Here is a 288358-nt window from a genome sequence, read left to right on the forward strand (position 1 = left end):
ACTACAATTTCGACACAACTCAACTCCATCCCATCCCTCCTGGTCCAACTCTTTGTCTCTTCAATGACTTCTGTTTTCCAGGCCCCCATTCCCTCATCTTTACCATGGATGTCCAGTCACTCTACACCTCCATCCCCCACCAGGAAGGTCTTAAAGCTCTCCGTTTCTTCCTCGACCGCAGAACAGGTCATTTTCCGTCCACCAATACTCTCCTCCGCCTAGCAGAGCCAGTCCTTATCCTCAACAACTTCTTCTTTGACTCCTCTCACCAAATCCAAGGCATAGCTATGGCCACTCGCATGGGCCCTAGCTATGCCTGCCTCTTTGTAGGGTACGTCAAACAATCACTGTTCCAGGCGTACACTGGCCCTATCCCAAACTCTACCTGCGCTACATTGACGACTGCCTTGGTGCCACCCCCTGCACCCATGCAGAATTCACTGACTTCATCAACTTCACCACCAATTTCCATCCTGCACTCAAATTCACTTGCACCTCCTCCGACATCTCCCTACCGTTTCTAGATCTCACTGTCTCCATCACAGGAAACAGACTATTGACGGACATTTACTACAAACCTACTGACTCCCATAGCTATCTAGACTAGACTGCTTCACACCCTGCTTCCTGTAAAGTATCACCTACTTCCAATTTATCCATCTACGCCGCATCTGCACCCAGGATGAGGCGTTTCATACTAGGGCATCGTAGATGTCCTCATTCTTGAGGAAATGGGGGTTCCCCTCTTCCATTATAGATGAGGCTGTCACTAGGGTCTTCTCGATATCCCGCAGCTCCGCTCTTGCTCCCCCTCCCCCCATTCGGTACAAGGACAGAGTCCCCCTTGTCCTCACCTTCCACCCCATCAGCCGTCACATACAACATATAATCTCCAACATATTCGCCACCTCCAACATGATCCCACTACCGGCCACATCTTCCCATCTCTTCCCCTTTCTGCTTTCCACAGAGACCGTTCCCTCGGAAACTCCCTGGTCAACTCGTCCCTTCCCACTCAAACCACCCCCTCCCCAGGTACTTTCCCCAGCAACCACAGGAGATGCAACACAAGTCCCTTTACCTCCCCCCTCAACTCCATCCAAGGACCCAAACAGTCTTTCCAGGTGAAAGCAGAGGTTCACTTGCACCTCCTCCAAACTCATATACTGTACCCACTGTTCCAGGTGTCAACTTTTCTACATTATCGAGACCAAGCGCAGACTTGGCGATCGTTTCGCTGAACACCTCCGCTCAGTCCATCTTAACTTACCTGTTCTCCCGATTGCTCAGCCCTCTAACAATCCCTCCCATTCCCACTCTGATAATTCTGTCCTGGGCCCCCTCCATTGTCAGAGTGAGGCCCAGCGCAAATTGGAGGAGCAGCAGCTCATATTCTGCTTGGGTAGTTTACACTCCAGCGGTATGAACATTGGCATCCAACTTCAGATAGCCCTTGCTTTCCCTCTCTCTCTACCCCTTCCCCTTCCCAGTCCTACAGTCTCTGACTACATTCTATCTTTGTCCCGCCCACTCCCCTGACATCAATCTGAAGAAGGGTTTCGACCCGAAACGTCGCCCATTCCTGCTCTCCAGAGATGCTGAGCGAGTAACTGCATTAACCCATAGTGGGCTGTGAATTAAATAATTACAAGATGGAGTACAGGACCGAGATTGAGAACCTCATAACCTGGTGCCAAGACAACAACATTTCCCTCTATTGCAACAAGACAAAGGAAATGGTGATCGTCTTCAGGAAGCGAAGTGGTACATATATCCTGGCATACATTGATGGGGCCGAAGTAGAGATGGTTGAAATCTTCAAATTCCTTGGAGTAAATATCACCCACAACTCGTCTTGGACCAGCCACAATGAAGAAATGGTCAAGAAAGCACACCAACGTCTCTACTTTATTAGAAGGCTTTAAGGGTCTGTCCCACTTAGGAGACCTAAACAGCAACCTCTGGTGACCTTCCCGCCACCTAAGGTTTCCATGAGGTCACAGGAGGTTTTGGTCACTCTACCTAATGGTCAAAAGTGGTTTCCGCATGGTGAAGGCTTCATCTAGGTTGCTGCTATTTTTCATCATGATTAAAACCGGCCTCGACTAAAAATAGGTTGCCGTTTTAAAAATCGATCATTTTTTAGTCACTGGTCCAGTCGAAGCCGGTTTTCTTCATAGGCGAGGAAAGTTTTCAACCAATGCGTGGGAGGTGGTAGGAGGTTGCAGGTCACCTCGACCTTGATATTTTTTTTTGGGTGGCGGGCAAGGTCACCAGAGGTTGCTGTTTAGGTCTCCTAAGTGGGACAGGCCCTTTTAAAATGTTTGGTAAGTTCCAAACAACTCTCACCAACTTCTACAGATGCGCCGTAGAAAGCATTTTATCGGGATACGACATTGTTTGGGAACAGCTCTATCCAAGACCGCAAGAAATTGCAGAGAATTTGGGACGCAGCCGAGATCACCACACAAACCAACCTCCCTGCCATTTACTCCATTTATATCTCACACTGCCTCGGCAAGGCAAGCAGCATAATCAAGAACGAGTCTCACCAATCTCCCATCAGGTAAGAGGGACAGAAGTGTGAAAACGCATGCTTTCAGACACAGGGACAGTTTCTTCCTAGCTGTTATCAGGCAACTGAATCATTCTATCACCAACGAGAGAGCTGTCATGAACCAAAAATCTACCTCATTCGAGACCTTTGCACTATGTTTAATCAGACTTTACTGGACATTATCTTGCAATAAATACCATTCCCTTTATGCTGTACCTGTACACTGTGGATGGCTTGAGTGCAATTATATGTAATCTTTCTGTTGACTGAATAGCACGCCACAAAAAGTTTCTTACTGTACCTCATGACACTTGATAATAAACTAAACTGAACTAAAACTAAACTAGACCAGACCAGACCAGAACAAACCAGACCAGACTAGACTAGACTAGACTACACTAGGTGATACTTTTTTTTCCCTTTTTCCTTTCACCCACAATATTTAATAGGGAAAAGAATATGTGATTCTGTTCCATTCTGTTTGTAGTTTGTTTGTTTGTTTGTCTGTTTGTTTTGTGCACAAAGTCCGCGAGCATTACCACTTTTCATTTCACTGCACATCTCGTATGTGTATGTGACGAATAAACTTGACTTGACTTGACTGACTAGACTAGACTAGACTAGACTAAACTAGACTAGACTAGACTAGACTAGACTAGACGAGACTAAAACAGGCTTGAGATTTCTCAGTCGATCTGCGGATTTCCGCGGATTTTGAAATTCGGTTTAAAAAAAAATCTGTCTAATTCTCCGCTATCAATGGCTCTCCACGCGACAGTGAGCCGCTGCGCCGATGGTTGATTGCATGGAAATCCGCGGGTGCGGGCCAACTGTCTTTGCATGCGCATCTCTACGGCTAGCGCTCAGCTCCGCACATGTAGAGTAGCGGTTTTCCTCTGTCCCCAAGGCCTACTGTACCGGGGTTGGGGCGGGGAGCTCAGAGTTATGTACATTTGAAAAACAAAAGCATTCAAGATGTTTAAGAAGGAACTGCAGATGCTGGAAAATCGAGGGTAGACGGAAATGCTGGAGAAACTCAGCGTTGCCTATTTCCTTCGCTCCATAGATGCTGCCTCCAGCTGAGTTTCTCCAGCATTTTTGTCTACCTCCAAAAACATTCAAGAGTCTGTATGTCATAGACATTACAATGATCTTTTTTTTTTTTACCTGATTCAATCAGGTAAAATGTGTTATTGTAAGGTATAATTAAAGGTATAATGTTTGGCAGATGCAGTATAATGTGGATAAATGTGAGGTTATCCATTTTGGTGGCAAAAACAGGAAAGCAGACTATTATCTAAATTGTGGCCGACTAGGAAAAGGGGAGATGCAACGAGACCTGGGTGTCATGGTACACCAGTCATTGAAAGTAGGCATGCAGGTGCAGCAGGCAGTGAAGAAAGCGAATGGTATGTTAGCTTTCATAGCAAAAGGATTTGAGTATAGGAGCAGGGAGGTTTGTGCTCTCTAGAATTTAGGAGATTGAGAGGGGATCTTATAGAAACTTACAAAATTCTTAAGGGGTTGGACAGGCTAGATGCAGGAAGATTGTTCCCGATGTTGGGGAAGTCCATGACAAGGGGGTCACAGCTTAAGGATAAGGGGGAAATCCTTTAAAACCGAGATGAGAAGAACTTTTTTCACACAGAGAGTGGTGAATCTCTGGAACTCTCTGCCGCAGAGGGTAGTCGAGGCCAATTCATTGGCTATATTTAAGAGGGAGTTAGATGTAGCCCTTGTGGCTAAGGGGATCAGAGGGTATGGAGAGAAGGCAGGTACGGGATACTGAGTTGGATGATCAGCCATGATCATATTGAATGGCGGTGCAGGCTCGAAGGGCCGAATAGCCTACTCCTGCACCTAATTTCTATGTTTCTATGTTTCTAAAACAAATTACAGTATAAATTAAGGGTAAACAAACAAGGAAGTGGTGTCATTTCAAGGTATAATTATCAAAAAATTATCAAAAATTTCCTGTGTATAGGATACTTCTCTCTAATTAGAGTAAACAAGCAAGGAACAGGTATCATGTTACACATAGCTGTAGGTGTAGATGTAACATAAAATAATTTCAATATGACAAGTGCAAACAAGCAAGGAGTTGGTGTCATTTTAATGTATGATTATTACAAATTTTCTCTGTAAATTAAGAAGTGACAAGCAAGTAAAATGTGTTGTTATAAGGTACAATAAAAAAAAGTACTATAAATTAAGGTAAACAGGCAAGAAAATGGTTTCATTTCAAGGTACAATTATCAAGCTTCCTGGACCCCCATATCTCATAGAAACATAGAAAATAGGTGCATGAGGAGGCCATTCAGCCCTTCGAGCCAACACCACCATTCATTGTGATCATGGCTGATCGTCCCCATCAATAACCCGTGCCTCTACCTAACTATCTCTTCCTCAAATGTTTCCTGTTTCATGCCTGCTAAACTAAACTCCATCCATTGAAAAATAAGCTCGGCCAAGATGCTCTGCAGAACAGCGGGCCAGTTAGTTTGGTGGTATGGTAGTATGGGCTGGTAATATTGTGATCTGCTCTTTTTCTACTAGAAGCATGATGGTAGGCAAAATTTCCCCGGAGCATTTCTGGACTATTATCTCTTCAACTGTATCTTCAGTATTCCTCTCCTGCTGCTTATTTGCCTCTACCCTTTGCAGAATGAATGTTGACCGTAAGAGGAGTGTCATCAATTTCAAATTTTGCAAAACAATGTAAACAATAAATAAATATCAACTCTGCCGTAGTTTTGAACACAACATTGCCATAAAAATGTGGGCTGTGGGCTGTGTGCTGAGCCCCCTCCTCTACTCCCTCTTCACCTATGACTGCACACCTGTACATGGTACTAACACCATCATCAAGTATGCAGATGATACAACGGTGATTGGCCTCATCAGCAACAACGATGAGCTGGCCTACAGGGAGGAGGTCCAGCACTTAGCAGCATGGTGCGCTGACAACAACCTGGCCCTTAACTCCAAGAAGACCAAGGAGCTCATTGTAGACTTCAGGAAGTCCAGAGGCGGCACGCACACCCCCATCCACATTAACGGGACGGAGGTGGAACGTGTTTCTAGCTTCAGGTTCCTGGGAGTCAACATCTCCGATGACCTCTCTTGGACCCACAATACCTCTACTCTGATCAAGAAGGCTCATCAGCGTCTCTTCTTCCTGAGGAGACTGAAGAAGGTCCATCTGTCTCCTCAGATCCTGGTGAACTTCTACCGCTGCACCATCGAGAGCATCCTTACCAACTGCATCACAGTATGGTATGGCAACTGCTCTGTCTCCGACCGGAAGGCATTGCAGAGGGTGGTGAAAATTGCCCAACGCATCACCGGTTCCACGCTCCCCTCCATTGAGTCTGTCCAAAGCAAGCGCTGTCTGCGGAGGGCGCTCAGCATCGCCAAGGACTGCTCTCACCCCAACCATGGACTGTTTACCCTCCTACCATCCAGGAGGCGCTACAGGTCTCTCCGTTGCCGAACCAGCAGGTCGAGGAACAGCTTCTTTCCGGCGGCTGTCACTCTACTAAACAACGTACCTCGGTGACTGCCAATCCACCCCCCCCCCCCCCCCCCCCCCCCCGGACACTTATTATTTTTTTTATTCAAATCGTTTGCTATGTCGCTCTTCAAGGGAGATGCTAAATGCATTTCGTTGTCTCTGTACTGTACACTGACAATGACAATTAAAATTGAATCTGAATCTGAATCTGAATCTGAAAATCAATGCTGGAGTAACTCAGCGGGACAGGCAGCATCTCTGGAGAGAATGAATGTGTGATGTTTCAGTCTGAAGAAGGGTCTCGACCCGAAATCCAGAAACATCACCCAGTTACTGTGGCATTTTGTGTCTATCTTCGAGGTAAACCACAATCTGCAAAATGAATGGCTCTGGGATAAATGAATACAACCAGACTTCTGGTTATGCAAGAACTTTGAGTGTTATCATTGGTATTGGGATTTAGTGCTTCACTTCACGAGGAAACATGACAACAATGAAATCCTTGTGCCTTCCGATAAACAACACAGGTTTGACATTAACATTTCACAATATGTGTGTGCAGCTTTGGTGAATAAATAATACTGTGACTGCTCTGATCTTGTTGTTTATCAGTGAAGTAAACGATTGAGATGATTTCAATGGAGTAAAGGGTTGAGAACAGCAAACATTAAGGGCAAAACATGTCATGTGCTTTGTTTTGAGATCTGTGTGAATATAACTTCCCACAATGTACTGTTTTATTCTAATGCTCTTCTTACCCTGAGGCTCACAATGCCCATAGTTGCGTGACTGAGCAGAGGACAGACTCGGACTATGTTCCGTTATGTATTCTGAAGGGCAGTGTGACAGAATAGATCACATTGTGCTGTAAAGGCTGCCGTTCAAGGGCACGCATATTAACAGACCACCTATCTATAAACAGGCTCTTGTCTTAAGTGACATTATTATTAATGGACTATAAATCTACCTCCCTAGTCACTCCACTTTCTTTATCTTCTCTAATTCAGAAATGGTTGTTGTTGTGCACTTATCTAATAAGCTGCTTCAAATGCAGTATGTCCATACAAATAAACGTGCGTGTTTATATCTGAGCAAATGGCCTGTCCTGCTTGTTAATGCCACATTCAATGTTCATCAAAGTACAATGGAAATGCAAGTCTGCTAAGTTTCAAATATCCACAGACTTTAATGCTCAAAAGAGATGGTGTTTTTTTTAGAGGCAATGCATTCCTCATTGTGGTGACATTAACATTTACAACCATTGACTTCATTATGTTAGCAATGCACTTGAGTGAAGGGTGAAGGGCGGTTAGGGTGGCGCACATCGCTGGCAGCGACTACGAGTGCTGTCCGTACGGAGTTTGTACGTTCTCCCCGTGACCGCGTAGGTTTTCTCCGAGATCTTTGGTTTCCTCCCACACTCCAAAGATGTACAGGTATGTAGTTGAATTGGCTTGGTAAATGTAAAAATTGTCTCTAGTGTGTGTAGGATAGTGTTAATATGCGGGGCTCGCTGTTCGCCGCGGACTCGGTGGGCCGAAGGGCCTGTTTCCGCGCTGTATTTCTAAACTAAACTAAACTAAATAGGAGAGACCATGAATGTAACAGGAGCTGATAAATGTGATCCTAACCATCAACTAAAACCAGCCTCCAAACACTGAAGAAGGGTCTCAACCAGAAAAGTCACCCATTCCTTCTCTCCAGAGATGCGCCCTGTCCCGCTGAGTTACTCCAGCATTTTGTGTCTATCTTTGGTTTAAACCAACACCTGCAGTTCCTTCCTACACAACAAAAACATCCCGTGCCTTATCTACCACCTGCAGCAAGATCCCAGCAAAAGTCATGATATCGCTTTGAGTTTTCCCGCTGGTTATCTTTAAGTCTGGCTACTGTACGTCCAATTTCTTCCTGCAAGTCATTAACGTATGTTGGAAAGGTCCATCCAGATTTTTGACACCACTGCACCACACTTCTGCACTGCGGTTTGGAGACTGACTGAAGACTCAATATGAATTTGAGCAGTCGATCTGATCTGAAGCCAGCAAGCTTCAGGTCAACATAAAGCTGAGACTGGATGACAAAGGAGCCATCAACCACCCCTTTGGTGTTTGCTATTGGAGGGAATAGAGGGTACATAGTGCATGCAGGATAGCCGAGGGTGTGATATAACTGCAACAAACCCGGACATGTTGGGGGCCAATGCCGCATAGTCATTCACAAGAACTACAAGCAAGAAGGTCACCAGTCCAAGATGTGCAAGGAAATCAAGTGTTGCAACCAGTGCAGGGAAGCAGACCATATCTACAGGGCTAGCCCTAAATGATTCGGCACCTAGGCGCAGGCAATAGATAGATAGATAGATATAGATATGCCATTTATTGTCACTATACATGTACAGTGAAACTGAAAGCTGCTCGTACTCAGTGCATACATACAATTTTACACAAAAAACAAGAAACAGAAAAACAAAACAGAAGGGAGATGGGGGGGGGGAATAGGTGTACAAATTCTACGGCGCTACATACATATATACATATATACAGATGGAAGTCCGTGTTGGGCGGTGTAGTCAGTGCATGTGTGGATTTGAATTTATGGTAGATATAATTCTCGGGAAGCAGCTATTCCTGAGTCTGTTTGTCCTGGATTTGATGCACCTATAGCGCCTTCCAGAGGGCAGCAGGTCGAACAGTCCAAACGCAGGATGGGAGCTGTCTTTGGTGATCTTCTTTGCCCTGCTAAGGCAGCGGGAGGTGTAGATGTCCATCAGGGAGGGGAGAGGGCAACAATAAAAGGTGCAGTCGGCAACAACAGCCCAAGGATTGTTGATACACCCCCTAGAGATGCCTGAAGACACTAAGTAAAGTAGGAGTGAGGATAGCATGACCACCCCAGCCACATACCTCCAGCCTGCTTGGGACTGTTGACAGTGCATGTTGGCAAACCATGAACTGGGCACATTCCTGGCTGGGCACATCTTAGGCTCTGACCCGCATTTCACCATTTTTATGTGTTGTTAGTTTACTTTCTACTTTCACTCATCAATCTATCAACCAGATGGATCCATGAAAAGCCTATCACCATGATAATTCCATCCCATCAGAAGTATGTCCTTAGGTACACAAAAATGCTGGAGAAATTCAGCGGGTGCAGCAGCATCTACAGGTATGGAGCGAAGGAAATAGGTAACGTTTCGGGCCGAACCCTTCTTCAGACAACCTCCTCTCTAACATACTTTGAAGAAGTATTTCCTTTGTCACCTACCTCACCCTCACTGAAACCTAAAACTAATTTTATAATTATTTTTTATATACATTCTCTTTTCTCGGTCCATTCCAACCTGAACTGTTTACTCTGTTCTCTTTCCACTGATGTTGCCTAAAGGCCCTGTCCCACTTTCCCGAGTTACTCGCGAACTTTCCTGTGTTTTCCCCTTGATTCGAACTTGGGGAAGGTCGGCAGCGAGCCCATAGGAGTCCGTAGATGTTTCCTAGCGGCTCGTAATGCCAGCCGTAGGAACTCGGGGCATCAGGTAAGTCGGGACACTTTTCCAACATGTTGAAAAATGTCCAGGAGTTAAAAAAAGAGCCCCGAGTACCTACGAACGGCTATTACTGTAATTCTTCGAGTTCGAATCATGAGGAAAACTCAGGAGAGTGCGTGAGTAACATAGGGAAAGTGGGACAGGGCCTTAAGTGTTTGCAGCATATTCTGTACTTTCTTCAGCTAGTTCAGAGCCATGTAATCTGTAGGAGAGTAGATTGCTAAAATGTTGCAACTTCCCCAAAGTCCTTGAGGACAGTGGGATCCCTCTGCATGCGGGCAAGGGCCTGAGCTTGATGCCCACCGATGCCCAAGCCCCCAGTGAGACACTGGAAGGTTAGATGGAATGGAAGGAGCAACACCAACTACTTCACAAGTTTTTAAATGGTACCAGCCAATGCCTCCATCTCAGAGAGGATGGGTTGCCAGTTCTGGTGGTGACACCTGGTGGTGCATGGCCAGTGCTGGGCTCATCCATGCTCCTGTCATTTCATGCAGGCTTCATTGCACACCTCACTCCCACAACCCATTCCTGATGGATATCCAATATATCCTCAGGTGTACATGATCTGCATTTATAGATCATACAGGAAGAAAAGGCGATGGGCTGTTAAACATAGAAACATAGAAAATAGGTGCAGGAGTAGGCCATTCGGCCCTTCGAGCCTGCAGCGCCATTCAATATGATCATGGCTGACCATCCAACTCAGTATCCCGTACCTGCCTCTCTCCATACCCCCTGATCCCTCTAGTCACAAGGGCCACCTTGTGACTAAGAAGTTACTGAGTCTATTAATAACCATCTACTCATGGTCTGCACTTTCTCTTACAAGGAGTTAACATTTGTGTCTATCTTCAGTTTAAACCAACACCTGCAGTTCCTTCCTACACAACAAAAACATCCCGTGCCTTATCTACCACTTTGGGGCGACATGGTGGCGCAGTGGCAGAGCTGCTGCCTTTCAGCGCCAGTGACCCGGGTTCGATCCCGACCGGGGGGTGCTTGTTGTACGGTGTTTGTAATGTTGTCCCCATGACCTGTGTGGGTTTTCTCCATGATTTCCCCCGGTTCCTGGTTTGTAGGTTAGTTTTCCTGGTAAAATTGTAAATTGTCCCTAGTATATGTAGGATAGTGTTAATGTGCGGAGAGAAGAAAGAGAAGAAAACGGAAAGAGAGGCAGCAACAACCAAAGCCCAACCTGCCATCTGGAGTTACCTGTCCTGAATGCCGAAGAACTTTCAAAGGCAGGATTGGACTCATAAGCCACCTGAGAGTCCATAAAAACAACAGAACGCAGGCCATCATCCTCGACATCGAGGGATAGCCACGACGACTGTGCGGGGATCGTTGGTCGGTGCAGACTCAGTGGGCCGAAGGGCCTGTTCTGCGGCGTATCTCAAACCAATCTTTCCCGTGTCTTTCAGTCAGAAGAAGGGGCTCAACCCGAAATGTCACCCATTCCTTCTCTCCAGAAATGTTGCCTGTCCCACTGAGTTACTTCAGCTTTTTGTGTCTATCTTAAATTAAACTAAACACTGGTTTGCTGTTGCCAACTTTGGCGTTGTGCCATGCTGTCCTACAAGGGAGAGAGAAGCATGTTTGCAAGTGCCATGCTATCCATCTGCATTAAGTAACTGTCATTGATAAATTGCTGGTTAGTTCTGTTCATGTTGGTGAGTTTGCCCATTGAGCAACATCTCAGGGTGGTGGCCTTTGATGGCTTTGACTATAGTTGGAACAAGGCAGCCAGATCCATGGGACTGCCCTAATTTCATTTGTGTTCTCAATATCCTCTCTTACTGCCACTTCAGCCTGTGCCAGGAGAACATCCTGGCTCTCCGAGGGGGATCTCTTCAGTTTTCCACCTCGTTGATCAAAGTCTCCAGGGCTGCACCAGTAAAGCATGTTACCAGCTTGCACCTGCCATCTTCCCCAGCAGTCCGCAAAGCTCTCTGGCATAACTCACATTGCTCATTGCAGTTAAGGGGCTGTCCCACTGCGGCAACCTAATTGGCGAGTTTAGAAGAGTTTAGGAGAGTTTGAAAAAGTGTCATGTTGAAGACCTCCTTCGACTGTAGAAGACCTCCTTGGACATCCTGCGACTATGTTGAAGACTAGCTTCGACTAGCGTCAGGAAAATTGGACACTGAATAGTGGAGAGTGAAAACGACCTCCTTCGATCTCCTTCGACCTCCCTTCGACTATGTTGAAGACTATATACGACTATCTTCGACCGCCTTTGATTACCTTCAACCACCCTCAATTACCTATGAATAACATGCCGACCTATTAAGACCTACTTCGACTAAACCTACGAGTAAAAAAGAATATCGATTTTTTTCCATGGCGACCTTTTATTACTCAGCTAGGTCGCGGCGTTAAAAAATACGCCGCGACCTAGCTGAGGCATCAAATACGCGGGGACTATTCTCGAGCATGAAGGAGAGTTACAAATACCTCCTAGGACCTTGTGTCGATCATGCTGCGAGTATGAGTCGAGAGCAAACTCTTCTAAACTCGCCATTTAGGTTGCTGCAGTGAGACAGGCCCCTTTACAATGCGCCTCTACTTTCACAGGAGTCAACAGGACTTAAATAGCACCAATGTACTTAATCTGGAGCAGGAGACTCACCAAACTGGAACAATGCAGATATTCGGAGGCAATAGGTGGCATGTTTGGTGCTTATTTATTATAATATCACGAGATTAAACATACAGCATGGATTTTGTTTGAAGTCTTCTATGGAGGAGAATGGGGTTGGACTCGTCAGATGTTCAATGTCGTGTGGAAATAACAGAGGCCTTTGCAGGACCACTGCAAAGACCAAAAAATAACTGTCTGGCAGAAACATTTATCTTTGCTACATTGCACCTTCAACCTGCACATACATTTCTTTGAACAGTAGAGAATCTCATACATTATTCTTTGCCAAGTGACACTGTATTCAATCTTAGTATTAACTCAGTATGAGACCATGTACATTAAAAACACATCTTTTTTCATACTGTGCTTCTCAAGTGGGATTGGGGTGTAAATCTGGTAGTGGAATGGGGGCAGTGTGGTCAGGTACTGATGGACATAGAAACATAGAAAATAGGTGCAGGAGTAGGCCATTCGGCCCTTCGAGCCTGCACCACCATTCAATACGATCATGGCTGATCATCCAACTCAGTATCCTGTACCTGCCTTCTCTCCATACCCCCTGATCCCTTTAGCCACAAGGGCCACATTTAACTCTCTCTTAAATACAGCCAATGAACTAGCCTCAACTACCTTCTGTGGCAGAGAATTCCACAGATTCACCACTCTCTGTGTGAAAAAAGTTTTTCTCATCCCGGTCCTAAAAGATTTCCCCCTTATCCTTAAACTGTGACCCCTTGTTCTGGACTTCCCCAACATCGGGAACAATCTTCCTGCATCTAGCCTGTCCAACCCCTTAAGAATTTTGTAAGTTTCTATAAGATCCCCCCTCAATCTTCTAAATTCTAGCGAGTGCAAGCCGAGTCTATCCAGTCTTTCTTCATATGAAAGTCCTGACATCCGAGGAATCAGTCTGGTGAACCTTCTCTGTACTCCCTCTATGGCAATAATGTCTTTCCTCAGATTAGGAGACCAAAACTGCACGCAATACTCCAGGTGTGGTACAACTGCAGTAGAACCTCCCTGCTCCTATACTCAAATCCTTTTGCTAAGCTTGAATTCTCCGAGGGCCCTGGACCCATTAGATTTCTTTGGGCTAGTTAAAATCAGCACAAATTTGGGCTACACTAAACGTATGACCCATTACGTTACATCCTTGTGAATGGGAACATTCATATGCTACAAAGAAAATTCTGAGAAGGAAACATAAATGTTCTGTGCAGTCAGCACTGGGCTCAACATGTGTGGATTATTGTAAGTGTGAAACCCAGTTTACATATTCTAATATATCCTAATTTATTCTCATGGTTCCAGTCACAGCCTCAAAACCTGCAACACGGCGGAGCAGACAGACGACAAGAAGGGTCTCGGCTCGAAACGTCACCCATTCCTTCTCTCCAGAGATGCTGCCTGTCCCGCTGAGTTACTCCAGCATTTTGTGTCTAACTTTGGAGCAGACAGGCAACTCGACACTCAATTGGCACAGTGGATCAGGTGTGGAGCACAAAAAAACAAAAAATGTTTTCAGTTTAATTTGGAAATGAAAAATCATTTGGCTTTACTGCTAAGGCCAAAAAGCCAAAGAACCGTCATCATTATGGGCCCAAAATCTTCACCTCAACCCTTAGGAAGGCTGATTGACCAGTTAGTCAGAATCAATGTCATACAGCATGAAAACAGGCCCATCTATCCTGCCCCACCACGCTGCCAATGTTGCCCCATCTACACTTGCTCCACATGCCTTTATTAGGTCCATATCCCTCTAAACCTTTCCTGTCCATGTACCTATCCAAATGTATTTTAAATGTTATTATAATACCTCCCACCTCTGGCAGCTCATTCCATATACCAACTCTGGCAGCCCAATTATCCAACTCATCAAGATCTTACTGTAATGTTTGAAAACTGGTAGAGTTGTTGCATAACAGCATCAGAGACCTGGGTTTGGTCCTGACTAAGGGTGCTGTCTGTACAGTTTGTACAATCTCCCTGTGACCATGTGGGTTTTCTCTAGGTGCTGCAGGTTCCTCCCACATTCCAAAGATGTGCAGGGTGGTAAATTAATTGGCTTCTGTAAATTGCCCCCAGTGTGTAGGATGCAATCTGGGATAACATAGAAGCTGTGTATGGGTGATCATTGGTTGGCATGGACGTGGTGGGCCGATGGGCCTGTTTCCATGCCGTATCTCTAAACTAAACTAAACTGAACAACACTGAGCCGTGAATTCAGGCAGCGCGGAAACAGACTCTGAGGTGCAAAGGAACTTGGGAGTGCTGGTGCAGGGTTAACCAAAAAGTTAATTCGCGTCAAATCGGTAGTAAGGAAGGCAAACGCAATGCTAGCAATTATTTTGAGAGGATTAAAATAGAGGAGGTTTACGAGAATAATCCCAGGAATGAGTGGGTTGACATATGATGAGCGTTTGAGGGCACTGGGTCTCTACTCACTGGAGTTTAGAATGACGAGGGGGGACCTCATTGAAACTTACCAAATAGTGAAAGGTATGGATAGAGTGGATGTGGAGACGATGTTTCTACTAGTGGGAGAGTCTAGGACCAAAGGTCATAGCCACAGGATTAAAGGACGTTCCTTTAGGAAGGAGATGAGGAGGGATTGTCTGTGAATCTGTGGTGAATCTGTGGATTTAATTTACACAGAAGGCCAAGTCAGTGGATATATATATATATATATAGATTCTTGATTAGTAACGGTGTCAGGGGTAATGAGGAGAAGGCAGGAAAATGGGGTTAAGAGGGAAAGATAGATCAGCCATGATTGAATGGTGTTGTAGACTTTATGGGCAGAATGGCCTAATTCTGCTCCTACCACTTATACCCTTATGAACTTGCCCACATCAACACACATGTTCCATCTACACTAGTCCCACCTGCCTGCATTTGGCCCATATCCTTCTAAACCTATCTGATCCATGTACCTGTCTAAATGTTTCTTAAACATTGTGATAGTACCTTCCTCAAGTACCTCCTCTGGCAGATGTTCATTACACCCACCACTCTTTGTGTGAAAAGGTTACCCCTCAGGATCCTATTAAATCTTTTTCACTTTGCAGAAATGTATAAGCTCTTGCAGTTTGCATTTATATCTTCTGGCAATGTTCACTCATATTCCTTTCATCCTTCATATCTATTTTTTGGCCATCCTTTGACATTCAAAGAAGAAAATATTGGAAGCTGGATAAAATATTCTGACGTGAAATGCACTATAAACTGGGGATGAATTTCTAAGCAGTAATGTTTAATAGTTCAGTATAGGTAGAAGCTGTATTGGAAAAATAAATCACTGCTCTCTCCGTTCAATAAAATATCACAAATAATTTCCTATTTTTCCACTCACCAATAAATGATGCTACGTATTATACTGGAGAACCGCAAACATTTTATATCAGAGGCAGATTAAACAAGGAATAAGTTAGAAGAGTTTAATATTCTTTGACACAATAACCAATCTAAATGCTACTTGTTTCTCCTATACTAACATAAAAAGCTACAGTGTTAAGATCTATACATTGATAGACTGAGCTACACCATTTAGGAAACAACAATCTTATTAAATATACAATAGTGCAAGTTGCACAACATGGAATCAACAGTTTGGTACCTTGAAATGCAGGTGAAGCAAGCAACAGAATATTTTAAAGTTGTGAGGATCTTCCTAGATATTCAAATAATAAGTGATTACAATCTGACTTTTTGTGCCATTAAATAAATCACATGACATTAAACATAGTTTTAATATCTTAGTTCAATTATTAATTTTCTTTCTGATGTGAAAAATATTAAAATGTTCCACCAGAATATCAGTAATAATTTTGTTTTCACACATATATATGTAGAAAGAATGCTTAAAATCACAAAATGAGCCTGGTGATCACTAATGTCTACAAAGAATGGAATGCAGCTCAGTTGGATATTGTTTTAATATAAAGGCAGTGGTTTTCTGTAAAATTTTGGTCCGCTCTTGATTCATTGTACTGGAACCATTGTAAACATACCAATCTTTGAAAAAAAAGTGATATTTTGTTTCCGTTGCATATCCATAAAAACTACCACTCCTTAAAAATATGAATCAACCTTCCACTTGCTTTCTTCTCCTTGATCCACTGCCTCTATTCCTCTTCCTTCTCCACACCCAACCCCCCCCTCCCCCCCCAAACCCCCCTCCCCCCCAAACCTCCGTCCCCTAACATCATTCAAGCCCAGGTTTCTCAGGCTTCCAGAATTGGCAATGGGCAAGTTTACAGAGAAAAATAATTCAGTCAAGGGCAGACATTGGAAGAAGACGTCTCGAAGGTTAATGCAGTACACTGCGCCCTTATTTTAGGATTTTAAAGTTTTGCATTCTATTGCTATCCCAACTGAATGCAAACATTAAGCGTTTCTTCATTCTGCGTTAGTCATTTTATTGAGAGACAGTGAACAATAAAGATTATTTAGCACAACTTGGTCACGCACAGTCCAGGCGAGGACAAGCCTTCTGCTAGGGCACGCTGCCTACTGCCTACTACTGATGGACATCTTCATGTCGTATAATTTTGTATGTAATCCAGTAAAAGATGTTAAAAATTAGGAATGCCAAAGGGAAGGCAGCACGGGATATCATGTCAATCCTTTTTGCTCTGTCAATGAACTTCTTCCTGACGGCTTCTGCATCCGTGGGCTGTGGCGGTGGAGGAGCTGGAGCGACCGTCGTGACAGTACTGCCATCCATGACTTGAAGGCAATGACCCACCCCGTATCCACTGAAGTTGAAGCGACTCTCCAGAACCAAATCATTATCCTGTGGGAGATAAGGGACGATGAGAAAGGACAGTCCAAGAATACATTGGCAGTTCTTGAATAAGGCACACAACAAACTTCTCAAACTCACTTCTCAAAGACAATTAGGAATTGTTGACCTTGCCAATGATGTGCACAATCTTGAGAATGTTAAAAAATCTGAAAAGTTACAACCTGATTTAGATAAATCCACCATTATTTTTGCCCTGCCAAAGTTACAGTATTTAGGCAAACCATCTCTTTATGGATAAAGTCAGGGTGTGCCGATGTTAAGATACTAAATTCAGGCAAGACCAATGTTTATGGTGTTACACAGGGACATGCTAAAGTTGATTGGAGTAGATTGTTTGCAGGTAAAAGACATCTGGAAAGTGTAATGCTTTTAAAAGAGTGATGTCAAGGGGCAAGGCAGGTGGGAAGAAGGAAGCCTGGATGACGAGAGAAATTGAGGTTCTGGTCAGGAAAAAAAAAGAAGGCATACAGGCAGCAGAGAGCAAGTGTATCGGTGGAGGAGTTTTTGGAACTTAGGAGCATATTCAGGAAGAAAATCAGCAGGGCAAAAAGAGGGCAGGAGGTAGTTCTGGCAGGTAAAATAAAGGAAATCACAAGAGATTTTATATATACATTAAGGGAAAGAGTTTAACTGGAGGGAGAGTAAGACTCCGAAGAATCCAAAGCGGTCATTTCCATGTGGAACCGCAGGAGGTTGAGCAAGGTCCTCCATGAGTGTTTTTACCATGGAGAAAGACACGAAGACTGAGGAACTTGGAACGGTTAAGGGAGATGTATAAAAGGCCGTCCGTATTACGGTCGAGGAGATGTTGGATGTCCTTAGGCATATGAAATTAAATATATCTCCTGGGCCTGATCAGATATATCCAAGGACACTGTGGGAAGCTACATAAAAAACTGCAAGAGCCCTGGCTGAGATTTATAAATTATTATTAGACCCTGGTGAGGTATCGGAAGACAGGAGGGTATCTAATGTTGTGCCTCTACTTAAGAAAGGCTGCATGCAGAAACCTGGGAACTATAACCCTATGTGGGAGATCATGTCATACAAACCTGATTGCTTTTTTTTGAAGAAATATCCAAAAATTATAGTGAATGTTGTGGTTTGACCTGGAAGCGAGGTTAATTCTCCTACCTTCGTCTAATTGAGATGCAGTAAGCACAAATTTAAAAATCTTAACATTAGTATTGCTGGTTGAACATTTCTTACCTCATTGAAATTTTATTCTTACAGAAAAAATATCATTTTGCAGTCTCGAGTATTTACTGGCAAATGCATCAAACTTGACTTGAGCTACAAGATTCAATAAGGCTATCATCCCAAGAGTGGCACGAGTAAGCCAGTGGTAGTTAAATTACTTGCTTGGAATTGTAATCTCCCGATGGCAAGAATTTTCCCCACTACATCACTTATCTCAGGAGATCATTTCCAGTACATTTCCCACCACCTACATACATTTTATTTTTTTATTGACCAATAAACCAATTAACAAATATGTTATGTATTCCAAGTATATCTCTTTGGGAGCATTACAGGCATATTAAAATATTTGAATAGTCGATGTGCATGCAAGCTACCAAGGAGCAGCAGATTACTGTGCAGATGTTGTCACAGCTGGCTGCCTGGGCTTCTACCCTGTGCTGAAACTACGAAAGTTCACCCAATATTTCAAATACACTTTGATATCCTCTAAAGTAACCATTCAGAAACCTAAGATAGACACAAAAAGCTGGAATAACTCAGCGCGACAAGCAGCATCTCTGGAGAGTAGGAATGGTTTCGCTCGAGACCCTTCTTCAGACTCTGTTTCAGAAACCTACTTGATATGGTATATATTTTCCCACACTTTTGGTGAATTGTCATTGGGATTGTTTCCAAGGCAAAAAGTCTGAGAGAAGCCAATTTAAAGCTTTGCTCAAAAAGAAACATTAATTTCCATTCATTTTAGAGTCATAGTCATGGAATAATACAATGTGGAAACAGGCCATTCGGCCCAACTCGCCCACACCCATCAACAATGTCCCAGCTACTCTAGTCCCACTTGTCTACGCTTGGTCCATAATCCTCCAAACCTGTCCTATCCATGTACCTGTCCAACTGTTTCTTAAACAATGGAATAGTACCAGCCTCAACTACCTCCTCTGGCAGCTTGTTCCATACCATCTTGAAAAAGTTACCCCTCTGATTCCTATAAAAAAATTCCCCTTCACCTTGAACCTATGTCCTCTGGTCCTCGATTCCCCTACTCTAAGCAAAAGACTCTGCCCGATCTATTTCTCTCATGATTGTGTATACTTCTATAAGATCTTCCCTCATCCTCCTACGCTCCATCGAATAGAGACCCAGCCTCACACACCCTCCAGTGCTAGCAACATCCTCGTAAATCTTTTCTGAACCCTTTCAAGCTTGACAATATCTTTCCTATAACACAATGCCTAGAACGGAACACAATATTCTAAATGCGGTCTCGCCAATGTCTTATACAACTGCAACATGACCTCCCAACTTCTATACTCAATACTTTGACTGATGAAGGCAAAGTGCCAAAAGCCTTTTTGACCACCTTATCTACCTGCGACTCCACCTTCATGGAACCATGTACCTGTACTCCTAGATCCCTCAGCTCCACAACATTACCCAGAGGCCTACAATTTAATGTATAGGTTCTACCCTTGATCGATGTCCCAAAATGCAACACCTCACACTTCTCTGTATTAAATTCCATCAACCATTCCACCGCCCACCTGGCCAATCGATCCAGATCCTGCTGCAATTGTTCACAACCATCTTCACTATCTGCAAAACCACTAACTTTTGTATCATCAGCAAACTTGCTAGCATTGCCCTGTATGTTCTCATCCAATGTTTTCTCCAAAATGTTATCTCCAAATGTTAACAAGATGTTATCTCCAAAGTGAAGAATCCCTAAAAGGGCAACAATCCTCCTGTTTCTGCAACATGGATAGCAACAACCAAAGATTACAACTTAGATTGAATTAATTACAGGCAAAGTACAATAAAAATATATAATTAAAAGTTGGAATTGAATGGAATGAGAATGCTTCACAGAGTGGCGGTTGGATACTTCTTAGGTAGACACAAAATGATGGAGTAACTCAGTGGACAGGCAGAACCTCTGGAGAGAAAGAATGGGCGACGTTTCAGGTCGAGACCCTTCTGCCCAACTCTTAAATAACAGCGGGTCAGTCAGCAACTCTGGAGGACAAATGGGTGATGTTTTGGGTTGAATCCATTCTGCAGACTGATTGTAGAAGGGGGTTGAAAGCTGCAAAGGACATGGGGATGTGACAGAGCCTGGCAAATGATAGGTGGATAACGGTGAGGAGGGAGAGATAGATCAGCCATGATTGAATGGCGGAGTAGACTTGATGGGCCAAATGGCCTAATTCTGCTCATATCCCTTATGAAAATGGTGACTGGGGTTTTGGTTGGCAGAGGTGAGGACAAAAAAACTAGAGGTGAAAAGAAAACAGAAGGGTAACAAAAGAAGACACAAAGGAGACAAGGAGACAAATCGGTGTCAAATGAGGAGAGAAGTAGAGTGTCTGAGAAGTACAATGTAAAGCCAGAGGGAGAGATATAAGTGGAAATGGATGGGGAGGAGAGAGGCCTGATAGTGGGAGAAATGGGTGCACACCAGGGTGGTGGTGAGGGGTGGGCAATAAATAGAAGGGGGAAGAAAAGACCTGTGTGAACTAAAATTGGAGAGTTAAATAATCATATCGTTAGGTTGTAAGCTACCAAGCGGAATATGAGGTAATGTTCCTCCAGTTTGTGTCTGGCCCCAGGACCTACCCAACTCAGTAGGCACACGTTCCTCCTAGAATCTCCCACATGCCCAGTCACCTTAGTCTTTCCCCTCCTTCCCACACTCATCACTAACCCCCGAGTCCCCATTTCCATTTTAAGTCTTCATTTCCATTTTATCCCCCACTTTTTCCCCCCTCCCAGCTATTCCCTTCCACTGATATTTTGGTTTTACATTTCACTCCTCCTCCTCTTCCTTTATCTTTTGTCTCCATTTCACCTCTAGTCTTTGTCACTTACTCCACCTACCTGCCAATCACCCCCCTCACATGCATCCACCTGTCATTCGCCAGTCTTTGTCCCACCCCCACCTCTCTTTTCAACTTTCTCCCAGCCCCCCCCGACTCAATTTAGTCTAAAGAAGCATCACAACCCTAATCGCTGTCTGTCAATTCCCTCCTTAGTTGCTGCTTGTCCCGCTGAGTTTCGCCATTGCTTTGCGTTTCCTTGTTTGGCCTAATGAATACATCTTGTACTTTCTACTTTAATTACAGATTTCTAGCTGCTGGAGTTTTCTTGCTTTTGTTTACATAGAAGTTTGTGGTGACCATGTCTGGAGAGTTATCTCAGAGTCTCAAGTTGATCAAACCAGGAAGAATATTCTTGCGTATGAAGGAACCACAGTTGTTGGTTTACACCGAAGATAGACACAAAATGCTGGAGTAACTCAGCGGAACGGGCAACATCTCTTGGAGAGAAGGAATGAGTGACGTTTCGGGTCGAGACCCTTCTTCAGACTGAGTGTCGGGGAGAGAGAGACACACAGAGATATCGAAGGGTAAGATGTCACAACGAGAGATCAAAGTGGATGCAGAAAATGGAAAATGTAGAAACGTTGTTAGCTAGGGAAAGGTGACAACGAAGCATACACAGATAAAATTTAATCAGGAGAGTAAGTAGAATAGAGGTCATTAGGGTTTTGCTAGATTTCAGGACTAATGAGGAGACATTCAGAAAAATAGGCCAATGTTGCCTAGTCTTTAGATTTTAGTAATACAGCGTGGAAACAGGCCTTTCAGCTCATCAACTAGCGATCAACCCATCCACTACCACATTCCGAAACTCTCTAAGGGCAATTTACAATTTTTATTTTTTATTTTTATTTTTTTCTTTCTTTCGTTATTTATTTTTAATATTTTAATATTAATTTTTAATATTTTAATATTTATTATTTAAAATATTTTAATATTAATATATATATATATTTTTTTTAACAATTTTACCCAAACCAATTAACCTACAAACCTGTACGTCCTTGGAATGTGGGAAGAAACCAGAGCACCCGGAGAAAACCCACCCGGTTGCGGGGAAAACGTACACATGTACGAGAGCCTTCTCCAGACTAGAGTCAGGGGAAAGGGAAACGAGAGAGATAGACGGTGATGGAGAGAGATATAGAACAAATGAATGAAAGATATGCAAACCAGTAACGATGATAAAGGAAACAGGTCATTATTAGCTTTGTTAGGTGAGACCGAGAAGCTGGTGTGACTTGGGTGGGGGAGGGATGAAGAGAGAGGGAATGCAGGGGTTTCTTGTAGTTAGAGAAATCAATATTCACACCACTGCTGCCCAAGGGAAATATGAGATGCTGTTCCTCCAATTTGCATTTGGCCTCACTCTGACAGTGGTGGAGGCCTAGGACAGATAGGTCAGTGTGGGAAAGGGAAGGGGAATTGAAGTGTTTGGCAACCGGGAGATCAGGTAGGTCCAGGCGGACTGAGCGAAGGTGTTGAGTGAAACGATCGCCCAATCCACATTTGGTCTTACTGTTGTATAAGAGCCCACATCTTCAGCAACGGATGGAATAGATAAGGTTTGAGGAGGAGCAAGTGAACCTCTGCCTAACCTGAAAGGACTGTTGGGGTACAAGTTCAGTCGTGTTTGTAGTCCCCACCATTATCCCAGAGGGAATCCCTATCAGCTCCTGAGCCAGGTCATACCTGCAGCAGTTTCTGCATCCCCACTGATTTCAAAGCAGGCAAAGGATCAGGAAGCAACAGAGAACTTGTCTATAATTACTTTAATGCTTTATTTATTTATGCTTTGGGATTTCTTTGTTAACTTCTAAGTTTTTAACTTTAAAAAACCCAATCCATTAAAAAATACCTTACTTCAGTATAAATAGTTTAAATAGTACTTGATGTCAGAAACATTTAAAACCTGTTACAGTTTTTGCAGCCAGGAAAGCCCCGTCCCCAGCTTAACCAGCTGTCAAAAATGAGCTCTCCGTAAGCTGTGGATTTTTCTGCAGATGAAGCCTCCTGATGCACTGCATATAGTCCATCCTCTGCTGAAACCATGTGCCTGGACTCTAAGGTACAAAAGGCCAGCATATAGACACTCATATTGAAATAAACAATTGTCCCCCTTTTTTGTGTGCTTCATTTGAGAACTGGAAGTAGGAACAAACTTACTCGATCTCCCGGTTGCCAAACATTTTAATTCCCCTACCCATTCCCACACTGACCTTTCAGTCCTAGATCTCCTCCATTGTCAGACTGAGGCCAAACACAAATTGGAGAAACAGCACCTCATATTTCGCTTGGGCAGCTTACAACCCAGTGGTATGAATTTCTCTAACTTCAATTAACCCTTGCTTCTTCTCTCTCTCCGTCCCTCCCCCACCCAAGTTGTTGTACTGACTGCAAAGTCATCTTGTTGAGTCTCATTGTCTGCAACTCGTTTTCACCTAGCTCACAGCTATCTTTATTATCGTTACTTTTTGCACCTTTCATTCATTTGTTCTATATCTATTTATCACCGTCTATATCTTTCAATTCCATCTCCCCTGACTCTCATCTGAAGACCTTCACCCCAAACATCACCCATCCCTTTTCTCCAGAGATGCTGTCTGACCCGCTGAGTTACTCCTGCGTTTTGTGTCTATCTTCAGTTTAATCCAGCATCTGCAGTTCCTTCCTACACATTCCTAAACAAACTTAGATTGTGTTTAAGAAGGAACTGCAGATGCTGGAAAATCAAAGGTAGACAAAAGTGCTGGAGAAACTCAGCATCTATGGAGCGAAGGAAATAGGTAACGATTCGGGCCGAAACCCTTCTTCAAACTTAGATTGTCTTCGCTGGAGCATTGGAGTTTGAGAAGAGACATGATAGAGGTATATAACGTATGTGAGGCATCGAGTAGAAAGTTAGAACCTTTTCCCAAGGTGAAACTGTCAAAGAATAGATGGCAGCTATATGATCTGACAGGGAAAATGTAAAGGAAACGTGTGAGGCAAGTATTTTTACCCAGAGAGTCGTGGGTGCCTGAAATGTTTTGTATGGGTGGTGGAAGCAGATACAACAGTGGCATTTAAGAGGTTCTGTGAGAGGCACATGGATATGCAGGGAGTGAAGGGATGGATCACATGCAGACAGAGGAGATTAGTTTACCTTGGCATCCTATTTGGGACAGACACTGTCAGCCAAAGGGCGGTTCTTGTGCTGTATGCTAAGTTCTATGTTGTCAGTCACTCAAGGGGACAGTTTTGGCCCTCTATTTCTGATAACACTCCACATGCAAGATCACCACAATTCCTCGACAAAGCACCTCACTGCTTTTGCTCGAAAGTCGAGTTGTAAATCAATATTCTGTGTTGATTCAGTCCTTCATGGAGCACCTTCTCATTTATAGATGCACTAGATGGCGTGCACATCTTGCTTCCTTCGTTCTGGCATCAACCGCCCTTTGCAGGCCGTTTATCCCTCACTCCAGACTTCATTGTTGCAAACACCAGAGCGCAGGCTTAACACAATGATGACTGGGGTTTACAAAGGCAAAATGTGTATTGTTAGGAGAACAGGTAACATAGACTAGGCTTGTATTTCCGTGCTAACCCTCTCAGGCACTGCAGAGTTTATGATGACTAGCACAGTTAACATAGGACATAGAACAATATAGCACAGGAACAGGCCATTCGGCCCTCAATGTCTGTGCCAAACATGATGCCAAGATCAACTCTTATCTGCCTGCATATAATCCATATTCCACTATTTCCTGCATATCCATATGCTTATCCAAACTCTCTTTAATGCCATTATTGTATCTGCCTCTACCATCGCCCCTGGCAGTGCGTTACAGGCACTCACAGCACTCACAGTGTAAAAAACCTGGCCCTGCTCATCTCCTTTAAACTTTGCCCCTCACACCTCAAAGCTATGCCCTTTAGTATTTGATATTTCCAACCTGGGAGAAAGATTTCTGACTATCTACCCTATCCATGTCCCTCATAATTTGATATATTTCTATCAGGTCACCCTGCAACCTACGCATTCCAGGGAAAACATTCCAAGTCTGCACAACCTCAGGCTAATTCTCCCTAATCCAGGCAACATTCCGATAAACCTGCAGACTTGCCAAAGCCTCCACATCCTTCCTATAATACGGCGACCAGAACTGCACGCAATGGTCCAAGAGCACGCTGGGCGGGACGGTGGCGCAGCGGTAGAGTTGCTGCCTTACACGACTACGGGTGCTGTCTGAACGGAGTTTGAACATTCTCCCTGTAACCACGTGGGTTTCCTCTGGGTGCTCCGGTTTCCTCCCGCATCCCAAAGATATGCAGGTTTGTAGGTCTGTAAATTGTAACGAGCGTGTATGATATACACTATTGTACAGGTGATTGTTGGTCAGCACAGACTCAGCGGGCCCCAAGGGCCTGTTTCCCTGCTGCTTAAGTCTAAAGAGAAGTTTCTCTGGGAAGTCTTGGAGCAAGGCCCTACAGAAGTGGTGTCAGATGGTAGGAGTCCAGGAAACTCCAAAAACCTAACCAGACTAAGACTCAATTGGAAATCTGAAAACGGACATTGATAAATTTCAACTGAGGAATGGTATTTGGGATCAAAGTGGCTATACAGCGTTAGCTACCAAACAGCTGTGATATTATTGCACAGTACAATGGGCTCAAGGAGTTGAATGGCCTGCACCTGTTGCTATTGTATATCCTTGTGCATTGCGAGTACTGAAGGCTTTCACCTTATGGCCTGGTCAAAGTTATTCAGGCAGGAGAAGGCCACGTTTACATGCTTCAATTAGAGAGCTGAAGTGGGTGGATTGCACCGCAGTCAATCTTTGCTGACAGAGTTATTGATTTAATCTAATCAGTGTAGTACTTAATGAACCAGATGCCCGCCACTGCGTAATCTTTCTTGAACTGAAGTTGTTGACGAGTTGCTGGTCTTTTGAATGGGGATATGTTTCTATTGCACACCTCACGCATTGCAAACCTGACGGAGGGGCATCTGTTAATCTCCGTGCCTGGACTTGGATGCTGGGCCACATTTCGAGTCGATGGACATCGAGGCAATGAGCAACTGTGGGGTGGATTCTGCAACAATGCAACTTCACGGAATAGAAACTGTTCCAGCCTCAGCAAATAACAAGACATGACGGCAAGTCATCCTCGGACAACATGGATTAATATGGCCGACGCCTGATCAACTATTTAGTCTGTAAGAAAAAAGCAATGTGCTGGCGTAACTCAGTGGGTTGGACAGCATATCTGCATGGGCGTAACTCAGTGGGTCGGACAGCATATCTGCATGGGCGTAACTCAGTGGGTCGGACGGCATATCTGCATGGGCGTAACTCAGTGGGTCGGACGGCATATCTGCACGGATGGTGATGCCTCCGGTCAGGACCCTTCTTTACACTTTCTAAAGTAGTCTGTAAATTATAATTGAGACGTGTTGCATTTTTGACAAGTCAAACCAGGGCAGCACCTTCACCAAGAATGGCAGGTCCCTGGTGAATATTATTGAACAGTGGCATCTTGAGAGTGGCGTCAGCTGTAAATAGGATGGTCAAGAAGGCGTTCGGTCTGATCAATCAAGCTTTTGAGTACAGGAGTTGGGATGATTGTAGAACATAGAATAGTACAACACAGGAACTGTCCCTCCGGCTAACAATGTTTGTGCCGAACATGATGCCAAGTTAAAATTATCTCATCTACCAGTAGAAGTGGCTTCATATCTATTCCCTATACTTCCATGTGCCTCTCCAAAAGCCTCTTTAATGCCACTATCATATCTGCCTCCACCACCATCTCTGGCAATGTGCTCCAGGTCCCAACCACTCTCTGTGTAAATAACTTACCTCACACATCTCCATTAAACTTCCCCCTCTCACCTTATAGATATACCCTCTAACGTTGGAGTTTGCATGTTCTCCCCGTGACCGCATGAATTTCCTTTGGGTGCTCCAGTTGTGTCTCACATCCCAAAGTCGTGGGGGTCTGTATGTTAATTGGCCTCTGGATATTGCCCCTAATATGTAGGAAGTGGTTTGTGAAACAAGGTCAACACAGAACAGTGTGATACTTGGCGTGAACTCGGTGAGCCGAAGGACCTTTTTCCAAGCTGCAACTTTCAATCAATTCAATCAAACAATCCATCAACAGTTCCTGGTCATCTGCGAAAGGCAAGCAATGATGTCGGTCTCACTTGAAAAGGCCAGGTTTTAGTCCCAGGAGTTTTCCAGCCCGTATTTCCATATTTTCACATTTCCAGCTCAACATCCAGGTTTGGCATGGGAATGGTTCCATTCTACTAAGAGATCAGCTGCAGGTTGACAAAATCAGTGGTGAAGGGGTCTTTCTATACAGAGGGAGAAAATCCCCATTTATTTTAATGTCAAGCCTCTGTGGGCAAGCTTTATTTCATTTTTTCGTTTATTTTAAAGATATACAGCATGGAAACAGGCCCTTTGGCTCACTGAGTTCGCGTCGACCATTGATCCAAGCACAATAACACTACTCTACATTTACATTTACACCACGCCAATTAAACTACAAACCTGTAGGTCTTTGTAGTGTCGGGGGAAACCAAAGGTCTCGGAGAAAACCCACACGGTCACCAGGGAGAACATACAAACTCCATACAGACAGCACCCGTAGTTGGCATCGAACCCAGGTCTCTGGCACTGTAAGTGCTGTTAATGGCCTGTCCCACTTTCACGAGGTAATTCACAAATTCTCCCGAGATTTCCCCTTGATTCAAACTCGCAGAATGTTTGTAACGAGTCCGTAGGAGGTCGTAGAAGTTCGTAGATATATCTTGGCGGCTCGTTATTCTAGCCGTAGGTACTCGTGGCATCAAGTAAGTCGGAACGTTTTTTCCAGCCCGATAAAAAATGTCCACGAGTAAAAAAATGTTCGGGATGAAAGAAATTGCAACTTTTTACTCATAAGGAGGGCATCGAAATAGTCGTGGGAATTCGTAGACATACTCGTAGGAGTTTGTGAACATAGTCGCGGAAGGTCGTACGAGTTCGTAGATTACCACGATCTTGAATTTTTTTTTAGGTCCTTTAAACTCGCGGAGGGTTTGAATTAAGTAGTGAAAATGGGACAGGCCCTTAAGTCAGCAACTCTACCGCTGTGCTCACCGTGACCGCCCCAGCTGAGCAGGTCTGGAACTATTCAGAGACATGTATATATATGACAGGAGACTTGCCTGAACACTGATAGTTTTTACCCTGTTCTTATTATCAGCACTGCATGGCTGCATTCAATTTAGATCATGATGAGTTCAACTGAAGCCAATCCCACACAAACTGAAGCCAGTCCCTCACACCTAACACCACAATCAGCTTCCAAATTTGTTCAGGCCAAAGAACGATTTTGAATTTGTTGCTACGAGTTGCTGTTTCCCTTCAAATCCAGATTAGTGTTCAATAGCCAAGCTAAATTTTCTGAAACTTGCTGATATATATTATTTTAATAAACTGCAGTGTAATATATGAAACCCGCTAATTTTTCTGCAATGATGTGTGCATTTTCGATGTGATTCTATGACAGAGGCGAATCAAGTGATTTGCTTGCTTCTCAACCATACAACAGTTTACAGGACGGCACAGTGCTGCAGTGGTACAGCTGCTGCCTCACAGCACCAGAAACCCATGTTCGATTCTAACCAGAGGTGCAGTCTGTGCACCATTTGTACCGTTTCCTTGTGACCTTGTGGCTTTCCTCCAGGTGCTCTGGATTCTTCCCACATTCCAAAGACATGCAGGGTTGTAGGTTAATTGGCTTATGTAAATTGCTCCTAGTGTGTAGGATGCGAAGGTGTTCTAACCTCTAACTAATGTACGGGTGATTGATGGTTGGTGTGCCGATGAGCCTGTTGCGTAAGTTCATTAGAAGGAGCAGAATTAGACCATTCGGCCCATCAAATCTATTCCGCCATTCAATCATGGTTGATTTACCTTCCCCTCTCAACCCTATTCTCCTGTCTTCTCCCCATAACCCATGACAACTGTACTATTCAAGAATCTATCAATCTCCACCTTTAAAAAACATCCATTGACCGCCTCCACATCCTTCAGAAGCAATGAATTCCATAGATTCATCACCCTCTGACTAATGAAATTTCTCCTCATCTTCCTAAAGGAACATCCTTTAATTCTGAGGCTATGACCTCTAGTCCTAGACTCTCCCACTGGTGGAAACATCCTCTTCCCATCCACTCTATCCAAGCCTTCTGTAAGCTTCAATGAGCACCCTTCACCCCCCTCACCCATTCAATCTCCAGTTAGTACAGGTCCAGTGCCTTCAAATGCTCATCATATGTTAAACCAATCATTCCTAGGATCATTTTCGTAAATCTCCTCTCCAGCACCAGCACATCCTTCCTCAGATATGGGGCACAAAATTATTCACAATACTCCAAATGCATTCTAGCCAGCGCTTTGTAGAGCCTTCGCCCTGTTTGTGTCGCCATCTTGTAATAAATGCTAGCATTGCATTTTCCTTCCTTGCTACTGATTGACTTTTAATGCAAATTAACTTTTTAGGAATCCTGCACTGGCACTCCCAAATCTCTTTGCACCTCCGATTTCTGAATTCACTCCCCATTTAGAAAATAGTCTATGCCTTTATTCCTACTATCAAAATGCATGACTCCCCACTTTGCCACGCTGTATTCCATCTGTCACTTCTTAGCCCACTCTCTCAACCTGTCCAGGTCATCCTGCAGAGTCCCTGCTTTCGCAACACTACCTGCCCCTCCACCTATCTTTGTATCATCTGCAAACTTAGCCACAATGCCTTCAATCCCCTCATCTAAATCATTGATATACACCATGAACAGTAGCAACCTCAGGACTGATCCCTGTGGAACTCCACTAGTCACTGGGAGCCAACCAGAAAAAGTTCCCTTTATTGCCACTCTTGTCCTACTGCCATCCAGCCAATCTGCTAACCATGCTAGAATCTTCCTTCTGATGGGCCTGTCCCACTTAGGAGATTTCTTTTGGCGACTGCCGGCGACTGTCATAGTCGTAGCAGGTCGCCGAGAAATCAGCGACTGGACCCCCCTACGACAATGTCCACGACAATGTCTACAACAACCTACCACCTAATAGACACCAAGCTACAGCAAGCTACCGACAACCGGTGACCATTAGGACGTCCACCTTCGACCACACCTCAACAAGCTACGACAAGGTAAGACAATTCAGTCACCGGTACCTGTCGCAGGTTGACGTAGGTTGAGGTAGGTAGTCGCCAATGGAATTCACCAAAGTCAGCACCGGCGACAACCTATGTCATCCTGGCGACAACCTACATTAACCTGGCGACAACCTACCATAGCACCTACGTCCGGAGAAGTCAATATACACTCATAGGCATCAAACCCACTGTCGTCGAAAATATTTAAAAGTTTTTATTTTGCAGTGACCAGAAAGACGCTATGACTCTGCGCGACTGAGGAGACTACTCACGACCATACAGGCCACACCCCGGCGACCATGTGGCGACTGCCTAGTCGCCTGTAGTCGCCTAAAAAAATGCCTGTTGGACATGCCCATGATGCCACATTTCCATGTGGCATCTCTAAAGATATATCATAAGGCTAGAATAGGAATGAGACTTCAATGAGCAAGAAATTATGTTGAGAAATTCTTTGTTGGAAATGAAATAATTCCCTCTGAAGACCCTCCGGAGAAGAACCACAATTATCAGATCCATGAAATCTGTAAATAACCATATAACCATATAACAATTACAGCACGGAAACAGGCCATCTCGGCCCTACAAGTCCATGCCGAACAAATTTTTTTTTTCCCCTTAGTCCCACCTGCCTGCACTCATACCATAACCCTCCATTCCCTTCTCATCCATATGCCTATCCAATTTATTTTTAAATGATACCAATGAACCTGCCTCCACCACTTCCACTGGGAGCTCATTCCACACCGCCACCACTCTCTGCGTAAAGAAGTTCCCCCTCATATTACCCCTAAACTTCTGTCCCTTAATTCTGAAGTCATGTCCTCTTGTTTGAATCTTCCCTATTCTCAAAGGGAAACGCTTGTCCACATCAACTCTGTCTATCCCTCTCATCCCACCAAATGCATCCATCAGAGCTAGTAGCATAGCTTTTTGTGTAGGAAAGAACTTCAGATGCTGGGTTAAATCTATCTATCTATCTATATATCTAAATCAAAGATAGACACAAAATGCTGGAGTAACTCAGCGGGACAGGCAGCATCTCTGTAGAGAAGGAATGGATGACGTATAAGGTCGAGACCTTTCTTCAGACTGATATATAGCTATTTCTTCAGCTTATTAAGAGAAGAAGAATGAACATACTCCATGAGGACAATAATATTTCCTATTCCTCTCCTGACAGGGGTGAAGATTGTTTCAACTGACTAACTAGTGTAGAAGTGAAAAACACTCTCCAGCTTCATGAAAACTGGAGACATGAGTTATAGAATGAGATGAGCTAATCATGTTCATAAGTGTTAGGAGCAGAATTAGGCCAATTGCCCCTCAAGTGTATTCCACCATTCAATCATGGCTGATCTATCTCTTCCTCCTAACCCCATTCTTCTGCCTTCTCCCCATAGCCCCTGACACCCGTACTAAATCTTTGGAGGCCTTAATCAAGGAAGTTAAACCAACAGAGCAGAATTATCAGAGCTGGGAAACTGTGAAAAGAATAAGTGTAATTAAGCAGAAGAAGCAAAAGCATATTTCATAAATCTGTTGAAATGTTGCAATCATTTGTTTTCCAAATGCTAGCAGGGATAATTTATTTTCATAATGGTAATGTAAACAAATGCAAATCATCCTGTTACACATAGCAACCAGAAGAAAACTTCAAAATCGCACATAGCAACAGGGAAATGTTCTTGATGTATGTGGGAATGGGGATACCTTTGTAATGCACAGTGTGACTGGGGGAATCGGCCTGACTAGGGTTGCCAACTGTCCCGTATTAGCCGGGACATTACGCATATTGGGCTAAAGTGGTTTATCCCATACGGGACTGCCCTTGTCCCGTATTTGACAGCTACTATTCAGGTCGAGGGGTCTGAGTCGTAGCAGTCCGGCCCCGCCTCGCCCGTCCTGATGTGGTGCAACCCATGGAGTGCAGCAGCAGCGCCTCGCCCGTGGCCCCATCAGTCGGCAGCCCGGCCAGTTGTCCGACCTTCGGACCTACGCTTACCGCTGACATCGGTTCATGAGTTGGATGGGGCTCCCGACTTGGCGAGCGACGTTACGCCCGGGCCAAAACTACTCAGCTGACCTGCCGGCTGGGCTTTGTGTGCAGTCCAGCACCCGGGCCAACTCATCATGCACCCAGCCACGGCAGAGTCGGTCAACGAATTGCCGTTGGGAATTTGTCCCTTATTTTGACCTTTTGTCTCTTATTTGGGAGTGAGAAAGTTGGTAACCCTGGTCCTGATGCACAGAGTGGCTGGAAAATGTTCCTGATGCACATAGTGACTCTGGTGATCTTCCGGATGCACATGGCAACTGGAAGAAATGTACAGGGAATTGGGGGATAATCTTTCTGATGCACACGGGATCCAGGGCAAATCTTCTTCATGCACTAACAAATTGGGGAAAACATCCCAATTCACATGGGTATCTGGAAACTCTACATGATGTACACTGTAACTGGGGAAATCTTCCTGATGGGCGGCACAATGGCGCAGTGGTAGAGTTGCTGCCTTACAGCACTTGCAGCGCCAGAGACCCTGGTTTGATCCCGACTACGGGTGCTGTCTGTACAGAGTTTGTACGTTTGTACGTTCTCCCCGTGACCACGTGGGTTTTCTCTGATATCTTTGGTTTCCTCCCACACTCTAAAGACATATAGGTTTGTATGTTCATTGGCTTGGTACAAGTGTAAATTGTCCCTAGTGTGTGTAGGGTGATGTTAGTGTGCAGGGATCGCTGGTCGGTGTGGAATCAGTGGGCCTAAGGGCCTGTTTCCACGCTGTATCTCTAAACTAAACTAAAATTGTACATGGGAATTGTGGAAAACCTTCCTCATACGCGTGGCTGTTCTGTGGCCTGCTCAGGCAACTCTCCTTTAAGTTTCACCAAAGCTGGCCTCATAACTTCATAAGTAATAAGATGGACCCATTCAGCCCATCAAGTCTACTCTGCCATTTAATCATGGCTGATCATCTCTCCCTCTTCACCCCATTCTCCTGCCTTCTCCCCACAACCCCTGACGCCCTTACTAATCAAGGTTCTATATATATCTCTGCCCCATAAATATCTATTGAATTGGCCTCCACAGCCTCATGTTCATTTTCAACATTTGCTCCTGTAGGAATGATGTCCTGCTTGCTAGCTATCCACACAAAAATAAATGTTGCAAAAGTCGTATCGAATTGTGTCTGTATTCTGTTGAACGAAACTGCACATATCCACGGTGGTCCTGGAAATAATTTGATGACCTTCATATACTATAAAGTCCCCAATTGGATCCAGTAATCAGTTTTCTATCTCACAGCATTGTCTAGGTATGTTACAAAATCTCGTGTCTGAGAATCTGCCCCACCCCTTGTACGTGATTTTGGCGCTGTTTAGAGGGGGCGGGTTTAAAACGCGATTTTTACTAGGCTGTTGCAATCGAAAATGTTCAGCCTAGTAAATCATTAACGGAAAATCGCTGAAAGACCCCGTCGCAAAAGGTATTATTAGTTTTTATGGCCTTGTAAAATAACTATAGTAGTTTAAAAATCACTCTCTCAACCCGCGACCTCTCGCAGCCCCAGGGTTTTATAAAGCAAACAATTAAAGGTATGTACCTTATTTTTACATTAAAAGGGGCTTCTTAAGAACCCTGTAATATAAAGTTTTCTATAGCGAATAGTTCATTTTGGGCTCTTTATATCCCGCAGTATTTTTCTGGGCTTTTGAGGGCACAAATCCACTGCAATGTGAACGTTCTAAACCAGCGCGTTCACAGGAACCCACTAGAAAGTCGATTTAAATTGACTTTAATTTACAGCAATTGAACACTAAATTCCTTCCATTTGGCCTATAAATTGATGTAAATGAGATTTAAAAATCATGTTTTATTGTGAATTATTTGTGAATATTATTTGGACACTTAGGCTATTTAAAAATGTTAATCATTTATTAAGAAATGGATAGATGTTTAGATCTAGTAATTGAAGTTTGAAATTAGCTACAATTGGGTAACTAACTAATTATATGCTTTAATTTCAGGTCATCCAAGTAAGATTATTTTATATTTGTTTCAGAATGGTTCAATCTATGATAACTGAAAACTCCATTCAGTTCTCTTAATTTTTAAGAAGGTTCTGGGCTTTTGACTGTCCTCGATCACAGATTTTTTGTTATGTCCATAGAAAATCAATAGGGAACAAGATGCTAATTTCCGAGTATGAAAATGGCCATAACTTTTTTATTACTTGAGATATGAAAGTGAATTACGTGTCAAATTAAACTTATTGTTATGCTTTATCTGATGGGATAAATTGCAGACTTGATTTTTTAAATCTCAAAATTTTGTAACATTGCTACATTGTCTCGGGCATGTAAACTTCATGTTATACGATATTAAGAAATTACTCATAATCATGAGGAAATGTAAATAAAATAATGTTTATAAACAGTCACACAGAACAAATTTAGATGATAATATAAAAGAAAGGAAGAAAGAAAGACATGTCTTATTTGTGCAGTAGTTCTAAAATTCATTGCTCCCTACATGATGAGAATGGGGTATAATAACTGTGTGGAGAGGCCTACACCTGATTCAGGGTTTCATTGTCCATTGGTACACAAAAAAACTGGAGAAACTCAGCGGCTGCAGCAGCATCTATGAGCGAAGGAAAAAGGCAACATTTCAGGCCGAAACCCTTCCAACCCTTCTTCAGAAACCCTTCTGTCTGCCTTTTTCCTTTGCTCCATAGATGCTGCTGCACCCGCTGAGTTTCTCCAGCTTTTTTGTGTACCTTCGATTTTCCAACATCTGCAGTTTCATTGTCCATTTCTGCGTTAGATTCTGAACCAGGAACCTGAAGAAAGATCTCGACATTACGTGCTGTATTGTTCTGTGTTCCAATAAGTGTTGTTATGTAGTTTATTGGGGGAATAAGCTATTTTAATATGTGGTATTAATAGTAAAGATGAAATATTCAAATATTAGTTAGTTTGCTAGAATGGTGGCACAACCATGAAAATACCAAACTAATTTGTTGGACAAAATGACAAAAATGCTGGAGAAGCTCAGCGGGTGAGGCAGCATCTATGGAGCGAAGGAAATAGGCAACGTTTCGTGTCAAAACCCTTCTTCAGACTGATGTGAGGGTGGGGGGGAGAAGAAGGGAAGAGGTGGAGCCAGAGGGCTGAGGGAGAGCTGAGAAGGGGAGGAGAAAGTAAGGACCACCTGAAATTAGAGAAGTCAATGTTCATACAACTGGGATGTAAACTGCCCAAGCGAAATATGAAGTCTGCTCCTCCAATTTACGGTGGGCCTCACTCTGGCCATGGAGGAGGTCCAGGACAGAAAGGTCGGATTCGGAATGGGAGGGGGAGTTGAAGTGCTGAGCCACCGGGAGATCAGGTTGGTTATTGCGAACCGAGCGAATGTGTTTGGCGAAGCGATCGCCAAGTCTACGCTTGGTCTCACCGATGTAGAGCAGCTGACATTGAGAGCAACGGATGCAATAGATGAGGTTGGAGGAGGTGCAGGTGAACCTCTGCCGCACCTGGAAAGACTGCTTGGGTTCTTGAATGGAGTCAAGGGGGTAGGTAAAGCGACAAGTGTTACAAGGGAAAGTGCCCGGAGAGGGGGTGGTTCGGGTGGAGGGGACGAATTGACCAGGGAGTTACGGAGTGAGCGGTCTCTACGGAAAGCAGACAGGGGAGGAGATGGTAGCAAGTGGTGAGATCACGTTGGAGGTGGCGAAAATGTCGGAACTAATTTGTTTAGTTTTTGTTTAGTTTAGAGATACAGCGCGCAAACAGGCCCTTCGGCCAATCGAGTCCGTAACAACCAGGGATCCCCGCTCATTAACACTGGTCCTACACACACTAGGGACAATTTCCAATTATACCAAGTCAATTAACCTGCAAATCTGTACGTTTTTGGAGTGTGGGAGGAAACTGGAGATTCCGGAGCAAACTCAAGCAGGTCATGGGGAGAACGTACAAACTCCGTACAGACAAGCACCCGCAGTCAGGATCGAACCCGGGTCTCTGACGATTTGAAGCAGCAACTGTATCACTGCGCCACTGTGCTGCCCCTACCCAGAATCCAAGACTAACAGAAGATAGGCACAAAAAGCTGGAGTAACTCAGCGGGTCAGACAGCATCTCTGGAGAAAAGGAATAGGTGATGTTTCGGGCTGACACCCTTCCAACATGTGGGTTCAGTTCTGGAATTTAAATAACAACACTGAATTGTTGCAAAATACACCAGGCTCATGAATGTCTTCCAGCAGAGGACTTCTCCCGTCCTTACCCAGTCCAGCCTACATGTAAATCTGGACCATCATGGTTGATACTTAAATCTTTTCTCCCCTAGAAATAGCCTTTCAAGCCACTCAGTGATACTTTAACAATTATATTATTGGTTGGTTCAGCGTCTCCTTAAAGATGGGCAATAAAAGCTGGCCTTGTGAGTTATGTGCATATTCTGCAAAAAATAAATAAAGGTAAAAATAAAACTCATCAGTTACTCCTCACTGACCTTATTTGGTCTTCTCTGTTTTCTCCTCAGGCGCAGAAACTCTTTGTGTTGGCGTGATACAAAGTTTACACCAGCATATTCCAACAAGGCAGAAAACACAAAGAGTAGACACACTGCCATCCATATATCTATGGCCTTGACATATGAGACCTAGACAAAAGATAATATTACTTTAGGATAAAATAATTTAATTATTATTAAAATTGACAATTAAAATTGACATTCCCTTATTCAAATCATCAAAAAATAAAATCAACTTATTTAAATCAGATATTGTCCTTACTTCTTCACTTTGAAGTACAAACTTGGACAACATACTTGCATATATTTGAAAGTAAAAGGCCAACAATGAATGCAGTTACAATCTATTATTATAGCACGTTTCCCTCTGTATCAGATTTAGAGTATAATTATATAAGAGAATAGAGTATAAGCCGCCCCGTTTGAAGAAGGGTCTCGACCCGAAATTTCACCCATTCCTTCTCTCCAGAGATGCTGCCTGTCCCGCTTAGTTACTCCTGCATTTTGTATCTATCTTCGGTTTAAACCGGCATCTGCAGTTCCTTCCTACTCAGACCACTGAAGTTAGGTTCCAATGCATGCCTCTGAACATGGTCAAATGAAGACAAAGTGAGGAGCAGTTTGACAACACTGATCCAAATTACAGCCGCCTTCACCAGCTGCTAAAAACCATCCGTGATCTTTGCAGTTAACACCCACCATGGCAACGAACCATTCCGAGATTCCCTGAGTGTCAGCTGGGCACAACAACAAGCATTGCTGCTCCACAGCTCCAGGGATCCAGGTCCAATTCTAACATTGCTTACTATCTACGCAGAGTTTTCATGTTCACGCTGTCATTGTGACCTTCCCGGATGCTGCTGCTTTGCTCCCACATCCCAGGGGTGGGACAGTTAGTGGAGCTGCTGCTTCAACATACAAAGGATCGTGGTTTGAGCCTGGACTCTTGTGCTATCTCTGTGAGGTTTACACAGTTTCCTCGTGACTGCATGGGTTTTGTCCGGATGCTCCCTTGCACATCACCGAAATGCGTAGTTGAAGGGTTAGACATCCGCTATAAATTGCCTCCAGCAAATGGGTGAGAGGAGTGTGCGGAGATTAAAATAGGATCAGTGTGGAATTGGTGTGATGGTTGGTTGGTTGGCATGGACTCGATGAGCTGAAAGGCCTGTTTCTGCCCTGTAGAACTATGGCTGTTTATGAACTCCGTGACAGCAGTGAAATGAGGATGGTTCTCTGTATCCACTGATGAGAAACCCAATGGAGATCAACACTGTGGGATGAGACAGGGTTGGATAAGCACAAACCAGCAATGGCCGTGGTATTAGCATGGAGAAGAAGATCATTCCTTTCTTCCATTCTTTCCGGCGTATGAAAGATAATTTAAAAAAAAATTATATTTATGATCCCTGAACCACAACAAACCTTTCAAAGAGTACTGGTTAAGCCATTCACAGTCTGGTTGTATTTCTGTTTATCAATTCTGGGAATAGGCCAGAAATGGAGCCTGTGGTCGCCGTGGCCATCCACAATAAACATACCCTTTGCCACCATGCCACATTTGTGGCATCTGTGCACCTTGTAAGTGGTGTCCCCATAGGAATATATATAATTTCTCACTGCTTATGGCAAACATTAAGAGAAAGAGATTAGACGAGAATGTAATATAAGTAGCCAAGGCCAAAGTGGAGATTATAGGACTGGTGCCTGGAGTGCTGAAGGGGGAATGGTTGCTGTTCATTCCTGAACAGGAGAAGGTAATCTGAGGTGATGCTCTACAAAAGCAACCCTATGCCTCATTACAGCAGGTAAGAAATGTAACCCTGGAACATAAGTGGAAGAACATGTGTCATCTCCAGCTGGGTTTTTGCTCAACAGATCCACCATTCTCTACTGAGCCTACTAAATCTTTAGCCAATTCCTGCAGGCTATGAAGAGAATTCTTTATCCCGAGGAGATTTAGCAATTTTAGAAAACTGGGCCACATAACACAGGATAATCAGAGAACCAGGTGCCGGTTTACAAAATAAAACACAAAGTGCTGGGGTAACAGGATGAAGGTACAGCAGCCTGAAATCTGTAACATCCAAGTTCAGGAACAGCTTCTTCCCTACAGCCATCATGGACATTGCCAGACCAAGGGTACAAGTTTTGTAAGCATCAGTGACCTCACGTCACATGTGCCGGCAGTGAACAACGCTATCTGGGGAGACTATGGATGGCGGGCTATCGGACGTCCAGCAGGATGACCTGGCGTTGATGTGCACTGCACACTTCGGAATGAACTGCTTTCAGAAGAACGCCATCAGACCTGTCTTAAAAATCCCAATTTTGCAGGCTTATGTAAGGCCAGCAATGTCCAGCTGCCGAATCTTCTCCTCGGAAAAGACCTAGCCAAACAGGTAAAAAACCTGGATGAGGAAGACCCCGATTCGGCGACAACACCTCTACGCCTCCATCGGCGGTAAGCGGTTCACTGTAGCTGGTGGCAGCTTGTAACATGACTCTCTGGGCAGAGGTCTTTTAGGCCAAGGCCCAAGCCAGGCCTCAGGGAAAATGTGCAATCCACATACCCCAGCAGTCCTATCCTCCACATCAAGGTCGGAAATGAAACGTGCATCAGGGGCCTTTGGGCTTACCATAAGACCACCGGTAATCATGGAGGTAGATGGGTCTTGTTCTTTCCGAAACATCAGGTGTGTGGACCAGTTACAAGTTGGCATAGATTACACTTGTTTTTGCACGAATGATGACAGATAACTTCAGATCCGTTTATAACTGACAAGATGACATCAGATCAGTTTATACTGCACGGGATACAAGGGTTCCAAATTGAATTTACCCATACAAAATGACCAAGTTGGGCATTTATTCATTCCAAACAAAAAGGTTTGGGTATACAAGAAGATCTGGTTGAAGAAGCAACACACCCACGACGGGCATAGCTTCACCGTTTCAACAACGACACCCTGCACTTTCATAAAAGAAAGATGGAGGATATCGGATCACCCTTGATTAACTCGCATTCACATGTGCAGTATAGACTTTTAGAATGGAAAACTTCCTTACTGTCTAACAACTGATTTCCATAGGATACTTTATGGCATGCATCAATCTCAAAGATGCATACTATTCAGTTCCCATTCACAGGGTTCACCAGAGATATTTGAAATGTATCTGGATGGGCAATGAGAGCAGTTAAAGCGTTGTGAAATGGGATAACTTCAGCTCCAAGGTTATTTACCAAATTACCAAGTAACGTTTGGTCATTAAACCTTCAGTTATATTACAAACTGATGCTAGTGCCCAAAGATAGGGAATTACTATACCATCTCTAGTCACAGAGGTAAATGGGATGTGCATGAGTTACCAATCCCTCAGTTATATGGTATCAACTACCTAAAGACACTAGGTACATTCTATGGGTTAAAGGCTCATTGTGCGAATATGCATATCTGCATGCTCGACTACAAGTTGACACACTACGGTGGTGGCATATATAAATCACATGGGTGCAATCAAGTCAATATCCTGTGATAGTTTACCTAACCTCATTTGATGCTGGTGTATCATCACGTAAATCAATGACAATACAGAATGGATGTTAAATCACAAAGTATTTAATGACATTGTGGCTCGATGGAACACCAAATATTGATTTGTTTGCATCTAGTCTCAATCACCAGTTGCAAAAAAATCTGGCATGGCGGCCATACTCAGGGGCAGTTGCGATGGATGCATTCTCGCTACACTGGGGAGGAATGTTCTTTATGTCTTTCCTCCATTTTGTCTCATCAGTCAGTGCTTGCTTAAGATCCAGCAAGACTCAGCCTCAGGCTTTTGATCGTGCCTGACTGACCTACACAGCCATGAGTCTACTCATACTGGGAATGACAACAGAGCCTTTTATGGCTGTTCGCAACGCAGAAATCTGCTGGTTTACCCCGTAACTGGGGAGAACCATCCACTGCATGAGCGAATCAAATTGCAGACTATGAGAAGACTTTTCCTGGGGTACGAACTGTCAGGTTGTACATTGGATGTAATCACGGCGGCCTGTAGAGACAGTACCAAGAAACAGTACATCTCCTATATCAAGGAATGGGAAGTGTTCTGTTTACAGTCCAATATATCGTATGACACGGTACGTATAACAGATGCCTTGGAATTCCTCTCAAAGCTATATTTCACGAGAGATGGAGTTATAGTGCTATAAATTGTGCCAGAAGTACCTTGTTGTCATACTTCCTGCTGGGGTCGGGACACCACGCTGTCGGGTCTCGACCTCTGATATCCAGATTTATGAAGGGTATCTTCAACTCAAATTCTCCCAGGCCCAGGTACTCGGAGATATGGGATGTTTATGTTCTGCTGATGCTGCGTCGCCGGTGGGCTCCAGCTACATCCCTGTCCTCGGTCAAAATCACTTACAAAGTGGTTTTCCTCATGGCGCTGGTTTTCAGCGCAACAGGTCCAGTCGTTTGCATAAGCTGCGACTGGACAGGATGGTTACATCTGCAAATAATATAACATTTTATGTTCATGACATAGTCTTTACAGAGTAGACTGTGGGCGTCAGCTCTCAAACTAGTTTCATGGCATACCCCATGGACCGTTGGCTGTGTGTGTGGTCGCACATCAACAACAATACATTAGGTCACCTAGAGCCTTAGAGGCTCTGAACTAGCAATGTTTATTAGTTACAAAAAAACTCATACGTAGGTATCAGTATAGACCATCCCCAGGTGATTAAAATGGGGTTTGGCTTGTGCTGGAGTGAACACTGATGTTTTCAAATCTCACTCCACCAGCGCTGCAACAACATCAGCAGCGAGGGTTATGGATGTTTCGCTGGACCGCATCCTAGCGGCTGCAGGATGGTCAAACAAGCGAATTTCCAAATGTTTATAACAAACCCATTGTCAGACCAGGGGTATTTGCCAACTCTATTTTAGGTTCTGTTTTATAATTCCTCCTGGATGAGTGGGACTACATAGAAACATAGAAACATAGAAACATAGAAAATAGGTGCAGGAGTAGGCCATTCGGCCCTTCGAGCCTGCACCGCCATTCAATATGACCATGGCTGATCATCCAACTCAGTATCCAACTCAGTAACTCATTACTATGATTATCATTTCATCATTAAAAAGCATCAGCATGTTTAAATCTATGTCATGCTTTATTAAATTTCACTCATCATGATGCAACTGATGCAATGTGTGATGCATGGACTCGTGTCCACGGCATGAAATCACAGAGCTTTGAAATCTTCACGTAGTCACTCACGTGACACCGAAGTAAAATAGTAAGATTAAACGAGAACTTACCATTTTGAAGATTGATCTTTATTTCATGAGGAGTTACGATGAGGGATTACGTGCCCTCCACTCCCAACCCTCTCTCATAAAGTTCTAGTCCTCTCCAAATTTACTATGTTCAGTTCAACAATTGTTATCTGTGATTTCACACCGCTGCTTTGAAGATTGACGCGCATGTGGGCTGACGGGCTCTTCACATAATCCCTCATCGTAACTCCTCATAAAATAAAGATCAAACTTCAAACTGGTAAGTTCTCATTTATTCTTACTATTAAACAATACAACCTCATATAGGCTCCGAACTACAATAGACTATTATTATTATTATTATTATTATTGTTTCAGTTTTGTTTGTTTTTTGAGTATATGTGTGTATTAATATATATATATATATATATATATATATATATATATGTGAGTATTGAGATGGCTTAGGAGGCCGATGTGGTAAGAGCAGACGTCCACAGATGTGTCATGAGGTGCCTGCTGGGGTGAGTGTGTGGGTAGTTTGTGAGGTAGTGTGCTGCCTATCCCTCGGATGTAATATACTTCCAATGCATGGACTGGAAGTCCTCCACATCATTCAAAATGATCGACGCGAGGCAGTGAATGTTGCCATTTTTTTCAAACAGTCTTTGAGCACATTCTTGAATCTGTCCATCTAGTAATTACAATCACGAGAGGAATATACAGGGTGAATGCAGAGTCTTTTACCCAGACTAGGGGAATCAAGAGCCAGCGTTCTGCAGGGATCTGTGCTGGAACCTCTGCTGATGGCGATATGACTTGAACGTAAGATGCAGATGAGTTGGTGAGTAAGTTTGTTGGCAAGATCGATATTGGAGGAATTGCTGGTTGTGTGCAAGGCGGTCAAAAGATTCTGTGGCATATTGACCATCTGCAGACATGGGCAGAGAATGGCAGATGGAGTTTAATCCGAGCAAGTGTGAGGTATTGCACTCTGAAACGTTGAATGTAAGGGTAGCATACACAGTTAATGGCAAGACCATTAACAGCATTAAGCCCCTGTCCCACTTTCCCGAGTGTCTCACGAATTCTCCCGAGTTTTCCCCTTGTTTCAAACTCGGAGAATGTCCGTAGCGAGTCCGTAGGAGTCGGTAGATATTTTGTAGTGGCTCGTAATGCCAGCCGTAGGTACTCGGGGCATCAGGTAAGTCGGAATGTTTTTTCAGCATGTTGAAAAATGTCCACGAGTAAAAAATATAGCCCAGAGTATATACGGCTGGCTATTACCGTAATTCTCCGAGTTCGAATCAAGGGGAAAACTCGGGAGAATTCGTGGTGGCTCGGGAAAGTGGGACAGGGGGTTTAATGTACAGAGGGACCTTGGAGTAAAAGTTCATAGCTCATTGAAGGTGGCAGCACATATAGATAGGGTGGTAAAGAATGCTTATGGTATGTTTGCCTTCATTGCTAGGGGCATTGAGTATAAGAGGAAGTCCTGATGCAGCTTCATAAGACTTTGGTTAGGTCGTATTTGAATTATTGCCTTCAGTTCTGGTCACCCCATTATAGAAAGATTTGGTGGCTTTGGAGAGGATGCAGAGGAGGTTTACCAGTAGAATGCCTGGATTAGATGCTGAGGGTTTCAGTTTCAAGGAGAGTTAGGATAAACTTGGATTGTTTTCTGTTGAATTTCGGAGGTTGAGCAGAGACTTGATCGAAGTATATGAACGGCAAAAATAGGGTGTACAGTCAGAACCTTTTACCCAGGATGGAACCGTCCAACACTAGAGAGAATAGCAATAGATTCAGATTCAACTTTAATTGGCATTGTCAGTGTACAGTACAGAGACAACGAAATGCAGTTAGTATCTCCCTGGAAGAGCAACATAGAATATGAGCAATAAATACATCTATTTACATGCATACAGTCATAGTGTTTTCCTGGTAGGAGGAGTGTCCGGGGGGGTGGGGGTGATTGGCAGGTGGGTGGGGGGGGGTGGGTGGGGGGGGGGGGGTGCACACGTCTGAACTGCAGTCACCGAGGTACATTGTTGAGTAGTGTGACAGCCGCAGGGAAGAAGCTGTTCCTGGACCTGCTGGTCCGGCAACGGAGAGACCTGTAGCGCCTCCCGGATGGTAGGAGGGTAAACAGTCTATGGTTGGGGTGAGAGCAGTCCTTGGCGATGCTGAGCGCCCTCCGCAGACAACGCTTGCTTTGGACAGACTCAATGGAGGGGAGTGAGGAACCGGTGATGCGTTGGGCAATTTTCACCACCCTCTGCTTTCCGTTCGGAGACAGAGCAGTTGCCATAACATACTGTGATGCAGTTGGTAAGGATGCTCTCGATGGTGCAGTGGTAGACGTTCACCAGAATCTGGGGAGACAGATGGACCTTCTTCAGTCTCCTCAGGAAGAAGAGACGCTGGTGAGCCTTCTTGACCAGAGTTGAGGTATTGTGGGTCCAAGAGAGGTCATCGGAGATGTTGACCCCCAGGAACCTGAAGCTGGAAACACATTCCACCTCCGTCCCGTTGATGTGGATGGGGGTGTGCGTGCCGCCCCTAGACTTCCTGAAATCTACAATGAGCTCCTTGGTCTTCTTGGAGTTAAGGGCCAGGTTGTTGTCAGCGCACCATGCTGCTAGGAGCTGGACCTCCTCCCTATAGGCCGACTCACCGTTGTTGCTGATGAGGCCAATCACCATTGGATCATCTGCATACTTGATGATGGTGTTAGTACCATGTACAGGTGTGCAGTCGTAGGTGAAGAGGGCGTAGAGGAGGGGGCTCAGCACACAGCCCTGTGGAACGCCGGTGTTCAGGGTGAGGGTTGAAGAGGTGTGCTTGTCTAACCTAACAGACTGGGGTCTGTTGGTTAGAAAGTCCAGTATCCAGTTGCAGAGGGAGGGGTCGATGCCCAGGTCACCGAGTTTGGTGATCAGTTTAGAGGGTATAATGGTATTGAATGCTGAGCTGTAATTGATGAACAGCATTCTTACGTAAGTGTCTCTGTTGTCGAGGTGGGAGAGGGCGGAGTGAAGTGCCGTTAAGATGGCATGCTCCGTACTCCTGTTCTTGCGGTAGGCAAACTGATAGGGATCCAGTGTAGGGGGTAGGCAGCCTTTGAGGTGTGCCAGGACCAGCCTCTCGAAGCATTTGGTGATGATGGGAGTAAGTGCAACTGGGCGGAAGTCGTTGAGGCTTGCCACAGTGGAATGTTTTGGCACCGGCACGATGGAGTTGGTTTTAAGGCACGTGGGCACAACTGCTTGGGCAAGTGACAGGTTGAAGATGTCAGTCCAGACGTCTGTCAGCTGCGCAGCACAGGCCCTGAGGACGCTCCCGGGGATGCCGTCTGGGCAAGCAGCCTTACGTGCATTAGTCCTACTCAGTGCCACGTACACGTCGTAGGGGGTGAGTGTGAGGGGTTGGTGATCGGCAGGTAGCACAGCCTTGATGGCCGTCTCTAGATTGTCCCTGTCGAAGCGGCCATAGAAGTGGTTAAGCTCCTCAAGGAAGGAGGCGTCGCTGGATGTGGGGGTGTTGTTGGTGGGTCTATAGTCCGTGATGGCCTGGATGCCTTGCCACATGCGTCGGGGGTCGGAGTTGTTGTTGAATAAGGTGAGAGGGGAAGGTAAATGGATCTTTTTTTAACACAGAGAGTGTTGGGGCCTGGATGGAGACAATAGTAAGAGTGGCGTTAATGAGACTATTAGATGGGCACATGGAAGTGCAAGGAATAGAAGGATATGGATCATGTGTGGGCTAATGAGATCAGTTTCACTCGGCATTATGTTCAGCACAACCATTGTGTTCCTATACTGTTCAGAATCTGAACTCAACCAAATTGATTGGTTGAATGTACAGAGTTTTTTGCCCAGGGTAGGGTAATCATAATCTAGAAGATATAGGTTGAAGGTGATGGGGGAAAGATTTGATACAAACCTGAGAGGCAGCTTTTTCATGCAGAGGGTGATGAGTAGCTGGAATGAACTGCCAGAAGAAGTAGTTGAGGCAGGCACACTATGCAACATATAAAAGGCATTTGGGCAGGTACATGGATCGGAGTACATACATATCAAGAGTATTCAAGAGTATCAAGAGTATATTTAATTGTCATTTGGACCCCTGGAGGTCCAAATGAAATGCCGTTTCTGCAGCCATACATTACATACAAATAGACCCCAGACACAACATAATTACATTTTACATAAACATCCATCACATAGCTGTGATGGAAGGCCAAATAAACTTATCTCTCCACTGCACTCTCTCCCCCCCGATGTCAGAGTCAAAGTCAAAGCCCCCGGCTGGCGATGGCGATTGTCCCGCGACCATTAAAGCCACGCCGGGTGGTGCGAGGTCGCACACCGGGTCTTGATGTTGGAGCCCCCGGCGTGCGCTCGCAAAGTCCCGCATTCCAAGCCGCGCGGGGCGGTGATGTCAGGCCCCGCTCCAGGAGCTCTTCGACCCCGCAACTCGGGCGGGAGAAGTCACCGTTGCAGGAGCCCCGAAAAGCGGTCTCCCTCCAGGGATCCGCGGGCTCCCGGTGCCGCCGTCCGCAGACCCGCAGCAGCAGCCTCCGACTCAGCAGCAGCAGCGGCGGCAGCAGCAGCAGCAGCGGCAGCGGCAACGCTCCTCCACCGCTCCACCCGCTCCGGTCTCGGCCAGCTCCGCGACGGTGAGGTGAGTCGGCACGTGAGTCCCCGGCTTCTTCCTGTTGGAGGCCGCTCCTCGTTGCGGCCCCAACGACAGCTGAGACCCGACGAGAAAAGGTCGGGTCTCCAGTGCAGGGAGAGATTCAAAAGTTTCCCCCACCCCCCCACACACACACCCCAACATAAAATAACAAAAACTACATAAAAACACAGACAAAAAATAATAAAAACGCGGACAGGCTGCAGAGGCCGCTGCTGACCAGAGTCGCGCCGCCTACCTATGGCCTAATGCGGGTTGGTGGGATTGGGTAGATAGGGCATCTTGGTCAGATTGGACAATTCGGGCTGAAGTGCCTGTTTACGTACTCTATTACTCTGTGATCCTGATCTTTTCGTGTGGCAGGTGGAATAGAGTGTCTGTTTTGTGAGTCTGATGTCAGGTGTGCACATAAAGTGGCCCTAGACAAAGTAGCTGACTGAGTGTAATTAGGAATTCAGTATCGGAAATGTTAGCCTGCGAGAGGATTTGCTTATATTTCTAGTGTATTCGATATCGCATTTTGGTTTAGTTTAGAGATGCAGCATGGAAACAGGCCCTTCGGCCCATCGAGTCCACACCGACCAGCGATACCCACACACTAACACTATCCTACACACACTTGGAATAATTTACACATACACCAAGCCAACTAACCTACAAACCTTTACATCTTTGGAGTATGGGAGGAAACCGAAGTTCTCAGAGAAAACCCACGCGGTCACGGGGAGAACGTGCAAACTCCGTACAGACAGCACCCGTAGTCGGGATCGAACCCGGGCCTTTGGCACTGCAAACGTTGTAATGCAGCAACTCTACCGCTGCGCCATTGTGGCCATGGTGACTGTGTTGGGGGTATCGTTCCTGTATTAACGAAATCCAATGCTTTGATAGACCTGCCAACACTGCCTCCCCACATGTTTGTCAATTCAAGCAGTTCTAACACTGTGACCAGATGGTTAATAGCAAGTGTTCCCAAAAAGTCACATCCTATCAGTATGGCAGAGCCCATCTCCATGGTAACAGCATGCAGCTTCAGAGATCAATTAAAAGTGGACAACATGGCTCAAAGGCTCCAGACATTTACTTGAAGTGCAGAACAGACAAAATTATTTTTAAAACAAGAAACGGCATGAAAAATTAAAGCAAAGCAGGATCCGTGGTGGAAAATAGTGAATGCAGGTTTAAGGACGCAAGGATTGAAAATAAGCAGGAACAAGACATAGGAGCAATATTCTGCAATGTTATGACTCTTCATTTTCTTGTCTATTATCTGTGCCTCCTGATTCTCTTGATATTCAAAAAATTATCAGATTCAGCCTTGACAATCTTCAGTAACTGGGCATCCATGGTTCTCACAGGTATATGATGGCATAGGGGGTTTGTGACCAAAACCCTTCTCAGCTCCATTTTCTTTATCCCAAGTCAATGCCCCCATTTCTAAATGTTCGGGCCTAAGGAAGCAGCCGTTTCCAGTAAGTCCTCAATTCTTTCCTTGTAGAAGAAACTCCTCATCACAGCAGTCAACGAAATGAACCTGCAATGCACTGACTCAAGACAGTGTACCACCTTCATGCGCAAAGAACAGAACGGCACACAGTTCACCAGAACTCTGATGAAGGGCCACAGACTTTAAACAGATGTTTTCCCCAAGGGTGCAAATGTCTAACACTAGAAGGGGAGAGGGGGGTTGTTTAATGGAGATGTGCGGGGCAAGTTTTTTTACACAGAGGGTGGTGGGGGACTGGAACGCATTGCCAGGGGTGGTGGTGGAGGCAGATCCGATAGTGGTGTTAAAGAGGCTTTTAGATAGGCACATGGTAGCGCAGGGAATAGAGGGATATCAATCATGTACAGATAGATGAGATCAATTTAAATTGGCATCATGTTCGGCACAAACATTGCTGGCCGAATGGCGCACATTCCTGTCCTTAACTAGTCAATGTTCCATCTTCTATGGTCACAGCATTTTCAGTTTTTATTAAAGTTTCACTAATGCCCACATAATCCTAGAAGGATTTGCTTGCATTCCCTTTCAGTGAAGACCAACACGCCATTTACCATTATGTGCCTGTTGATTAGAATCTAAGAAAACTAAGATGCCCAGTTACAGAGTTGACGTGGAAAAGCTTTTCCCACTGAGAGTAGGGAAGATTCAAACAAGGGGACATGACATGAGAATTAAGGGACTGAAGTTTAGGGGTAACATGAGGGGGAACTTCTTTACTCAGAGAGTGGTAGCTGTGTGGAATGAGCTTCCGGTGAAGGTGGTGGAGGCAGGTTCGTTTTTATCATTTAAAAATAAATTGGATAGTTATATGGATGGGAAGGGAATGGAGGGTTATGGTCTGAGCGCAGGTATATGGGACTAGGGGAGATTATGTGTTCGGCACGGACTAGAAGGGTCGAGATGGCCTGTTTCTGTGCTGTAATTGTTAAAAGCTTGCTTTCGCTTTCTATCCAAACAGGTCAGATATACCACAATTAACTCAATGATTGTAGACACCACTATTGAGTACAATAGTTTAGTTTAATTTAGAGATACAGCACGGAAACAGGCCCATCTGCCCACCGAGTCCGCACCGATCAGCGATCCCCGCACATTAACATCACCCCACACACACTAGGGACAATTTACATTTATACCAAGCCAATTAACCTACAAACCTGTACTTCTTTGGAGTGTGAGAAGAAACCGGAGATCCAGGAGAAAACCCACGCAGGTCACGGGAGAACATACAAAATCCGTACAGATAGCAGCCGTAGTCAGGATCTAACCCGGGTCCCTGGTGCTGTAAGGCAGTAGCTCTACCGCTGCGCCACCGTGCTTCCCTGATAGAGCAACAGGAAGGTACAGAGTGCAGAATATCTTTCTCAGTATTGTAGCACATCTGTTCCATAGACAAAGTGCAAGGTCCTCAATGGGATAGAGGCAAATTGGACAGTACCCTGGCCAATGGAAGGACTGATGGGAAGCCTGATAAGAGAGGGGAAGAAGCTGTTCCTGAGTCTGGTGGTGCACGCTTTCAAGCTTCTGTACCTTCTGATGGATGGGAGCAGGGGGAAGAAGGAATGACTGGGGTGGGACAAGTCTTTGATTATGTTCACTTCTTTTCTGAGTCAGTGTGACACGTGGGGAGGCCAGAACCCCGTGATGGACCGGGCAGTGTTCACAACTTTCTGCGGACTTCTTCGTTCCTGGGCATTCAAGTTGTCGAACCAGGCTGGGATGCAACCAGTCAACATGCTCTCCACTGTGTACCTGTAGAGGTTTAAGAGATTCCTCTCTGACATACCGAATCTCCACAATCTTCTCAGGAAGCAGAGCTGTTGATGGACTTTCTTTATAATTGCATCTGTGTGCTGGGTCCAGGAAAGATCTTCAGAGATATGCACGCCCAGGAATTTGTAGCATGTAACTCTCTCCACCATTGATATAGGTAGGTTTGTGGGTCCTCATCCTTCCTCTTCTAAAGTTCTAAAGTTCATAATTAGTTCCTTGGTCTTACTGATATTGTGAGCCAGGTTGTTGTGCTGGCACCATTTGGTCAGTCATACAGTCTTGAAGTCTTACAGCATGGAAACAGGCCCCTCAGCACAATCTGCTCATCTACACCTGCTTGGGTTTGGCCCATATCCCTTTAAACCTGTCCTATCCATGCACCTGACTCAATGTTTCTTAAAGGTTGCAATAGTACTTACCTCAACTACCTCTTCTAGCAGCATGTTCCATACACCTCCCACCCTTGGTGTGAAGAAGTTACCCTTCAGGTTTCTATTCAATCTTTCCTCCCTTCACCATCAATCTATATCGTCTGGTTTTGATTCCCCTACCTTTAGCAAGAGACTCTCTACCCGATCTATAGACTATAGCTCTGCCTTTAATACCATCCAAGCTCATCACCAAACCCGTGGGACTTGGAGTCAGCACTCATCTCTGCAACTGGATCCTCAACTTCCTGACCAACAGACCCCAATCAGTGAGGATAAGGGACAAATCATCCTCTACAATAATCCTCACCACTGGTGCTCCACAAGGATGTGTTCTCAGCCCCTTCTTTACTCCTTGTACACCCACCACAAATTTGCAGATGACATCACTATTGTGGGCTGGATATCAAATAACGATGAGACAGAATACAGGAAGGAGATTGAGACCTTGGGTCCTGGTGTCGTGACAACAACCTTTCTCTCAATGTCAGCAAGACAAAGGAGATAGTGATCAATTTCAGGAAGTGAAGCGGTTCACACACCCCAGTTTGCGTTGCCGGCACTGAAGTAGAGATGTTTGAAATCTTCAAATTCCTAGTAGTAAATATCACCAACAACTTCTCCTGGACCACCCATATTGAAGCAAAACCAATGCCTCTGTTCCATTAGAAGGCTGAGGAAGCTCTGCATGTCCCCCAACAACTCTCACCAACTTCTACAGATGCACCACAGAAAGCATTTTATCGGGATGCATCACAGCTTGGTTTGGGAACAGCTCCATCCAAGACCACAAGAAATGGCAGCAAATTGAGGACACAGCCCAGACCATCACGCAAACCAACCTCACTGTCATTGATTCCATTTATACCTCACGTTGCCTCGGCAAGGCCAGCAGTATAAGTAAGATCGAGCCGCATCCTGGCCACTCCCTCTTGTCCCCACTCCCATCGGGCAAAACACACACCTCCTGAATCAGGGACAGTTTCTTCCCAACTGTTATCAGGCAATTGAACCATCCTGTCACAACCAGAGAGCAGTGCTGAACTATTATCTACCTCATTGGTGACCCTTGGTCTATCTTTGACCAGACTTTACTGGGTTTACCTTGCACCAAACGGTATTCCCTTATCATGTATCTGTACTGTAAATGGCTTGATTATTATCTATATAAAACTTGCAACTTCAATGAACAAACAATTGCAGTTCACAAAAAGAGACATAATTACGTAAAATAGTTTAGGGGGATACGGGCTAAATGCAGGCAAAGGGGACTAGCTTAAATGGAAAATCTTGTTTTGCATGGATGAGTTGAGCCAAAGGGCCTGTTTCTGTGCCATATGACTCCATCTCCCAATATTCCAGCAGTTACAGAGAATGAAAGGCATAGATACAGTGGATGTAGAAAGGATGATTCCCCTGCTGGGAGAAACTAGGGCCAGAGGTCATAGCCTCAGAATTAAAGGATGCTCTTTTCGAAAGGAGGTGAGGAGGAACTTCTTTGGTCAGAGGGTAGTTAATCTGTGCAACTCATTTCCGCAGAGGGCTGTGGAGGACAAGTCAGTGGATATTTTTAAGGCAGGGGTAGACAAATCTTTGGATAGAACGGATGTCAAGGGGTATGGGGAGAAGGCAGGACAATGGGATTAGGAGCCCTTCTTCTGACCCATGTTCTCCAGAGATGCTTCCTGAGCCACTGAGTTGCCCCACAGCCTTGCATCTTTTTTTTGTAAATCAGCATCTGGAGTTCAACGCATCTCTATTCCAATGTTATTGTTTAATTGTCCACATTTGGATGTTTTTTGTTTAGTTTCATTTATTATCGTCACGTGTGCCGAGGTAGAGTGAAATGTCTGTGAATGCAGGCTATCCAGTGAAAGAAAACATGGTTACAATCAAGCTGTCCACAGTGCACAGTTAAAGGATAAAGAATGCAGCATTTTAGTACAAGATGTGTATGAAACGCTGCTGTTGAAATAAGGGTTGAAGAGTGAACTGATTGTAATGGATGTTAACAGATTTTCCTCTGGCCCCAGCTTCAGCACCATCTTTAGAGATTCGAATGGGGTGTCAAGCAGTATCTCCTGTTGGGATTGATGGTTTAGGGAGATGCAATCTCTCTCACATAAATACATTGCAAAGCTATTTCTATTGCTTGTGATGTACCCATACAATCAGCGATGCACAGGGGGCAACTTTCTCATCATCTTCTGCATAACCTGGTGCTCTGTACAATATTGAAAATTACAATGCATTTGTGAGTTGGATTTTTCATTAAAATCTGGATGGAACCATTAGGGGCTGTGAGGATTCATTTAAAACAGTGAAAACTATGAACTCTTTAGTCCGGGGGTGGTGACTGTGAAATTTTTTGGCACAGAAAGCTGTGAAGGCACAGCCAGTGGATATATTTAAGGCAGAGATAGATAGATTCTTAGGTACACAAAAATGCTGGAGAAACTCAGCGGGTGCAGCAGCATCTATGGAGCGAAGGAAATGGGTAACGTTTCGGGACGAAACCCTTCTTCAGACTGATAGGGGGTGGCAGGGAGAAGGAAGGGGAAAAAAAGGGAGGAGGAGGAGCCCGAGGGCTGGGGGATGGGAGGAGACAGCTCGAGGGCTAAGGAAGGGGAGGAGACAGCAAGGGCTAACAAAATTGGGAGAATTCAATGTTCATGCCCGCCAGATGCAGGCTCCCCAAACACAATATGAGGTGCTGTTCCTCCAATTTCCGGTGTTGCTCACTCTGGCAATGGAGGAGACCTAGGACAGAGAGGTCAGATTGGGAATGGGAGGGGGAGTTGAAGTGCTGAGGCACCGGGAGGTCAGGTAGGTTCTTGCGGACCGAGCGGAGGTGTTCGGCGAAACGATCGCCCAACCTCCGCTTAGTCTCACCGATGTAGATCAGCTGACATCTAGAGCAGCAGATGCAGTAGATGAGGTTGGAGGGGATACAGGTGAACCTCTGTCGCACCTGGAACGACTGCTTGGGTCCTTGAATGGAGTCGAGGGGGGAGGTGAAGGGACAGGTGTTGCATTTCTTGCGGTTGCAACGGAAAGTGCCCGGGGAGGGGGTGGTACGGGAGGGAAGGGAAGAATTGACAAGGGAGTTGCGGAAGGAGCGGTCTTTGCGGAAGGCAGACATTGGGGGAGATGGGAAGATGTGGCGAGTGGTGGGGTCACGTTGGAGGTGGCGAAACTGACGTAGGATTATTTGTTGTATGTGACGGCTGGTGGGGTGAAAGGCGAGGACTAGGCGAGGACTCTGCCCTTGTTGCCAGTGCGGGGATGGGGAGAGAGAGCAGTGTTGCGGGGTATGGAAGAGACCCTGATGCGAGCCTCATCTATGGTGGAGGAGAATCCCCGTCCCCTGAAGAATGAGGATATTTCAGTTGCCCTGGTGTGGAACGCCTCATCCTGGGAACAGATGCGGCGTAGGCAGAGGAATTGGGAGTGGGGGATGGAGTCCTTACAGGAGGCAGGTGGGAAGAAGTGTAGTCCAGATAGCCATGGGAGTCAGTGGGTTTGTAGTGGATGTCGGTCAGAAGTCTATCACCTGCGATGGAGATAGTGAGGTTAAGGAATGGTAGGGAAGTGTCGGAAATAGTCCAGGTGTATTTGAGTGCCGGATGGAAGTTGGTGGTGAAGTGGATGAAGTCAGTCAGTTGTGTGGGTGCAGGAGGTGGCACCAAAGCAGTCGTCGATGTAACGGAGGTAGAGGTTGGGGATGGGGCCCTGGTACGTATTGAACAAGGATTGTTCGACGTACCCGACAAAGAGGCAGGCATAGCTGGGGCCCATGCGTGTGCCCATAGCTACGCCTTGTGTTTGGAGGAAATGGGAGGAGTCAAACGTGAAGTTATTGAGGGTAAGGACCAACTCCGCTAGGCGGAGGAGAGTGTCAGTGGCTGGGTATAGGTTGCTTCTCTGGTCGAGGAAGAACCGGAGGGCTTTGAGGCCATCCTGGTGGGGGATGGAGGTGTAGAGTGACTGGACGTCCATGGTGAAGATGAGGGGGTGGGGGCCTAGAGAATGGAATGTGCGGAGGCGGCGGAGAGTGTCTGAGGTGTCTTGAACATAGGTATGAAGGGATTTGACCAAGGGGGATAGTATGGAGTCAAGGTATGTGGAGATGAATTCTTGATAGATTCTTGTTTAGTACGAGTATCAGGGGTTATGGGGGGTGGGGGGAGGGGAGAAGGCAGGAGAATGGGGTTAGGAGGGAGAAATAAATCAGCCATGATTGAGTTCTACTCCTCTCAATTATAAAGTTATGAACTTCCAACAGTTTAATTGTCAAGTTCCTCAAATGGCTCGATTATATCCAATATTTTCAAAATTTAAATCATTATAATATTTGGCAGTTAACGCCCTGACTCACAGTACGAGTTCATTCCAAGAGCTCTCCCAAGTTTGCCCTGATTCGAACTCAGAGATTACGGTAATGGCCATTCGTCGGTACTCAGGGCTCTCGTGGACATTTTTCAACATGTCGAAAAATCTTCAGGAGTCTTCCCGTGCTTACCTGCCGTTAGCGAGTCTTCCCGAGTACCTGCTGTTAGCGTTCCGAGCTGCTAAGAGACATCCCCGAGCTCCGACATACCTGCTACGTTCATTCTCCGTGCTTATCACGAGTTTGATTTTTTTTAAACTCGGGAGAGCTCTTGAATGAACTCGTACCGTGGGACAGGGCTATTACACAATGGGGATTGTTCATCAATAGGCTTCTGTCAGAATTTCATTCATTTATTTCACTAATGCAACCCAGAAATTATCTGGAGATAGTTAAAGTTGCGGGAAATGTTGGGGGGAAGTTTCATTAAACTGTTTAGAAATAGAGCCTATAAGCTGGCTATTTGTCTCAACTAATCCAAGTCATCATTTTTCACAAATGAAACTTTTTCCACTCTATCCATATGTACTAGTAAAACCATCTATTCTCTCCCCTGCTAAAATTAATTCAGCAAGAGCATGATTCCCCTTAGAGTAGGTGAATCGAGGACCAGAGGGCATAGGTGAAGGGGAAAACATTTAATCAGAATCCGAGGGGTAACGTTTTCACACAAAGGGCGTTGGGTGGATGGAACAAGCTGCCAGAGGAAGAAGCTGAGGCTGGGACTATCTCAATGTTGGAGAAACAGTTAGATAGGGACATGGATAGGATAAGTTTGGAGGGATATGGGCCAAATGCAAGCATGGGGGCTAGTGTAGCTGGGACATGTTGGCCGGTGTTGGCAAATTGGGCCAAAGGGCCTGTTTCCACGCTGTATGACTCTCTGACTCTATGACTCTACTCACTCAATGTGGTAGCAAGTACCACTATCTTAATGCAATCTGGTCAGAACTATTTCTTCTGAATTCCCAGTCTGATTTTATTGTGGTCATTTTATGTCGATGGTATTTGGTTTTGCTTTTCGTCACTAACTATTAACACTTTTCACATAACCTTCTCCATCTAAACCTTTCCTAAGTTTAAAGGAATAATTTAGGTTATCCTTCAACTTTCTCTTTACTAGAGAAATGAGGCTCAGTGCTCCTGCTCCACATTCTCTTTTTAAAATAAGACCACCAAATCCTCACAGACGGTCACAGTTACGGTGAATATTGTGCCAGGAAACACCGGGGAGGTCTCCATTGTGTCCATGGTCGACAATGAGGCTTGCAAGGAATGTTGATGCTGGTTTAAAGCAAAGGTAAACACACAAGGCTGGAGTAACTCAGCGTCTGCAGCATCTCTGGAGAATAGGCATATGGGGATATGGGGAGAAGACAGGAACGGGTTACTGATTGTGGATGATCAGTCATGATCACGATGCTGGCTCAGAGGGCCGAATGGCCTACTGCTGTGCCTATTATCTATTGTCTATTGTCTATAACAGTCGGGGACTTCGTCAAGGCCAGCTTGAAGAAATCACTTCCAAACTACCAGCAGCATGTCTGCAACACCAGAGGATCAAACACCCCTCGGCCACTGCTATTCCACCATCAAAGATGCTTATCAGTCCATTCCTCATCCTCACTATGGGAGATCAGACCACCTGGCTGTGGCCCTATCAGCCTGCAAATTAGATATAGCTCTTGGGGCTAACGAAATAGGTACATGTGGAAAAAGCAGGAATGGGGTACTGATTTTGGATGATCAGCCATCATCATATTGAATGGCGGTGCTGGCTCGAAGGGCTGAATGGCCTACTCCTGCACCTATTGTCTATGTTTCTAATTGAAGAGCACAGTCCCAGCAATGAGGACTGCACAGAGCTGGTCAGAAGGTCACCCAGGGACTGTTCAGAGTCAGTAGGCACCACCCTTTGTGTGAAAAAGTTTCCCCTCAGATTCATATTAAATCTTTTCCCCTTCACCTTAAACCTATGTCCTCGATTCACCTACTCTGGGCAAGAGACTCTGTGCATCTACCCAATCAAATCCTCTCATGAATTTATACACATCTAAAAGATCACCCCTCATCCAACGGATAGAGTTCCAGCCTACTCAACCTCTGCCTATATCTCAGATTCTCTAGTCCTGGCAACATCATCGTAAATGTGCCTTTTCACATTACAATCTCAGTCACTGAGGCCGACACCAGAAGATCCTTTAAAGGGATGAACGGAAAGCATCTGGTCCTGATGGTGAGCACCTGGCCGCGTTCTCAAAACCTGCATGGACCAACTGGCTGGAGTATTTGCGGACATCTTCAACTTCTCATTATTGAAGTCTGAGGTTCCTACTACTTTAAAAGGACATCGATAACATTGGTGTCCAATATTAAGAGTATCCAATATAAGAGTAAGGTAGTCAAGAAGGAACTGCAGATGCTGGAAAATCGAAGGTACACAAAAATGCTGGAGAAACTCAGCGGGTGCATCAGCATCTATGGAGCAAAGGAGATAGGTAACGTTTCGGGCCGAAACTCTTCTTCAGTCTGTGTACCTAAGAGTAAGGTGGCATGCCTCAAAGATTATCGACCAGTGACACTGATGTCAGTAGTGATGAAGTGCTTTGAGAAGATGGTTATAATGTACATCAACTCCTATATTCGCAAGAAACTGGACCCGGTACAATTTGCCTACCACCACAATAGATCCACATGGAATGCAACCCTGCAGGCTCTTCACTCTGTAATGGACCACTCGGACAATAAAAACATATACATCAGTCTGTTGTTTATTGACTACACCTCGATATTCAACACTCCATCATCTGCCAGTCAAACCCCCTCACCTATATGCACCTATCACCAGCCAACCTTTGCTTCACCCCCACCAGTCTTTTCCCGCTATCTCCCCCTACTCCTTCAGTGTGAATGAATGAATAAATAAGTTTATTGGCCAAGTATTCACATACAAGGAATTTGCTTTGATGCTCTGCCCACAAGTGACAACATGACATACAATGACAGTTATGAATGACACATAAAACATTAAACATTAATAATAAAACACCATTGATCAAACATGTGAATCAAACAAAATACCAGATCAAATGGAAGCTACAGATTTTTGGTTGTTGAGTACAGTTATTACTCGTGCAAAAAAGTTGTTTTTATGTCTGGCTGTGGCAGCTTTGACAGTCTGGAGTCGCCTTCCAGAGGGAAGTACTTCAAAGAGTTTGTGGCCAGGGTGAGAGAGGTCAGAGATGATCTTACCCGCTCGCTTCCTGGCCCTTGCAGTGTACAGTTTGTCAATAGAGGGAAGGTTGTAGTCAAGCTCAGCTGATCGGACGATTCGCTGCAGCCTCCAGGTGTCGTGCTTGGTGGCTGAGCCAAACCAGACCATGATGGAGAAGGTGAGAACAGACTCTATGATGGCCATATAGAATTGGACCATCATTGCCTGTGGCAGATTGTGCTTCCTCAGCTGCCGGAGGAAGTACATCCTCTGTTGTGCCTTTTTGACCGTGGAGTCGATGATAGCCCACTTAAGGTCCTTGGAGATGATGGTTCCCAGGAAATTAAGACTCCACAGACGTGACTGTGGTGTTGTTGATGGTGAGTGGGGCGAGGGGAGGGGGAGCTCTCCTGAAGTCTACAATCAATTCCACTGTCTTAAGGGCATTGAGCTCCAGGTTGTTACGGAGGCACCAGGATGCCAGCTGTGTCACTTCCTGTCTGTTGGCAGATTCCTCCCTATCTTGGATCAGTCCAATCAAGGTTGTGTCGGCCACAAACTTGAGAAGCTTGACAGAGGAATCAGTGGAGGTGCAGTCGTTGGTGTAGAGATAGTAGAGGAGAGGGGAGAGTAAACAGCTTTGCGGTGCTCATATGCTGAGGGTTTGTGGGTCTGAGATGTGCTTTCCCAGCCTCACATGCTGCTTCCTGTCTGTCAGGAAGCTGGTGATCCACCGACAGAGGGGTTCAGGCACAGTCAACTCAGAAAGTTTGGAATGTAGTAGCTCTGGCACAATGGTGTTGAATGCAGAGATAAAATCGACAAACAAAATCCTCGCATAGGTCCCCCGGCGGTCTAGGTGCTGGAGGATGAAGTGCAGGCCCAGGTTGACGGCTTCATCCACTGATCTATAACTGCAGAGGGTCCAGCAGGAGGTTCGTGATATTTTTCAGCTTGGCCAGCACAAGCCTTTCAAGGGTCTTTATGACTAAAGAGGTCAGTGCGACAAGCCTGTAGTCACTAAGACCAGTAATCCTTGCCTTTTTGGGTATAGGGACAATAGTGGAGACTTTGAAGCAGGCAGGGTCAGTACATTTTGCAGGGACTGGTCAAAAGTGTCTGTGTAGACCGGTGCCAGTTGTTTGACACAGAGCTTGAGAGTAGAGGGGGAAACATTGTCCGGTCCTGGAGATTTACGGCTTTTCTGTCTTCTGAAAAGCCTCTCCACCTCCTTATAGGACAGACAGGTCCTATAAGGAGAGATTGGATCCAAAATGTCACCCATTCCTTCTCTACAGAGATGCTGCCTGTCCTGCTGTTACTCCACCATTTTATGTCTATCGTTGGATAGACTTGGATTGTTTTCTATGTGGAAGTTTGAGTGGGACCTGATTGAAGTATATCCAATTATGAGAGGCAAAGATAGGGGAGGCAGTTAGAACCCTTTCCCCTGGTTGGAAATATCAAATGATAAATAGCATATCTTTAAGGTGAGAGGGGCAAATTTTTAAGGAGACATGCGGGAGATGTTTTGTTCCAGAGGGTTGTGGGTGCCAGGAGTGGTGGTGGAGGCAGATATGATAGTGCGATTAAAGAGGCTTCTAGATAGGTACATGAATATGCTGGGAATGGAGAGATATGGCTGATGTGCAGGCAGATGAGTTTAGATTATCTTGGCATCATGTTTGGCAAAGACATTGTGGGCCGAAGGACCTGCTCTATGCTGTGCTATGTTTATTTTTGAGTACAGGTGGAAATATGCTTCATGCAAATAATATCGCCCTTTGCTGCATGCTTCACACTAAGAAGTCATCGGATTGCTAATGTTGAATAACGAACAGTGAATGCCTGGTCATATATTTTAATTGGAAGTGGGTTGCAGCGTGTAGAATCGAATCCAGATGAAGCATAAATTAGACTGAGTTGCGATGAGAAGCATGAGATATACACCAAAATCCAAAATCTATTAATTGAAATCCAATCGGAATCTCATTCCAGACGTCTGACATGAAACTAGTCGATAAAAGAAAGTGCTTCTCCATGAATAGGAAATGTTTTCTTTGCTGTACATCAGGGTCATTCAATAGAAGAACATCTCATCAATAACCTATCCAGCCAAATGAAGTCTGAAGAAGGGTCACGACCCAAAACGTCACCGATTCCTTTACTCCGGAGATGCTGCCTGACTCGCTGAGTTGCTCCAGCTTTCTGTGTCTATCTTCCATAGTGAAGGTATAACTTAAAAATAATATCCCAAGCAATAAATCTTCAAAATTTGACAAGCTATTGCCATTCATTACAATCGTAAGTCTTTTGCAGGAATTGGAAAAATTAAATAATTAATATTCATTTATAAATCCCGAAACTGATCCACACTTGAAATATAATCATTGTTATTCTGTAGGGAACCCAACAACCAATGAGGCAAGGTCCTATAAAATGAAAATTATCAATTAATCGATTCTATTGAGAAGTCTTGAGGTATTATGATCAGCCAAGGTGAACACCTGAATTCATCCTGAAATATCATTTGATCTGTAATATCTGGCAAGGGCCTTCAGCCCAACTTGCCCAAGCTGACCAACATGCCCTTTCTACACTAGTCCCACATGCCTGCGTTTGGCCCTTATCCTTCTTGGTTGCACCAACATGCCATCTGAAGGTGCGGCATTCCCTCGATGTGGCACTGAAGTCTTAGACTAAAAGATTGTATCTGTTCTGTAGGAGTACACTTGCCACCCACAATCTACTGACTCAGAGTGAGAGGAATACTAAGTGGTTTATTTGACGTGGTGAAATAGGCTTGTCATGTATTATGGCACTCAAGCTCAGCAGTGTGGCTCAGAATGAGCAATTATCTGAACGCAGGTTTCTACCAGAGAGCTACTGTATGCCACCATAGCCATCCATCAATCATACACGACCCATGATTTATCATTCATTAACTAATTGTTTTCCCTGTCAGCAAACTGTACTCATCAAATCAGTGTTTTCTCTTGTAGTTAGCGTGGGTTGCGGAATTATACTATATGGGACCTTCCTGCCTTAGCAGTTTCTTTACAGAGGGTTTTCAGCAGCTCAGCCAAGGTCGGCACGGTGGCGCAGTGGTAGAGCTTCTGCCTTGCCGCGCCAGGGGTCCAGGTTCGATCCTGACTTATGCTGCACGTCTGTACGGAGTTTGCACGTTCTCCCCGTGACCTGCATGGGTTTTCTCTGAGCTCTTTTTTCCCCCCACACTCAAAAGACGTACAGGTTTGTAGGTTAATTGGCTTGGTATAATTGTAAAAATTGTCCCTGGTGTGTGTAGGGTAATGTGTTAATGTGCGGGGATCGTTGATCAGTGCAGACTCGGTGGGCTGAAGGGTGCAGGCTGTATCTCTAAACTAAACAAAACAAAAAAGTTGCAACTTACACAATGGTGCAATAGTGCCACTCACTCCACTATTTCATCAGATTCACATTTGAAAGTGAGGCTTGCTCATGCTTGGAGAGGCATGACATTGTTACAAATGAAATCCCTTGCAGCTCTGCATTGCAAGCCTTTAATAGTATGGTTGAGGCCATATGATGTCCACTTACCCACAATTTTGCAAGTCCTGTGTTGTAAACTCTTGCTTTGGAAGTTAAAGAGTAGGGAGTCAAGAGTCAAGAGAGTTTATTGTCATGTGTCCCTGATAGGACAATGAAATTCTTGCTTTGCTTCAGCACAACAGAACATAGAAACATAGAAAATAGGTGCAGGAGTAGGCCATTCGGCCCTTCGAGCCTGCATCGCCATTCAATATGATCGTGGCTGATCATCCAACTCAGTATCCTGTACCTGCTTTCTCTCCATACCCCCTGATCCCTTTAACCACAAGGGCCAAAGGGCCACATAGTAGACAAGACTACAGAACAGATCAGTGTGTCCATATACCATTATATAAATATATACACACATGAATAAATAAACTGATAAAGTGCAAATAAACAGATAATGGGCTATTAATTTTCAGAGTTTTGTCCGAGCAAAGTTTAATAGCCTGATGGCTGTGGGGAAGTAGCTATTCCTGAACCTGGTTGTTGCAGTCTTCAGGCCCCTGTACCTTCTACCTGAAGGTAGCGGGGAGATGAGTGTGTGGCCAGGATGGTGTGGGTCCTTGATGATACTGCCAGCCTTTTTGAGGCAGCGACTGCGATAGATCCCCTCGATAGAAGGGAGGTCAGAGACGATGATGGACTGGGCAGTGTTTACTACTTTTTGTAGTCTTTTTTGCTCCTGGGCGCTCAAGTTGCCGAACCAAGCCACGATGCAACCGGTCAGCATGCTCTCTACTGTGCACCTGTAGAAGTTAGAGAGAGTCCTCCTTGACAAACCGACTCCGTAATCTTCTCAGAAATAATTGCATCAGTGTTCACGGACCAGGAAAGATCTTCAGAGATGTGCACACTCAGGAATTTGAAGCTCTTGACCCTTTCAATCATCGACCCGTTGATCTGGGTGCCTCATGAATAAGTTAACATTTTGCCAGTCAGAAGGATGAGACTTAAAATTCAAAAGTCTAATCTAGAGTGTCCAAGGCACTTAGAAATAGTAACTCTGAAAAACGTGTTAAACCATTGATTGGAGAGAGAAATCCACATTGTAGCAATTATTTCTTTCCATTGTACATACAGTCTAGTCAATGAGTCATAGTCGTAAAGCACAGAAACAGGCCATTTGGCTCAAGCCATGATAAGCCATGACCTCAATGAATGGCGATGCTGGCTCGAAGGGCCGAATGGCCTACTCCTGCATCTATTGTCTATTGTCTATTGTCCATGCTGACCAAGATAATCAGTCTGCCCACATTTGGCCTATATCTCTCTAATCTTTCCAATCCATGTACCTGTCCAATTGTCTTTCAAATGTTGCAATTGTACCTGTCTCTTTTATTCTTCTCCGTGGATTGTCACCTTGTCGTGGTGGGGAAGCTAGTGTGGTCCTGAGATCCTGAGAGCGATGCCGTCTGGAGCTATGCTCCTGGTAGGGCCACCCATGGCGGTAAGGTCGAGGGGGAGGTCTTTGACAAAGAGCAATCCAACCAAGACCTCAACAGTGGAACGGGTGGAGGACGATGGCTGACCTTAGTTGAGCGTCACCACAGCTGGGAAGGCGGATGAAGGCTGCAGCAGAAAAGGATCTCCGGTCGCCTTGGACTCCTGACCCAGACCTGTCAAGGACAGTGTGGTGGCTGTCTGTGCACCAGTCTCCTCACGTTAAACAAGTCACGCACAGGCATCCTCCAACCCTCGAAACATCCATGGTCAGCCATGACCGAGGGGAGCGTAAGAAGACCTGCCTCTGGCAGCTCATTCCATATGCCCATCACCCTTTCTGTGAATAAGATTGCCCCCAAAGATCCTATAAAATCTTTCTCCTCTCACTTTAAACCTATATCATTTGGTTCTTGATTCCCCTAACTGGATAAAAATACTTATGGCACAGTTGCAGAGCAGCACCTCACAAAGCCTAAGAAAATGACACCATCCACTTCAAAGGACGATGACCCAATTTCACTTCCTTTGTGTCAGCCACACTGAGGAGATCAGATTGTTCTGCCAGCTCTATGTTTAGAGTCAGAGACTCAAGAGTCATACAGCGGGGAAACAGGCCCTTCGGCCCAACTTACCCACGCCGACCAACATGCCCATCTACACTCATCCCACATGCCTGCATTTGGTCCATAATCCTCTAAATCTAGCCTATCCATGTACCTGTCCAAATATTTCTTAAATGTTACAATAGTCCATGCGTCAACTAATTCATCCAGCAGATCGTTTCATACACCCACCACCTTTTGTGCAAAAAACTTACCCCTCAGGTTCCAATTAAATCTTGCCCCCCTCACCGTAAACCTATTTCAATTTGTTCTTGATTGCCCTACCCTGGGCAAATGACTTTGTGCATTCACCCGATCAATTCCTCTCATGATTTTGGACACCTCTACTAGATTACAATTATTACAGAACCAATAAATCTACAAGCCTGTGTGTCTTTGGAGTGTGGGATGAAACCAGCGATCCCGGAGAAAACCCGCGCAGTCACGGGGAGAACGCATAAAATCATCCCTCATCCTCCGGCATTCCAAGTAATAAAGTAATCAAGTCCTAGACTGCTCAACCTTTCCCTATAGCTCAGTCCCCTCGAGCCCTGGCAACATTCTTGTAAATCTCTGCACCCTTGATAGACACAAAAAGCTGGAAAAACTCAGCAGGTCAGACAGCATCTCAGGAGAAAATAAATAGGTGTATGAATGAGTTGAATGAGAAAGCAGTCTGTAGAATGTACATTATTGGGTTCCATGAAGTGGTACCTGTCAATTTAGCACTATCTATTAATCAGGATTATTAGAGACAGAAGTTCTACATGAGGAAAAAAGACAACAAATCTCTGGTGGTCAAGTCAAGTCAAGTTTATTCGTCACATACACATACGAGATGTGCTTAACGTTAAATTAGATTATTTTACTTCGGAGTCACGTGAGTGACTACGTGAAGAACCCCGCCAGGACGCATGCGTGTCATATCGCTACACGCATTGCAACGAGTCACAGCAGGGGGAACGACGTTCCCCTTAGCGGCAGAATTTGAAAGCCGGGAACAGCAGGTAAGGAGACTCTGCGTTCTTTCCACTTACCTTACAGGTGGAGACATGGACCAGATCCACGAAGGCTACGAAAAAGTTGGCGGGGGAGAACCGCGGAGTTGCGGGCAGCCAGCAGCAGCAGCCAACGGCACGCCAATCTCCCGAAATGGGAACAGCTGTGCCCAACTTCGCTCCCACACCGGCCACGGCCAGGCGGTAGAGCGAAGCAAAAAACTAACAGAGTCGTTGACTCCAATGAGTCCGACTCTGAATAGCCGCGAGCGGCCAGTGCCCGTGAGCATTGGGGCCGGTTGGAGCGGCTGCAGGAACTGAAGCAGGAGCGATTTCAGGAGCAGCCGCGACGGCCAGTGCCCGTGAGCATTGGAGCCAGTTGGAGCGGCAGCAGGAACTGGAGCAGCCGTGAGTGGCCAGTGCCCAAGAGCATTGGAGCCAGTTGGAGCGGCTGTTGGAGCAAGTACTCCAAAGTGACAGGCTCCGGGAGATGGAGACTAGTCACAGTGGGCAGCTAGTAAGTCCTACAGCAGTACCTCTTGAAGGGCTGCACAGTGTTTCTCCCTCATCATAGGGGAGTATGGGGGGGGGGGGGGTGGTCAAATCTGGGCTGACCCTGAAGAGGGGTGCAGAACATACCCCTAGTGCACATGGGGTGCAAGAAAACCTATTGGATTGGACACCACAGCAAGACACTTACCACCAGGGAACTGCAAAACACTGAATGTTCCCAGTGTCAACTAGTGTATTTGAAAACATGTCGGAGCCTCAATCAGAGCCAGGGACTTGAAACTACAGAAAGTTCTGGAAGTCCTAACAGCGGGAATTATGGTTTTCGACCGCACAATAAACAAAAAATACATGACACAAGATCACCAGGATGTACTGGCTTTATTTTGCAACTACCAATACGACTAAACAGCATTAGGAAGAAGTGCCATCCAACCGGCTTTAGACCTTAATTTGCAGGCCTATGCAAACCTGGAATCTCCAAACCATCAATATTACTATTTGGAGGCAACTTATCAAAACAGGTAAAAGAACTTGACGAAGAGGGTAAACCCCTGGGGCTCATTAAAGCAACGTCTAAAAACTACTTCGGCCAGGAAAAAGCACCTCAGTCGGCCAAGACAAACTGGTGAAAGCTCAAAGGCCAGGAACACTCAACATCGGTCTTTTTAGGCCATGGCCCAGACCGGCCTTCCTAAGGAATGCGCTAACCCTCAATACCGACCCAACTACAGATCCAGACACCGGCGCCTCAACGTCCACGGAGGATGCCGAAAAAGTAACAAACCTACCAATAGTAACCATGGAGGTAGGTGGGTCTGGTTCATTACGAGGTTGGTGGGAGATTACAATTCTATCTGGATGCATGGAATAAATTAACTACCGACACTTATATTTTCAGAAGTATAGGGTTATACCATAGAATTTATACAAAAACACAATCCTCCAGATCAGCATGTACCGAACCGAATGTTCATGCTTACAGGCAAAGAAAAATCAAAAGCGCATGCTGAACTACAGTGGCCTTATAAAAAAGGAGTAATGGAGGAAACCCAACACGAATCACAGGAATTCGAGTCCAAAATCTTTATCATAAACAAGATGGTAGTTGCCGCATCATCATAGATATGACTAATTTGAATACTTTCGTACTATATATTCATTACTAGATGGAAACCTTTGTTACTGCTAAGCAATTGATTTCCTAGGTTACTACATGGCAAGCATCGATTTAAAAGATGCTTACTATATAGTACCCATTAGAGGTGACCACAGATGTTATTTAACACAATGGATCATCTGGGGTTCACCCTTAACTCAGTTCACATGTCAGTGACTTTGCCGAAAGAAAAGGTTTCAGCCTTCATGGAGGCTTGCAGTAAAATCATTGACATCACAAAACCATCCATCAGACTGGTAGCAAGAATAATTGGCATTATAGTGGCTGCGTTTCCAGCCACACAAATCGGACCTTTACATTATCAAAAATTACAGAGAGCTAAAATACGAGCACTCAAAAATTATGGTGGTCATTTTGACAGACCAATGAAGCTACCATCAGAGGTCATAAGGGAACTAAAATGGTGGAAAGATATCATTAAGCATTGTTCCAATCCAAACATTATCAGCTACCCGTCTATGGAACTACAAACTGATGCCAGTGCACTTGGATGGGGTGCTACCAATTCCATCTCCAACTGTGGGTGAGATGGAATGCACAGGAGGCATCATTATTACAAACACTGTGCATAAACTACCTGGGAATGTTAAGTGCATTCCATGGCCTTAAGTCATACTGTTCTGGGTTATATCACCAGCATGTTAGACTACAAATTGACAACACCACCGTGGTAGCATATATCACCCATATGGGTGGAAAGAAATCAACATCATGTGACAATCTGGCCAACACAATTTGGCAATAGTGTATCCAGAGAGATATTTGGATATCAGCTACCTACTTACCAGGTAAACTAAATTTAGTGGCAGACAACAGTTAACGCAAATTCAATGAAAACACTGAATGGATGTTGGATAAAAATGTATTTGCTGAAATTACAGCACGGTATGGAACACCAGATATCGACCTATTCGCATCCAGCCTCACACCAGCTATCGAATTATGTTCATGGGAACCAGAACCTGGGGCAATGGCAACAGATGCATTTTTGCTGCATTGGGGGATTGCTTATTTATGCATTCCCTCCTTTCTGCCTCATCAGTCGGGTATTTTGGAATATACAGCAAAACTCCGCGTTTGGTATTTTGATAGTACCCGATTGGCCTACTCAACCATGGGTCCCGGTGATACTCGACATGGTATTAGAACCATGCATCATAGACCTAATTTACTGGTTCATCCCGGAACAAGGGGAAGTTACCCATGCCATAATTACATAAACCTATTAATTTGTAGAGTTTGAAAGCACCTCTACTACACCTGGGACTGACGGACCGAACAGTGGATATTATTTCAGCGGCCCACAGACAGTCCACCAAAAAACAGTACTTGGTGTACATCAAGAAATGGGAAGTACTGTCACAACAATAAACATCACCCACAGATCTATGAACATCCCGTCTGTTCTGGAATTCCTGGCAAGCCTCCATTACGATAAGAGGCTCAGTCATAGTGCCATCAACTGTGCCAGAAGTGCTCTGTCAACATACCTGTGGCAAGGAACAGAGCGGCATTCTGTTGGAACACACCCTGGTAACCAAACTCATGAGGGGCATTTTTAATGTTAATCCCCCAAGAACCAGGTACTCCCAAATATGGGATGTGAGCATTGTACTGACCATGTTAACAAACTGGTCTCCAGCTACAGCTCTGTCCCTACAGAAACTGACTATGAAAACAGTCATGCTGATGGCCTTGGCCACGGCACATAGGGTCCAGTCACTACAGAAACTAAGGCTGGACAACATGACTATTTCATCTGGAAATTTAACTTTTCACATCAATGAATTAGTCAAACAAAACAGACAGGGGTCAGCAGGCTGACACAACAGAATTCAGGGCCTACCCGACAGATGATCGTCTCTGTATTATAACACACTTACTATTATATATGGAGTATACTAAGATCATCAGAGGGAAAGAATTGTCACTTTTAATCAGCTACAAACAGCCACTCAAAACAGTGACAGTCCAGACCATCTCTAGATGGCTAAAACAGATCCTAATAAAGGCTGGAGTAGACACTAGCATTTTTAAATCTCACTCCACCAGGGATGCAGCTACATCGGCAGCTATGAAGTTGGCTGTTCCGATGGACCAAATCCTCAAGACAGCAGGATGGTCAACGGAGAAAACTTTCCAACGATTTTATAACAAACCAGTCATTGAACCTGGAACATTTGCAGGAACAATTTTAAGTTCTGTAATATAATTTACCCCATAAATAGGGGCTATAATTTGGTGTTAATATATTTATCGTTGTTTTTTCAATATCGTATTGATGTCTAATGATGTTAACACTATTCTCCCCATAATCAAGGCAGATGTGATGCATGGACTCGTTTCCACGGCATGAAATCACAGAGCTTTAAAATCTTCGCGTAGTCATTCACGTGACTCCGAAGTAAAATAGTAAGATTAAACGAGAACTTACCAGTTTGAAGTTTGATCGTTATTTTATGAGGAGTAACGTTGAGGGATTACGTGCCCTCCGCTCCCACCCTTGATCATATACTCAAATGGTATCTCTTCTCTAATCTTACTATGTTTAGTCATTACAGTTATCTGTGATTTCACACCGCTGCTTTGAAGATTGACACGCATGCGTCCTGGCAGGGTTCTTCACGTAATCCCTCAACGTTACTCCTCATAAAATAACGATCAAACTTCAAACTGGTAAGTTCTCGTTTAATCTTAGTATTCTATAAAGGAGCTTATATTAAGAATCCATTTGATCAAATATCGTCCTGATATTCCTCAACAAGACACAGGACTTTATGCAACAATAGGTTGAGTTGATAAAGTGCTGCATGTGAGGCTGCTAAACAAGATGTGAGCCCATGCTATTAGATGGAAGCTACTAACATGGATAGAAGATTGTCTGGATGGTAGATGGCAAAGAGCGGGAATAAAGGAGGATTTGTGTGCTTGGCTGCTGGTGACTACTGGAGATCTGCAGGGGTCGGTGATGGTTCTGCTACTTTTCACATTGTTCATTAATGCTTTGGATGTTGGAATTGATGGCATTGTGGCCAAGATTGTGAATGATATGAAGGCCGATAGTGTAGACAAAGCAGAAGTCTGCAGAAGGACTTGGAAAGGCTGGGAGAGTGGGCAAAGAAGTGGCAGTTGGATTACAGCATAGTGAAGTGTGCAGCCATGTGGTTTGGTAGTAGGAATAAAGGCATAGACTATTTTCTAAACGGGGAAAGGATTCAGAAATCAGAGGTGTAAAGGGACTTGGGAGTGCTGGTACAGGATTCCCAAAAGGTGTGAAGAAGGGTCTCGACCCGAAACGTCACCCATTCCTTCTCTCCAAAGATGCTGCCTGTCCCGCTGAGTTACTCCAACATTTTGTGTCGACCTTTGATTTAATCCAGCATCTGCAGTTCTTTCCTACACAGGTTAATTTGCAAGTTGTTGGTAGTCAGGAAGGTAAATGCAATGTTAGCATTAATTTTGAGAGGGCGAGTGCATAATAGCAGGGATCTAATGCTGTGGCTTTATAAGGCACTGGCCAGACTGCATTTGAAGTATTGTGTGCAGTTTTGGGCCCTGTATCTGAGGAAGGATGTGCTGGCATTGGAGAGGGCCCAGAGGAGGTTTACGGAGATGATCCCAGGGATAATTGGGTTAACATATATTGAGCGTTTGACAGCTCTGGGCCTTTGACTCCTCACTGGAGTTTAGAAGGATAATGGTACCTCATTGGAACTTACCGAATAATGAAAGGCCTGGATAGAGTGGATATGCAGAGGATGTTTCCACTAGTGGAAGAGTCTAGGACCAGAGGGGGCAGCATTAAAATAAAAGGACATACCTTTAGAAAGGAGATGAGGAGGAATTTCTTTAGCCAGAGGGTCGTGAATCTGTGGAATGTATTGCCAAAGACGGCTGTGGAGGCCAAACCTTTGGTATTTTTAAAATGGAGATTAACAGGTTCTTGATTAATAAAGATGTCAACAGTCACAGGGAGAAGGATTGAGAGGGAAAGGTAAATCAGCCATGATTGAATGGCGGAGTAGACACGATGGGCCTAATAATTCTGCTCCTATGACTTATTAACTTATGACTTTATGAACATGCCTGATTTTTGTCAGTGCTGCACAACTGGAACATCTGTCTTGAGAACGATTTTCTACGCACTCCGCAAATAGCAATATCATCCTCACTGGAAATGAAACAATAATAATTCTGGCTCACAGTAATGCTCAGATCCATAATGTGTTTAGTGGTATGTTAACTGCTTCAAAATTGTTGATCTGGTTTTAATTAAGAAAAATCTTCCCGAACCATGTTTGATTAATGTTTTTAATATGTGTTGAATATTGCTAGCGTGGGGAAAGGATATTATTGCAATGCTAAGAATAGCATTGGAAGTTTCGGAATGACATTTCTCCTGTTGCCTTTATTACATGCCTCACATTTGATGTCCTATTCTGTGGTTTTAATTGCCTTATGTTCTTGGGTTTTTATATAAGCAACACATTTCGCTTTGTCCTTTGCTCCTCAATGAATCTGAAGGATGTTGATGAGGTCTAAATTACAACCAATGGTTGGAGAACAAGCTGATTGGTATCTAAAACTGTGCTGTCGGTAGCAACAATTTAAAGGTTTCGTTAAAACACTAGATTCAAAAGAAGCAACGCTTTGACTATGAAAGGCTTCTGAACGATCCTGACGTGAACTATGAGACCATTTTTGATCCAGGGGAAAATTTTCAATGAGTGTGTCACACATTAATTGTGCATGTGAAATTTAAGAATAGTGGGCCTGTCCCACTTAGGCGATTTTTCAGGCAACTGCCGGCGACTATCATGTCCCTGGCAGTCGCCTGAAAAACTGGCGACTGGAACGGCGACTGTCAGAGTGGAACACACACACACACACACACATTGTTTCCTTCACCAGCCCGTTATGCAGGCGGGGGACAGGGCAAGCGGGGGGAGCGCTGTCCTAGTGAAATTCACACGGTGCAAAGCCAATGTGATACAGACACACACATGTGATGAACAGGAAGGTTGGCGCTGTAATTAAGACGGTGAGAGCACAGTGTATGGGAAGGGTCATGTAAGTCCTTTAAAAGAGGGGGCGGGGAGAGGGGGGAGGGGGGAGAAGTGGGGAGAAGGGTGGAGACAATTTTTAAGAAGGCTAGAGGTACACGGCTGTGAAGCTCGGCGAACATTAACATTACCGGTCGGTTATCCTTGGTTCTGAAAACTACTGCTTATGTTTTTTTTTCCCAAGGAGGCAATGAAATTCACCGGTCAACACTGGCTACAACCTACGAGAACCTACAACAACCTTCGACCTCCTGGCAACCCACTACCACTGGACCTACGGCACGAGAATTCTCGCTACTCTTCAGGGCGGCTTCATTCTGGATGCCGCTAATTTTTCAACAAGCAGCACAAATATTAAACCCTAGTTCAATTACGTTCTGGTATGGTGTAGCACGAAACAATGAAACAAGTCAAAAGTGGATGATTAATTGTTTTTTTCTCTAACATTGCTAAAGCCTGATCTAATTCCTGGGAAAAATAAAGTGGTTTCATTACGTGTAGGAAAGAACTGCAGATGCTGGTTTACACTGGAAGATAGACACCAAATGCTGGAGTAACTCAGCGAGACAGGCAGTGTCTCAGGAGAGAAGAAATGGGTGATGTTTCAGGACGAGACTGAAGAACACCAACCATTCCTTTTCTCCAGAGATGCTGCCTGTCCCATTGTGTTACTCCAGCATTTTGTGTCTATTTGTGGATTTATTATTACAGATTTTAAGGCAAGTGAAAAATCAATGTAACTCCTCCCCAAAATAAACTTGTTCACATAATTTGACAACATTTGACAATTTACATAGAGCATCTGATCCAAAATCCAAGACCAATTGTTATCTATTCGAAACATTGAACACTAATGAATAGCACAGTCCTCCACAGGTTATGATGCCAAATTTGTGAACAAGCATTCTGATGACTGGCTGGATGGATGTGGTTGCAGCCAGCTTCTAATGTGGGGAATTTTCAGTCTGATAACAAACAATTCAGAACAGAACTCTGTTGTGACCCGGGGAGAAACTTTATACCACGTCCAAATTGTCATATTTAACTAACAGTGCACCTGATCTAAATAATAAGTAAAATAATCTATAATCAGGCACGTGATTTTTGTGTAGCATGGACGAACGCATGTATTTTTTTTTTTTTACAATATTTGCTCTGGTATTTTACTTAATTAACATGTGTAATCAATAATGTTTTATTATTAATGTTTAATGTTTTATGTGCCATTCCTGCGGGCGTAGCAGCAAGGCAAATTCCTTGTATGTGAATACTTGGCCAATAAACTTATTCACTCATTCATTCATTCGTTCATTCAAATATTCTGAAAATTGGTTAGATTGTAATGCCTGAATTTAATCTAGTTTGAACATAGAATGTAGAACAGAACAGGACGCACAGCGCAGGACAATGTTTGCCAACATGATGCAATGTTAAACCAATCTCATCTCCCTGTACATGATTCATATGAATTAATCAGCATATTCCTTCCACCTCTATGTGCCTATCTAAAAGGCTCCAAAATGCCACTATTGTATTGCCACCGCCATCACCGGCAATGTGTTTCAGTCCCCTTCTACTCTCTGCATAGAAAACTTGCCCCTCACATCTTCATTAAACTTTCCCCTCTCACCTTCTCGCTATGCCCTCTAACGCTGGACATTTTCACCCGAGGGAAAAGGTGCCGACTTGCCTCTTATCATTTTATATATTTCTATCGAGTCTCCATTCAACCCTCTGATGTTCCAGAGAAAACAATCCAAGTCTATCCAACTCCTCCTTGCAGCTGAAACCTTCTAATCTGGGCAGCAGACCCCGCAGTCTTCTCTCTCTTGCCTCCCTCAATAACCTGGGATAGATCCCATCAGGTCCTGGAGACTTATCCACCTTGATGCTTTTCAAGAGCTTCAGCACCACCTCCGTCTTGACCTCAAACTGGACAAACTTCTCTACGCTGATCTTGCTGTCCTCCAAGTACTACTCCTTGGGAAATACAGACAAGAAGTATTCAATTAGCACCGACCTTAGATCCGAGGATAGATATCCTCCTTTATCCATGAGTAGTCCTACCTTCTCTGTGGTTACCAGCTTGGTTGTAACACACGTATAAAAAGCCTTGAGATTTTCCTTACTCCATCTTGCCAAATGACAAGATGGATTAGGGCAGTCTGGCCGATCTAATCGCCTGCTTGAGTTCTTTCCTACTTACTTTATACTACTCACAAGCCCTGTCTGGTGTCACCTTCTTAAACCTAACATATGCTTCCTATTTCTTTCAGACCAAGTTTACAACCCCTTTGGTCATCCATGGTCCCCTTAGCTTGCCATCCTTATTTATCACATTTTCAGGTTTATAGAATAACAATGAATAACCATGCAATGTGGCATTTTCATGCACACTGCTGAAATTTGTTCAAATTCTTTTGTGTTGCATTTTCAAATCGAAGGGCATTGCATTCTGATAAATCATCCTATTGCATTGTGAGAAAGCATGGCATTGCATTCTGATAAAGGAGGTTAATTGGCTTCTGTAAAATTGTAAATGGTCCCCAGTGTGTAGGACAGAACGAGTGTATGGGCGATCACTGGTCGGCTCGGACTCGATGGGTCGAAGGGCCTGTTTCCATCTGCATATCTAAAGTCTAAGTCAGGGTTGCATTCTGATGTAGCAAGAGTTCTTCAATGAGCCATCACAGAAACCAACCTCCTTCCATTGACAACATGTATACCTCACGCTGCCTCGGCAAGGCCAGCAGCATAATCATGGACGAGTCGCACACTGGCCACTCCCTCTTCTCCCCTCTCCCATCAGGCAAAAGGTACAGAAGTGTGAAAACGCACACCTCTGGATACAGGGACAGTTTCTTCCCAGCTGTTATCAGGCAACTGAATCATCCTACCCTAACCAGAGAGCAGTGCTGAACTACTATTTATCTCTTTGATGTCGCTTGGACTATCCTTGATTTTGCTGACATTACCTTGCACCAAACGTTATTCCCTAATCATGTATCTATACACGGTAAATGGATTGATTGTAATCATGCATTGTCTTTCTGCTGACTGGTTATCACGCAAACAAAAAGCTTTTCCCTATACTTTGGTACACGTGACTATAAACTAAACTAAGAATACAATTGCAAATTGGTTAAAGAGGAGAAGGTTTGAATTTCCAGGAGGGCCCTGGAAATTCTGATCTAGATCTTGAATTTACTGATCTATGAGATGTTGGGCTCATGAAAATGCAAGAGGGCAGTATCTCACCTTTGGAAGTGAAGCTCGTGAGCCGGAACTCTGGGTAGTCATCGTCAGTACTGTGGTGATGCCCAGGGCAACTCTTGCTGGTGCTGCATCCATGTTAATCCAGAATGAGACCCAGGACAGTATGACGATCAGCAGACTTGGAATGTACATCTGGATTAGGTAATAACCCATCTGTCTTTCCAAATGGAACTTAACTTCGATGCAGGTAAATCTTCCTGTTAAAGAAGAATTTAGCGTTAGACAGCAGTTGTATATTTTCTTCAAGACTTAATAATCAAATAAAAGAAAGAAAGCATGTACACTCTGTAAGTCAGTAATTGAGAGAGAATTGAGATCATGTTTTTGTTATGACACATTTTCATCAGTACAACTGATGTATAGAATATCTAATGTATAGAATATTTTTCAGATTTACAATTCCACAATAATGTCGATGTTCCAAATGCATTACGGTTTTCAAATCATGTTTTTAATTGGAATTCAATGCAGATGCTTCGTCATTGAGTCATTGAGAGGAACAGTGTGGAAACAGGCCCTTCAGTCCCCCCAAGTCCTTGTTGATTATCAACCACTCATTTATATTAATCTGCATTGATCCCATTATATTTATTTTTCATACTTTTTCATCCACACACCCCAGATTCTACTACTTCCCTGCATGCCAGGAACAACTTGCTGCAGCCATTTAACCTACCTTGAGAGAAGTATCTAAAATGTTGATAGGCATAGATGGGGTAGACATATCCTACACTAGAAGGCATAGCTATAAGGTGAGAGAGGGATATTTTAATGGAGATGTGCAGAGCAAGGTTTAATTTACACACAGTAATGGGGGCATGGAACAAATTGGCAAGGTTGGTGTTGGAGGCAAATACAATAGAGGCTTTTAAGAGTCTTTTAGATAGCCACGTGGAAGTGCTGGGAGTAGATGGAGATGGATCATGTACAGTTAGATAACATCAGTTTAACCAGGCATCACGCTCAGCACAGACATTGTGGGCCGAAGGGCCCGTTCCCGTGCTGTACTGTTCATCGTTCTATGTTCTTAGTTTTAGTTTTGTTTAGTTTAGAGCTACAGCGTGGAAACAGGCCCTTCGAAGCACCAAGTCCATGCCGACCAGTGTTAATCCTGTACACTGGCATTATCCTACACACTAAGGACAATTTACAATTTTACCAAAACCAATTAACCTACAAACCTGCGCGTCTTTGTGGGAGGAAACCAGAGTCCCCAGAGAAAACCCATACAATCATAGGGAGAACGTACAAACTCAATACAGACAGCATCCATAGTCAGGATCGAACCCGAGTCTCTGGCGTTGTAAGCTCTACCGCTGCGCTATTGTGCTGCCCTGGTACCAACCTGCATGTCTTTGGGATGTGGGCGGAAAACAGAGAACCTGGAGAAATTTAACGTGATCTCAGGTAGAAAGTGCAATCATAGAAACATATTAAATAGGTGCAGGAGTTGGCCATTCGGCCCTTCGAGCCTGCACCGCCATTCAATATGATCATGGCAATTTCTACACATCCAGCACCTGAGGTCAGGATTAAATCTGGATCTCTGCTGTTATGAGGCAGCATTTCTACTAGCTATGCCACTGAGCTATGGAACTCTATGATAAATGAATTGAAGTTATCCTCGCAAATGTTGCAGTGCACCATATTTTCAGGCAAAGTATAAGACATTATTTGATATTCAATTGCACATTATATTTCAGAAGGTAGAAATAAGAACAAAAAATACTGGAAATGCTCAGCAGGTCAAGCAGTCTCTGGGGAGGGAGAAACCGAGTTAATGTTTCGGCTCAATGACCAAAAAGGACATTGACCCGAAACGTCAACACACACACACACACACACACACACACACGCACGCACGCACGCATGCACGCACGCACGCACACACGCACACACACACACACACACATTCCTTTGCATTTCATGGTAATTATCTTCACAGTGCATATACCTATTTAAGTGTCATCAGCAAACTTGCTAATCATGCCTTATAGCTTGCACCCATACAGCAGATGACAAACAGCAATGGGTCCAGCATTGTTTCCTGAGGCACACCACTAGTCTCAGGCCACAAATCTGAAAAATGACCGTGCACCACCACCCGCTGCTTCCGATCATGAAGCTAAATCTCTATCCAGTTAGTCAGTTCTCTGGATCCTATGCGTCCTAAACTTCCAAAGCAGCCTACTATGCGGAGCCTTATCAATGCATTGCTGAAGTGCATGCAGAGTACATCTATGCTCCGTCTGCCATCAATCTTATTGATTACTTCTTCAAAAAAAACTAATTCAAGTTTCAGTCATGATCTCGCATGCACAAAACAATGCTAATTATTCCGAATGAAATCCTATGTTTCCAAATACATGTATATCTTATCCCTCAGGATTCTATCCAATACCTTTTCTACCACAGATGTAGAAACATATAATTGTGGATGCTGGTTAAAAGGACACAAATTGCTGGAATAACTCTGCAGGTCAGACAACACATCTGGCCAACATAAGTAGGTGATGTTTCAGGTCTGAAGAAGGGTCCCAACCTGAAACTTCACATGCACATGTTCTCCAGAGATGTTGCCTGTCCTGCTGAGTTACTCCAGGATTTTGTGTCCTTTTTCCTACCGAACATGTTGGACTTATTTCAAGCTTCCTTGAATAAAGCCACAATATTAGCAACCCACCAATGACTTCTGACACCTCACCTATGTCTAATGATGCTTCCTGCAATTTCTTCTCTGGCTTCCCACAGTGACCTTAGATATATCTGAAGCAGCCCAAAAAATGCATCTGCCTTCAGTCTTGGAACATCCAGCACCTTCTCTACAGTAATTTGGATGGTCCTCAAGACATCTCAATTAATTATCTTAAATTCTCTGGTCTTCATGGATGTGTCAACTGGGCTTATATTCACTGGAATTTATTAGGATGAGAGGATATCTTATAGAAACATATAAAATTCTTAAGGGATTGGGCAGGCTAGATGCAGGAAAAATCTTCCCGATGTTGGGGGAGTCCAGAACCAGGGGTCACAGTTTAAGAATCAGGGGTAGGCCTTTTAGGACTGAGATGAGGAAAATCTTTTTCAGCCAGTGAGTTGTGAATCTGTGGAATTCTCTGCCACAGAAAGCAGTGGAAGCCAATCACTGGATGTTTTCAAAAGAGAGTTCAATACAGCTCTTAGGGCTAATGGAATCAAAGGATATGGGGAGAAAGCAGGAGCATGGTACTGATTTTGGATGTTCAGTCATGATTATATTGAATGGCGGCGCTGGCTCGAAGGGTTGAATGGCCTACTCCTACACCTATTTTCTATGTTTATATGTTTCATGTCTTACTCCAAGGTACAAAATGAGAAGAAATATTCTTTGCAGATATTGTCCATCTTCTGTAGCATCTTGAGGCATTTTAGAGGCAGCTCACTTTCACATTGTGAAGAAAAGTGCCCAAAGCCAGGAAAAATAAGTTTCAGTCACTGCTGAATAGAAAAGACTTGTCAATCAGCTGCCAGAGGAGGTCGTTGAGGCAGGGACTATCCCAACATTTAATAAACAGTTAGACAGGTTTGGAGGGATAGGGACCAAAAGCAGGCAGGACGTAGAGGTGGGACTAGTGTAGCTGGGACATGTTGGCCAGTATGGACAAGTTGGGCCAAAGGGCCTGTTTCCACACTGTATCACTCTATGATTCTAACCGTTACCCAATAATGGTGTATACAGTGTGGTATCCAAACACATGATCATTAAACCAGACAACAACCAAGCCTATTCTTCATAAAAGTGCAACCTGATGAAAACCCATGAAAGAGATAAACAAGACTTGAAATTGCAGATGGAGAGTACGATGGTGAATCAGAGGCTTGTGGAGTGAGTTCCAGAAATTATGATCCAAAAATAGTTGTAGCCATGGTTGTGGATTGAGAGGCACAATATGTGCATGAGGTCATAAACTGGAAAGTTGGTCTCTGGAGAACTACATGATGTTGCTGAGGTATAGAATTATAGTCATGCATCACAGAAACAGGCCCTTCGGCCCAATTTCTACCTGCTGACCAAGATGCCCCATCTTAGCTAGTCTAATTTGCCCTAATTTGGTCTATGTCCCTCTAAACCTTTCCTGTCCTTCTAAATGTAGAGTGATTTTAACATGAGCTTTAAATTATTGTATTGTATTGTATTGTATATCTTTATTGTCATTTCCTGAGTATTCGCATACCCAGAGGAAACAAAAAAACGTTGCTCAACCAGTGTCCATTCAGTGTACATGAAAAAATAAATAGAAATAAAAATAAAAAATACATGTCATGAACAAATTTAACACTCTACTAAACATTCAACAGCCGTTCCGACCGGCAGCGGCACAACAGTGGCTCTGCTGCAGTGTGGGGGTTTGTGCGCGATACTTGGCAGGGGGCAAAGTCCATTTAACAGTCTTATAGCCTGTGGGAAGAAGCTGAGGAGCATCCTGCTGGTTTTGCAGCTAATGCTCCTGTACCTCTTCCCCGATGGGAGGATGGAGAAAATGTCATGCGATGGGTGGTAAGGGTCTTTGATGATGGAGATGGCTCTGTTGATACATCTCTTCCTGTATATGTCCAGCAGGAAGGGGAGTGGAGCACCAATAATCCTGCTTGCGGTCTTCACTATCCTGTCCAGTTGGTGCCGTTCGTACGCCTTGCAGCTCCCGAACCAGGAAGTGATGCCGTATGTCAGTGTGCTCTCGACAGTCCCCCTATAAAAAGTCCGTAAGTGTGTGGTGGGGAGGCCTGCTTTACGTAGTCTTCGGAGAGGGTGAAGTCGCTGCTGGGCTCTCTTGACCAGAGCTGTGGTGTTGGCCGTGGACGTCAGGTCATCAGACAGATGTAGTCCTAAGAACTTCATGCTGCTGACCCTTTCCACATCAGCTCCGTCGATGTGCAGAGGTGTATGGTGTTGTTTCCCCGCCCTCCTGAAGTCAACCACCATCTCCTTAGTTTTTCCCACGTTAAGAATGAGGTTGTGGGATTTGCACCAACCTGTGAGCAGCTCCACCTCCATCCTGTACGCCGATTCATCATTGTCACTGATGAGACCCACCACTGTTGTGTCATCAGCGAACTTGTTGATGAAGTTGTTATTGAGTCTGGCAGTACAGTCGTGTGTCAGCAGACTAAACAGAAGGGGGCTTAGGACACAGCCTTGCGGTGAGCCCGTGCTCACGGCTATGATTTTTGATGTCCTACTGCCCACCCTGACTGTCTGCTGCCGTTGCGACAGAAAGTTCAGGACCCAGTTGCATGTGCCAGCATCAACCCCCAATAGCTCCAACTTCTCCACCAGCTGCTGCGGAATGATTGTATTGAAAGCAGAGCTGAAGTCTATGAAGAGGATCCTGGCATAGGTATTTTTCCGATCGAGATGTGACAATACGAGGTTCAGTGTTGTTGAGACTGCGTCCTCTGTGGATCGGTTGGCTCTGTAGGCGAACTGCAGTGGGTCTAGGTCGGCAGGTAGACTATTTTTGATGTGCTGCATAACTAGTCGCTCAAAACACTATTAACTTTACAAAGCAATTAACTTTACAACTGAGATGTTGATGGAATGGGCATTGACCCAAGATAGACACAAAATGCTGGAGTAACTCAGCGGGACAGGCAACATCTCTGGATAGAAGGAATGGGTGACATTTCGGGTCTAGACCTTTCGTCAGACTGGACACAAGTTGGTACAAACATACGTAAATGGTTTGCAGGTCCTCTTGAGGGCTATGATGTCTGCTAGGAAACAGCCTCGGATATAGGCCACAAAGTTTGTTAACAGTAGGTGGGGGATGAGAAATTGGAGCAGTATACAAGACTTACTGGAGGGAAGTAATGGGTGATGTTTTGGGTCAAGACCATTCTTCAGACAGGAAGGCATACAATCAATATTACTGTTTGTGTGCCTCGTTGTCACCTTCCCCTCTGGCAATAATGAACCATTCTACATTTCCTTACCATCGGCTGCTTTGATCTGTCGTTTTCACACCTTTCCCTTGTGTAACTTTCCAACTTGTGTAAAGCTGATTACCAACATTACAGGATCAGCTTGTGGGTGATGCAGAAGGTCACGATTAAATTCGGGAAGGTTTATTGCAGAGGCGTTACTTCCATCGTGGATAAATGAAATTGTAATTCAGTTATCTCTGAAATGCGATTGGACTGATTGCCAAATAAAGTGTGAAAGATGATTTAAAATAATGTGGTAGATGCATGGGCATCTACAGCACCTTCCCACTGGGCAGTGGGCAGGTGCTATAGACCTGCACGTGAAGGTAAACGCTCCCACCCCCACGAGTCTCGGGCAGATGGGGCTCGTCAGCCTGGGAAGGCGGTCCATCTAGGAGAGGGAAAACTCTGATTTAAAACCTCCATATCTAGTCATGGAAAAAGCTCCAGGAGTAAATCTCAAGAAAATCCGGAGTCGGAGCCCCCAAGGCAGTTTGTCGTTGTCTACAACCTCGCTCTGGCAGCTCCTGCGACGGCGCTGGTGCCAAACTGTAACGGCCCTGCTGTTCCTTTGGATCGATTAGCGACGTGGAGAGGGGCAACAGCCTGTCCTCCATATGACATCGCCCAGGCTTGCATCCGACCAGGATGCATCACCCATGGTCAGTTATGACCGAGGGGGGGCTACTAAAGATGGATGATTTAGCACTTAACAGTAGAAATTTTTGGATATAAAGATATTTGGTCAGTTTTAAGGATTTAAGTAGCAACATCAATGACTGAAGGTCAAATGTAATTCGTAGCATATAAAAGAAATCTTTATAAAAAAAAAGTTTAAATCAAAAACCATCTTCAAAGCTATGCTACCTCAGTAATATTCATTGTCAAAGTGAAATTGTAAATTAAATCAGAGTACACAGACTAGGACATTTAAGGGGGCTGACTGTGATTGTTTTTGGTGTTCTGTTTGTGCATCGTAAAATATATTGTATAATGAGTTCAGAAGTCCCAAATCATAACCAATTGATGTCATTAGACATGTTTGAAATGTTTCAAAAAATGAGAGTGGTTTGTTTGTTATTACATAAGCTATGTAATAGAAGGCAGGAACGGGGTACTAATTGTGGATGATCAACCATGATCACAGTGAATGGTGGTGCTGGCTCGAAGGGCCGAATGGCCTACTCCTGCACCTATTATCTATTGTCTTCCTCTCCTCGACTCTCAGACTGAAGAAGGGTCTCGACCCAAAACGTCACGCTTTCCATCTCTCCAGAGATGCTGCTTGTCCCGCTGAGTTACACCAGCATTTTGTGATTACAGTAAGTATAAAATAATAATGTCTCAAAAAATCAGTTATGATTTTATTAAATGCCAATTAAAAAGTTCACATTTGCACATTTCATATCAAACTTCTTGATGGGTGGCACGGTGGAGCAGCAGTAAAGCTGCTACCTTTCCTTACTGCCCTTGCAGCGCCAGTGACCCGGGTTCGATCCCAACTACAGGTGCTGTCTGTGCGGAGTTTGTAGGTTCTCCCCGTAACCACGTGGGTTTTCTCTGAGATCTTCGGTTTCCTCCCACATTCCAAAGACGTACAGGTTTGTAGGTTAATTGGCTTGGTATAAGTTTAAATTGGCCCTAGTGTGTGTAGGATCGTGTGAATGTGCAGGGATCGCTGGTTGGTGCGGACTTGGTGGGCTGAGATGCCTGTTTCCGCGCTGTATCTCAAAACAAAACTAAACTAAGCACTTCACTGTATTGAAATGTGATCTTTTAGTAATACAATATAACAAGCTCAACCAATTATATATCTGAACACAGAATAATTCAAAAGTTAATTCTCAGTTACAGATGGTTAATTATTCAGGTGCAAGACCAATCATTTTGATTTTTTACATGATTGCACAATCCATCCAGTAGACTTAGAAATTACTTATCATAACCACAGAACACAATTGTATTCTTTACACAGGTCTTGGAGGTCTCTGGAGATTGGGCTGAATGACTCACAGCTGCTTTTGTAAACTGGATAGCCTGCAGTTTTAATCTGTAATTAAACTGCAAATACATGATATTGAATCATTGCAACAGTTCAGACTATTAGTTGAGAAATTGCTTTTGGGTTCAAAGGCTGATTGTTGATTGCCAGAAATTACAGGTCTACTTGTAAAGCCTGGAGCTAGTTTGATTCAGAAACAGTGGCAAAATGCACTCGAAAAGGGCAACATAGTGGGTCAAGCATTGGAGCAACATTAACAAAGCCCAGGTGGTGTTGTCTGTATTCAAGAACCACTGAACTTGTCATAATAGTCAACATAATAACTAAGGTGTAACATGTTGTGTTCAAATCGGTTGCTAGATTCAGCAGATGAAGTGAGTAAGGTATAGACAAGTGGGATGTTTGATGATGAATGAATGGACGATCAGTTTAAGACTGATGATTAATATCGAAACAATGCAAAGTATAAAATGGCCTACTTCAAAAGCAAATATGGTGTAGGTGTCTATTACCTGTTACATCTTTGCTAAAGACAATAGACAATAGACAATAGGTACAGCAGTAGGCCATTCGGCCCTTCGAGCCAGCACCGCCATTCAATGTGATCATGTCTGATCATCCCCAATCAGTACCCCGTTCCTGCCTTCTCCCCATATCCCCTGACTCCGCTATCTTTAAGAGCCCTATCTAGCTCTCTCTTGAAAGTATCCAGAGAACTGGCCTCCACCGTCCTCTGAGGCAGCGAATTCCACAGACTCACAACTCTCTGTGAGAAAAAGTGTTTTCTCATCTCCGTTCTAAATGGCTTACCCCTTATTCTTAAACTGTGGCCCCTGTGGCTGATCAGCCACAATCAGTACCCCGTTCCCGCCTTCTCCCCATATCCCTTGACTCCGCCATCTTTAAGAGTTCTATCTAACTCTATCGGAATCTGAACACCAGGTAAACTCTATGTTACAGCTATGCAAAACATTGGCGAGGCCACACCCGGGGTATTGTGTTCAGTCTAGATCAGCCTGTCATAAGCTGGACAGAGTGCAGAGAAGATTTACATGGATGTTGCTAGGAATTGAGGGGCTGAGTTATAGGGGGGGGGGGGGGGGGGGGGCAGGCTAGGACTCTATTCCTTGGAGTGCAGGAGGATGAGGGTGATCTTCAAGAGATGTATAAGATCATGAGGGGAATAGATAGATTCACAGAGTATTTTAACCAGAGTATGGGGTATCAAGTATAACAGGACATAAGTATAAGGTGAACGGTAAAAGATTTAAAAAGAACCTGAGGGACAACTTCTTGGCATAGAGTATTGGGTATATGAAATGAGATGCTGGAGGAGGTGGTTGAGGCAGGTACTATAACAACAATTAAAATACATTAGTACATGGATAGAAAATATTTAGAGGGGTATTGGCCAAACGTGGGTAGGTGGGTCTAGTGTAGACTGGGCATCTTGGTACAAGGGCCTGTTTCTATGCTGTATGCCTATGTGACTCACAGTGGTCTGGGTGCACTGTGGTGACCATCTAGGACTTTAACCATGACATCTGCTGCTATTCAGACCACAGTACCATTCATTGATTTAATCTCCGGAACTAAAGTTGTGCTGGTTGTAAGACCTCGAATCATGGGTGAACAATCTCAGCTGCCTTTCCTCTTCCCCTCAGTCTGCTCCCTGCCAACTTTGAGCAGGGCCTCTCATGTGCAAAGCCGCACTGTTTACACAGAACAGCCAGTTGGTCGCAACCAACACCCCATTTGTAGAAAGTTGCATCCCTTTAGTGTTGGAGAGCAGCATAGGTGGCAACCCTGTGCCCATTGAAAGCAGCAACCAGCTCATGAGAGGCATCTCACTGCCTATTGAGGGTATCAAGCTACACACTGGGTTTTGCTGTTCCTTTAGGACAGTAAATGTGTCAAGCAGGATGGTTATGGATCCCATGAAATAATTAATTCCCAATAGCGGCATAACGGTAGAGTTGTGCCTTACAGCGCAAGAGACCCGGGTTCGATCCTGACTACAGGCGCTGTCTGTACAGAGTTTGTACATTCTCCCCGTGACCTGCGTGTGTTTTCTCCATGTGCTCAGATTTCCTCTCACACTCCAAAGGCGTGCAGGTTTGTAGGTTAATTGGCTTGGTTTGAGTGTAAATTGTCCCTAGTGTGTGTAGGGTCGTGTTAGTGTGCGGGGATCGCTGGTCGGCATGGATTCGGTGGGCCGAGGGGCCTGTTTAATGGGCAGTATCGCTAAACTACGCTATACTAAACCAAATGATGACCAAATCAAGGGTATAATTGCCCTGCATCCATTACTAAAACATTGAACTAAGGCTGGCTGGCGAAAATGTTACAAGCAGGGAGATAGGGAGCCTGAATTTCAAGTTAAAATCAAACTGCTGGAGGAAATAAATGGATCAGGCAGCATCGACGAAAGGAAATGGACAGATGATGTTTCAGGTTGGGACCCTTCATCAGACTCCTTTCAAGTTGGATAGCCATCTGCCTTTGGCCACCAGAATCAATTTCTCTGTGCGCAGAGAGATCTCAATAAGGTTTTTAGTCGCATGAGATGGACAGTCAGTGTCAGAGAGGGATCTCCAGAGGCATTACAGCAGAACCAGTGAGGAATCTTAAAGAAGCAAGCACCTCAAAACTGATGAAGCTCTCTGGTGGAAGGTTGTTTTTCGGATGGGCGGCCCATGACTAGTGGTATGCCTCAGGGTACGGTACCAGGCCCGTTGCTGTTTGTCATTGATATCAATGTTTTGGATGAGAATACTCGGCATGGTTAATACGTTTGCAGATGACACTAAAGTATTGTAGACAGCGAAGAGGGTTGTCAAAAATAGCAGCAAGGGTCTCGTTTGGTTTGGCAGGTGGGCTAAGGAATGGTTAATGGTGTTTAATACAAATAAGTGTGAGGAGATGCATTTTGCGATGTCTGACCACGGGAGAACCTACACAATGAATGGTAGGGCTTGGTGAGTGTTGTAGAGCAGAGGGATCTAGGAGTGCAGGTGCATAGTTCATTGAAAGTCACAGGTAGATAGGGTGGTCAAGAAGGCTTTCGGCAAATCGGCCTTCATCAGTTAGAGTATTAAGTATAGACAATAGACAATACACAATAGGTGCAGGAGTAGGGCATTTGGCCCTTTGAGCCAGCACCGCCATTCAATGCGATTGTGGCTGATCATCCCCAATCAGTACCCCGTTCCTGCCTTCTTCCCATTTCCCCTGACTCCACTATTTTTAAGAGCCCTAACTAGCTCTCTCTTGAAAGCATCCAGAGAAACTGCCTCCACCGCCCTCTGAGGCAGAGAATTCCACAGACTCATCACTCTCTGTGAGAAAAAGTGTTTCCTCGTCTCCGTTCTAAATGGCTTACTCCTTATTCTTAAACTGTGGCCCCTGGTTCTGGACTCCCCCAACATCGGGAACATGTTTCCTGCCTCTAGTGTGTCCAAGCCCTTAACAATCTTATATGTTTCAATAAGATATCCTCTCATCCTTCTAAACTCCAGAGTGTACAAGCCCAGCTGCTCCATTCTCTCAGCATATGACAGTCTCGCCATCCCGGAAATTAACCTTGTAAACCTACGCTGCACTCCCTCAATAGAAAGAATGTCCTTCCTCAAATTAGGGGACAAAAACTGCACACAATACTCCAGGTGTGGTCTCACTAGGGCTCTGTACAACTGCAGAAGAACCTCGTTGCTCGTATATTCGATTCCTCTTGTTATAAAGGCCAACATGCCAGTCGCTTTCTTTATAAAAGTTGGGTGATTATGTTACAGTGGTATAAGGCATCGGTGGGGCCTCATTTGAAGTATTCTGTTCTGTTTTGATCATCTTGTTAAAGGAAAGATGCTGTAAAGCTGGAAAAGAACTAGAGACGGTTTATGAGGATGTTGACAGGACTCAAGGGCCTGGGCTACAGGGTGAGGTTGAGCAGGCTAGGACTTCGGTCCTTGAAGCACAGGGGGATGCGAAGTTATCATATAGAGCTGTCTAAGATCATGAGAGGAATAGATGGAGTAAATGTATAAATAAATAAATAAATAAATAAATCATACATAAACAACTGGATAAATAAATATACAGATAAATAGATAAATAAATAAATAGATAAATAAATACGGAGATGAGTATTTAACCCAGAGAGGTGAATCAAGAACTTGAGGACATAGGTTTAATGTGAGGGGAGACAAATTTAATAGGAATCTGAGGAGCAGCTTTTTTACCCAAAGGATGATATGTATATGGAATGAGTTATCAGAGGAGGTAGTAGAGGCCAGTACTATTTCTTAATGTGTATTCTATACTATTCTTAAATGTGTATATTTTAATGCTAGGAGCATTGTAAGAAAGGTGGATGAACTTAGAGCCTGGATTGACACCTGGAAGTATGATGTTGTGGCGATCAGTGAAACATGGTTGCAGGAGGGCTGTGATTGGAAACTAAATATTCCAGGATTTCATTGCTTCAGGTGTGATAGAATTGGAGGGGCAAGAGGTGGAGGTGTTGCATTGCTTATCAGGGAAGATTACAGCAGTGCTTTGGCAGGATAGATTAGAGGGCTCGTCTAGGGAGGCTATTTGGGTGGAACTGAGAAATGGGAAAGGGGTAGCAACACTTATAGGGGCGTATTATAGACCGCCAAATGGGGAGCGAGAATTGGAAGAGCAAATATGTAAGGAGATTGCAGATATTAGTAGTAAGCACAAGGTAGTGATTGTGGGAGATTTCAATTTTCCACACATAGACTGGGAAACTGGAACTGAATTGGCCAAGATTGACTGGCAATTAATTCTAAAAGGGTTGACGGTGGATATGCAATGGAAGGCATTTAAAGACTGCATGGATGAACTACAAAAATTGTTCATCCCAGTTTGGCAAAAGAATAAATCAGGGAAGGTAGTGCATCCATGGATAACAAGGGAAATCAGGGATAGTATCAAAGCAAAGGATGATGCGTACAAACAAGCCAGAAAAAGCAGCATACCGGAGGACTGGGAGAAATTCAGAGACCAGCAGAGGAGGACAAAGGGCTTAATTAGAAAAGGAAAAATGGATTATGAAAGAAAACTGGCAGTGAACATAAAAACTGACTGCAAATGTTTTTATAGATATGTGAAAAGAAAGAGATTAGTTAAAACAAATGTAGGTCGCTTGCAATCAGAAACAGGTGAGTTGATCATGGGGAACCAGGATATGGCGGACCAATTGAATAACTACTTTGGTTCCGTCTTCACTAAGGAAGACATAAATGACCTGCCGGAAATAGCAGGGGCCCGCGGGTCAAAGGAGGTGGAGGAATTGAGTGAAATCCAGGTTAGTCGGGAAGTGGTGTTGGGTAAATTGAATGGATTAAAGGCCGATAAATCCCCAGGGCCAGATAGGCTGCATCCCAGAGTACTTAAGGAAGTAGCTCCAGAAATAGTGGATGCATTAGTAATAATCTTTCAAAAATCTTTAGATTCTGGAGTAGTTCCAGAGGATTGGCGGGTAGCAAACGTAACCCCACTTTTTAAGAAGGGAGGGAGAGAGAAAACGGGGAATTACAGACCAGTTTGCCTAACATTGGTAGTGGGGAAACTGCTAGAGTCAGTTATTAAAGATGGGATAGCATCACATTTGGAAAGTGGTGAAATCATTGGACAAAGTCAGCATGGATTTACGAAAGGTAAATCATGTCTGACGAATCTTATAGAATTTTTCGAGGATGTAACTAGTAGCGTCGATAGGGGAGAACCAGTGGATGTGGTGTATCTGGACTTCCAGAAGGCTTTCGACAAGGTCCCACATAAGAGATTAGTATACAAACTTAAAGCACATGGCATTGGGGGTTCAGTATTGATGTGGATAGAGAAGTGGCTGGCAAACAGGAAGCAAAGAGTAGGAGTAAACGGGTCCTTTTCACAATGGCAGGCAGTGACTAGTGGGGTACCGCAAGGCTCAGTACTGGGACCCCAGCTATTTACAATATATATTAATGATCTGGATGAGGGAATTGCAGGCAATATCTCCAAGTTTGCGGATGACACTAAGCTGGGGGGCAGTGTTAGGTGTGAGGAGGATGCTAGGAGACTGCAAGGTGACTTGGATAGGCTGGGTGAGTGGGCAAATGTTTGGCAGATGCAGTTTAATGTGGATAAATGTGAGGTTATCCAATTTGGTGGCAAAAACGGGAAAGCAGATTATTATCTAAACAGTGGCCGATTGGGAAAGGGGGAGATGCAGCGAGACCTGGGTGTCATGGTACACCAGTCATTGAAGGTAGGCATGCAGGTGCAGCAGGCAGTAAAGAAAGCGAATGGCATGTTGGCTTTCATAGCAAGATGATTTGAGTATAGGAGCAGGGAGGTTCTACTGCAGTTGTATAGGGTCTTGGTGAGACCACACCTGGAGTATTGCGTGCAGTTTTGGTCTCCAAATCTGAGGAAGGACATTATTGCCATAGAGGGAGTGCAGAGAAGGTTCACCAGACTGATTCCTGGGATGTCAGGACTGTCTTATGAAGAAAGACTGGATAGACTTGGTTTATACTCTCTAGAATTTAGGAGATTGAGAGGGGATCTTATAGAAACTTACAAAATTCTTAAGGGGTTGGACAGGCTAGATGCAGGATGATTGTTCCCGATGTTGGGGAAGTCCAGGACAAGGGGTCACAGCTTAAGGATAAGGGGGAAATCCTTTAAAACCGAGATGAGGAGAACTTTTTTCACACAGAGAGTGGTGAATCTCTGGAACTCTCTGCCACAGAGGGTAGTTGAGGCCACTTCATTGGCTATATTTAAGAGGGAGTTAGATGTGGCCTTTGTGGCCAAGGGGATCAGAGGGTATGGAGAGAAGGCAGGTACGGGATACTGAGTTGGATGATCAGCCATGATCATATTAAATGGCGGTGCAGGCTCGAAGGGCCAAATGGCCTACTCCTGCACCTAATTTCTATGTTTCTATGTTTCTAAACACATTCTGTAAATGGGCTGGATGGGTTGGAGTTTGTAAAATGTGTGCAGGATAGTTTTTTGCAGCAATACATAGAAGTACCTACTAGAGAAGGGGCGGTGCTGGACCTCCTGTTAGGAAATGAGACGGGTCAGGTGGCAGAGGTATGCGTTGGGGAACAGTTCGGGACCAGTGATCACAATACCATTAGTTTCAATATAATTATGGAGAGGTTCAGAACTGGACCTAGGGTTGAGATTTTTGATTGGAGAAAGGCTAACTTTGAGGAGATGCGAAAGGATTTAAAAGGAGTAAATTGGGACAGTTTGTTTTATGGGAAAGATGTGGAAGAGAAATGGAGGACATTTAAAGGTGAAATTTTAAGAGTATAGAATCTTTATGTCCCTGTTCGGTTGAAAGGAAATAGTAAAAATTGGAAAGAGCCATGGTTTTCAAGGGAAATTGGACACGGTTCGGAAAAAGAGAGAGATCTACAATAATTATAGGCAGCATGGAGTAAATGAGGTGCTTGAGGAGTATAAAGAATGTAAAAAGAATCTTAAGAAATAAATTAGAAAAGCTAAAAGCTTTGGCAAGTAAGGTGAAAGTAAATCCAAAGGGATTCTACAGATATATTAATAGCAAAAGGATAACGAGGGATAAAATTGATCCATTAGAGAGTCAGAGTGGACAGCTATCTGCAGAGCCAAAAGAGATGGGGGAGATATTGAACAATTTATTTTCTTTGGTATTCACCAAGGAGAAGGATATTGAATTATGTGAGGTAAGGGAAACAAGTAGAGTAGCTATGGAAACTATGAGATTCAAAGAAGAGGAAGTACTGACACTTTTGAGAAATATAAAAGTGTATAAGTCTCCAGGTCCGGACAGGATATTCCCTAGGATATTGAGGGAAGTTAGTGTAGAAATAGCAGGGGCTATGACAGAAATATTTCAAATGTCATTAGAAACGGGAATAGTGCCGGAGGATTGGCATACTGCGCATATTGTTCCATTGTTTAAAAAGGGGTCTAAGAATAAACCTAGCAATTATAGACCTGTTAGTTTGACGTCAGTGGTGGGCAAATTAATGCAAAGGATACTTAGAGATAATATATATAAGCATCTGGATAAACAGGGTCTGATTAGGAACAGTCAACATGGATTTGTGCCTGGAAGGTCATGTTTGACTAATCTTCTTGAATTTTTTGAAGAGGTTACTCGGTTAAATTGATGAGGGTAAAGCAGTGGATGTTGTATATATGGACTTCAGTAAGGCCTTTGACAAGGTTCCTCATGGAAGCTTGGTTAAGAAGGTTCAATTGTTGGGTATTAATGGTGGAGTAGCAAGATGGATTCAACAGTGGCTGAATGGGAGATGCCAGAGAGTAATGGTGGATGGTTGTTTGTCAGGTTGGAGGCCAGTGACTAGTGGGGTGCCACAGGGATCTGTGTTGGGTCCACTGTTGTTTGTCATGTACATCAATGGTCTGGATGATGGTGTGGTAAATTGGATTAGTAAGTATGCAGTTGATACGAAGATAGGTGGGGTTGTGGATAATGAAGTAGATTTTCAAAGTCTACAGAGAGATTAAGCCAGTTGGAAGAGTGGGCTGAAAGATGGCAGATGGAGTTTAATGCTGAGGTGCTACATCTTGGCAGGACAAATCAAAATAGGACGTACATGGTAAATGGTAGGGAATTGAAGAATGCAGGTGAACAAATGGATCTGAGAATAACTGTGCACAGTTCCCTGAAAGTGGAATCTCATGTAGATAGGGTGGTAAAGAAAGCTTTTGGTGTGCTGGCCTTTATAAATCAGAGCATTGAGTATAGAAGTTGGGATGTAATGTTAAAATTGTACAAGGCATTGGTGAGGCCAATTCTGGAGTATGGTGTACAATTTTGGTCGCCTAATTATAGGAAGGATGTCAACAAAATAGAGAGAGTACAGAGGAGATTTACTAGAATGTTGCCTGGGTTACAGCAACTAAGTTACAGAGAAAGGTTGAACAAGTTAGGGCTTTATTCTTTGGAGCGCAGAAGGTTAAGGGGGGACTTGATAGAGGTCTTTAAAATGATGAGAGGGATAGACAGAGTTGACGTGGATAAGCTTTTCCCACTGAGAGTAGGGAAGATTCAAACAACTTGAGAATTAAGAGATATAGAGATATAAGAGATATGCCATTTATTGTCACTATACATGTACAGTGAAACTGAAAGCTGCTCGTACTCAGTGCATACATACAATTTAGCACAAAAAACAAGAAACAGAAAAAAAAAAAAAAAAAAAACAGAAGGGAGATGGGGGGGGGGGGACATATATACATATATCATATATACATATATACAGATGGAAGTCCGTGTTGGGCGGTGTAGTCAGTGCATGTGTGAATTTGAATTTATGGTAGATATAATTCTCGGAAAGCAACTATTCCTGAGTCTGTTTGTCCTGGATTTGATGCACCTATAGCGCCTTCCAGAGGGCAGCAGGTCGAACAGTCCAAACGCAGGATGGGAGCTGTCTTTGATGATCTTCTTTGCCCTGCTAAGGCAGCGGGAGGTGTAGATGTCCATCAGGGAGGGGAGAGGGCAGCCAATGATCCTCTGCGCTGTCCTGGTTACCCTCTGAAGCCTCTCCCTGTCTGCCATGGTGCAGCTGCCATACCATGCTGTAATGCAGTATGTCAGCAGGCTCTCGATGGACGAGCGGTAGAAGGTCAGCAGCAGGTTAGAGTCCAGGTTGTGCTTCCTGAGGACCCTCAGGAAGTGCAGCCGCTGCTGAGCCTTCTTGATGACCGCTGTCGTGTTGTCCGTCCAGGAGATGTCGGCAGCGATATGGACACCGAGAAACCGGAAGGTGTTGACCCTCTCCACACACTCGCCGTTGATGTGTAGGGGGGCTAAGTCGGTGCTGTGCCTCCTGAAGTCGACAATGAGCTCTTTTGTTTTCCTGATGTTCAGAGCCAGATTGTTTTCTGAGCACCAGGTTGTCAACTTCAGGACTTCCTCTCTGTAGGCTGCCTCATCTCCCTTCGAAATAAGTCCGACCACAGTAGTGTCGTCAGCAAATTTGACGATGCGGTTGTTGTTGTGGGCCGGACTACAGTCGTAGGTGTAGAGACAGTATAAGAGGGGGCTTAGCACACAGCCCTGTGGGGAACCGGTACTCAACCTGCGAGTGGAGGAGAGGTGGGGGCCGAGTCTCACAGTCTGGGGCCGGTTGGTGAGGAAATCCTTTATCCAGGCACATGTGACAGTGGGGAGGCCGAGAGTGACCAGTTTACCTATGAGAATGTCCGGAATGATTGTATTAAAGGCTGAACTAAAATCCACAAAGAGCATCCGGACGTAGCTCTGCCCCTGCTCCAGATGGCTCAGCACAGAGTGGAGAGCTACGGTGATGGCGTCTTCTGTGGATCTGTTTTGGCGATAGGCGAATTGGTGGGGGTCGAGGTCTGGTGGTAGATAGTCCTTGATGTGCTGGAGGACCAACCTCTCGAAGCACTTCGTGATTACCGGAGTGAGGGCCACAGGACGGTAGTCATTAAGGCTGGTGATGGTAGACTTCTTCGGCACAGGGACGATTGTGGCTGATTTTAGGCAGGACGGAATAACTGCCTGGGCCAGGGAGAGGTTGAAAATTCTGGTGAAGATGGCAGTGAGCTGGTGGGCGCACGCTTTGAGCACCTTACCAGGTACTCCATCTGGGCCGGTAGCCTTCTTGGGGTTCACTGCCAGGAGCACCCGTCTGACATCGTGCTCCATTACAGTGAGTGGAGTAGTACAGGAGCTAGGTGAGGGTCGAAACAGGGCTGTAGCAGGTGAGTGCTGCTGTTGTGATGTTTCAAAGCGGGAGAAGAAGCAATTTAGCTTTTCTGCCAGCGGCGCACTCAGGTCTTCTGACTTTGTGGCACAGCCTCTGTAGTTGGTAATGTCTTGTATGCCCCGCCATACCTCCCGTGTATTATTGCTGGACAAGTGGGACTCTATGCTCCTCTTATGGTCCGCCTTGGCTTTTTTTATACCACTTTTCAGATCGGCTCGAGCAGCCCTGTACAGAGCTCTGTCACCTGACCTGAAGGCAGCATCGCGGGCTCTGAGGAGTGTGCGGACCTGGCTGGACATCCAGGGTTTCCAAGGGACAGAAGTTTAGGGGTAACATGAGGGGGAACTTCTTTACTCAGAGAGTGGTGGCTGTGTGGAATGAGCTTCCAGTGAAGGTGGTGGAGGCAGGTTAGTTTTTATCATTTAAAAATAAATTGGATAGTTATATGGACGGGAAGGGAATGGAGGGTTATTGTCTGAACGCAGGTATATGGGACTAGGGGAGAATACGTGTTCGGCACGGACTTGTAGGGTCGAGATGGCCTGTTTCTGTGCTGTAATTGTTATATGGTTATATGGTTATTTCAACATTTAAATATAATTCGGACATATTTATGGATAGGACACATCTAGAAGGATATGGGCCAAATGCAGGGACATGGGACTAGTGTAGATGGAGCATGTCGGTCAACATGGCCTGTTTCCACGCTGTATGACTATGACTCTCTTTCACCACGCTTCAGGTGGAGAAAGAGAGTCATAAAACCATTAAATCCATTACCCAAGATCAGCAGTCCAAGAAAACGACATTAGCAGTAGCTGATAGGAAGTAAAGTGGATGGAGATCAAGCTTGCAGCTCCAACCAACCATCTCTAAACCTAGTGTGCATTACCGACAACTAGCTGGTGACTTCGGGTGAATACCAATATACCCATTGGCTGGGATGAAGGGTTGTGAATTGGTAGAAAGACTCATCTCTCATTTTCATGTCATTTCAGCTGACACCACACAAAGAATATTAGCGTCAGCATACTAAATGAGCAATTGTATTATTCAACTTATCAAATGAGAAAAACCTTTTCCATGGTTTTTTTGTGATTAAATTATGCAACTAGGTTAATTCTCGCCCTTGCAAGACAATTTCCAATTGGGGAATTCAAAGGCGCCAATAATGAACTTAACCTACCCGTATTATAGTGCTTCGTGCAGTATCCCAGGTCCTTCTCATCCTTCAGAAGAAACTGTGGCAGGGTCAGTCCATCTGCAACCTGTACTGCCCCCAATGCCAGCCACTCAAATATCAGATCGTTCATTGTGTACCCAACTGCAGGACATGACCAAAAGTGTCAATCAGTGATCTTAAAAGATTAATTTACAGTGATTAAAAAAATGTTAAGAACCTGACGGACAAAGCTAGTCATATGATCCGATAGGAATCGTTGACGATAAAGATTCACTAACTGAATATTTACCTTTGATGTTCAATCATGACTTGTTCTCAAGAATCTGAAGCATGAAAGGCACTCAGGATGTTGGGAATGGTCAAAGATGCAGTGGAAATGGTTGGAGACAGATGTGGACCACACTCTAATGGAGATGAAACGAAGCAGAATGTAGAGATAATGAATTAAATTGTAATTTTAATAGTGCCATTGAGATCAAGATCAAAGAGATTGACCGTAGCGCGTTTGAATGGTGTAAGATTATAAAGGCATCGCGTGAAACAACATGTTTCTCTAGTTTAGAAACTTTGATCTTTCATTTGACATACGCATGTGATAACAATCACTGCAGGATCTGCCAAACTCAACATGACAACAAAGCACAGTAAATGGATTTGATGTAAAATAGTAGTTAAAAGCTGGAATGGAATAGATAAAATAAAGTCAGCAATGCCAATGGAGAGATGTATTATTCATGTGATGTCATTAGACAAGGGATAACACAGACCACAATAATTCGTGTAAATGTAATCTAGTTACTTACAGCTCTCCAACTGCATCGCGCATGTTTGCACATCCATTGGAAAGTTTTTCAGGTCCATTGGGCAAGATAATGTTAATGTCAGCCTTGGGAAAAATAGGCAAATTGTTAGTGAATGCTTTTTACTGAGAGAATAAACAATGTCGCTGTTTAGACCTGGATGCGTCAATTGTTTTTCAATGGAAGGACAAGAAATTAAATATTCAAGTCAGAACTAAATGGTTCACTCTAAAACGATTTCCACCAGAGTGGAACCTGAAGAAAACTGACTACATGTCTGCGATAGGCCTGTAATGCTGCTGATTGCAGCTGCCTTCTGTGCTGGCAAGAGTCTCATTGTATGCAAGCATTTATTATTTGTGTCTAAGACAAATTTCATCAACACCATACACCAATGAAAAGATCAGCATTTTAATTCTACATCTAGTTTTGTGGCAAAATAACTAATATTACTATTTCACCTTCACGGCTTAGATCCAAATCCCCATCATGATGAGGAAGGGGAAGGTGGTGTGTAGAGGATGGATGAAGAAAATGTGTATTTCAATTCAGTTTAGTTTATTGTCACGTGTACTGAGGTACAGTGAAACGTTTTTGTTACGTGCTATCCAGTCAGCATAAGGGCAATACATGATTACAATCAATCCATTCACAGTGTATAGATATATGATGAGGGAGTAACATTTAGTGCAAGGTAAAGCCAGCAAAGTCCAATCAGGAAAGTCCAAGGGTCACCAATGAGGTAGATAGTAGTTCAGCACTGCTCTCTAGTTGTGGTGGGATGATTCAGTTGCCTAACATCACCCTACTACTCTCACCCTCTTCTTCCTTCCATGAAGCCAACTTTTTATCCAGTTGGCTAGCTCTCCTTGGATCCCATGCGATCTAACCTTCCAGAGCAGCCTACCATGCAGAATCTTGTCAAATGCCTTGTCGAAATCCATATAGGCATCTACAGCTCTGCCCTCATCAACCTTTTTGGTCACATCTTCACAAATCCCAATCAGAATCGTGAAACACGACCACCCACGTACAAAACCATGCTGACTATCCCTAATCAGCCCTTGTCCATCTAAATGCATGTCTATCTTTATCTTATCCCATAAAATACTCTCTCAGAACTTTCCGACCATAGATATTAGACTTATTGGCCTCTTGTTTGCAGGCTTTTCACTGCAGCCCTTCTTAAATAGAGGTACAAAATTTGCCACCCTCATGTCTTCCATAGAATAGATACATAGAAAATAGGTGCAGGAGTAGGCCATTCGGCACTTCGAGCCTGCACTGCCATTCAATATTATCATGGCTGATCATCCAAATCAGTATCCCGTACCTGCCTTCTCTCCATACCCCCTGATCCCTTTAGCCACAAGGGCCACATCTAACTCCCTCTTAAATATAGCCAATGAACTGGCCTCAACTACATTCTGTGGCAGAGAGTTCCAGAGATTCACCACTCTCTGTGTGAAAAATGTTTTTCTCATCTCGGTCTTAAAGGATTTCCCCCTTATCCTTAAGCTGTGACCCCTTGTCCTGGACTTCCCCAACATCGGGAACAATCTTCCTGCATCTAGCCTGTCCAACCCCTTAAGAATTTTGTAAGTTTCTATAAGATCCCCCCTCAATCTCCTAAATTCTAGCGAGTACAAACCGAGTCTATCCAGTCTTTCTTCATATGAAAGTCCTGACATCCCAGGAATCAGTCTGGTGAACCTTCTCTGCACTCCATCTATGGCAATAATGTCCTTCCTCAGATTTGGAGACCAAAACTGTACGCAATACTCCAGGGTTGGTCTCACCAAGACCCTGTACAACTGCAGTAGAACCTCCCTGCTCCTATATTCAAATCCTTTTGCTATGAAAGCTAACATACCATTCACTTTCTTCACTATCTGATGCACCTGCATGCCTACTTTCAATGACTGGTGTACCATGACACCCACGTCTCGCTGCATCTCCCCTTTTCCTAATCAGCCACCATTTAGATAATAGTCTGCTTTCCTGTTTTTTGCCACCAAAGTGGATAAACTCACATTTATCCACATTATACTGCATCTGCCAAACATTTGCCCACTTCCCAACCTATCCAAGTCACCTTGCAGTCTCCTAGCATCCTCCTCACAGCTAACACTGCCCCCCAGCTTGGTGTCATCCGCAAACTTGGAGATGTTGCCTTCAATTCCCTCATCCAGATCATTAATATATATTGTAAATAGCTGGGGTCCCAGCACTGAGCCTTGCAGTACCCCACTAGTCACTGCCTGCCATTGTGAAAAGGACCTGTTTACTCCTACTCTTTGCTTCCTGTTTGCCAGCCAGTTCTCTATCCACATCAATGCTGAACCCCCAATACCGTGTGCTTTAAGTTTGTATACTAATCTCCAATGTGGGACCTTGTCGAAAGCCTTCTGGAAGTCCAGATACAACACATCCACTGGTTCTCCCCTATCCACTCTACTAGTTACATCCTCGAATAATTCTATAAGATTCGTCAGACATGATTTACCTTTCGTAAATCCATGCTGACTTTGTCCAATGATTTCACCACTTTCCAAATGTGATGCTATCCCATCTTTAATAACTGATTCTAGCAGTTTCCCCACTACTGATGTTAGACTAACTGGTCTGTAATTCCCTGTTTTCTCTCTCCCTCCCTTCTTAAAAAGTGGGGTTACGTTAGCTACCCTCCAATCCTCAGGAACTACTCCAGAATCTAAAGAGTTTTGAAAAATTATCACTAATGCATCCACTATTTCTGGAGCTACTTCCTTAAGTACTCTGGGAGGTACTTCCAGCACCTCACCTTTATTTACATAACTCATAGATCTCACCCAGGGCACCTGCAATTTTCTCCAGCTTTGTACAGTGTTCTTGGATATATCTGATTCAGCACCTCCTCGACTATAATACTGACTGCCCTCAAGACATTTCCATTGACTGCCCCAAGTTCCCCAGTCCTCATGTCTTTCTCCATGGGTAAAAACAGAGGAGAAATAATCCACACGCTATGTGGAAATATCTCCACACAAAGTTGACCACTTTTATTCCTGACGGGCCCCATCCATTCTCTGGTTACCCTTTTTCCCTGAAGGAAGGAATTGTGAGGAAAGGAATTGGTGTATTGGTAAACATATCCTGGGTGCACAGTGGCGCAGAGGAAGAGTTGCTGCCTTAAAGTGCCAGAGACCCAGTTTTGATCGTGACCACAGGTGTTCTCTGTACAAAGTTTGTCATTTCTCCCTGCGACCGCATGCGTTTACTCTGGGTGCTCGGATTTCTTCACACCTGTGGGTTCGTAGGTTAGTTCTCTTCTGTAAATTGTCCCTAGTGTGTTGGATAGATCGAGTATAGGGGTGATTGTTGGTCGGCACGGACTCAGTGAGCCAAACAGGCCTGCTTCCACGCTGTATCTCTAAACTAAACAAAGTAACATGGTCCCTTTTAGTTGCCAATGAAGAAAGGCTTACCATGATTCAAGGTTGACAGCCTGATCTTAACAATAGGAGTGCCAAGTAATACAAGACTTTGCCATTCTACCATTCTGATTCACATCACAACCATTTGGAGAGATCTGTAAGCCCCAAAGGAACTGGGGTGATGGGGTGGGAGGTGTGGTCGATAGATTATGAGCACGATGATAGGAAGACTGGTGAGCTTAAGTTGGAAGGATCCTCTTGTGAACTTGAAGAAAATATATTTTATCCGAGTTTCCCAAAGGCATGGCACCAAAAGAAAATTCTGGGATTTTTTTTAGAATACCACCAGGGTCAGATTAGGAAAAGGGGAGGTGCAACGAGACCTGGATGTGCTTGTACATCAGTCACTGAAAGTAAGCATGCTGGTACATCAGGCAGTGAAGAAAGCAAATGGCATGTTGTCCTTCATAGCAAGGGAATTTGAGTGTAGGAGCAAGAAGGTCATGCTGCCCTAGTACAGGGCCCTGGTGAGACCACACCTGGAGTATTGTGTGCTGTTTTGGTCTCCTAATTTGAGGAAGGAAATTCATCCTATTAAGGGAGTGCAGCGTAGGTTCACCAGGTTAATTCCTGGGATGGCGGGACTGACATATGATGAAAGAATGGATCAACAGGGCTTGTATTCACTGAAATTTAGGAGGATGAGAGTGGATCTTATAGAAAAACACGTACAATTCTTAAGGGACCGGACAGGCTAGGTACAGGAAAAATGTTCCACATGTTGGGGAAGTCCAGAACTAGGGTTCACAGTTTAAGAATAAGGGGTAGGCCATATAGGACTGATATGAAAAATATTTTCACCCAGAGAGTTGTGAATCTGTGGACTTCTCTGCCATAGAACTGGGTGTTTTCAAGAGAGAGTTAGATACAGCTCCGAGGGCTAACGGAATCAAGGGATATGGGGAGAAAGCAGGAACGGGGTACTGATTTTGGATGATCAGCCATGATCATATTGAATGGTGGTGGTGACTCGAAGGGCCGAAAGGCCCACTCCTGCACTTATTTTCTATGTTTGTATGTTTCTATGCTGCCTTTAGTGGAAGATGATTCACCTTTCCTCTGCCTGGTAAGCTGACAAAAAAACACTTGGCAGATGTTCTTTTCAAGTACCGGGTCAAATTTACATTAAGCTCCCAACAAACACCAGAGTAAACTAAAATAAAGACGCAAAGCGCTGGAGTAACGCAATGGGTCGGGAATGTTCTCTGGAGAAGATGGATAGGTGAAGGTTGGGAACCTTCTTCAGCGACAACTTTATACCAGTTACCAAGCAACTCATTGGAGTGCAAGGGTATCCAAATCAATGAGCTTTCATGGAGTTACTTGGTCAATGACATAAAGGCCCTTCGCATTGATATGAAAAGAGCAGAAACAAATGCATCATGCTAATTTTAGGGACACCATCAACTAATTTAAAATTAGCCCGCATATATTCTCTTGAGGCCATGTCAGTTGGCATTTGTGAGAAAGCTCTAATCCACTGTGTTCCACTTCATTGCTGCATAAATCAGATGAATGCGTTTACACTGAACGAATTCAAGAGAAAAAGCCTCGTTTTCCCCCAGTTTATCAGAGCAAAGCTTCAACAATCACTGATGGACCAACTGCTGAGATCTGGCATGTTTTTGATTTTAATTGGTATTTACTTGTCCCATTCTCAGTGCTATTGGGCGGTAAATATTCCGGAAAAAAATATTTAAAAAAATAGTTTAATGTTTTTTATTCACACTTGGTGGGACTTACGAGAAAGCATAGCAAACTGGAAACAAACCAAAACACATTCAAAGGTGGTAATTATTCAATGAACACATTGGCTGTTTTTCTTGTACTTTATTAGCAGATTCTGTTATGTTTTACCGTGGCCTAAAATGTCTGAAAAAAGCCTGGTGATTTTCTGTTTCACTGCGACTGCCTCCCTCATGTTGACGGGGCAAAGATTTATTAGGAACCTGAGGGGTAACGTGTTTGCACAAAGGGTGGTGGGTGTATGGAACACGCTGTCGGGAGAGGTGGTTGAGGCAGGAACTATCGCAACGTTTAAGAGGAATTTAGACAGGTTAGCCTTAAGGGGGGATATGGCCCAAATACTGGCAGGTGGGACTAGTGTAGATTGGGGCATGTTAGTCAATGTGGGCAAGTTGGGCCGAAGGGTCTGTTTCCGCACTGCATGAATCTATAACTATGTTGTTCCCTGTTGTAAGCATTTTGCATTAATATTCATTGAACATGAAGTACCATTAATTTATACAAAGTTCAATTGACCGTATCTTAACTGATGCCATCTCATGATCCAAGTCTCCAGTGCTAATCTTTTACATCAGTTCTCATCTATGGTTTCACTCTGACTATACCTGTTACCTCCTTCACATTCACTCCTTGAGCAATCTATATACCTCCACCTTGGGCAATCTTCCACTTGCCTCAACTCCCATTACACAACATACAAGTTCGAAGCACTCATGTTCTCAAGCCACGTGGCACCATGGCTGATCCATCTGTAACCTCAAGTCCACATTTATGTCAACCTCAGTAACCTCTCACTCCGTTGCTTATCAAGCAGGTATCCAATTCTGCTTCAGAAATCTCCAAGGATGCTGCTTCCACCCTTTGAGGAAGAGAATTGCACAAATTCAGAACACTGAAACGAAAAAACACACCTCACATTTACCTTAGACGGATGAACTCATATTTGTATAGTAACTCTTTGTTTTAGATTCATTCACAAGAGAAAACATCCTCTCCGCATTCAGTATATTACATGTTTCTACCACAACCAGAAAGCAGTCCTGAACTACCATCAACCGCATTAGTGACCCTAGGACTATCCTTGATCGGACTTTGCTGGCCTTACCTTGCACTAAACGTTACTCCCTTATCATGTATCTGTACACTGTAAATGGCTCGATTGTTATCATTTATTCTCTTTTCGCTGACTGGATAGCACGCAACAAAAGCTTTTCACTGTACATCGGGCCACGTGACAATAAATTGTAAGACTGTAAGTTTCAAACAAGTTGCTTCTCACTGTTGTAAATTTCAGCAGATGTAAGTTAATCAAATTCAATCTTTCCTCATAAAAAAACAGCCCTTCAGAGATATTAGAACCTGCAGCTTAGATCAAGATTCAAGATTCAAGAATTTATTGTCATGTGTCCCAGATAGGACAATGAAATTCTTGCTTGCTGCAGCACAACAGAATATTGCAGGCATAAATAATACAGACAGATCAGTGTGTCCATATACCATTGAATATATATACACACACACATAAATAAGCATATAAGGTGCAGTAGGCTAATTAAAGTTCAGATTTTGTTTGAATTGAGTTTAATTCAGATTCAGATTCAATTTTAATTGTCATTGTCAGTGTACAGTACAGAGACAATGAAATGCATTTAGCATCTCCCTTGAAGAGCGACATAGCAAACGATTTGAATAAAAAAATAAATACAAGACCGTCTGTGCCAAACATGGGGTTACATTAAAACAAATCTCTTCTGCTTGGCAGTGACCCATATTTCCCCTCTCCCGAGTGACAACAGAGACACCGCCGTAAGAAGCTGTTCCTCGACCTGCTGGTTCGGCAACGGAGCCTGTAGCGCCTCCATGGTAGGAGGGTAAACATCAAAACTGGGGTGAGAGCAGTCCTTGGCGATGCTGAGCGCCCTCCGCAGACAGCGCTTGCTTTGGACAGACTCAACGGAGGGGAGCGTGGAACCGGTGATGCGTTGGGCAATTTTCACCACCCTCTGCAGTGCCTTCCGGTCGGAGACAGAGCAGTTGCCATACCATACTGTGATGCAGTTGGTAAGGATGCTCTCGATGGTGCAGCGGTAGAAGTTCACCAGTATCTGAGGAGACAGATGGACCTTCTTCAGTCTCCTCAGGAAGAAGAGACGCTGATGAGCCTTCTTGATCAGAGTAGAGGTATTGTGGGTCCAAGAGAGGTCATCAGAGATGTTGACTCCCAGGAACCTGAAGCTAGAAACACGTTCCACCTCCGTCCCGTTAATGTGGATGGGGGTGTGCGTGCCACCTCTGGACTTCCTGAAGTCTACAATGAGCTCCTTGGTCTTCTTGGAGTTAAGGGCCAGGTTGTTGTCAGCGCACCATGCTGCTAAGTGCTGGACCTCCTCCCTGTAGGCCAGCTCATCGTTGTTGCTGATGAGGCCAATCACCGTTGTATCATCTGCATACTTGATGATGGTGTTAGTACCATGTACAGGTGTGTGCAGTCATAGGTGAAGAGGGAGTGAAGAGGGGGGGCTCAGCACACAGCCCTGAGGAACGCCGTGTGTTTCAGGGTGAGGGTTGAAGACGTGTGCTTGTCTAACCTCACAGACTGGGGTCTGTTGGTTAGAAAGTCCAGTATCCAGTTGCAGAGGGAGGGGTCGATGCCCAGGTTACCGAGTTTGGTGATCAGTTTTGGTGGAATAATGGTGTTGAATGCTGAGCTGTAATCGATGAACAGCATTCTTACATAAGTGTCTCTGTTGTCAAGGTGGGAGAGGGCGGAGTGAAGTGCCGTTGAGATGGCATCCTCCGTACTCCTGTTCTTGCGGTAGGCAAACTGATAGGGATCCAGTGTGGGGGGTAGGCAGCTTTTGAGGTGTGCCAGGACCAGCCTCTCGAAGCACTTAATAGTCCGATGGCTGTGGGGAAGAGCTATTCCTGAACCTGGTTGTTGCAGATTTCAGGAAAACCGAATAGCACCACATGTGAACTGGTACTTTGGCACAGGAAGTCTGTGCCAAACATGATGTTACATTAAACAAATCTCTTCTGCTTACCAATGACCCATATTTCCCCATTACCTGCATATTTATGTGCCTTTCTAAAACCCACTTATCACCACTATCATATCTGCTTCCACCACCATAATTGGCAATGCAATCTACTTTTCTCTGCATAAAAAAACATTGCCTTGCATATCTCACTTCACCTTTCCCCTCTCACAGACAGCACCCGTAGTCAGGATTGAACCTGGGTCTCTGGTACTGTAAGGCAAATGTCAAAAGCATTTCCACCACGGGAAGATGATTCCGACTGTCTCTCTTACGTATATCTCTCATAATTACATAAACTTCTATCAGGTCTCCTCCCCCTTTGTCTCCACCACACCCGAGAAGACAATCCATGAAAGCCCAACCTCTCCAAAAAGCCAATACTCACAAATCCAGGCAAACATTGGGCAAACGGAACAGCGTACAATACTGAAAATACTGAAAATGCAGCCTGACCAAAGTTTTATAAACTTAATTAGCCCGTTAAAACTCTGAACTACTTAATTAACATATTTATTTACATTATTAGACCCATATTGTACACAGCTCTTCAGATGTGGTCTCACTTCTTGAAGTTGCATTCAATTTTCCTTGCAGTAATTGCTAGTATTCTGTTATCTTTCCTAATTACTTCCTGTACCTGAACGCTGGCCTCTTGCAAATCATGCGTTTGGCTGGCCAATTGCCTCTGCAACTCAGAGGTCTGTGATCTCCTGCCATTCGATAAAATATTTTATTTTTTTACTTTTCCTGAACAAACTGGATGATTTTACATAGTGCCACATGGAACTGATGCTTTACAATGCTGATAACTATATTTTGCACTATATTTTCCCCTTCTCTCTATCTTCATGTTCACCAGTTCATGTGATAGGAGCAGAATGAGGCTATTCAGCCCATCAAGTCTATTCCGCCATTTATGGCTGATCTATCCCTCCCTACTAACTCCATTCTCCTGCCTTTTTTTTGGTTTAGTTTAGAAGCAGCACGGAAACAGGCCCTTCGGCCCACCGGCTCCGCGCCGACCAGCGGCCCCCGCATATTAACACTATCCTACACCCACTTTTTTTTTACATTTACCAAGTCAATTAACTTGTACATCTTTAGAGTGTGGGAGGAAATTGAAGATCTCGGAGAAAACCCACGCGGTTATGGGAAGAACGTACAAACTCCATACAGACAGCACCCGTAGTCAGGATCGAACCAGGGTCTCCGGTGCTGCATTCACAGTAAGGCTGCGCCACCGTGACCGCCTTCTACCCATAACCCCCGTTACCCGTACTTATCAAGAATCTATCTATTGTACTTGAGTTTGAACTGATTGCATCTCTGTCTGGTATATCTGATCTGTTTGCATAGCAAGCAAAGCCAAGGTTTTCACTGCTCCTCAATTATACGTGACAATGAGAAACCTAAATTTAAACCATTATACGCCATTTGCCAGATCTGTGCTTGAATTATCCCAATGTTTTTGCAGACTCCTTGTGTCTTCTTCACAATTGAGGTTCCTACTTGATTCATCAGAAAATGTAAGGTTTCAAAGATTTTAAAGGTATTTTATTGTCACGTTTACCAATTAAGGTACTGTGATATGCAAATTACCATACAGCCATGCGCAAAAAAAACACCAACTACATAAAAGTTAACATAAACATCCACCACAGCAGATTCCACATTCCTCCCTGTGATGGAAGGCAAAGCAGTCCCAATCTTCTTCCTCTTTATTCTCCAGCGCTTAGGGCAGTAGAACCATCCATTGGGGCAATTGAAGCTCCCGCATCGTGCAGTCGAAGCCCCCGCATTGGGGGGATAGAAACTCCCACGATGGGGTGTTCAAAACTCCTGCGGCTTGGAGTTTCCGAAGTCGGTCTCTGGCCAGAGACTGCGGGCTCCGTGATGTAAAGTCTGCAAGCACCCACGGTAGGAGCTTCGAGGTCGATCCCTGGCAAAGGGATTGCGGGCTCCACGATGTTAAAGTCCCACAACCTCCCGTGGTGGAGCTCTCAAAGTTGGTCTCCAGCAAAGGCCGCCAACTCCTCGATGTTGGGCCGCAGTGCAGATGGAGATACAATACGGAAAGAAATCGCATCTCCGTCGAGGTAAGAGATTAGAAAAAGTTTCCCCCAACCCCTCCCCCCACATAAAACAAGATAAGGACACTAAAAACTTGCATTTTACACATACAATTAAAACACAAAGAAGGAAAGAATAAACAGACTGCTGGTGAGGCCGCCATTCCAGGCACCACACCTTAATCTAAAGCAAATTGTAGATTGTAAAAAGCTAATGCCCCAACAATGATTCCTGTGACACACCCAGTCATTGCATCGTGCCAACCAGAATAGTCTTCCTTATGTGTAGGAAGGAAATGCAGATGCTGGTTTAAACCAAAGATAGACAGCGGGTCAGGCAGCACCTCAGCGGGTCAGGCAGCATCTCTAGAGAAAAGGAATAGGTGACGTTTCAGGTCAAGACCCTTCTTCAGACCTTATGTTCAGCCTTCAGGTGGCCAGCCCCTAAAATATTTATTTGCCTTCATAAATCTTTCTCTGTGAAAGCCAGTCTCAACTCTCCCTGAATTTTCTTAAGAGCTCCAAAGCCAAAGGTGTGCACTATGTTACTGTGCTAAACACTATTTCAGAAGTCCTTGATATACTGTCCTGCTATGTTGCTATTGGAGGCTTATAAAATTCAAATGAAAAAAATTATTTATGAAAGACCTTTAATAAAAATAACTTTATTTTTCTTCTTTCTTCCCATCCAACTTCAACTAATAGCCAAATAAAATGTCACGAGTATCAAGGGGCTTGTGGCATCTCACCCACAACCATTTCTTAAATATAAAGTTAGAATGAGTGTTGGTCACAAAATATATTGTCCAATTTCTATCTTGAAGTCACTTTCTTGCAATGTTTTTTTCAGTAGCTGTTAATTTTAGTAGCTGTTAATGTCCATTTGGAATTGAAATCAATGGGATGAAGTCTCTGGCCACAGATCAAAGGAAGAGGCTGATCTGCATTGATCTGCACTGCCACATAATCCTCCAACATTTCTGCCACCTCCAACCGGATCCCACCACTAGCCACATCTTCCCGTCGCCACCCCTTTCCGCTTTCCGCAGAGACTGTTCCCTCCGCAACTACCTGGTTAACACATCCCTTACAACTCAAACCACCTCTTCCGCAGGTACCTTCCCCAGCAACTGCAGGAGATGCAACACCTGTCCCTATACCTCCTCCCTCGACTCCGTCCAAAGATCCAGACAGTCTTTTCAGGTGAGGCAGAGGTTCACTTGCACCTCCTCCAACCTCATCTACTCCACTAAAGTGGTGAATTTGTAGAATTATTTGCCACAGAAGGCTGTGGAGGCAAAGTCAGTGAATATATTTAAGGCAGAGATAGATAGATTCTTGATTAGTACGGGTGTCAGAGGTTATGGGGAGAAGGCAGGAGAATGGGGTTAGGAGGGAGAGATGTATCAGCCATGATTGAATGGCGGAGTAGACTTGAAGAGCGGAATGGCCTAATTCTTCTCGTATCACTTTTGATCTTATGATATTACTCAATCCACTGTTTCAGATGTTGACTGCTATAAATCGGCGAGACCAAGCGTAGACTGGGAGATTGTTTTGTTGAACACCTCCGCTCAGTCCTCCTAAACTAACGTGATCTCCCGGTTGCTAAACACTTTAATTCCCCATCCCATTCCCACACTGGCCTTTCTGTCCTGGACCTCCTCCATTGTCAGAGTGAGGCCCAGCACAAATTGGAGGAACAGCATCTCATATTTCCCTTGGGTAGCTTACAACCTCTATTGACTTCTCTAACTTCAAGTAACCCTTGCTTTCCCTCTCCCTCCATCCCTCCCCCTTCCGATTTCTCTGACCAGTCTGTCTGACCCCCTGTTTAAATTTTATCTCTGTATGCTTTGTTGTCACCTTCCCCTAGTTAGCAATGATCTATTCGATTTGTTCCTGGGTCTCCATCCCCTTTGATGTCTCATTTTCACACCTTATCCTTCCTTATCTCTGTGTCTCCCTTTCCCCTGAGTCTGAGTCTGAAGAAGGGTCACAACCTGAAACGTCACCCATTCTTTCTCTCCAGAGATACTGCCTGTCCCGCTGAGTTACTCCAGCATTGTGTGACTATCTGCCACATTCAGATTCAGATTCAATGTTATTGTCATTGCACTTTTCAATGCAACAAAATGGTTTAGCCTGCAGTCATAACATGGAATAAATAACAAAACACACACTCAACACAGTTTAACATCCACCACAGTGAGTCCACCAGGCACCTCCTCACTGTGATGGAAGCCAAAAAGTCCCAAAGTCGTTGTCTCTTCCCTCCTTGCTCTCCCTCTGCGCTGAGGCGATCCAGGCCTCAGATGTTGTGACCCCGCCGGGTGATGGTAAGCAAGTCCTGCGGCTGAATCCGAGCTCCGCGAACGGGCCGGTTCAAACTCCATGGCCCGAAGCTGCCGAAGCTGCCGCCCTCCAGTCCAGTGGACGAAGCTGTAGTTGTGGGAGCTCCGGAAAAACAGGTCACCAACCTGTGACCTGCGAGCTCCTGACGATGTCGTCCACTGGGCCCGCGGACGAGCCTCCGAGTGTCCGAAATCGGGTTGGAAGTCGGGTCGCAACGCCATCACAGCCCCGAAGTCGGCCAGCCTCGCATTGGTAAGTCCTGGCTGGTTCTGCCTCCGGAGCCTTGAGGTCGGCCCCAGTTGGAGGTCGCCAGCTCCGCGATAGGCCTCAGCGCAGACGGAGACGGAGACGGGGATTACAGCAAGAAAGGTCGCATCCCCCCCGAAGGAAGGATCAAAAAACATGTTTCTCTTACCCCCCCCACACGTATACAAGTAAATAAACCAAAATATACTGTAACAACGGGACAAAAAAAAAAACAAAATAAGAAAAGACAAACGGACCGCAGGCGAGCCGCAGCTGCAAGGCAGCGCCGCCACTTCCGGTGAAAACACATTCCATGCAATGTGCTTTCACATTGTACACTCTTCATGGAAGCTGTACATGAAAATCAATCTGAGAGATATCTACATGTAAAACAGCACAACGTAGACTATTTTGAATGCATTTAGACTCAATATTTGCTGGGCATCATTCAAAAGTCAATTCCCTTCGACCATTCTCTGTTCATTGACATTTGACAATGCATATATCGAATAAAAAACCGCACTGTAAGCGGCTTGCCCTGCTCCGAGACAGAGGACTTTGTTCCAAATTAGACTGCCAAGAAAAACAAACATTTTTGCATCCCAATACGTTAAATGTTAATATTTATTGTTGGATAATGTTAAATGATGGAATATTTAAGGCTAAATTTGATCCTGAGGGTCTTTCCTAAATTTAACCCAGAGAACTACTCACTCCAGTGTTAACATACATTTTTTTATTAATGTGAATTGAAAACGTTAACATGGACACACAAAATGTACCATAACTGAAACAAATGGAAAGGGTGGCTGAATTAAAGTGAACTTACTGAAAATGCATACCATGCAGATATTTATAAGTTCACGTTCATAAGTGATAGGAGAAGAGTTCGGCCATTTGGTCCATCAAGCCTATTCTGCCAAGCAATCATGGCTGATCTATCTTTCCCTCTCAACCACATTCTCCTGCCTTCTCCCCATAACTCCTGACACCCGCATTATAACTCAGGTTTAACAATACATGATGTAAAAGAATTCACAAAGGCTGTAGAATATTTCACAACTCCAAGAACAAGGATTTGGTTTTTGCTCTGATGGTTCTCAGTGAAATGAGGAGCAGGTAGCACTGAACTGAACTGAATATCAATGAATGCAAAAACTACGTTGAATGTCTTTGAGACTTGGTTAGACCTTAATCAACAGAACACTCTCCCCTTCAGCACTTCACAATTTGATGCAAGCAATCCTTTAAAAATGGAAAGTGTCTCATAATAAGCATTGATTTGTAGTTTAACGCAGTAATCTAGATATCAACGTGCTTTACGATCGTGGGCAGGTATGACACTGGGAAATGTTATGCTTGAGATTTGTAGCTGTGTTTTTTATCTTGGTCACTGACTTTGAAATAAAATCCAAGCCCATAAAGAAATGAATATGCACGGATGTGTAATCTGGCAACAATCCAAAATGTAGGAATGCCTGCTACAAGTGAGATATTTAGTGCCATGCAGATGCCTCTATTATACATTAACTAAGTAAGAGCAAATGTCAATGACAACTACCTATGATATTAATTGATTATAAATGATAACAGCCTTCAATTTTGAAAGTCACTTGACATTCAGAGACCCAGATGCAATGACCATGGGGGACAATGGGCCTCATGCAATACTTTTTGTAAATACACAGGCTTGTTAATGTCTCTATTATTAATTTAACGTGAATGGTGGCACACTGCAGACAACCAAATTGTTTTTATTAAGATAATCTTTCTCAATTCTGGGACCTATTTAGCATAGTGACATTCAGAAACTTGATAGTGAGAGGCGTTTCATAGAAAAGTAAGATCAGTTTAGTTTATTGTCACGTGTACCAAGGTACAGTGAAAAGCTTTTGTTGTGTGCTGACCAGTCAGCAGGAAGACAATACATGATTACGGTACATGAAGCAAGCATATAAAGTCATCGTGACATATGGTGCCATCAAGAATAAATATAGTTTTGTAATAATTTGGGAAATAATTAATAAACTTAACGAGATATACTAATCTGGCAAGAATGTGATTTTGGAACTAGCGATAATGAAATGATCCAGTAATATTAATCCAGTATTGAAGGTTAATTATGCCTTCAATTAATTTACAAAAAGCATGCCAATAATGTATTAATCACTCATAGGTATATTTCTATGTCTACCATTGATAATTCAAACTTTGTCATTAGATTATGCTTTTGAACACTCGATGAAGCAGCAAATATTGTTGCCCTGATGAGAAACATTTCTCATGCAGGATTGTGCCCCTGTTTTTATGCCCATTCTTTCAGATCTAATCACCATTAACTACTTTGCCATCCGTTGGTTTATTAGTCAAGCAAGAGCACCAGGCATTGTCAGTGGCACATCACTAATTTTAATTAATTATAAGTGGTTGCTGTGATAAATTGTATTCGATATCCACAGGTGTGAAGGTATTCACAGCGAGGGAGAATGTCCATTAGTGCTCTTGCGTTTCGGAAATTTCCTACAGCCTCTGAGAACTCCCTCATAACATTGAAACAAAAGAGCGCATCGGAGAGAGTGATGTGAAGACACACTGCTTTTAACTTCACTTTCCATCGTGATTTAAAACATGGTCAAGGTGATAATTACATACAAATGAATATTATCTCTAGATAGAAAGATGTACATAATATCTCTAGATAGAGTTGAAGAAGGGTCTTGACCCAAAATGTCACCTAGTCCTTCTACCCAGAGATGCTACCTATCCCACTGAGTTACTCCAGCATTTTGTGTCTATCTTTGGATTAAATCAGTATCTGCAGTTCCTTCCTACAGAATATTATCTCTCTATTCTGCTACAGGTCCAGCCATTTAGGTTTGTTAATTTGAGCAACAAGTGCTTCCACCAAAACAAACTGGTTGCAATTAAATTTCCAAAGTTCAGGCCTATACTGCATTCATAATGCCTGTCATTGTTTTACCGTTGCCCAATTTATGGTCAACACTTCCTCACGTAGCCTCCTGCCACAGGAAGCTACAGAAAGGCAATCAAAACTGTGTACAGTACAAATCTGGTACTGCATTTGTTATTCCTCAAATCTTCCTCGGGGATTCTCAACCAACCTCAGGGAAAGGTCGTAAGTGGAAGGAGCAGAATTTGGCCATTCGGCCCATCAAGTCCACTCCGCCATTCAATCACGGCTGATCTATCTCTCCCTCCTCACCCCATCCATCCTCCTGTCTTCTCCCCATAATTCCTGACACCTGTACAAATCCAGAAAGTAAAACTTTGGAGAGCTTTGGAAGACATTTTCCTTCTATTAACATCGTGATTTTTGGGGTGGGGTGGGGGGAAGTTGAAAGTAGTAGTTGATGGGGATATGTTGACATGGAAGCGAAAACAGCGAACATGCTTTAAAAAATCCTTTCTCACCGGGAGAGAGACAACAACAAACTTTCCCTTTCACAGAAAACAGTGCATGTGGAGACTGCCCAAACATGCTGCCATTCACCAGAGGCAGACTGCACAAACCATGTGCTAGCAATGGCATCAACTATGTCTCTTGCACCTTCCTGGTGACTACACGGAATGTCAGTAACTGGTTGCCTGCTTTTTGTGAAACTAAGACAGTTTTCTTTATAGTTTGCATAGATGTGTGAAACACTTAGGGTGGAGGTCTGAGGATTATTCAAATTTATAGTCTTCCCGTACACCCAGATATATATTTGATTTCTCACGTTATCTAACAGGTTCTAGAAGATTGAGGGACCAGTAGAAAGTCCCTTGTAGCCAAGGTCTGGAGGGCAAGGAGCACGGCCACTTCACTAGGGTCCATAGGGGAAGGAATGGCTCTGCTGTCAGCGACCGGAGGATTGGTGATGGGATCTAGGGAGTGGGTAGGGCTGAAGATGTCCTGGTTGGGTTGCTCCCAGGCCTGGCCAAGCTGGCCATCCACAAGTCACAGCGCCAGGCGGAAGAGGGCTTAGCCCGAGCCAGATGCTTGCCCCTTTTCCGGGGTTACGTCCGTCCACGCACGGGTGGTGTTAGAGAGGGACATAGTTGTATAGCAGTTATTTAGTATATTTGTAAGGATTGTAACATAGTTTGAAAATTTAGTGTCTAGATCAGTGGTTCTCAACCTTTTTTTGGCCATGCCCCACCTAATCACCTCTAAAATCCTGATGCTTTCCCTTGAGAGAAAACGGAGGAAATAGATATTATAAGGGTAACTTAGCAAAAGCTCTTTGAATCGCATTTCTAAATCCAATTCAATAAATAAGGTTCTCCCATGACCTCGCGCGCTTCGTGCGACGTGCATGAAGAGCGATGGCGCGGTGATTATGTAATAACTACACAATAAAGACCTTTTTTACCCCAAAAAAATTATTTACTCAAAATAACATCTGAAACATAAACTACATATGTTTACTTGATGGAAAATCCAAAAAAATAAATTTGAAAATTTGCACCCAGACCTCCTCAGTCGCGCTCAATTGCCCCCCTTAAATATCAAATTGCCCCCCTGTAGGGCGTACGCCCCACGTTGGGAACCACTGGTCTAGATAATTTGGTGATTTGGTATTATGTTGGTGGGTGCGTTACTGCGGTTTTGTTGTGTATCCTAATTTCGTGATCCTAATTAAAAATACATTTTTTTGATACAAAAATAAAACAGGTTCTAGAGGTGAGCCTATTGCGTTCTCTATTGTCACTTGGTTAATATGAAACCCATACAGAAGCATGTTCATGGGAGCAAGCACGGACAATGCACATGTAAAATAATTGGTATAGCTTGAATCTGTGGAAACAAACTTGCATAGTTTACCCTAAAACATTAAGAATGTTATTAAACATTAACATGATGACTGCCCCTTCACATGCCAATAAACGTAGATTTAAAAGCATATCCCCAGGACATGTTGGTGATGTGACAATGAGAGAGACCGAGAGAGATAGTGAAACGAGAGCACAAAAGTGAGAGAGTGTAATAGAGACTGAGAGAGAGAAAGCAAGATGCCCATCTGTTCTGCGGCAGCTGACTTGTTGCCCATTGTCCTTTCTTTAACAACTAGAGCAAAAGGAAACGGAGATAGAAAGAGAGATAGATACATTTATCTCTACTAACACATCACCTTTGACTCCTCCCACTTCCTCCAAGTCCAAGGCATAGCTACAGGCACCCGCATGGTCGCCAGCTATGCCTGTGTCTTTGTAGGGTACGTTGAACAATCCCTGTTCAAGACGTATACTGTAGCAATGTTACAAAATTTTGAGATTTAAAAAATCAAGTCTGCAATTTATCCCATCAGATAAAGCATAACAATAAGTTTAATTTGACACCAAATTCACTTTCATATCTCAAGTATTAAAAAAGTTATGACCATTTTCATACTCGGAAATTAGCATCTTGTTCCCTATTGATTTTCAATGGACATTACAAAAAAGCTGTGATCTTGGATAATCAAAAGCCCATTTCTTAAGGAAAGATTAACATTTTTAAATAGCCTGTGTCCAAAGATTATTCACAAATAATTCACAATATAACATGATTTTTATATCTAATTTACATTAATTTATAGGCCAAATGGAAGGAATTTAGTGTTCAATTGCTGTAAATAAATGCCCATTTAAATCGGCTTTCTAGTGGGTTCATGTGGAAACGCGCTGGTTTAGAACGTTGACATAGCGCTGGATTAGTGCCCTCAAATGCCGAGAAAAATACTGCGGGATATAAAAAGCCCAAAATGAACTATTCGTTATAGATAACTTGATATATAGGGTTATATATATGCCCCATTTAATGTAAAAATAAGGTACATACCTTTAATTGTTTGCTTTATAAAACCCTGGGGCTGCGAGAGGTTGCGGAATGAAACAGTAATTTTAAAACTATTAGAACTATATTATCGAGGCCTATAAAACTAATAATACCTTTTGCGACCGGGTCTTGCAGTGATTTTTCGTTAATGATTTACTAGGCTGAACATGTGCGATTAGTACAGCCTAGTAAAAATCGCGTTTTAAACCCGCCCCCTCCAAACAGCGCCAAAATCGCGGCCATGGCTGAGGGCAGATTCCCAATGACGATTCAGGTAGGTTTTGTAACATACCTATATACTGGCCCTATCTCAGAACTCCATCTCCATTACATTGATGACAGCATCAGTGCTACCTCGTGCACCCACGCAGAACTTACGGAATTCATTAATTTCACCGTCAATTTTCATCCTGCACTCAAATTTTCTTAGACCAACTCCGACACCACCCTCCCCTTTCTTGATGTCACAGTCTCCATCACAGGAAATAGACTATTGACTGACGTCTATTACAAACCCACTGACTCCCACAACTATCTCGACTACACTTCTTCCCACCCTGCTTCCTGCAAAGACTCTATCCCCAACTCTCACTTCCTCTGTCTACGCCACGCCCAAGATGAGGTGTTCCATACTATAACATCCGAGATGTCCTCATTCTTTAGGGAACAGCGATTTCCCTCTCCCATAGATGAGGCCCTCACTCGTGTCGCCTCGGTACCTCGCAGATCTGCCCTTGCTCCCCCTCCCCCTATTCGCAACAGAGACCGTATCCCCCAGTCGTTACCTTCCACCCCATCAGCCGTCACATAATCCACCGAAAATTCCGTCACCTCCAACGGGATCCCACGCCAGCACATTTTCCCATCTCCACCATTTTCCACTTTCCGCAGAGACCGTTCTTTCCGCAACTCCCTGGTTAACTCATCCCTTCCCACCCAAACCACCCCCTCCCCAGGTACCTTCCCCTGCAACCGCAGAAATTGCAACACCTGTCGCTTTACCTCCTCCCTCGACTCTGACCAGGGACAGTCCTTTCAGGTTAGGGAGAGATTCGCTTGCACCTCCTCCAACCTCATCTACTGTATCCATTGTTCAAGATGTGGACTCTTATGCATCGGCGAGACCAAACACAGACTGGGCGATCGTTTCGGGGAGCACCTTCGTTCAGCCCACGTGAACCTACCTGATCTCCCGGTTGCTGCACTTTAATTCCCCTCCCCATTCCTACACTGACCTCTCTGTCCTTGGTCACCTCCATTGTTAGAGTGAGGCCCAGGGCAAATTGGAGGAACAGCACATCATATTTTGCTTGGGTAGCTTACACCCCAGTGGTATGAACATTGACTTCTTTAACTTCAATTAGCCCTTGCTTTCCCTCTCTCTCCATCCCCTCCCCTTTCCCAGTCTTCCCAACATTTACTGTCTCCGACTACATTCCACCCAGTCCTCTGAAGAAGGGTCTCGACCCGAAACGTTGCTCATTCCTTCTCTCCAGAGATGCTGCCTGTCCCACTGAGTTACTACAGCATTTTGTGTTTGCCATTGATTTCTCTCACTTCAGGTAGCCCTGGCATTCCAGATAGCTAGATGGATGTATGTATGGATGGATAGATGGATGGATACATGGATGGATAGATGGATGTATAGATGGATAGATGGATGGATGGATGGATGGATGGATGGATGGATGGATGGATGGATGGATGGATGGATGGATGGATGGATGGATGGATGGATAGATGGATAGATGGATGGATGGATGGATGGATGGATGGATGGATGGATAGATGGATGGATGGATGGATAGATGGATGGATAGATGGATGGATAGATGGATGGATAGATGGATGGATAGATGGATGGATGGATAGATGGATAGATGGAAAGATGGATAGATGGATAGATGGATAGATCCAACAAATATGATGGAACCTTCTTCCACCTGTTCACATGCTCCATATCATATTCATAAAACCATCAGACAATAATAGGTCTTAAACAAAATAGTTTTGCTGGATGATACTAAAAATGAAACACCAGCAAATGTGCTGTAAAGCTGAATCTCCCCTTTCAAAGCTTAAACTTTCCTTCAATTATGGCATTTATGTGGGCTTTTCAATTGGTGAGCTACCTGGAAGGAGTGCAATTAACTTGATCAACCAGCAATTAATAAAGAAAGCATGCACAGTGCATTGCACATCACCAAGCAGATGGCATGGCTTTTACCCACCACCACATGAAGTGCTTTCCATGCCAAAGTATACCTCAGTATTCTTAAGATTCACACAAAATGGTGGAGTAACTCAGCGGGACAGGAATGGGTAACGTTTTGTACCGAGTTCTTCTTCAGCCACCAGCATGTGTAGTTCCTTCCTCCACACTTCTCTGTAATCTTGTTTAAATGGGTGAACTGGGAACCAGTTGAATGACTGTTTCATTGTGCATCAGGTCCTTCAAATTTAGAAACTTTTTTCTACAATTATATCATTTAAATCAACCTTGATTTTTACAATCATTAATTGTCTTCTTCACCTCTTTCCTCCGTTTCCTAAAGACCTCACCTGCAGCACTCATTTCCAAATGCTGTTGGGTCTAAATTTAACATACCTTCCTCATGATGTAGAAGGACTTCATTCAGCCCATCAAATCTATGCCACCGCTAAAGAGCGTTTCCATCCTCCCACTTAATTCCCTGAAAACAACTCATATGCTCATCAACTCTCTTCATGATTCTCCAATCACCCACCGACATCTTAGTTTTATTAGTTTAGTTTGGTGATACAGCACAGGTCCTTCGGTTCACCGAGTCCTCACCGACCAGCGATCCCCGCACATTAACACTACCCTACACACACTAGTGACAATTTCCACTTAATACAAGCCAATTAACCTACAAATCTGTAGGTCTTTGGAGTGTGGGAGGAAACCTAAGATCTCGGAGAAAACTCCCGCAGGTCACGGGGAGAACGTACAGACAGCACCCGTAGTTGGAATTGAACCCGGGTCTCTGGTGCTGTAAGCGCTGTAAGGCAGCAACTCTATCCCTATGTCCCCCATATCGGGAATCTCTGGAAGATTTTACAATACCCAATTAACTTAGCCACAGATCCTTGGAAAGTGGGAGGAATCCCGAGTGCCTGAGGGAAAACCCATGCCGTCACAGGGAGAACATGCAAACTGTACACAGACAAAGATTAGTGGGAATGTTGGATTTGCCCAGAAAGCAAAAATATTAGGGTCAAGCATGATCCACCCCAAATAACCTCGAGAAGTTCAATGGGCAAAATATAATGCACCAAGTAAAGAGAAACACCAAATCCCAAAGAATCCTGTTAAATTATGAAAATTTGATGTGTTTGGTCATTTACTCAAAAGCACTGCACTAATCAAAATTAGACAAATATTACTAGTTAAGTATACATTAAGCTCACATTTCAACAGGCCTGAGACCTTCTTCTGACCAAATGCTAATGGGTGCACCCTGCTACCATTCACTGGTTGGACACACAAAAAGAAACAAAATACTGTCGTAATTCAACAGGTCAGGCAGCATCCCCGGAGACCATGGATGAGTGGCATTTCAGGTTGTGACTCTTCTTCAGATGCTGGTCTCCTTGAGCAGTAGATCAGCTGACCAGGGACGGCATGGGAGCAGAGCAGTAAAGTTGCTGCCTTACAGCGCCAGAGACCCAGGGTCAATCCTGACTATGGGAGCTGTCTATACGGAGTTTGCACGTTCTCCCCATGAACTGCATGGATTTTCTCCGGGTTCTCCGGTTTCCTCCTACTATCCAAAGATGTAAAGGTTTGTAGGTTAATTGGCTTGGCATAATTGTAAATTGTGCCTAGTGTGTTTAGGGTAGTGTAAGTGCCCGGGGATCGCTGGCCAGCACGGACTCGGTGGGCTGAAGGGCCTGTTTATGCTAAACTAAACCAGCCATTAGAAGCAGGCAGCGTGTGGCTTGGTGAGAGTGAATGTACAGGGGGTGAACAAAAGAGGTGTAGGGTGAAAGGTGCTTGTGAGGGCCAGCTCATTCTACACTTCCTTCGTGAGAGACTCCTAATGAATCTTATTAGAGCTGTGATCAAATCTCACATCACTTGGACCAATGTGACTGGCTGATGCTATGCATAGTTTTCCCCATTTATCCTTGTTAGTTGTAACTAAAACCCTGCAAGGCTTTGAGGTTAATGCCCCCTTTCTTAATTCATAGACCTGTATTTGTGGTTCTTATGACCTCATTGAGGCTCTTTTAATTCTGCTGAAGGCTTTCACCTTCCTTTCAAGCAGTGAGTTCAAGACAACTATAATTCCTTGAGTCTTGTTTTTCTGGATACCCATCTAATCCTTCCATAAATTAATGGAAACATATGTTCCCTTGTGGTGTGTTGTATCTAGGGTTGCCAACTGTCCCATCCTTGTTCCGTATTTGACTGCTACTACTTGGGTCGAGGGGGACTGTCGGGTCGGAGTGCCGCATCCGGCCCCGCCTCACCCGTCCCGATGTAGTGCAGCCCATGGAGTGCAGCAGCAGCAAAGCCTTGCCCGTGGCCCCATCGGTCGGCAGCCCGGCCGGCTGTCTGACGTTCAAACCTTTGCTTACCGTTGACATGACCACCCCTCCTTCTCATGGTCCTTTGATGTTTTGTCCCTTATTTGGGAGTGAGAAAGTTGGCAACTCTAGTAGTATATTCACTGCCAGGTTGAAGGCTTTACTTGACAGTCAGCACAAATGATCCCCATAACCTTTAGCTTTTAGATTATACATACAGCGTGGAAGCAGGCCCTTCAGCCCACCAGGTCTGTGCTGACCAGCGACCCCCACACTTTGACACTATCCTATACACACTGGGGACATTTGTTTACAATATTATCAAGCCAATTAACCTATAAACCTGTACGTCTTTGGAGTGTGAGGGGAAACTGGAGCTCCCTGGGAAAACCCACGCAGGTCACGGGGAGAACCTACAAACCCCGTACCGACAGCACCCATAGTCAGGATTGAACCTGGGTCTCTGGCGCTGTGAGGCAGCAACTCTCCCGCTGTGCCACCGAGCCGCCCTAATTCACCTGTCGTTCAGCAATTTTCAGGATGGCAGCGGTCCCCATTGAACATCTTTTTCCAATACAATTAACGTCAGAAGCAGCTGGCGGCATCTGAGGCATAAGCTTCCCCAACACAGGGCAAAACATGAAAGGAACAGAAGCTTTTATGGACGAGCAACTCTTACCTTATACTATACAAAACCTTTCCGTTTTTGAAAATACGGAGCAGTTTGTTATCTGTTGTCACTTCGTGGAAGTTGGCCCCTTTTTCATTGGCAAAGAACAAATCAGGCTTCCAAATGGAGTCCAACATGGAAGGATCCAAATCTAAGGAGGAGTCAGGATATTCGCTGTAGGCTAATCGTGGATCATTCCATGTTTGTCGCAAGAATATATTCACCCTGTAGTCCTAAACAAATTCAAAATTACTTTAAAAATATGTTCACTCAACAGGCTTACATTTCCATTTGCTAAATAAACTTTACGGCAAGCTAAGTTTGATTCATGAATAAGCACAGTAACTAACAGGAATAATATTTTGGTTTCAGTGCTATTAGAGGTAACGTTAACTCTCAAGGACTAGGTGCTGTACGGTTACATGTTATACGATGGTTCTCAAGAATGGCAGGAATCTTGTGTGGTACATCAAGGGATGCCTAACAAGAGGCTTGTGGTGTACGTCAAAGGATGTCTAAACGTCCTTGTGCTGCACAGCTATCTTAACCCTATCTTAACAACAGAGGAGGATGAGTGAAAGTTGGTGCCTTCCCTCACAGTGGGAAACTTTGATTGGCGATGTTTGTGTTAAAGACTATCGTGTTCTGTGTTTATTTATTTATTTATTTTTATTTTTTATTCGTATGGGTGTATGGTGACCACAAATTTCATTGTACCAATTGGTGCATGTCACAATAAGTATCTCTTGTCTTGTCTTGTCTCTTGTCATACGGAAGCTGCCATGGCATGACATTTGCTGGAATAGGCCTGGCTGGGGTAGTACTCTGTTACAAGGAAATATCATTACAGCATCATAAAGTGTTACAGGAATAATGTAAGGACCCATACAAGGTGTATTCACTTTAGCAGCAGTCCAACTGCAAAATGTATGATGTTCTGTACAATGTCCAGATATTCATTTTACCGCTCTTTTCATCAAATCCCTTTATCTTTTTGTGGCAAACCACACTGAGAAATACTAAATCTGAGATATTTGGGCCTATTCGTGAAGCATTTGAGCTGATATAATGTCAAGGAGCAACTTCTAGTTCGGAACTACTACTTAAAACACACAACCCAATGTTTTGTTTAGTTTAGTTTCGAGATACAGCGTGGAACCAGGCCCTTCGGCCCATCGAGTCCGCACCGACCTGTGACCCCCGCTCACACACTAGGGACAATTTTACATTTTTATATTTATACCAAGCGAATTAACCTACGAACCGAAGATCTCGGAGAAATACTGTACGCTGACCTTGCATTTGGAAAAAATAAGTTTTGTCTTAACTGACAAACCAGAGTTATTTGTTAGAATATTGTCTCCATTTATTGAATTCTTAAAAAAGTGAATTGGTTTAACACAAGATCAGGGTTGAAACTTTGAGTTTGGGATTGGATGAATATCTCCACAATCTTGTTATTTGTAATTTCTTTTTTTCGTCTTTTTTTTCTCTTTATTAGTTTATATCTTATCTTTTTCTCTCTTTATCTTTATTCTTTAAAAAAATTTTAAAAATTGAAGCTATGTAAGAAATCTGTAATAAAATTGTCGCTTACTACTATTTGTATACATGCTTCTAATAAAAAATATGAAAGAAAATAAAATAAAAATACTGCAAGCTGATTAGAATCCCAGTGCTACTTTATGTTGCTGACATTTTAATAAACTCTAAACTGATATAATGATATGACAATGTCATACAAAATTTGGAGATGCTTCACTGTCTTTACGTTTTTAATTAGATTTGTTTAGGTTGGCCTATTCAAGACGTGATCATTTTAAGGTTCATTAAATAATGGTCTCAGTGGCATTTTGTAGACATATTGCTTGATTTCCTCTTCACTACTAAAGAACACGCACACTCGCTACATAATGTCATGCTAATTAGGATATAACTAAGGCAAAAGAAGCAGATGCATTACAGTATATGTTTCATCAAATCTTTAGGTGTCCTAGCAAATCAGCTGATTTATTTTCTAATCAGGTAATTCATTACCTCTAATTCTTTCCTATCCTTGGCTACCACCCATTCACTTCCTAAAGATGCCATCTCACTATTGGGTATGGATTCATGGTGGCATTGGGTCATTTGCCACCATTCACCTCACCACGTTGCAGAGAAAGAAACAAACTTAGTTTAGTTTGGAAATATACGGCACATGGAAACACTGGCCCATTGAGTCCACACCGACCAGCGATCACCCACACACTAGTTCTATCCTTACACACTAGGGACAATTTACAGAAGCCAATTAACTTACAAACCTGCACGTCTTTTGGGATGGGGGAGGAATCCGGAGCACCCGGAGAAAACACATGCAGTCATATGGAGAAGATACAAACTCTGTACAAACAGCACCCATAGTCGGGATTGAACCCGGGTCTCTGGCACTGTAAGGCAGCAACTCTACAGCTGCGCCACCGTGCAGCCAATATGATTAATGAATCAGATTAAGTCGCTGGGCTTTGTGCATGGCCTCCATTTAGTGATGGTGCTCATGGGATTATGTGCATGAACACATGTAAAAGAGTGGACCTGACTGTACACTATCATTTAATGGAGGCACTTTGTCTCTCATCAATTAACTTTCCAATGTTTTAGTAATGATCTGGTAAAGCAATTGAGCTGCTTCTGTTTGGAAAACTCTAAGCAATATGCATGTTTATATTGAAGGCAGAGGAAAGGGAATTATATTCAAACAATGCACCTCCTTTTCAAACGTACCAAATTCAGAAAACTTGCATCTTCATCATTGCCTGGTTTGTTATGTAATCTTTTGAATCAGACCTTCTCTGATTGTTATGTTCTTGTTGTTAACAGCGCACTTATGAAAATACCAACATCATGCTTGCAATTCATTGTTTAAATGCAATTTATTTCCATTATTTTTTAAAGTGATTTACAGCTTACCGCTATTTAACTGAAGTATTTAAGTGTTATTAATATATGGAGATTAATTACATGATATTTCTAAAATATAATGGGCTTGTGGCTTTGTGCCAGTTCTGTGAATATCCAGGCATAGACAATATTTTATATTTAATGATACTTTTCTGCTGGAATTGACTCCAGCAACGGTGTGTCACTTAATCACTCAGACTACTGTACCGATAAACGTAAGACCTTTGGGTAAGGAACATTATATATTATGCTTATTTGATGGCTGCCAGAGATTCAACATATTTAATCACAGCACAAAATGACATGAATAAAACTGGTGGCTTTTGAACAAGCAGCAGGTTTTGATGAAGGACAAAATATTCTGTTTGCTCTTTGTTAACAAGAATTCTGCTGAACATTACCAACTAAGGGTCTATTTTTGTGTGAACAGCTCTCTCAGCCTTCATTTATGGCGCATTGATTGGCAACAGGTCAACATGGTAATCGGCTGTCAGGGGTAATAGGGAGAAGGCAGGAGAATGGGGTTTAGAAGTAAAGATAGATCAGCCATGATTTAACGGCGTAGTTGACTTGATGGGCTGAATGGCCTAATCCTGCTCCTCTTACTTATGAACATATGAATTCATGTAATCCATGGAATTTAGTGAAACTATGAATATAGAATTTTTGCATCTTATTTTCAAACATTTATTGGTGCATATTGAATTAAAATAGCTATTTGACATTGTTAATGTAATATTTGTTTGAAGAGTTCATTGAAACACAAAGGCTTCTTGGAATAGTGTGTTTTGTATTGCACTGAATTATTTGTTTGTTCTTAGTTGAGGGTGACACAGTGATGCAGCAATAGAGTTGCTGCCTCACAGTGCTTGCAGTGCCTGAGACCCGGGTTCAATCCCGACCAAGGATGCTGTCTGTACGGAGATTGTACGTTCTCCTCGTGACCGTATGGGTTTTCTCCGAGATCTTCGGTTTCCTCCCACACTCTAAAGACGTACATGTATGTAGGTAAAATGGCTTGGGAAATGTAAAAATTGTTCCTTGAGTGTGTGGGGTAGTGTTAATGTTCGTGGATCGCTGATCGGCGTGGACTCGGTGGGCCGAAGGCCCTGTTTCTGTGCTGTATCTTGAAACTAAACTAAACCAGTTCCCTCGTGTCCAGAATTACCTTCAATCCATCATTCGAATGTTCGAATATACTGTACGCTAATTAGAGTCCCAGTGCTACTCTATGTTGCTGTTTAGATTTTAATAAACTGATATAATGATATGACAATGTCATGCAAAATTTGGAGATGCTTCACTGTTTTTATGTTTTTAATTAGATTTGTTTAGGTTGGACTATTCAAGACGTGATCATTTTAAGGTTCATTAAATAGTGGTCTCTGGCATTTTGTAGAAATATTGCATGATTTCCTCTACGCTACTAAAGAACACAAACACTCTCTACATAATGTCATGTTAATAAGAATATAACTAAGTCAAAAGAAGCAGATTCATTACAGCGCATCGTTAATCAAGTCTTTAGGTGTCCTATCAAATCAGCTGATGTATTTTCTTATCAGGTAATTCATTACCTCCAATGATTTCCTATCCTTGGCTACCATCCATTCACTTCCTAAAGACGCCATCTCACTATTGGGTATGGATTCATGGTAGCATTGTGGCATTTGCCACCATTCACCTCACCACGTTGCAGAGAAAGAAACAAATCTGGTTTAGTTTAGTGATATACGGCACATGGAAACACTGGCCCATTGAGTCCACACTGACCACTGATCACCCGCACACTAGTTCTATCCTACACACTGGGAACAATTTACAGAAGCAAATTAACCTGCAAACCTGCACGTCTTTTGGGATGTGGGAGGAAACCGGAGCACACGGAAAAAACCCATGCAGTCATACGCAGAATGTGCAAACTCCACATAGACAGCACCCATAGTCAGGATCGACCTCAGATCTCTGCCGCTGTAAGGCAACAACTCTACCACTGCGCCATTGTGCCACTCCGTTTAATATTTTTGTTTTAACACTGCAAGGGACTGGACACAAGCCAATTATTTTCACTCAAGTACTTTACTAATCTACAACTTTGCATGTGACAATCCACAATGGTAGTGTATGAACATGAACCAATTAGTTCTGAACTCATCTATATTAAAACCTAAGCTGTTCACTAGCTTCCACTGACTACAAGGTTATTAAGTTAAGTACATGTGTGCCATCTCAACACACAGGTCAGTGACCAAGTACTACAAACTAATTGACAGAAACAAGGAGCTGTAGATGCTGGTTTACAAATAGGACACAAAGTGCTGGAGTAACTCAGCAGATCAGGGAGCATTGCCGGAGATCATAGATAGGTGATGTTTCAGGACAGGACTGAAGGCATCAGTCTGAAGGAAGGTCTCAAACCAAAACGGCTCCCATTCCTTCTCTCCGGGGGATGAGAAACCTGAAGGAGAGGAGAGGCTGGACAAAGCATGACAGGTGATGGGTAGACAAGGGCAGATAGTTGGAACAAAGGTCAGAGATTAAAACCTAAGGCATGGGACAAAAGGACTGAAGAGTTGTGAATTGTGAAGCCAGAGGAAGGATTGTGGATGGAGGGAGGAGGGAGGGAGGGGGGTGGGGAAGGGAGTTAGTTTGTACTGAGTTAGCTCTCTCCTTCAGGAGAGCACTAATATGATAAATCAATAGAATAGCGGTGAATCAAAGAGGCAAACACTGAATCATTTTCCAGGGTGGAAATGCACAGCACTAGAGGACAAAAGGGTATAGTGGGGTATAATGGAGCTGAGCGGGGCATGTTTTTTTCATTGAGAGTGGTTGGCGCCAGGAACATGGTGTTGCTGTGGGTGGTAGTGGAGGCAGACACTGTAGTGGTGTTTAAAAGGCTTTTAGAGATGAACATGGAATTGCAGGGAATAGAGGGATATGGATCATGTGCAGGCAGATGAGATCAGTTTAACTGCATCAAGTTTGGCAAAACATAAGGGCCCGATCCAGTGCCGTACTGGTTTATATTCTATGGTTTTTATATAAATACATGTTATTACCGTTTTTAAATATAATGCTAGGATTTGGGTTAATTTCAGCTCTATTGTTTTGCTGTTGTATTTATCTTTTTAACATAATTACTAATTACCACATTTTTGACAAGGAAGGAGAAATTAATATTTTACTACGTGAATAAAGTCACCGTGATTAATAATACTTTTATCTTTGGAATCAAACTTTTGATCAGGTATTACATTGCATACGTGGCTGGCATTTCATTGTGGAGTCACAAATCATTTTTCTCACTTGACACTTGAGTTCAATTGAAACTCTTTAGGTAATTCCATCCTAATGTCCTTTGAGCATTAAATCACAACGTTAAATTCTCGTGGTTTGATATCAATTGGAAACTCAACTCACAAAGTCTCCCAATAAGTTGAAGATAGGTTATGCAGCCATTTAGAAAGTATTTAGGAAGGAACTGCTGGTTTACACTGAAGATAGACACAAAATACTGGAATAATTCAGCGGGACAGGCAGCGTCTCTGGAGAGAAGGACTGGGTGATTTTTCGGTTGAGACCGTTCTTCACACTGAGAGTCAGAGGTGAGGAAGACAGAGATTAGCATTGTCTGCTTTGATCTGGCATTTTCACACTTCACCCTTCCATATCTCTAGTCTCTCTATCCCCAGAATCTCAGTCTGAGGAAGGGTCTCAATCAGAAACGTGACCCATTCCTTCTCTCCAGAGATGCAGCCTGTCCAGCTGAGTTACTCCAGCAATTTGTGTCTATTTAGAAAATGTTCACAGTGATAGATTGCTGGGAGAGTATTGTGTTTTATGTGGGGTGTAGAGTTTTCTTGATGTTGCAACTGTAAGAAAAAACAAAAAATGTCTCTTTTTCAGTATTCAGTTAGCTGCAGAAGACACTACTGCTTTGCTGTATTAGCACAGCACAAAATAAAAAATCAAAGGAAAAAATTTAACAAAAAAAATCCCAAATATTTACTATGTAGGTGTTTAAGGTTTTCTTAAATATAAAATAAGTGTATTTTTAAAGTGAAGGTTACCTGTTAATAATTTTGCTGAGTTTCCTTTCAGTTCTCTCAAGGTCAATCAATTTGAAAAACAATTAAATGTAGTACAGGTATTAATCATTTTATTTTCTTCGTAATGATAGTGAGTGCAAAATGTAATTTGCAAGGCACAGAATACAACAAAACACAAAAACATGAGCTCCAATCATGCCGACTATCGATCACCCATTCACACTAGTCCTATGTTATCCCAGTTTCTCAATCATTCCCCACACACCAGAGGCAATTTACAGAGGCCAATTAACCTGCAAACCTGCACGTCTTTGGAGTGTGGGAGGAAACCGGAGCACCCTTGGAGAAAACGCACGCAGTCACAAGGAGAACATGCAAACTCTGTACAGACAGCACCCTTAGTCAGGATTGAACCTGGGTCTCTGGCGCTGTGAGGCAGCAACTCTACCGCTGTGTCACTGTGATGCTACTGCTGCACCATTCTGCTGCAAATGGCGCGTGATTTGACTTTTTGAAATTGCATTTTGAAGGCAAGTAGTTTGCTACACTAGGCACTTCACGTAGCATGCGTATCAATGTTAATGTTCCTGTCCAATGTAGGGCGGAGAGGTAATACCCCAATGAGTTGCTTCTTGATTATGATTGTGATTTTGGGATCTGTTAGACAGATTAAATGTAAGTAGTTAAAGCAATGAGAGGCAGGGAGTTAACTGAACGGCCGCTGGAATACTTCAGTGAAGCTTTTCTATCAGTAAATACAGGGGAATGAATAATTAAAGTAATTACATGTGAAGGAGTTTATTCAACAATAGGGTCTGCCTGAAAAAGCCAGAAAGCTTGTAACTAATTCCCCAGCAGTTGATCCACATAATTATTGAAAATGTATTAACATTAATTACCTGGCATTGACATTGGTCCTCAGTCAATATGAGCAACAGTCACTGTGATTAAACAAGTGTAGGAAGGAACTGCAGGTCCTGGTTTACACCGAAGGTAGACACAAAATGCTGGAGTAACTCAGCGGGACAGGCCACATCTCCGGAGAGAAGGAATGGGTGACGTTTTGGGTCTTCAGACTGAGAGTCAGTGGGAGAGGGAGACTAGAGATATAGAAGGGTAAGTTGATTGAGAGGAAAGGGTCTCGACCAAAAACGTCACCCATATCTTCTCTCTCGAGATGCTGCCTCTCATGCTGAGTTACTGCACCATTTTGTGCCTATCTTTGGTGATTATACAAGTTTTTAACTGTCTGCTTTGAAGGTATGATGTCAATTGGGAGGGATTATTGTCATTGAGCAAGTGTATGCTTTTAATGTAAATAACAGGGTGAGATTTGACTGATAATGTGATCTGAATTGATTTTTTTACTGATAATAATAATGCGTTATTTTACTATTTATTTCCGATAATCCATGGAGGGAATGTCATGGGAAAATAATACTTGGGTTTAGATTTACACAGATCTCCTAATGGTCATGTTCATGACAACCACAAGTGTGCCCCTTGCATACTTTAGATGGGCCACAGTGCTCATGCCTGAGGTAGGCATTTGATGTGCAAATGAGACTCGAGCACCTGTCTGATCTCCTTTGCAAGACGGATTTGCCCCTCTGGCTTTGAATTTTGCTGCCCAACAAATAATCGGAACATGAATGCTCCTGAATTTGTATAGGTTTTGTTAATGGAAGTGTAAGATTTCAATGCCGGTCTCCTTGTGAAAATCCAAGCTTGGCATATGTCTTGAGGGCCTAGAGGGGACTTAGTGTCTGCATTCCTAGCAGGAGGAAACGCAGCTAACGCCATATGTTCACAGTTCCTCAGGTATAAAGTTAAACATACTAGATGCTGCTCTGAGTGCAGCCTGCCCTCTCCATGATAAAAACGGAGCTTTGCACCTTTGTGCTAGCAACAGATGGTAAACTAAATCACACCACGGTGCTATCTTGGAGATGGTCAAACCCAACATTCAGATAAGGAAGATAGACACAAAATGCTGGAGAAACTCAGCAGGATAGGCAGCATCTCGGGAGAGAAGGAATGGGTGACATTTCTGGTGGAGGCCCTTCTTCAGACTGCAGAAGAAGGGTCTGAAGAAGGGTCTCGACCTGAAATGTCACCCATGCCTTCTTTCCAGAGATGCTGTCTTTCTTTGGTGTAAACCAGCATCTGCATAAGTTCATGCTCATAAGTGATAAGTTCATGCTCATTAGGCCATTCGGCCCATCATCTACTCTGCCATTCAATCATGGCTGATCTATCTTTCCCTCTCAACCCCATGCTCCACCTATAGCCCTGACACACTTGCAGTTCCTTCCTACACATTCAGAAAAGCAATGTTTGGAGAAAGAAAAGCTAAAACAATATTTTCTTTCAAACTTTTTTAATTGGTTCTGTTGCCTTTAATTTGTTTACATCTTGTGGTGTCAATGACAAGGCTGGTATTTATGGTATTTATTGCACATCTTTAATTGACTTGAATTAAGTGGCTTCTGGGACAATTTCAAGGGGCAGTTAAACCCAGCCTCATTCATGGATCTATAAATAGTCATGAGCAGGTTAAGATTCCTCCTTGAGGATCAAGTGAACCAAATATGTGCTGACAATAATCATGTAGTTTCATGTTCACTATCTCTGACACTTGATTTTAATTTATAATATTTTTAATTTCTTGAATTTTGATGATTTAGTTGCTATGGGTTGAACTCAGGCAAGTAGTCCAGACTTCTGCAGACTGATCCATAACTTGATCTCCGTTTTACTACATCAGGAAATAATTATAAACTCAATTCTGAAATTCTGTTCAAAGGGGCAACACAGTGGGGAAATGAGTAGAGCCACTGTCTCACAATGTTAGAGGCTAAGGCTTTGTTTGTATGATGTTTGCTCATTCTCCCTGCGACTGTGTGGGTTTCCTCCAGGTGCTCCAGTTCCTCCCATGTCCCGAATACATCCAGGTCTGTGGGTTTACAAGCTCAGAGTAATTTGCCCCCAGTGTGTAGGTGAGAGGAAAAATCTGGAGGTAGTTTAGTTTAGTGATACAGCGCGGAAATAGACCCTTCGGCCCACCGAGTTCCCACCGACCAGCGATCCCTGCACACTAGCACTATCCTACACACTAGGGACAATTTTTATCAAAGCAAATTAACCTACAAACCTGTACGTCTTTGGAATGGGGGAGGAAACCAGAGCACCCGGAAAAAACCCATGGGGAGAACGTACAAACTCCGTACAGACAGCACCCGTAGTCAGGATCGAACCCGGGTCTCTGGCGCTGTAAGGCAGAAGTTCAACTGCTGAGCCGCCCACACGTTGATGAGAATTTGGGGAGTAAAAGAAATGGGATGAAATGCAGGTCTGGTGTAAATGGGTTGACATGGAATAAGTTACCCGACGGGACTGTTTCCGTGTTGTATATCTCCTTGAGTTAATGTGAAACAAAGCCATTGATATTACACCAGGAAGCCTATTAATCTTAAAGGTAGACACAAAAAGCTGGAGTAACTTAGTGGGTCAGACAGCATCTCTGGAGAAAACGAATAGGTGACGTTTCGGTTCTAATCGTGTTTGAGTTAGTAAGTTTACAGAGCATAACAATTAAATCTAGGCTATTCAAGTCCATGTATCTACTTAAAAAAAAGAAGAGACTGCAGACGCTGGAATCATGAGCAAAAAGAGAGATGGTGGAAGAACTCAGCTGGTCAGGCCGCAGCTTTGGAGGGAAATGGACAGGTGAATGTTTTGGGTTGGAACTTTTCTTTGGACCTTCTTGTTCAGCATGTCTGGCACGGGTGTGTTGGCCCTTTGGCACAACCATGACCAAGATGCCCATCTCCGCTGGCCCCATGCGCGTGCATTTGACCCTTATCCATCTAAATCATTCCTGTCCATGTATTTGTTCAAATGGTCTATTAATGTTGTAATTGTATCTGCGTAAACACCTTCCTCTTCCAGTTTGTTCCATATACCCACCATGCTCTGCATGAAAAAGTTGTCCCCCAGTTTTATATTAAACTTTTTCCCTCTCTCACCTTTAACCAATGCCCTGTAGTTTGTGGTTCCCTAACCCGTGGTAAAAATACTATGTACATTCACCTGATCTATGCCCGACATAGAGTATACCTCTATGAGATCACCCCTCAGTCTTCTACACTTCTGACGAAGTCTACACTTGTGGCGAGACTCCTGACGGGCACCCGAAAAAGGGACCACATCACCCCCGATTCTGGCCTCTCTCCACTGGCTCCCTGTACGGTTCCGAATCCATTTCAAGATCCTTCTTTATGTTTACAAAGCCCTTAACGGGCTTGCCCCCACATACATCAAAAGTCTGCTTACCCACCACACCACCTCCAAGTCCCTCAGATCGGCCGACTTGGGGTTGCTGAACATCCCGCGGTCTAGGCATAAGCTCAGGGGCGACTGAGCCTTTGCGGTTGCAGCTCCTAGACTGTGGAACAGCATCCCTCTTCCCATCAGAACTGCCCCCTCCTTAAAGCTCATCTTTACTCTCAAGCCTCTCTTGACGTCCTCTGATGGAAGGCTATTTGTATGTATTTACAGTATGTATGTACTTAATCTATTAACCTCTGTTGTATAACGTTAGTACCTCTACCAATGTAAAGCACTTTGGTCAACGAGAGTTGTTTTTTAAATGTGCTATAGAAATAAAAGTGACTTGACCTGACTTCAAGGAATAAAGCCCTAGCCTGCCTAACCTGTCCCATACCTCAGCAACATCCTTGGAAATCTTTTCAGCGCTCTTTCCAGCTTAATGGCATCTTTCCAATAGCTGGGTGACTGAAACTGAACAAAGTACTCTAACTATAGCCTCACTAATGTCTGATACAACTGCAATATAATGTCGTTTCTTCTACAGGCAATGCTTTCACTGATGAAGGTCAGCCTGCCAAATGCCTTCGTCAACAACCTATCCGCATGTGATGCCACTTTGAAGGAATGATGTACTTATTATGCACTTATGTACCACAAGTCAAAATTCTAAATTGGGGCAATGCCAACTTTGAAGGTGTAAGGCAGGAACTCACTCAAGTTAATTGGAACAGGTTGTTTGAAGGGAAAGATACATCAGGAACGTGGGATGTTTTTAAAAGTGTGCCAACAAGAGTCAAGGGCATGCATGTTCCTATTAGGGTGAAGGGCAAGGCAGGGAATGAGGGCTCCCCAATTCTATCATAGATGAGGCCTTCACTAGGGTCTCCTCGATATCCCACAGCTACACAGAAAGTCCTCCTTGTCCTCACCTTTCACCCCATCAGCTGTCACATGCGGCACATAATCCTCCAACATTTTTGCCACCTCCAACGGGATCCCAACACCAGTCACATCCACTCATCTTCACTCCAATCCACCTTCCGCAGAGACCATTCTCTCCACCACTCCCTGGTTTACACTTCCCTTCCCACCCAAACCACCCCCTCAGCAGGTAACTTCCCCTCAGCACCTCATAATGCACGTGGGCAGCTTACAATCCAGCAATATGAATATTGATTTCTCTCATTTCAAGTAACGCTTACATTCCCTCTCTCTCCGTTCCTCCCCCACCCTAGTCGTCCTGCTAGTTTCAATGTTCGTATCCCTTCGTTATCACCTCTTCCACAGCCAACAATGGACCATTGTGGGCTCCACCTTTCCTGGGTCATCGGTGCCGGCTCTGATTTGTTCTGAATCTTTTCATACGTCTTGTTTCCCTCTCCCCTGAATCTCTGTCTGACGAAGGGTCTCGAACCGAAACATCACCTATACATTTTCTCCAGAGATACTATGCTGCCTGACCTACTGAGTTACTCCAGCATTTTGTGTATATCTTCGGTGTAAACTAGCATCTGCAGTTCCTTCCTACACCTGGGGGAAACCCGCACGGTCACAAGGAGAACGTGCAAACTCCACTCAGACAGCACCCGAGTTCAGGATCGACCCTATGTCTCGGTGCACCACTGTGCGGCCCTTCGAAGTATCTTCTAATTATTTAATCAGTTCACCTCAGTCTCTGTAGTCTCTAAATAAAGTAACCTACTTACATGGTCTGGAGTAAAAAAAGTTATTTTGGATTGAAACTTAACACTGGAATTTCTTCAAAATAACATGATTTTTTTTGACAATGCCTAAACCGCAAACGATGTTAGGCACAGCTGTGATAGGACACTTTTTTGTTCTTTTTCACATGGCTTGTGATGAGATGCGTCTTAGACTTCATGATCATTCCTTATATCTACATGCACATTTTCAGTGAGAATGCATGAGACTTTAATTTAATTGACTGAAAAAATGACTTTAGTTTAGTTTAGTTTATTGTCACGTGTACCGAGGTCCAGTGAAAAGCTTTTGTTGTGTGCTAACCAGTCAGCGGAAAGACAATACATGATTACAATCGAGCCATTCACAGTGTACAGATTCATGATAAGGGAATAACATTTAGTGCAAGGTAAAGCCAGTAAAGTTCAATCAAAGATAATTTGAGGGTCTCCAATGAGGTAGATAGTAGGTCAGGACTGCTCTCTAGTTGGGGTAGGATGGTTCAGTTGCCCGATAACAGCTGGGAAGAAACTGTCCCTGAATCTGGAATGTGGGCTTTCTCACTTCTGTACCTTTTGACCGAAGGGAGAGGGGAGAAGAGGGAGTGGCCAGGTGCGACTTGGCCTTGATGATGCTGCTGGCTTGGAGTCAATGGAGTCAATTTCCCACCAAAATGATTTCTACCTCCAACGGGATCCCAACACTAGTCATATCATCCCATCTCCGCTCCAATCCGCCTTCCGCAGAGACCATTCCCTCCACCACTCCCTGTTTAACACATCCCTTGCCACCCACTCCACCTCGACTCCATCCTATCCTCCTGGTCCAAATCCTCCCGATCTATGTCCAAGATACCTCACATGCCCTTGGTCTATTTTATGACTTCCGCTTTCCGAACCCCCACTCCCTCATCTTTACTATGGACATTCAATCACTCTGCACCTCCATCCACCACCAGGATGCCCTTAAAGCTTTCCATTCTCCATCGACCACAGGACCATCCAATTTCCCTCTACTAACACGCTACTCCGCCTAGCGGAGCTGGTCCTCACCTTCAACAACTTCTCCTTTGACTCCTCCCACTTCCTCCAAGGTGTGACTATGGGCAACCACGTGGACCCCAGCTATGCCAGCCTCCTTGTAGGGTACGTTGAACAATCCCTGTTCCAGGTGTACGCTGGTCCTATCTCCGAACTGTATCTCCGTTACATTGACGACTGCATTGGTGCTACCTCGTGCACCCATGCAGAACTCATGGACTTCATCAACTTCACCACCAATTTTCATCCTGCACTCAAATTTACTTGGACCATCTCCGACATATCCGGTAGGCGGCGCGGCTCTGGTCAGCAGCGGCCTCTGCAGCCTGTCCGCGTTTTTATTATTTTTTTGTCTGTGTTTTTATGTAGTTTTTTGTTATTTTATGTTGGGGTGTGTGTGTGGGGGGGGGGGCGGGGGGGGTGGGAGGGGGGGGGGGAAACTTTTTGAATCTCTCCCTGCACTGGAGACCCGACCTTTTCCAGGTGTCGTTGAGGCCGCAACGAGGAGCGGCCTCCAACAGGAAGAAGCCGGGGACTCAGGTGTCGACTCACCATTGCCGTCGCGGAGCTGGCCGAGTCCGGAGCGGGTGGAGCGGTGGAGGAGCGCTGCTGCTGCTGCTGTCGTTGCTGCTGCTGCTGCTGCTGCTGCTGCTGCTACCGGAGAGTCGGAGGCTCCAACGACGGGTCTGTGGACGACGGCACCGGGAGCCCACGGCTCCCTGGAGGGAGACCGCTTCTCAGGGCTCCTGCAACGGCGACTTCTCCCGCCCGAGTTGCGGGGTTGAAGAGCTCCTGGAGCGGGGCCTGACACCACTGCCCCGCGCGGCTGGAATGGCCGCGGACTCTGCGAGCGCACACCGGGGGCTCTAACACCAAGACCCGGTGTGCGACCTCGCACCACCCGGCGTGGCTTTAATGGCCGCGGGACAATCGCCATCGCCAGCCGGGGGCTATGACTTTGACTCTGACATCGGGGGGGGGGAGAGTGCAGTGGAGAGATAAGTTTATTTGGCCTTCCATCACAGCTATGTGATGGATGTTTATGTTAAATGTAATTATTGTTGTGTCTGGGGTCTATTTGTATGTAATGTATGGCTGCAGAAACGGCATTTCGTTTGGACCTCCAGGGGTCCAAATGACAATTAAATTGACTCTGACTCTGACTCTGACCTCCCTCCCCTTTTTTGATCTCACAGTCTCCATCGCAGGAAATAGACTATTGACTGACATCTATTACAAACCCACTGACTCCCACAACTATCTCGACTACACTTCTTCCCACCCTGCTTCCTGCAAAGACTCTATCACCTACTCCCAATTCCTCTGTCTACGCTGCATCTGCACCCAAGATGAGGCATTCCATACTAGAACATCCGAGATGTCCTCATTTTTTTAGGGAACGGGGGTTCCCATCTCCCATCATAGATGAGGCCCTCACTCGTGTCTCCTAGGAAACTCTTGCTCCCCCTCCCCCTAGATGCAACAGTGACAAGTCCCCCTAGCCCTTAAATTCCACTCCATCAGCCATCGCATACAACGCATGATCCTCCGAACTTTCCGCCACCTCCAACGGCAACGGGATCCCACCACGAGCCACATTTTCCCATCTCCACTCCTTTCTGCCGTCCACAGAGATCGTTCCCTCCGCAACTCCCTGGTTAACTGATCCCTTCCCACCCAAACCACCCCCTCCCCAGGTACCTTCCCCTGCAACTGCAGAAGATGCAACACCTGTCACTATACCTCCTCTTCCACTCTGTCCAGGGACCCTGACAGTCCTTTCAGGTTAGGCAGAGGTTCACTTGCACCTCCTCCAACCTCATCTACTGTATCCATTGTTCAAGACGTGGACTCTTATACATCGGCGAGACCAAACGCAGACTGGGCGATCGTTTCGCTGAACACCTTTGCTCAGCCCGCCTGAACCAACCTGATCTCCCGGTCGCTGGGCACTTTAATTCTCTGTCCCATTCCTACACAGACTTTTCTGTCCTTGGTCTCTTCCATTGTCAGAATGAGGCTACACAAAAATTGGGGGAACAGCATCTCACATTTCGCTTGGGCAGCTTACAGACCAGTTGTATGAATATTGATTTCCCTCACTTCAGGTAGCCCCAGCATTCCCTCTCTCTATCCCTCCCCACCCAAGTCGCACCAGCTTCTCATTTTCACCCTCCAAACAGCTAAGATTGGCCAGTTTCCTTTATCATTGTAACTTTTTTTGCAAATCTTTCATTCATTGTTCTTAATCTCTCCACATCACCGTCTATATCTCTCATTTCCCTTATCCCTAACCAGACTGAAGAAGGGTTTCGACCCGAAACGTCACCCATTCCTTCTCTCCAGAGATGCTGCCTGTCCCGCTGAGTTACTCCAGCATTTTGTGTCTATCAATGGAAGGGAGGTTGGTTTGTGTGATGGCCTGGGCTGCATCCCAAAAAACTAAGAAAGTGGCCATTTTGGAATTGATAATGAACGATACTGCTTTAAAACATAATGAAAAGAAAGTGAATTTGTGCAACAACGGATTATGTCTAATTGTAAATAGAGACTTTGTTTATTCATATAATTAGGATTTGGCAGTTCCTTTGATTCTGGAGACTGGTGGATCAGTGTTATGTATCGCATCAAATCTTTGCAATACATACATGGCTTATGAATTCACGAGGCTCACTGATATCTCTTCCTGCTGTTAATAGCAAGTTTATACTCTGTTTCTACCTAAGGATCCATGACATTAGTGGGCACTTCAACTTCATTATCACAAATTATTTCCTGCAGTTACAGTAGCTGTTATGAATATTGGTAATTTTATAAATTACTAGACGGAGTGCAGACCCGTTGGGTCTGTTCCCCCAATGTGCGGTTATGGGGGGGGAGGCAGCATGCAGTGTCACACACTAACTATCCCCCCTCCCTCCCCGCCCCCCCATAACCACCCTACCTATCTACTACTGACGCATAGCCCCCAACTTGCAGTCACATCTAGAGAGGGGGGGGGGGGGGGGGTTAGAGAGAGTGAGGGCAGAGAGAGAAGGGGCAGAGACAGAGAGATAGACAGAGACACAGAGAGGGGCAAGAGGGATGGGGGGATGGAGAGGAGGAGAAAAGGGAGGGTGGGTGAGGGGGGAAAGGTGAGGGAGAAGGGGAGGAGAGAGAGGGGGTGAGAGTGAGGGGGAGAGAGAGGGGGTGCTGAGAGGGGGGTGAGAGGGGGAGAGGGAGGGGGGAGGGGGAGGGGGAGGAGGGGGGGGGGGTGGAGGGAAGGGGGTAGGGGGGTGTGGAGGGGAGGGGCTTTAGGGGAGGGAGGGATGGGTGGGGGAGGGGATGGAGGGGGGGGGGGAGGGGGGGGGAGGGGAGGAGAGGGGGGGAGAGGAGAGGAGGGGGAGGAGAGAGGGGGAGAGAGAGGGGGGGGGGAGAGAGAGGGGGAGGAGAGAGGGGGGGGAGAGAGGGGGAGGAGAGTGGGGGGGAGAGGAGAGGAGAGGGGGGAGGAGGAGAGGGGAGGAGGGGAGGAGAGAGAGGGTGTGCTGAGAGGGGGGGCGAGGTGAGGGGAGGGCCGTAGGTGGCGGCGTTCTCACGGAAATCGCAGCACAGAAGGCCAATAACGGTCAAGAACAGAGATTTAGTAATATCGATTATTAACTCAACGTCATTATTGATTATTGGCAGTGTTCGATATTCCAAAAACATTTTTAAAGGCTCATAAGGTGGTAGGCTGCTGTGAAATATTATATTGCATGGGATCCAAGGAGAGCTGGCCAACTGGATAGAAAATTGTTTTCATGGAAGGAAGCAGAGGGCGATGGCGGAAGGTTGGTTTTCGGACTTTGGAGGCCTGTGACCAGTGGTGTGTCTGAGGGATTGGATGTGGGTTTTTTCCGATTCCGGTTTCCTCCCACATTCCAAAGAAGTGCGGGTTAGTAGGTTAATTAGCTTCTGTAAATTGTCCCAAGAGTGTAGGATAGAACTAGAGTGTAGGATAGGTCGGGTTAGACTCAGTGGGCAGAAGGGCCTCTTTCCTAGCTGTATCTCTAAACTCAAGTAAAATCAACTACACTTTCTATTCGATTTGATTACATTGGATTGTTTTACAATTAAAAAAAGGGAATTTACTTAAAAGGAATTCAACAATTGGTTAGTATCTATTTGCAGTTCCTTCCTACACAACTTCTGGGTCTTGTGGACAGGTGATATATTTATTCTTTGAAGTTGATTCCAATGCAAGAGATGAGTAAAACAGGACCTGACCCTCTCCCAGCTATTTATTCCATTAAGCAAGGTCAAGATCATGCACAAATGATATCATTCGTCCCATTACTGCTATACCAGATTTTTGAAGAACTGTCCAAATAGCCCCATTTTTTTTGATAGACTTTTTTCAAGTACATATTCTTTCTATTTCTTTCTGGTTGTTTAGTAACATAACAAACAATTCTTTGTGGTGCTACTTGTATGTTAAACTGGGAACATTTTAGATTGCAGTAACAGAATGGTGAACATAATCAGTGGATGACAATAATTGAATTTGTTTCCATTAGCTCCCTGCTATTCCGCCTTCGAATGTCTTACTCAAGTTGTCTGATGTGACTTCACATGGATAGTTTGATTTTCTGAAGATAATTACTTTGGAAACAAACTACAAATCTCCTACGGAATAACCTGCCATTTATTGTTATTCTTCATTCATTTCGAGCCCTCCTTATCATATCTGAAGAAGGGTCTCGACCTGAAACGTCACCCATTCCTTCACTCCAGAGTTGCTGCCAGTCCCGATGAGTTACTCCAGCAATTTGTGTCTATCCTCCATATCGTTTGTTAGGGAAACTAAAGGCAAAAGGACTAATTTAAGATACACAGGACATATTTTTTAAAACTGCAGGCCAAGATTAATTTAATTAAATTTTTTCATGAATTCGTAAGTGCGCAGAAAAACAGGAATGGATGGATTATCATCTTTGGATTTTCAATAAAAGTCAAATAACGATGTGTTGAGGATTCAGGGCAAGCAATAATTTTCTGTTTTGAAGATAACAGATTACAGGGCATAAGAAACACCAAAGCATGTCTGTGAGGCATTTAGACTTGTCAGTGAAAAGGTCTGGAAAGGACCCAATGCAATTTAGTTTAGTTTAGTTTTGTTTACTTTAGAGATATGGTGCGGAAACACGGACTTCGGCCCACCGAGTCCGCACCGACCAGCAATCCCCGCACATTAACACTACCCTACACAAGCTAGGGGCAATTTACATTTATACCAAGTCAATTAGCCTGAAAACTTAGTGGATCTTTGGAGTGTGGGAGGCAACCGGTGATCTCGGAGAAAACCCACGCAGGTCAAGGGGGAACGTACAAACTCCATACAGACAAGCACCCATAGTCAGGATCGAACCCGGGTCTCCGGCACTGTCAGGCAGCAACTCTACCGCTGCGCCACCATGTTCACAGGTGAAGACATTGAGTATGAGGGAAATGATGGAGAATTGAAGTATGCAGCAATTAGTAAGATTTTTAGTGAAGCAAAAGAACAGGGAAAGTCAACGGATAACAAATCGTTCAAAAAATGATTATATGTAGAAACTAAAATATGGCAGAGATTTCGGGGGGGGGGGGGGAGGGGGGGGGGTTAAGAGGGGCCTTTTTGACTGAAACAGGGAAAAATGAAGACATGGGAGTATTTGAAATTGCAAAGCTAAAGCATTGATTAACTGGGTGCAGTTATAGGACTACAAAATGAGGGGCAATAGATCCCTGTGATCTAATCAATATTATGTAGACTGGCCATTAATGTTAGATCTGATCGGACCAAATAAAGCACGTGGGCCAAGTGTAGTTTAGAGATACAGCATGGTGAGAGGCCCTTCGGTCCTCTGAGTCCATACTGACCAGGGATCACCTGTAAACTAGTTACATCCTACACACTAGGGCCAATTTACAGAAGCCATTTATCCTACAAACCTGCACGTCTTTGGAATGTGTGAGGAAACCAGAGCAGCCGGAGAAAACCCACGTGGTCACGGGGAGAATGTCCAAACTCCATACGGACAGCACCCGCGGTCAGGATCGAACCCGGGTCTCTGGCGCTGTAAGGCAGCAACTCCACCGCAGCGCCACTGTGCCGCCTCCTGTTCCCGCCTGCCAGAACTGTTCACTTGCCCAGAAGCGAAGTGGAATCTAAACTGAGCACCCGGTATCTTTTCTCTGCAGCCAATAGTGGGAAAACCCTCTCACCGTTCCCTTGCAACCTCACCTCCAATAACGGAAACTCCCAGCAAGGGTCCTCTTTCCCAGCGACAATGGGATCATCCAATGGGTGCTTCTTCTGATCCATTCTTTACTCAGCCCATATTTTTCTCATTGCTTGCTCATCTCCAGTCACACCCTCCTAAAGAAAACATCTTCCAGTGAGACCCTACAAGCTGCTCACTCAACCTTATTTTCTTGAAACCTGATCACCCAAATTATCTTCCTGTGAGTGCCCCTACCTAGTCAAGATACCTTATACTAACCTCCCTTCTCATGGGCTCTATCCCCCTCTCTTTCATATTGGTGGTAACACCATTCTCCTCAGAAATCCATACTTATTATTTTTGGAAGCGCTGTAGTTTTTCAAATTCCCCAGCATTCGTTGCCTTGTTACTCCAATCTGGTTTCCACCACTCCCACTGCATTGAAAACATGTATTTGCAGCAAAAGTCACCTGCCTAGAAACTGGATCACATCCCTGTGTATCATGTGGCCAATGTGAGTGAAACATAATGAAACATCAAGGATTTACTGTGTCCTCCATGCTTCTCAATTTTCCTTATGAGCCCTCAATGCATTTGACCTCAGTAGGTGGCTTTCCAACCTCGGAATCTCAAGGTCCTCCTTCAATAACCTTGAGGACCAACTCTGGGATTGGGTTTCCTGCACTGATAGAGGTACTAATTTTCAGATGAGACATTACACTAGGTCCCATCAGCTCAATGCAAAGGATTTCAGGCGAGTTATCCCTGGCTTCCTTGCCAAGTGAAAGGCTTGGATAGAGTGGACGTGGAGGATGGTTCCACTAGTGGGAGAGTCTAGGACGAGAGGTCATAGCTTCAGAATGAAAGGACATTCCCTTAGGATGGAGATGGGGAGGAATTTATTTAGTCAGAGGGTGGTATTCGGTGGAATGCATTGCCACAGAAGGGTGGGGAGGCCAAGTCAATGGATATTATTAAGGCGGAGATAGATAGATTTGCGATTAGTACAGATATCATGGGTTATGGGGAGAAGGCAGGGGAGTGGGGTTAGGAGGGAGAGATCAAGAGTCAAGAGTCAATTTAATTGTCATTTGGACCCCTTGAGGTCCAAACGAAATGCCGTTTAGATAGGGCAGCCATGATTGAATGGCGGAGTAGACTTGACGGGCCAAATGACCTAATTCTGCTTCTATCACATGACCTTATGACCAATATTTATCCCACATTAGCCTCAGTTTACAGATACAGGGGAGAAACAGGCCCTTTGGCCCACCGAGTCCGGACCGACCAGCAATCCCTGCACATTATCACTACCCTTCATACATTTGAGTCAACTTTACATTTATACCAAACCAATTAATCTACAAACTTGTAAGTCTTCAGAGTGTGGGAAGAAACGGAGAAAACCCACGCAGGTCATGGGGAGAAGGTACAAAGTCTATTACATTACCTTTTGTGGAAGCTGATTTTCATGCCAACATACTTTCTATTTGTGTACGTTACACTGGTATCTATACACCAAAAGTGTTATTGGCCGTAGGCCATGCTACGAAAATGCGTTTCTGGTGCTAGATAAATGCAAGCATTTCTTGGTTCCTTTAATATTCATGTGATAATTGTGTTTAATTTTGTCCACAAACTCTTGTTCTTCATAAAGGCATCTCCACCTCCTTTTATTCCTTGGGCGGGAGGAGAGCTGGTTTATATCAACCATGGTCCAAAAGATGCAGAGTGTCACCAGAGGCAGGAGACTCAAACTTCTACCTTCCTCTTAGGTTTTTGATTTAATGCAACCATAAGCTGTTGCACAATGAGTGGATGCTTCCAGTCAGTTGTGGGAGGGCATAGTGTAAATTCTCTTCCCCTTCATCCACCCACTCCAACCCCATCTTCTTAGTCTGTGAAAGTTCCAACTAGGCAGTGACTAGATTTCGTTGTCTCTGTATTGTACACTGACAATGACAATAAAATTGAATCTGAATCTGAATCTGAATTCTGATTTGCAAGTTTAAGCCATGCTACACCCTGAACAAATGAAACCACTGCTTGGCCATCTTCGCCCCACTCCCATCAAGCAAAAGGTATAGAAGTGTGAAAACGCACATCTCCAGATTCAGGGACAGTTTCTTCCCAGCTGTTATCAGGCAACTGAATCACCCTACTACAACCAGAGAGCAGTGCTGAATTACATGTCAAGAGTGTTTTATTGTCATATGTGCCAGATAGAACAATGAAATTCTTATTATCTATCTCACTGGTGACTCTCGGACTATCTTGATCAGACTTGTCGGCTCTCCCTTGCACTAAACATTATCCCCATATCATCCCATCATCATGTATCAATACGGTGTAAATAGCTCGATTGTAATTATGTATTGTCTTTCTGCTGACTCGTCACACGCAAAACCTCAGTACACAAGCCAATAAACTAAACTGAACGGATTTCATTTGGCATTAGAGCAGATCTACATCCCTTGGTAATCTTTGTTGACATCACAAGCAGGGCACAACAACAGACTCATAGAATGACAGGTCGTGAATTCTGGGTGGGATATTTTAGCAGGTCAAAGTTCTTTGTTTTTCACGGATGTGCTCTAACCTTAGACTCCCCATTGAGCCTGGCAACATTGCAGCAATTCTCCAGCAGTTATGACTGAGAGTCTGCTCAAACCACCTTAGATCCAGCTCTGGGGCAACATGTCCAATAGTTTCAATGGAGAAGAATGCATCTTGAGCTAATGCCTTAGATTTGTTTTATACTGTTTGAATGTGTTTGGAATATTTGTAATTGCTTTGGCTTTTTTTTTAAAACTTTTAACTAGTTTAAGATGTTTTTAATAGTTTAAATAGTTTCTAACTGTTTTAGTAGTTTTAGATGATTCTGAATATTGCCAGTCGATGGATTGGCTGATGTAATAATCTTTACTTATTCAGCAGACAATACATTTTCTGCTATTGTGCGATTGGGTCTGCACCCCACTACAAGTTTAAATTAGTTTAGAGGCACAGTGCGGAAACAGGCCCTTCGGCCCACCGGGTCCGTGCTGACCAGCTATCCCCGCACACTAACACTATCTTACACACACTAGGGACAATTTACATTTACACCAAACCAATTAACCTACAAAGCTGTAGGTCTTTGAAGTGAGGGAGTAAACCGAAGACGTCGGAGAAAACTCATGCGGTCATGGGGGGGATCTTACAAACTCCGTACAGACAGCATCCATGGTCGGGATCGAACCTGGATCTCTGGCGCTGCATCCGCTATTAAGCAGCAACTCTGCCGCTGCGCCACCGTGCCACCCTATGAGCCTCTATTTATTTTGGTGAAGTCCCTGAGTGATGTGTAAACCTTGTCGCGATGCTTGACACTGACTGCCCCCAACTGCACAGGATTATTCCTCCACAGTCAGGGCAGGGGCCTAACCACACGTATTGGGGCAGAACGGCATGCAATACAATAGGCCATTAGACCTGAATTTTGAAAGGCATTCTCTGTCCACTACTCTTACCGTATTGGCCATCAATATTATTTCCATAACTATGCATCCACTTCATGTTATTAATTCAATCTTGTATCATACTGGCAGGCCAGTTCCGGCTCAGAGCTCAGTGTTAAAATAAATTTCATCCCTCCTTTGCTTCTCTTTGGCATTTGCCTTCAATCTCTGCACTTTAGTGGCTGATTCACTTGCCAGCGGAAAGGGATTCTCCCTGATTAAAATTCTTCTGATGCTTTTTGCATGGACAAGCGGCGTTACAAGCTGCCACAAAACGTGGACACAACGTGCTGGAGTAACTCAGCAAATCAGGCAGCATCTCCGGAGAACATGACAGGCGATGTTTCGGGTCGAGACCCTTCTTCAGACCGATTGTAGGGGTGGGTGGGGGGGGGGGGAGAAGAAGGTAGGAAAAGGGAAAAAGATACAAGACAAAGCGTGGTAGGCTGACGTAGGCAAGGGAGTGTGTTGAAATTCAAGTGGTTGGAACAAAAGGCCAGAGATAAGAACAGTAGGGGTGAGACAGGTTTGAAGAGTTGAGGATTGTGAAGCCAGAAGGGGAAAGTAGCGTGAATCTGAATCAGAATTGTTTTTTATTGACCAAGTATGTACACACACAAGGAATTTGACTTGGTGCTTTGCTCGCTCATGGTAAAAACACAATACACAGCAGACAATTAAAAATAAAACATTATAAATTAAACATGTGAAAATTAAGTACCAGCGTGAAAAGAGATTACAGACGTTTGGCAGTTGGGTAGAGCTACTGCTTGTGGGAAGAAGCTGTTTAAATGTTTGGTGGGGAGATATAGGTGTGAGTATGGGTGGACACAAGAGAGGGATGGAGGGAGGGGGGTTAGAGAGGAGGGGGTAGGGGAGAAAGGGATGGGGTGATTTGGGGAATTCCAAGTTCATACCATTGAGTTGTAAGCTATCCAAGCGGAGACAGGATCTCCCGATTGGTAACTATTATAACTTCCCTTCCCATTCCCACACTGACCTTACTGTCCTGGGCCTCCTCCATTGTCAGAGTGAGCCTACACTGGGGTAACAGCACCTCGTGTTCCACTTGGGTAGCTTACAACCCAATGGTACGAACATTGAATTCTCCAATTTTAGGTAACTTCCAACTAACCCCACACCCTCAAACTCACTATCTCCCCTCCCTTCCCTCCCATGTGCCTCACCTCCTTATTTCTCCATTCCAACCCTCCCCTCTCCCCCTGTTGCCTCCCTCTGGCTTCATATTCCACAACACTTTCCATTTTCCAGCTTTCTTGTCACCCCCCCTACAATCAGTAGACGGGTCTCGACCCAAAACGTCGCCCATCCATGTTCTTCAAGGTTGCCATCTGACCTGCTGAGTTACTCCAGCACTTTGTGTCCTTTTGTGTATCAGCCAGCATCTGCAGTTCTTTGTTTCTGTACCAGGAGCTTGCATGTGTTAATGAGGAAACCAAACAGTTACACCACCAAACAATCTGGTCATCATTAATGAGGTTATAAGACAATTTTAAATCTCTCACTTATCTGGGAAATGTCACAAATCATGCCTTTTATTTAATTAAAAGCAGGTGGATGAAGCTGTCAGCCACTATAGTTTTTTTTTAAATTGAGAGTTAAAAATCTACCTGTTATACAGCTAGCTTCCGTGCACAGACATCCATTGAGAGCCATCTTGTAACTTAAGTGTCAAGGCAGAGTTTCTCGGGACAGGCAGTGTCTCTGGAGCGAAGGAATGGGTGACGTTTCGGGTCGAGACCCTTCTTCAGACTGACGTCAGGGGAGAGGGAGATACAGAGATAATGAAGTGTATGGATAAAGAAGTGTAAGGTGTGAAAACAGGACAAAGGGAATGGAGATCAAGTAAAACGCAGAATAGATCATTGTTAGCCGGGAGAAGGTAACAACAATGCAAACAGAGATAAAATGTAGTTGGAGACAGTAGGACTGGTTGGAGAACTGGGAAGGGGGAGGGATGGAGAGGGAAGGAAAGCAAGGGTTACGGAGAAGTCAATGTTCAGACCATGTTCATACAATGATCTAAGAATGTGAAATGGCTAAACTATTGTCTTTGCCCCAAATGCCAACTCTCCACATTTTGTGTAGCAATAAGCAATTCTGCTGTGCTGGTGAAACTCTACTTAATTTGCTGCCGACCATCACCAACCAACCACCCTAATGAAAGCGTTAGGAAAATAATAGACCACTATTACCTGCTCACTCTCCATGTTAAAAACGGAGGGAAAAAAAATCACTGTTCGGAATGGTGTTTGGTGAAAAAATAAAATAAAATCTGCACGGAAATGAGTCTTTCAGCTCCCTGTTGAAATTATCCACGATCCACCCGGAGGTATCACCTCTAGCCTTGAATCAGGCCTGGGACCCGTCCTCTTCCTATTCCTCCCCGCAGCTAATTTAGAGCAGGAATCGGTACGCAGCCCCAGTACCACAACATCTTAAAACATGAAACATCTGATTGTACAATTCACCCAGCTTTTCAAAGTCACTAAATTCATTATGGGATAGTTTAACTTTGTTAAAGGCTACATTCCTAGTCTGTTGTTCTATATTATGGGAGTAGAAATCACATCACATTAGGGTATTGATTTAGTACCTTTCAAGTTATTTAGTACAGGAATAGGTTTTTAACAAGTGGAAGCGCAGTATTCTGCTAATGTCAGCCAGAGGCTGAATATCAGGAAGAGTTAAGGGCGTGTCCCACTTTCACGACCTAATTCACGACCTCTGTCGAGTTCGCCCTTGACATACTCGCAGCATGGTCGTCACAAGGTCATAGGTAGGTCATAGCAGGCCGTGATGCTAGTCATAGAAACATAGAAACATAGAAAATAGGTGCAGGAGTAGGCCATTCGGCCCTTCGAGCCTGCACCGCCATTCAATATGATCATGGCTAATCATCCAACTCAGTATCCTGTACCTGCCTTCTCTCCATACCCCCTGATCCCTTTAGCCACAAGGACCACATCTAACCCCCTCTTAAATATAGTCAATTAGCTGGCCTCAACTACCTTCTGCGGGAGAGAATTCCAGAGATTCACCACTCTCTGTGTGAAAAATGTTTTCCTCATCTCGGTCCTAAAAGATTTCCCCCTTATCCTCAAACTGTGACCCCGTAGGTACTCGTGGCATCAAGTAGGTCGGGGCGTTTTTTCTAGCCTGATGAAAAATGTCCACGAGTAAAAAAGGTTGTGAATTAGGTCGTGGAAGTGGGACAGGCCCTTTAGGTTCCACTGACCAAAGGAAAGTGGGTATTTTGTTGCTATGTGGAATTCTGTTTATGCTGTGAAATTTACAGGGATGACACAATTGTTCCGTTTGAGAGCTGATGATTTATTGCTCCTGCAACTTTGGAACACAAGTTCAATCCTGACCCGCAGTTTGAAGTTTGCATGTTCTCTTTGTGGATGTCGCCCAAGTCATTTCCCACATCTCATAGATGGGCTGTGTAGGAAGGAACTGCAGACGCTGGTTTAAACTGAAGACAGAACCAAAATGCTGTAGTAACTCAGCGGGACTGGCAGCATCTCTGGAGAGAAGGAATGGGTGACGTTTTGGTTCAAGACCCTTCTCAGGGTACAGAGGTGGGGATAAAGGAGGAGAAGGTGTTGTTTTAAGATAACGTTACTGATGGTTCCTTCTGTGAGGCTATGTAGGTGCAGCAGAGAAATAATAAAGGAATGATCATCTTGTTGGAAGTGTACTACAGGCCTCCAAATAGTCAGGGGGAATTAAAAGAGCAAATATATTTCAGGAGATTGCAGGCAGCTGTAAGATTAATAACATTGTCATAGTAAGGGATTTTAACTTTCCCAACATACACTGGGACCGTCATAGTGTCAAGGGCTTAGATAGCGTGGGATTTGTAAAATGTTTACAGGACATTTCCCACAGGCACAGGAAAGGTTGTGGCTGTGTACACTATCAACCATATCATAATTTTATATCATTTAAAAATATATTTGGACAGGTACATGGATAGGAAGGGTTAGATGAATATGGGCAGGTAGGCCAAGTGTAGATGGGGCACCTTGGTTGACATGGACAAGTTGGATCAAAGGGCCTGTTTCTGGGCTGTATGACTCTAAGTAGCAGAGGGGGGCATGCACTTAAGAGGGACCAGAAGTGGCTACAGAGTGAGATGCATTTGATGGGGTTGACACTCCATAGTAAGTAGGAGTAGTTGGATAATTGATTACAGTTGACATAGAGAATACATTAAAGGATTAAATCGGGGGTTTGGGTATCATTACTAAATTTTAAGTTAGGGGGAACATAATGTGTCTCACAAGAATGAAACACGTCAGAAAACGACAAAGAAAGAGGGGGAGAAGGTATAAAGTAGTGAAGACTGAATGGTTTGAGAGATTAAAACAATTGCTCGCAGCGTAGAGACAGTACTTCTATTTCACTGCAATCTTTTTCAAACCTATTTGTTAACTTTTTTCTATTTTTGTAATTCAAGAATGTGTAAATGAGTATTCTGTCCTGTTCATGTGCAGTAGGTCAAACATTGGTTCAAAATAGCCTAATCATCACTATTCAATGGATGGGTCCAAATTCAACTTTGTATTCATTCAGATCTCATCAAAACAATTCAATCGCAGTCTGCTAATTATGAACAAATACATGTATGTAACTAAACAATTTCACCAAAAACTGAAAATCTTAAATCATTCAGGAAGTTGGAAAGGGTACAGAGAAGATCTACGAGGATGTTGCCAGGACTCGAGGGTCTGAGCGATAGGGAGAGGTTGAGTAGGCTGGGACTCTATTCCTTAGAGAGCAGGAGGATGAGGGGGTAAATCTTATAGGGTGTATAAAATCATGGGAGGAATAGGTTGGGTAGATGCACAGAGTCTCTTGCCCAGAATAATGAATCGAGGACCAGAGGACATAGATTTAAGATGAAGGGGAAAAGATTTAATAGGAATCTAAGGGGTAACTTTTTCCACACAAAGGGTGGTGGGAGTATGGAATAAGCTGCCAGAGGAGGTAGTTGAGGCTGGGACTATCCCAACATTTAAGAAACAATTCGACAGTTTCAAGGACAGGACAAGTTTGGAGGGATTTGAACCAAATGTTATACAATGATACAATTTATTTGTTGTCATTTGAACCTCATTGATGTTCAAAAAAAATTTGGTTTCTGCAGTCACACACACAAGAAAGAGTGAGACTAGTGTAGGATGGGCAGGTGAGACTAGTGTAGCTGGGACATGTCGGCCGGTGTGCGAAAGTTCGGCTGAAGGGTCTGTTTTCACGCTTTATTACTCTAAGATAGATTTAGTGGTTTTGAATTCACCCAATACTCCAAAGAACTTTTGTCATACAAACAATTCTTTACTCCAAATTGTTGTGGAAAACATTCTCCGTTTTGATACAGACATTGAACGTGGCTTTGAGATGGGAGTGTAATTGTAAACAATTATATTTATTTATTGCGTGCTTCTCTTTTGGTCATGGAAAGGTTTGCCCAAAGGAAGGTTTATTTTCCCCATCACCTCCCATACATTTTTCACTGTTTTGTGTTTCAAAATATGCTTCTCAGGAGGTAGACAAAAGCGCTGGAGAAACTCAGTGGGTGCCGCAGCATCTCTAGAGCGAAGGGAATAGGCAACGTTTCGGGCTGAAACCCTTCTTCAGACTGATGTAGTGTGTGGGGGAGGGGAGAGAAGAAAGGAGAAAGGAAGAGGAGGAGCCCGAGGCCTGAGGGAGAGCTGAGGAGGGGAGGAGACAGCAAGGGCTACCGGAAATTGGAGAAGTCAATGTTTATGCCGCTAGGGTGCAAACTGCCCAAGCGGAATAAACAGGAGTATGAGTTTTCAGTGCTGTCTTTGATCAGTGCAAAGTAATTATGTAGAAGACAGAAAACAAAAAGAAAAGGAATAGGTGATGCTTTGGATGTGAGACCCTTCTTCAGATTAAGAGTCAGGGGATAGGGAAACGATAGATATAGATGGTGAGATGGAGGGACATAGAACAAATGAATTAAAGATATGCAAAAAAATGTAACGATGATAAAGGAAACAGGCCATTGTTAGCTGTGTGTTAGATGAGAACAAGTGTAGGCAATGAGACTCAACAAGACGACTCTGAAGCTGGTACAACAACTTTGGTGGTGGTGGGGGGGGGGGGGGGGGGGAGGGGGGGGATGCAAGGGTTACATGAAGTTACAGAAATCAAGATTCATACCACTGGGTTGTAAGCTGCCCAAGCAAAATATGAGGTGCTGTTCCTCCAATTTGCATTTGGCCTCACTCTGACAATGGAGGAGGCCTAGGACAGAAAGGTCAGTGTGGGAATGGGAAGGGGATTTAAAGTGTATGGGAACCGGGAGATCAGGTAGGCCCAGGTGGGCTGAGCAAAGGTGTTCAGCGAAACAATCGCCCAACCTACGTTTGGTCTCACCGATGTATAAGAGTAATAAGGTGTATAAGGTAATTGTGCAGTTGAATTCCCATTGAAAGTTGAAAATGGTCGGCTGGTACTCCTGTGTGATTACCAGGCCATCATTTGGGATAAATTCTTGAAACAAGAATGGGCTAAACATGAGATTTAATGTCTGTGAAATTTATAGATATTTATCCGTTTCAACAACTGTAAACTGTTTCGTTATTTGAAGCAACAATTATTTGGCGTCCTAGAATTTATTTTCCTGCTGGGTTGAACTTCAGTTACAGGTATTGGACAAATTTGCTCTTCATTCCTTTAATATAATTTCCAGGCTAGTATTAAGTCAGAGGTTCCTTTAAAACAAATCGATTAATGTCACTGCATAAATAAGAGGTATGAGCCATTCATGTGTTTACATATAATCATTTTTTTCTGGTGAGATGGGTTTCAAGATACTGTTCAACACAAATGTAATTAATAATTTTAGAAGGTATTATTTTATTTAATCTTGGAATATAGTTGTAAGCAGCAAATAAGGTATTTAACATAGAAATCTAGAACATAGAAAATAGGTGAGATTTTCATTAGGCGAGAAATAGTATTGGGTAGGCTAATGGGACTGAAGGATGATAAATCTCCTGGACCTGATGGTCTGCATCCCAGGAAATAGTGGACGAATTGGTGTCATTTTCCAATGTTGTATAGATTCAGTGTTTAAGAAGGAACTGCAGATGCTGGAGAATCGAAGGTACACAAAAAAGCTGGAGAAACTCAGCGGGTGCAGCAGGATCTATGGAGCGAAGGAAATCGGCAACGTTTCTGGAGTTTCTCCAGCTTTTTTGTGTACCTTCTATAGATTCAGGATCAGTTCCTGTGGATTGGAGGATAGCTAATGTTATCCCACTTTTCAAGAAAGGAGCGAGAGAGAAACCGGGGAATTACAGACCAGCTAGCCTCACTTCGGTGGTGGGAAAGATGCTGGAGTCAATTAATACAGAGGTAATAATGGGGCATTTGGATAGCAGTAAAAGGATTAGTCCAAGTCAACATGGATTTATGAAAGGGTTGACTAATCTTCTTAAATTTTTTGAGGATGTGACAAGTAAAATGGATGATGGGGTGCTAGTAGATGTAGTGTATCTAGACTATGCCCAGATTATGCCCAGAAATTCCTGCCATTACTGTTCCACCGTCATTCCTGCTAGGATCCCTTTCCAGTCTACTTTGGCCAGCTCCCCTCTCATGCCTTCATAGTCCCCTTTGTCTGATTTAATGTTCTCCTTCTCAAATTGCAGATTAAAACTAATCATATTATGATCACTACCTCCAAGCAGTTCCTTTACCTCGAGTTCTCTTATCATATCTGGTTCATTGGACAACACTATTTGATGGTCATTCCATTGCTCTTGGTTAGTGATGAGAATTCTTCTTGTGCCAGTGCAATGTACAGAAGCCTAGTAGCTATAATTTGGAAACAACATCTTCTTCTTCCAAAATCCAATTAATGTAGGGCTTCCTAATATGTTACCATGGGAATCCCTCGGTCTGTTATTTTAACGGAGGTGTTAATCTATTGAAAATAAATTGCTGAACATCTTCATTGAAATATGGGAGAAAGGAAATTAATTAGCGAAATGGTGCTGACAGGTTGATTCATTAATCTTCAAAGAGCATGATTTCAAAGACATTCAGGAATGTCTGCCCCTTACAAAAAGATCCTGAAATGTTATAATGAAATAGGTGCATAACAACATTTCTTTAATCAACCATGAAAACTTGGATGTGAGTGAGCAACGCATGATTTTACTTAATAACTAAATCTGCACCAGTTTTACTCCAAATTTGCAAACTCCTCCAATACTAATTCTGCCCTTTAACACCAGATTGGGTGTTTCCTATAAATAGATGCAATTGAAGAAGAGGGGTGGGGCCCACTCCATATTTCTGGTGCTGTATATTCATAGACAATAGACAATAGGTGCAGGAATAGGCCATTCGGCCCTTTGAGCCAGCACCGCTATTCAATGTGATCATGGCTGATCATCCCCAATCACTACCCCGTTCCTGCCTTCTCCCCATATCTCCTGACTCCGCTATCTTTAAGAGCCCTATCTTGCTCTCTCTTGAAAGTATCCAGAGAACCTGCCTCCACCGCCCTCTGAGGCAGAGAATTCCACAGACTCACAACTCTCTGTGAGAAAAAGTGTTTCCTCGTCTCCATTCTAAATGGCTTACCCCTTATTCTTAAACTGTGGCCCCTGGTTCTGGACTTCCCCAACATTGGGAACATGTTTCCTGCCTCTAGCGTGTCCAAACCCTTAACAATATTATATGTTTCAATAAGATATCCTCTCATCCTTCTAAACTCCAGCGTGTACAAGCCCAGCCGCTCCATTCTCTCAGCATATGACAGTCCCGCCATCCCGGGAATTAATCTTGTGAACCTACTCCGCACTCCCTGCACGCCTGAAGTGATTTTAAAAAAATCTCTCCTCTGTGAGAGATACACTGTGTCACCAGATCGGAATGAGTAACTCAATTAAAAATAAAACATTAGTTTTTAATATTACTGCATCTATTGTACATAAAGTACGGTTTAATGGCTGCATACTTGAATTTTTATTCGTTAAGGGGGATTTTAAAAAGGAAGATTCAACAAGTTCTGGATTTTCCCTTGGGCTCCTAGCGCTAATGCTGATTGTTGCCACTTCACACGAGTCTTTCTACATTTTGTAAGCCACCTAGTGAGTTTTGGCAATGTGACTTTCTGGTTAAGTTTCAGGACTTTTCTTGCAGAAGTATGGAAAAGTCTGTGGGCAGATCATGCAGGCCAAGTGTTTGCCGACTGCGTGATTCAGAAACTAGGGCACTGCTCTTGATTCTGGAGCAGCCTGGAGTAAGATGGCTTGCTACTGAGCACTTGTTAATCAAAGCTCTGGTGGTAAGCTGACAAACTAAGCGATTCATTACAAGATGGCCTCAGGTTCAGTCCCACTCACCATCGTTGTTTCTGCTATTGAACCAAAGCTGTTGATAAATATGTTGCATGTAACATTAACAGGAGGACCTGCAATTTGAATGGTAAAACAAAAGAAAGAAAATTGACAAGCTGCTACCGGACAAGACATCAAGTTATTTGACAGTGGTCATCAGCACTTACCATTGTAGTTTCCGTGACAGAGCCAAAACTGTTGATAAAAATATTGCATGTAACGTTTACTGGAGGACCTGTGAAATGCAAGGACAATGTTGCAATACAAGTTGTAGCAGCGAAAGTACATGGGCAATGCCATGATGCAATATTTTCGATCAGTGATGAAACAAAATCAGACATTCCGTAACCCTGTAGGATAGAAATTTGTCTCGGGCACTTGTGAAGAAGGAATGGCATTGAAAAGGTTTTATTGACTTTGAGGGAACTGAACAAAGTATGAGTGGGAGTCCCACCCGACTGCCGGGGAGAATGGGTGAGGGGGAGGTAATAACACTTGAGTTAAATGCATCACCACTCGTTCATCACTATCTCCAGAGACAAATGACCAACCCTGAACCTGCTGCATCTTTTTCTTACTTCACTCCACATTGCTTCATAAGGCACACTTGTTTTTTTGTTGTTGTTTTTTCTTCACTCCCACTTCACCACTCTTCAATTTTCTCCCCGTTCATTCTTGAAACACAGTTTAGTTTAGAGACACAGTGCGGAGACAAGGCCCTTCAGCCCGCCGAGTCCGCGCCGACACATTAATCCTATCCTACATGCACTGGGGACAATTTGCACTTACAACAAGCCAATCAACCTACATACCTGTACGTCTTTGGAGCGTGGCAGGAAACCGAAGATCTCGGAGAAAATCCCACAGCACCCTCAGTCAGGATCGCACCCGGGTCTCCGCTGTTGCAAGTGCTGTAAGGCAGCAACTCTACCACTGCGCCACCGTGCCGCCCTGTTCCATGGTATTGGCCACAATCTATCACATCTGTGTGAGGTGAGGCCTCAAATGGGAAAGGAGTGTTGCCACACTGCTGTGGCCACTTATACTCTCCACTCAATGTGGTTAGTGAGATTACTCATTTTATTGACTTTGATTCAGCAATTGGGAGTGGAAGCACAGTGAACAGTGATTCTCGGCTCAAAATATATTGGAATATCCCCATTCCCGTGGCCAGTTCGGTGGAGATGGGAGAAGATTGTTGAAGGGAGAAGCAATTCGGAACAAATTAGTGACTAAACTCGAGGCATTCAGGCCTGTGCGATGCAGCTTTAAACAAGCAATTGGCTCATCAAGGGAAGCTCCCTCCTCTTGCTGTGTGTTTTAAACAATTTGTACTCTTCATGACATCATCAATGCAATTACTCAGTCTAAAGATCCAAATTGAATTAATACAATGTTCAAACCAGGCAGAACACCAAGCAAAGCCAGCAGAATGTGAAGACAAAGTAAGGCAAGATGGAACAAATACTTCATAAGATCGCCATAGCCTCCAGCAAGCCATGTTTGAAAAATGGGGCACAGAACTAATGAATGCAATTCTATGTCTCCTATTCCAGAGCAGCAACTGTTCTGTTTTAACTGAAGTATCGGTATCAGCAATGCATCAGTCTCATACTTCAGTAGCATTCATCAGGTAGCCTTTTATTAACATACACTTGGCACATTACTGGTGAGATAATTAGCCGATAAAACATGCACAAGCCTCTTACATTTTAACAATATTATCTCTGCACTCCCAATTATGTGTGCAAGTGCATTCAAATGTTCAAACAGTAGCATTGCAAATAATACTTTACTCCAAATCGTCTATGGATGGTGTGAACAGCACAAAACCCAGATCCAGCTTTCAGAATTAACAATTCTGAGCAATACATTTTGCAGGCTCCCCAAACCTCATTCATTACATACCACATGGTCACCTGTACAATGGCTTGCATCTGTCAACTACTGTATGCTTATCAGAGTGGGCATCCTGCTCATAAAGAAATGCTTCATGATATTCTTCTCCCTTTGAACCAACTAGACTCACTCGAGGGGGACCAAGGTTACGGGCAAAGTGTCTTTATTTAATATTTGAATGGTGTAAGCAATCTATTGTGAATATAAAAATGGAAAATGTTTGGAAATACTAAGCAGGGCCCTGCGGACAGAGAAAAAGAGTTCAACATTTCAAATCAATGAAAAGTTAGTGAAACATTAATTCTCTCACTACATATTCTGCCTGACCTGCTGAATCGTTCCAGCTTTTGCTAGTTTAGAATCACAGTACAGAAACAAACCCTTGACCCACTGCTTTTCAGCTACTCATTTACACTAACCCTTCATTAATCCAATTTGAAAAGATTTCTCCCCCATTTTATTGTCAACTCTTCCCAGTACTCACCTTTACATTGGGTGTAATCTACTGAGGTCAATGAAGCCAGCTACCTGCATGCGTTTGGGATGTGGGGAAAATCTGCAGCATCCAGAGGAAACCTGGATAACAGGAGGAATGTACACCTCCACACTGATGGAACCTGAATCTGAGTCTCTGGGGCTGTGAGGCTTTGGCTGCACCACCGTGCCACACTTATTTCAAATTTCCAGCTTCTGCAATACCTTAAATCAAAATTGTGCACATAACCTGACCAAGATACAAATGTTCCAATCATGAATATCCCAAAAGTGAACAGGATCATAAAATAGCTGCTGCAGGGATGATGACCCTTTAAATCTATACTACAGTTCCATGTTAGAGCAATCCATCTCCTTCCCAGTCCTCTACCCTCTCATAGAGTCATAGTCATACAGCTTTGAAACATGAAGCAGTCCCTTCAGCCCAACATGCACACACTAGCCAACATGTCCCAGCTACACTAGTCCCACTTGTCCACGTTTGACCCATATCCCTCTAAACATGTCCTATCCATGCACCTATCTAACTGTCTCTTAAACGTTGCGATAGTCCCTGCCTCAACTACCTACTCTGGCAGTTCGCTCCATACACCCACCACCCTTGGTGTGAAAAAGCTGCCTCTCAGATTCCTATTAAATATTTTCCCCTCCACCTTAAACCTATGTCCTCTGGTCCTTGATTCACCTACTCTGAGCAAGATACTCTGTGCATCTACCCAATCTCTCATGATTTTATACACTGAAAATAATACAGGAAAGATTTGCAAGGATGTTACCAGGGCTTGAGAGGAGAGGTTGGGAAGGCTATGATGTTATTCCTTCAAGAGCAGGAGGCTGTGGACCAATCCTATACAGAGGTATATAAAATGATGAGTGGAATGGATAGGGTGAATGCACTGAGCCTTTTTCCCAGGATAGAGGAATCAAGATGATGGAGGTATATAGGGTGTGAGGGAAAGATTTAATAAGAACCTAAGACTCAACATTTTCACACAGAGGGTGGTGAGTATATGCATGAGCTGGCAGAGGAAGTAGTTGAAACATGTACAATTGCAGTATTTAAAAGCTATTTGGACAGGGTCATGGATGGGAGGCGCTCAGAGGGACAATATGGACCAAACACAGGCAAATGGGACTCGCTTAGATGGGGCATCTTGGTTGGCATGGGCAAGTTGAGCTGAAGAGCCTGTTCCCATACTGTGTGACTCTATGAGTACAATATGTAGTCAAGACAGCAACCTCAGCCTCCATATTAGAAATATGAAGGAGATTGCCATTGATATCAGGAAGTTGAGTGGAATGCATGGACCAATCTGCATAAATATTTTTGAAGTAAAGAATGTTCAGAGCCCCAAATTCCAAGCTGTAAATATCTCAATCGTTATGTTCTTGTCCAACCTAGTTGACACCACAGCCAAGAAAGTACAAGAAAAAGTCTACTCCCTCAGAGAACTAAGGAAGTAGAATATATCTCTAATGACTTACGATTTTTCCCAGCCGCAGTAAAGAACTTATCAGGATGGATCACAGCTTGGTTGGGCAATCACTGCCCAAGACTGCAGAAATTGCAGAGAATTGTGAACACAGCCCAATCTGTCATGCAAACCAGTCTATTCCCCATTGATTCTACTGCACTTCACGCTGCCTCGAGAAAGCAGCCATCATAATGAAAGACCACTCACGCCCCAGTCATTCTCCCTTCTCCCCTCTCCTGTCAGGAAGAAGACACAAAAGCACGTACTGCCAGGTTCAAGAACAGCTTCTTCACTGCTGTTATCAGGCTCTTGAATAGACCTCTCATAAGCTAAGAAAAACAAAGACACAAAGTGTTGGCATAACTCAGCGGGTTCGGCAGCATCTCTGGAGAACATGGATAAGTGACTTTTGGGTCGGGAACCTTCTTCAGACTGATTGTGGGGGTGTGAGGGGTGGGTGGGATGAAACATGAAAGAGAAGAGAGGCATGACAGAGTCTGGTATGTAATATGTTGGAAGGAACTGCTGATGCTGGTTTAAACCGAAGATAGACATAAAAAGCTGGAGGAACTCTGCGGGTTAGGCAGCATCTCTGGAGAGAAGGAATGGGTGATGTTTTGGATCGAGACCCTTCTTCAGACTAGGTACGTAATAGGTTGATTTAGATGAGGGGGGTTTGGTTAGGGAGATGGTTGCACAAAGGCTAGAGATAAAAAGACAGCTGGTATTACTCCAAATGTTGTCTGACCAGTGCTTTATAAAGCCTCAGCATTACATCCTTGCTTTTATATTCTAGTCCTCTCAAAATGAATGTTAATATTACATATGTCCTCCTAATGCCCCTGTCCCCACTTAGGAAACCTGAATGGAAACCTCTGGTGACCTTGCGCCCCACCCAAGGTTTCCATGAGTCGCCAGAGGTTTTGGCCACTCGCCTGGAAAGCCTCGACCGAAGCGTGAGCTGCATCTACCGACCAAAGATCCAAAAGGATCTTTGCTACCGACCACACACACTCTCACACACACACACACACACACACGCACACACACACACACATCGCGAAGGTGGGGGCCAGGGACAGCGGAGGAGTGCTGTCTGCGCGATGAAGAGGAAAGTAAATGGCTGCCACAGAGCACGGTAAGTCCTTTAGAGAGCGCGGCGGGGGGTGGGGAGAGAAGGGGAGAGAGAAGGAGAGAGAGAAGGAGAGAGAGAGAGGGGAATGGGATGAAGGGGGGGAGAAGGGGAATGGGATGAAGGGGGGGGAGAAGGGGGGGGAAAGGGGGGGGGGGGGGGAAGGGGGGGGGAGGAGGTGGGGGGGAGAAAAAGGGGGAGGAGACAGTTTTAAGAAGTTTAATAAATTTAGCGGGCATTTTACCTTCCAGTGGGTCCTTCTAGGTCCTGAAAGCTCAAATGAGCCAATCAAAATGGCCGGTCAGTGAAGGAGATGGCCTTCGACTGCCTGGAAGTAAATAGCAACCCCACTCCACTGGCTTTGACCAAATGGCAACCTATTTTTAATCGAGGTCGGTTTTGATTTTGTTGAAATAATCGAAGTAAAATAGAAGAAGCCTCGACCACGCGGAAACCACTTACGACCATTAGGGAGAGTGACCAATACCTCCGGGAACCTCATGGAAACCTTGGGTGGGCGCAAGGTCACCAGAGGTTTCCGTTCAGGTTTCCTAAGTGGGACAGGGGCAGTCCTCCCGATTCAACCTGCAAATTTAACCTTTTGGGAATCCTGCACCAGCACCCCCAAGTCGCTTGGCACCCGTTGATTTCTGAATCCTCTCCCCATTTAGAAAATAGTCTTCATTCCTACGAACAAAGTGCATGACTCCGCACTTTGCTGCACTGTATTCCACCTGCCACATCTTTGCCCACTCTCCCAACCTGTCCAAGTGCTCTGCAGACTTTCTCCTGCCTCTACACTACCTCCTCCACCACCTGCCTTCATGTCATCCACAAACATGGCCGCAAAGCTGTCAATTCCATCATCCAAATCATTAATGTACAAAATGAACAATGGCGAAACACCACTAGTCATCGGCAGCCAACCATAAAAAGCCCCCATTTATTCCCACCCTTTGAGCTGCCATTCAGCCAACCTTCTATCCATGCTTTGCATCTTCCCTCTAATACAAAGGGCTGCGCTCTCTAAAGGACTTACTGTGCTCTGTGGCAGCCATTTATTTTTCTCTAATCTTGTTCAGCAGCCTCATGTGTGGCACCTTATCAAAGGCCTTTTGAAAATCCAAGTAAACAATATATTTTGTCTTTCCCACTATTTACTTCCCCAAAGAATTCCAACAGAATTGTCATGCCCCTTGGGAAAACCATGCTGACTTTCACCTTTTTTTATCATGTGTTTCCGTACTCGAAAACTTCATCCTCAATAATGGACAGTAAAATCTTAACTGGCCTATAGTTTCCCCTCTATTGTCTCGTTGTCTTCTTGAACAGCGGAGTAACATTTGCAATTTTCCAGTCCTCTAGAACCACTCGTGACTCTAGTGATCCTTGGAAGATCACGACTACTGCCTCCACAGTCTCTAAAGCTACCTCTTTCAAAACCCTGGGCTGTAGTCCATCTGATCCAGGTAATTTATCCACCTTCAGACCTTTCAGCTTCCCAAGCACCTTCTCCCTAATAATCGCAACTCCACCAACCTAGCCCCTGGCTATCTTGAATCTCTGGCACTTTGCTGATGTGAATCACTGTGAATACTGACACAAAAAATATTTAATTCATCTGCCATTTCTTTATTCCCCATTACTACTTCTCCAGCGACATTTTTAAGCTCTTGCCTCTCATTTACCTGTTTCATATCTGAAGGAACTTGTGGTATCCACTGTTGTGTTATTGCAAGGACTACCTTGTTATATCACAAGGACAACTTTGTTTGCCCACATAACAACATGTATATGTGGGAATGACGTAATATGGGCAGGGCACGCTGGTTCCAGATGGTCGTGAATAAACAGAGCCTTGATTTATGCTCAGCTTCAAGCCCCTAAATACATGTACTTGTGGTCATTCCAGATTCATAACAAAGGTATAACAAATACTGGACCATGAAGTACAACATGGTGGCAGCGGGGGGATTATTATTTTATATCGTTGGCTGGATTACCATTCATCTTTTCTCCCCTCAGTGCCTTTTTAGTTGCCTTCTGTTGGTTTTTAAAAGCTTCCCAATCTTGAAGATTCCCATTAATCTTTGCAACATTACATGCCATTTATTTTAGTTCTATGCTGTCTTTTATGCTGACTTCCTTCGTCAGCCACGATTGCCTCATTCTCCCCTTTGAATCTTCTTTCCTCTTTTGGATGAATAGACCCTACATCTTCCAAATTACTCCCAGGGACCTCTACCATTGCTGCTCCACCATTATTCCTGCTAGGGTCCCTTTCCAATCAACTTGGATTCAAATTCACCTCGAGTATTGCGTACAGTTTTGGTCTCCAAATCTGAGGAAGGACATTATTGCCATAGAGGGAGTGCAGAGACGGTTCACCAGACTGATTCCTGGGATGTCAGGACTGTCTTATGAAGAAAGACTGGATAGACTTGGTTTATACACTCTAGAATTTAGGAGATTGAGAGGGGATCTTATAGAAACTTACAAAATTCTTAAGGGGTTGGACAGGCTAGATGCAGGAAGATTGTTCCCGATGTTAGGGAAGTCCAGGACAAGGGGTCACAGCTTAAGGATAAGGGGGAAATCCTTTAAAACCGAGATGAGAAGAACTTTATTCACACAGAGAGTGGTGAATCTCTGGAACTCTCTGCCACAGAGGGTAGTTGAGGCCAGTTCATTGGCTATATTTAAGAGGGAGTTAGATGTGGCCCTTGTGGCTAAGGGGATCAGGGGGTATGGAGAGAAGGCAGGTACGGGATACTGAGTTGGATGATCAACCATGATCATATTGAATGGCGGTGCAGGCTCGAAGGGCCGAATGGCCTACTCCTGCACCTAATTTCTATGTTTCTATGTTTCTAACTTTAGTTACCTCCTCCCACCATGCCTGTGTTGTTACCTTCACTCAACAGTAATACTGCAACATAATGCTGGAGTAACTCAGCGAGGCAGGCAGCACTTCTGGAGAGAAGGCCCTTCTTTGCATCTGATTTCAACTTCTCCCTCTCAAACTGCAGGTTGCATTTTATCATGCTATCTTCACTACTTCCTTAACCTCAAGCTCCCTAATCAAATCCAGTTTATTACAAAATGCCAAATCTAGAATTGCCCTTTAAGTACTGCTAGTACTGCTTGGAGAGGGATTTCTCAGCAGACTATATATTTTAAAGAATTGATGTACCGTGCATGGTTAACATAAATGTCAGGGTGGGGATCATTAATAACTCCAAGGCTGAGTATCCACAAGTGGTATGGAGGCCGAAATGTGTAGGAAGGAACTACAGATGCCTGTTTACACTGAAGATAGACATACAATGCTGGGGAATTCTCCAGCAGAAAGAAAATTCTCTTTCTTCAGAGACGAAGGGTCTTGATCCGAAACATCACCCATTAAGAATAAGGGGTAGGTCATTTAGAACGGAGATGAGGAAAAGCTTTTTCACCCAGAGAGTTGTGAATCTGTGGAATTCTCTGCCTCAGAAGGCAGTGGAGGCCAATTCTCTGGAAGCTTTCTAGAGAGAGTTAGATAGAGCTCTTAAAGATAGCGGAGCCAAGGGAAATGGGGGGAAGGCAGGAACGGAGTACTGAATGTGGATGATCAGCCATGATCACAGTGAATGGCGGTGCTGGCTCGAAGAACCGAATGGCTTACTCCTGCATCTATTGTCTATTGTCCAGAGATGCCGCCTGTCCCGCTGAGTTACTCCAGCATTTTGTGTCTATCTTTAGTGGCAAGCAGGACTTTTGTATAAGCACAAGGTGTGATTGTCTATTCTCTTTACGCCTGTATTGCCATTTGTTCTTCTCCAGTGCTGAACACACGGTTTCACTTCTTTCCAGTTAGTTTACACAATTTCCTGCCTGAGAAATTCATGATTAAAAATTCCACAAACATCTTTAAATATTCATTACACATTTTACCCTAACCTGAAAAACCCTTTCAAAAATGTAGCATTCTAAATTGATTTGTGAGTGTTGTGAAGTCATCAAGCATTATCTGTGAAGAAAAAATAAAAAAACGAATACAAAAATAGCAACGCTCTTGACAAAAATCATGCCAATTATTGTCCGCAATATCATTTTTGTCATTTCAAAAATACAATTGTACAAATATTTTTCCTTTATTAGGAAATGTAGTTTAATTTGCAGATACAGAATGGAAACAGGCACCGCTGAACATCAATCACTCATTTACACTAGTAGCGTTTTACCCCACTGCTATATAACCAGAATGATCAGACTTAGTTTAGTTTAGTTTAGTTTAGAGATACAGCGTGGAAACAGACCCTTCAGCCCACCTAGTCTGTACCGACCAGCGATCCCTGCGCATTGACATTATCCTACACAAACTAAGAACAATTTTCACTTATACCAAGATAATTAACCTAAAAAACCTATACGTCTTTGGAGTGTGGAAGGAAACCGAAGATCTCGGAGAAAACCCACGCAGGTCACGGGGAGAACGTACGAACTCCGTACAGACAGCACCCGTACTCAGGTTCGAACTCGGGTCTCTGGCGTTACAAGTGCTGTAAGGCAGCAACTCTACCGCTGCGCCACCGCACCGCCCTCAGATCGGAAGAGTTAATGAGCTTTGTAGATGTTGAGACGTTGAAATAATGAAACGTACGTGAATTGACCTTTAATTGTGTAATATCTTCGCAAATATATTAAGACGTAATATGGTAAATCTCCAATAATTCGGCAACTTTGGAACTTCAGCATTGCCAGATGATCAGATTTTCTAGAAGCAATGTCTCGACCCGAAACCATTCCTTCTCTCCAGAGATGCTGCCTGTCAAGTCAAGTCAAGAGTCAAGAGAGTTTTATTGGCATGTGTCCCAGATAGGACAATGAAATTCTTGCTTGCTGCAGCACAACAGAATAAGTAAACACAATACAGAACAGGAGATAAAGGTTCAGTGTGTCTATATACCATAGACCATATACAGTATATACACAATAAATAAACAGATAAAGTGCAATAGGCTGTTATTGTTCAGAGTTTGTTTGATGGTGAGTTTAATAGCCTGATGACTGTGGGGAAGAAGCTGTTCTTGAACCTGGATGTGCCAGATTTCAAGCTCTTGTACCTTCTTCCCGATGGCAATGGAGAGATGAGTGGATGGCCAGGATGGTGTGGGTCTTTGATGATGTTGGCAGACTTTTTGAGGCAGCAACAGCGATAGATCCCTTCGATGGTGGGGAGGTCAGAGCCGATGATGGACTGGGCAGTGGTCACAACTTTCTGCATTCTTTTCTGCTCCTGGACGTTCAAGTTACCGAACCAAGCCACGATGCAGCCAGTCAACATGCTCTCTACTGTGCACCTGTAGAAGTTCGAGAGAGTCCTCCTTGACATACCTACTCTCCGTAATCTTCTCAGGAATTAGAGGCGCTGATGTGCCTTTTTTATGATGGCATCAGTGTGCTGGGACCAGGAAAGAACTTCAGAAAAATGCACGGCCAGGAATTAGAAGGTCTTGCCTCTTTCCGCCATCGTCCCGTTGATATAAATGGGATTGTGGGTCCCTATCCTACCTCTTCCAACGTCCACAATCAGTTCCTTGGTTTTGCTGTTGTTGAGAGCCAGGTTATTGTGCTGGCACCATTCGGTCAATCGATCGATCTCACTTCTATACTCTGACTCATCACCATCAGTGATTCGTCCCACAACAGTGGTATCATCGGTGGAATTGACGATGGAGTTCGCACTATGACCAGCTACGCAGTTATGCGTATAGTGTGAGTTCAGCAGGGAACTGAGCACACAGCCTTCAGATGCTCCCATGCTGATTGTTAACGAGGATGACACATTTCTACCAACACGGACAGACTGTGATCTATGGGTGACCTCTCAAATCACTTCATCAGCATCCCGCTGAGTTACTCCAACATTTTGTGATCTAACTTTGATTTAAACCAGCATCTGCAGTTCTTTCCTACAATTTTCCATAGTATTGGATATTATTCCAAATCATACCCCCCAAAAAATATTTCATCTCGTTTACTCTCTTTATTTACATCTAAAGGGACTGAAAAAGGTGAATTTATTATGGGGAACAAGGAAATGGCAGATGAGTTGAACAGGTACTTTGGATCCGTCTTCACTAAGGAGGACACAAACAATCTTCCTGATGTACTAACCAAGGGATCTGGGGTGAGGGAGGAACTGAAGGAAATCCACATTAGGCAGGAAATGGTGTTGGTTAGACTGATGGGACTGAAGGATGATAAATCCCCAGGACATGATGGTCTGCATCCCAGGGTACTTAAGGAGGTGGCTCTAGAAATCGTGGATGCATTGGTGATCATTTTCCAATGTTTTATAGATTCAGGATCAGTTCCTTCCTGTAGATTGGAGGGTAGCTAATATTATCCACTTTTTAAGAAAGGCTGGAGAGAGAAAACAGGGAATTATGGACCTGTTAGCCTGACATCAGTGGTGGGGAAAATACTGCAGTCAATAATAAAAGATGAAATATTGGCACATTTGGATAGCAGTAATAGAATCGGCCCAAGTCACCGTGGATTTATGAATTAGAAATCATGCTTGACTAATCTTCTGGAATTTTTTGAGGATATAACTAGGTAAATGGACAAGGAAGAGCCAGTGGATGCAGTGCACCTGGACTTTCAGAAAGCATTTGACAATGTCCCACATACGAGATTAGTGGGAAAATTAGGGCACATGATATTGGGGGTAGAGTGCTGACATGGATAGAAAATTGGTTGGCAGACAGGAAACAAAGACTAAGGATTAACTGGTCCCTTTCAGAATGGCAGGCAGTGACTAGTGGGGTACCGCAGGTCTCGGTGCTGGGACCGCAGCTATTTATAATATATATTAATGATTTAGATGAAAGGATTCAAAGTAACATTAGCAAATTTGCAGATGACACAAAGCTGGGTGGCAGTGTGAACTGTGAGGAGGATGCTATGAGAATGCCGGGTGATTTGGACAGGTTGGGTGAGTGGGAAGATGCATGGCAGATGCAATTTAATGTGGACAAATGTGAGGTTATCCACTTTGGTGGCAAAAACAGGAAGGCGGATTATTATCTAAATGGTGTCAAGTTGGGAAATGGGGAAGTATAACGGGATCTGGGGTTCTTGTTCATCCGTCAATGAAAGTAAGCATGCAGGTACAGCAGGCAGTGAAGAAAGCAAATGGCATATTGACCTTCGTAACAAGAGGAGTTGAGTATAAGAACAAAGAGGTCGTTCTGCAGTTGTATCGGGCCCTAGTGAGATCACACCTGGAGTATTGTGTGCAGTTTTGGTTCCCTAATTTCAGGAAGGACATTATTACTATTGAGGGAGTGCAGCGTAGGTTTACAAGGTTGATTCCCAGGATGGCGGGACTGTCATATGCTGAGAGAATGGAGCGGCTGGGCTTATACACTTTAGAAGGATGAGAGGGCATCTTATTGAAACATATAAGAATACTAGACTAAGTGGGTCCCAGCATCACACGGGAGGGCTGATTCCCCAATGCAATATTCCACCTATTCACCAATTCCAATATTGGTGGCCAGTGGGGGGGGGGGGGGGGGGGGGGGGGGGGGGGGGGCTTTCTGGAGCACTAGTATGGGTGTTGTGGGCTGAAGACTGGTTTCCAGAGGGCTAGTATGGACATTGTGGGCCGAATGGTTTCTTGGGCTGACGGCTCAGTCACTCAAGCCTGTTGTGCTGGCAGCTCACTCACTCACGATTGGTGGGCTGGCAGTTGACTCACAGCTATTCCTTAAAATTCCATTTCAAGCAGGGTGCAAGGCCACTAAATTCAAGTGCAGTTTCATACCATTTCAAGCAGGGTGCAAGGCCACTAAAGACAACGAGCCATAACCTCTCCCTTCTCCATCTTGCAGAGACTGAGCCACACCCACACTTCTGGGTTTTATAGTCTCTCCCCCCCCCCCCCTCCACCATGAAGGGGCGTAGCTTTCATGGCGTGAGTGACAGGAGAGTGAATCTCAACATTTTTAAAACACTAATAACTCATTTATTTTTCATCAATGGGAAAAATCCTCGGCACCTGATGAGTGGAGGGGGATTCTGAGTAAGATGGCCAAAAATCACAGCCGTACGTGATAGCGTTTGTTCTAAAATCAATATACAGAACCACAGGAAGTGGTCAAGATCAGACTTTTAGTAATATAGATTAATGGTTTTGACACACGAGAGGCAGTAAACATGTTCCCAATGTTGTGGAGGGTCCAGAACCAGGGGCCACTGTTTAAGATAAGGGGTAAGCCATTTAGAATGGAGATGAGGAAACACTTTTTCACACAGAGAGTTGTGAGTCTGTGGAATTCTCTGCCTCAGAGCTCAGTGGAGACCAGTTCTCTGGATACTTTCATGAGAAAATCTAAAATCTAAAATCAATATAAAGCACAAACAGGAAGTGGTCAAGATTAGACTTTTAATTATATAGAAGGCAAGGAAACATTAATTAGGCAAGGCAACTTTAATTAGGCAATGCAACTTTGATTAGGCAAGGCAAATTCGATTAGGAAAGGCAACTTTAATTAGGCAAGGCAACTTTAATTAGGCAAGGCAACTTAAATTAGGCAAGGCAACTTTAATTAGGCAACACAGCTTTAGCATTTCCAAACCAAAGGCAACACAGCTTTAGCATTTCCAAACCGAAGGCAACACAGATTTAGCAATTCCAAACTATATTTTCAAACCACATTAAGGGCACTGACATGAGGGTGAACTCCCGGGAAGAGTGCAGACCCAATGGTGTACCTGTCATATTCTTAATACCTACATGGTTTGCAGGTTAAAACCTGACCTTCTAGCTGGAGTTGTTGCGGACATCTTCAACCTCCTACTATTAAGGTCGGAGGTCTCCACCCGCTGTAGAATGACATGTTTCCTAGCTCTCCTAACTGCTACATTCAAATAGCTAGAGAGTTTCACGGACTCATTTGCTTGTATCTGCCTTTTTTGTGATTAGCGTCATGTTGACGTTTTATTTCAACTGTGTGCAACTGTAGAAGTCATTTGAGGCTCAACTAGGTTCAAGTGTGTTCTCAAGGACCTGTCCCACTTAGGTGATTTTTTATGTGACCACAGGCAACTAGGCTGTTGCCATATGGTCGCCAGGGTGTCGCCTGTTTGGTCGTGAGTAGTCTCCTCAGTTGCACAGTCGTAGTGTCTTTGTGATCGTTGCAAAATTTTCAAAACAGGTGCTGACTTCGCTTTTTTTTTTGTTAAAATAATGATTCTATTTCAAATTAAATGTCGAAGGGGAATCCAGTCGCCGATTTTTCAGCAACTTGCTATGATTTTGACAGTCGCCAGCAGTCACCTAAAAATAGCCTAAAAAAGGGATTGTCGCACTTGGGTAATTTTTCAGTGGAATGCCGGCGACTGTCAAGTTCGCAGCACTCGCTGGAAAACCGGGAATTGGAACGGCAAGTGTCAGATTGGAACACACACACACACACGCACACACACACACACACGCACACACACACACACATCGCAAAGGCGGGGGGCCAGGGAAAGAGGGGGAGCACTGTCTGAAATTCACATTTGATACAGGCACACACATGAACAGGAAGGTTAAGACGGTTAGCACAGTGTACGGTAAGTCCTTTTAAAGAGGGGGCGGGGGGAGGGGGTTGGGGAGCGCAGGGGAGAGAAAGAAATAGAAGGGGGGAGAAGTGGGGAGAAGAGGTGGAGAATGAGTGGAGACACTTTTAAGAAGCCAGACAACTTTAATAAGCCAGAGATACACAGCTGTGAAGTACGGTGGGCATTTAACATTACCAGTCGGTTTTCCTTGGTTCTGAAAACTCGTGCTTACGTTTTTCTCCCCCCAATGAGCCAATGAAAATGCCCGGTCAGCAAAGGCGATTAAGTAAACCTACCTACGACTATCTCGGCTACGTATAACTACATGGCGACCCCACTACAACTGCACCTACGACTACAGGATTATCGATTTTCTCCATGGCGACAAATTTTTGGTCGCAGAAAAATTTTCAACGTGTTGAAAAATCTGCGGCGACCATACTGAGGCCGCGACTAATTCCCAGAATGCGGGAACTCCTCGTGATCATGAAGGAGACTCACCAGAGACCACCAGCGACCATGTGGCGATCATGAGGCGAGCGCAGAGTTTCCTGCACTCGCCTAAAAAGCCGCCTAAGTGGGACAGGCTCTTCAGTCTTCTCTTCACAGAAGGCTTTGCAGGCATATACCCTGTGGTAATGTGTAGGTTTGTTCAGTACTTCAGCAAGAAATTGGTTAAGTGATGATTCACCCTGAGCTTTGAATATCCCTGCATCCTTCTCGAGGGTGGCTTCAACTATCATGACTAACCACATCACACTGTTTTGAAATGGAATAGTGTGAAGAAAACCATGTTTGCCACTGCTCTGTTTCATAAAGATCACAAACAAGTTAAATCGTAAATGATTGGCTATATCAGAAAGAAGGTTTTCAGATTATCTATGGCAAGTGGATAAAGACTTCAAATCATCCTTTGTGCACTGAGTGGTGGCACATGAAACCAAGTTTCACTTCATTCCTTGTTGAGGAACTGTTGATCAGTGCCTGTCGTTTCTCTTTTCACAAAAGGCAACATGTAGTCTTGGACAAGAAAGACACCAAATGCCAGAGTAACTCAGCGGGACAGGCAGCATCTCTGGAGAGAAGGAATGGGTGACGTTTCGGGTCGAGACCCTTCTTCAGACTGAGAGTCGAGGGAGAGGGAGACACTGAGCTAAGGAAGGGTAACGTTTTTGAAAACAAGACATGAAAAGAGATGACGGGTGGAGATCAAGGAAAGTGTAGAATCAATTATTGTTAGCTCGGAGAAGGTGACAACCAAGTAGACAGAGATGGAATCTAATCGGGGACAGTCAGACTGGTTGGAGAACTTGGAAGGGGGACCACATCCATGACATCAAAATGATTTTTAGCAGGTTGTACCTTCAACTTTGGCAAATACTACATTTGTTCAATCAATTTTGCTGCCAATTTGATTATTCCATTGTGCTTGGTATGTAGTTTAGCCAGTTTTCTTTTCTCTCAGAATATTAATGTTACGTGAAGATAGACACAAAATGCTGGAGCAGGTCAGGCAGCATCTAAAGAGAAAAGGAATAGGTGATGTTTCGGGTCGAGCACCTTCTTCAGACTGAGAGTCAGGGAGAAGGAGAGATAGACTCCTTCTGTTACGTGACTTATTTTTGCATCCACTCCATAACACGCTACGTGCCATCTCAGTCCATACAATATGACACACAGAACACGGAAAGCATAATTTGCTAAACCTTTCTTGCATTCATCGTAAGCACACTTGCTTTTAGCTCCGCACCCAAATCGTGTGCTTTTAAAGTTATGCAAAGCTATGATGCATCACTGCAAAATCTAGAGGAAGTTATATGTAATAATGTAATATCCCTAGGAACAATCTTGGCATTTCAGGCTTTGATCCACTGGTGATGACCTCTATTTTTACATTCAACGTAGACATAAAATGCTGGAGTAACAAAAGGATGGGAGATGGGTGGAAGGGCAGAGAAAGGGGAAAAGATATTTGGACTGGTGGGAGAAAGTGGGGGAGAGGTGGGGGGAGGGGGGAGATGTTATTAAAATTGAATTCAATGTTAATACTGTTCATGCTACAGGCAGTACAGGGTTGGGGTAATGCAAAGTTTGAGGCCATGGAGGGAGGAGTGGCTTAAGCTCTAGGACACATCCTCATACCTACCCTTTGACCATGACCCTGCAGATGTGCACCAGACCACAATCTCCCAGACCGTTACCCATCCCATTGCATCTGGCAGTCTCCCCATCTCATGCTTCAGTCTTATAGTCCCCCAATCCTGCATTGCCCATTTCTATCTCCTTCCCAAAATTCACAACAAGGACTGCCCTGACAGACCCATTGACTCTGCCTGCTCCTGCTCCACCAAACCCCATCTCCAAATACCTTGGTTCTACCTTGCTCCCCCTTGTCCTGTCCCTTCAGACCCTACATTTGAGACGCCTGGAATGCTCCTCGACACTAGAGGGAATTCCTTGTTGGGAAGCAAAGATTCAACCGAGTTTAAATCAGATACATGTGTTAAATTTGTGTACAGTTGCTGTGGAGTGTTGTAAAACAGCCGCTCCTACTGCTGTCCTCAAAGGGGGCAACTTGATGACCCTTTTTATTTTTATTTTTAGTCCTTACAGTCATAGGAGTTGGCATGAAATGTACTGTACAAGATTGGTCACATTTGGAGTACAGGTTCTGATTACTCATTTAACTTTACAAAAAAAAACCACTGAGTAATAAGAAGAGGTTGGATTTACTTGGACTTTTTACCTTGGACCATTGGATGTTGAGAGATGACCTTGTAGAGATTTATAAAATCATGAAAAGCATGGAAAGGATGAATAGCCATAGTTTATTCCACAAGGGTAAAAGCGGTCTGAAACTAGAGGACAGGTTTAAGGAGAAAGATTTAAAAGGGACCTGAGGGACAACCTTTTCACACAGAGAGTGGTACATTTAAGAAAGGAGCAGCCAGAGGAGGTGGTATAAATGAGTACAATTCAAGGTCCTCTCCCACCAGTGCGATTACATGCGTCTAGTCAAACGTGGAGCAGGCGCTGCCTCGCGCGGCCGTTTCCTGCGGGTGACGTTTGGAGTTGTGCGACGGCGGGGCTCCAAAAATCTTGTAAAATCCTGCTCGGCAATGGCCCTGTCGGAGACGCTACAAGGAGCGTGCGAGTGCCTCGACGGGTCGCGTTGCGGTCTTGACAATCGTACGCAGCATCTTGACATCGTACGCAACGTCGACGGCATACGCCTAGCACGTGGCGTTGTGCGATGGCGTCACCACCCAGCGTGCCATTGCGTGATGACGTCACCGCCCTACACCGTGCGATGTCCAAATTCAATCGGCCTGCCTCCTGCCCAGCTGATTGGTGAGTATGATGTTGGGACCAGCCCCGCACAACTCCATACGCCTCGGCGGTTCGAAGTGGGGCCGTACGCCTCAAGCAGCCACGTTTGGCCGCGCTAGACGCATGCAATCACGTGCGGGTGGGACAGGCCCTTAAGGTCTCAATTTTTTTTTGTTTACTATTGTCACGCACACCGAGGTACAATGAAAAGCTTCATTTTGCATGATATCTAATCAGATCAGATAATACTATATATGAAAACAATCAGGTCAAACGCAAGTACAGTAAGACATGTAGATGCACCTGTCCATGTACACTTGGACAGGTACAAGGATAGGAAGTATTTGAGGGAGTCGGGCCAAGTGTGGGGAAGTAGGATTAGCTGAGATAGGCAACTTGGCTGCGTTGGGCAGTTAGGCTAATAGGGTCTGTTTCTGTGCTTTACAGCTTTATGACAAACAATTTTGTGATAGTTTACTTTTTAGTTTAGAAATGGGGTCTAGGAAAGAGGGTTCACGTCGCGGTCCTGTTTTCACCAATCTTTCCACCACCACGCACAAGAAGCGACAAGGCAGACACCATTGTGTGCAGATGCCGAGACGTGTGTTCTGCTCTGGCTGAACAATTTCTAATCGTGCGTGTGGACTCGATAAGAAGAAGAAGTTTAGAGATACAGCGCAGAAACAGGCCCTTCATCCCATCGAGTCCGTGCGGTACAGCGGTCCCCGCACATTAACACTATCCTACATACACTAGGGCCAATTTACACTTATACCATGTCAATGAACCTATTCATTCGCTCGTGTGTCAGACGATGTTCTGCTATCGCTTTGCCACATCTGTGCCTCTGCGGAGATCGCCCGCAGTGCATGCCTCTCCGCCACAAGTCAGTAGGTGGGCCATTGTCTGTACCTCTCCACAATTGCACTTGTCAGAGTCCAAGAGGCCCCATTTCTTCAGGTTGAGTCTGCAGCATCCCACTTCAGTGCGGAGGCAGTTTAGGGCTTTCCAGGTAGTATATGGCAGGTGGTGTCCTGGTGCCATCTGTTGTTTGGTTCTAGTGCCTGGTACAGTTAGCTCCAGTTCCATGAAGCTGTTCCGACTCTTCAGGCGTTTCTTGGCACGTTGGTGATTGTCCAAGGGGTGACAGGGGGGGTCTGTGTCCGCATTGAAGCGTTCTACTGCAGCTGCCCAATCGCGTCTTCGAGATGGTTCGTCGATGCCTGCCAGCTCGTACAGGTGTTCAACCTTTGTCGGCTGTAAGCATCCTGTGGTTTTCCTGCAGACAGTGTTCAATGCAGAGTCCACCTTGCGTGCATGTTTAGAGCGGCTCCAGATCGGGCTTGCATATTCTGTGACGACGACGACAAATAAACCTATAAACCTGTACGCCTTTGGAGTGTGGGAGGAAACTGGGGATCCTGGAGAAAACCCACGCAGTTCACGGGGAGAACGTACAGACAGCACCCGTAGACAGGATTGAACCTGGGTCTCTGGTGCTGTAAGGCAGCAACTCTACCACTGTGCCACCGTGCCTCCCCAGCTGGGATGTTGCAGGAGATAGTCTGTCTTAAGGCTCTATTCTGATTTAAGTGCAGCACATTGCCACTGCATCTCCAGCAGAGCTAGAGGCTATTCATAGAGAGTTGAACTACAACAAGCTACAATCTGTTTTCAAATTCCACTTTAAGTGGGATCCTTGCTCAGCGCCACAAAGTATTAATTAGGCCTGAAAGATGGGAGACCTGCCCACAAGTAAAATTGTCTTTCCAAAGATGTACCTTTCCCCCCTCACTACCCTCCTGGCAGACTTTTCTGTGACCAGATCACCAGAGGCTTAGGGCAAATATAACAGTTTTCCGGTTCCTACCTTCCCTTCACCATTTACGGAACGGTGGCACAGCGGTAGAGTTGCTGCCTTACAGCACCAGAGACCAGGGTTTCGATTACGACTGTGGATGCTGTCTGTACGGAGTTTGTACGTTTTCCCCGTGACCTGTGTGGGTTTTCTCTGAGATTTTTGTTCCTCTCACACTCCAAAGATGTGCAGATTTGTAGGTTAATTGGCTTGGTATAAATGTAAATAGTCCCTATTGTGTGTAGGGTAGCATTAATGTGCGGGGATCGCTGGTCGGTGCAGGCTTGGTGGGCCAAAGGGCCTGTTTCTGTGCTGTATCTCTAAACTAAACAGCCTGTCCCACTGAGTTACTCCAGTGTTTTGTGTCCATGTTTGGTTTAAACCACCATCTACAGTTCCTTCCAACACAAGCTCTCGATTTAGCTAATAGTCTCCAACCCAGGAACCATTCTGGTAAACCTCCTCTGCATCTTCTCCAAAGCCTCCACATCCTTCTTCTATTGGAGTGACCAGAACTGTATGCAATACTCCAAAGGCATACTTAATAATCTGAATAATATTCCAAACACATACGCAATACTCCAAATTGTCATTTGTCAAGGAGTGTATATTTTTTTCGAAGTTGCAGTAACTCAACTAACAAATGGTAACATTGATTCATTATTATACTTATAATAATTATTTTGCAACTAACCTAGACTCAGTTAATAGCAATCCCACAGCTGAGCTGAAGTCTGAATTGCAGACCTAGTCCAGAGTCCAGAGTCGGAAGAAAGGTCTCGACCTGAAACGTCACCCACTCCTTCTCTCCGGGAATGCTGCCTGTCCCACTGAGTTACTCCTGCATTTTGTGTCTGGCCGGCATGTAATCTAGGTCAAGTCTAGCCCCGGTATGATCAGTATATCATGCGATGAAATGACACAGCCGACTCTTTTCCAGGTTATAATGTTGTGCATGAGCTGAGAAATACGTAGTTGATGTTTCTATGCCTTATGACTAATTTGAAGCAGAAACAACTCTTTGCACTCACGGTGTATAATGGGAAGCTCAGCCATGTGTGTGATGTGGCTACAGAGAGAGGCTGCTGCAGAGATATCAGTCGGCACGCAGCTCATGAATGAAATTGCTGGTACCTGTGCATTAGCAGACTTTGACAATCACAGAGCAACCAGAAAACAGCTAGGATAGACACAAAATGCTGGAATAATTCAGCGGGAAAGGCAGCATCTCTGGAGAGAAGGAATGGTTGGTTGACGTTTCGAGTCGGAACCCATCTATAAATCTGTAACGCAAAACATCACCTATTCCTTTTCTCCAGAGATGCTGCCCGGGGTGGGAGATTGCAACCTTCATGCAGTCCATCCTGTTTCAACGAATGCAATCAACCTGGCGTGCACAACCAGAAGATCAAACAGAACAAGTTGTCTTACAACTTTAGGCTGTGCACGCCATACGCAAGAAGAAGAAGAAGAGATGCTGCACAACCTGCTGAATTACTATAACAATTTGTGTCTATCTTTGGTATAAACCAGCATCTGCAGTTCTTTCCCACATGGCTACATTTCATCCCGTTGTTATCAACTGCCCCAAGATGAGTGACGTTCCTGTTCAAGACCCTTCTTCAGACTGAAAGTCAGGAGAGAGGGAGACACAGAGATATAGAAGGATAAGGTTTGAAAACGAGATCTCAAATGGGACGAAGATCAAGGAAAATGTAGAGTAGATCATAGTTAGCTCGGGGAAGGTGATAACGAAGCATACACAGATAAAAATGAATCAGGAGGAGAACTATAGCTAATTGGCTGCTGGAGCAGGTAAAAGATTCTTTACCTTCTGAACCTTCATCCATTGAGCAAATAAATCATGGCATGTTCAGGGTAAGGCAATTTAAGAGTTCCCAGCATGGCAGAAATAATAGCACTTTAACATTTGTGCTTACAACACAACAAGTAGTCATTATGTATAAACATACTGAAACAATGGGGAAAGAGCACAATTCCTTGCATAAAATCAAACCGCCACAATAAATTGGTGAGGCTTCAATGTTTAATCTAAGTGCTTTGTACAATTCCATTAAGGGCAATATAGAGCCAACTAACTCATTGTTAATTGAGAGGCAGTAAGAACATACCAGAATGTTATATGACAAAATGACTTGCTTTTCATGTCTAGTACCCTGTTGCAATGTGGTCATAGACGTCCAACCTGAAAATTATCCTTCTACCACAACCCTCTGTCTTCCATCAGTCAGCCAGTCTTGAATCCATACGATCAAGTCACTGTTAATCTCGTGCATCTTAATCTTCTTGATCAGCCTACCACAGAGGACTTTATCAAATATAGACCTTAGACATAATGCAAAACAGTACAGCACATGAACAAGATACATCACAATGTTCGTGCCAAACATGATGCTGAGCTGAACTGATCCCCACACAGGAGCTACACATCAAAAAGCCTCTTAAACATCACTATCATGACAGTTTTGGTTTCCAAGGGGCCTTATTTTCACTTTCATTGCCCTTTTTCTCTCAATATACTCTTTGGTTATATCTCTTTCAATCCCTTTGGATTCTTCTAAAGGACCTGTCCCACTTTCACAACCTAATCCAGGACCTCTGCCGAGTTTGCCCGTGACATACTCGCAGCATGGTTGTCACGAGGTCGTAGGTGGTCATAGGAGGGTATAGGTAGGTCGTAGTAGGCCAGGCCGTGATGTTAGTCGTAGGTACTCATGGCATCAAGTGGGTCGGGGCATTTTTCAAGCCTGATAAAAAATGTCCATGAGCAAAAAAGGTTGTGAATTAGGTTGTGAAAGTGGGACAGGCCCTTTAATCTCATTACTTATGCCCACTTTTGCCCTCTTTTTTCGCTTTAAAATTATGCTCCTCAATCCCCTGTGCTCCTGGATACACTTCATCCCAGCTTCCCATAACTATCCCATGCCTCCTTTTTCCTGACCAGAGCGTCAATTTCAAGTGATTCCTTAAGGGCCTGTCCCACTTGGGCGTCATTTGCGCATCAACGTGGCGTGCGAGGATTTTGAAAATCCCAAAATCCTGGGGACAGGCCCTTTACTTTTACTTGTCTTGCCCTTTACTTGAACTAGAGCCAGAGATAAGGAAGTGAAAGGAGAACAAGGCATCAGAGTGGGTGGGGATCAAGCAAACAGATAAAATGTAATCAGAGATAGTCAGACTGGTGGGAGAACTGGGAAGTGGGAGGGATGGAGGGAGAGGTAAAACAAGAGTTATTTGAAGTTAGAGAAGTCAATGTTCATACCAATGGGATGTAAGCTGCCCGTCAAGGGTGTCGAATGGGATAGTGGACGATGGAGTTAAAGGGAAAGGGTTTCTTAAATGTGTGAGCGTAGAGGCAGAGGGGTGTAAAATGAGGGTAGAAGCAATAGGTAGCAAGGTGAAAAGTAAAAGTGGCAGGCAGACAAAACCAGGGCAAAAATCAAAAAGGGCCACTTTTCAACATAATTGTATAAGGGATAAGAGTGTTGTAAAAACAAGCCTGAAGGCTTTGTGTCTCAATGCAAGGAGCATTCGTAATAAGGTGGATGAGTTGAATGTGCAGATAGCTATTAATGACTATGATATAGTTGGCATCACGGAGACATGGCTCCAGGGTGACCAAGGCTGGGAGCTGAACATCCAGGGATATTCAATATTCAGGAGGGATAGAGAGAAAGGAAAAGGAGGTGGGGTAGCGTTACTGATTAGAGAGGAGATTAATGCAATGGAAAGGAAGGACATTAGTTTGGAAGATGTGGAATCGGTATGGGTAGAGCTGCGAAACACTAAGGGGCAGAAAACGCTGGTGGGTGTTGTGTACAGGCCACCTAACAGTAGTAGTGAAGTTGGAGATGGTATCAAACAAGAAATTAGAAATGCGTGCGACAAAGGCAAAACAGTTATAATGGGTGACTTCAATCTACATATAGATTGGGTGAATCAAATTGGCAGGGGTGCTGAGGAAGAGGATTTCTTGGAATGTATGCGGGATAGTTATCTAAATCAACATGTAGAGGAACCAACGAGAGAGCAGGCTATTTTAGACTGGGTATTGAGTAATGAGGAAGGGTTAGTTAGCAATCTTGTTGTACGTGGCCCCTTGGGCAAGAATGACCATAATATGGTTGAGTTCTTCATTAGGATGGAGAGTGACATTGTTAATTCAGAAACAATGGTTCTGAACTGAAAGAAAGGTAACTTTGAGGGTATGAGACGTGAATTGGCCAAGATTGACTTGCAATTAATTCTAAAAGGGTTGACGGTGGATATGCAATGGAAGACATTTAAAGACTGCATGGATGAACTACAAAAATTGTACATCCCAGTTTGGCAAAAGAATAAATCAGGGAAGGTAGTACATCCGTGGATAACAAGGGAAATCAGGGATAGTATCAAAGCGAAGGATGATGCGGACAAATTAGCCTGAAAAAGCAGTATACCGGAGGACTGGGAAAAATTCAGAGGAGCAGCAGAGGAGGACAAAGGGCTTAATTAGGAAAGGAAAAATAGATTATGAAAGAAAACTGGCAGGGAACATAAAAACTGACTGCAAAAGTTTTTATAGATATGTGAAAAGAAAGAGATTAGTTAAAACAAATGTAGATCCCTTGCAGTCAGAAACAGGTGAGTTGATCATAGGGAACAAGGATATGGCGGACCAATTAAATAACTACTTTGGTTCCGTCTTCACTAAGGAAGACATAAATAATTTGCCGGAAAGAGCAGGGGACGCGGGTCAAAGGAGTTGGAGGAATTGAGTGAAATCCAGGTTAGCTGGGAAGTGGTGTTGGGTAAATTGAATGGATTAAAGGCCGATAAATCCCCAGGCCCAGATAGGCTGCATCCCAGAGTACTTAAGGAAGTAGCTCCAGAAATAGTGGATGCATTAGTAATAATCTTTCAAAACTCTTTAGATTCTGGAGTAGTTCCTGAGGATTGGCGGGTAGCAAACGTAACCCCACTTTTTAAGAAGGGAGGGAGAGAGAAAACGGGGAATTACAGACCAGTTAGTCTAACATCGGTAGTGGGGAAACTGCTAGTCAGTTATTAAAGATGGGATAGCAACACATTTGGAAAGTGGTGAAATCATTGGACAAAGTCAGCATGGATTTACGAAAGGTAAATCATGTCTGACGAATCTTATAGAAGTTTTCAAGGATGTAACTAGAAGCGTGGATAGGGGAGAACCAGTGGATGTGGTGTATCTGGACTTCCAGAAGGCTTTCGATAAGGTCCCACATAAGAGATTAGTATACAAACTTAAAGTACATGGCATTGGGGGTTCAGTATTGATGTGGATAGAGAACTGGCTGGCAAACAGGAAGCAAAGAGTAGGAGTAAACGGGTCTTTTTCATAATGGCAGGCAGTGACTAGTGGGGTACCGCAAGGCTCAGTGCAGGGACCCCAGCTATTTACAATATATATTAATCATCTGGATGAGGGAATTGAAGGCATATCTCCAAGTTTGCGGATGACACTAAGCTGGGGGGCAGTGTTAGCTGTGAGGAGGATGCTAGGAGACTGCAAGGTGACTTGGATAGGCTGGGTGAGTGGGCAAATGTTTGGCAGATGCAGTATAATGTGGATAAATGTGAGGTTATCCATTTTGGTAGCAAAAACAGGAAAGCAGACTATTATCTAAATGGTGGCCGACTAGGAAAAGGGGAGATGCAGCGAGACCTGGGTGTCATGGTACACCAGTCATTGAAAGTAGGCATGCAGGTGCAGCAGGCAGTGAAGAAAGCGACTGGTATGTTAGCTTTCATGGCAAAAGGATTTGAGTATAGGAGCAGGGAGGTTCTACTGCAGTTGTACAGGGTCTTGGTGAGACCACACCTGGAGTATTGCGTACAGTTTTGGTCTCCAAATCTGAGGAAGGACATTATTGCCATAGAGGGAGTGCAGAGAAGGTTCACCAGACTGATTCCTGGGGATGTCAGGACTGTCTTATGAAGAAAGACTGGATAGACTTGGTTTATACTCTCTAGAATTTAGGAGATTGAGAGGGGATCTTATAGAAACTTACAAAATTCTTAAGGGGTTGGACAGGCTAGATGCAGGAAGATTGTTCCCGATGTTGGGGAAGTCCAGGACAAGGGGTCACAGCTTAAGGATAAGGGGGAAATCCTTAAAAACCGAGATGAGAAGAACTTTTTTCACGCAGAGAGTGGTGAATCTCTGGAACTCTCTGCCGCAGAGGGTAGTCGAGGCCAGTTCATTGGCTATATTTAAGAGGGAGTTAGATGTGGCCCTTGTGGCTAAGGGGATCAGAGGGTATGGAGAGAAGGCAGGTACGGGATACTGAGTTGGATGATCAGCCATGATCATATTGAATGGCGGTGCAGGCTCGAAGAGCCGAATGGCCTACTCCTGCACCTAATTTCTATGTTTCTATGTTTCTATGTCAAATAGGAGGTGCTGTTCCTCTAATTTGCACTGGGCCTCACTCTGACAATGGAGGAGGCCCAGGACGGAAAGGTCAGTGTGAGAATGGGAGGATGGGTCTCGTTCTTACACCTTACACTTCCTTATCTCTATATCTCCCCCTCTGAAGAGGGGTCTCAACCCTAAACCACCCATTCCTTCTCTCCAGAGATGCTGCCTGTCCTGCTGAGTTACTCCGGCATTTTCTGTCTACCAACCAGTTGATCATCTTTTTATTTCTCATCTCCACCCATTTATCACTGGATGAACCTTCAGTGCAGTCATCTCAGACTACTGGTAATTTTGTGTCTCCTGAATCACAAACTAATTGCTTCTTTTACACCTACCTCTAGCCTATAGCATTTGTACTCTGGTATTTTAAGCTGCCAGCCCTGTTCCACCCTTGGCTGGGTTACCATAATGGCGACAATATCCCACTCGCACCTACTTTGTATCAATCTATACCCTGAGTTATTCCACTTTAACTGTCAGGTTTCTAACATTGAAATAAATGCAATTTTATCAACTGTCTTTCTCCACTCCCTGCTATGCTCCTGCATATCCTGTCTACTGAACTTGTTGTCATCGACTTCTGTACTGACATCCAGCCTCCCACCTACCTCCCACCTGCTGCACTGGAACCCATTGCCCTGCCAATCTAGTTTTAACTAGTTTCAACCAGAGACCCGGCTTTTCCGTACGAAGTTTGTACGTTCTCCCCATGTCCTGCGTGGGTTTTCTCCGAGATCTTCGGCTTCCCTCCCACGCTCCAATGATGTACAGGTTTGTACGTATATCGGCTTTCTATAAATGTAAATTGTCCCAGGTGGGGTAATGTTAATGTGCGGGGATCGCTGGTCGGCGCAGACCCGGTGGGTCGAAGGACCTGTTTCCGCGCTGTATCACTAAGCTAAACTAAACCAAACCATCCCTCTTGATCAGATCTACTCAGCCCCAGAAGAGATCCCAGTGGTGCTAAATCTGATTCCCTGCCCCCTGCATGAACTCCTCAGTCACTAATTCACATCCTATTTCCTATTCTCACCCTCATTAGTAGGTGGCATTACACATCATCACTACTGGTCCTGCTTTTTAACCTTTTACCTAACTGTATTCACTCTGCAGGACCTCATCTCTTTTTAGTTTAGTATAGAGATACAACATGGAAGCAGGCCCTTCAGCCCAATGAGTCTGTGCCGACAAATGATCACCCCCATACACTACCTACTATCCTACACACTAAGGCCAATTTACAGAGGGCCAATTAAACCTACAAACCTGCACGTCTTTGGAATGTGGGAGGAAACCCCCACAGGTCACAGGGAGAACATACAAACTCCGTAGAGACTGCATCGTAGTCAGGATTGAACCAGGGTCTCTGGAGCTGTAAGACAGCAGCTCCACCGCTGTGCTACAGTGCCGACCTACTCCCTGTCCTGGTGGTCACCTACTACTTTCTGCTTGTAAGTTATGCATGACCTTTTCACTATAGCTCCAATTTATTATGCTCTCCTCCTGCCAGACGATACTGAGGTCATCCAGCCACAATTCCCGGAATTTCATTAGACAATAGGTGCAGGAGTAGGCCATTCGGCCCTTTGAGTCAACACCGCCATTCAATGTGATCATGGCTGATCATCCCCGATCAGTACCCTGTTCCTGCCTTCTCCCCATATCCCATGACTCCGCTATCTTTAAGAGCACTATCTAGCTTTCTCTTGAAAGTATCCAGAGAACCGGCCTCCACCGCCCTCTGCGGCAGAGAATTCCACAGACTCACAACTCTCTGTGTGAAAAAGTGTTTCCTCATCTCCGTTCTAAATGGTTTACCCCTTAGTCTTAAACTGTGGCCCCTGGTTCTGGACTCCCCCAACATCGGGAACATGTTTCCTGCCTCTAGCGTGTTCAAACCCTTTATAATCTTATGTTTCAATAAGACTACCTCTCATCCTTCTAAATTCCAGTGTACAAGCCCAGCCTCTCCATTCTCTCAGCATATGACAGTCCTGCCATCCGAAAATTAACCTTGTGAACCTACGCTGCACTCCCTCAACTTCACATAGTCAGTCAGGAGTTACAGCCTGACACACTGGAAGTCTCCCTGACTTTGCACATTCTCCAGGAGGAGCATACCAGTGCCCCAAATGCCATCTCTAGTGCATTAAAACCAAAGAACATTCGCACAAAAAAAGCAGACCTCACCTTACCCTGTCATCTCCCTCTGCCCTGTCTCCTGCTCGAAGCTTCACTTACCATCAATGAAAAAACTTGCACCTCAAAAGACAGCCTCTCATGAAGCAGTCGCTCCCAATAGGCCCCTCCATTAGTGCCTGCCTTCCTTTCATAGGAGCAGTCACACCCAGACACTACCACTGTGTTTTGACTCTGCACTGCTGCCCTTCCTCTCAGCTGCTCAAGTGAAAGATAGAATTAAAACATGGAATTTAGAAAAGTGGTAAGTGCAATAAATCAAAGCAAAACCAAGGAGGTCATGGGATTTGTTTAGTTTAGAGAGACAGCATGGATACGGACCATTCGGCCCACTGAGTCCATGCCAACCATTCAACACCCGTTCTCATTAGTTCTAAGGTATCCCATTTTCTCATCCACTCCCCCCATGTTATGGACAATTTTACAGAGGCCAATTAACCTACATACCCACATGTTGTTGGAATGTAGGAGGAAACCAGAGCACCCAAAGGAAACCCATGCAGTCAGAGGACGAACGTGCAAACTCCACACAGACAGCACCCGAGGTGATGCTTGAACCCACTTCTCGGTCACTGTGAGGCAGTAGCTCTACCAGCCGCACCACTGAGCTCTCCTTTGAGAAATGAAACTACAAAAACCAAGACGATGACCAAATCAAAGGCATGGGATCCGAATGCTCGCAACATTCAAAACTAGATAAACAAACTTATGACACAAATAGAAGTAAACAGATATGAATTAATTGCCATTATGATCCCAGCTATTTCACGTTTTGTAAGAATGTGATTGCCTGACTGCAGTTTGGATGACTGCATCAGTCTACCCCATGTCTGAAGGGGGAGGAGTTGTACTGTTTGATAGCCACAGGGAAGAAGGAAAAAAGGTGAAGCTAGGTAACCATGAGAAAGAAACAAGTTGAACATTCTGGAAGAGTTCACAATGTGAGGCCAGTTGAAGTCAAGTGAAGGCAAGGCAATAGTGTAGCTGTTTGGGCTGTTACCTCATAGTCCGTAAACCCGAGTTCCATCTTGATCTCGAGTTCAGGGTCAGTTTCTTCCCAGCTGTCATCAGGGAAGTGAATCATCCTACCACATTCAGAGAGCAGTCCTGAACTACTATCTACCTCATTGGTGACCCTCGGACTATCCTAGTTCGAACTTTGCTGACTTTATCTTGCGCTAAACATTATTCCCTTATCATGTATCTGCACACTGTAAATGGCTCGATTGTAATCACGTATTGTGTTTTCGTGTTAGCATGCACCAAAAGCTGCATTCCCTGCAGCTCTTGATATGAACATGGATTGCATGGTAATAACATTTTCTGTGGCCTGACAGGCTAACAACGGCATCAGTAAAACTGCAAAAGTCTCACCTGACTGGTCTGGAAATTACATCTTCCCCAAATCTCTCTTTCTTGGAAGTCATTCTTGCCACTTTTGTCTTCTAGCTCACGGTTAATATCAGGAGACATTTCACGCTCTTCCAAAATACCCTCCAATAACTTACCCACCAGTAATGTGCCACTGATGCCAGGCTCACTGGTCTGTAGTTGCTAGGCTTGTACTTGCAGCATTTTGTAAACAGAGGCACAATAGCCACTCACCATCTCTGCCAATTTCCCACACTAGTCCAGAATACACTTGATCAGGTCCCAGCAATTTACCTACTTTTATTTGGCTTTAGACCTCACACATTGTGTGGACTCTTCAAGATTTCATTATTAGCTTGCCAGAGTTCCTTGGCATCCATGTCCTTTGCCACAGTCAATGCAGATGAGAAATATTCATTTAAACCCTCGCCCATCTCCTTTGGCTCTACACATGGACAAGCTACTTGATCTTTGAATGGTTCTACTCTAGTACATCCCTACACAAGGGTCCCATTTTCCCCTCTTGTTTTCTTTCTTTCTTTTCTTTTCTCTTTTTTTTTTCTTTCTTCCTTCTTTTTAAAAATAATTTAATGTTTTTTTTGTCTCTATTTTTCTACAGGTTATCACTTGTTCACCCCTGGACTGCCCATTGGGTACTCTAGGGGTTTACACATCACTACTTCCTTCACTCTTCACTCGCTCTCTCTCTCTTGCTAAATTTAAAAGATTAGATATAATTAGATATAATTTATTGCCACACAACCAGGGTTGGTGGAAATTTGGGTTGTCAGCAGCAGTACAATAATAAAGAACACACAACCACAATAAAACTGTAACACAAACATCCACCACAGCATTCATCACTGTGGTGGAAGGCACAACATTTGGCCAGTCCTCCTCCATTTTCCCCCCCGTGGACAGGACCAGAGTCCAAAGTCAGTCCAGGATCGGCTCTTCCTCACCGGAGACCGCGGCTTTAAGATGGTGTAGGCCGATCGGTCGAGATTTAAAGTCTCCGCTGCAGCCAGAAGCACCGCAGACCGCAGGGCCGGTGGTAGAAGCTCCCCTCCAGGGGTGATGGTAAGTCCATGCCGGACCCCCGGCAGTGATGGCTTCTTCTTCCCACGGGTCCCCCCACGAGGGATCCCGGGCTGTAGACGCCGCACCAGCTGGAGCTGTGCAGACCGCGACTTCAGGCTGCGGCTTCAGGCTGCCGGCTGCCCCAGGCCAGCGAAACGGAGCGCTCCCCTCCAGCGAGCCCCAGCGAGGGCTCACCCGCTCAACGCCGAGAGTCCACGCTGCGCCCGCCGCTGAAGCCCTGGGCGTGTCTCCGGGAAAGGCCGCACCGATCCTTGATGTTAGGCCACGGGGGAGGCGACCTGGAAAAGCTCGCCTCTCCGTGGAGGAGGCGGCTGAAGCGGATTCCCCCTTGCCCCCCCACACAACCCCCCACACAAAGAAACACAAAATACATACTTTAAAACATATTAAAAAATAAAAAAAGGTTGAAAAAAACTGACGCGCTGCTGACATGGCTGCTGCCAGAGCAGCGCCCCCTACAAAATGTACATTGCTTCTAATAAAAATACAAATTTAAAAAAAAAAATGGTTCTACTCTCTCCCAAGCTAGTCTTTTGCACTTAATATACTTGCAGAATCTTATGAGGCCCAAAGGAAATGCATGCTCTCAGAGGACGAACGACACGAATGCTCACAACATTCACTAAACAAACTAATGACACAAATAGAAGTAAACAGATATGAATTAATTGCCATCATGATCCCAGTTATTTCACATTTAGAAAGATTGGAGAAAATAAATAGAAATTGTGGCACTGGAGCACAAATAATAAGGGTGGAGATAAGTGTTGTGGTGAGAAATAATCTTGGTTTTGTCGGTCAAACAAACCTTTTCACTGCATCTCGGTATAATAAACCTACACTTAACCTAATGATGTAGAATTGGAGGTTACACAAAAAAGCTGGAGAAACTCAACGGGTGCAGCAGCATCTATGGAGCGAAGGAAATAGGCAACGTTTCGGGCCGAAACCCTTCTTCAGACTGATCGGGGGCGGGGGTGGGCGGGGACAAGGAAGGGAAAAGGAGGAGGAGCCCGAAGGCTGGGGGATGGGAGGAGACAGCAGGGGGGCTGAGGAAGGGGAGGAGACAGCAAAGACTAACAAAATTGGGAGAATTCGATGTTCATGCCCCCGGGATGCAGATTCCCCAAACGGAATATGAGGTGCTGTTCCTCCAATTTCCGGCGTGTAGAATGTAGAATTCCAATGTAGAATTGGAATTCGTTTGGGTCAAGTTAAGATTTAGAACAGTACATAACATATTGGTAGGAGTTGGTGAAAGGTCATCAAATAGGTCATTGGCATAATTCAGGAAATAATGAGACTCTGGCTCTGGTGAGACCACATCTGGAGTATTGTGTACAGTTTTGGTCTCCTAATTTGAGGAAGGACAACCTTGTGATTGAGGCAGTGCAGCGTAGGTTCACGAGATTGAACCCTGGGTTGGCGGGACTGTCATATGAGGAAAGATTGAAAAGTCTAGGCTGTATTCACTGGAGTTTAGGAGGATGAGGGGGTATCTTATAGAAACATATAAAATTATAAAAGGACTGGACAAGCCAGATGCAGGAAAAATGTTCCCAATGTGGGGCGAGTCCAGAACCAGTCTTAGAATAAAGGGGAGATCATTTAAGACTGAGGTGAGAAAAAACTTTTTCACCCAGAGAGTTGTGAATTTATGGAATTCCCTGCCACAGAGGGCAGTGGAGGCCAAGTCACTGGGTGGATTTAAGAGAGAGTTAGATAGAGCTATAGGGGCTAGTGGATTCAAGGGATATGGGGAGAAGGCAGGCACGGGTTATTGATTGGGGTCGATCAGCCATGATCACGATGAATGGCGGTGCTGGCTCGAAGGGCCGAATGGCCTCCTCCCGCATCTATTTTCTATGTTTCTATGAAATTAGAAGTACATTCGTTTGAGGCAATGCAGTATTAATGAATACTTTATCTTCACATGTGACAAGGCACAGTGAAATTCTTTGCTTGTTCACCCAAGGTATGCAAATAGTCACCACATAAAGGGCGCAAAGTTAAAAGTAATCGTGAGGAGAATGCAACCTGCGAAAGACAAACCAAATTTGCAGCAATAAGGAGAAAGACATATTCACAGTGTATATGAGATGATTTTCGAGATCAATACTTTGCCAAACTTCTGTGGAAAACACTACTCTGGATCTAATTTTGTGTTATGAGAAAGGATAATTGATAATCGTTGTAAAGGAGCCTTTGGGGGAAAAAGTAATTGTAATGTAATAGGATTTGATATTAGATTTGAAAGTGATGTCGTACAATGCAAATCTTACATCTAAATACTGTAAAAGTAATTATGAATGAGAGGAAAGTTGACATGGATGAAGATGGAAATTGAGGCTATGGTCAAGAGTAAGAAGGAGGCATGTGGCTAGTATAGGCAACTGGGATCGTGTATCCCTAAAGGAATTTCAGGAACTAAGGAGCAATCCAAAAAAGGAAACCAGAAGACCCAATCTGGTCCATTAACTGAGATTCAGTGGCTTGTTTCAATTTTATAACTGACATCTCCAGCTGCATCGCATAGTTCATCGCAAGATCAGAGGCAATGTTTGCTGGTAGATATAATGAATGAGGGACCCTGGATGTTGAGATAAATTGAAGCTAATCAGGAGTATAGATGATTGAGAAGCCTATGTATCAATGACATCAGGATGGCAGAAATCCTCTATACATCAGGATGGCAGAAAGCGGGCATGAGACAGTTCTAGCAGATAAGGTTAAGGAGAATCTAACCACATTTTACAAATATATTAAGGGGACAAAAGATAACTAGAGAGGGGAGAGGGTAAATCTGCAGTAAAAACAGAAAATATTGTAAATGCCCAACAGTTCAAGCGTCAGAGATTGACAAAGTCAACCTTTTAGGTTGACAGCCTGTGAACAAATGTGCATTTCCAGTTCCTGTATCTAAATTGGGATTATTATTGCTCTGCAAAACTCAAGCAACCTTCTCCAATTTCTCAATGCTGTATGGTAGAATTATTTCCAAGAATCGTCTCTTCATCTCGCACCTTTGCTGTGGGGTGAAGATCAGTGGAGATCCCAAATACGCTGTGTCAAAATTCCAGAGTGGCTGAGCTGGCACATCTGGAAAATATCCCAGAAAATTCCCAACAAACACAGAAAAAAGAAGAGGACTGCAGGCTGGGCAATCATCTCCTTATGATGTTAGAGGGTTTTGTCATTTGTTTGACAATCTGAACCTGCTTCCATTTTTATTGAGTCTCCCATTCCATCTCAAGCCCACTTTCTCGACAGAGTGTATTTTCTTAATAAAACATAAGATTGGAAAGGAATACTCCTTTTTCTGGTTCCCAAAATGGCGCCGTGCGGCAGCCTCGCCAGCAGCTTGTGTGTTTCTTTGGACTTTTTGTTGTTTTCAGCGTTCCTGAATGTTTGTCTCCCAGTGTGTCTTGTGTGCAGGGTGCTGGGGAGGAATAGGGGAAACCGTTCCCAGTCACTTACCTCGACGGAGATGCAAATTTTCTCCATGTCGCATTTTCGCCCCTATCGCGGCCTAACTACTGGATTGATGCAGCCTTTCTGACCAGAGACCGGCCCAGAGCCCAGAGCTTCAGCAGCGGGCACAGCGTGGAGTTTAACATCGTGGAGCTGCGATCCTTTGCCGGGCCTGCTGACTTTACCATCGTGGAGCTTGGTCTGTGGAGCTTCTAGCCGCGGGCATTGCGCAGACTCTAACATCGCGGAGCTGCCTGCGATCCTTTGCCGAGGAATGCCAGAAGAAGTACTCCGACCACGGGGTCTGCGGACTTGGCATCATGAAGTTGCGGTCTCCGGTAGGAAGCGGCCGATTCGGGAATTCCTCGCCGCGGATTGTTCCAGTCTCTCCCGATGTCGGAGTTTTGATCACCCCGGCGAGAGGGCCTGTACATCGGGCCATCCGTAGCAGCGACTGCAGAGAGCTCAGGACCCCGACCACGGGTGAACGGAGGAGAAAGACTGACTGAACTTTTGTGCCTTCCACCATAGCGGGAAGTGCTGGTTCCGCTGTGGTGGATGTTTATGTTCTATGTTGAATTCTGTTATGTATTGTGTTCTTTCTTTCTTGCTGGGAGAGGACTTCTCATCCCGCCTAGCTTACTTATGAGTGAAACTGCATCATGACAAACAGCTAACACAGCACCAGGACATCATGAAGCAGATGGCACCACTCAACCCCGAGTTGGAGTGAAGGCCATACATAAATAGACAGACTCCTTTTTCTATTGCACCTCAAAAGGAGCCATGTTCTGTGCTGCCAGACACTAGTTGCTTTGTAAAGAGGCCTATGTCTAGATTTGAGCTGCAGCCTTCAACCACTTTGCCTTTTAAATTTCTCTCCAACTTTCTTTGTTTGCCTCCCACGCTTTCTATGACTTCAGCTTCCACCTACTGTTTGATTGATCTGTTGTTGCTTTAGTTTAAATTCCATTTTCTAATTATCCCCATAATATCATACTTGCATCTGTCTCACACCCTCAGTTTAGTTTGAGTACTTGGTTTTAGACTCAATGGGAGATGAGTTTTACAGATTTTTTTTGCATTTGCATCAGAGGATGTTGAATTATTCAGGACTCATGATTGCCTTCAATTTGATGATTTGAGCTATGGCAAGCACACATTGGCAAGAGCACATTGTACCATTTGACATAAACTGGAGAGCACAAGTCATAAGGTTATGTTATGTGCCCAGCTCGGGCAGTAAATGTGAAGGAAAGAAACTAGAGTTAATGTTTCAGTTCAATGACACTTCAACAGAAATGGAAAATATTGTTTTAAACTATAGAGTGAGGGAAAGGTAGAGAGAAGAGAACAATTACATTCATAAGGTCATAAGGTCATAAGTGATAGGAGCAGAATTAGGCCATTCGGTCCCTCAAGTCTACTCTGATTCAAGATTCAAGATTCAAGATACATTTAATTGTCACATGTGCCAGATGGCACAGTGAAATGAAATTCCCATACAGCCATACAATAAAAAATATAAAGAACCACACACTATAGAATTTGACATAAAACATCCCCACACAGCAGAATCAAAGTTCCCCACTGTGTGGGAAGGCACCAAAGTCAGTCTCTTCCTCCACTGTTCCCCGTGGTCAGGGCCTCCCCAAGCCCTCCGCAGTTGCAGCTACGGGCGGCCCGATGTCCAGGACCGCTCGCCGGTTTGATACAAGTCCGACGTCGGGGCTGCGGGACGTCCTCAGCGGCGTGGACAGAGTCGGCCCCCTCCTACCGGAGTCTGCGGCTCCCAAAGTCCGTAGCCCGCGCCGGGTGGAGACTGCTGCTGGAGACCCTCTGCAAGGCGCCCCAGGACTCCACGATGACGGTCAGCGCCGCCCACGTTGGAAGCTCTCCGCACCAGAGTTCCACGATGTTGGAGCAGCGACCCAACGCTCCGGAGCTCCAAACGGCGACCCAGGTAGACATCGCCCGCTCCGTGGTGACTGCAGCGCTGCGCCACCGCTGTAGCAGCCCCGGTCCGGTTCCCGGTCCCCGGCAGGAAAGGCCGCTCCAATCCAGCTGGTTGGCCGCGAGGTGGGGGGCGAGGACGCGACTCGGAGAAATAGTCGCGTCCCCGCCAGGAAGAGACTGGGAAACGGTTTCCCCCTTACCCTGCCCCCCTCCCCCACATAGAAAAGTTAAAGTTTCCCCAAACACAAAACTTTAGACTAACTAAAAATAAAAAAAAGATTGAAATAACAGACAGGCTGTAGGTAGAGTCTGCTGCCAGTGCAGCGCCCCTAGAGGAAAATCAAGAGCAAAATCTAGAGCAAAACCCTGCCATTCAATCATGGCTGATCCATCTCTTCCTCCTAACCCCATTCTCCTGCCTTCCCCCCCCATATCCCCTGACACGCGTGCTAATCAAGAATCTATCTATCTGCCTTAAAAATATCCATTGAAGTGGCCTCCATAGCCTTCTGTAGCAAAGAATTCAACAGATTCACCACCCTCTGACTGGAGAAACTTCTCCTCATCTTCTTCCTAAAGGAACATCCTTTAATTCTGAGGCTATGACTAGTCCTGGATTCTTCCACGTGGAAACATTCTCTCCACATCCACTTCATCCAAGTCTTTCACTATTCGGTACAATGGGGACCACCCTCATTCTTTTAAACTACACCGGATACAGGCCCAGTGCTGACAAACACTCGTCTTTAGCTTAACCCACTGATTCCTGGGATCATTCTTGTAAACCCCCCCCCCCCCCGGACCTTCGCCAGAGCCGGCACATCCTTCCTCAGAAACGGTGCCCAAAATGTCTCACAATATTCCAAAAGCGGCCTTACCAGCGCCTTATAGAGCCTCAGCATAACATCCCATCATCTTCATTTGCCATCTTCCTTCATGCAAAGTATGATTCAACTCGTGCATGTTTATTTCTCTCTCAAATACTCATGGACAGCAATTTTACTTTGAACTCAATGAGTATTTTAATAGGAATCTGAGGGGTAACATTTTCACACAAAGGGTGGTGGGTGTATGGAACAAGCTGCCAGAGGAGGTAGTTGAGGCAGGGATTAACGTTTAAGAAACAGTTAGACAGGTACATGGATAGGACAGGTTTGGAGGGATATGATCCAAATGCAGGCAGGTTTGACTAGTGTAGAAGGGACATGTTGGCCGGTGCAGGCAAGTTGGGCTTAAGGGCCTGTTTCCACATTGTATCACTATAAATCTACGACTATTGATATAATTCTTCGCGAAAGGCTGTTTTCACATCAAGAACAGTCACTATCACCTCTCTAGTTTTTCTGATCTTCTTATTCATCGTTGGATCAGAATGGCAATGACACTGAAACGGAAATGGCAATGGAACTCGTGAACACCAGTCATACATTACTGGTGAATACAATGGTTAACAATGGTTCCTTCCATCACTGTGTTGAAGATTGAGGACAGATTGATGAGACAGTAACAGCCTGGATTGGATTTGGCCTACTTTTGGTGGTCAGGTCATGCACATTGTCAGATGATACCAGCCTTTCAGCTTGGTTAGAGGTACATAACCGGAAGGCAGTTTTTGATTAAACATTGCGCTGAAACTTTAGGAGATAATTGATATCAATAAGCAGGATATGTAGATGTGACATTCAGGAATCTATTATGGCTTGATTAAAGATTATCATCCTAAGAGATGCTTTTCTATTTATAGTATCCTCAAAACTCTACTTAATGATTCTGTCAAGCAGTAAGAAAGTACCTATTTTCCATAGCATGTTCAATAACGATTATGTTTAACCCATAACTCCCATTAAATATGTTCTTTTGTTTAGTTTAGTTTAGTTTAGTTCAGTTTAGTTTAGTTTACAGATACAGCATGGAAACCGTCCCTTCGGCCCACTGAGTCTGCACCGACCAGCGACCCCTGCACAATAGCGCTATCTGACACACAGTACAGGGAATTAAAAGTTATACCTAGCCAAATAACCTACAAACCTGTACGTCTTTTGAGTGAGGGAGGAAGCCGAAGATTTCAGAGAAAACCCACGTGGTCACGGGGAGGACGTACAAACTCCGTCCAGGCAGCACGCATAGTCAGCGCTGCACCACCCAATTATCGCATCTTTTAGGTAAGGTGTACAAAAATAATAGAAGATTGAAACCAGTCCTAGTTCCTAGAGTCACAAAGTTCTTTGATTCACCAGAGGAGTGTCTTACTTGGTTCCCAGAGATACATGTGCAAAGAAAACTCAGAGATGAGGAACCTGAACTTAAAAGCCTCCCCGAAACCTTAAACAAGGTAATAAATCATTCACACCTGCCCTGAACTTCACTTTGCAAGACAATGATGCACCTCTTCAGTTTGTGTAAATAGAAGCCTGCTTCTCTCATAATAGACATAAAAAGCTGGAGTAATTCAACGGGTCAGATAGCATCTGTGGAGAAAAGGAATTGGTGACGTTTCGGGTCAAGATCCGAGAAATCTCCCCTAAAGTCTTCACAGCACGGCACCCCAAAATCTTTTGATGGCTCTCACCTACTTCAGTAGGCACAATATTTTTATTGTTGTTTGTGAACCTCGTTGTCACCTTAACCCTCAGCCAACAATGAACCATTCCACATTTTCTTGATCATCGTCTGCTTTGATCTGTCATTTCTTGCCCTTCCAAATCTCTATGTCTCCCTCTCCCCAGGCTCTCAGTCTGAAGAAGGGTCCAGGCACGAAATGTCACCCATTCCTTCTCTCCAGAGATGCTGTCTGTCCCGTTGAGTTACTCCAACTTTTTGTGTCTATCTTCAACTATAAAATGTCAGGTGGACTCCCACTCCATCGTGAGCTTTGATCGTCATGAACAATGGTTGGTCGGTGGACCACAAGCACCCGTGGTCATTGGAACCCTCTCGTCAATGCGTTCTTCTTTTACGTTCAAACAACATCTTAAGTCTGTTCTTTCAGCCTTCTAATCATCATCTCCTGGTCCAACACCAAGTGAAGCTTTTCTTCAAATGCGGATGGGGATGACAGGCGTGAAAATGGCAGAGTTCGTCTTTTGTCACCTCAATTGTACTGACCATTGTATTCACCAGTAACCTTTTGACCTCATAGCAATAAGGCATTCTCAAATAATTAATGTTTTGTGAACACAGTTCTTGTACGGTAAGTAGTAAAGAAGGAATATGTGGTAAAGAAGATGTTGCCTTCATAGGTCGGGGCATTGAGCATAAGAATGTGGTAGCCCGTAGGTGGGGGTGGGGGGGGATAGGGAAAGGAAACGAGTGGAAGAAGCGAGTATGTAGAAGTTACCTAAAATTACAGAATTCAATTTTCGTACCGTTGTAGGCTACCCATGCAAAATGTGAGGTGCTGCTCCTCCAAATTGCGTGTGGCCTCACGCTGACAAAGGAGGACTCCCAGGACAGAAAGGTTAGTGTGGGAATGGGAAGAGGAGTTAAATTGGACAGCAACCAGGAGATCCAGTAGTCCTTGGCAGGCCGAGCGTAAGTGGTCAGCGAAATGCTTGCCGAGTCTACGCTTGAACTCGCCAATGTGCAGGAACCCACATTGGGAAACACCGGATGCCATAATGCATCATTTACCGGAATGATGTTTGGATTAGTGGGTATCAGCTGCAGGAAGAGGGACGGACAGACTTGAATTGTTTTCTCCAGAACTCTGGAGGTTGTGAAGAGACCTGGTAGAAGTGTGTAAAATTATGAGGGGCACATATAGAAAGACAGAATCTTTTTCCCAGGATGGAAAAGTCAAATGGTAGAGGGCATAGCTTGAAGGTAAGCAGGGGAAATTCCAATGGAGATGTGAAGGGTGGGTTTTTCACAAAGAGGGTGGTGAATGCTTGGAACACACTGCCAGGGTTGGTGGTTGAAGCACAAATATTAATGGCATTTAAAAGATTTTTGGATAGACATATGGATATGCAGGGAATGGAAAAATATGATTATGTGCAGGTAGATAAGTGAAGGTCTTGTAGAGTTGGTAAGCGAAGGTCCGAAGTTCGGACAGCCGAACCGATGGGGCAATGTGCGAGGCGCTGCTACTGCTGCACTCCATGGGCTGCACTACGTCAGGACGGGTGAGGCGGGGCCGGACACGGCGCTCCTATCGAACAGTCCCCTCGACCCGAGTAGCAGTATTCAAATAGGGAAAAGGGCCGTCCCGTATGGCACAAACCAATTTAGCCCAATATTCGGGATGTCCTGGCTAATATTGGACAGTTGGCAACCCAATGATCTTGGCACCATGTTCGGCACAGATATTGTGGGCAGTAGGGCCTGTTCTTGTGCTGTACTGTCTGTGTTCTATGTTCTGTGTTCTGTTGCCAATTGTCACTTGGCATCAACAGATACTTCCATTCAATCTGTACGTGTGTAAAATGATAAATAAAAGCAATTATGAATATGCTTAAAAAGTTGCATTTTACAAATCATTTATATTGCATTAATGAAGTGTAGATGGAAACATGTTAATAGTTTAATTTAGTTTAGTTTAGTTTACTGTCATGTGTACAGTGAAAAGCTTTTGTTGCGTGCTAACCAGTCCATTGAAAATCAAAATATGATTACAATCGAGCCATTTACAGTGTACTGATATATGATGAGGGAATAATGTTTAGTGCAAGGAAAAGCCAGCAAAGTCCGATCAAAGATAGTCTTAGGGTCACCAATGAGGTAGATAGTAGTTCAACATTGGTCATTGGTTGTGGTCGGATGATTCAGTTGCCTGATAACAGCTGGGAAGAAACTGCTCCTGAATCCTGTTCTTGCCTAATCTCACCCACCACAGCACCTGACTTCTGAACGTCAACACCTTCATAACCTCCATGTTAATGATTAGGGGCATGGAGCCAAGAGACTAAACTCAAACTTAAATACAGATAAGCATTGCTACAATGAGAATGCATTGGGCTCAAGATGCCATTCCCCTAATCAATGCCCAGCTATATCTGGCTTTAGTGGCATTATAATAATATTTTAAAGACATTTGGACAGGTACAGGGATAGGAAAGCTTTGGAGGGATATGGTCAAAATGGAGGCAGGTGGGACTATTGTAGATGGGGCATCTTGGTGGAGTGGGCAAGTTTGCACGTTCTACCTGTGACCAACTGGGGTTCCTGTGGATGCTCCTGTTCCTTCTATACCTCAAAGACTTGTGGGTTTCTAGATCGTTGATTACTCTTGCTGTGTAGGGAGTGGATGAGAAAGTGGGATAACATAGAACTAATGTGATGTGTGATCGATAGCTGATATGGACTCCGTGGGCCGAAGGTCCCAATCTGTACCTCTAAACTAAATTTTACTTCGGAGTCACGTGAGTGACTACGTGAAGAACCCACCCAGCGCGCAGGCGCGGCATTACGTCAGCAGTGCAACAGCGGCAGCAGCTGGAGCCAGGCTCTCCAGCTGCAGCATAAAGACGAGACCTCAGGTAAGTGCCTTTTTTGTTACAGAGTCGCGCTAGAGAGAATAATGGCCTCTCGCAAGCGACCAGCCAGGAGGACTGCCTGCCCTACTCCACCCGAGGACGGGTCCATAGCGGGACGGCAGCCTCTCGCAGCGGAGGAGCTTTTTCAACGCTCCCGCTCACCCGACACCGAGCCGCCCCCAGTGCTGCAGATCTCAACGCCCCGCACAGGGAGGAAGGCGACACAGAAAACCGACCGGCCGGTGTCCTCCGATGATTCGGAGGAACGGGAACACTCTCCCCCACCGAAAAGGGGAGACGCTCGGATAAGCTGCATGAGGCAGCTCCTCGAGCGTATGATTGATGAGGAGATGCGGCATCTCCCAGGAGGACGGGCTTGGGCCTCCTGCTTTCCACACCCTTCTGTACCCTCTATATTCGAGGGCAGTAAGGGAGGCCAGGACTGGGCTGGCCTATCCCAAGGGCAGGCGGAGGATATCGTCAGCATGCCGGGCGTGCCGGAAGAAGAGCTACTGGGTGTAGTGGGCCGATATGCGGCACCACCAACAACTGGGATGGTGTTGCCACCCAGAATGGCGGCAACTATAAAACAGGCTGTCCAACAACCCGCTGCAGGACAAGGCTGTCCAGCAGGCCCTTGACAACTACATCGCGCCCGAAAATTGCGAGGCGCTGAGGGTCAAGACGGTAAAATGGGCAGATCTGGAACCAGCTGGGGCAGCACATAAGGGCTCAGGAGGTCAAAATGCAGCGAGTCCTGAAGCTCCACTCAGCAGCCGTCACCGCCTTTGCTCGGTCCGTTGGGGATGAAGACTTGACCATACCCCAGCAGGATGCCCTCGCACTGATGTGCAGCACCACGTATGAGCTAAACAACCTACGGCGGGACAACATCAGGCCTGCCCTCAACACCCAACATATGCCGGCCTCTGTAAAGCTCCAGCGCCCGAACGACAGGCGCTGCTATTTGGTGCGGATCTGGCCAAAAGGCTCAAGGAGTTGGAAGAGGCGGCAAAACCAGTAGGCCTCATGAGGGCAGGGCCAGGACCGAGCAGGGCGAAGACACCCAGTTGGCCGCACGCCTCGGCATCCACCAGCAGGTACCGAGCTGGTGAAAGCCTGGTGACCGCCTCCCACTACCCCCAGTGCTCTTTTTTAGAGCGGGGCCCAGGGCGGAGCCGTGGGAAGATGCGCCGCCCCACCGCAGCACCAACACGGACAACCTTGGGCCACCCACCGGAAACGACCCCACACAAGTGAACATGGAGGTAGGTGGGTCTGGTTCCTGTCAACATACACAGACAAAGGGTGTAGTATTAACAGGGGGACGTTTGAGGTTCTTCAAGCATGTTTGGTGCTCCCTTACTAACAATCAGTTTATACTCAACAGTATTAGTGGATACAAGATTGAATTCAAACCAGGCGTAGAACCGCCAGTTCAGCACATGCCCCAAAGGGTGTTCCTTCCCTCGGCAGTTGAGAAGGTAGAAGGACAAGCTGAACTTGATCGGCTCGTGGCTAAAGGCATCATAGAAATGACCACACACGAGCCGCAAGAATTTGTATCAAATATTTTTCTCAAAACCAAAAAAGATGGTGGATGTCGCATTATTATTGATCTGACATCACTCAATCAGTCTGTTGAGTATCAACATTTCAAAATGGAGACATTTGTCACTGCCAGACAACTGATCTCCAAGGGATACTACATGGCAAGCATAGATATCAAAGATGCTTACTATTTGGTACCCATTCATAAAGATTACTTTAAATATCTGAAATTTATCTGGAGGGGCCAGCTATGGCAGTACCGAGCTTTGCCCAATGGTTTAACGACAGCTCCCAGACTATTTACGAAAATTCTTAAAGTGGCCATGAAGAAATTGAGAGAACTAAAACATTTAGTAGTGGCCTATCTGGACGATGTTCTCATATTAGGAAGAACACGGGAACAAGCTGTCGCAGGAGTGTTAGCCACTAAACAACTCCCTTGAAACTTTGGGTTTTATCCTCCACCCAGATAAATCAATATTGGAGCCTACTACTAACATGGATTACTTAGGCTTCACTATTGACACGATTCACATGACTGTCACTCTGCCCAGAAACAAAACAGTTTCACTCATTGAAGCTTGTAGCCATTTAATTGCCACACCGCAACCTAGAATACGGCATGTAGCCAGAGTTATTGGCTCTATAGTAGCAGCATTTCCGGCTGCCCAACATGGGCCCTTGCATTATCAAAATTTACAAAGAGCAAGGACTCATGCATTACGCCTTCATAGGGGGCATTATGATCGCAAAATGGATTTACCCGCTGAAGCCAAATCAGAACTTCAGTGGTGGGTTGACAATATTTTGCACAGTCACAGTCCTATCACCGTAACCAATCCTAACATAACCATTGCAACGGATGCCAGTGCTTTAGGCTGGGGAGCTACTAACTCCAAAGACAGCACAGGTGGCAGATGGACTAACTCAGAGGCATCGCTACTACAATCACTGGGCATTAACTTTTTGGAAATGCTCGCCGCCTTTTATGGGCTAAAAGCATATGCATCTGGTATGCGACACGTGCATGTTAGAATTATGATCAACAACACTACGGCAGTATCTTATATCCAGCACATGGGTGGCATTAAATCAGTATCATGCGACAAATTAACTGCTATAATCTGGCAATGGTGTGTCGAGAGACATATTTGGCTATCAGCTGCCTATTTACCAGGCAAACTAAATTTAGTGGCGGACACCAGGTCACGAAAATTCAACGACAACATCGAATGGATGTTGGACCCAAAATTATTTGCTAAAATTATCAAGCAATATGGTACGCCAGATAGAGATTTGTTTGCGTCTAGGTTAAATCACCAACTACCCATGTATGTGGCTTGGGAACCAGACCCAGAGGCAGCAGCGGTAGATGCCTTCACGCTGGACTGGGGAAATTTCTTTTTCTATGCTTTCCCTCCCTTCTGCCTCATCAGTCGGGTACTCCAGAAAATTCAGGCAGACTCAGCCTCTGGCATTCTGGTCGTGCCCGACTGGCCTACCCAACCATGGTTCCCAATGTTCCACGACATGGTGGTAGAGACACCAATGGTCCTTCAACACCACCCCCAATTATTGACTCACCCGGTAACTGGCATTAGCCATCCATGCCACCAAAAATTGAAACTCCTGGTTTCCAGATTTTGAACAGGCCTTACCGGGGATTGGGGTTATCAGACAGAACAATCACCACCATGTCGGCATCCCTGCGAGTTTCCACCAAGAAACAGTACCTGACCTTCATCAGGAAATGGGAACAGTACTGTCTGGACGCAGGGACATCCTACACGACGACTTCGATCTCGGATGTGCTGGAGTTCCTGGCCCACCTGCACCATGATCTCAAGATGAGCTACAGTGCCATCAATACGGCTCGGAGCGCACTGTCCGCATACCTCATGCCGATAGAACAGCATAGTGTGGGATCCCACCCTCTAGTCATCAGACTCCTTAAGGGGATCTTTAATACCAAAACCCCCTACACCTAGATACACTCACATGTGGGATGTGAGTGTAGTTCTCACACACCTTCGAGGTTGGCCTCCGGTGGGATCCCTGAGCCTGGAACAGGCCACTTACAAAACCCCCATGCTCATGGCGCTTGTCTCAGCTCAAAGGGTTCAGTCGCTCCATCAGCTTAATCTGAACTACATGGTGACCACCCCAGATACCATTACTTTCACCATGCCGGGGTTGGTAAAACAAAGTAGACCAGGTACATCAAACTCCCCGTTGATCTTCCGGGCTTACCCTCCAGAACCTAGGCTGTGTGTGGTGACCCACCTTCATCATTATCTAGACACAACCCAAACGCTAAGAGGGAGAGAGAAAGCCTTATGGGTTAGCCACAGAAAGCCTTTTGGACGGGTAACCAGCCAAACATTATCCAGATGGTTGAAACAGGTCCTCAGCATGGCAGGGATTAACACAAATGTTTTTAAATCCCATTCAACCAGGGCAGCGTCCACCTCAGCGGCGGATAGGATGCAGGTTCCCCTCGACCACATCCTCAGAGCAGCGGGATGGTCAAGGGAATCGACATTCCAACGATTTTACAACAAACCGCTGATGGAACAGGACGTCTTTGCGGATACCGTTTTAAAAACCGAAAAGTTATGATTTAAAGCCCATGGGAGCTATTTTATTTTGTTTTTTGTTATAGTTAATAAATATTTCTTTTATAACTAAACAAACTTGTTGGTCTCTAGCTACCACTTCCTCCCTCGATGATCTTTCGGCAGTGAGTGATATAACTGTTACACGGTTTGAAATCACAGACCTTTGAAGTCTTCACGTAGTCACTCACGTGACTCCGAAGTAAAATAGTAAGATTAAACGAGTACTTACCAGTACGAAGTTTGATCTGTATTTTATGAGGAGTTACGATGAGGGATTACGTGCCCTCCGCTCCCACCCTCATTATATAGATCAAATTCGGACTAATGTCTCGTTGGTCTTCACTATCTTTACTTCAACTAGTGTCTATCTGTGATTCCACACCGCTGCTTGGAAGTATGCCGCGCCTGCGCGCTGGGTGGGTTCTTCACGTAATCCCTCATCGTAACTCCTCATAAAATACAGATCAAACTTCGTACTGGTAAGTACTCGTTTAATCTTACTATTAATCTCTGTAAAGACTAGGAATTAAACCTGACATCAGTCTGGACTGTAAGGCTCAGGCATCACATGATTTTTCCACTAATAGAAGAGAAAATTGAGATTTGTCTTCAAGAACATATTACATTTTACAAAGAAAGCATTCAAAATCCATTTATTTTCAGCAAGATATTGAGATCATCCCATTCTACCTTCAACAAAATACCAGATCAAAGGGAGGCTACAGATTTTCGGATGTTGAGTAGAGCAACTACTTATGGATAAAAACTGTTTTTATGTCTGGCTGTGGCAGCTTTGACAGTCCGGAGTCGCCTTCCAGAGAAAAATGATTCAAAGAGTTTGTGGCCAGGGTGAGAGGAGTCAGAGATGATCTTGCCCGCCTGCTTCCTAGCCCTTGCAGTGTACAGTTCATCAATGGAGGGAAGGTTGCAGCCAATAACCTTGAAGGAGAAGTATACCCTTTTTGAAATGCAATGCCCACGCCTGAATCAATTAGACCACAAGCTATTTCAAAGGGCAAATTGGAATCACTGAGTCAAATACACAAAGAGATAGAGTATAGAAAGAAGCTTCTTGTTCCACCGAAGATCTTCATCCCACTGAGTCCATGTTGACCATCTAGCGTCCATGTTTACACCAGTCCTACTCAAACCCAATTTTTATTCCACTTCCATTCCAATCAACATCCTCCCAAATTCTACCTCTAATCTGTATACTGGGGACAATTTACAGAGATTAATTGGCCTAACAATCAACAAGACCTTGGATGTGGGAGGAGGCCACAGCATGTGGAATAAACCCACAAGGTCATAGGGAGAACATTCAAATTCTACACTGACACCACTAGAGATCAGGATTGAGCCTAGGCCATTGAAGCTTTGAGACAGCAGCTCTAGTCTCTGCACCACTCTGCCACCCATTAACCTAGATTCACATTCCTATAGGATATTAAGAGATATAAAGCTGGATGTTGGATCTTGGATTAGGAAGGAATCAAGTCTCTCTAAGATATTACTCAAAACTGAAGGACAATTCAATAGTTAATGTCAAACTTATATCAGAAAACTAGATCTAGGTCAGTATCTAACTCGTTGAAGTATACCTCAGCCAAACACCAACCCACAACCAAAAATGGGACACTTCTAAAATTGCCCCATGCACAAGAACAACAAGGTCATCAAATACATAGAAGTTGGAAATGAAAATCCAAAGTCTAAAAGTTGGATTTTACCTATTTTTGATGCACATAGATGTTGATACATTTACATAAGACATGGAAGATAGAATAGTATAGCACAATAAATGGCCGTTTGATCCACGAAATCTGCGCCGAACATGATGCCAAGATCACGGTGGCGCAGACAGTAGAGTTGAAGTGCCAGAGACCCGGGTTCGTTCCCAACAAATAATTTCCATGTACCTCAACCCCCCTGGTGCAAACTCTCCTGATCTGTGTCCAAGATACCACACACTACCTTTGTCTCTTTAATGACGTGTTTTACAGACCACATGACCTCATCTTTACTATGGATGTCCAGTCACTCCACACTTCAACCCCCACCATGAAGGTCTTAAAACCCTCAGTTTATTCCTCGACCGCAAAACCATCCAATTTCCCTCTTACAACACTCTCTTCCACCTACAGTTAACAACTTCTCCTTCAAGTCCCCTCACTTCCTCCAAATCAAAGGCCCCAGCTATGCCTGCCTTTTTGTAGGGCACGTCAAACAATCCTTGTTCCAGGCGTACACTGGCCCTATCCCCGAACTGTATCTCCACTACTTTGACAACTGCATCGGTGCTACCTCCTGCACCCATGCAGAACTCACTGACTTCATTAACTTCACGTCTAATTCCCTTCCTGCACTCAAATTAATTTGGACACCCCCGACACCTCCCTCCCCTTTCTTGATCTCACCATCTCCATCACAGGATGATCAACTGACGTCCATTATAAAGCTACTGACTCCCACAACTATCTAGACTACACTTCTTCCCACCCTGCCTACTGCAAAGGCTCTATCCTCTATTCCCAATTCCTCTGTCTACACTGCATTTGTGCACAAGATGAGGTGTTCCATACCAGGACATCTGAGGTCCTCATTCTTTGGTGAACGAGGTTCCCCTCTGCCGTCAGAGACGAGGCCCTCACTAATGTCTCCTCAGTATCCAACAGCTCCGCTCTTGCTCCCCCTCCCCCTGGTTGCAACAGGGACAGAGACCCCCAAGTCCTCACCTTTCACCCCATCAACCTTCGCATCATCCTCCGACATTTTTGCGACCTCCAACGGCATCCCTCCGCTAGCCACATCTTCCCATCTTCACAACTTTCTACTTTCCGCAAAGACCGTTCCTTCTGCAACGCATTGATTATCTCATCCCTTCCCACCCAAACCATCCCCCCCCCCAGGTACCTTCCTCTGTAACCACTAAAGGTGCAACACCTGTTCCTATACCTCCTGCATCGACTCTGTCCAAGGTCCCAGCCAGTCCTTTCAGGTAAGACAGAGGTTCACTTGCACCTCCTCTAATCTTATCTGCTGTATCCACTGTTCCTATATATCAGCGAGACCAAGCTCAGACTGGGCGATCGTTTATCTGAACACCTTCGCTCAGTCCGTCTTGGCCTATGCGATCTCCAAGTTGCTAACCACTCCCCTTCCCATTCCCATACTGACCTTTCTGTCCTAGGTCTCCGCCATTGTCAGAGTGAGGCCAAACGCAAACTGGAGGAACAGCATCTCATTTTCACTTAGGCAGTTTACAACCCAGCGGTATGAATATTGATTTCTCTAACTCAAGTAACCCTTGTATCAGTCTCTCCATCCCTTCCCCAACCTCGTCATCTTTCTAGTTCCACTATCATCCTGTTGGGTTTCACCATCTGTATCTCATTATCATCAACCCCACAGCCAACAATGGACCATTGTGGGCTCCACTGTTCCTTGATCATCGTTGCTTTTTACATATCTTTCACTCAATTATTATATGTACCTTCTATATCTCTTGTTTCCCTTTCTCCCGACTCCCAGTCAGAAGCAGAGTCTTGACACGAAAAACATCACCTATTCCTTTTCCCCAGAGATGCTGCCTGACCCGCTGAGTTACTCCAGCTTTCTGTGTCTATCTTCCAAGTTTCTACAACTTCTCCCTATAGCTAATATTCCCTAGTCCAGGTATCATTCTGGTAAACCTGGTCTGCATCCTTACTAAAGCCTTCACATCCTTCCTCTCATCCAGCGACCCAAACTGCACGCTATACTCCTAATGCAGCCTAATCAAAGTCCTATGAGACTCAAAGTGTTAAAGTGGAATGTGGTTCCTGGATAAAATGATGAAAATTGTCAAAAAAGCTTTTTTAAAATGCAGAAGTGGTTTAGACATAGAAATAGATTCGCTAAGTTCTTGATGGAACCAAGATGAATTCAATGCAACTGTTGCCACTTTGATGTGTAGTAGTCAGGAAAAACGTATCAGCCTGTCCCAGGGCCTGTCCCACTTGGGCGACCTAATCCGCGAGTTCTGGTGAGTTTGCCCTCGACTCATATTCGTAGCATGGTCGACATGTAGTCGTAGGAGGTCTTCGTAACTCTCCTTCATGCTCGAGAGTGGTCTCCGCGTACTCGAGGCCTCAGCTAGGTCGCGGCGTTCTTTTCAATATGTTAAAATATGCCTGCGAGTAAAAAAAGGTCACCAGTAAAAAAATTGATACTTTTTTTACTCGTAGGTTTCGTCGTAGTAGGTCGGCATGTTAGTCGTAGGTAATCGTGGGTAGTCGAAGGTAGTCGTTGATAGTCTTCATCATAGTCGAAGGAGATCGAAGGAGGTTGTCTTCACTCTCCACTATTCGGTGTCAACATGTCATGTTTTTAAACTCTTCTAAACTCACCAATTAGGTCGCCCAAGTGGGACAGCCCCTTTAAAGACAAATTTTATCCCCTTAAAATGATAATGGAATAGAATCCACAGAGTAAAAGAGAATGATTCTGCAGGCAACAATGAGAGAGATTGCCATAATGAGCTACAGTTTCAGTTTAAGTTTGAGTTTATTGTCACGTGTACCGAGGTACAGTGAAAAGCTTTTGCTGCGTGCTAACCAGCCAGCAGAAAGACAATATATAATTACAAACAAGCCAGTGTACAGACGCATGAGAAGGGAATAACGTTTAGTGCAAGGTGAAGCCAGCAAAGTCCGATCAAAGATAGTCCCGCTAGTAGTTCAGGACCACAGATAGATACAAAATTCTGCAGTAACTCAGCGGGACAGGCAGCATCTCGAGAGAGAAGGAATGTTTCTGGACCGCTCTCTGATTGCGGTAGGATGATTCAGCTGCCCAATAACTGCTGGGATGTCTGAAGAAGAAACATCACCCATTCCTTCTCTCCAGAGATGCTGCCTGCCCAGTTGAGTTACTCCAGCATTTTGTGTCTATCTTCAGTGTGAACCAGCATCTGCAGTTCTTTCCTGTACTGGGATGATCTTTTGGCTGGCTTGGATGCCTAGAACGAGGAGTCACGGTCTCAGTGTAAGGGGTCAGCTATTTTGACAGTAACATCATGGATGCCTCTACCCATCCTGGCCCATAAGAATCTTTAATGCCGTTCAATTAAATCACCGTCCATTCTTCGAAGCAAGTGAGTAGTGAACCAGTCATTTTTATCCCACTCCATTCCATCCCAGTAAATTTCCTTTGTATTCCTTCTTTCGCTGACCTAATCTTCCGTTGTCACAACTATACACAATATTACAGCAATGGTCTCTCTATTCTGATTCATTCATAATTTATATTTATTTTTAAAGGGCATCAAGACTTTTGTTCGCGCCTTAAAAAAAAAAATCAATTAGCTGGAGGTAATCTCTCAGTGCCAGTCCCACATCTGAAGCTGCCAAGGGCAATTTGCAAAAACACTTCACTGCCTCGGGACCCAGCTCCAAGGGGCCCGTCATGTTTTCACACAGGCACATTCTTCTCTGACCTCAGAGGTCTGCTCCCTTCATCTGTCCTCCCTCAAACAACCAGATATGCTTAGCTTTTCCTTCATTTCCAGCTGGTGCCCTTCGGATTGACCGCTTGGCTGGAGGTCGGGTCGGGTCGGGTTGGGTTGTTTTTCCATTTTACACCTGCTATCTCAATGGGATCTGCTGATGGGTTGAGATCTCCGCCTAATTAAAACTTTGTCTTCAAATAAACATCTCTCCAGGAGTGTACTATTCATGGACCTCATTCAAAAAGCAATTTCTGAGATGAATTTTCTGAACAGCAATTGTTTGATGTGCCTCAACATTGGCAACCGCATTGTAGAGATTGTGGAATGATTTCTCTAACTTCAGGTAATCCCTCCATTCCCTCTCTCTCCATCCCTCCCCCACCAAAGTCGTACCAGCTTCAGTCGTCTTGCTGCGTTTCATTGACTGAACTCGTTCTCACATAACAAACTGCTGACAATGGCCTGTTTCCTTTATCATCGTTAGTTTTTTGAATATCTTTAATTTCATTTGTTCTATATCTCTCTATATTACCGTCTGTATATCTCTTGTTTCCCTTTCCCCTGACACTGAGACTGAAGAAGGATCTCGACGCAAAACGTCACTTATTCCTTTTCTCCAGAGATGCTGTCTGGCCCGCTGAGTCACTCCAGCTTTTTGTGTCATAGAAACATAGAAACATAGAAATTAGGTGCAGGAGTAGGCCATTCGGCGCTTCGAGCCTGCACCGCCATTCAATATGATCACGGCTGATCATCCAACTCAGTATCCCGTACCTGCCTTCTCTCCAGACCCTCTGATCCCCTTGGCCACAAGGGCCACATCTAACTCCCTCTTAAATATAGCCAATGAACTGGCCTCAACTACCCTCTGTGGCAGAGAGTTCCAGAGATTCCCCACTCTCTGTGTGAAAAAAGTTCTTCTCATCTCGGTTTTAAAGGATTTCCCTTATCCTTAAGCTGTGACCCCTTGTCCTGGACTTCCCCAACATCAGAAACAATCTTCCTGCATCTAACCTGTCGAACCCCTTAAGAATTTTGTAAGTTTCTATAAGATCCCCTCTCAATCTCCTAAATTCTAGAGAGTATAAACCAAGTCTATCCAGTCTTTCTTCACAAGACAGTTCTGACATCCCAGGAATCAGTCTGGTGTCTATCTTTCATATTTACTAATCATGGTGATTCATTTTGGCAGAGGGGGAAATTCTGGCACATTTTGGAGGAATTGATTCATATTCCATCTCTACACATTTTGTAAAATACAATAGAACTTTATTTATCCCAGGAGGGAAATTGGTCTGCCAACAGTCATGAAACACAACCTGATACATGAAATATGAAATTGAAGTGAGGGATAGGGGATGTACAAAGATTCCAGGATAGGGGATGTACAAAGATTGGGGAAGGGGGGATGGGAGTGGTTGGTGAGTGGTGTAGTCTACCCCACAACAGAAGGGTGAGGAGTTGTCCAGTTGGATAGCCACAATGAAAAATGATTTCCTGTGGTGTTCTGTGCTGCATTTTGGTGGAACCAGTCTGTTGCTGAAGGTGCTCCTCAGGTTGACCAGTGCATCCTGGAGGTGATGAGCTGTATTGTCCAAGATGCTCCCCAGTTTCAGAAGCAGCCTCCTCTACAAGACCACCTCCCATGAATCCAACTCCGCCCCCAGGATGGAGCCAGCCTTCCTGATGAGCTTGTTAATTCTGTTGGTGTCCGCGGCCTTCGCCCTGCTGCCCCAGCACACGACAGCGAAGAAGATGGCACTGGCTTCCACCGATTGTTAGAACATCTGCAGCATCTTACTGCAGATGTTGAAAGAGCGTCAGAAAGTACAGCCGGCTTTGTCCTTCTTGTACAGGGTCTCAGCGTTCCTGGACCAGTTCAGTTTACTGTCCAGGTAAACTCCAAGGTATTTGTACTCCCTGGTAAACTGCACATCCACACCCTTGATGGAGACAGGAGTCGGGGTGATCCTCGCCTCCTAACGTTCCCTACTTAGGTCCAATAACGATCGTAATGATGACATCTCTGGTAATGTGTGCGAGGCACTTGGCCAGTTAATGCACTCATAATTCATACATTATAGTCAGAATGCATATGTAACAATTAACCAAAGCCTTAAGATAGCAGCAATGTAGAAGGTTGGTATTGCATTAACCTATTCCACCCTCGAGTATACTTGGCTCAGAGTATACAAGTGAATCTTGGCAGTGAACAGGTTCATGACACATTGCCACATTTACAATTGTTGATTTCTTTCCATTGTCATCAGGCAAAAATGGGAACCAAATACTTCCCTCTATCACAAAGCCTCTGGTTGTTCTCTTCCCACAGCCTTTTGCAGGATTAGCCCACATGGTCTCTAAACTCTCAGCTCACAAAACAGCCCAACTTGGAGTGCAGCAGTGTGGGGAATGCTGAGAGTGAATGAGAATGTGACAACAGGCGTCTGTTCTACTTTCATAACAGTTTTAAATCTACAAGTAAAAGTAAGAACTTTAAATTGTAGTACCTTTGTGAAAAGTAGGAAAAAATCCTGAGTGTAATTAGTGACTTTCAAAGCATGTAAGGTAATTCAAAGGTCATCCATGGCAGGAGAACTCATAGAAAGACACATAATGCTGGAGTAACTCAGTGGGTCAGGCAGCATCTCTAGAGAACATAGGTAGGTGACAGGTTCCGACAGGGCTGCTGCCTGACCCGCTGAGTTACACCAGCATTTTGTGTCTTTTGTTGGTAAACCAGCATCTGCAGTTCCTTGTTTCCACTCTATAGAACAGGAATTGGCCCCTCTCCCCATGGTGTTTGTGTCATTCACGATGCCACATTATATAAACCTCTTCTGCCTCCATAATCCATATTATCCATATTATTACTCCTACATAATCCATATGTCTCCATTTCCTGGTTATTCGTGGCAGTGCATTCCAGGCACCTACCCCTCCCCTCTCTAAGATCACATTACAGATGGCTCTTCCATTGAAGCTATATGGGTGGAACAGAGAAATAAAAAGGGAATAACTACTTCTGTTACCATAGGCCCCCTAATAGTCACAGGAATTAAAAGAACAAATATGCCGGCAGATTGCAGGCAACTTTAAGATTGTCATAGTAGAGGATAATAGTGGGGGCTGCATTGTTTTAGTTTTATTTAGATTTAGAGATACAGCGCGGACACTGGCCCTTCAACCCACCGAGCCGCGCCGACAAGCGATCCCCGCACATTAACGCTATCTGACACACACTAGGGACAATTTTGCATATATGCCAAGACAATTAACCAACAAACCTGTATGTCTTTGGAGTGTGGGAGCAAACCAAAGATCTCGTAGAAAACCCACAGGGTCACGGGGAGAACATACAAAATCCGTACAGACAGCACCTGTAGTCAGGATCGAACCCGGGCCTCTGGTGCTGTAAGTGCTGTAAGGCAGCAACTCTACCGCTGCACCACCGTGACTGCCGTAATGTCAAGTGTTTAGTCGGGGTAACATTTATCAAATGTTTTCAGGACATTTTCCTCAGCCAATACATGGAGGGCCCCACAAGGGATAGTGTGAAATTTGACCTCTTGTGAAATTAGGAAGGGCGGGTCACTGAAGTGTTGGTGTTTTAGGACCTGCGGCCATAGTTCTATTACCTTTAAAATATTTATGGATAACAACAGGCCTGGTCCACAAGTTAAATATTTGAATTGAAGCAAAGCCACCATTGATCATATTAGACAGGAACTCGGAAAAAGAAGATTGGAGCAAGTTGTTTGTGGGCAAAGGGACATCCACAAAGTGGGATGTTTTGAAGAGAGTGATGATGAGTGTTCAAAGAATGCATGTTCTTGTTAAGGGGCTGTCCCACTTGGGCGACCTAATCCGCGAGTCCACACATACACACGCACACACACACACGAGCACACACACACATGCGCAAGCACGAGCACACACAAACACACACTCACACACATGGACACACACACACACACACACGCACACGCGCACACACACACACACACACACACACACACACATGCACCCACACACACACACACACACACATTGCAAAGTTGGGGGCCAGGGAAAGCAGAGGAACGCTGCCTGCGCGATGAAGACGAAGGTAAAATGGCTGCCACAGGAACAGTAAGTCCTTTAGCGCGGAGGGGGAGGGAGAGAGAGAAGGGGGGGAGAAGGGAGGTGAAGGGGAGAGAAGGGGAGAGAAGGGGAGGAAAAAGGGAGAGAAGGGGGGAGAAGGAGTGGAGACACTTTTAAGAAGTTTAATAAAGTTTAGCGGACTTTTAATCTACCGATAGGTCTTCCTGGGTTTTGAAACTCCAATGAGCCAATCAAAATGGCCGGTCAGCGAAGGAGATTGCCTACGGCTGCCCTCGACTGCCTGTTACTAAATAGCGACCCCACTCCACTGCACTACGAGTGAAAAAGAACCATGCCGACCAAATTTTACTCCCGGAAAAAATTTCAATATCCTGAAATTTTTTCCGCAACCTAGCTGAGGCCACGAGTAGGCGGGAACCTCCCTCGAGCATGAAGGAGAGTTCCAGCCACCTCATACGACCTCCTAGGAACTCGTGCCGACCATGCCGCGTGTTTGAGTCCAGGCCAAACTCTTCTAAACTTGCAGCTTAGGCCGCCCAAGTGGGACAGCCCCTTTCGAATGGAGGACAAGGCAGGTGGAACCAAGGAAGCATGGATGACGAGAGAAATTGAGGCTCTGGTCAGGAAAAAATGAGGCATGGATCAGGTAGCTGGGATCAAGTGTGTCACTGGAGGAGTTTTGGGGGACTGTGGTGCATACTTAAGAAGGAAATAAGGAGGACAAAAATGGGGCAAGAGATAGTTCTAACAGATAAGATTAAGGAGAATCCAAAAGTATTTTATAAGTACTTTGAAGGAAAGAGGGTAACTAGTTAAAGTATATGGCCTCGTGGAAACCAAAGTGGTCTTCTACAGCTGTACAAGGTGTTGGTGAAGCACATTTGGAGTATTGCATGCAATTTTAATCACCCTCCTGTCGGAAGGATGTATTATGTTTATGTTGCCAGAACTGGAGGGCTCTGAGCTATAGGGATAGATTTGCCAGGCCAGGACTGTATTCCTGCAGTGCAGGTGAATGAGGTGTGATGTTATAGAGGTGTATAAGATCTTGAGGGAAATCGTGAGGATCATAGGGAGAATGCACAGAGTCTTTTACCCAGAATTGGGGAATCAAGAAATGGAGGACATACGTTTAATGTGATAGGGGATAGATTTAATATAAATCTGAGGGGCAACTTTTACACTCAGAGCATGGTGGACACATGGAACGAGCTGCCAGAGGAGCTAGTTGAGGCTGGTGTAATAAGAATATTTAAAAATACATGGACATGTGCACGGATAGGAAAAGTTTAAAGGGATGTGGATCAAATGCGGACAAATGGGATTAGCTTAGTTACGGCACTTTGGTTGGCATGGATGAGTTGAGCTAGTGTTGATGGGGAGGGTTAAAACTAATTTCCAGGCACAAAGTAGATGTACATTTAACCGACTAGTTCAGCCAAATATTGAAAGGGAATTAAGACAGTTCAGTTGGCAGTGTAAACACATCAGTGATGAGAGAAACAATAACATCAATGCCACATTACTTTAATTTTTATGGATCCAAAGCAAATGAACCTAGAGCATTGATTAGCACAAGGCAGAATGATATCTTTGCTATGACAGGGACATGGTTGAGCAAAGGCAGGACTGATAACTCAGCATTTGGTTTAGTTTAGAGATGCAGTGCGGAAACAGGCCCTTCAGCCCACTGAGGCTGCATCGACCAGCGATCCTCGCGCATTAACACTACCCTACACAAACTGGGGATAATTTCACATTTACACCAAGCCAATTAACCTACAAGCCTGTACGTCTTTGGAGTACGGGAGGAAACCGAAGATCTCGGAGAAAACCCATGCAGGTCACGTGGCGACCACACAAACTCCATAAAAACAAGCACCTGTAGTCAGGATCAAACCCAGGTGTCTCTGACACTGTAAGGCAATAGCTGTACTGCTGCACCGTGTCACCATAGGGTATAAAATCTTAAGGCATGAGAGGGAATGGGGACGGTGTGTAAAAGAGGAGGTGTTGTTGCAATTTAGATGAAGAAGCCAATATTACACTAATAACGAAGGAGAAGGCCCTTCAAATGAGCCTATGTGTATAGAACCAAGGAACAAATGGGAGTAATTACATTGTTGAGGTGATATTACAGTCCTCCTAGCAGTCAGCATGAAATGGTGGAGCAGACACATGGATAATTCACTGTGAAATATAAGAGTGATAGAATTATAGTGGCAAGAGATTTCTCCACTATTGATTGGGACCATTTTAGTGTGAAAGGCTCAGAAAGGATAAAATCTTTAAAGTGAATCGAGGAGAGATTTTTGGACTGCTGAGTGCCCCAGCTGCAGTTTGTTCAACAAGAGAAGGGGCAGTATTGGTCCCCCATCTCAGGGAATGTAGGCGGGCAAGTAGTTGGAGTGTGAGCGGGGGAACACTTTGGAGATAATGAAAATATTTGTCATTTTGAGTACTTAGTCATAGAGTGATACAGTGTGGAAACAGGCCCTTCGGCCCAACTTGCCCACACAGACCAACGTGTCTTAGGTACACTGGTCCCACCTGCCCATGTTTAGCCCATATCCCACCAAACCTGTCCTAATCCATGTATCTGTATAACTGTTTCTTAAATGTTGCAATAGTGCAACCTGCCTCAACTACCTCCTCTGGCAGCTCGTTCCATACACTCACCACCCACCCTTTGTGTAAGAAAGGTACCCTTCAGATTCCTTTTATGGAAAGTGATAATGGATAAGGACAGCCTATGAATTGGGGTGTTGGACACAGGAAAGGCTGGTTTCAATATCGTAAGGAAGTGTCTGCCACAAGTGAACACAGCACAGTTACTTGCATGTAAGACTACAATATTTACATTTGAAATAGTGAGTATTCAGAGTCAATGTGTTCACCTCTGGGTGAATGGAAATAACAGCAAGCTCAGGGAACCCCAGGTGACAAGGATTATGGCAGGGCTTTGCGGAGTGTTGTGGAGCAGAGGGATCGAGGAGTGCCGATACAGAGTTCCCTGAAAGTTGCATCGCAGCTAGTTACAGTGTTCAAGAGGCCTTTGATGCATTGACCTTCATCAGTCAGGGTATTGAGTATAACAGGTGGGATATAGTCATAGAGCACGGAGAAAAGGCCTTTCAGTCCAAGATGCCTCATCTACAAGCTCCACTTGCCCCCCCTTTGGCCCATATCTCTCCAAACCTTTCCTATCCATGTGCCTTTCCAAACGCCCTTAAAATGATGTTATTGTACCTGCCTCAACTACCTCCTCTAGCTGCCTTCTCTATATTCCTACCACCCTTTGTGTGAAAAGATTGTCTGTCAACTTCTAATAAATCATTCCCCTCTTACCTTAAACGTACGTCCCCTGGTTTTGTTTCCCCAATTCTGGGTAAAAGACTGTGCATTTAGTCTATTTTCCCCCTCACTTCTATGAGATCACCCTTTATTCTCCAATGCTCCAAGGGGCAAAGTTATAGCCTGCCCAACCTCTCCCTGTAGCTCAGGCCCTCAAGTCCTGGCAATATCCCTGTATGTCTTCAACGCAGGCTTTCCAGCTCAACAACATCCCTTCTGCCACACGGTGACCAAACCTGAACATAATACTCCAAATGCAGCCCCACCACGAACAACTCTACCATAACATCCCAACTTCCAAATACTCTGACTGGTGAAGACTGACGTACCAAAAGCCTTCTTAATCAACATCCCAACCTGTGACACCACATTAAGGGACCATGTACCTGCACTCTTAGATCAGTCTGCTCTACAACACTCCCGAAGGCCCTGCCATTTATTGAGAAGTTCCTATCCTGGTTTGACTGTCCAAAAGGCAACACCTTGCACTTAACTATTTTAAAGTTCATTAACCAATCTTCAACCCACTTGCCCAACTGATCGACATACTGCTGTAATTTTTAATAACTATCTTTGCTATTTGCGATACCACCCACTTTAGTGTCATCTGCAAGCTTGCTAGTTATACCGTCCATTCTCATCCAAATAATTGACTTAAACCACATACAGCGATGGGCCCAGCAACAATCGCTGAGGCACACCACTCATCATAGGTCTCCAGTCCAAAAAACAACCTTAAATTATCATACTCAGCCATGAAGCCAATTCTCTATCCTGTCAGCTTAGATCCCATCTGGTTGAATCTTCCAGAACAGCCTAACACATTGAACCTTATCAAATGCTTAGAAAGTCTGAAGAAGGGTCTCGACCTGAAACGTCACCCGTTCCTTCGATCCAGAGATGCTGCCTGTCCAGCTGAGTTACTCCAGCATTTTGTGTCTAGCATCGGATAACCAGCATCTGCAGTTCCTTCCTACATTTATCAAATGCTTTGCTGAATTCCGTATGGACAATGTCACTGTCTTTGCCCTCACCAACATTTTTGGCTACTTCAAAAAAACATAAAACCATGCTGACTATCCCTAATCAGCCCCTTGTCATACCTTCTCCCACAGAGTTCACTCCTATAACTTGCCAGTGTGTTATGTTACAGTTGTACAAAACATTGCCAAGGCTGCATTTGGAATGTGGTGTTCAGTTTTGGTTCCCCTGCAACAGGAAGCATGTTGTTAAGCTGAAAAAGAGTGCAGAGATGATCTCCAGGCATGTATGTTGCCAGGACCTAGGGGTCTGAGCTATAGGGAGAGGTTGGGCAGGTGAGGAGTTTATTCCTTGGAGCGCAGGAGGCGGGGGGTAATTTTATAAAGGCGTATAAGATCATGAGAGGAATAAATAGAGTGAATGCAGAGTAGGGGAATCAAGAGTAGGGGAATCAATTACCCAGACTAGGGGAATCAAGAACCAGATGACATAGGGTTAAAGAAAGAGGGGCCAGATTTAATAGAAACCTGAGGGGCAAAATATTCACACAACGGGTGGTGTGTTTATGGAACAAACTGGCAGAGAAGATAGTTTAAGAAGGTGCTCTGTATAACAAAATTGAAAATAATTTGGCCAGGTATATGGAGAAGAAAGGTTTAGAGGGATATGGGCCAAATATGGGCAGGTAGGACTTGTGTAGGTGGGAAATCTTTGTCAGCATGGGCAAGTTGGGCCGATGGGCCTATTTCCACGCTATATGACACTATGACATTTAGCACACCATTGCCTCTGCTTCTTTAGAAGGCTTAGGAAGTTTGTCATGTCCCCAACAACCCTCACCAACTTGTACAGATGCACCTGTAGAAAGCATTTTATCGGGATGCATCACAGGTTGGTTTGGGAAAAGATCCATCCAGGACCCCAAGTAATTGCAGTGAATTATGAACGCACCATCACACAAACCAACCTCCCTTCCATTGACTCCATGTATACCTCACGCTGCCTTGACAAGTGGCTCCCTGGCCACTCCCTCGTCCCCCCACAACTGAAACGTCTTTACAGTGGGCCAAAAGTGCTTCAGCCTTACTCAAAGGTCCCAATTTACGTGTGCCACTGCTACCAAGTCCAAGGCACCCCTCTTCTTTCAGGAAGGTTCTTTGGATGTCGAGAAGTTGGGATTGTTCCCATCCCAAAATTGCCAGCGAAATTGCAGTGAATTGTGGATGCAGCCCAGACCATCACACACACCCACCTCCGTTCCATTGGCTCCATTTATATTGGAGAAAAGAGTTTCACTGAAGAGATTGAATGACGTGCTTCACGGCTGCCATTTACAAAACAGGATCACAAACAAGAACTTTCCTCGAGGCAACTGTAAACACATCAATGAATTCTTCACTGACTTCTCCCTGTGACTGCCTCCATGGACAGAATATCTGGCCTCGGAAACTCTTGACGCCCTACATTGTTAACCAACTTCAAGAAAGCATGAATGCACACCAATGCCTCGACTTCCTTAGAAGGCTTAGGAAGTTCGGCATGCCCCCAACAACTCTCACCAACTTCTACAGATGCGCCGTGGAAAGAATTTTGTCAGGATGCATCATGGCTTGGTTTGGGAATAGCTCCATCCTAAACTGCAAGAAATTGCAGTGAATTGTGGACGCAGCCCAGACCATCACACAAACCAACTTCCCTTCCATTGACTCCATTTATACCTCACGCTGCCTCGGCAAGGCCAGCAGCATAATCAAGGACGAGTCGCACCCTGGCCACTCCCTCTTCTCCCCTCTCCCATCAGGCAAAAGGTATAGAAGTGTGAAAACGCACACCTCCAGATTCAGCGACATAGAAACATAGAAATTAGGTGCAGGAGTAGGGCATTCGGCCCTTCGAGCCTGCACCGCCATTCAATATGATCATGGCTGATCCAACTCAGTATCCCGTACCTGCCTTCTCTCCATACCCCCTGATCCCCTTAGCCACAAGGGCCACATCTAACTCCCTCTTAAATATAGCCAATGAACTGGCCTCAACTACCCTCTGTGGCAGAGAGTTCCAGAGATTCACCACTCTCTGTGTGAAAAAAAGTTCTTCTCATCTCGGTTTTAAAGGATTTCCCCCTTATCCTTAAGCTGTGACCCCTTGTCCTGGACTTCCCTAACATCGGGAACAATCTCCCTGCATCTAGCCTGTCCAACCCCTTAAGAATTTTGTAAGTTTCTATAAGATCCCCTCTCAATCTTCTACAGTTTCTTCCCAGCTGTTATCAGGCAACTGAATCATCCTACCCCAACCAGAGAGCAGTGCCGAACTACTATCTACCTCATTGGTGACCATTGGACTATCCTTGATCGAACTTTGCTGGCTTAACCTTCCACTACACGTTATTCCCTTATCATGTTTCCATACACTATAAATGGCTCGACTGTAATAATATATTGTCTTTCCGCTGACTGGATAGCACGCAACAAAAGCTTTTCACTGTACCTCTGTACACGTGACAATAAATAAAACTATAGACTGGATTTTGGAACCCACTGCCTGAATGGGAAATGGAAGCATGTAGACTCACACTTTATTTGCCATGGCAGAGAAGGCTATAAATTAAGAATTATTGTAGAGAAGTAATTGTTGGTCAACCTGAATATTATGGGTTAAAAATCCTACTTCTTTGCTATGTCTTTGACTTTGCAACAATAATTCACTGACTATAACTCTGGGAATCAGCCCAAAATGCGGACGTCCAAACTGGCATCGCTATACTAATTGGGCTAAAGAAATATTAAACGCTAATATGAAACACTATTAATTGGCATTAAATAATCCACCTTTGATCTTCTCTTCTTCCTTCTATCTCTGCAGTCTTTTAAATTTCAAGTCCGATGTCACATAATCTCCATTTCGTGATTAAGCCAATCTCATTCACCCTTTTCCACGGTAATAATATTATAAATGAAAGATGTATAAATAGTAGTGAATACGAGCTGAACAATGTCATGTGCATTAGATCAATTTGTTTAGCAGCTTGTCAGTTTAGTTCACTTACCGAGGTACAATGAAAAATGTTCACCAATTTGTCTGACATCTTGTAAAATAAGGGGTGAGTCTGACACCCCCCGCCCAAAAAATAAAACCTCTTAATACAATAACAGCTGAGTAAAATTTTAGACAGGTTTGCTTTGGCTGGCATTGGTTTCTTCCAAGACAGGTGAGAGCAAACAGCATTAATAAATGCATAATTTATGATATTATTATTGCAACATCTTATTGTGGCAGCATACCAATTTATTGATTCTTTTCTACTATTTTCAACAAGTACTTTACTTTAATGTTCATCTTTACCCATGCATTTCATTATTTTGACACAATACGTGTTGTTGTAACAAAGGAAATTCATGCTGAAGAAAGCATACAACAGTGGGCGCCTCATTGAGGCTCGCACTATCGTCATTCCAGAACCACACATAAGGTACGTCACTGAAAAATCAACTTCAATGCATGTTTCCTTGTCATTAAGAGTAACCATGAACAACTATGCAATTATATGTTCTCTCTCCCTTAACCAACGTGGTAAAATGGTGAGGGAAAGAACTGCAGATGCTGGTTTAAATCAAAGGTAGACTCCTGATGAGTGAATAGGGAATGAGTGAATCGTGAATAGAGCAACAGTGAGCAACAAGCGAGAAGGGAAATAGATGAATTTATCATATTAGGATTGATGGACAGACAGACAGACAGACAGACAGACAGACAGACAGACAGACAGACAGCAGACAGAGATAGATAGATAGATAGATAGATAGATAGATAGATAGATAGATAGATAGATAGATAGATAGATAGATAGATAGATAGATAGATAGATAGATAGATAGGAAGGACATTAGTTTGGAGGATGTGGAATCGGTATGGGTAGAGCTGCGAAACAATAAGGGGCAGAAAACGCTGGTGGGTGTTGTGTACAGGCCACCTAACAGTAGTAGTGAAGTTGGGGATGGCATCAAACAGGAAATTAGAAATGCTTGCGACAAAGGCAAAGCAGTTATAATGGGTGACTTCAATCTACATATAGATTGGGTGAATCAAACTGGCAGGGGTGCTGAGGAAGAGGATTTCTTGGAATGTATACGGGATAGTTATCTAAACCAACATGTAGAGGAACCAACGAGAGAGCTGGCTATTTTAGACTGGGTATTGAGTAATGAGGAAGGGTTAGTTAGTAGTCTTGTTGTGCGTGGCCCCTTGGGCAAGAGTGACCATAATATGGTTGAGTTCTTCATTAGGATGGAGAGTGACATTGTTAATTCAGAAACAATGGTTTTGAACTTAAAGAAAGGTAACTTTGAGGGTATGAGACGTGAATTGGCCAAGATTGACTGGCAATTAATTCTAAAAGGGTTGACGGTGGATATGCAATGGAAGGCATTTAAAGACTGCATGGATGAACTACAAAAATTGTTCATCCCAGTTTGGCAAAATAATAAATCAGGGAAGGTAGTGCATCCATGGATAACAAGGGAAATCAGGGATAGTATCAAAGCAAAGGATGATGCGTACAAACTAGCCAGAAAAAGCAGCATACCGGAGGACTGGGATAAATTCAGAGACCAGCAGAGGAGGACGAAGGGCTTAATTAGAAAAGGAAAAATGGATTATGAAAGAAAACTGGCAGTGAACATAAAATCTGACTGCAAAAGTTTTTATAGATATGTGAAAAGAAAGAGATTAGTTAAAACAAATGTAGGTCCCTTGCAGTCAGAAACAGGTGAGTTGATCATGGGGAACCAGGATATGGCGGACCAATTGAATAACTACTTTGGTTCCGTCTTCACTAAGGAAGACATAAATGATCTGCCGGAAATAGCAGGGGCCCGCGGGTCAAAGGAGGTGGAGGAATTGAGTGAAATCCAGGTTAGTCGGGAAGTGGTGTTGGGTAAATTGAATGGATTAAAGGCCGATAAATCCCCAGGGCCAGATAGGCTGCATCCCAGAGTACTTAAGGAAGTAGCTCCAGAAATAGTGGATGCATTAGTAATAATCTTTCAAAACTCCTTAGATTCTGGAGTAGTTCCAGAGGATTGGCGGGTAGCAAACGTAACCCCACTTTTTAAGAAGGGAGGGAGAGAGAAAACGGGGAATTACAGACCAGTTAGCCTAACATCGGTAGTGGGGAAACTGCTAGAGTCAGTTATTAAAGATGGGATAGCAGCACATTTAGAAAGTGGTGAAATCATTGGACAAAGTCAGCATGGATTTACGAAAGGTAAATCATGTCTGACGAATCTTATAGAATTTTTCGAGGATGTAACTAGTAGCGTGGATAGGGGAGAACCAGTGGATGTGGTGTATCTGGACTTCCAGAAGGCTTTCAACAAGGTCCCACATAAGAGATTAGTATACAAACTTAAAGCACATGGCATTGGGGGTTCAGTATTGATGTGGATAGAGAACTGGCTGGCAAACAGGAAGCAAAGAGTAGGAGTAAACGGGTCCTTTTCACAATGGCAGGCAGTGACTAGTGGGGTACCGCAAGGCTCAGTACTGGGACCCCAGCTATTTACAATATATATTAATGATCTGGATGAGGGAATTGAAGGCAATATCTCCAAGTTTGCGGATGACACTAAGCTGGGGGGCAGTGTTAGGTGTGAGGAGGATGCTAGGAGACTGCAAGGTGACTTGGATAGGCTGGGTGAGTGGGCAAATGTTTGGCAGATGCAGTTTAATGTGGATAAATGTGAGGTTATCCATTTGGTGGCAAAAACGGGAAAGCAGATTATTATCTAAACGGTGGCCGATTGGGAAAGGGGGAGATGCAGCGAGACCTGGGTGTCATGGTACACCAGTCATTGAAGGTAGGCATGCAGGTGCAGCAGGCAGTAAAGAAAGCGAATGGCATGTTGGCTTTCATAGCAAGAGGATTTGAGTATAGGAGCAGGGAGGTTCTACTGCAGTTGTATAGGGTCTTGGTGAGACCACACCTGGAGTATTGCGTGCAGTTTTGGTCTCCAAATCTGAGGAAGGACATTATTGCCATAGAGGGAGTGCAGAGAAGGTTCACCAGACTGATTCCTGGGATGTCAGGACTGTCTTATGAAGAAAGACTGGATAGACTTGGTTTATACTCTCTAGAGTTTAGGAGATTGAGAGGGGATCTTATAGAAACTTACAAAATTCTTAAGGGGTGGGACAGGCTAGATGCAGGAAGATTGTTTCCGATGTTGGGGAAGTCCAGGACAAGGGGTCACAGCTTAAGGATAAGGGGGAAATCCTTTAAAACCGAGATGAGGAGAACTTTTTTCACACAGAGAGTGGTGAATCTCTGGAACTCTCTGCCACAGAGGGTAGTTGAGGCCAGTTCATTGGCTATATTTAAGAGGGAGTTAGATGTGGCCCTTGTGGCCAAGGGGATCAGAGGGTATGGAGAAAAGGCAGGTACGGGATACTGAGTTGGATGATCAGCCATGATCATATTAAATGGCGGTGCAGGCTCGAAGGGCCGAATGGCCTACTCCTGCACCTAATTTCTATGTTTCTATGTTTCTATAGATAGATAGATAGATACTTTATTGTTACATGTACCATGAAGGTACAGTGAAATTATGTGTTTTTAAATACAAAGTACACATAAAAGGTGCCACAAGGCACAGACAAAGTTACAAAGTACACTTTAATATTGTTAGTAAATAATATTGAAAGCAGGGCACTTACCAGCAAACCTGACAGAAATGAACCGTTCAATTTCAACTGAAGGAGATGTTAAACAATTACAAGAAACCACTGAGGCTGAATGCTATCGTCTCTATTCTAGTGCAGTTTATTGAATAATCTTGGAATGAACGAGTCTTAGTGGACTCAGACATAAGTAAATACTACTGATCCTTATCAAGCAAAGCAAATAGCAATTACTGAAGCTGGCAGTATATTGAACAATAGAATATACAGTGAGTGATGGGTATAGTTCTCATCATTGGGAAACATCTAAGAAATTCAAAATAGCGAAGCAGTTCAGAAATAACCATACACTTAATGCCCCAGAGGTCCAGATATTCAGGAAAGACTGGAGAAACAATGGATTTTAAACAGGAGAGAAGGTAACTGAGAATTGCTAATAAAGATTTAAATATAGATGAATGTTGAGGCACAGAGATAACTCATACAAAAATATCTTAAATTCAGCTGTGGGGGTAGATCCAGGCAGCACAGCTTCAAATATGAAAGATATTTTCAGTCAATAGATGATAAGAAATTATGCTGCACAATAGCACAAATGGTTTACATTTCATTTAGTGAACCACTCTTTAATAGTTCATGGGAATGTTAACAAACATTTTTTTTTTAATCCAGGTATCACAAAAAAGAAATACTAGAACAGATAAATTAAACTTTAATCGAAGAGCAGGTTTTAAGGGCGGCACAGTACTGCCTTACAACACCAGAGACCCGGGTTCAATCCTGGCTTTGGGTGCTGACTGTACGGAGTTTGTACTTTCTCTCTGTGACCAGCATCTGTGTTCTCCAGGGACATCGGTTTCTCCCCTCACTTTAAAGACGTACCAGTTTGTACTAGGTTCATTAGCTTGGTGTAAATGTGAAAATTGTCCCCAGTGGGTGTAGGGAAGTGTTAATGTGCGGGGATTGCTGGTCGGTGCGGACTCGGTGGGCCGAAGGGCCTGTTTCCGCGCTGTTTCCGTAAAACTAAAAACTAAGAAAAGTTGCTTCATAGACGTTAAAGAGATACCACATGGGGTCATAACTGAAAGAGTGCAGAAATCGTGGGAAGTTTCAAGACATTGTAAGAATATACAAATGGGAAAGGAATTGCAAGTAAGGATAAAAAAATTCGAACTGAGACTTCACCACACTTGTTGTTATGGATGAAACCAAAGGCAAGGGAGTAGATTGAATACTGGCTGGTACATATTAGTTTCTGGGCAGTAGAATTTGGACGACCCCAAGTTTGAGAATGACACAAGGCTGGTGCACAAAACCCAGAGCACATTAGAAACATAGAAACATAGAAACATAGAAATTAGGTGCAGGAGTAGGCCATTCGGCCCTGCGAGCCTGCACCGCAATTCAATATGATCATGGCTAATCATCCAACTCAGTATCCCGTACCTGCCTTCTCTCCATACCCCCTGAGCCCCTTAGCCACAAGGGCCACATCTAACTCCCGCTTAAATATAGCCAATGAACTTGCCTCAACTACCCTCTGTGGCAGAGAGTTCCAGAGGTTCACCACTCTCTGCGTGAAAAAAGTTCTTCTCATCTCGGTTTTAAAGGATTTCCCCTTATCCTTAAGCTGTGACCCCTTGTCCTGGACTTCCCTAACATCGGGAACAATCTTCCTGCATCTAGCCTGTCCAACCCCTTAAGAATTTTGTAAGTTTCTATAAGATCCCCTCTCAATCTTCTAAATTCTAGAGAGTATAAACCAAGTCTATCCAGTCTTTCTTCATAAGACAGTCCTGACATCCCAGGAATCAGTCTGGTGAACCGTCTCTGCACTCCCTCTATGGCAATAATGTCCTTCCTCATTGAAATTGTTGTGTTGAAAAGTAACAAAAAAAGATATTACTGAGCAAAGATTTTGTTATTCCCAATAATGGAAGGTTTGTTTTTGATCAAAATTGGAAGTTCACCAGGAATCGAAACAAAACAGAGTGACAGGTAGGAGAGGAGGGGAGCAGTGGATGGATGACATTCAGTAGATAAACAGGAATAAACTTCAGGTCACTCAAGGAATAATTGTGCAGCAGGAAGAACATTATTATAAGCAATTTGTGCAGGATTGGAATCAGAAAAGAGCGATGCTGCCTAGTTGGACAACAGAAAGAATGCTGTAGGATGATGTTCCATTGTCAGCCATATCAGCAATAGAAAGAAATTTAAAGGGAAATATTGAGAGATTTTTTAAACTATTTGTGTCTTAAGGGCCTGTCCCACTGTACGAGCTAATTCAAGTGTTCTCCCGAGTTACCCCTGATTCGAACTCAGAGAATTACGGTAATAGCCGCTCGTAGGTACTCAGGGCTCTCGTGGACACTTTTCAACATTGAATTTTCAACATGTTGAAAAATCTTCACGAGTCTTCACGAGCTTACCGTGTTTCCCGAGTACCTGCCGTTAACATTACGAGTGGCCAAGAGACGTCCCGAGCTCCGACGTACCCGCTACGTACATTCTACGTGCTTACCACGAGTTTGATTTTTTTTTTTAAACTCGGGAGAGCTCTTGAATTACCTCGTACAGTGGGACAGGCCCTTTAGCTAAGGTATGCTTCAGTGCTGTGACAGGACTGTGAACATGACACAACCACAGAGATGTCGGAAGATAGATATGGGCAAGTGAGATCACAATGTATTCAAAGGACTAAAGAGGCTTGAGTGAATCAACAAAACCAGATATTATGCGTGCAAAATTTCCAGATCAACTTTAGAAATTTTAATAAGATGATGAATTAAGATAGGCAGAAATAATTTGAAGAAGGGTCCTGATCCGAAACATCATCTATGCATGTTCTCAGGGGATGCTGCCTGACCCGCTGAGTTACTCCAGCACTTTGGGTCTTTTTTTGGTAAACCAGCATCTGCAGTTCCTCTTTTCAACATATCGGCAGAATTAACAAGTTACTTTGGTATTGCCAAAGACAGATGGGTAAATTAGTAATTAGTTTCTGTATCAAAATTAGTAATTAGGTCCTTTGTTTGAATTATCTAAAATACATGAAAATTTCAGTTTCACCGTCTCATCCAAAACTGGATCCTGACATGCAGCCTGACGATCCAGAGGTGTTGAGGATGGGAGCGATGGAGCAGAGATTGCACAGTTCTATAGATTAGTTTAGTTTTAATTTAGTTTAGTTTATTGTGACGTGTAACGAGGTACAGTGAAAAGCTTTTGTTGTGTGCCATCCAGTCAGCGGAAAGACAATACATGATTATAATCGAGCCATTTGCAATGTACATTATAAGGGAATAACGTTTAGCGGAAAGTAAAGCCAGTAACGCCTGATCAAGGATAGTCCGAGGGCCACCAATGATACAGTATACAGTGGCGGTGCCTAACGGCAGCGGCTCGACTACAGTCGTCTGTCCTTTTTTATTTTTGTCTTGTTAAATGGATGTCTTGAGTTAGTTTTTATTTATTTTTTTAGCTGTGTATATGTGGGGGGTGGTGGGGGGGCTGTGGGGGAAACTATTTTAAATCTCTTCCCTGTGCGGAGACCTGACTATTCCCTGTCGGGTCTCGGATGTCGTTGGGCCTAACATCGTGGAGCCAGCGGCGACCTCCAGCCGGGACTAACCTGGGGACTCCAGTTGCAGAGCCTGCGGAACTGACATCGCGGAGCTGGCCAACTTCGGAGCGGGAAGAGCTGTGGTGGCGTGCGGCTGCGACCCGACTTTTGGAGTTCGGAGGCACCGGCTGCAGACCCAGTGGACGGGAACATCGGGAGCTCGCAGGTCCCTGGTGGGAGACCACTTTTCCGAGCTCCGCAACGGCGACTTCTCCCGCTGGAATCGCGGATTTAAGGGCATGGAGCCGGGGCCTAACATCGCCCCGCGTGGCTTAAACGGGCTCAGGACTTACCATCGCCTGCCGGGGGCTTTAACATCGGAGCCCCAGTTCGCCTCAACACTGCAGTTGGACTGCTGAACCACGGGAGAAGGAACAAAGGGAAGAGATAAAGACTTTACCTTCCATCACAGTGATGAGATGTTGGAGACTCACTGTGATGGATGTTTATGTAAACTGTGTTAAGTGGATCTTGGATTGTTTTGTAATGTAAAAAACTGTAGAAATTATATTTTGTTCAAACCTAGGTTTGAATGACAATAAATTGCATTCAATACTCTGCGAGGTAGATAGTCGTTCAGGACTGCTCTGGTTGTGGTATCCAGTAATGAAGCAGAAATGAATCAAATTGCAGCCATAATGATAGATTTTTATTTTAGTGTCTGATTACAAGGCATCACCTGACTATGACAGAGAAATATCAGGCTGATCTCATTATGATCTACAAAGATTCTGTTCCAATTTTCAGTGGAAAACTGATGCCGGTTATGCCCGGATTCTAAATACATAATTTGACCATGTAATATCAGATGCAGTATTTACAACATAACAAGGTATTCAGACTAAATAACCTGGTGCATTAGTAACAGCTATCACTATTGTGCCATTTCCCCACCTATTTTCCAGGTGACTCAATATCCTTTTAGTTTCAAACAATGTTGTACTAGGACAAAAAGCAATTCTGATTTTCCATTACTGTTTCCAGGTTCTACATTTATGTTATCGCAATCATCTGTGTAACATCTTTCTATTAAACTCTCTATATTCTCTTTCTTCAACATCCATTTACGGGCTGAGGGCATCACTGACAACGTTGGCATTTACTGCTCGTCCGTAATTACTGGATCGGGACGGTATGGTCAGCATCATGTTTTGCTCACAGTGTTACTGGACATGGAGCATCTCAATTGATGCTAAGATGCTCATAAACTGGTGTAAGGAAATCATATATCCCTAGATCATGATAACTCATTAGTGGATTGAATTTACAGTTTGGGTGCACAAGCTCATGTAATGTACAAAGAGATTGTGCATCAATTGGAGGGGAATCTGTGGGTGGTGGCGTTCCCATGGTGCATATTGGTGGGAGGGATTGCAGTTTGAGAGGCATAGCCAGGATAATGCAATTATCACCCATGCATTTCCTTCTATGGAACATAGAACATCGACCATAGAACAGTACAGCACAGAAATGGGCCCCATGACCCACAATATTTGTGCCGAACATGATGCCTAAATCTCACCTGCCTATACATGATCCATATCCCTCTTTTCCCTGCCCCTCCATCACCTCTTAAATCCCACTATCATATCTGACTTTTGATGAATTTCTTAAAATACATAAATCAACGCATGAAGATTGATTTAAATCTCCTCGTGCCTCATCAAGATTTTGAACAATTCTGTCATAGCTTTCCTAATATTTCTTATTCTAATAATATGGGAAACTTTAACTGTCCACCTAGAAGAGGTTGAGCAGTTTAAATCAGTTTACATTCACCCACTTAAATCACACATACTGTAGATCGACAGGTTACAATATTAAATGCACAATAGGTATCTAAGCAGCTCCTTCAAATAGATAGATCAAACTCGTAGTGTCTCATCTCGGTTCAACAATATTTTGCTTGGGCAGCTTACAACCCAGCGGTATGAATATTGACTTCTCTAACTTCTAGTAACCCTTGCTTTCCCTCTTTCTCCATTCCATCCCCATCCTATTTCTGCGACCAGTCTGACTGTCCTCCTGATTTAATTTTATCTTTGTATGCTTCATTGTCACCTTCCCCTGGCTAACAACAATCTATTCTACTTTGTCCTTGATATTCGTCCCCTTTGATGTCGTGTTTTCACACCTTACCCTTCCATATCCTTCCGTGACTCTCAATCTAAAGAAGGGTCTTGACCAGAAACGTCACCCATTCCTTCTATCCAGTGATGCTGCCGGTCCCGCTGAGTTACTCCAGCATTTTGTGTCTATCTTTGGTGTAAAGCAGTATCTGCAGTTCCTTCCTACACAGAAAAGTAGTTGTCTGACAAGCCAGTAGAGTCAGGTTTCAAGTTGCCCGAAGTGTCTTGTTGTGGCATCATTCCTCCTCTGGGCTTCATATGGAAAATTCACACCAGATTGGACTGCAAGATGTCTTAGAATTTCCTTCTGACTCAACCAAGTGGTTTCTTGAGGAGATCCTGTCAACCACCAACCACTTTGCCCACCAGCCACTGCTGCTCCTACCAAGCTAGCGATAGAACAAGTAGGATTTGCCTGAATCAGGGTCTCAACTGCTCGCACCCCACCTACTATGTTTCTCTTGCTACTAGGGCGAGATGGTGGTGTAGTGGTAGAGTTGCTGCCTTACAGTGCTTGCAGCTCCAGAGACCCGTGTTTGATCCCGACTACGGGTGCTGTCTGTACGGAGTTTGTACGTTCTCCCTGTGACTGCATGGGTTTCCTCCGAGATCTTCGGTTTCCTCCCACGCTCCAAAGACGTACACGTTTGTAAGTTGCTTGGCTTGGTATAAGTATAAAAATTGTCCCTAATGTGCGTAGGATAGTGTTAATGTGCAGGGATCTCTGGTCGGTGCTGACTCAATGGGCCGAAGGGCCTGTTTCCGCTCTGTATCTCTAAACTAAACCTGAATTGGGTTAGTATGTTTGTGACGTCAGCAACATCCTGCTGATTTCCACCCAATGTTAAAATGAAGTCCTACATCTTTTAGGCTCTCCTCACCTCTGAGGACATCTTAGTAACTTCTCCGCTAGGCTCCTTGCCTACTTAAATTAGGGTGGGCTAACATTGACCTAGAATGAGAGATTTTCTGTGTTAATTTTCTCAGCATTTTCCATGGACCACACTAGGAACCATCGGACCCAGTCCATAACTTCAAAACTCAGGATCCCAACATGAAATATCACTGAAGATAGACACAGGATGCTGGAGTAAATCAGGGGGACAGACAGCATCTCTGGATAGAAGGAATGGGTGACGTTTTGGTCGCATCACCCATTCCTTCTCTCCGGTGATGCTGCGTGTCCAGTTGAGTTACTCCAGCATTTTGTCTGTATCTTTGGTGTAAACCAGCATCTGCAGTTCCTTCCTGAAACATCATGCATCTATTCCTTCCACAGATGCTGCCTGGTCCACTGGGTTCCTTCAGCCTTTATCTATCCCGCCTCTGTTTTTGCAAAACAATCATGTTAATGCTTGAATATCATGAACTATGAATGTATAATTTCCTTATATGATAAGAATGGAAGGTTTTTCTCAATCTATAAAATGTGAATTAGCTGGTTACTTATTCATTTTACCAATGAATCTTTGTATTATGGTCTGATTTATAAAGCTAAGATTCATTCTAGGGTTTTGAAATGTTAATCATCTATATATTACACTTTTAAATTTTAAATTTCAGAACATTAAGTCTATTCTTCCTCTTTAAATTCTTTAAAGTTTGATCCTTCAGAGAATATTTACCTAGTTTTCCACCCAACATGCAAGGCATGATTTATTTCTGTATCAGGTTTTATCCAAAATCCCCCTTCATCTAGTAACCTTTAACTTCCTGGTGTTCCTAGCAGGCAAAGCAGACCACTTCCAAAAGACGTGGTCTGCATTTATGGAACTATTACAAGCATAAGGTGCAATAGTAATTTAAAATATAAATGGTACCAGGATCTGGTAACGGGGGGTATAAAATAAATAAAAATTTAAAAAAAACACGGTTGTTATATCCTTTTTTGCGAGTTTTGTGTTACAATAGAGCGATTGTTTTTCCTTTTTTTTCTTTTCTTTCTAAGGTCTTATTTCATTTCTTTACTTCCTTCTCTAACTTCTTCCCTAAGGGGCTCTCTTCTCCCAACACTTTCCTGCACCTTCACGATTCTTGCTCACTTTCCTTACTTCTTTTATTTCTATCTTTTTTAAAGCTCGAAAAACGAAGTGGTACAACAAATATAATATGATATATCTGTTGTGTATTATTGTAATTTACTGTACTTCTAATAAAAATTAAAAAAAAAAAAAATTAAAAAAAAACTTCCTGGTGTTGCTTGCAATCCTTCTGCATTCTAACAATGTTTCTTATTTCTCAGATGTTGTTAAATATTAATACCCACTCATGTCCCTTTGTTCCAGTCCAAATAATATAAGAGCTGTAAGACCCCTGAAGGAATTCAATATCCCTCCAGTCAGAAAATATAGTTTCTAATAACCATCTAATTTTGCAGTTAACAATATTCTGATTAACACGATATGCCTCAAATTCATCACAATCTTTCTTTATGTCATGCCCAAAGAGAAAATCACAAGAATTACAAAGCGGAAAAAGTGAAAAATCCATCAACATTGCATTCCTTTGTCTGTAAATTCTATTATATTTTCAAAATATTTTGTTGGAATTGATGGATGTAATATTTAATCAATTTCATAGAAAGTACAACAGAGAAAGAGATTCCTTGGCCTGCTAGCTTCATCATGGAATGTATACTTCTCATAAACTTCATATTACCCTAGTTCATGTAATTCTGACACCAACATCTAGTTCTTTCTATCTTATATGCTTAGTAAATGTTAATTTGACTCGAATACTAATTCTTGCAAAGTGCATCATTTTAAATGTTATTTTGTTCACCGTTCCCCAATTTAGTTTCTTCTTTCTTTCTTGTATCCAAACATGATTTCAATAAGTTTTTTAGATGTATGACTTTTATATCATGGCTAATTTATAGACTGTGGCAGGACCTTCAAACACTACCTCTTTGATTTTGTCCCTGTACTCCAGAATACAAATCATCAAAGCCTGGTGTCTTTTACATTGAATGAACCAGGAGCATTTTAAAGACATTCCTTCTCATCTGGAATGACATTTTCCTCCAGATCATGCAACTTTATACAACTTCATGATTTTGAGCAAATCTAGAAAAATCACCCTGTTAAACTCTACTCCACCTTTGTTCAAAGGCAAGATTTTCTTCTTAATTTACAGTTGATCCTATCATTGTGCTAACTGTTCTTTTGCTTTATAATTTTACATTACCAACAACCATCTCTTTGTATCTGCTTAGCATTTATTTTGCTATTTCTTAGCTAAAGGGCCTGTCCCACTTAGGCTATTTTTTAGGCGACTATGCTGTTGCCACATGGTCACTGGGGTATCATTGTATGGTCGTGAGTAGTCTCCTCAGACACCCAAAGAGTCGTAGCATCTTTCTTGTCGCCGATGGATTTTCAACGTTGAAAATTTTTCGGAGAGAGTCGGCGACAATGGGTTTGATGCCAAGGAGCGTAGCTTGACTTCTCCTGACTTAGGTGCTGTCGTAGTTGTCGCCAGGTTAACGTCGGTTGTCGCCAGGTGACGTAGGTTGTCGCCATGCTGACTTATTTTCTTTTTGTTGTTAAAGTAATGATTCTATTTCAAATTTTACATCGAAGGGGGGTCCAGTCGCTGTTTTTTCAGCGACCTGCTACGACTATGACAGTCGCTGGCAGTCGCCTAAAACTAGCCTAAATGGGACAGGCCCTTCACTACTTTCGGTTATTATTTGCAAATTGTACGACATAGGTCTCAGATTTAAATATCATCTTAATGTTTATCATTCATCCAAGGAATTTCACCTTTGTTGTGCCTTCTCTATTTCTGAGAAAATGCAACTCACCTAACAGTTTTATCTCCAATATACCCACTATCCTGGATGTTGCCAGGGCTAGAGGGTGTGAGCTATAGGGAGAGGTTGAGTAGGATGGGTCTCTCATCCATGGAGCGCAGGAGGATGAGGAGGGATCTTATAGAGGTGTATAAAATCATGAGAGGAATAGATCGGGTGGATACTCTTGCCCAGGGTAGTGGAATCGAGGACCAGAGGACATATGTTCAAGGTGAAGGGGAATTTTTTTTAAATGAATCTGTGGAGTAACTTTTTCACACAAAGGGTGGTGGGTGTATGGAACAAACTGCCAGAGGAGGTAGTTGAGGCTGGGACTATCCGATTTAAGAAACAGTTAGACAGGTACATGGATAGGACAGGTTTGGAGGGATATGGACCGAACGCAGGCAAATGGGACCTGTGTAACTGGGTCATTGTTGGTCGGTGTGGGCAAGTTGGGCTGAAGGGCCTGTTTCCATACTGTTCGCTCTATGACTCTATGGCTATGACTATCCGTCCAAGACACATTTTCCTATGATTATCTAATTTAGCTACACTATTCCTCTGCTCGCTTTATTGAAGCCTGTTTTCTTCCAGTCAAACATCTTCACCCATAACTCTTGCTTTTCTTTTTAATTTTAAGTCTGAAACGAATTACATTATGATTTATATTCTCTTCTTGCTTTTTCCCATTATATTACTTCTTGTTTACTTTCATTTGAAGTAACTAGATCCTGAACGGCTTCCCTATTTTAACCTAAAGGAATACTGATCCAGAAGCATCCTTAACACGATGAAAAATACCCCCTCCTTCCCCAAATACATCACCTTTACTTGCCTATCTTCACAAAATTACTCATCCATTAATACCACTCTATTTACACAATTTGCACTACCTATCTCATAAACCTCTATGTTTCTATTGCTTGATGGTCTATAATAAACTTTGTTAACAATTTGGGGCTTTAATTGCAGTCAAATGGATTCATATTTTACAGAGCGCTTACATCTATGGATTTTACAACCATTATTCCATTATCAAATGAATGAGTCTGAAGAAGAGTCTCGACCTGAAACGTCACCCATTCCTTCTCTCCAGAGATGCTGCCTGTTACTCCAGCTTTTTGTGTCTACCTTCAATTTAAACCAGCATCTGCAGCTCTTTTTTACACATAAAATTACTGTACTTTGGCCTCCAGAATTTCATGCCACAATTTTGGAAATTTACAACAATTGTAATATTGTAATATTTAAGAGAATCACATACTAAAATTGGGGTTTTACACTACTATAGTAACTATATGTATCTGGCATGTAAAGATATCTGTATAAGTTATTTAAAAAATGTGGAGTACAGAGACACATTGGAGCCATAGAATCATGTAGCGTAGAAACAGGCCCTTCAGCCCAACTTGCACATGCTGCCCAGCAATGCCCCATCTGCACACGTCCCACCTGCCTGCATTTGGGCCATATCCCTCTAAACCTATCTTATCCATGTACCTGTCCAAAAAGTTTTAAAAACATTTTAAACACTAACTACGCCTCAACTATGCTTTCCGGAAATTTGTGCCTACCACACTTTGTGTAAAAAGTTGCCCGTCGGGTTCATAATATATTTTTACCCTTCACCTTAAACCTATGTCCTCTGGGTCTTGATTCCCCTTCACTTGGTAAATAACTGTGCATTCACCCTATCTATTCCTTTCAACATCTTATACACCTCTATAAGATCACCCCCCATTCTCCTGCGCTCTGGACAGTTTTATTAACATCAGTTTTTATTGATTATAGGTATAGTAAATATAACATTTGCACAAAATGCAAGAAAAATAAAGCTCAATAATATGAAGATAAACTTTTCAGTTCTTTGTGTGAAAACGATACCTTCCACCATAAGATTGATGGAATTATCTGAACTATGGACTATTATTTGGCACTTCACATTCAGAGATCATATTTAGTTGATAGTTATAGAGTCATAGAGTGATACAGTGTGGAAACAGGCTCTTCTGCCCAACTTGCCCACACCGGCCAACATGTGCCAGCTATACTAGTCGCACCTGCCAGTATTTGGTCCATATCCCTCCAAACCTGTCCCATCCATGTACCTGTCCAACTGTTTCTTAAATGCTGGGATAGTCCCAGCCTCAATTACCTCCTCTGGTAGCTTGGTCCATACACCCACCACCCTTTGTGTGAAAAAGCTACTCCTCAGATTCCAAATAAATTGTTTTCCTTCACCTAAAACCTATGCCCTTTGGTCCTCAATTCACCTAATCTGGGCAAGTGTATGCATCTACCTGATCTATTCCTCTCGTGATTTTATACACCACTATAAGATCACCCCTCATCCTCCTGCACTCCAAGGAATAGAGTCCCATCCTCCTCAACCTCTCCCTATAGCTCAGACCCTCTAGAACTGGCACCATCCTCGTAAATCTTCTCTGTACCCTTTCCAGCTTAACAACATCTTTCCTATAACATGGTGCCCAGAATAGAACACAATACCCTAAATTTGGCCTCACCAATGTCGTATACAACTGCAACATGGCCTCACAACTTCTATACTCAATACTCTGACTGATGAAGACGAATGGCCATAAGCCTTTTTGACCACCCATTCTACCGTGCCTGCAACTCCACCTTCGAGGAACCATGCACGTGCACTCCTAGAGCCCTCTTCTCTACAACACTCCCCAGAGCCCTACCATTCATTCACTGTGTGGGTCCTGCCCATGTTAGACTTCCCAAAATGTAACACCTCACATTTCTCTGTATCAAATTCCATCAACCATTCCTCCGCCCACCTGGCCAATCGATCAAGATCCTGCTGCAATTTTTCACAACCATCTTCACTATCTGCAAAACCACTCACATTTGTATCAACAGCAAACTTGCTAATCTTGCCGTGTACGTTCTCATCCAAATCATTGATATAAATGACAAACACTAACGTGCCCAGCACCGAACCCTGAAGCACACAGCTAATCACAGGCCTCCAGTCCAAGCCAATTATACGAATAGGCTGCGAGCTGCACTGTGGCAACTCAGCAAGATTACTTTAACAGCACTTCTCAAATTCTTAACTCTCTCACTAATGGCAGCATGTCCATGGGAGTCCACCTCTTCCAAAGTTCCCTTCTGAGTCACACGAAGTATCATGCCCTCTTTGTTACCTGTGGGTTTAAATCCTAAGTCTCCCTCCTAACATCCTTGTGGAGTGTGTTTATCTCTTAGACTGCAGGGATTCAAGAAGGTGTCTCAATAACTCCTCAAGGAAAAAAATGGCTTGTAATAATGCCCCAATTTCCAGCGATGTCCTCATCTCAATGAGTAACAAAAAGAAAATCACTGTTGCAGATGGAGGAGGGAGTTGGGGGTGTGTGTGTGGTTGGTAAACGCAATCCTATCCGCATCAATAGAGTTACTGTAGAGATGGCCAGTAGCTTTGAGTTCCTCTGTATTCATATCACCGACAACCTAACCTGGTCCCTCCATTCACATGGATGTGGTGCTCATGAAAGCACATCAGCCTGTTTATTTTCTTAGGTGTTTGAGAAGACTTGGCATGCCCATAAGCATTCTTTATAACTTCTACAGGTATGTTATATGAAATATTCTGACGGGATGCATCTCAGCCTGGCATGGCATCTACTACCTTCTACGCCACACTCTACAGCATTCAATAAGCATTGCATGTAAGTCATCCAATCTGGTTAATCAGTGTGTAGTGCAGCATTCGGGTCTTGGAGCTGCACGCCAAGCATTCAATTATGGATTATTGGCATTCTTCTGATTTTCCCCCCATTAAATGCTCCTTATTTCAGTCCTACACGAACCTGCAGTGAATGGGCATTTGGTATTTCTAATCTCAACACCTAAAGGCTGGTTGATATCTTCAGCTTTGTTTTTTATTTTATTGTATTTGGTACCAGTAACATATAGGCTGTTATATTACTAAATGCTTCAATTTCTTCTCTCCAGTGATGCTGTCTGTCCCGCTGAGTTACTCCAGCATTTCGCGTCTATCTTCGGTGTAAACCGGCATCTGCAGTTCCTTCCTACATGTTACTAAATGCATCTGATCCTCCGATGCTGATAATCCCCATGACTTGTAGTTAAGCATCATAGGGCTTTGTAATCTGTGCAGTGACATCATGCATTTCTATTGAATTTCAAATAGTTTGGCTTCTGTGATTTTGCATATGAGGGACTTGAAATAAGGAGCAATGAATGTGAAAAAACTCGAAGGAGCCAATAATCCCTAATTGTCCAGGTATGTGAACCAAAGGTGGATTGAACTGATTGACCAGATTGGTTCACTTCCATGCAATGTTTATTGGGCGCTGTACAGTGGCATAAATATTCGGAGAGTCTTCAATCAATATTCATCAGGTGGAGTACTAGACATAAGCATTCACATGTATATCATCACATCTCCTTTACAAACGGGTTGCCTGTAACTCAGATGATCAACAAGTTGCAACTGCGATTTATTTCCCTTAATTCACATATTTATTGTTGGCGTTGGCAATAAGATCAAAGATTGTGTTAATAGACATCTATTTTACCTCGCGTTACGTAACTCGGGGGAAATAGCATACCAGTTTGTTTTTTTTTCTGTTTATAAAGCAAATATTATGTCAACATTAGAAGGGGGGGGGGGGGGTAACCTGCACATACACGTTTTTTTTTCTCATCAAATTCTCATTCATCGATTCGGGGCATACTGTTTTTGAAGGAAACGTCAGCATATGACAAATAGCACCATTGTGCCAGGAAAACGGATACTGCCTTCCAAATGACAAATTCGCGTTTGTACATTTGTGATATTCCAAATCGAATTGGACTGGCGTTGCAAAGTGAAGTTGCTACACTTCGCCCGAAGTTGGCAACAGGGGGTCTTCCAAAGTCGTCGTTCACCCCCCCCCCCCCCCCCCCCCCCCCCCCGCAAAAAAACAAACTGCTACGCTATATCCCCTCTTACACATGGCAAATTATAAATGCGAGGTCCCAGAACGGATTTAGACAATGGGCGGGGTATGACTTGCTGCGCCGATTATTGGTCGCCCCGTTTTACCTTTAAAATTCGGTCTGATTCGGGCGTCGTATCCAGACGTCCTTCCCATCAGTTTATCCAGGAAATCCGAGGGGGACATGGTCTGCGAGGCCGGTTTGGCTGAAGACCTGGAATCATGTTCCTTGGAGAGGGCTAACCTGAAGAACACACAACCCGGCGTTAGGCAGATCCGCGCTGACAATTGGTTTCAGATACACAACATTATGCCGTGTGGGCGACAACAAGGCAGCCCGTTTGAACGGGAATATTTTGGGGGTTTTCCCGGTATCAAATAAAGGATCAATACGTCCAGCAACAGTGTCCCCAGCCTGATTCTCATTTCAATTGCACATACGTTTTCCATGAAGCCCATGTGTTGCAAATTCATGTGAAAGACAGCTTTCACAGGAAGATACACATCAATCATATTTTAATCTACACACGTTTCGTTCTGCTGAGAGCTACATCACCAGAGCTTTTTAATGCATTCGGAATGCATACAAAGTAATACGGAGCTCCATCAAAGAGACCTTCCCAACGTAAAAACACACACAATTGAATTATTGATATATGCGATATTCATTTATAGCGAGATATATGAGGATATTTAATGGCTTCTTCTATTATTCGGAACAATCAACCAATGTATGTCCAACCATCAAGAAAACAAATGAAATTGCGTCGCTACACTTCCAAATATTTACGATTATCTGATGCTGCTCGCAGCTCCGGGCTCAAAATACAATGGGATTTCAAGAACTTTCGCTACACATAGCGTGCTGGTGAAGAGGGATAGTTGTCGCCCCTCCGCTAAAGGACAACAAATAAGGGGTGGGGGTGGGGAGCTTTACGTTAAGGTATCCCCCACGTTTCAGACTACAACTTCCAGCGTGTATGCTATATCGGGCTTCGATCGGTCACAACCCCATCCACGAAGACTGGGAGATGCTTTGTTACTCCAATGCACGCCCAAAGGACAATGATACATAAGAAGTCTTCACTACGCGCTGTGCAATTCCCCATTGTTCGAGTCGCCGACCTGGTTATGCTCGCAACGTGGGAAAAAAAGGCAAAGGAGACCAAACGCACGGCAGGCAGCCCGTGTTATATGCCGACCATACCTGAAGTTGCTGGTTTCCAGGAAGCACGCGAACACTGTTGTCAGGATTTTTACAACTGGTCGATGCATTCCGCCAAACTCTTATCTCTCTGTCTGATATCGAGCGCAGTGTTCTGGAAACAACGTTTCTCCCCACCCCACCCCACCCCCTTCTTCAAATAAAAAACACTCGGCAAATCGTGTGGGGAAGTCAGATCCAACGCTTTCCACCCAAACAGTCGGCGAATGAGACGCGGGCGGAGGGAGAAGAATGCAGGGCATCAGTCCTCAGTATCATCGTGCGCCGGGAGACTTGGAGATCGCGCTGTTGCTGTGGGGAGTGAGGAGCGTCAGAATGGCATCTCTTCCCAAAACCCCTCCGTAAACACGACGTCAGGGGAACGGGAGGAATCAAACTTCATGTTGAGGGAAGCGGTTGAGATTGGGCTCCCCTCCGGGAGGCGCCGGCACCATATTCGCTGGGGTTGAGGAGGGTGGGAGTGGGAGGGGGATAGAGAGCGGCTGAAGTCAGTGAAGAGCGGACCAGCCACTGTATTTCAGCACTTGGACAGCTCCCGGGCTTGCAACTCCAACATCACGCATGTCTACAAGCCTCTATATGGGGACGTGACCGGCTTGCTAAGGAGCTCCAAGTGTTCAGATGGATGGACAAGTCCATGCGATCGAGGATTAGCAATGCGAAGTCATGTAAATCTCTTTCATCATTCTCATTCTGTAAATGGCTGATGCTTGAATGTTTAAGGACAGACTAGTAGACCATACAATGTACCTCCAATTCAAAGGAATCAGTACCATTTTGGGAAACCGAGAGCTCGTAACTGATTGATTAGCCTGACATTTTTTTCAACTGCGTTGTTGCCCACCTGTTAATACAAAGTTGTACCATTCTCATTCTTATGGATTTTTGCTTTGCCATTCACTGCCCAATATGTTCGCCCAGAGTCTAACAGACCAGGAAAATAAACTCCGGATGAACACCGGACTATTTGGGAAACGATGGCCTTATATATAGGAATAAGATGGCTAGATCTGGTACCTTTGCACAAAGTACCTTTGTTTACAAATAGAAAGTTCACCTAATAAGACAGACACAAAGTGCTGGAGTAACTCAGCTGGGCAGGCAGCTTCTCTGGGGAGAAGGAATGGGTGACGTTTCGGGTCGAGACCCTTCTTCAGACTGAGAGGGCTCTATCTTCGGTTCAAATCAGCATCTGCAGTTCCTTCCTACACAAGTTCACCTAATAATGTTGCAGGTGGCCTTCTTAACGTAGAAATTAACTGTTCGGTTACTTTAATGTCTGCCCTCCCGCTGTTGTGATGAATGGAATCTGTACATGTTGCTGTTAGAACAATCGGAATGTGATGAGGGCCGATATTCCTTCGTGTACCATTTCATTCAATTGCTTCGATCATTGTGATTGGCTTTTCGCCCCCTATCTATCTTTCAATCGTAAACCAAAAGTGAAGCGTTTACAATGTAAGAAACGTTTATCTTTTGCTTGCCCGACATATTTCCATCGCTATTGCCCTGAAGCAATTATAAACTGCATGTGTAGGAAGGAACTGCAGATGCTGGTTTAACGCGAAGATGGAGACAAAAAGGCTGGAGTAACCAAGCGGAACTGAAGAAGGGACTCGACCCGAAACGTCACCCATCCCTTCTCCCCGGAGATACTGGCTGTTCCGCTGAGGTACTCCAGCATTGTGTGTCTATCTTCGATGGAATCCAGGGCATGTTGCAGTCAAGTCTCATTGAATGTATCTGTTCGTTGTCCAACAGGAGTGTCGTAAGTTCACTTGGAAGCTTAATGTGTTTACTGGAAACGACAAGCCCAGCGGACCGGCTGAAGATAATTTCAATTATTGAAATTGAGCAACTCAATTATGCATTGCACATACCTAATACGTTCTAGTGTGACTGGTGTGTGATTTCATAAGCAAGAGAATAGAAATTAAAAAATAGAACTTAAAAATTGATTAGCGATCAAATTTTACCCAGTGGGACATTGTTTTCTTGGCACACCTTATACAATACAAAATCTATTTTATAGGATATATCTTCCCTTCCTTATTTTATAGGATATAATATCCTATATATAGAATATATGATATATTTTATATATTCTATGTCTTTTATGGGATATATCTTCCCTTCCATATTTTCAAAAAACTTCCAAAAAACATATTTTCTGGTCTCCATCTATTGATGTGCATCTGGTGCCCACGCCATCAACATTTCTAACTGACTCTTTTTAATTTTACCGGATGGGCCGAATATTGAAAAGTATTCTAGTGTTGAGTTTATCGGCCTTCTTGGCCTTCAGTGTCATTAATTCTGAGATTTTGCCGACTGCAACAATTAATTCACTGCCGGTGCCCCATGTCGCTTTGTAATGTCCACATTTATAGCAGGGCTTCCATCTATATCAGTGGCGATGTGTTGCTAGTTCGCCATTAATTGTCAACCACTTTGGGACTGAGCTTATGGGAACCTGTTTGGTAGGCCTAGCTTCATGGTTATTCGCCTCCTCAAATACAAATCATTCAACACACTGCGCTTGGACCACCATTTGTGCAAGATTTCTGACCAGGTTGGCCAGCACCCACACAACAAGATTCTTGGTTTGAAACATCGTTACCATCATTCTTGCCTCCCCTGATATAAGGATATACCTGTGTTCAAGAAGGAACTGCAGATGCTGGAAGATCGAAGGTACACAAAAATGCTGGAGACACTCAGCAGGTGCAGCAGCATCTATGGAGCGAAGGAAATAGGCGACGTTTTGGGCCGAAACCCTTCTTCAGGCAGATGAGGATATACCTCATCTGCATCCTTCTGCAATGTGAGACACATACACACTTAATGTTTTACACCTTTAAAACCCCTTTCACTCCTTTGAGGATGTAAATGACTCTGTTATTTCCAGATTTAAATTACTGATAGGTATGGTTGGCAGAGGACTTGCGTCACCAGCCATGTTTGCAAGAATAGGTGCTTGTCCACAATTAGCCATCCCCATATGTTCTTACAAGGATGGATTAGTGGAGGGATGAATAGATATCACAGGATGGCGAGCTTCCAAAAGAACATAGGTTTACTTCAATGGTACTTTATGGTTCAGTGGCACTTTATTGTCATGCGTATCTAAGTACAGTGAAATTCTTTTTTTGCATGTAGTTTAGCTTAGTTTAGTTTAGAGATACAGTGCAGAAACAGGCCCTTCGGCCCACCGAGTCCGTACCGACCAGCGATCCCCACACATTACCACTATCCTACACACACCAAGGATAATTTATAATTACACCAAGCCAATTAAACTACAAACCTGTACGTCTTTGGAGTGTGGGAGGAAACCAAAGATCTCGGGGAAAACCCACGCGGTCATGGGGAGAACGTACAAACTCCGTAATGACAACCACCGTAGTCGGGATCAAACCGGGGTTTCCGGCGCTGCAAGTGCTATAAGGCAACAACTCTACCTCTGCGCCACCATGCAGTTCAGTGACAATCCTGCTATAGATTATGCACAATCATAGTAAATATAAGAGTATACTTGAGCCTTCTGAGGAGAGCCACACGACCAAAGAGAAATGTATCAATGAACCAAGAAGATGGTGGAAATTGGCTGTATTTTTTCCAGTTGAATGCAAATCAGATAGAATTATTTCAGAAAATAATATTTTTGCATTTAGCAATAGACAATATTTTTTTTAAATATTTTTTAAATAATTGTATTTATTAGAAGTACACTACATTACAATAATACAAGCCAAATATATCTTATTACATTCATTGTACCACTTCATTTTTTAAGCTTTAAAAAGAGAGAAAAGTTAAGAAAGTAAAGAAAGTGAGAGAGGGTCGTGATATTGTGAAAAAGTGATCAAAAGGAAATACCCATTAATCAAAGAGTTAGGGAAAAGAGTTAAGAAATAGGCCATAGAAAAGAAAAAAGAGAAAAAGAAACAAAAGCTCTATTATGAAGTCTGAGCAGATAGGGATATACCAACTTCGTATTTTTCATCCCCCCTTACCAGATCCTGACCCATTTCTTTTTAAAGTACTGTTGCACCTTATACTTGTAGTAAAGCAATAGACAATTTTAAATGTGATTTAGTGATGAGCCTTGCTTTTAGGAGGAGGAGTTATCTTTGAGCTGATCGCTTAACATGGCGTGAGATTGTCTAGGAAGGCATTAGGAGAGCAGGAACTTGCCTGCTGCAAAGAGGGCTGGCGGAAAGAAACAAGCTTCTACAACTCCAACGGCCTCCATTATCCATTCCCATTTCACCTTGGCTTTTACAAAGGCTTTATTTTTGCACTAAATATTATTCCCTTATCATGTATCTATACACTATAAATGGATTGATTGTAATCATGTATTGTCTTTCTGCTGACTGGATAGCACGCAACAAAAGCTTTTCACTGTACCTCGGTACACGTGACAATAAACTAAACTGAACTGCGGCAAAGACTGTCACTGGAGAATTAGGCTGGTCAGCCACAGCGGACATTGCCAACATGTGTAAAGACCCCGGAGGCATCACTGTGGCGCTGAAGCATGGTCTTTCAAGACTGAGAGCTGCCAATGAATATATTTGAGCTAGTGTTCCCCAGAATTTGCCACCAATTGGTATTTTTTCACTGCATGCCTGAAATTGTTGCAGATTAAATTATCAGGACTGATTGCTATGATCAGTCAACAACTCCACTGGTGCGGTGCGCTGAGCAACTCTCAAGAGGACAGGAGACAAATGAGAAAGATACGTTTTCTTGTCCAACAGTTCCAATGTCTCCATATGGAGGAAGGAAATGCAGCTGCTGGTTTAAATCGAAGATAGACACAAATTGCTGGAGTAACTCAGTGGCAGCATCTCTGGAGAGAAGGAATGGGTAACATTTCGGGTCAAGACCCTTGTTCAGACTTTTTCTTCGACCCAAAATGTCACCCATTCCTTCTCTCCAGAGATGCTGCCTCTCCCTCTGAGTTACTCCAGCTTTTTGTGTCTATCTCCATATGTCGATTTAGTAATAACTTTTTTAGTTTCCAAAGATGTTATGGCCAGGCTCCTCGTGCATTGATACTTTGCAAGTGCAATACAGACTGCTCTGCACAGAAGGGAATCCAAGCAATGTTGAAAGTCACAGACTCTTATATCGACTACAGCTTGCCGTGGGAATGCGGATACATGGGCTCAGGCAATTGGCTTGATGCAGCTGTGAAAGCCTGGGAGATATTCTCTGTGAATACCACAAAAGAGTTCCACTGTTACGCCGATGACACCCAGATCTACCTCAGCACCAAATCACCCCCACAACCCCTCCCTCTCCCATATTAACTCCTGTTTGTCAGCTATAAAAACCTGGTTGCAACATAACTTCCTCAAATTCAACAGCGATAAGACAGAATTCCGCCTCATAGGCTCCAAAGCCACACTCAGCAAAATCAATAACTCCACTCTCACCATCGACGGCACCACTGTCTCCCCATCTCCCCAGGCCCGCAACCTTGGTGTGATCTTTGATTCCACCCTCTCCCTTGAGCTTCACATCCGCCATGTCATTAAAACGTCCATCTTTCATCTCCGCAACATCGCCAAACTCAGACCCTCTCTCACTCCTCCCGCTGCTGAAAGACTCATCCATGCCTTCATCTCCTCCCGACTGGACTATTGCAACTCACTTCTCCTTGGCATCAGCTCCACCTACATCAACCGACTCCAACTGGTCCAGAACGCAGCTGTCCGACTCATCACCCACACCAAATCCTGGCATCACATCACTCCATTCCTCAAACAACTTCACTGGCTTCCCATCTCCCACTGGATCACCTACAAAATCCTGGTCCTCACCTACAAAGCCCTCCACCATCTGGCCCCCACATATCTCACTGACCTCCTCTCCCCCTACCAACCCTCACGGTCCCTCAGATTCACATCAGCTGGTCTCCTCTCCATCCACAAGTCCAACCTCCGAAATTTTGGGGACAGAGCCTTCTCCAGGGCAGCTCCCAGGCTCTGGAACTCCCTCCCCCAACTGATCCGCAATTTCGTGTCCCTCACCATCTTCCAGTCCCGCCTCAAGACCCATCTCTTCACCTCTGCCTATCCTTAGCCCCACGTGCCGTCCCTTTTCATCTGTGCATTAATTGCCTCATATTGTGTTTTGAATTGAATTCTGTCTTTACTTTGTGTACTAGTCATGTCTCTACTATTTATTTCATTCCCCTTACATGTTTTTCCTCTACCTGCTAAATTTTTGTCAGGTGTCTTTGAGACTCTTGAAAGGCGCCCATAAATAAAATGTATTATTATTATTATTATTAAAAGAGCTTAAAGCATAAAAGAAAAATAAACAGGCCAGTAGCAGAGGATAGCTATCTGGACAAATGAGCAGCAGGGCCCAAGAGAGTGCAGCCAGGTCACGGGCCATTCCAGTAAGATACAGTGTGTCGTTGCAATGTGTCTTTCCAAAAACAATCTGAAACTAGGTTACTCAAACCCGTTGAAAGACCTGAAAATGTCCGGGGCAAGTTTTTACACAGACAATGCTGAGGCTGATACAATGCTGAGGCAGATACAATAGTAGCAAGTAGTGAAGAGGCTTTTAGATAGGCACTTGGAAGTGATAGGGCAGGAAGTGATAGGCACTGCAAGGGCCAGGAAGTGAGCAGGCAAGATCATCTCTGACCCCTCTCACCCTGGCCACAAACTCTTTGAATCACTTCCCTCTGGAAGGCGACTCCGGACTGTCAAAGCTGCCACAGCCAGGCAGTTTTTATCCACGAGTAGTTGCTCTACTCAACAGCCAAAAATCTGTAGCCTCCCTTTGATCCGGTATTTTGTTGGTTTACATGCTTGATCAATGGTGTTTTATCATTAATGTCTTATTATTATTAGTGTTTAGTGTTTTCTGAGTCATTCGTAACTGTCACTGTATGTCATGTTGTTACTTGTGGGTGGAGCATCAAGGCAAATTCCTTGTATGTGAATACTTGGCCAATAAACTTACTTACTTATATGGATCATGTACAGGCGGCGCATGAGATCAGTTTAACGAGGCATCATGTTTGGCACAAACATTGTGGGCCGAAGGGCCTGATGCTATGCTATGCTCTTGCATGTTCTATGTTCTATGTTCTATGTTATCTCAGCTTGCTTCTGGAACAAGCTAACATACTTCACATTTGGACAGTGGGCCCTACATATCCTTCAGTGTTCAAAACAGTGAAGGAAAAATGGCACTCAGGAAAATCTGTGACCACTCAATTAGCTGAACTGGGCAAAAAAATACCCCAGTAGACTGGAAGCTTGCGAGATAAGGAAGGACCTTTCCAAATTATGTATACACAACGGCACGCTAAATCCACCATTCATTCACCTGACTGCTGACTGTTACTCTAACAAGCACTTCCCATCAATCAAGCTTAATTCAGTCCAAAGATAGACACAAAAAGCTGGAGTAACTCAGCGGGACAGGCAGCATCCCTGGAGAGAAGAAATGGGTGACGTTTCAGATCTCGAGACACGAAAAGTCACCCATTCCTTCTCTCCAGAGCTGCTGCCTGTCCCGCTGAGTTCCTCGAGCTTTTTGTGTCTATCTTCGGTTTAAACAGCAACTGCAGTTACTTCCTATATACAGTACTTATCTGTAACTTAATCCAATCTTGGCTGTAGTATCAATGTGGCTAGACTACGACAAATTGTTGGTGATAATAACACCTCGGAACCTGAAGCTCTTGACCATCACCACTTCAGTCCCATTGATGCAGACAAGGGCATCTCTTTCATTCTGCTGATGTTGAGGGAGTGGTCAAGGTCGTGATGCCTTGTTACTACCCTATATCTCCTTCTGAGATCTGTCCTTCTACGGTGTGAATGGAGTTAGGGCAGAATTTAGCTGCACAGTCGTGAGTATACAGGAAATATAGAATGAGCTGAGTATTGGCCTGACGGACCATCGGTGTTGAGAATTATTGTGGAGGAGGTGTTTTACCTATCTTTACTGATTACTGCTTAAGGGTCAGGAGGTCAATGATCTAATTGCAGAGGAGGTGCTGAGTCTAATATCCAGGAGTATGTGGATGAGTTATGGTGTTGAAGGCAGAGCTATAGTCAATAAATAGGAGTCTGATGGATTGATCTTGTTATCCAGATGTGGTTCGGGAGATGCTGCTTGTCCCGCTGAGTTGCTCCAGCTTTTTGTGTCTATCTTCGGTTTAAACAGCAGCTGCAGTTCTTTCCTATATACAGTACTTATCTGCATCTCAATCCAATCTTGGCTGTAGTATCAAGATAAGCCATGGACTTGTGGCAGTGATAGGCAAATCGCATTGGATCAAGGTTTTTTTTCGGAGGCTGGGGTTGATGCCTTCAGCAACAGGTTCCACCAAGATGCAGCACAGAACGCCACAGGAGATCCTTTATTCCCTGTGACTATCAAACTGTACTACTCCTCCCTTTTCTGTCATGGGGTAGACTGAGACTTACTCCCCCCCCCACAACCTTTGCACATCCTCAATCCTGGACTTTTCACTCGTCACTTTAAACTTTGTGTTTCATGTATCTTGTCATTTTATGACCGTTGGTAGACCGATATTACTCCTGGGATAAATAAAGTTTATCGTATTGCAACCATTCTCTCACAACACTTCACGATGATGGATGTCAGAGCCACCAGTTAGTAGTTATTAAGGCACGTTCGTTTGTTTGTGTTTGGTGAGAGTGGTCTTCTTAAAGCAGGTGGAAACCTTCGATTGGAATAGGGAGAGGATACTCCTACCAGCTGATTCACACAGGTTCGGAGAACATAGCTGAGGCTCCGTATGGGCCAATTACTTTTCATGGGTTCACTCTCAAGAGGCCAATCAGACATCTGCAATGGTGAGCAAGGCTGTTTAAATTCTGAACTGAAAAGCCCACACACACCAACCATGCTGGAAAGTCCTATCACATATATTAAATGATCCTGGGCATCCCAATTAAATCTAAGAAATAAGCCGTTATGTTGCTCCACTGACATTATGTTCGAAATGAGCATACAATGCATTGAACTCGTTGGAGAGCTCATCAGGTCATAAGTGGTAGGGGCAGAATTAGGCCATTCGGCCCATCAAGTCTACTCCCCCATTCAATCAAAGCTGATCTATCTCTCCCTCCTAACCCCATTCTCCTGCCTTCTTCCCATAACCCCTGACACCAGGGGTGGATTGCCAGCAATTGTGCCTTAAGGGCCTGTCCCACATACAATTTTTTTCGGCAACTTGCCAGCACCCGTCATAGTCGCAGCAGGTCACCGAAAAATTTTAACACGTTGAAAATCCAGCGGCGACCAGAAAAAGGTACGACTCTTTGGGCGACTACTCACGACCAAACAGGCGTCACCACGGCCATACAGCCGACATGTCGCGGCGTGACGCCTGTATGGTCGTAAGTAGTCGGTGAAAATTTTGCGTAAGTGGGACAGGCCCTTTACTTTGCTTGTAGCTCGTAAGCATGCAAGCCTTGCCACACAGTTAATCACAGGGTTTGGTATGCAGCTTTACTTTTGTCAACGTTAGGGCAGTAACTTAGAAACAATTGTTTGTCTCTGGTATTTGAAAAGTTTACAGTGGATATAAATTATATAAAAGTATGAAAAAATCTTACAAAATATGTAATTTAAAGCTGATTAAAAAACTAGGAATTGGTTTTGAAAGGTACAATACCATATTGAGGTGTTGTGTACCTCCCTCTGGTGGTTGGATGATGACATAAAATAAAATGGCTTTGTGCAGAGAAAGTACACAGTTAAAGTTCAGTTTGGTTTTGAGATACAGAGCGGAAACGGCCCACCGAGTTCACACCGGCCAGCGATCCCCGCACATTAACACCATCCTACACACACTAGGGACAATTTTACAATTTTACCAAAGCCAATTAACCTACAAACCTGTACGTCTTTGGAGAGTGGGAGTAAACCGACGCTCCCGGGGATAACCCGTGCAGCACATGGGGAGAACGTACAAACTGCGTACAGACAGCACCCGTAGTCAGGATCTATCCTAGGTCTCTGGCTCTGTAAGGCAGCAACTCTACCATTGTGCCACCATGAGTCTTGTTATCACTTCTTTTGCATATACTGATAGGGGCTGTTATGATAATTGGTGACAGATTTGCCTGAAATGTTAAAAAAAAGTAAGTGTTACTTGCCTTTATGTGAGATTTGCGATGTTTTTCTTCTCCAGAGCAGCATGTTTGGCAGAACCGAAATGGGTCAACTGATTACAGCATTCTGTGCTTGCATTAGTTGTGTCTTGACCTAGTATCAGCCACAATAACCTCAAATGGTACCTTACCATTTTTTAATTATTGAAGTGCATCATGGATTGAATACATAGAATATTTTGAACATATTTTGCTTACAATTACATTGCAGAAGGGAAATAGAGGTCTGGTTTGCTTGAATTTGTAATGCACGAGACATCGCTGATAAAAAATCTTAGCTCCAGCCAAGTCAGCAGACAAGATTTTGAAGTTACTTAAACTAACCAACCTGTGACCACCTTCAGCCCGATTGTTCAACAATATAATTTAACAGTCAGAATCCCCATCCTCTGTGTAATTAGTATCACAGCTTTGAGACGGCAATGAAATTCGATAGGTCTTGACCCATATCTGCGGAAAGATGTGCTGGCTCTGGAGAGGGTCCAGAGGAGGTTCACAAGAATGATCCCAGTAATGAGTGGGTTAATATACAATGATGCGTTTGACGGCACTGGGCCAGTCCTCGCTGGAGTTTAGAAGAATGAGGGGGGACTTAATTGAAACATACAGAATAGGCATGGTCAGTGGATGTGGAAAGGATGTTTCCACTAGTGGGGGAGTCTAGGACTAGAGGTCATAGCCTCAGAATTAAAGGATGTTCCTTTAGGAAAGAGATGAGGAGGAATATCTTTAGTCAAAGGGTGGTGAATCTGTGGAATTCTTTGCCACAGAAATCTGTAGAAGCCAAGTCACTGGATATTTTTAAGGCAGACATAGATAGATTCTTGATTGCTACGGGTGTCAGGGCTTATGGGGAGAAGGCATGAGGATGGGGTTAGGATGGAGAGATAGTTCAGCCATGATTGAATGGCGGTGTAGACTTGATGGGCCGAATAGCCTTATTCTGGCCTAATTCTGCTCCTATCACTTATAAAATGTCATCCATTCCTTATCTCCAGAGATGCTGCCAGTCCCGCTGAGTTACTCCAGCATTTTGTGTCTATCTCCAGTGTAAACCAGCATCTGCAGTTCCTTCCTACACACTCTGTAGGTTTAAGTTGAATGGTTGGGGCTAGCGTTTCTCATGAGATGCAGAAAGAAGGATATAGAAAGAAAAAGGGCGAGTCATAGATGGACAATTTTATAAATGAGTAGGGAAGATAAGATTTTCCACAAAGCTGCTTCTGAAGTTGTTGATGTGATCCCTTTTGGTTTACTCCTGTTGACAATACAATGCAAAGCAAAATGGATATGCAGAAAGAGAGCACATTTCAACTTGTTGAGTTGTAAGGCAAAATAAATAAAACTGCAGATGCTGGAATATGAAACAAAATAAATGGTCGAGGAACACATAAGGTGGTGGGGATATGGAATGAGCTGCCAGAGGAGATCGTCGAGGCGGGTACTAAAACAACTTTTATTAGACATTTGGATAAGTACATGGACAGGAAAGGTTAGAGGGATATGGGCCAAATGTGGGTGAGTGGGAATATCGTAGATGAGGCATCTTGGTTGACATGGACAAGGTGGGCCAAAAGGCCTGCTTCCATGCTGTACGACTATGACACTAATACCCCTGTTCCACTTAGGAAACCTGAACGGAAACCTCTGAAGACTTTGCGCCTCACCCAAGGTTGCAGGTAGTGGAAGCAGGTAGGGAGACTGACAAAAACCTCCGGGAACCGCACGGAAACCTTGGGTGGAGCGCAAAGTCTCCAGAGGTTTCCGTTCAGGTTTCCTAAGTGGGACATAACTCTTCCAATCAAGAAGCATTCGAGAAAGAGAAAAAGCAAAAGATAGACACAAAAAGCCGGAGTAACTCAGCAGGTCAAGCAGCATCTCTGGAGAAAAGAAATAGGTGATGTTTAGGGTCGAGTCCTGTCTTCAGGCTGAGATTCAGGGGAAAGGGAAATGAGATAGGTGGTGTAATGAGAGAGATATAATGGTGGATATAGAGAGACTAAGGTGGGGGAGAGACGGAGAGAGAGGGGATGCAAGAGTTATTTGAAGTTAGAGAAATCACTATTCATACAGTTGAGTCCAACTTCAAGTAACCCCTCTCTCTCCGTCCCTTCCCCACCCGAGTCGTTGTTTTGTTGAGTTTCACTGTCTGTATAACATTATCATCTACCCCACAGCCAACAATGGACCATTGTGGGCTCCACCTTTCCTTGATCATCGTTGCTTTTTGCATATCTTTCATTCATTTGTTCTATATCTCTCTATATCACCGTCTGTATCTCATTTCCCTTTCCCCTGACTCTCGGTCTGAAGAAGGGTCTCGATCCGAACCGTCACCTATTCCTTTTCTCCAGAGTGGCTGCCTGATCTGCTCAGTATACTCCAGCTTTTTGTGTCTATCTTTGGTTGACAACCAGCATCTGCAGTTCGTCCATGCACGAGAGAAAAAAAACAAGCTGATGTACTGTGTGTAGCAGTAAAGGTGGGCGAAGGCAATCAGTGGTGTGTATGTAATTGGCTGAAGCTATGACAGTCATTGAATAGACAGCTAATGCTGCTCTCCCTGTTGAGTTCCTCCAACTGATTGTTTTTTTGCTCTATATTTCAGCATCTTCCACCTTACTACTCCACCACTAAGTCTCAATGTATCTTTGATGAGATTTTCCTCCTCTCTCTGATGTGAGTTCTGTGACCCTCTCTCACTGCTCCCCCTCCCGTCGTTGCTACTGCATTCCTGCTCTTTAATCACAGTCCCACCAATACTCACTTCTACAGCCACATATTCATTCTCACATATGCTGCTTAACCTCCTCTCGCAGGTTATTTTTGCTTGGAAAAGACAATTAAGCTCCTTCGTCTGCGAAACGTGTTCCTGATGTGAATGATGTTTTTTAAATTTTTTAGCTTTAGAGATTCAGCGCGGAAATATGCCCTTCAGCCCACCGAGTCAGCACCGACCAGTGATCCCCGCACATTAACACTATCCTACACACACTGGGGACAATACACATACACCAAGCCAATTAACCTACAAACCTGTATGTCTTTGGAGTGTGGGAGGAAACCGAAGATTTCGGAGAAAACACACGCAGGTCACGGGGAGAACGTGCAAATCTACACAGACAAGCACCTGTAGTTGGGATCGAACCTGGGTCTCCGGTGCTGCACATGCTATAAAGGGCCTGTCCCACTTGGGCGTCATTTGTGCAACATCATTTACGCGTCACGATGCGCAACCCGCTCGTCGTGACGCGCACGTGATGCACGCACAACGTGCTTTACGTGCGCATGGTGCGTGGTGACGTAGGTAGTAACGCGCGATCGCACGCAACGCCCCAGGATTTTGGGATTCACAAAATCTTCGCGCGCCACCTGTGTGACACGCAAATGCGCCCAAGTGGGACAGGCCCTTAACTCTACCGCTCCGCCACTGTGGCCGCCCCATGTTGTATGGTGTGGCCCTCTTAGCTGCACTGAGTCAACCAGAATAGGCGGATCATAGAAAGGCACAAATGGCCAGTTTTGATGCGTTTGTCCTTCGAGTGCCAGCGAGGCTACATTGTAAACAACGAATGCAGTCGACAACATCAGAAGAAGTGCGAGTAAATCACGGCTTTACCTGGAATTATTATTTGGATAGACACAAAATGCCCGAGTAACTCAGCGTCTCTGGATAGAGGGAATGGGTGAAGTTTTTGGAGTGTGGGAGGAAACCGACGATCTCCGTCAAATTCCGTACAGACAAGCACCCGTAGTGGGGATTCTTCAGCAGGGTCTCGACCCAAAACATCAACCATTTCTTCTCCAGTTATACGGCTTGTCCCGCTGAGTTACTGCGGCATTTTGTGTCTATCTTTGTGTGTAGACCAGCATCTGCAATTCCTTCCTACACAAGATTATTTGGATGCCTGGATAGTGGGAAGAGAATGGTCAGGGGTTGCATCTCCTCTGATTGCATGGAATGATGCTACGGGATTGGGATTGGTAGGTGGGTGGGTCAGACCAGAGGGGGGTCACAAAGTGAATAGTCCATGTGGAATGCGGAAAGGTGGGGAGAAAGGAACATGCAACTATTGGGGTCAAGTTGGAATGCACAGAAATTGCAAAGGGTGGCACATTGAATATGAAGGCTACTGGCGTGGAAGGTGAGTATCAGGGGAAATCTACCTATCTTCTAACCCAATGGTGGCACGGTGACACAGCGGTCGAGTTGCTGTCTTACAGTGCCTACAGCGCCAGAGTCCCGGGTTTGATCCCGACTATGGGTGCTGTCTGTACGGAGTTTGCACGTTCTCCCCGTGACTGTGTGGGTTTTCTCCGGGAGCTTTGTTGTCCTCCCACACTCTAAAAATGTACAGGTTTGTAGGTTATTTGGCTTGGTATAAATTTTAAAAGTAAGTTGGCCCCAGTGTGTGTAGGATAGTGTTAATGTGCGGGGATCGCTGTTCATTGGGGACTCGATGGGCTGAAGGGCCTGTTTCCGCCCACAAAACTAAACTAAATGAAACCAATGACGAGAAGTTATGTTTGGAAAATTGAACCCATGTAGTTGGGAGGAGGTGGCTGAAGGGACAAAACGTTACAAGTGTAACTGTGAGTTCTGTCTTCACCTGATGGCTGCATACCCTGGATGTGCCATTGGTATGAAACTGAAGCTTTGTAAATAGTTCCACGTGATTCTGTTCCAGCAGTTTCTAAAATGGTTAAAAAAATAAATTGTCCCAATCATCGTCGGCGGTCACTCGAAACGAGTATGACTGTCCTCTCATGGAGGACCCCCTGTGCGTGACTTTGTTTAACATGGGGAGACTGGTGCACAGACAGCCACCACACAGTCCTCGACAGATCTGGGTCAGGATCCAGTGGCATGGAGTCCAAGCCGACCGGAGACCCTTTTCTGCTGCAGCCTTCATCCGCCTTCCCAGCCGTTGTGACGCTCCACAAAAGTCAGCCATCATTCTCCCCCTGTTCCACCGTTGAGGTCTTGGTTGGATTGTTCTAGGCCAGGGACCTCCCACTTGATCTTACTGCCATGGGTGGTAGGAGGTGCCATAGCTCCAGATAACATCGCTCTCAGGATCTCAGGACCACACAAGCTTCTCCACCACGACAAGGTGACAATCCACGGAGAATCCTCAATCCACGCTCCCACACAATATTATCACTGGAAAAATAAATAGTCTTGATCTACATTTGTGCCGTCCCTCTTTTGCAGAGTAGCGGAGCTGGAGTGATGACAGACCAGGATCAGAGCTTTGTGAATAAAATGCTGTAGCTTTGTGAATCACATAGTTCTGTTATGACATTTGTCACCTGTAAGTGGTAGTGGGAAACACTTTCAATGCAAATTCCCATGAAACAGGTGTCTGTAAGAAAATGGTGGCTAAAGTTTGCAACATAATATTCTGAAGAAGGGTCTCGACTTGAAACATCACCCATTCCTTTTTCTACAGAGTTGCTGCCTGCCCCACTGTTTTACTTCATCATTTTGTGTCTATCTTTGATGTCAACCTGCATCTGCAGTTCCTTCCTTCATACAATACTCTGTCTATTGAGAGAATTACAAATTATGGATTGCAATGAATATTTAAACAACTTTGTGTAGGCCAAATTGCTGACAGTTATTACACCACTCCATTTATGTTGAATGCCAATAATCTATATCCAAATTTGAACATTCAAATTAACACTGAGCTACCACACGGAATTAGATTTCATGCATCAATTGGCACTGATCTGTACAAACTGTGGGCTTCCATTCAGTAAGGTGGTACATCCATGTTCTATATTTGGTGGCTTACTGCCAAACTAAATAGTCACCAGACTTCAGTTACACATTACAACTTGTAAGAGGATTAGATCAGGGTATTATGCTAGAGAGTCGTAAAGAGGTGAGTTATTAAAGAGGACTTCATTGTTACATTTTGGGATTTTCTGACCACAGCTAGATCTAGAAAAGCACGACATTTTAATGTTCCCTGCAGGTTCGAGGGCAGTATGGTGGTGGCACAGCGGTAGAGTTGCTGCCTTACAGCGCTTGCAGCGCTGGAGACGCGGGTTCAATCACGATTATGGGTGCTTGTCCCTACGGAGTTTGACTGAGATCTTCGGTTACCTCCCACACTCCAAAGACGGGCAGGTTTGTAGGTTAATTGGCTTGGTATAAGTGTACATTGTCCCTAGTGTGTGTAGGATAGTGTTAATGTGCGGGGATTGCTGGTCGTCGGGGATCACTGCTTGGCGTGGACTCGCTGGGCCAAAGGTATAGTATAGTATAGTATAGTATAGTATAGTATAGTATATCTTTATTGTCATTTTCCTGAGTACTCACATACCCAGAGGAAACAAAAAAACGTTGCTCAACCAGTGTCCATTCAGTGTGCAGTAAAAAATAAATAGAAATAAAAATACATATATCATGAACAAATTAAACACTCCACTCTCTACTAAACATCAACAGGCGTTCCGATCGGCAGCGGCACGACAGTGGCTCTGCTGCAGTGTGGCCAGGTTGGTGGTTGGTGCGCGATACTTTGGCAGGGGGCAAAGTCCGTTTATCAGTCTTATAGCCTGCGGGAAGAAGCTGAGGAGCATCCTGCTGGTTTTGCAGCTAATGCTCCTGTACCTCTTCCCAGATGGCAGGATGGAGAATATATGATGCGATGGGTGGTAGGGGTCTTTGATGATGGAGATGGCTTTGCTGATACATCTCTTCCAGCAGGAAAGGGAGTGGAGCACCAATAATCCTGCTGGCGGTCTTCACAATCCTGTCTAGTTGGTGCCGTTCGTACGCCTTGCAGCTCCCGAACCAGGAAGTGATGCCGTTGGTTAATGTGCTCTTGATTGTCCCCCTATAAAAAGTTCGTAGGTGTGTAGTGGGGAGACCTGCTTTCCGTAGTCTTTGGAGAGGGTGTAGTCACTGCTGGGCTCCCTTGACCAGTGCTGTAGTGTTGGTCATGGACATCAGGTCATCTGACAGGTGTAGTCCTAGGAACTTCAAAGGTCTTGTTTCCGTGCTGTATCTCTAAACTAAACTAAAGTAAACTAAACGAAAAGTAACTGTGTTATCTCTCTAAGACTGGAGGATAAATCCATACCTATGATTAACAAGTCAGACAACCAGACATAGAGAAGAATATGTATTGCTTGGGATGCCTCAATAGAAAGTCCGGGGACATACAGGCACCTTTTCTGTGCAGCAGTTAAGAGAACGATTCTGATGGTTAACATCGAATGGGTGGATATGTTTGCCATTTTAAAGAGCATCATACTCCAGAATTGGATTTGTTGCTGAATGAAACCAACCAACCACCTGAAAGGACAAACACAAAAATCTGAAGTAACTCAGTGGGTCTGACAGCATCTCTGGAGAAAAGGAATAGGTGATGTTTCGGTTCAAGACCCTTCTTCAGACAAGAGTCAGGGGAAAGAGAAATAAGAGATATGGACAGTGATATAGAGAGATATAATGAATGAATAAGTTTATTGGCCAAGTATTCACATACAAGGAATTTGCCTTGGCGCTCCGCCCGCAAGTGACAACATGACATACAGTGACAGTTAGGAATGACACATAAAACATTAATAATAAAACATTATCGATTAAACATGTGAACCAAATAAAATACCAGAGCAAAAGGAGGCTACAGATTTTTGGCTGTTGAGTAGAGCAACTACTTGTGGATAAAAACTGTTTTTATGTCTGGCTGTGGCAGCTTTGACAGTCCGGAGTCGCCTTCCAGAGGGAAGTGTTTCAAAGAGTTTGTGGCCAGGGTGAGAGGAGTCAGAGATGATCTTACCCGCTCGCTTCCTGACCCTTGTAGTGTACAGTTCGTCAATGGAGGGAAGGTTGCAGCTAATAACCTTTCGCAGCTGATCGGATGATTCGCTGCAGCCTCCGGATGTCGTGTTTGGTGGCTGAGCCAATCCAGACCATAATGGAGAAGGTGAGGACAGACTCTACGATGGCCGTATAGAATTGGACCATCATTGCCTGTGGCAGATTGAGTTTTCTTAGCTGCCACAGGAAGTACATCTTCTGTTGTGTCTTATTGACTGTGGAGTCGATGGTAGCCCCCCATTTAAGGTCCTTGGAAATGATGGTTCCCAGGAACTTAAAAGATTCCACAGATGTGATTGTGGTGTTGTTGATGGTGAGTGGGTGAGGGGAGGGGGAGCTCTCCTAAAGTCGCCACTCAATTCCACTGTCTTAAGAGCATTGAACTCCAAGTTGTTGCGATGGCACCAGCTGTGTACCTTCCTGTCTGAAGGCAGATTCTTCTCCATCCTGGATCAGTCCAATCAGGGCTGTGTCATGCGCAAACTTGAGAAGCTCAAATGAATGAAAGATATGCAAAACTGGTAATGATGATGAGGGAACCAGGCTGGGTGAAAACAAGTTACAGACAATGAGATTCAACAAGATGACGTTGAAACTAGTACAACGACTTGGGTGCCCCGCTCCCTGCCATGGATGCCCTCCACCGAAAACGGTGTCTGAGACGGGCTGGGAAGATCATCAAAGACCCCTCACACCCCAACCATGGACTGTTTGCCCTCCTCCCATCAGGGAGGCGGTACAGGAGCCTCAGGTCACGTACTAGTAGGATGAGGAAAAGCTTCTACAACAACACAATCACACTGCTGAACTCGGAGTCCCGACGATAGATTTCTCTGGTCCCTCCGTCCCCTTTGTTTAATCATTCTGTATTTCCTGATTATTCTGTATCTTCCCTCTTTCTATTTTTTTTTTGTTTTTCTTTATGTACAACTACTACGGACTGACGCAAAACTGCATTTCGTTGTACTGATACTTGTATTTGTGCGATGACATTAAAGTTGAATTGAATTGAATTGAGAGGGACGGAGAGAGAGGGGATGCAAGAGTTACTTGAAGGTAGAGAAATCAATATTCATCCCATTGGGTTGGAAGCTGGAATATGAAGCATTTGAAGCAAAAATATTAGGCTAACAAGAAGGCTTCTCTTTTTTTCTCTAGAAAGATGTGATGAAAGGTTTAACAAACCAGTACATTGTTTCTGTTTTTCTCTCCCCGCAGAAGTTGCCCAACTTGCTGAGTGTTTGGAGCAGTTCCAGTTTTTATTTTGGTTTTCTTACATCTGCAGCGTTTTGATTTTGTTTTTTTTTTCTCTTTCACATTCAAAACAGCTCATGACCTACTTCCAGCACTGAAAATGCTAGTCCTGCACCACACCACTTCACCATCAAACACAAAGAGTAATCTCCTTACGTACACTTCTTCCGAGGTGCCCTCAATGTCATCCATTAACAGTGGTCTTTTTTTTAACCAGGTGGCACTGATGAAGGAAAAATGTTACTTTGATGAATCCTTTCTCATGTTATACAGTAGGTGAGATGCCTGCTTTGCATTCAATAATCACCCAGTCACGCCTGCAATTAGCGTCTTTGTATTGTCCGCTATATAACCACTTCATGAAGAAGCCACAGACTTTGGCGCTCTATTGCAATGAGCACCTCAATAACTCTCTACCGATACCAAAAACAAATTAATAAACATCTCAGAACTCTGTAATCACAGGTTCTGAAAAAAACAAGCTCATCAGAAAGGCTGGCTCTGCCCAGGGGCCAGAGTTGGATTCATGGGAGGTGGGCTTGGAGGAGAGGATGCTCCTCCAACAGCGGAACATCTTGGCCAATACAGCTCACCCCCTCATGACACACTGGGCAATCTGAGGAGCACCTTCAGCAACAGACTGGTTCCACCACAATGCAGTACAGAACGCCACAGGAGATCCTTCTTCCCTGAGGCTATGAAATAGTACAACTCCTCCCTCTTCGGTCGTGGGGTAGACTGACCCCCCACCCCCTCCAATCTTTGCACATCCCTCATCCTGGACGTTTCCACGATTGATTTAATTTCATGTTTGTGCAATATGTGCTGTGCAGTAACTGGTCACTTAAATGTCATTATTATTAGAATGCACATGACACTTTCAATGCCTTGTAACTGTATCTATTGACTGTTGGCAGACCAATTTCCCTCTGGGATAAATAAAGTGGTATTGTACCGTATCGTGTCGTATCCTGTCGTAATAATAAAAGAATAAAAACGCTCAGCAGGCCAGGCAGCACCGTGAAATAAATATTTCAGATGCTGTTCTCCCAACTCTGCCCCTAATGCCCCTGTCCCACTTAGGAAACCTGAACGGAAACCTCTGGAGTCTTTGCGCCCCACCCAAGGTTTCCGTGCGGTCCTGGAGATTCCTGGAGATTTTTGGCAGTCTCCCTACCTGCTTCCACTACCTGCAACCTCCGGCAACCACCTGCAACCTACGGGAACAGCACGGAAACCTTGGGTGGGGCGCAAAGTCTCCAGAGGTTTCCGTTCAGGTTTCCTAAGTGGGACAGGGGCTTAAGTCTTTTTTGGAAAATATCGCTCAATAACACTTGAAGGCATAGAAAGACCAGGCAAGCTATCAGCGGCATGGCAGACACAAACCAAGGTGGGCAGGGTTTAAACTAAATAGAATGATGCCAGCAGCTGGCATTCTTTTCACCATCGACAATAATCATTTGTTCTTCTGCTTATTTAACTTATTCTGGATTTTCTCTATGAAAAGATCAGAAGAGGATGACTTTGACAAAATGTCCATTTGTTTGACTTTGCTATGATACATCTAGGCTTAGATTTGACTTTCCAGTTTAGTTTAGTTTACTTCAGTTTAGTTTAGTTTAGTTTAGTTTAGTTTAGTTTAGTTTAGTTTAGTTTAGTTTAGTTTATTGCCACATGTACTGAGGTACAGTGAAAAGCTTTTGCTGCATGCTAACCAGTCAGCGGAAAGACAATACAGGTACATGATTACAATTGAGCCATTTACAGTGCATAGATAAGGGAATAATGTTCAGTGCAAGGTAAAGCCAGGAAAGACTGATCAAGGATAGTCTAAGGGTCATCAAAGAGGTAGATAGTAGTTCAGCACAGCCCTCCGGTTGTGGTTTTGAAGCTGGTATTCTGTTTAGGTCTGTCCCTCTGATGTCAGGTGGATCGATGTCAGGTTACATAGAATTAACTTTCTTCAGGGAGTTGTCATTCCAGCAAAAGCTCCAGTGTTTTTTGTTGAAGTCTCTCCCACAGTGAATTCTTCGATTTGAGTTGCAATCCTGGTGTGGCAAGACATTTCATACCAAACAGAGGGAGCAGATGTAGCAAAAATGACACCGTGCAATTGGATTTACACTGATATTTTGAGGAACAAAAGTTTACACAACTGTCCACCAAAATAGTAAAGTGCCTAAGCAAAGAAAACAGACCCAACATTGTGCTCTGAGAAAAGGAAATTAACCATTGTGGCATCGGGATAGACGCTGGTTTGACAATGACTGCACCGACACTCCCCGTAGGGTGAACTGACGTGATATGGTTTATTTATAGTGAATGGCAATAGTGGTGAGAAGATCAGGGTCCACATGGGGGCACGGACCCTTATCGTCAGTATGCAAGTAAGGGGCTTGAACACGAGCTTGGCCCTGCAGCTCAGTCCTGGTCTCAAAGGAGGACAATAGACAATAGACAATAGATGCGGGTGTAGGCCATTCGGCCCTTCGAGCCAGCACTGCCATTCAATGTGATCATGGCTGATCATCCCCAATCAATACCCCATTCCTGCCTTCTCCCCATATCCACTGACTCCGCTATCTTTAAGAGCCCTATCTAGCTCTCTCTTGAAAGTATCCAGAGAACCGGCCTCCATCGCCCTCTGAGGCAGAGAATTCCACAGATTCACAACTCTCTGTGTGAAAAAGTTTCCTCAACTCCGTTCTAAATGGCTTACCCCTTGTAGTGGCAGATTTTTAAGAGATTTTTACTCCCTCTAGCCACTAAATGGACAGCATGGTTAAGGGATTATGTCTCCACATGCATGCAAGCTCACCATCAGAGACCTTCAGAGCTTCTTCACAGATAAGTCTTCCAAAACACAGTCTTTTGATTAATAAATTCTTTATTGTTGATGAAAAACAATAAGGTACATCCAAACTTCTTCCGACTCGCTACTATAATCTTCATCGAACTCTAGCTTATCGCTTTAAAGGTTAGAAAACTCCACGTGTCTCCGTTACACTTCACATGGTCAAAGGGTAAACTTTCTCCATGCTGGTTCTAACCTAAACTTTAAACTAAGCTTCTGCGCACGACACATAGCCCAAAACACGCCCCAAAACACGTCATAAATCCCACCCACAATATAACGGGCAGTCTAAAATTTAAAGACACATGACATCATCAATGACATGCAAAACAAGCCAATGATCACTACACCCCTTATTCTTTAACTGTGGCCCCTGGTTCTGGACTACCCCAACATTGGGAATATGTTTCCTGCCTCTAGATACCTGTCACTACATACCGGCCCTAATTGTTTCGAGTATATAACGAGGCAATTATTAATAAACATGGAAGAAGTAGCCATGAAGGCTTGACATATCAAAAGCAAAAAGTCAGTGAATTGAACCCCGTGGCTCCTCGTCGGCTAATTGAACCCCAGTCTACCGCGTGACAGGTGGGGATACTAATCACTAGACTAACGAGGAAAAAATAGCATGCACTTTATATCCAAATTCTTCATCACTTCTTCCATCTTCAATTTTGCCTCCTAGAAGCAAAGCATAACTTGATTATTAATCTTATTAAAACCTGCGTTTTAGTTCAAATTCGTACCGTCTGCACCAAACCCTTAAAATCAGGCATGATACCCAGTATATAGTCCAAAACATGACAGTCCAAAGCTTTGATAGCATGAAATTTCTTCCTCCATGTCCAATCAATTCATGGATGTGTTGTAACAGCAATGTTGAAGTGTGAAAATCCTTCAAAAGGATAACAGGATCTTTAGCAATAAAGTTCACCGTTAGGTTTGATTTAATTTCCGGATCATTAGTACAGATTTCAAATCCCAGCTCAAGCTTTGGCAATTCTCTCTGGCTTACAGAGAGACTCTAGTTCATTGATCCATCTCTTTTCGCTTAAGGAACGATTCACTGTCAGTTCTCTGGAAACTTCATTTGCAGAATTTTCTTTTGTGTTAACATATTTCAGTTGTGCAACATTAGTAACTCACGATGCTCCTTCCATTGGCAGATTGTCTCTGTCCAAATCCAACTCTGGTTTCTTATGGCTCCATCATCTAGTGGAATGCTTTCACAATAGTCACTGATCCACTTGGAAAGTGGGAATCCTCCCTTTTCGCAGAGGGAAGTCAGATGTTCTACTGGTTGAATTGCCTCCTGCTCAGTAGACATCGATTTTAAGCAATCATCCATGTTGAAATTATTCTTCAAAGAGATTATTAATTCATGAAATTTAGTATTCTCGTCAAACTTGCGTTTCAGATTCTGGTTGCGTTGCTCAGCCTTATGACGATTTTTCGGCAGACTAACACTTTCTTGTTTGAATGGTAAGTCCAGACAATAGTGTCCGTCAGTCTTTACTGAGTAGTTCAAAATATCCATGAACTCTTCATTCGACATCTCTTCAGATTCCTTGCTGGTACTTTCATTGAAGTCATGATTGTATTGCTTCATCATCGGCTTTTCTAATTTATCAGGAGATATTTGATTAACAGCAATGGTAGGATAGTTCCTCTGATTCTCGTTTTCATGGTTCCTTTTCAAGGAGCCATAGAGAACCCATCCAAGTCGGGTTTTCGTAGCATAAGGTCGATCATCTTGGTTCCTAACAATCTGTATAGGCTCCAATGCCTTCAAAACATTCATTCTGATAAGTAGATCAACACTAGAATTTATTTCAGATATCTTGACATCCTTCAGGCAAGGCCATTGTTTCAAGTCTTCATGTCTTGGTATAATTTGATGACCAATAAGCATGGTTCCATGTGTAAACACTTCAGATATTGGTATAAAATTATCTTCATTCAGACTGGATATCTCCATACTCGTAATGTAATGACTCCTGCTCTCTTTATCTTTAGTCATGGTACATAATCGAATCTTAGTTTCTTCTGTAATGTTCAACCTTCTCATCAGGTTTTCTGTGCAAAAGGTAGTCGAACTTCCATGACCCAGAAAAGCATATGTTTGCTTGCAATGTCTTGCCGTTCCTCACCTGTACTGGTAAGATAGACAAGTTACAAGCTTCGACCCCGGCCCCAATATTAGCTGTTACTTGAGGCGAGATGATAGCATCACTAGTAGTTGGCTTCTTCTTCTTTTCTGTTTGCTCTGGTTCATCCTTTTCTATTTGCTCTGGTAGCTTATCATCCGTTTGTTCCAGTTCTTCTTCTTCCCAATAATCTGGTAGCTCTTCTTCAGTGTGAAATGCTTCAGGATGTTATTGCCTGCATTTATAACAAATTATAGGACTCTTACAGTCTCTCACCATATGTCCTTTTTTCCAACATCCAAAACAGCTTCCCTTCTCGTTCAAGAAATCCATCTTGTCTTCATATTCTTTCATCTTGAATCTTTGACACCATTTGATGGTGTGGCCAACTTCATCACATAACAAACAAAATACTATTTGCTTGCTAGTAGACACATTTCCTTTCATTCTATCTGTCTTTTCCGCAGGACTGGTTGTGGTAGCAAAACTACTTCTCATAGGTTCTGATATTTCTTCAGTTTTGGTAAAAGTAGAGCCTTTGTTAGTTGCAACTGGTTTATAATCTTCAATAGTCCCGTATTGTGGCTCTAATATGTACTGTACCAGTCCAAGAATTCCACCAGGTCTGGTAGCCTGGCTACTTGTCAAGTCTTTAAATTTAACAAACAGTCTTCTGCATGTAGTTCTAATTTTGTTTTGTCAATATTTCCATCAGAACCATAACATACTGATATTGTAGAGAACATCTCTCCAACATCCAAGGGCTTAAAGATGACGATAATTCGAAAGGAATGCGTGTTTATCAAAAGATTCAATACAATCCAAGGTCGGTCTCCTTTCTCCAGACAGACTGGAAAAAACACCTTCTGGCTCGTCTAAAAGAAGCCGTTTCAAATGAAAGATTGTAGCTTCAAATTCAAAGAAATATAGTCGATTTCTACTCACAATTCCTGTGATATTGTCTTGATAAGTCTCGATGCTGTCGATAGACTTCAAGGCCTTCTGTGGCCGAGATCTATTTTCTTCAGTTCCTCGACTGGAACCGGACTTCTGGCCAAAACCCCTCCGAGATCTTAGCCAAATCTTCTGTCCCAATTCCTGGGACTGCTATTTACCCCTCTGCTGGAGGTCTCCTTCGACTTAATGTAGCGGCAGATTTTTATATCGTTCAAGAGATTACTCCCTCTAGCCGCTAAATGGACAGCATGCTCCGTACGCACGTGAGCTCACCATCAGAGACCTTCAGAGCTTCTTCACAGATATGTCTTCCAAAACACAACCTTTTGATTAATAAATTCTTTATTGTTGATGAAAAACAATAAGGTCCACCCAAGCGTCTTCCGACTCGCTACTATAATCTTCATCGATTTAAAGGTTAGAAAACTTCTCGTGTCTCCGTTACACTTCGCATGGTCGAAGGGTAAACCTTCTCCATGCTCGTTCCAAACTAAACTAAAAACTAAGCTTTTGCACAAGATACATAGCCCAAAACACGCCCTTAAACGCATCATAAATCCCACCCACGATATAACGGGCAGTCTAAAATTTAAAGACACATGCCACCATCAATGACATGCAAAACAAGCCAAATGACCACTACTCCCCTTATTCTTAAACTTTGGCCCCTGGTTCTTTACTCCCCCTACATCGGGAATATGTTTCCTGTCTCTAGCGTGTCCAAGCCCTGAATAATCTTATATGTTTTAATAAGATCCCCTCTCATCCGTCTAAATTCCAGAGTTTACAAGCCCAGTCGCTCCATTCTCTCAGCATATGACAGTCCCGCCATCCTGGGAATTAACCTTGTAAACCTACGCTGCACTCCCTCAATAGCAAGAATGTCCTTCCTCAAATTAGGGGGCCGAAACTGCACACAATACTCCAGGTGTAGTCTCACTAGGGCCCTGTACTAGAGGAGGCATGGAAATCTCAGGCTTTTCCCTGCAATTCACTCTTGACTCGGAAGACGAGGCGCTGGCAGTCTCAAGCTTATTCCTGTGGCTCATCCTTGGCCTGAAGTGGTCACGGGCTTGGCCTGGCAGCTCCATCTTTGCTCTGAAGTGGAGGTTCTGGCCATCACAGATTTGTCCCTGTTGCTCAGCCTTTGCCATGTAGAGGAGACACTGATAATCTTAAGCTTTTCCCAGCCACTCGCTCTTGGCCTCCAAGGAGGCGCTGATAATCTAGCCTTGTACCCGGCACAATATATCACTGTCACAGATTTTCTACCTCGTAATCTTTTGCCAATTTCTTTAAGTCTCCGTCCTCTGATTCTCTCCTTGAAGATAGTTTATCTATCACTACCAAATCGTTCAGCTCTCTCTTCTTTAACAAGAGCAGATCCAGCCTCTCCAGTGTCCTCACAGTGCAGAGAATTCTCATCCCTTACACGATTCTGGCAAATCTCTTCCAAATCCTTTGTGTGGGCTTGAAATCCTCCTTAAATCTCCAACCATCATGCAACCTTCTGTATCAAATCTGATAGTTGACACCATTTACAGCACGTAGCATGTATAGAAAGCAAAACCTATAGAAATTGCATGAATTGATCAGAAATGTACAGGCAGAAGGTGAATGGGTAACCCTGGAATGATGTAGTAACATCTATACATGATCACACTTACTGTGCCCTTTTCTTGATAGGTCTATAAATAAATGTCCCAAAACAATACAATTTTTTCACTCCGCGAAGAGGGCGGTCATGTGGTGCAGCGGTAGAGTTGCTGCCTTGCAATGCTTGCAGCGCCAGAGACCCGGGTTCGATCCCGACAACAGGTGCTATTTGTACCGAGTTTGTACATTCTCCCTTTTTACCGCGTGGGTTTTCCCCGAGTTCTTCGGTTTCCTCCCACACTCCATAGACGTCAAGGTAAGTAGGTTAATTGGCTTGGTGCATGTGTAAATTGTCCCCAGTGTGTGTTGGGCAGTGTTAATGTGTGCAGGGATTGCTGGTAGGTGCGGACTCGGTGGGCCGAAGGGCCTGTTTCCCCACTGTATCTCTAAACTAAACTAAACTTAAAAGTGTAGGACATGTAAAGCTGTTCTGATCAATACCTTCAATTTGAGTCTGCAAGACGGTTGCCTTTACAGAGGTATTTCATCGCCACTCTTAAAGCATAATAAAGTGAGACATGGGGAACAAATGGAAATTACGGAGGTTGTGTAGTCTAGATGACAAACAAGGGCCTGTTTTCACCAAGGTTGAATGTAATATCTAAAATATGGTGAAGGAAAGGAAGGAAATAAATAAATACTGTTCTGCCTTAAGAGAACGCAGGTCTATCATAGTCCACTCGCTCATGAATCAATAACAGGTTTTCCTCTGCTAATTTCAGTTTAGTTTAGCTTCAAGATACAGGGTGGAAACAGGCCCTTCAGCCCACCGAGTCCGCACCGACCAGCGATCCCCGCACATTAACACTATCCTACACACACTAGGGACAATTTACAGTTATCCCAAGCCAACCATCCTACAAACCTCCACGCCTTTGAAGTGTGGGAATAAACTGAAGATCTCGGAGAAAATCCTCGCAGGTCACGGGGAGAAGTTACAAACTCTGTACAGACATGTACCCGTAGTCAGGGTCATACCCAGGTCTCTGGCACTGTAAAACATCAACACCGTGCAGCACTGAATAAAGCTAATGAATAGATCTGGAAAAAAATATAATAGACTTTATAGTAGTTGGAAAGGCTGCAGATAAATGTTACGAGGATGTCACCTGGTCTCGAGGTCCTGAGCTATCAGGAGAAATTGAGCAGGCAAGATCTCTATTCCTTTTGATGGCAGGAGAATGAGGGGTGATCTTATAGAGGTGTACAAAATGATGAGAAGAATAGATGCACAGTCTCTTGCCCAGAGAAGGGAAATTGACGACCAGAGGACATAGGTTTAAATTGAGGGGAAAATAATTTAATAGGAATCCGAGGGGTAACTTTTTCACGCAAAGGGTGGTGGGTGTATGGAACAAGCTGCCAGTGGAGGTAGCTGAGGCAGGTACTATCACAATGTTTAAGAAATATTTAGACAGGTACATGTAAGGTTTAGAGGGATATGGACCAAACCCGGCAGGTGGGACAAGTGTAGATGTTGGCATGGGCCAGTTGGACCAAAGGGTATCCATACTGTATGATTATATGACTATGTTAAACCTAGTGATGTAAAGGTGCAGACACAAACAGTTAAATCATTTACCTACACCCATTAATGGAAACATGAGTGGAAAGACCCAGAATCAGAAGGAATATACAAAATATTTCAACACCAAGGAGAGTAGTAATAACATCAGTCTCGTCAGTTTTTGAGTTCATTTTTCCTTTTGCCACTCACTGGGGAACAGGCAAGATTTGATTCCAGTCTACCTTAGTTTAGTTTAGTGATCTGAATGGACTGATAATGCCTGTATGGTATCACAGACACTGCTCAGCCATAGAAAATACCTGTGGGGTTATCATTCCCTCATGCATTCATTCATTCATTCATTCATTCATTCATATTCATTCATTCATTCATTCATTCATTCATTCATCATTCACATGCATTCATTCATTCATCATCATTCATTCATTCATGCATTCATTCATTCATTCATTCAAACATTCATGCATTCAATCAATCATTCATTCACATTCATTCATTCATTTCTCCATTCATTCATCCATTCATTCATTCATACATCCATTCATTCATTCATTCATACATCCATTCATTCATCCATTCATTTCACACATTCATTCATGCATTCAATAATTCAATCATCCATTTCCTCATTCATTTCTTCATTCATTTTTTCATTCATCTCTTCAATCATTTCTTCATTCATGTCTTCATTCATTTCTTCATTCATGCATTCATTTCTTCATTCATTCGTGAGGTTGTGTATTCCCTGGGCTGCTTTTCATGAGGCTTCTGTGTGCTCCTTCTCCAACTTGACTGGTCGTGGATCAGCTATGCCCAATAGTCAGGGGGATCTTACATGCCTTTCGCATTTCATTTCTGGAATTTCTTGGCAGTGTTCGGCCATTTATGCAACTTCTCAGTTAAACATTGGAAAGTAACAGGCTAAATATTGCATTTACATGAGAGTGCTGAGCATTCTAATTAAAAGCTGAATATAATGCTGGAGGTTTGTAGGTGGATTGGCCTCTGTAAATTGCTGCCAAGAGTGTAGGGAATAGATTATAGAATAGGATAATCTAGAACTAGTGTGAATGGGTGATCGATTGTTAGCCTGGTATCAGTGGGTCGAAGGGCCCATTTCCATGCTGTATCTCTAAACTAAAACAGTGAAATTCAAAACAAGATATTGCTGCCTCGGGCATGGTGTGATTTTGTGGTTTTAATAACTTGAGGAGAACTCCTTTAGTTTAGTAATGGTTGCATTTTGGGCCTGGTTGGTGATGCCATCCATGAAAGTCATGTCATCTCTGCCCCGTTTACACGTGATGCTTCAACAATGCAGCTTATGTGTATCCACAGGGAATTGCTCAGCAGAACTGCACCAAAGTGTATCAAATGAAATTGATACCGGAATGACAACAGGAAAGGGACAGTTTTAGATTTTCTAAATCACTTTTTACAATATAGCTTCCTCGGTTGGAATGATAGGCCCGGTAGTAAGATCCTGCTCAAACATGGGTAGGTAGGACCTGTGTGGATGAGGCATCTTTGTCAGCATGGGCAAGTTGGGCCAAAGGGCCTGTTTCCGTGCTGCATGAGTCTATGAGCCTAATGTGTTTTGAGAGGTCCCGAAGATATGAAAAACCTTCATATGAATGTTAGTCACTCTTTGCATGAGAAGACACACGCCCCTGTTTAGTTCACTTTAGTTTAATGTCACCTATACCGAGGTTCAGTGAAAAGCTGTTGTTGCATGCGACCCAGTCAGCGGAAAGACAATACATGATTACAATCAAGCCATTTACAGTATAATAAAGATTTAAGAGTGTGGAGCGATTGTAATATGTGATTGTAGATCTGCTTCTGTGGCAAGCACACAAATAGTTGCCTGGGTTGGTCTCCATCTTGGAGGCAAGGGATAAGGATCTGACCTGAGAAATTTGATCGTGGGTCATATTTAGAGGAGAGTTTGACATTGGATGCCACCTGGGTTTCTGCCATTACCAACCAACTCCGCAGTGGCATATCCATGTGGGATATCAGCATAGGATTAGGCATAAAATTATGGTTAATTGTGAAGTCCATAATCAAAGTTATTAAATCCATCAAGATGTCATCAATTGCTAAGAATTAGATAAAGGCCTGCCATCAAACCTGGAATCTTCTTCATTAATAAGGCCCAAGTATTGTTCAGTAAACCCCCTGGTCTATATGAGACATTAATACTCCCTGAAGTATTTATGACATTAGTACTCCCTGAAATATATATGAGATATTATTACTTCCTGAAGTATGAGACAGTAATATTCCATGAAGTATATATGAGATAATTACTCTCTGAAGGATATATGAGACATTATTACTCAAGTATATATGACATATATTGCATAGGATGAGGGAGATGCCAGAGGAGGGAGATGGCAGCCCTGCCGGCAGTCTGTTTGTTTTTTCATCCTTTTTGTTATTTTTAGCGTTTGTTTAAAGCTTGTTTTAATGTTCTTCTGTTTGTTTTATGTGGGGGGGAGGGGGAAACTTTTTTTTCAGGATCTTACCTTCCCAGAGAGGTGATCAAGTTTCGGATCACATTCTCCGGGCTCTGCGGCCTACCATCAATGGAGTTGAAAAGCCGCCTCGGACTGTCGTGAGCCCCACCGCGGGGCACGGACTTAACATCGGAGTGGATCCCTTGCCTGGGATCGCTCCCACCGCAGCCTGCGGACTTGCGATCAAGGGCTCACAGTCTCGAGAGAGGCAAGTCGGGAGCTCCAACGGCACAGAAGGTTCGTCCAGCCCCGACGCGAGGTTTGATCTCCCAGCGCGGGAGAGCTGACAACCCCCCGATGCATGAGCTGAACGCCTCGACGCAGAGGGCCCGACGCCACCGGCAACGGGAGTCAAGATCAACCCGTCAACGGGGGGGCTCGGGGCCCCCCACCAAGGAAGAACAAAAAGGGAAGGACTTGAACTTTATTTCGCCTTCCATCACAGTGTGGAATGTGTAGGAGTCACTGTGATGGATATTTATGTTAAAATGGGTTTTTTGAGTCTGTTGCTTTTTTAAAATTGTATGACTTACCTGGCCAGTGAATTTCACTACACCAATTGGTGTATGTGACAATAAATGAACCTTATGAACATTATTACCCCTGAAGTATTTATGAGCCATTATTACTCCCTGAAGTATATATGAGCCATTATTACTTGCTGAAGTATACATGAGACATTATTGATGTTTTACTACAAATCTAGTATGTCTGTGAAGAGCTTCTCTTGTCGGAGAGCAGGGTGGAATGTCAGAACAATGTTGTAACAGATAGACACAAGTGTTGGAGTAACTCAGCGGTTGAGGCTGCATCTCCAGAGAAAATGGATAGGTGATGTTTTAGGCCGGGATCCTATTCTTTTTCTCCCGAGATGCTGCCTGACCCACTGAGTTATTCCAGCACTCTGTGTCTATCTTCGGTATAAACCAGCATCTGCAGTTCTTTGTTTCGCTAGGTTGTCATTGTGTTTATGAACTTTACTAACTTTTAACAAAGATTCCCCCGGAAAAAATATAAGATCATAAAACTATTCAGTATATTTGTCACTAAAGCTGTCCAGAGATGTTGTTAATATTGTTGCTATATCTATATTGGATATTAAGTCTCATATTATTTATTATTAATGTTTTGTGAATCAAATGAGACTGTCATATGGAAGTCCTAACATACCATAGGTCTGTGACATTTAATTATTTGACATGTGACATTGGCATCGCCCTGGAGCCCAGTCATTGCGTGTTCATGCATATTATGATTTGTCAAGTTCTATTGTGAAATGGTGGTGCCAAAAGGAGTGATGCCTGACTAACCTTGTTTGATGATGTGATCACGTCACAACATGAAAATGAAATTAGACCTGACACATCCACTGGCACTCGAGCTTTTGCTGACAAGTGAGGAGAAACATCTTGCAACGGAACAGAATTTGTGGCAAATAATTAAGTATCCAAATGATCTTTGAGCTTAGACAAGAAATAATTGCACTATCCGAGCTGTTGCTACTGCTGACAATGAGCGCTAGTCACCTGAAGCCAGTGTTTTGAACTGACTTTGAAGGAAGGATTGTCATGATGAAACGCACTCGATTTTTGCCTGAATGTCAATAATATTTTTTTGACAGGTTATTTTGAGAATTTGAAGGATAACAATGACATTGATGTTTGAGCTCTAAACCTGCATTTCTAAATACCCCATGGGTTGAAATCGTTCAGTACACATTAGCACACTGACATATTGACACCTTCTGTTGAAATTCTTCTCGTCATCAAGAGCTTCAGTTTGCTTAAAATCAATGGGCCAATAATTTTTGAACTAAAATTGGCACAGTGATTTTTTTGTAAAAGCCCTGGTGAATTAATATGCTAATATCATATAGTTCGTTTAGCTAGAGATTAAAATGCTGAGTTAATTACATTCTTCAGGTTACACTTCAGCAAAGCGAGAAAAATATTGAAGCAACATAAAAAACTACTGAATTGAATAAATACTTTGGAAGTGTGATTTGAAAGGTAGGTCATAGACTCTTCCAGCGTGGAAACAGGTGCTTTGGCCCAACTTACCTACACTGGCCAACATGTCCCATCTACTCTAGTCCCACCCACCCTCGTTTGGTCCATATCCTCTAAACCTGTTTATCCATGTACAGGTGAGGATACAAAATGAGAACTAATCTCATGAATCATGTTAATGTACATTCCTGCTGTGCGCACATTTATTGGTTCTTTGTTTTATTCCCCTTTGGCAAATAGCAAGTTATAATGGAAGCAAGTTATCTACATTCTATCTGTCTGCATCCTATCGGAATCTATCTACATTCAACGATATATTGCCGAAGAACCATTATGATGCTGACATGGGAGTTAAGTTGCTGCTCTTACTAACCAAGAAGATCCCAGATTTGGTCATTATCATTTCACCGTAATAACGGCAAATGAGGAGTGAAAAGCCGAGGGTCTCTCCTGATCTCACAGAAGTTGTGGTGGGAACTGTAAGGCACTCCAGCCAAATTTCCAAAATATTACAAATTTCGCAGAGAAAGTTTCTAGAGATACGGCATGGAAACAGGCCTTTCTTCCCACAGAGTCCATACAATAATACAATATTTATTCATTGTCGTTTGAACCTCAGTGAGGCTCATGCTGACCATAGATTATCCATTCACACTCGTTCTATATTCGTCGCCATCCATCACACTAGTTTACACTTTATGTTTTAAGTATTTAAATCCAGACCAAGTCTCGGGCGACAAGGTGACACAGCGGTAGAGTTGCTGCCTTACAGCGCTTGCAGTGCCGGGAACGAATTCAATCCCAACTACGGGTGCTGTCTGCGCGCAGTTTGTACGTTCGCCCCGTGACCGCGTCGGTTTTCTTTGAGATCTTCGGTTTCCTCCCACATTCCAAAGACGTGCAGGTCTGTAGGTTAATTGGCTTGGTGTGAATGTAAATCGTCCCTATTGTGTGTTGGATGGTGTTAATGTGCGGATATCGTTGGTCAGTGCAGACTGGGTGGGCCGAAGGGCCTGTTTCCGTGCTGTATCTCTAAATTAAACAAAACCAGAGAGAAACTAGATTTCAACCGGGAAAACTAATGCTTTAGGATTCTTTATTACTTTCCACTGAACTAACAGCTATGCTGTTATACCCAATAAATTTGTGGTCCTGTTAAAAGATCATACATCGAATGTTTAGACTAATGATCCAATGTGCTTAAATTTATAATAGAGTTTAAAGATCATCAAGAGAATTGAGAAATTTAAATTCAGTTAAGTTAGAAGATCGGGAATAAAAAGATGATATCAATACAGTAAACACTCGTTGTAACAGACCATAGGCGGTGAATGGTGTCCGTTATTGTTGAATGTCCACTATAACAGAGTAAGGTATTATTATTGTATGTAGTTGAAACAAAGAACTGTAGATGATGGTTAATACACACAAGGGCACAAAGTGCTGGAGTAACTCAGTGGGTCTGGCAGCAGTGCTGGAGAACATGGATAGGTGACGTCAGGATCCCTCTTCAGGCTGATTCAGTCTGCTGAGTTAAGGGCCTGTCACACTTTCACGACCTAATTCACGACCTTTGCCGAGTTTGCCCTTGGCTCATACTCGCTGCATGGCCATCACAAGGTCGTAGGAGATCGCAGCAGGCCGATGCTAGTCGTAGGTACTCGTGGCATCAAGTAGGTCGGGCGTTTTTTCTACCCTGATGAAAAATGTCAATGAGTAAAAAAGGTGGTGAATTAGGTCGTGAAAGTGACACAGGCCCTTAACTCCAGCTCTTTGTGTCATTTCACCATAAAACTGGGCGCTGATGCTGCTGGTCTGCACCAGCGAGCCCTTCTTCACCAGCTACTGCACAGTCCGGTTGATGCGGCTGTTGTTGCAGCTCACGTTGTAGCCCCTGGCTGTCGGCTCATGTTTCAGGCCTTTGACTAGTTGACTGGTGGCCTTTGACTAGTGGTGTGTCTCAGGGATCTGTGCTGCAACCTTTGCTCTTTGTCATCTATGTCAGCGATTTGGATGAGAACGTACATGGCATGACTTGTAATTTTGCAGATGACACAAAGAAGACGGCAGAAGGGACAGCTGAGGTGGCCAGTATCCAGCCAGGAGGTGGAGCACAGCAGAGAAGTTGCAGTATTTGACGCCTTGAGAGGCAAAGCTGTCATTAATAAATAGGGAAGGTAGATGTAAGAAGGGTATCGACCCAAAAAGTCACCCATTCCTTCTCTCCAGAGATCCTGCCTGTCCCGGTGAGTTACTCCAGCTTTTTGTGTCTATCTTTGGTTTAAACCAGCATCTGCAGTTCCTTCCCACACAAGATAGACACAAAAAGCTGGTGAAACTCAGGCGTCACTGCTTCCACAAACACAACATCCAGGTAATTCGCCCCATGGCTGATGTGCCGCAGCGTTTTTAAGCTCAGACTCCATGTCGCCAACTTTGTGCCTGAGTTCTTCGATCAGCCAACATTTGCTGCAGATTGTGGTCACCAGGACTGACCAAGGGGTCCACTAGCTCCCACATCGTGCATTATCCTGCATGCCTCCTTTATGTGTTGCCAACAGCAGCTATTTACACTGCCTGCTTGCTGCTGCTGCTCTGGGCTTGACACATCAGCGCTCTTCCCCTCAGCCCTCTCATCGAAGCCTCTGGAACCAAAGCCTCTCAAAACAAAACCCCGAGTTGCACTTTTCTTCAACACGACACTTCACCTCTACATGGCTGTTCTTAACAGGCCGCTACGCTGTACCTTGCCTTTTATTTATTGACTACTACGCCTCTATATGAACCAATATTGTGGCTGCTTCAATTTAATATCCTGCCTCTTTAATCACTCCTTTTACCCAGAGTAGAGGAGCCGAGAACCAGAGGCTACAGGTTTAACGTGAGGGGGAAACGATTAATAGGTACCTGAGGGACAACGTTTCCACACAAAGGGATTGTGAGTACATGCAATGAGCTGCTGGAGGAGCTAGTTGAGGCAGGTACCATTCGAACATCTATATTACTAAAAGGCTGATCTTGACCACTTCCTGTTGTCCTGTATATTGATTTTAGAAAAAACGCTGCCACTAACGGCTGTGATTTTTGGCCATCTTACTCAGAGTCCCCCTCCGCTGCGCAGGGCAAGAGGATTTTTCCCATCAATGAAAATTAAAAGAGTTATTAGTGTTTAAAAGATGTGGAGATTCTCTCTCCTGAAGGACACACCCCTTCCGGAGGGAATATGAAACCCGGAAGTGTTGAGTGCCTCAGTCAGTCTCTGCAAGATGGGGGAAGCAAGAAGGTCACGTCTCTCAGTCTGAGCTGTGAATAACACTGAACACATGTCTACTAAACTGTGAGTTTGGTTTTACTGAACTTGAGTGCCCTTAATGTGGTTTGAAAATGAAAATGTGGTAAATAAAGCACAGCAAATGGTTGGTGGTGGTGGGTTTGAAATAAAGCACAGCAAATTGTTGGTGGTTGTTGGTTTGAAATAAACCACAACAAATGGTTGGTGGTGGTTGGTTTGAAATGGCAAATGATTAAAAGTCTAAACTTGACTTCCTGTTTGCCCTTTATATTGATTTTAGATAAAACGTTACCACTTACGGCTGTGATTTTTGGACATCTTACTCAGTCCCTCTCTGGTCATCAGGTGCAGAGGATTCTTCCCACCAATTAAAAATAAAAGTGTTATTAGTGTTTAAAAAATGTTGCAAATCTATCTCCTGTCAATTACGCCATGAAGGCCACGCCCCTTCTGGCGGGAGGGCGGCGAGATTATAAAACCCGGAAATGTGGGTGTGGCTCAGTCTCTGCAAGATGGGGGAGGGAGAGGTCACGACTCTGTCTGAGCTGTGAATCAAATGGACACATTGAATGACTTCTGAAGTGTGAGTATGGTGTTTATGTGGTGTTTTGTGTGGTTTTATGGTGGTTTTATGGTGGTTTTATGGTGGTTTCACCTTGCTTGAAATGGTATGAAACTGCATTTCAATGTGGTGGCCTTGAACCCTGCATGAAATGGTATGAAACTGCATTTAAATTTGGTGGCCTTGGACCCTGCTTGAAATGGTAAGAAACTGCTTTTGAATTTGGTGGCCTTGCACCCTGCTTGAAATGGAATTTCAAGGAAAAGCTGTGAGTCAATTGCCAGCCCAGCAGCCGTGAGTGAGCTGCCAGCACATCAGGCTTGAGTGACTGAGTTGCCAGCCCAAGAATCCATTTGGTGCACAATGTCCATACTAGCCCTCTGGAAACCAATCCCTTCAGCCCACAACACCCATACTAACGCTCCAGAAAGCGCCCCCCCTCCCCCCCACTGGCCACCAATATTGGAATTGGTGGAGAGGTGGATTATTGCATTGGGGGCCAGCCAATGTGTCCCACTTAGTCTAGTATAAAATACATTCGCACAGGTACATAGATAGGATAGGTTAAGAAGGATATAGGCCAAATGCAGGCAGTGGGACTAGTCTGGAGGGGGCATGTTCATCAACATAGACATGTTGGGCCGAAGGGCCTGTTTCAATGCTGCATGACTGTCAATCTGAAGCACCATAATTTTAATCATTCTTCTTGCTTTGTTGAAAGCCATGGCACAATCTAAGGGCATCTATCCCTCTTTTCAACTTAGGATGTTCATTTGGATCACTTCCCCATATGACTCTCAACCTGAAGAAGGGTCGCGACCCAAAACGTCACCCATTCCTTCTCTCCAGAGATGCTGCCTGTCTCACTGATTTACTCCAGCATTTTGTGTCGATCTGCTTTGTTTCAAACCCATTGTTAATTATTTTTAATCAGGCTGAGGTTGAAGAATCAAGCTTCGGAATGACTCCTAATCAAGAAATAACTTCCTCCTATTCATATTCATTAAATCCTTTTAGATGTCTTGAAAGTTATACATGCTGTGCTTCAGAAGATTACTTTGGACTAGAAGCTGTGTTCTTGTCTTTCATTGTTTAATGGTGCAATGCTGCTTTTATTGTTATATTGTCAAATGCACAGTGAAATTATTTCTTACGAACAGTCCGGAGGATATTGCCATACATAAGGACATCCCTGAATAGTAAATTGTGCAGAGATGGTCTACTGATTCCACATGCAAGAGACGCCATGTTTGATGCCATTTTCAAAGTCTGGTCCGCCCTCTAGTTGTTATGAATGGCTCCCGATCCAGGCGAGTCCCAGGCTGCTGCGGGCCTCCAGCCATTGCCTTCATTGAATGTTTGGATCGACCAGCAAACGACGTCCCTCTCCTCTCCTACCAGCCTCGCTTCTCGCTGATCCCACCCGTCATCATCGCCAGTCAGCTCCATCCTCCCTGTTTCTGGTCTTCAAGGCACGAGCAGGGCCCGGCTCAGTGGCTCCCCCTGTAGGCTGCGGCCTTCTGGGAGCTTCTGACATGCACGGCCCTCAGAAGTGCCCTCGAGCGGAGAAAGCCCATGTATGGTTTGGTATAGTATGGAACCTGTACTGAGGTACAGTGTCATTCATTTTTGTATACAGTTCAGTACAAGTAAGCACTTAGAGACATCTTAGATAAGTATCTCTGATACAGTGCAAGTGTATAACAGTAGTGCACTGAGACAGTATACAGAGGCCCCAGTCCAGCGCCATTTTCACATCCCAGTTGTGGTAAGTGCAGGGTTCTTTCTCATGACGGTCTGTTGTCCTGGTGGTGTTGCAGGGCCGGCATAGCCAAGCATAGCTGCGGTGTCCTCCTCCGCTGTTGGCCGCATCCAGTCCACGTGCCCGGCTTCTTGGAGCAGGGAGCCAGGAGCAGTTGAGTCCCAGGCTGTCGCAGGGCCTCCAGCGGCCCACTCCCTTGTCAAGGCAGTACACTCCCATCCGCAGACGGTCTTCTTACCGGCCCTCCGTCCGACATCATCCGCTCTGGGTGGGGAGCTAGGCCTTCCAGGTGGGTTCCCGGTCCTTGATCCATGGCGGGAGAGCCGGGCCTACTGGGCGGGTCCCCCATCTATGGCGGGCGAGTCTCTGGTCTGCGGCGGGCTAGGGCTGGTTGGCAGCATATTTCAGGAATTGTGACATGCATCGTCTATGATGTTCCAACCATTCCTTGTTAAGAGGTGTATAAAAGCATCAAGAGAATAAATAGGGTGAATGTACAGAATGGTTTTTCTAGGATAGAGGAATTGAGAATGAGAGAGCATGTTTAAGGTGAGAGGGGAAAGATTTAGTTGGAAACTAAAGAACAACCTTTTCACAGTCGATGGAACATTCAGACAAAATAGGCACTCAAAGCTGGAGTAACTCAGCGGGACAGGCAGCATCTCTGGAGAAAAGGAATAGATGACGTTTTGGATCAAGACCCTTTTTCAGACCGAGAGTCAGCACCTCATATTTCGCTTGGGAGGCTTATAACCCAACGGTATTAATATTGATTTATCTAACTTCAAGTGACCCTTGCATCCCCTCTCTCTCCGTCCCTCCCCCACCCTAGTCATCTTACTAGTTTCACTGTCATCCTGTTGAGTTTCTCTGTCTGTGTAACTTATTATCCTACACAGCCATCAATGGACCATTGTGGGCTCCACCTTTCCTTGATCGTTGTTGCTTTTCACGTATTTGCCATTCATTTGTTCTATGTATCATCCATATCTCTGGTTTCCATTTTCCCCTGAGTCTCAATCTGAAGAAGGGCCTCAACCCAAAGAGTCTCCTAATCCTTTTCTCCATAGATGCTGCCTGATCTGCTGAGATACTGCAGCTTTATTATGTTTATCTATGGTTTAAACCAGTATCTGAAGTTCCTTCATACACAATCAAACAAAGTATTTGAGGCAGGTACAATAACAAGATATAAAAGATATTTGGATAGGTACCTGGATTGGACAGGTTCAGTGGGAAATGGACCAAACAGCCGCTAATGGGATTAGGTTAGATGGGTCATCTCAATAGACAATAGACAATGATCTCAGGACAAGTTTGGCAAAGGAATCTGTTTCTGTGATGTACGCCTCTGTGGCTCCTTGACTGGAAAATCATATTGTTCCCAAACATCTTTCATTTTTGTGTCAAAATAAATTTATTTCATTACCATATTGATACAAAACCAAACGATGGTAGCACACCCAGCACCATAATACAAAATCACTAAATTATTCAGACACCATATTTTCAGACAACTATGTTACAATCCTTACAAATATACTAAATAACTACGAAACAACTGTCTTCTTGCGAATGAAACATAAATAAACCAAAGGAATAGTTAGATCTCAAGCCGAGTGTTGAGCAGCCAGGTTGTTGGTTCTGTGTCAATGTCTGCCAGGCCCTGAGCTCCATTTGGTGGGTGTTAGAGCGGGGTGGTTGGCTGTCTGTTGTTCTGCTGTTGAAACAACTGTGTCCCTTTCTAACATCACCCGGGTTCGAACATAACCCCGGTAAAGGGGCAAGCATCCGGCTCGGACAAAGCCCTCTTCCACCTCATTCGCGGATGGCCAGGCGTAGGAGCAACCCTCGAATAAGGGGTAAGCCATTTAGAACGGAGGCGAGGAAACACTTTTTCTCACAGAGAGTGGTGAGTCTGTGGAATTCTCTGCCTCAGAGAGCGGTGGAGGCGGGTTCTCTGGATGCTTTCAAGGGAGAGCTAGATAGAGCTCTTTAAAATAGCGGAGTCAGAGGTTATGGGGAGAAGGCAGGAACGGGGTACTAATTGGGGATGATCAGCCATGATCTCGAAGGGCTGAATGGCCTACTCCTGCACCTATTGTCTATTGTCAACCCAACCAGGACATCTTCAGCCCTACCCACTCCCTAGATCCCATCAACAGTCCTCCGGTCGCTGACAGCAGAGCCGTTCCTCCCCCTACGGACCCTAGTGGAGTGGCAATGCTCCTTGCCCTCCGGACCTTGGCTCTACTGGACCCTAACATCTCATCTGTTTGGTGCTGAATGGGCTTCTCCAAGGATCAGGTGGTCTTACAGGGATGAATATTGCAGCATAAAGATGTAAAACTATCATCGGTTGCCATCACTAGAATTGGCAAGCAGCTGCACATGTTCTGGATGTACATATGTTAAGCCGTAGATTGCTTTCAGCAATTCAATGCTCAGCAGCTGGCTCAAGCTGGGGTTAGGCTATATGGCCAGATGTATGGCATCCACTGCAAAATCCTGCCAGCTCTGTGAATGTGCAAAGGATCTTCTCTCCCTAATTGAAACCAAAGGCAACAGCTGGCTGCAGGTGAAATTTGCTGATCTAAGATGACTGTTAGAAAAAAGTTAACAATTTAAATAGTGTATAAACAAAGAATTGAAAGCCAGTTTATAACAAAAACACACTGAAATGGGATGAAAGATCCTGACCCAAAACATCACCTCTCCATATTCTCCAAAGATGCTTTCGAGTTTAGAGTTTGATCCGGGTTTGATACGGTGTGGAAAAAGGCCCTTCGGCCCACCCAATACATGCTGTCCAGTGATCTCCATACACAAGCACTATCCTACACACCAGAGACAATTTACAATTCTTTTACCAAAGCCAATTAACCTATAATCCTGGACGTCTTTGGAATGTGGGAAGAAACAGGAGCTCCCAGAGAAATGCCATGCAGCCACGGGGAAAATGTACAAACTCCATACAGACAGCGGCGTTAGACAAAGTTGAACCCCGGTTCTTGGCGCTGTAAGGCAGCAACTCTACCGCTGTGCCACCTGACCCACTGAGTTACTCCAGCAGTTTGTGTCATATATCTTTCCGAGGATTGCTCCTGAAGTTCACTATTGTTTTATCAATTGATTTTTAACAGAAAGTATTTAAGCGTATATTAAAATGTTTTATGTTTGAGAGTATGTTTGAGTTTCTTAATTTATTTAAGTGTATAGTGGATTATTATATTTTAATGAAAAAAGTTAAGGAACTAATGTCTCAGAAACATTAAGTGGTTTTTGACTGAAGTTGAGGCCAGTTTTCTATTTTTTAAATTCAATTTTGAGCAGTTCCTTTTTGGATACCCCTTGTTCTGCTTAAAATGACACAGAAGGACTTAGCAGTAATGCAAAGCCTTCGAAGAAAATCTCCTCTCAGTGATTTCAATTGGGACTAATGAAAATCAGGTTTTTTCATCAAAAGCAGCAGCAAAGCGACAGTGCTCATCACTGACCTTAAAATCAGCCCTTTAAAGTCTTTGTTAGTTGATTGTTCATTGTTGGTAGTTTATTGTCATGTGTACCAAGGTACAATGAAAAGTTTTTTTTGTTGCGTGCTATCCAGTCAGCGAAAAGATTGTACATGATTATAATCAGGCCGTCCACAGTGTACTGATGCAGGATCAAGGGAAAAACCTGTAGTGCAAGATAAAGTCCGATAAAAGAAGTCCAAGGGTTTTCCAAATGCGGTTGATGGTAGGTCAGGAACGCTCTCTGGTTGGTGATAGGATAGTTGCCTGATAACAGTTGGGAAGAAACCGTCCCTGAATCTGGACTTGGGTGTTTTCACACTTTCTATCTCTTGCCTGAAGGAGAGGGGCGAGGAGAGAGTGACCGGGGTGAGATTCGTCCTTGATTATGCTGGTGGCCTTGCCGAGGCAGCGGGAAGTGTAGATGGAGTCAATGGACGGTTGGTTTGTGGGATGGTCTGGGTCGTGTTCACAATTCTCTGGAATTTCTTGCGGTCCTGGATGGAGCCGTACCCAGACCAAGCTATGACGCATCCTGATAAAATGCTTTGTATGGCGCATCTGCAGAATCCGCTGAGAGTTGTAGGAGACGTGCCAAACATCCTAAGCCTTCTAAGGAAGTAGAGGCGTTGGTGTGCTTTGACATGGCTGGTCCAGGACAAATTGCTGGTAATATTGTGTAGGAAGGAACTGCAGACACTGGTTTAAGCCAATGGTCGACAAAAAAAGCTGGAGTAACTCAGCAGGACAGGCATCATTACTGGAGAGAAACTTTCCTCACTCCTTCCCTCCAGAGATGCTGCCTGTCCAGCTGAGTTACTCCAGCTTTGTGTGTCTATTGCTGGTGATATTTACTGCTAAGAACTTAAAGCTGTCATCCATCTCTGCTTTGGCACGGTCAATGTATACAGGAGTATGTGAACCGCTTTGCTTCCTGAAGTCGATCACAGTCTCCTTTGTCTTGCTGATGTTGAGGGAAAGGTTGTTGTCTTGGCGCCAGATCACAAGGTTGGGGGAAACTCTTTTATCTCTTTTATCTCTTCCCTCGATGGAGATGCGACTTTTTCCGTATCGTATCTCCGTCCGTACTGCGGCCTTAACATCGTGGAGCCGGCGGTCCCTTTGTTAGGGAACGACTTCTGGAGCTCCAACCACAGGAGCTTCAACCGCCCCGATCGTGGGAGCTTCGACCGCCCCGATGCGGGGGCTTCGATCGCCGACTGCGACCGCCCCGACTGCGGGAGAAAAGGAGGAAAAAGGTTAAAGTTATTTGCCTTCCATCACAGTGGGGAATGTGAGGTTGCCAAGAAACAAGATGGACGTGCTGCCTGCGCTGGTGGGGACTCGGAGCGATTGCTGTGAGTGCAGTGATCTCCGTGTTTGTGGGGACATCGCACCATGAGAATATCCTGGACTATGGTGCAAATGTGGACGGCTTTCTGACTGTTGGGGCGGACCGGGACTGCAGAGAGAGTGACAACGGTCGGTACAACTCTGGTCACATCATGGTGAAGGAGCGTGTGTGTGGCCTGGACATTGAACTGATGGCTGTGGGTCTCCGCTTATGCTGTGTGGATTCTCACATGCCACTGTGGTGGCTGTTCATGTTTAATCTTTATGTAGTTTTGTATCTCGTTGCTTTTTTGGTATGACTGTATGGTAAATCAAATTTCAATGTATCTCGGTACACGTGACAATAAAGGACCATTGAACCATTGAAGGTTCTCCACCTCCTTCCTGTACTCCATCTCATCATTATTTGATATCCAGCCCACTACGGACATATTGTTTGCAAATTTGTAAATTGAGTTGTATTTGTATTTGAGTGCATAATCATGGGTGTATAAGGAGTAAAGAAGGTGGTCTTGAAACAGTCTTGGGGATGTCTTCAGGACATTACAGTCGAGGAGATGCTGGATGTCCTAAGACATATCCTTGGCCTGATCAGATCTATCCAAGAATACTGTGGGAAGCTAGAGGTGAGATTGCAGGAGTCTAGCTGGGATATATAAATCCTTAAACACGGGTGGAGTGCCTGAAGACTGGAGGGTAACCATTATTGTGCCCCCTATTTAAGAGGAACAGCAATGGAAAACTAGAGAATTATAGACCAGTAAGCTAACCCATTGTGGTAGGAAAGTTACTGGAGAGGTTTCTCAGAGATAGGACAGACATGCATTTGGGCAGCCAAGGGCTGATATCAGCATGGTTTGTGTTTAAGTGGGTTGTCAAGCCTCACAAATAATATTATGTTTTTTGAAGAAGTAGCCAAGAAGGCAGAAAACTCAGGGTCTTTTGTAATGTCTTTGATGAGGTTCCTCATGGTAGGTTGCTCAGGATGGTTGGATCGCATTGGGATCCAGCCAGAGGTAGACAGAGGATTCCAGACAAGGTACGGAATTGGCTTCATGGAAAGAAGCTGAGGAAGCTGGGTGCTGAGGAAGGTTGTTTATCAGTCTGGAGGCCTGGGATTAATGGTGTGCCTCAGCGACCAATGTTGGGGCCATTGCTTTTTCTCATTTATTTGGACCTGAATGCACAAGGAAAGTTTGCAGACTTCATTAAAAGTCAGTTTACCAGGGAGTACAAATGCCTTGGAGTGTACCTGGACAGTATACTGGACTGGTCCAGGAATGCTGAGGCCCTGTACAAGAAGGGACAGAGCCGCCTGTACTTTTTTAGAAGGCTCCGCTCCTTCAACATCTGCACTAAGATGCTACAAATGTTCTACCAATCGGTGGTAGCCAGTGCCATCTTCTGCACTGTCATGTGCAAGGGCAGCAGGGCGAAAGCTGCAGACGCCAATAAGATTAAGAAACTCATCAGGACGGCTGGCTCCGTCCTGAGGGTGGAGTTGGATTCACTGGAGGTGGTCTTGGAGGGGAGGATGCTCCTCAAACTGTGGAACATCTTGGACAATACAGCTCACCCCATCCATGACATGCTGGTCAACCTGAGGAGCACCTTCAGCAACAGACTGGTTCCATCAAGATGCAGTACAGAATGTCACAAGAGATCCTTCTTCTCTGTGGCTATCAAAATGTACAATTCCTCCCCCTTCTGTCATGGGGTAGACTGACCCCCCCCCCCCCCCAACCTTTGCACATCACAAATCCTTCATCACGTTAATTTAATGTTTCATGTGTATGGTGTTTTATGACAGTTGGCAGATCAATTTCCCTCCTGGGGTAAATAAAGTTCCATTGCATTGTATCGCATCGTAAAATAGGTCTTATGGTAGATAGTGAGATAGTGAAGAGCAATATCAAGATGTACAGTGGGATTTTGATCAGCTGGGGAAGAATGCCAAGGAACGGCTAATGGAGTTTAATTGTGATAAGTATGAGTTGTTTCATTTTGTTTCATTTTGTGAAGGCTAACTAGAGCGGGGCTTCACAATTCAATGGCCCTGTAGAGCAGATTGATCTAAGAATACAAATACATAGTCCCCTGACAGTGGCGCCATAGTTGATGAAGAAGGTATTTCATCAAAGACAGCTCCCATCCTGCGTTTGGACTGTTCGACCTGCTGCCCTCTGGAAGGCGCTATAGGTGCATCAAATCCAGGACAAATAGACTCAGGAATAGTTGCTTTCCGAGAATTATAACTACTATTAATTCTAATTCACACATGCACTGACTACACCGCCCAACACGGACTTCCATCTGTATATATGTATATATGTATGTAGCGCCGCAGAAATTGTGCATCTATTCCCGCCCCCATCCCCCCCCCCCCTTCTCCCTTCTGTTTTTTGTTTTTTCTGTTTCTTGTTTTTTGTGCTAAATTGTATGTATGCACTGAGTACGAGCAGCTTTCATTTTCACTGTACATGTATAGTGACAATAAATGGCATATCTATATCTATTTGGCACGTTAGCTATCATAAGTTATTGTATTGAATATAGAAGTTTGGTTGAAGATAGACGCACGGTACTGGAGTAACTCAGCAGGTCAGGCAACATCTCTGGAGAAAAAGGACGGGTGATGTTTTGGGTCAGAACCTATCTGAAGAGGGTTCCAACCTGAAACATCACCCATCTTTTTTCTCCAGAAATGCTGTCTGACCCACTGAGTTACTCCAACACTCTCTGGACTCTATCTACGGTTGAAACCAGCATCTACAGTTCCTTTCTATACATAGAATTTGGGTTGTGATGTTATGGTTGTACAAGATGTTAGTGAGGCTGTGTTCGGAGTATTGTGTTCAGTTTTGGACAATGAAAGATGCCTAGCTAGGTCTAGCTTGTATGGGGCATCTTGGTCAGCATGGATGAGTTGGACTGAAGAGCCTGTTGCTGCGCTGATTGATTCTATGACTCGAACTATATTATCTTGTCCTGGATTATATGTCCTAAACAATAATTCACAAGTATTAGCCTCTAAGTTAAGGGCCTGTCCCACTGTACGAGGTAAGAGTTCTCCCGAGTTTCCCCTGATTCGAACTCGGAGAATTACTGTAATAGCCGCTCGTAGGTACTCGGGGCTCTCGTGGACATTTTTCAACAAGTTGAAAAATCTTCACGAGCTTACCGCGTATCCCGAGCACCTGCCGTTAGCGTTACGAACCGCTAAGAGACGTTCCGAGCTCCGACGTACCCGCTACATACATTCTAGGTGCTTACCACGAGTTTGATTTTTTTTTTAACTCGGGAGAGCTCTTGGGTAAACTCGTATAGTGGGTCAGGCCCTTTACAGACATTTTTAGGACGTTGGATAGCTATCATCTGGAGCCTTAGTCCACTGAAATTGCAAGAATCAGGAGTCTGCAGAGCTGACAAATTAATTCATCAAACATCCAAAAGTGTTAACAACTACCAATAATTTATGTAATCTGTGAAATTACATTTCTCAATTGTTTTCACTCTAACGATGATTGCCAAGAAGTGGCATGAAAGCAAGGAATGGATGTGGCAAGGTGACAAAATAACAATAGCAGTAACAAGAAGGGGAAGCATAGATTTACATGAAAAGATAAAATAATTTACTGAGATTTTTAGAGATTGTATTTGTTTTCTGAAGTAAGCCTGGGTATAAAATAAATCAATTTTAATAGCTAGGGCTGCTAGACTTTTATAGCTTTATGCTTCAGCAAATAAATTAATTATCTTGATTAACTTATTTTTTGTGAAAAAATCAACTATTTCAGAAATTATGATTCATGATCTAATATGATATTCAAGAAGGTTCCATCTCAGGATAGATTTAAACAAGCAAATAGTTATGCTTTAAATATGATCTTTCTGGAGTAGTGGGCTATATGTTAGAGTGAAGGGCAAGGCAGTTGAACGTAAGGAAGCTTGGAGGACTAGGGAAATAGAGGTCTTACGCATGTCAAAAGGGCCTGTCCCATTTGCATGCAATTGCGTGCGTTTGGCGCGACCAAATGGAAGCGGAGTTCACGCAAAGTTCTCGCTAAGTACGCGTTAAGAACGCGCTAAATTTGCACGTGACGTAATTTGCGTCATGCTGACAAATCAACTCGGCAGGAGGTGGGCCGACTGAATTTTCGCGTCGCACGGCGTCGGGCGGTGACGTCATCACGGAATGCCAGGCCGGGCGGTGATGTCACCGCGCAACACCACTCGCTAGGCGTATGCCGTCAAGAAGCTGCGTACGACTGCAATGCGCCTGCATGCCGACAGGCCGTTGGCACGCGAAGATTTATGGCCACTGCCAAATTTTCGGAGCCCCACGCGATGTCGGGAGTAGCCCCGCACAACTCCGCGCTTCTAAGTGGGACCGGCCCTGCACGGCCATATACGGTGCCATTCGCCTCAAGCGACCACGAGGTTGCGTAATTTGTGAGCCAAGATCCCGCGTAAATGAGACAGGCCCTTAAGAAGGTGTCAAGGGTTGTGGGGAGAAGGCAGGAAAGTGGGATTAGGAGGCAGAGATCAGCCATGATTGAATGGCGGAGTAGACTCGATGTGCCGAATGGCCTAACTGTACTCCTCTAATTTGTGAACATAAACCTGTGAGGCATGGGGCAGGTAGAAGCAGCTGGGATCAAGTGTATCACTGGGGGAATTTCAAGAACTAAAGAGCAAGTTGAAAAGGGAAATGAGGAGGGCAAACAGGGGACAGGAGATAGCGCTGGCAGATAGCATAAGGATAATCTGAGATTTTAAGTACATAAAGGGAAAAAGGATAACCTAAGAGAGAGAGAGTGCACCTCAGGAATCAAAGTGGTCAACTCCAGCACTTTGAGTCTATCTTAGGTGTTTTTTAATGCATTAGCCTTCATCAATAATACCGGTGCCCAAAGTGACAACTTCTCGCCAACAGTAAGGTGACATGGCTAGCGCCCGGTGGCACTAACGTCTGTGGTGATGAAGTGCTTTTGAGAGGTTGGTTATGATGCATGGCAACTCCTACCTAAATAAGAACCTGGACCCAATACAATTTGCCTACCGCCACAACAGGTCAACAGAGGATGCAATCTCACTGGCTCTCCACTCTGCACTAGACCACTTGGATAATAAAAACGCTTACGTCAGGCTGGTATTTATAGACTACAGCTCGGCATTCAACACCATCATCCCCTCCGAACTGGTTACCGACCTCACAGAACTGGGTCTCTGCACATCCCTCTGCAACTGGATCCTCGACTTCCTCATCAACAGAAGAACATTCGTATGAGTGGCAGGAACTCTTTCTCCTTGACAACCAGCAGCATGGGAGCACCTCAAGGCTGCGTGCTCAGCCCCCTGCTCTACTCACTCTATACTCTCGACTGTGTAGCCGGACACAGTTTGAACTCCATCTTCAATTCTGCCACGATGGCACCATTGTTGGACGAATTACAGATGACGATGAGTCAGAGTATAGGAGGGAGATCGGCCGACTGACCGAATGGAGCCAGGACAACGACTTTGCCCTCAACATCAGTAAGACCAAGGAACGGATTGTGAAGAGGAAGACCAAGGGTCCAGAAACCTGTCTTTAATAACGGGACAGTGGTGGAGAGAGTCAAAAGCTTCGTATTCCCATGCTTGTGTTTCTCTGAAGATCTGCCCTGGACACAACACACTGCCATCATGATACAACCATAAAGAAACCCCAACAATGCCTCTACTTCCTTTTAAGATTGAGGAGATTCGGTATGTCAGTGAATACTCCCTGGAACTTCTGCAGGTGTACAGTAGAGACCATATTGGCCGGTTGTATCACTGCCTGGTTCGGCAATTCGAACGCCCAGGAATGAAAAAGAGGGGTGAACACGGCCCAGTCCATCACGAGTACTGACCTCCTCACCATTGAAGGGATCTACAAGATTCACTGCCTCAAAAAGCCAGCCATCAGAGACACACACACACCACCCTGACCACGCTCACATTTCATGCCTGCCATCGGGAAAAAAGTACAGGAGCCTGAAAACTGTAACGTCCAAGTTAAAGAGCAGCTTCTTCCCCACAACGATCATGCTATTGAACACCACAACCTCAAATAGGCTTCAAACTATAAAGACTTGTGGGCATTATTTTTGACTTTGCATTATTATTTATTTATTAGTCTGTTTTTTTAGCATAGAAACATAGAAACATAGAAAATAGGTGCAGGAGTAGGCCATTCGGCTCTTCGAGCCTGCACCGCCATTCAATATGATCATGGCTGATCATCCAACTCAGTATCCTGTACCTGCCTTCTCTTCATACCCCCTTGTCCCTTTAGCCACAAGGGCCACGTCTATCTCCCTCTTAAATATAGCCAATGAACTGGCCTCAACTACACTCTGTGGCAGAGAATTCCAGAGATTCACCACTTTCTGTGTAAAAAATGTTTTTCTCATCTCAGTCCTAAAAGATTTCCCCTTTATCCTTAAACTGTGACCCCTAGTTCTGGACTTCCCCAACATCGGGAACAATCTTCCTGCATCTAGCCTGTCCAAACCCTTAAGAATTTTGTAAGTTTCTATAAGATCCCCCCTCAATCTTCTAAATTTTAGCGAGTACAAGCCAAGTCTATCCAGTCTTTCTTCATATGAAAGTCCTGACATCCCAGGAATCAGTCTGGTGAACCTTCTCTGTACTCCCTCTATGGCAAGCATATAATAGATTTAACATTTTTGTTGTTTTATTTTGTCTGAATATAGCTCTTCCTCCTGGAAGAGAGTGCTTGTGTGAAAACAGTGTTTATCAGCTTGAAAGGCTCACACCTAGAGACTTGTGAATCTGTGGAATTTTCTGCCACCGAAGGCAGTGGAGGCCAATTCACTGGATGTTTTCAAGAGAGAGTTAGATTTAGCTCTGGGGCTAAAAGAATCAAGGAATATGGGGAAAAAGCAGGAACGGGGGGAAGTGATTGGGGTAGATGATCAGCCATGATCATATTGAATGGCAGTGTTGGCTTATAGGGGCGAACGGCCTACTCCTGCACCTATTTTCCTATTTTTTCTATGTTTCTGTTTCTAACTGACCAGGAAGGCTGTACCTTGGATGTGATTGATAATGCAACAGAAAAGGAAACTACTCGCCATCCACAATTGTGCTGTGGGAAGGATCAAGGACATATTATTGTGTGCCATATTCCATGGGAGTGGAAGCCAGTCAGGAGGTGGAGTTTGTTTCTGGGGCGTTTGTGCCCGATAAACGTCAAGTTGCAGCTATGCGATCTGTTCTGCTTCTGATTCGTGCTACTAATTGGATCTCAACAAACAGCAGCGCTAAATACTGTTTAAGAAGGAACTGCAGATGCTGGAAAATCGAAGGTAGACAAAAATGCTGGAGAAACTCAGCAGGTTTGGCAGCATCTATTTCCTTCGCTCCATAGATGCTGCCTCACCCGCTGAGTTTCTCCAGCATTTTTGTCTTCCTGCGCTATATACTGTGTTGTATGCTTATTGCAATTGTCTGACAGGAAATTTCTATAATGCTGAAATGAGGCCCAAACCCACAATTTGTGATATTAAACCCAACATGGCCATTGGGTATTATAAATGGTCCTCGAGATTGAGTAACAGAAGAAATCCTCACAATATATCTAGAAATTTAATGTAGGATAAGTTAATAATATCCACGGAAGGATGAGGCAGTAAAACCAAATGACACTGTAATCTGTGTAGGAAGGAACCTCCGAAATGTGGTTGCAGCCCACACCAACACACAAACCAACCTCCCTTCCCTTGACTCAATTTATACCTCATGCTGTCTCGGAAAAGCCAACAGCTTAATCATGGAGGAGTTGCACCCTGGCCACTCCCTCTTCTCCTACCATCTACCATCGGGCAAAAGGTATGGAAGTGTGAAAACGCACATCCCCAGATTCAGGGACAGTTTCTTCCCAGCTGTTATCAAGCAACTGAACCATCCTACCCCAACTTGAGAGCAGTGTTGAACTACTATCTACCTCATTGGTGACCCTCAGACTCTCTTTGATTGGAATTTGATTTGGGGGGGGGGGGGGGGGGGGTTTAAAGGAGATGTGTGGGGCAACTTATTTACATAGAGGGTGGCAAGTGCCTGGAACATGCTGCTGTGCAGATACAGTAGTGGCATTTAAAATACTTTTGGAAAGGCATATGGATATGCAGGGAATGGTGTATTGTGTGCAAGTAGACAAGACATGGTCTTGGCATCATGTTTGGCACATATATTGTGGGCTGAAGGGCCTGTTATGTGCTATACTGTTCTATGCCCTCGAGTGTTTGATATTTCCATCCTGGGCACAAGGTTCTGACCACATACTCTATCTACACCACCACCCCCCTCACCCCCACCCCCAGCCCTCACCCCTCACCCCCACATCTTACCTGGCTTTGTGCCACTTCCACATCCCTTGTCCAGTTTTCTCCCCCTTATTTGAATCGATCTGAAAAAGGGTCCTGACCCAAAATGTCACCTGTCTATTTTTCCTGCCAGTCCCGCTGAATTCCTCCATAACTATTTTTCTGCTCAAGATTCCAGCGTTTGCAAATCCATGTGTCTCCAGTAAACTTACCTTGAAAACACTTGAGGATGAATCTCATCCAATAAAATCTAATCGGCGCAGAAGGACGGGGAACAAAATAAAGACAAAATCTACATGAATTACAGTAGCCTTTACAGCAGATATAAATCAGAAAATATAGCAGAAATACTCAGCAGGGCGGGCAGCGTTCATGTAGAGAACAACAGAGTTCATATTTCAAGTCAATGCCTTTTCACAGATGGGGGTGGGTGGGTTTTACTAGGTGCAGGAGGAGGTCATTCGGCCCTTCGAGCCAGCACCGCCATTCATTCATGGCTGATCGTCCCCTATCAATAACCCGTGCCTACCTTCTCCCCATATCCCTTGACTCCACTATCCCCTAGAGCTCTATCTAACTCGCTCTTAAATCCATCCAGTGACTTGGCCTCCACTGCCCTCTGTGGCAGGGAATTTCATAAATTCACAACTCTCTGGGTGAAAAGGTTTTTTCTCACCTCAGTCTTAAATGACCTTCCCTTTATTCTAAGACTTTGGCCCCTGGTTCTGGACTCGCCCAACATTGGAAACATTTTTCCTGCATCTAGCTTGTCCAGTCCTTTTATAATTTTATATGTTTCTATAAGATCCCCCTCATCCTTCTAAACTCCAGTGAACACAAGCCTAGTCTTTTCAATCTTTCCTCATATGACGGTCCCGCCATCCCAGGTATCAATCTTGTGAACCTTCTGCTTCAATCACAAGGATGTCCTTCATCAAATTAGGAGACCGAAACTGTACACAATACTCTAGATGTGGTCTCACCAGAGCCCTATACAACTGCAGAAGAACCTCTTTACTCCTATACTGAAATCCTCTTGTTATGAAGGCCAACATTCCATTAGCTTTCTTCACTGCCGGCTGTACCTGTAAGCCAACTTCCAGTGACTGGTGTACAAGGACGCCCAGGTCTCGCTGCACCTCCCCCTTACCTAACCTAACCCCACTGAGATAATAATCTGCCCCCTTGTTTTTGCCGCCAAAGTGGATAACCTCACATTTATCTATATTATACTGCATCTGTCACGCATTTGCCCACTCACTCAACCTGTCAAACGTCACCCTGCAACCTCCTAACATCCTCTTCACAGTTCACACTGCCACCCAGCTTTGTGTCATCCGCAAACCTGCTAGTGTTGCTCCTAATTCCCTCTTCCAAAGCATTAATATATGGTAAACAGTTGCGGCCCCAACACCGAGCCTTGCGGCACTCCACTCGCCACTGCCTGCCATTCTGAAAAGGACCCTCCCAC

General features: G+C 44.2%; 1 protein-coding gene across 4 annotated transcripts; it reads right to left on the reverse strand.

Annotated features, from left to right (window-relative positions):
* Nucleotides 1–16486: 16486 nt before the first annotated feature.
* Nucleotides 16487–235692, reverse strand: glra2 (glycine receptor, alpha 2). 4 transcript variants are annotated; one of them, XM_055644380.1, is made up of 9 exons: nucleotides 235057–235692; nucleotides 233957–234093; nucleotides 152741–152808; nucleotides 119542–119765; nucleotides 95561–95643; nucleotides 94761–94898; nucleotides 74816–75030; nucleotides 36867–37016; nucleotides 16487–17054 (listed from the first exon to the last, which is right to left on the reverse strand). In XM_055644380.1, the coding sequence occupies exons 1-9, from the start codon at nucleotides 235122–235124 to the stop codon at nucleotides 16779–16781; spliced, it is 1359 nt and encodes a 452-aa protein (XP_055500355.1). In that variant the 5' UTR covers nucleotides 235125–235692; the 3' UTR covers nucleotides 16487–16778. The 4 variants fall into 4 exon arrangements, with proteins under 4 accessions (XP_055500355.1, XP_055500354.1, XP_055500358.1 ...); XM_055644379.1 differs by lacking the exon at nucleotides 152741–152808 and adding an exon at nucleotides 152902–152969 and having other exon boundaries at nucleotides 235057–235688; XM_055644383.1 differs by lacking the exon at nucleotides 235057–235692 and adding an exon at nucleotides 152902–152969 and having other exon boundaries at nucleotides 233957–234033.
* Between the last annotated feature and the right edge of the window lie 52666 nt (nucleotides 235693–288358).

Source organism: Leucoraja erinacea, chromosome 13, assembly GCF_028641065.1.
Source record: "Leucoraja erinacea ecotype New England chromosome 13, Leri_hhj_1, whole genome shotgun sequence".
Taxonomy (NCBI): Eukaryota; Metazoa; Chordata; class Chondrichthyes; order Rajiformes; family Rajidae; genus Leucoraja; species Leucoraja erinaceus.

Excerpts from the sequence above, each read along its gene's own strand:
- glra2 (XM_055644380.1), bottom strand. The coding sequence starts at position 235,124 with ATGCATCGACCAGTTGTAAAAATCCTGACAACAGTGTTCGCGTGCTTC. Across the intron at positions 152,809-233,956 it reads AATCAGACCGAATTTTAAAG|GTCCTCCTGTTAATGTTACA; the intron begins GTAAAACGGGGC and ends TTCAAATTGCAG. Across the intron at positions 95,644-119,541 it reads AAGGTTTTGTATAGTATAAG|GCTGACATTAACATTATCTT; the intron begins GTAAGAGTTGCT and ends ATTTTTCCCAAG.